The sequence below is a fragment of the Citrus sinensis genome, chromosome 7 (assembly GCF_022201045.2).
Source record: "Citrus sinensis cultivar Valencia sweet orange chromosome 7, DVS_A1.0, whole genome shotgun sequence".
Taxonomy (NCBI): domain Eukaryota; kingdom Viridiplantae; phylum Streptophyta; class Magnoliopsida; order Sapindales; family Rutaceae; genus Citrus; species Citrus sinensis.
Genome location: NC_068562.1, coordinates 1,343,914 through 1,615,337, shown reverse-complemented (window position 1 = coordinate 1,615,337; position 271,424 = coordinate 1,343,914). Strand labels below are relative to the sequence as shown.

At 34.2% G+C, this 271,424-nt stretch overlaps 28 protein-coding genes, 1 long non-coding RNA gene, 4 other non-coding genes and 2 pseudogenes across 42 annotated transcripts; 18 read left to right on the top strand and 17 right to left on the bottom strand.

Moving 5' to 3' along the window:
• Positions 1 to 417: 417 nt before the first annotated feature.
• Positions 418 to 8,044, top strand: LOC102609338 (kinesin-like protein KIN-7G). 4 transcript variants are annotated; one of them, XM_006466852.4, is made up of 15 exons: positions 418 to 636; positions 907 to 1,078; positions 1,398 to 1,841; positions 2,258 to 2,347; positions 2,451 to 2,551; positions 2,675 to 2,788; positions 2,865 to 2,946; positions 3,028 to 3,095; positions 3,186 to 3,248; positions 3,364 to 3,488; positions 4,251 to 4,587; positions 5,543 to 5,683; positions 5,777 to 6,892; positions 7,078 to 7,391; positions 7,508 to 8,044. In XM_006466852.4, exons 3-15 carry the CDS (start codon positions 1,625 to 1,627, stop codon positions 7,824 to 7,826), a joined length of 3,087 nt encoding a protein of 1,028 aa, XP_006466915.1. In that variant the 5' UTR covers positions 418 to 636; positions 907 to 1,078; positions 1,398 to 1,624; the 3' UTR covers positions 7,827 to 8,044. The 4 variants fall into 4 exon arrangements, with proteins under 4 accessions (XP_006466915.1, XP_024955119.1, XP_052301004.1 ...); XM_025099351.2 differs by lacking the exon at positions 907 to 1,078; XM_052445044.1 differs by lacking the exons at positions 418 to 636; positions 907 to 1,078 and having other exon boundaries at positions 1,701 to 1,841; positions 2,262 to 2,347; positions 2,455 to 2,551.
• A 5,486-nt stretch (positions 8,045 to 13,530) lies between these two features.
• On the top strand, positions 13,531 to 18,115 carry LOC102610015 (probable LRR receptor-like serine/threonine-protein kinase At4g36180). The gene has a single exon (XM_006466854.4). The coding sequence runs from the start codon at positions 13,915 to 13,917 to the stop codon at positions 17,305 to 17,307; it is 3,393 nt and encodes a 1,130-aa protein (XP_006466917.1). The 5' UTR covers positions 13,531 to 13,914; the 3' UTR covers positions 17,308 to 18,115.
• Positions 18,116 to 20,933: 2,818 nt separating this feature from the next.
• On the bottom strand, positions 20,934 to 22,651 carry LOC102610329 (V-type proton ATPase 16 kDa proteolipid subunit). The gene is made up of 3 exons (XM_006466855.4): positions 22,457 to 22,651; positions 22,091 to 22,376; positions 20,934 to 21,309 (listed from the first exon to the last, which is right to left on the bottom strand). The coding sequence occupies exons 1-3, from the start codon at positions 22,533 to 22,535 to the stop codon at positions 21,177 to 21,179; spliced, it is 498 nt and encodes a 165-aa protein (XP_006466918.1). The 5' UTR covers positions 22,536 to 22,651; the 3' UTR covers positions 20,934 to 21,176.
• Positions 22,652 to 25,817: 3,166 nt separating this feature from the next.
• LOC102626434 (carotenoid cleavage dioxygenase 7, chloroplastic) lies at positions 25,818 to 29,125 on the top strand. Of its 2 annotated transcripts, XM_006467094.3 has the most exons (7): positions 25,818 to 26,626; positions 26,732 to 26,860; positions 27,568 to 27,699; positions 27,791 to 28,063; positions 28,139 to 28,224; positions 28,352 to 28,666; positions 28,741 to 29,125. In XM_006467094.3, the coding sequence occupies exons 1-7, from the start codon at positions 25,867 to 25,869 to the stop codon at positions 28,909 to 28,911; spliced, it is 1,866 nt and encodes a 621-aa protein (XP_006467157.1). In that variant the 5' UTR covers positions 25,818 to 25,866; the 3' UTR covers positions 28,912 to 29,125. The 2 variants fall into 2 exon arrangements, with proteins under 2 accessions (XP_006467157.1, XP_024958413.1); XM_025102645.2 differs by having other exon boundaries at positions 25,818 to 26,860.
• Positions 29,126 to 39,994: 10,869 nt separating this feature from the next.
• Positions 39,995 to 44,459, top strand: LOC102610635 (NAC domain-containing protein 76-like). Of its 3 annotated transcripts, none has more exons than XM_006466857.3 (4): positions 39,995 to 40,135; positions 42,063 to 42,242; positions 42,553 to 42,824; positions 43,556 to 44,459. In XM_006466857.3, exons 2-4 carry the CDS (start codon positions 42,077 to 42,079, stop codon positions 44,066 to 44,068), a joined length of 951 nt encoding a protein of 316 aa, XP_006466920.1. In that variant the 5' UTR covers positions 39,995 to 40,135; positions 42,063 to 42,076; the 3' UTR covers positions 44,069 to 44,459. The 3 variants fall into 3 exon arrangements, with proteins under 3 accessions (XP_006466920.1, XP_006466919.1, XP_006466921.1); XM_006466856.4 differs by lacking the exon at positions 39,995 to 40,135 and adding an exon at positions 40,385 to 40,989; XM_006466858.3 differs by lacking the exon at positions 39,995 to 40,135 and adding an exon at positions 41,516 to 41,787.
• Positions 44,460 to 51,324: 6,865 nt separating this feature from the next.
• LOC102611327 (histone H3.3) lies at positions 51,325 to 52,941 on the bottom strand. Its single transcript, XM_006466859.4, has 5 exons — positions 52,763 to 52,941; positions 52,591 to 52,667; positions 52,032 to 52,108; positions 51,817 to 51,907; positions 51,325 to 51,698 (listed from the first exon to the last, which is right to left on the bottom strand). Exons 2-5 carry the CDS (start codon positions 52,660 to 52,662, stop codon positions 51,528 to 51,530), a joined length of 411 nt encoding a protein of 136 aa, XP_006466922.1. The 5' UTR covers positions 52,663 to 52,667; positions 52,763 to 52,941; the 3' UTR covers positions 51,325 to 51,527.
• A 4,022-nt stretch (positions 52,942 to 56,963) lies between these two features.
• LOC102611619 (uncharacterized) lies at positions 56,964 to 57,949 on the bottom strand. Its single transcript, XR_369434.3, has 2 exons — positions 57,457 to 57,949; positions 56,964 to 57,350 (listed from the first exon to the last, which is right to left on the bottom strand). It is a non-coding gene; the product is annotated as an uncharacterized LOC102611619 (long non-coding RNA).
• Positions 57,489 to 57,650, bottom strand: MIR172A (microRNA MIR172a). Its single transcript, NR_129296.1, has one exon. It is a non-coding gene; the product is annotated as a microRNA MIR172a (primary transcript).
• A 7,165-nt stretch (positions 57,950 to 65,114) lies between the features above and the next one.
• LOC112496418 (small nucleolar RNA Z223) lies at positions 65,115 to 65,206 on the bottom strand. Its single transcript, XR_003062981.1, has one exon. It is a non-coding gene; the product is annotated as a small nucleolar RNA Z223 (small nucleolar RNA).
• Positions 65,207 to 65,998: 792 nt separating this feature from the next.
• LOC102612106 (histone H1) lies at positions 65,999 to 66,908 on the bottom strand. Its single transcript, XM_006466860.2, has 2 exons — positions 66,636 to 66,908; positions 65,999 to 66,555 (listed from the first exon to the last, which is right to left on the bottom strand). Exons 1-2 carry the CDS (start codon positions 66,801 to 66,803, stop codon positions 66,145 to 66,147), a joined length of 579 nt encoding a protein of 192 aa, XP_006466923.1. The 5' UTR covers positions 66,804 to 66,908; the 3' UTR covers positions 65,999 to 66,144.
• A 1,865-nt stretch (positions 66,909 to 68,773) lies between these two features.
• On the bottom strand, positions 68,774 to 75,795 carry LOC102612409 (heterogeneous nuclear ribonucleoprotein Q-like). The gene is made up of 11 exons (XM_006466861.4): positions 75,354 to 75,795; positions 73,917 to 74,980; positions 73,759 to 73,848; positions 73,219 to 73,683; positions 72,639 to 72,753; positions 72,392 to 72,556; positions 72,020 to 72,270; positions 71,811 to 71,904; positions 71,665 to 71,717; positions 71,497 to 71,583; positions 68,774 to 71,400 (listed from the first exon to the last, which is right to left on the bottom strand). The coding sequence occupies exons 1-10, from the start codon at positions 75,553 to 75,555 to the stop codon at positions 71,512 to 71,514; spliced, it is 2,571 nt and encodes an 856-aa protein (XP_006466924.1). The 5' UTR covers positions 75,556 to 75,795; the 3' UTR covers positions 68,774 to 71,400; positions 71,497 to 71,511.
• A 625-nt stretch (positions 75,796 to 76,420) lies between these two features.
• Positions 76,421 to 79,165, top strand: LOC102612709 (uncharacterized). Its single transcript, XM_006466862.3, has 6 exons — positions 76,421 to 76,780; positions 76,891 to 76,974; positions 77,063 to 77,150; positions 77,843 to 77,931; positions 78,523 to 78,634; positions 78,720 to 79,165. The coding sequence occupies exons 1-6, from the start codon at positions 76,739 to 76,741 to the stop codon at positions 78,947 to 78,949; spliced, it is 645 nt and encodes a 214-aa protein (XP_006466925.1). The 5' UTR covers positions 76,421 to 76,738; the 3' UTR covers positions 78,950 to 79,165.
• A 430-nt stretch (positions 79,166 to 79,595) lies between these two features.
• Positions 79,596 to 80,993, bottom strand: LOC102613014 (GDP-mannose 4,6 dehydratase 1). The gene has a single exon (XM_006466863.4). The coding sequence runs from the start codon at positions 80,883 to 80,885 to the stop codon at positions 79,779 to 79,781; it is 1,107 nt and encodes a 368-aa protein (XP_006466926.1). The 5' UTR covers positions 80,886 to 80,993; the 3' UTR covers positions 79,596 to 79,778.
• A 14,771-nt stretch (positions 80,994 to 95,764) lies between these two features.
• On the top strand, positions 95,765 to 97,115 carry LOC102613313 (uncharacterized). 2 transcript variants are annotated; one of them, XM_015525218.3, is made up of 3 exons: positions 95,765 to 96,020; positions 96,437 to 96,703; positions 96,814 to 97,115. In XM_015525218.3, the coding sequence occupies exons 1-3, from the start codon at positions 95,943 to 95,945 to the stop codon at positions 97,012 to 97,014; spliced, it is 546 nt and encodes a 181-aa protein (XP_015380704.1). In that variant the 5' UTR covers positions 95,765 to 95,942; the 3' UTR covers positions 97,015 to 97,115. The 2 variants fall into 2 exon arrangements, with proteins under 2 accessions (XP_015380704.1, XP_006466927.1); XM_006466864.4 differs by having other exon boundaries at positions 95,770 to 96,020; positions 96,440 to 96,703.
• A 2,300-nt stretch (positions 97,116 to 99,415) lies between these two features.
• Positions 99,416 to 101,165, top strand: LOC102613601 (uncharacterized). Its single transcript, XM_006466865.4, has 4 exons — positions 99,416 to 99,742; positions 99,854 to 99,937; positions 100,197 to 100,460; positions 100,609 to 101,165. The coding sequence occupies exons 2-4, from the start codon at positions 99,875 to 99,877 to the stop codon at positions 100,978 to 100,980; spliced, it is 699 nt and encodes a 232-aa protein (XP_006466928.1). The 5' UTR covers positions 99,416 to 99,742; positions 99,854 to 99,874; the 3' UTR covers positions 100,981 to 101,165.
• A 465-nt stretch (positions 101,166 to 101,630) lies between these two features.
• LOC102614103 (peptidyl-prolyl cis-trans isomerase Pin1) lies at positions 101,631 to 103,567 on the bottom strand. Its single transcript, XM_006466867.4, has 2 exons — positions 103,083 to 103,567; positions 101,631 to 102,001 (listed from the first exon to the last, which is right to left on the bottom strand). The coding sequence occupies exons 1-2, from the start codon at positions 103,315 to 103,317 to the stop codon at positions 101,877 to 101,879; spliced, it is 360 nt and encodes a 119-aa protein (XP_006466930.1). The 5' UTR covers positions 103,318 to 103,567; the 3' UTR covers positions 101,631 to 101,876.
• An 831-nt stretch (positions 103,568 to 104,398) lies between these two features.
• LOC102614384 (peptide methionine sulfoxide reductase A5) lies at positions 104,399 to 107,408 on the bottom strand. Its single transcript, XM_006466868.4, has 4 exons — positions 107,012 to 107,408; positions 105,692 to 105,804; positions 105,421 to 105,565; positions 104,399 to 104,921 (listed from the first exon to the last, which is right to left on the bottom strand). The coding sequence occupies exons 1-4, from the start codon at positions 107,291 to 107,293 to the stop codon at positions 104,724 to 104,726; spliced, it is 738 nt and encodes a 245-aa protein (XP_006466931.1). The 5' UTR covers positions 107,294 to 107,408; the 3' UTR covers positions 104,399 to 104,723.
• Positions 107,409 to 108,892: 1,484 nt separating this feature from the next.
• Positions 108,893 to 110,821, bottom strand: LOC102614671 (60S ribosomal protein L8-1). The gene is made up of 2 exons (XM_006466869.4): positions 110,297 to 110,821; positions 108,893 to 109,482 (listed from the first exon to the last, which is right to left on the bottom strand). Exons 1-2 carry the CDS (start codon positions 110,734 to 110,736, stop codon positions 109,140 to 109,142), a joined length of 783 nt encoding a protein of 260 aa, XP_006466932.1. The 5' UTR covers positions 110,737 to 110,821; the 3' UTR covers positions 108,893 to 109,139.
• A 14,925-nt stretch (positions 110,822 to 125,746) lies between these two features.
• Positions 125,747 to 128,855, bottom strand: LOC102615265 (transcription initiation factor TFIID subunit 14b). Its single transcript, XM_015525839.3, has 7 exons — positions 128,624 to 128,855; positions 127,737 to 127,867; positions 127,451 to 127,539; positions 127,144 to 127,365; positions 126,872 to 127,059; positions 126,638 to 126,759; positions 125,747 to 126,142 (listed from the first exon to the last, which is right to left on the bottom strand). The coding sequence occupies exons 2-7, from the start codon at positions 127,827 to 127,829 to the stop codon at positions 126,047 to 126,049; spliced, it is 810 nt and encodes a 269-aa protein (XP_015381325.1). The 5' UTR covers positions 127,830 to 127,867; positions 128,624 to 128,855; the 3' UTR covers positions 125,747 to 126,046.
• Positions 128,856 to 128,923: 68 nt separating this feature from the next.
• LOC102615546 (uncharacterized) lies at positions 128,924 to 131,911 on the bottom strand. Of its 2 annotated transcripts, none has more exons than XM_006466873.4 (3): positions 131,621 to 131,911; positions 129,903 to 130,770; positions 128,924 to 129,372 (listed from the first exon to the last, which is right to left on the bottom strand). In XM_006466873.4, exons 2-3 carry the CDS (start codon positions 130,760 to 130,762, stop codon positions 129,198 to 129,200), a joined length of 1,035 nt encoding a protein of 344 aa, XP_006466936.1. In that variant the 5' UTR covers positions 130,763 to 130,770; positions 131,621 to 131,911; the 3' UTR covers positions 128,924 to 129,197. The 2 variants fall into 2 exon arrangements, with proteins under 2 accessions (XP_006466936.1, XP_006466935.1); XM_006466872.4 differs by having other exon boundaries at positions 131,699 to 131,908.
• A 3,193-nt stretch (positions 131,912 to 135,104) lies between these two features.
• Positions 135,105 to 139,768, top strand: LOC102616338 (uncharacterized). The gene is made up of 7 exons (XM_006466875.4): positions 135,105 to 135,610; positions 136,678 to 137,075; positions 137,173 to 137,203; positions 137,873 to 137,955; positions 138,068 to 138,243; positions 139,003 to 139,083; positions 139,460 to 139,768. The coding sequence occupies exons 1-7, from the start codon at positions 135,445 to 135,447 to the stop codon at positions 139,506 to 139,508; spliced, it is 984 nt and encodes a 327-aa protein (XP_006466938.1). The 5' UTR covers positions 135,105 to 135,444; the 3' UTR covers positions 139,509 to 139,768.
• A 97-nt stretch (positions 139,769 to 139,865) lies between these two features.
• LOC102616056 (uncharacterized) lies at positions 139,866 to 140,789 on the bottom strand. Its single transcript, XM_006466874.4, has one exon. The coding sequence runs from the start codon at positions 140,487 to 140,489 to the stop codon at positions 139,971 to 139,973; it is 519 nt and encodes a 172-aa protein (XP_006466937.1). The 5' UTR covers positions 140,490 to 140,789; the 3' UTR covers positions 139,866 to 139,970.
• A 673-nt stretch (positions 140,790 to 141,462) lies between these two features.
• On the top strand, positions 141,463 to 145,394 carry LOC102616828 (RNA demethylase ALKBH9B). Its single transcript, XM_006466877.4, has 6 exons — positions 141,463 to 141,802; positions 141,969 to 142,586; positions 143,622 to 143,707; positions 143,873 to 144,183; positions 144,305 to 144,376; positions 144,469 to 145,394. Exons 1-6 carry the CDS (start codon positions 141,625 to 141,627, stop codon positions 144,749 to 144,751), a joined length of 1,548 nt encoding a protein of 515 aa, XP_006466940.1. The 5' UTR covers positions 141,463 to 141,624; the 3' UTR covers positions 144,752 to 145,394.
• Positions 145,395 to 147,895: 2,501 nt separating this feature from the next.
• On the top strand, positions 147,896 to 149,181 carry LOC102626736 (F-box protein MAX2-like; annotated as a pseudogene).
• An 8,149-nt stretch (positions 149,182 to 157,330) lies between these two features.
• On the top strand, positions 157,331 to 158,987 carry WUSCHEL (WUSCHEL-like protein). The gene is made up of 3 exons (NM_001288918.1): positions 157,331 to 157,860; positions 157,967 to 158,064; positions 158,367 to 158,987. Exons 1-3 carry the CDS (start codon positions 157,455 to 157,457, stop codon positions 158,736 to 158,738), a joined length of 876 nt encoding a protein of 291 aa, NP_001275847.1. The 5' UTR covers positions 157,331 to 157,454; the 3' UTR covers positions 158,739 to 158,987.
• Positions 158,988 to 163,002: 4,015 nt separating this feature from the next.
• LOC102617426 (naringenin,2-oxoglutarate 3-dioxygenase-like) lies at positions 163,003 to 165,798 on the bottom strand. Of its 2 annotated transcripts, none has more exons than NM_001288887.1 (3): positions 165,293 to 165,652; positions 164,182 to 164,610; positions 163,003 to 163,556 (listed from the first exon to the last, which is right to left on the bottom strand). In NM_001288887.1, exons 1-3 carry the CDS (start codon positions 165,650 to 165,652, stop codon positions 163,257 to 163,259), a joined length of 1,089 nt encoding a protein of 362 aa, NP_001275816.1. In that variant the 3' UTR covers positions 163,003 to 163,256. The 2 variants fall into 2 exon arrangements, with proteins under 2 accessions (NP_001275816.1, XP_052299863.1); XM_052443903.1 differs by having other exon boundaries at positions 163,110 to 163,556; positions 164,182 to 164,613; positions 165,293 to 165,798.
• A 1,050-nt stretch (positions 165,799 to 166,848) lies between these two features.
• On the bottom strand, positions 166,849 to 166,967 carry LOC112496474 (5S ribosomal RNA). Its single transcript, XR_003063031.1, has one exon. It is a non-coding gene; the product is annotated as a 5S ribosomal RNA (ribosomal RNA).
• Positions 166,968 to 168,824: 1,857 nt separating this feature from the next.
• Positions 168,825 to 170,444, top strand: LOC102617718 (uncharacterized). The gene is made up of 3 exons (XM_006466880.4): positions 168,825 to 169,046; positions 169,155 to 169,609; positions 169,734 to 170,444. Exons 1-3 carry the CDS (start codon positions 168,968 to 168,970, stop codon positions 170,271 to 170,273), a joined length of 1,074 nt encoding a protein of 357 aa, XP_006466943.1. The 5' UTR covers positions 168,825 to 168,967; the 3' UTR covers positions 170,274 to 170,444.
• Positions 170,445 to 170,813: 369 nt separating this feature from the next.
• LOC102618003 (uncharacterized) lies at positions 170,814 to 193,387 on the bottom strand. Its single transcript, XM_006466881.4, has 35 exons — positions 193,046 to 193,387; positions 191,979 to 192,697; positions 191,326 to 191,451; positions 191,141 to 191,226; positions 190,721 to 190,829; positions 189,534 to 189,629; positions 189,343 to 189,405; positions 189,193 to 189,252; positions 188,253 to 188,321; positions 187,438 to 187,519; positions 187,266 to 187,318; positions 187,095 to 187,190; positions 185,787 to 187,019; positions 184,409 to 185,410; positions 183,994 to 184,329; positions 182,831 to 183,089; positions 182,513 to 182,735; positions 182,007 to 182,409; positions 181,686 to 181,835; positions 181,335 to 181,556; positions 180,964 to 181,185; positions 179,814 to 180,467; positions 178,607 to 178,867; positions 178,147 to 178,494; positions 177,444 to 177,856; positions 176,939 to 177,368; positions 175,249 to 176,547; positions 174,625 to 174,885; positions 174,249 to 174,539; positions 173,689 to 174,168; positions 173,094 to 173,525; positions 172,278 to 172,556; positions 171,483 to 172,034; positions 171,180 to 171,383; positions 170,814 to 171,041 (listed from the first exon to the last, which is right to left on the bottom strand). Exons 1-35 carry the CDS (start codon positions 193,101 to 193,103, stop codon positions 170,904 to 170,906), a joined length of 11,709 nt encoding a protein of 3,902 aa, XP_006466944.1. The 5' UTR covers positions 193,104 to 193,387; the 3' UTR covers positions 170,814 to 170,903.
• A 7,721-nt stretch (positions 193,388 to 201,108) lies between these two features.
• Positions 201,109 to 202,541, top strand: LOC102627022 (cytokinin riboside 5'-monophosphate phosphoribohydrolase LOG1-like). Its single transcript, XM_006467095.2, has 5 exons — positions 201,109 to 201,329; positions 201,460 to 201,557; positions 201,668 to 201,698; positions 201,803 to 201,902; positions 202,013 to 202,541. The coding sequence occupies exons 1-5, from the start codon at positions 201,213 to 201,215 to the stop codon at positions 202,327 to 202,329; spliced, it is 663 nt and encodes a 220-aa protein (XP_006467158.1). The 5' UTR covers positions 201,109 to 201,212; the 3' UTR covers positions 202,330 to 202,541.
• Positions 202,542 to 221,960: 19,419 nt separating this feature from the next.
• LOC112496437 (small nucleolar RNA Z247) lies at positions 221,961 to 222,098 on the top strand. The gene has a single exon (XR_003062992.1). It is a non-coding gene; the product is annotated as a small nucleolar RNA Z247 (small nucleolar RNA).
• A 16,677-nt stretch (positions 222,099 to 238,775) lies between these two features.
• LOC107178205 (extensin-like) lies at positions 238,776 to 239,807 on the top strand. Its single transcript, XM_015533087.2, has one exon. The coding sequence runs from the start codon at positions 238,776 to 238,778 to the stop codon at positions 239,805 to 239,807; it is 1,032 nt and encodes a 343-aa protein (XP_015388573.2).
• Positions 239,808 to 240,180: 373 nt separating this feature from the next.
• Positions 240,181 to 249,164, top strand: LOC102618281 (cytokinin riboside 5'-monophosphate phosphoribohydrolase LOG7-like; annotated as a pseudogene).
• Positions 249,165 to 255,311: 6,147 nt separating this feature from the next.
• On the top strand, positions 255,312 to 256,412 carry LOC102627311 (F-box/kelch-repeat protein At3g23880-like). Its single transcript, XM_006467096.2, has one exon. The coding sequence runs from the start codon at positions 255,318 to 255,320 to the stop codon at positions 256,410 to 256,412; it is 1,095 nt and encodes a 364-aa protein (XP_006467159.1). The 5' UTR covers positions 255,312 to 255,317.
• A 12,601-nt stretch (positions 256,413 to 269,013) lies between these two features.
• On the top strand, positions 269,014 to 270,840 carry LOC127903728 (uncharacterized). Its single transcript, XM_052444389.1, has 2 exons — positions 269,014 to 269,911; positions 270,278 to 270,840. Exons 1-2 carry the CDS (start codon positions 269,014 to 269,016, stop codon positions 270,838 to 270,840), a joined length of 1,461 nt encoding a protein of 486 aa, XP_052300349.1.
• The last annotated feature ends 584 nt before the right edge of the window (positions 270,841 to 271,424 follow it).

The following is a 271,424-nucleotide window of genomic DNA, read 5'->3' as shown; positions in this document are numbered from 1 at the left end:
ATATTGACAAGTTTATATATTATTTATTATACATCAGACAATAAGATACACAGTACGATGAGTTTATTAGTTAACCTAATAAATGGTTTTGAACATGGGACGGCGGAAAGATTTTCTCCGAATTTATTTATTTATTTTTAATGAAGATTTATTTATATTTTGATTTTGATGAAAGGAAGGAACAAAAAGGCATCACGAGCCCCCAGACAATAGAAATATCATTTATCTTGAGAATTATTAATTTTGAAGAACAAAACTAAGCATTATTAAATAATATAACTAATGCATGATTAGGCTTGATAGGCACGCAAATCAGGTGGGATTGTAAGGGTAGTTAAGTAATTATAGCGGCTTGAGTTAGTTAACGTTTTGCTTAGCGCGGTGGTTTTAATTCAAAGGCTAATATCAAAGCTAATGAAGAAGTCGACGCCAGAACCACCACGTCTAATTTCCCACATTTTGCAGACCCTTAATTAAAAAAGAAAAAAAAAGGGCTGAAACATCCAGAATCTTATATTTTCTTTTAACGCAGAGAGAAAGTGAAAGAGGGAGAGGGTGGCATGGCAATACAAATTTCTTTCTCTCGATACATTTGTTGGATTTTTGAAATTAACATCGCAGCTGCTTGAGGTTGAGGTGAGAGAATACTATATTTATTTATTTATTTATTTATTTATTTTGCTTGCAATTATTGATGCATTCATGAGAATCATGCATAGAAATTCAAACAACTTGGAAAACGCTGCATTTGGTTTCGTAATGTAGAGTACACTTTCAATTTTTACCTGATATTTTGTCCTGATTATTATTATTATTATTTGCTGCGCTATTTCACTTTGTTAACTAGATTCTCTATTTTTGTGAGTTTTGGCTAAAGTCGTATGTTTTGGATTTTGCTGTCAACAGAAACAACATTGAAACAGCCAAAAATGCCCTCTCTTTTTTTTTTGGTGCTGGGATTTAATTTCAATGTCAAATTCTGCACTGCACTGCACACGGAGCTAGTGAAGAAGAAGAATCTTCGAGAGATCACAAACATTCCTTAAAAAGGACTGTCAAGTTAAAAATTACTCTCAGTGTATGTATTTTGTTTTGTTTTATTTTTCGTCTAATAATTCCAAGCGCATTTTGTATTAAATGGCGTGACATGAGAAGGAGAAGACTTTTGACAGACTGTAATTGGGGACCATTAGAGGAAATGTCCAAATTTGAATGTTTGAACTTACATAACCCTTTTGTTTGTTTATTAGTCTGAGATAATGATAGTAGCTGATCATTGAAACTGTGTTTTCTATGAAATGTCTGGATTAAAAAAACGCCAATAAGGCAAAACACTGAGAAATGATATATACTGGGTTGAATTTAGCTCTTACCCGTGATTAAGTTTGTTGATGCAGATGATGATTGATGTACCAAAAAGTTGCTGGCCCTTATGTTTCAGGGGAGCACAACAACACTTTCTTTATTAACAAGTCTGATTGGTGATGTATTGATTGAATAGTGAAGAAAAAAGAAGCAAAGTATACAAGGTCTTGATCAGAGTTCGTTGATTCCCCTACATATGGTCTCATCTTAAATATTGTTTGGAGTTGAGTTTGTTAAGAAGTGTGAGAGCAGGTGAGAGATGGGAGCTGCTGGTGACGAGGAGCCAATGCAAGCGCAAAGCCAAAGTGGCCGTCCGGAGAGAATTTTTGTTTCAGTTCGGTTAAGGCCTTTGAATGAAAAAGAAATTGCAAGAAATGATGTCTCAGATTGGGAATGCATCAACGATAGCACTATAATATACAGGAATAATCTTTCAGTTGCCGAACGGTCAATGTATCCAACTTCCTATACATTTGGTAAGTGCTTATCTTAAGTTCTTCAAATCATGTGAATTTTTGAGAAATAACTAGAGTGGCCATAACAGTAAGGCACAAATTCACAATGTCTTTTGTTGGCTTATTTATCTCATACAGATATTACTCATTGTCTAAGCAACATTCTCCTTCACTAGTGATATAAGGTTAATGTCTGCTGGATTGATATTTCATATCTGTCAACTATCTTAGAGATTTTAAATGAGTTGAAATTGCTTTTTTTTTTTTTTTTTCTGCTTCTCTGTTTTATTAGAAAAGCTTAATGTACAATCTGTATCTGACTGGCTTTTGATCTTGCATGATAATCTGATTCTTCTATTACACATATCGTCAATCTGCTCATGCACTTCCGATCTGTTTTCTTCTGGTCCACGTATCGGTCTAATTTTTGGTTCTAGACAGAGTTTTCAGCTGCGATTGCACTACAAGGAAGGTGTATGAGGAAGGAGCCAAGGAAGTTGCTCTTGCAGTTGTCAGCGGCATAAACTGTGAGTAATATACATCCTCTTACTCAATTCTTTCCTTTTTCCCCGTCAAACTTTGCCTTGCCTTGAATTACATCAACAAATATTATGTGAAACTATTTTTCAGCTAGTGTTTTTGCATATGGCCAAACAAGCAGTGGAAAAACATACACTATGATTGGTATTACTGAGTACACCATGTCAGATATATATGACTACATAGAGAAGGTAGTTAAAATTCTTATTGGTTATAACTCAATTCTTATCATCATAATTGTTCTGTTTCCCTTTCTTTGATTCTTTGACCACAGAAAAATATTTTGATCTTATTTTTTTATTTATTTTGGGTAGCACAAGGAAAGAGAATTTGTTTTGAAGTTCTCTGCTATGGAGATTTACAACGAATCTGTCAGAGACCTCCTTAGTGCAGATACCAGTCCACTTAGACTCCTAGATGATCCGGAGGTGAATTTTGTTTTTGGCATTTTGGAGAATGATTATTTATTTTTCAAATCATGGTAACTCAGACTAATCTTGATAGAGAGGAACTATCGTCGAGAAACTCACAGAGGAAACTCTGAAGGACTGGAATCACCTTAAAGAGCTTCTATTCATCTGTGAAGGTAAGGGTGCTTAACTGGTCTTATTTTGATAAGTTCAGTGATAGCTGTATATTTAACATATCTCCCTATGCATTTTGGTAGCTCAAAGGCAGATAGGGGAGACTTCTTTGAATGAAACAAGCTCCAGATCGCATCAGATTTTGCGACTGGTAATCTATGGTTAATTATGACAACTTTTATTTTAACAGTGCTTTCTAATGATAAGTTGTTCCTTTTACCAAATAATGTTTCTTTTTCAGACAGTTGAAAGTTCAGCATGTGAATTTATAGGCAATGACCCAAGCTCCCTTACAGCCACTGTGGTATGGATCACTAGAAATTTCCCCCATTTTCTTTTCTTTTTTTCCCCCCACTACCGACTTCACTTGTGATCTAGTACAGCAGCAAAAACAATAATAAAGATTCTGTTTTGTGCAGAATTTTGTTGATCTTGCTGGAAGTGAGCGAGCATCTCAGGCCTTATCAGCTGGGACAAGATTGAAGGAAGGTTGCCATATAAATCGCAGTTTACTGACACTGGGAACTGTTATCCGTAAGCTAAGGTTAGCTAGTGTAGCAACAGTGCTGTTCTCTAAACCTTTTGCATGGCACTACGCCAATTGCATCCTATGAGGAATGATGGATTTTATTTGATACCTTTCTGAAGAGCAGTGCCCAGTTTACAATGACATGAGATGCACTTAAAGAGGAACTAAAGTCTGATGCATTTCAATTACTTGTAACCTTATCAGGAAGCACCTAGAGCAGATGCTTATGATGCATTTTAATACTTCGAGTAGATGCTTCTGATGAATCTGATCACATGCTCCTCTTAGTCTTGCAATGTCATTCAATCTTTCCTTTTGCTACAGATCGCCGTTGATAAAGCAAACAGTCCTAGAAAATTCTAAACCGTTGTACTAATTTATTTGAAAGTCAGAGGTTTAAGCACTTTGTCATTGGACTTTGACCCTTCAAATGGATACACGTTTCTCTTTCCTCAGATATCATAATCCCATCCCATCCAACCCTCAAGTAAAACTTGTCCCTCTCCAAGGCTCATGTGAGAGAGATTGAACTCTTGACCACTTGCTTCCATTGCAAAAGGTCAAAGCAATTGGCTTATCTTCTTGGGGACAAGCCAGAAAAAAAAAAAAAAAATAGCAACACTTCCATTTCTGAGTTCAACAGTGTCTATTTAAGAAAAATATTAACTTCTTTGACTCCATTTCATCTTGATTATTTTTCTTTCATTTTCTTAATAATTGAAGTTGTAGCATTATATGTTTGTTGCCTATTTATAAAATTTTTATGGTTGAATGCAGCAAGGGAAGAAATGGACATGTTCCGTTTAGAGATTCAAAGCTGACCCGCATACTGCAGTCCTCATTGGGAGGCAATGCTAGAACTGCTATCATCTGTACCCTGAGCCCTGCACGAAGTCATGTTGAGCAGTCAAGGAACACCCTCTTATTTGCGAGTTGTGCCAAAGAAGTAACAACTAATGCACAAGTCAACATAGTCATGTCTGATAAAGCATTGGTAAAACATTTGCAAAGAGAATTATCAAGATTGGAGAATGAGCTGAGAGGTTCAGGACCGGTGTTTATTACACCTGATTCTGTTTCGGTGCTGAGAGAAAAAGACCTTCGGATAGAAAAGGTGATAAAATATTCTCATAGTCTCAACATTTTGAAGTGCTTAAGTTCTTCAAAAACAATTGCATGTCCTAGATTATGACAAAATGCTCACGTGATTCTAGATTCTGGTCTTACATAAAGGTTGATGAAAGTTAAATTGCAGATTGGCAACATTTTGAAGCATTTTTTCATTAATATCCAATTGGTTCAGCTAAGCTCTTCCCTGATTCTTAACCTATAGGATGCAAAATTTCAAACCTTAAATACTCCTTTTCCATCTATTCCCTCACACACCTATTTTTCCTTATGGATCCGTTGCCCAACTTCCTTTCGTTGGTTCTGTTGCATTCCGCTACCGATAATCTGAACTGCATCTCTTTCCTGCCGCTCATAAGTAGAATCAATACTTCCTTTAGGTTGATGAATCCTGTTGTTGATTTTTGAGTCCCTGTTTGCTAGTTTCCCTGTAAAGCCTTCAGCTTACTGCAAAAGTTTTCACTATCCTCTGTATGCCAAAAAGAGATTGTAATTGTCCTCTTCACTTGATTGTAGCTTCCCTTCTGTCTTTGACTTCAAATCTTCTTAATAATGTCAAGAACGTTGTGGTTTATGCAATATCGAGTGCAACAGAAAGTGTTATGATGACTGAAGCTGTCAAACATTTTAACTTGGTGGAAGGACTGTGCATCATCCAATGACTTTGATACTAACACTTCTGGAAAGAGTTTAACTCATTAGAGAAATGTAGCTCCTTTAAATCTAGGTCGAAATGCAAAATTTGTTCGCTTCCTTGCGTCACATAAACAGAAATAGGTTGGAAGCCAAACATCAGTTGATGCACGTCTTTCCATTAGTTTAGAATTGAGGCTTAGTTGATTAAGAATGTAGTTCAGTTGAATACTTGACTGGACACAGATGCATGACTACATGTAGTTGAGCAGCTTGCTAATTTGTTGGTACTTTTCTTTATCGTGCAGCTAGAAAAAGAGGTCGATGAGCTGACCATGCAGCGGGACCTTGCTCGGACTGAAGTTAAGAATCTACTACGAGGGGCTGGAAAGGGATCCGCTGAAAGTCCTCCAGTGGTGTATGTAGATGATAGGCCCCCAGTGGTATATGTATGTGAAGTTCAAATTTCAACTCGATCATGTTATTCCATCTTATTGAACCATCCCTATCCTTACTTTTCTTCTTCCATTGTCCTCCTTCAGGCAGGTCTGGATCATCAGTACCCAAGATTGCGAGTGCGAAATTCATGGGATTTTGAAAATCTAAATATAGAGACCCAGAATATGATTCCTCACTGCATAGACATCAGTGTTAGATCTTCGGACACATCTCCATGTTCTGATGGACACAGCAGTTCTGATGAGAATTTCTTCCCACTTCCTAGCTTGGAAGAGAATATCCTGAAGACGAAATGCAATGAACAGGACGAAGTCAGTGTTCCTAGTTTTGTGGGGACTGATCTGCATCAGGAGGAGATTGAGGAACAAAATTATGAGAATGCAGATGTCTACAAGAATGTTGGGTGCGTTCAGATGGGAAAAGGAACAACTGGATATACAGACTTGAAGAAATCAGAGCCCAGCCTGAACAAAGATAGAGATTTGAATATGACATCCGTTGATATAAACCCAGCTACCTCTGGAGTGGCTGAGACTGAAGATGAAGATGAACAATGTGGAGAATCCAGGTCGACAACCTTGAAGGAACAAAATGAGTTGAATAACATTATTCTCAATTCTGTGACTCCATCTACCGTTGAACCATCTCCATGGCGTCCGGAGAAATACACACCCACACCTTCCATCTTGAACTTAACCAGGAGTAGAAGTTGTAAAGCATGTCTAATGACTAGTTATTCTCCTGACTGGTTTGAGAATGACGAAAAGGTTGTGAGCACACCCCCAATTGTGTTTGAGAAAGATTTTACTGGAAGACCACGGGGTCTAGAAATAAAAGTTTCTGCATTGAAATATGCTGCTGATACTGAGATTTCATCAACAAATGAAAGTCAGACTTCAGCAAGAAGTTCATCTTTTGATGATCTTAAATCACAGAATGTGGTAACTCCAGAAGTTGCCGAAAACATTGGGACTTCAGCAAGAAGTTCAACTCTTGATGATATTAAATCGCAGAATGTCAAAGCTCCAGATGATGCAGAAAATACTAGGAATTCAGCGAGGAGTCCAGCTTTTGCTGATCTTAAATCAAGGAATAATAAAACTCCAGGTGCTGCAGAAAGTACAAGTGAAAGTATCTCAGTTGCACAAATGGTGGAAATGACTGAGCCTCGGAATGAGATGCAACCAGCTGATAATGTGGTGAGTGTTTGTTTTACTTTTTAGTCACTTTTTATTTGAAATCACAGAGAAAAACAATCTCACAATCTCAAATCTGTAAGAAATAGCAAGTAGACCGAGCAGTTAATGATGTAGTAGTGCAGCTTCTACCTATTTTTCCCATTCAAATGTTCATTATACTTGAATGTCATGCATGATGAATACAGGACACACTACTAAAATCTGGTGTACCTGCAAAGAGTGTAAGAGATATTGGTGTGGATAATATACAAGAGGATTTCATAAATCATTGGGAGTGGCCTCTTGAATTCAAGAGACTTCAAAGAGAGATCATTGAACTCTGGCATGCTTGCAATGTCTCATTGGTTCACAGAACCTACTTCTTCCTGCTATTTAAAGGGGATCCAAAAGATTCAATCTACATGGAGGTAGAACAGAGGCGGCTGTCCTTCCTAAAGGATTCATTTTCCCGGGGTAATGATGCTATTGAAGATGGTCGAACTGTGAGTTTGGCTTCAAGGTATACTCTTAATTGTATCTCTAACATAATGCATAATGTCCCTGGTGGTTTTTTGATTTTCACATTACTCCAGATAGTTTGCTAATAAAGAATTCATCATTATTGATTAATGACAGCATGAAGGCACTGCGGCGAGAGAGGCATATGCTGAGCCAGCACGTGAAGAAGAGGTTCTCTAGAGAGCAGCGGGAGAATCTGTTTCTAAAATGGGGAATTGGGTTGCAAACAAAGCATAGAAGCTTGCAGTTAGCCCACCTCTTGTGGACTTCAAAAAACTTGAACCACGTTGCGGAAAGTGCTGCAATTGTGTCAAAACTGGTTACTTTTGTAAAGCCTGACCAGGCTTTCAGAGAGATGTTTGGTCTCAACTTTGCTCCCCGTCGACCAAACAAGAAATTTAGTCTTCTGAAACGCAGCGTCATTTCTATCTTATAAGCTTAAGCGTAGCAGCAGACTTTGAAGCACGTTCACCATAATTGGCAATCCCACACCTCTCTCAGATCCGTGTCATTGATTGCAAAAAAGAGCTTGTAAATCACCTGCTAGAAAGGATGTAAAATTTTTTACTCCTTCTTGTTGTATTAATTAAAGATAACGTACAATGGAGTTCTATACCATACCATACATAATAGATAGCTCTTGGACAAATCAAATATCATAGTGGAAATAATTTAAATTAAACGGAGGAAAAATTTATTTCCTCCTAGCTGCATCCGACTCACTCTGTGGTTTATAATACAATGTCTCGACTGAGTTCAGCAACTGGCGCTGTTCTGCGATTTCAAGGGTAGCAATCACGAACCGCTTGGTGATGATATGATATATTGCTTCCTTCCTCCATTACCAGATTGCTCGCTCGATTTTGAATAACTTTCATAATCACAACAAATTTGTCTCACTCAGTTACTCTTTAGGGAACCCTTAGGATTATCAACGAAGCCCCAAAATGATATTAATATGTTATTAAAATAATAGATAAACATACGTAATGGATTAGTTAAAATGATATATTGATCACATTTAATGGAGCCGAGCGGATTATGATTAAAAATTCAAATAGTTTTTGTATTGCTCCTAGAAAGAGAGAGAACGTATTTGCAATGTCGTGTTTGTGACCATATGTTATATATTTACAAATTGGCTCATAAAACATGACTTGAAACTTACAAGTCTTACTGCTGTTAGGAATATGAACGCGTATGAGTAAAAATTATGACACAAAAACGCTCAATCTCGTGCATAGTTGAGGCCTCATTCTTCACAGGTTAGGTGACTGCAGCAATCAACCTGCCCGCCATTAGATAACAATGATAAGAGCACAAGGTGTTGGGAAATGAAATACCGAAGCTTGTTTAAATTATTATTGGATAGAGATAATATTTCAATACGAATCATTAACCGATCCAAGGAGATTGCAGAAGATTTGGGTATCGTCGATTCGCCTTCGATTGATACGGAATGTTGGAACCCGCATCATCAGAAGCGGTTCAATTGGACAATTGCACCTTTCGTCGCACAGTTCACTGTAAAAGATATGTCAGGGACCCTATTGGCTATTGTTTGCTTGCATCTTGCACATGGTTATTCTGATAAAGTTTCCCCTCTGGACTGGAATCATGCAATTCATTTGTTCAACAACAATATATGGTTACAAAAGCTAGCACTAAGCACACATACCTAACTTTTCAATTAATTATTAAAATTTTTTCGGAATTAATTTCAAAATTACGGAAATTTCCTTACTTTTTCTAATAATTTTGGGTTCAATTTTTTAATTAATCGTGATTAAAAAATTATTTAATTAATCATATAATTAAAGGTATTATATTCCAAACATCAAACAACCACTAAGTATAAAATGATAGGATCACTAAAAAAAAGTTGACACTCAGGAGTATTTGGATGTGTTTTAAAACATCAAAGAATTTTTTATTAGTTTAGTGAAAATACATGGAGCTTCGCTTTTTTTTTGTTTCCCTTAGTAGTATGTATGTGCTGGACGCTTTTTTTACTTTGTTTTTAAAGTTGTGGGTTTAAATCCTCATTGAATGTGAGGTTGATTTTTAAAAATATTTTTAGATGATCTAATTCATTTCCGGTCCAAATATCTCAAATCTGATCTTTGGGAATTACGATCAATTATTTTTTGTTCATATAGAAAATTAAAGTAGTTAGAAGATACGTTGGCATTTCAGCATTAAGCAACCATATTTATGCATTGACTGAAAATTTCAAGCAAAATTTTAGAATTCAATGCCTTGTATAATCTTTCACTATTTGTGTAATTACAGTGTTAATTAGAGATCAAAACTTTTACTAAATGTCTCTCATATATTTTTTGAAAGAGTAGTGATAGTTAACCCCTCAATTTATTTCACTACCCTTTTCTTTTCAATTAACCCTACTTATTTCTAAATTTACCCTTATGAAAAATTAAACATGCCTTTTCTATTTTATTTATTTTTCTCTCTTTCAGCTATCTCTTTCTCGAACATCACCGTCATTATCACCATCAGTTTTAATTGCAAAACCTAATATTTTCTTTTATAAAGCTGCCCACTTATACATTATTTTCTAAACACTCATTTGTTAATATGAATATTTTTATTTTACCATGAGACTTAATTTATTGATTTTTGTAGCAGAACTGCACTAGAGCAATCACATCATTTTTTGTTTATGGTGCTCAGTGATGTTGCCAGAAAATCAAATTCGCGGGGTCAAAATTTTTATCAATATAAAATGCAAAGCAAATGTAAACTGACCTTGCTTCTTGGTGGAAAAGCATGATGAGGGCCAACTGCAACTCTCACATAGTCGGTGGCCCACTTCTCCGGCAGGCCTATCCATATGGCCCCTCCATTGGCAATGGGCCCAACTCGTGTTGGCCCCCTTTTGGGCTTAGATTTCAGAACGAATAAATATAGAGTGGGACTATTGGCACCCCTCTAAATATCTCTTAACACCCCTTTTTTTTTAAAATTAACTTCATTACAATATTTTAAAAAATTATAAAATTCTTTTAACACCTCCATCAATGATAAAATACCTTTAAGTAAAATTTATTGTGTAAATTTTATTCTTTAATTTTTATTATTAAAACTCATTTTAACAACCAGATTTCTTCCATTAAAAAAAAAGAGTTTTTTTTTTTTATTGTAGCCATTGATGGTAAATTCCTCACCTGAAAATTTTAAAAAAAACTTTTTAATTTCTAAAATAAAAAATTATACAACTTTTGAGTGGAGTTTAATTAGAAATTGTGCTATTATGTAATTTTAATAAAAATTAAAATTATAAAATAATTAAAGGGGTTTTATGAGGTATTTAGAGGGGTGTCAATAGTCTCCCTCATAAATATAAGAGTGGTGCTATTGGCACAGGCTGAAGATCCACTTAAAAACCCTCAGTTTTATAATTATCTTTTCGTTGCAAAATTGCAAGACACCATTTTTTTATTCCATCAGGGCATCAATAAGCAAACATTTTTTCAAAAAATTAAACGCCAAGAGCGAATAATCCAGAAATTCACCTACCCAAAACTCAGTTTATCATAACTTTCTATTAGATAGAAATAGAACTTGTTTTAAAAGGAGTGTCATTAGATATTTATATTATCATAATTATCTAAATGAGGTTAAAAGGAAGAAATTCTAAGAGGACTTTAGAAGGGTGATGATATAAACCCCGTTATATTTATTTATATTGACAGATAACAGCACATTTATGTCAGGATCTTGGCAGGACTTATGCATTATTTGGTGTTTGTTGAAACTTAGAATGCACATTTTTTATTTCATAAACGTGAAACTAAGCTGCCTATCCAATTTCCATGCTTTGCATCTAACGCATCTAATCTTGATTCTTAATACTGGAAATTTTTTCGACTTTTTCTCGCCGTTTCCTGTTACTGGTGATGATAAATACTCAATGGCTAGGGAATAGCTTATCAAAATGGACAGTAAAAGCTTTTCATTCAGTTGTCAAAACTCAAAAGCCAGACCCAGCATTGCAATTGCATGATTAAGACTATCAAATGATGGTGTTTGAGACCACTAGTCATTCACTTTTGGCGAAAACTGGAAGTTTCAAATTATGTTTGGGTCGTTTATGTTGAAATTATTCTAAGGTAGAGTATCTTTTATGACCATATGATTAAAATTATAATATATTTATTATTTTACATGTGTGGCCGTAATTTATACTCTACTTTAAAATAGCTCCAAAGTAGCCATTGCCATTATGTTTTCGTACACCCGCCACCATGCACGCATAGCATCCACTATCCACATTCTGTTCTGGTAGGACTTTAGACCATTAACTACATATACATGGCTACCACTGCTCTTGGCCACATTAAAGTAATAAGATGTTCATAAATGCTAATACGTCATAGAATTCACAGTTTAGGAGACATCTTCATTACGATTAACATCCAACTAATATGAAATAACTTTTGGAGGACCTAAGAACCAACCCCATGAACTGTAAATTTAATAACCTTTTTGTAACGCGATGACCAACGAGCCAAAAGGACTAGTTATCTTGGACCTAAGCCAAAATTTCTCTAGTGGGTCCAGTGTTGGTAGGCTGACAGTGCTAAAACCTTCTATAATAACAAAGAAAGGGGTGGACACTTCATTATGATGAACTATGAATAATGGGTAATTATCTATGTCGACATAAATATTTTTTTTCTTAATGAAAAAAAAAAGGTCAATTTTTCCAACTTAGCCGACCAATATCTGGCGATTTAAATTTCCAAATTACAAATAAAACCAGCTCCCGCTAACTTCAATCAATTCAAAATTTTGTCGCTCAAGCAGACTATTGGCCTCTTGTCCGCATTTAGTATCAAATTGCCCTTCCTTTTCTGTTTTCCCCCCCGCCTTAATAGAACGTGTGCTTTTTGCATCATTGAAGTAAAAATGGTGTCGCCATCACCACCTAATTTGCTGCCCCATGTAGGTGATTGACCTTTAGGACTTTATCCAATGGGCAACTACTGTACTTAAAAACGTCATAAATCATAACTAAGAAATTTACTAGAGTTAAAACAGTGTGTTGCCATACACTTTTTCCCTTAATCTGCTCTTTTAATATTTTGACCATTGACCAATTGACATTTGGTTGAGTGAGAGAGTAGATACGCTTATAATGTTAATATTGAGTGTAAGAATTCGAGTCTCCATAAAAATATTTATGGAGGTTATTTTTAATTTTTTTTAATTATTAAATAATTGAGTGGAGCCAGTTTATCCCTCACGAAATGTGAGTGAAGTGGACAGCTCTCCAATATTTGAGAAGGTTTAAAAAATTTAGACAGTGCTTTAGAAGAGTACATGTCACGAAGAAGGTCCCAATTGTAAAATATATTTGTAAATATTAATTGTAATATCTTATGTAAATGCCACAAAGAAAGTCTCAATTATAGAATCTGTTTATAAATGTTAATTGTAATATCTGATATAATATCTGTAACAATCCTGTATAACAATATTAAAAAAAAACATTTTGACCATTGAACCAAACAGTTAAGAGGGGGCAAAAAACAGAGTAGAAATTGATGCCAAGTAAAGTCAAAGAAATTGGGAAAAAGGAACAAAAGGACAAACAGAAAAACTGTCAACAAAGTTTAAAGAGAAATATTACAATGTTTTGTACAATCATTTATGCAAAGCTATTTCGAAGCATATTTTAATACGCTAACAACATTAAAAGAAGAGCTTATAAATTGACAGTAAGATTAACAAGTCACAGTTAGCGATAGTCAATGTGGGCACCCAATTACTTGGCTTTTGTAATGCAGCCAGATTAAATTTGGAAAAAAGGTACAGAGACAGGCAGGTAAATGTAGGAGGCTCGAAGCTCACATAACCCTTTCAAAAACTGGGCTGTCGCCATATTTTTTTTGTCGCAGCTTGCTATAAATACTACCTTTTATTATACAATAATAAATAGGGTAAAATTTTTATTATTGTTATTATTTTTTTTTTTTTTGGGGGGAGGGGGGGGGGGGGGGAAAAACATTAATTAACAGGAATAAAAGAAAAATATAATAAATAAAGAAAGAAAGAAGCAAAGCAAAGCAACAGAGGAAAGATAAGATCACACAAGACTGAATGATTCAACCCATATGATAGCGTACCCGTATAATAAGATAAGAGTCTAAAAAGCGACAAAGCCCACCCACCCCATAAGCCGTTTTGATTTTTGAAAAAGCGCTTCTTCAAAGGATTCTGGGGAAGCGTTAACCCCACACACACCCACAGTGATTCTAAGCAAAATTATTTTGTTGCCTTTTCTTCTTTCTCTGCAAACACAACACCCTTCAAACAGACAAACCCTCTGCCTCTGGCGCACCTTAAGTGATGCCACCACTTCTTCTTCTTCTCCTTCTTCACTCCCTGCTAAAATACACTTCCTTACCCGTAACCACCACAAAGTCAATCTCCAGTGCAAACTGATTTGCATTTGGCTCTCTTCAACAAACAAACACCAGTAGTGCTGCTGCTACTCTAACATGGCTTTGTCTGCTTTCTTATTTTTTGTGTTGCTCTGCGCGCCGTTTTCATCGTGCGCCGTCGACCGCAGCCCCGAGATAGAAGCTTTGACGTCTTTCAAGTTGAATCTTCATGATCCGCTAGGAGCGTTGAACGGCTGGGATTCATCAACGCCTGCTGCTCCATGCGACTGGCGTGGGGTCGCCTGCACCAACAACCGAGTCACTGAGCTCAGGCTACCTCGGCTCCAGCTCAGCGGCCGAATCAGTGACCACCTCTCTAACCTGCGCATGCTGCGCAAGTTAAGCCTGCGGTCAAATTCGTTCAACGGCACTATCCCTGCCACGCTCGCTCAATGCACGCTCCTACGCGCCGTGTTCCTGCAGTACAACTCACTCTCCGGGAATCTCCCCGCAAATATCGGTAACCTCTCTAATCTTGAAATACTCAACGTTGCAGCAAACCGTCTCTCGGGAGAAATTGCTAACGATCTCCCGAGAAATCTTAAGTACTTTGATCTTTCGTCAAATGGATTCTCTGGCCCGATTCCCACCAGCATTTCTAATTTATCTCAGCTCCAGCTTATCAATTTTTCGTTTAATAAATTCTCTCGCGAGGTTCCGGCGACCTTCGGTGAATTACAGAATTTACAGTATTTGTGGCTGGATTTTAATTTGTTAGAAGGGACATTGCCGTCTGCCATAGCTAACTGTTCATCGCTTGTGCATTTGAGTGCGCAAGGCAATGCGCTTGGGGGAGTAATCCCGCCAGCTATTGGGGCTTTACCTAAGCTTCAGGTGGTCTCTCTTGCACAGAATAACCTCTCTGGTGTTGTTCCTGCTTCCATGTTTTGCAATGTGTCTGGTTATCCGCCCTCTATTCGAGTGGTGCAGCTAGGTTTCAATGCTTTCACTAATGTGGCTGGCCCTGAGACAGGGTCTTGTTCTAGTGTTTTGCAAGTTTTGGATCTTCAACAAAATCAAATTCGCGGAGCTTTTCCTTTGTGGTTAACCCATGCATCAACTTTGACAAGGTTGGATGTCTCGGGTAATTCTATCTCTGGCAAAATTCCGGCTCAGATTGGAGGTTTATGGAGATTGGAGGAGTTAAAGATGGCGAATAATTCATTTGGTGGCATTGTTCCAGTTGAGATTAAACAATGTAACTCATTGAGCCTTCTTGATCTTGAAGGGAATCGATTTTCGGGGGAGATTCCTGAGTTTCTGGGTGATATAAGAGGTTTAAAGAGTTTAACTCTTGCTGCAAATCTCTTTTCTGGTTCAATCCCAGCAAGTTTCCGCAATCTTCCTGGGCTTGAGAACTTGAACTTGAGACACAATAGCTTGAGTGGGAGCTTGCCTGAGGAGGTACTGGGAATGAACAACTTGAGTACTTTGGATCTCAGTGAGAACAAGTTTTCTGGGGAAGTTCCAGCGAGTATTGGGAATTTGAGTCAGTTAATGGTTTTTAATCTGAGTGGTAATGCTTTTTCTGGGAGGATACCAGCTAGCTTGGGGAATCTTTTGAAGCTAACTACACTTGATTTAAGCAAGCAGAATTTTTCTGGCGAGTTGCCGATTGAGCTTGCAGGTTTGCCTAATCTGCAGGTCATTGCTTTGCAAGAAAATAAGTTATCTGGAAATGTTCCTGAAGGGTTTAGTAGTTTGATGAGTTTGCGGTACTTGAACTTATCCTTCAATGGGTTCGTTGGTCAAATTCCTGCCACTTTCAGTTTTCTCCGCTCAGTGGTGGTTCTGTCATTTTCTGGTAATCACATTTCTGGGTCGATTCCGCCGGAGCTGGGTAATTGCTCTGATCTTGAAGTTCTTGAATTACGATCAAATTCTCTAACGGGCCACATTCCCACTGATATCTCCCATCTTTCACATTTGAATGTGCTTGATTTGAGTATTAACAACTTAACTGGTGAAATCCCAGATGAAATCTCCAAATGCTCATCATTAAGATCTTTGTTGGTAAACAGTAATCATCTTTCGGGCGGCATACCTGATTCATTGGCCAAATTATCAAACCTAGCTGTGCTTGATCTCTCAGCTAACAACTTGAGCGGGGAGATTCCAGCTAATCTTTCAAGTATTTTTGGCTTGATGAATTTCAATGTCTCGAGTAATAATCTACAAGGTGAAATTCCATTATTGTTGGCTTCTAGATTTAACAATCCATCAGCCTTTGCAAATAATCAAGATTTATGTGGGAAGCCATTGGGCAGGAAGTGTGAGAATGCAGATGACAGAGACAGGAGGAAGAAGTTGATCTTGTTGATAGTTATAGCTGCGAGTGGTGCTTGCCTCTTGGCATTGTGCTGCTGCTTCTACATTTTCAGTCTTTTGAGGTGGCGCAGAAGGCTCAAAGAAAGCGCAGCTGCAGAGAAGAAACGTAGCCCGGCAAGGGCAAGCTCAGGAGCAAGTGGGGGTCGTCGCAGCAGCACAGATAATGGAGGACCAAAGCTAGTTATGTTCAACAACAAGATAACATTGGCAGAAACGGTTGAAGCAACCAGGCAGTTTGATGAAGAAAATGTGCTTAGCAGAACCAGATATGGTCTTGTTTTCAAGGCTTGCTACAATGACGGAATGGTGCTCTCAATTCGCCGCCTACCAGATGGTTCTCTAGATGAAAACCTGTTTAGAAAGGAAGCTGAATTTTTAGGCAAAGTAAGGCACCGAAACCTTACAGTGCTTCGAGGCTACTACGCCGGAGCACCTGATTTGAGGCTTCTTGTCTATGACTACATGCCCAATGGAAATCTTGGAACTCTTCTTCAAGAAGCCTCACACCAAGACGGTCATGTTCTAAACTGGCCAATGCGCCATCTCATTGCGCTTGGTGTAGCTCGAGGCTTAGCCTTTTTACACACATCCAACATGGTCCATGGTGATATCAAACCTCAAAATGTTCTCTTCGATGCTGATTTTGAAGCTCACTTATCCGACTTTGGGCTAGACCGTCTTACAATCCCTACTCCAGCAGAAGCCTCAACTTCTACAACTGCAGTGGGCACATTGGGTTATGTCTCTCCAGAAGCAGCACTGACTGGAGAAACCACTAAAGAATCAGATGTTTACAGCTTCGGCATAGTCTTGCTTGAACTACTAACTGGAAAAAGGCCAGTGATGTTCACACAAGATGAGGATATAGTCAAATGGGTCAAGAAACAACTTCAGAAGGGCCAAATCACAGAACTACTAGAGCCAGGCTTGCTTGAACTTGACCCAGAATCATCAGAATGGGAAGAGTTCTTGCTTGGAGTGAAAGTTGCACTGCTTTGCACGGCACCAGATCCTATTGATCGACCCACGATGTCCGACATTGTGTTCATGCTTGAAGGTTGTCGTGTTGGTCCCGATATCCCCTCCTCAGCTGATCCTACTACTCAACCCTCGCCGGCATAAACCCCAAATAACTTTTTTTTTAATTAATTTTTTGGCTTTTAATTTTACAATGTAACTGTAGGTAACTTTTTTTCTCATTTTTTTTCCTTTTACGGTTTAGCTTTGAGTGGCTTTTTTTCCTTTTTACATTTTCACTATTTTTAGACTTTTGCCATTTGTGCTCTTTCTTCGCTGGATGCCGGCTTGGGGGAGGAGTGTGGTGTGGGTCCTCAGGAGTGGAGAAAAAGTTCAATACCGTCAGTCAACGATTTGGATACGCATCGCTAAAGATATCCGAAAGCGGGACTGAAGTGGGGTCCACGGGGGCTGGCTCCCGCCAAATGAGAAAGGACTCTACTCTGATTTAGTCACGTGGCAGCAGTAAAATTATAGCCGTTAAATGTTGTGGGCTCCGAGGTTATACACTCTGGCGACTGGCAAATATTAAAGAAACTGTCTTTTGTCTTCTAAGGCATCGGGTTTGACAATCCAGTTGAGTACAGCTTTCCATGTGCTCTTAATCTCATCGGCTGCCACGTGGATCCTCCGTTGCCCTAAAGTTTTTTTCGAAAGGTAATGGAGGAAAATTAAGAATAATTTGAAGAAGAAAGACGAGAAGGCTTCAACGTCCCCACTGGATCAACGGGGAGTGGGGAAGCCACCGTGAGGAAAACGATGGCTCACCAGCTCAATTGCTTTTGAACATCTTTGGTGGGTCAATACTCAATAGTAAAATTAAATGACATGATTTGTTGGAATTGATTTGTAAATTCTGATGTGTTTGTCATTTGCAAGTACTGACTTGGAACCAACTTCCTGTTTTGATTTCCCGAATATTATTATTATTATTGTCAAATACCATTTTCAGGTCTCTTATTATTATTTTCCAATTAAGGCTCCAGCGAGTCAACAAGCTAGCTACCAAACCAAAATATTCTCCCCCAAGACTCTCAAGATGTCAAAAATTCAATCAAGAGGACATAAAATAAGGAGGGTGCATGGGAATGAAGAACTGCAAATGACATTGAGAATTGGACAAATTTTCAAATCCTAGGCAGTGACCGTTAACTAAATTCGTCACTCTTGCTTGGTAGGTTTCGTTTGTATCATTTTTCTTGGGTAAATACATCTCGTCGACACATTAAACTACATTAATAATTTTGCTGCTTTATCCAAGTGGTTGTATAATTTTGTTTGTCATTTAATCACGATACACGCAAGAAGCATCTAGTATTGGCCCTTATCTATACTTTTAATGTTATTAATTTTTTTAAATGTCTTTTTCCAAGTAAACAATTATATAGATTTATAATTTTGCTACTTTTGATCTAGTAGAGAAACGACGATTTTGCTAATCATTTAATCACGTTATACTCAAGAAGCATCTAGCATTCTGCTTGGCAGCTTTTCTCCATACATGAGTAAAGCAATGTGCTTAATGTGAGGTAAAATGGTTGATACTTAAGATCTGCGGGGGTGGGTTGCAATAAAACTTAACATACAAGGAACTTTTTTAAAATTCGAGTTGTAAAGAGTAAATGTAGCCGAAAAGATGAAATATTTCTCCCCAACAACCAAGCAAGGTTACTCTCTTTTGAGCCTGAATGAGGACTGCTTGGACCGAGCTTGGCCTGAGATTACAGGAAAGTTGCTTTATTAGTTACTTCAAATAAAGTTGGAGGTACAAAATCTTAATCATGCCCGATTGTTTAAAGGTTAGGGTATAAATGGAAAAATCATTGTTGTGCAAGTAATTCCATTAGGCATAAGCATAGCGATTATGAGATTTCATTGAACATTTGCCGAAATGGGTCAATCACCTTTCAGATCTTGTCTCGTTAATTACTCGCAAAAATCTGCCAACTTATATTTCTTTGTTTTCTGATGATCACGTCAATCTACCCTTTATAAATTTCGGCTTATGGTCACTGCAGTAAACTATTCTAAGACCTAAATCAAGCCCACTCTCTGCATTTACTATTCTCAAATCACCCCTTGGATGCCATTGCCACTCCAAACGCATACATTATTCAGCCAAAATCGAAATCATTTTAGAGAATCGAAAACGGGTTTCCACTTTGAGATGTGAAAAACATTTTAACATGTACAAACAAAACAAGGTGATTAGGTGACAGGCTAATTCCCTTGTCCTTGTGATTGATGCTGTTAACACCCCAAATCTTTTTTTTTTCTTTTTTTTGGTTGATTAAAGAAAAACAAAAATAAAAAAAGAGCTTGTATAGATAAAACAAAAATAAAAAAGAGCTTGTATAGATGCTCTTTCTGGTGTTTTTTTTTCTCTTCTTTTTTTCATAATAGTCATCTAAATACTCTTCAATTTCCATAGCAAAATATATTTGCCGCACCAACAAGACAATTGCAAGGGCTCAACTTCCTACTAAATTTTGATCATAAACAATTTTCAAACTCGTTTTCTGGATAATTGGCTAAAAATGACAATTTAAAGAGAAAAAAAAAATTAATTATAATTTTTATTTTGAATATAATTAATTGAGAAGTGGGACTTAGTGAGATAATATCATTACTCAACAATGAATCAGTTGCAACTTTTAAAAAAGAAAAGAATTATATGTCCATAAATACTACAGTATGAGGTATCTTAGAAAATAAAATTAAAAAAGAGTTTCACAAGAATTTTAGAGTAGTGTTAAGAGCTCACTCTATTAAGCTCTAAACATGAACATCAAAACTCATAACTGAAGCCCAAGTTGAAAATGCCGGAACTTTTCAGTGCCTGGGATGGGCAATTGTAAAACTTGGCTCGGTAAGGAATAAGGATTCTATAGCTGCATGCACTCTCTCTATTGAAAGCACCCAATTTTTAAGCCTAAAGAGAGTTATAGCACTACATGTGCAGCCTAGCCCATAATTAGAAATCAGGTGTATTTAGATGCAGGTCGGTGCGTCTGGTTATAGCACAACTCTCTTTTACAAGTTGCGAATGAGTGGGAGCAACAGTATGTGCAGCGTGGCCCCTAATAAGACAGGGTACGGTATCAGCCAACAACTCCTACACCAGATCGATTTTCCCATTAAAAACACGCGGTGACGCTGGTCCTTCGATCGAGCAACCTAGATTCTGCTAAAATATCTTTATCCGTGTTTATTTGTTTATGAAGTACTTTAATGACAAATTAAGTTAAACTATCGTAGTCCTTAAAACTGTTATAAACTATCATAGCCCTTAAGCTGTTATAAATTTTTAATCAAATAAAGAATTAAGATACAAAATTCTCAGGCCGACCAACAATTTTTCACCAATAAGTTCCCTCTAGAATTTTCTAACCGATAGAAAAGTTATGGCATTTTAAGAAATTCGTCATCCTTGCAAGGTGAAAGAAAGTCAGCAGCAAATGGCTATGGCATTTCAAGGCAGAAGAATGAAAACAGAAAAAAAAACCAGTGAACATTCCTTGCGCTTAGTATATATACTCATTTAGTATACTTGGTATACTTTATACGTATACTTAATATACATTTATATACGAATTAGAATGTGATAATACTTAGAATTCATCACCACTTCTAACAAGGATGAAAGAATAATCCAGCAGAAGACATAACCACACAATCAATTTGAGCACAGAAATTTGTAAACCCCAAAAGCCAACAAATAACACAAACCATAATGTGTAAGGATGGTTCTTTCATACGTCTGATTTCACAGTAAAAATACAACAATACATGTCGAGAACTCAAGCATTATTTTAAGGGGAAAATCTTGCCCTTAATGGTACAGGCAGAATGGAGCTACTTAATAATCTAGTGGGATATTGACAAACACCTCAACATTTCACATGGTGTCCTAGCATCATCTAAGTGAGCATGACCAAATAATTTTGAGAAACCTCTGTTCTGAACCACGCATCCTAATCTGCTCTGGATTGGCCAGCTCGGGAAGAGAGAATAATGCCAACAATGAGACCATACAACGCCAATGCCTCAGCAAAAATGAGAATGAGAATCATTCCAACAAAAAGCTTTGGTTGCTGTGCATTAGCTCTACAAAAGTCAAAAGATGCAACGAGATTTCAGCACACTATTGAAGCCATAGCAGTTTATGGATAAAACCAAACACATTCAGTTAGATTCAGTAAACAATGCAAATATGCAATTGTGTCGATCATCACAACTAAAGCAGATTCATATTCTCGATGAGAGTAATTTACTGCTTCAGCATCCTCACCAGAACCAAGATGAAAGACCTCAGGAAATCTGATAATCAAAGACACGGCTAAAGGAAAAGCACAGGCATATGTGTCTCCATGCAAAATGTCATGATGTTTCTACTCTCTACAATGAAGCTACTATTATCTTGCTTTAATAATGCGGTGCTGTTATCAGAAGATAACAAAATGCTAATAGTAAATATGGAAGCAAAAAATAACCAAAACTGTGATCACTCAACATATTTAACAAGTAAATGAACCAAAAGCCACACCGTCCATCCAACATGAATCAATAGATTTCAAAACTAACAGAAAAAAGATAAGAATTAAGCAGGCCTCATTTACACCTATTGTAAAATTTATTTCATTTTATAGCTCTCTTTATCAAAGACATCAACTCTTCACAGGATATTATGCTCTGTGCTTGGTCTTTAAGGGTGTTACTACGGTCCCATTTGGCAATTGGCGGCATCAAATTCAGTCATACAAATACACTCTGTCATCTTAGTAAAAGAACTTGAAGACTAGAACATAAAAATTAATATGAAATGAAAAATTAAAAAGTTTATTTAAATCAATAAGTGAAATGATATTAAAAAATGTGAGAAAAATACCTGACACCAGCATCACCAACGATGCCAATAGCCATACCAGCAGAGAGACCAGCGAGGCCGCAAGCGAGACCCGAAGACAAATGAGCGTAGCCATCGAATAGATAATATGATTTGGCCTTTGGGTTAATGCCAGTACTAATAATAACAGCAATAATTAAACCATAAATACCTAACACTCCCGCCATCACAACTGGCACAATCGATTTCATTACAAGCTCTGGCCTCATCACTCCCATCGATGCTACGCCCACTCCACTCTTCGCCGTCCCATACGCCGCTCCCATGCCTTCAAACCAATCAAACCAATAAATTCAATATCTCATTTCTAATAGAAAGATGGTAATTTTCAAAGAGTCATGTTCTTACAGGAGAAAACAAGGGCAGCAGCGGCGCCGAGGAAGCCGAAAAAAGGCGCCGTTTCATCGCCACTGAATGCGGATGACATTTCAATTCCTCCTAAAAAGAACCGATCGGTTTACAGGAATTTGAGAATTTTGAAGGTGAATTGGATTCGAGGGAGAGAGATGGACGCAGTGATTAGCACAAGGAAGTTTCCGGTGTGACTGTGGCCCCTCACAAGCAAATTCCAAAGGGGACACCTGGTGTGGGCCTTAAATTGGTTTGGGCTTTAGTCTATATCTAAATTGGGTTGTTAAAGAGCCCTTTTTCAGGTTTTTATTTATTTATTTTTCTTTTAGGTGGAGAGCTCCTATTGGCACCCCTCTAAACTCGTATTAAAACACCATTTTTAATTATTTTTTAATAAAATAATAATCAATCTCAAGTCTTTCACCTTTTCTCTACTAATCTTCTTTGTCAAGACACATATTTGTGTACATACAATCGTATATATAAATTCATAATCTCATTTCAGTTCTATACGTGAACTCATTGGATCCAAAAAAAAAAAAAAATCTTTTTATTTGAAGTTTCAACAAATAAATAAATCATAAATTCTTTGTCATTCTTAACAGTAGTCACATTTGCCTTCTTTTTAAAGAATTTGGGCAAGACACGAATTTTGGAATTCCTGGATAAAGAGTAATAAACATTAATTCTGAAAATATGTAATATATTTTCCAATCAATTCAGGTTAGAAGTGGCAGAAACATCTGGTCCGAGCCGAACCGAGCCTGAGCCCAAATACTTTTGCCCGAGCGTAGCCTCACCTGAGCATGTTTCGGGCTGGGCACAGACGAAAATCCAAAAAATGCTTAATTATTTTTTTTAAAAAATACTTATTATTTTAATTAAAATATAATTGTTAACATATATTTAATCTAACCATAACATATATTTAAAGTTTCAAATCATTTAAGCTCAACTTTTAAGACATAACTAACAAACAAATTTAGTTTTATTAACTACAAATTTATAAAACATAATGAATTTTTTTTTTTATAGAATGTAATTTTCTTTTTAGTTCGACTGAGTCGGGCCAAGCTTAGCCTGAGCCTAACATTTTAATATCCCTAAGACAAGTAGAGTATGCATAATAGAGAGAGATTAAGGTAGAGGGTTTACCAAGAAAAAAGAAGTGGTTTGGGGGTATTTGTATTATAGTCAAACATGTTTTCAAAGAGTATTATAGGTCTGCAAATGGTGCCTTTCTCGATCATTACATTTTTATTATGAGTAGTGATATTTCACCTCATTTATCTCTTAGATCCACTTTTTAATTTAACCCATCTATTTTCATAAATACCCTTATTAAAAATTTAACATTTTTTTTCTTTTATGTCTTATTAGCTCTCTCTTTCCTCTCAATTAGGCATTACTTCAAACACTACTGATCATAGCAGCGAAAAAAGTTTCTTCTATAGCATGGATTTTTCTTTGTCTTGTACTCCTAATAACACAGATAAATTATAGATAAATAAATAATTCAAGCACAAAAATAGAGTGATATGTGGAAATATATATCTCTTTAGTTATTTGTTTGTGCTTTTAGTAGTGCTTGATGGCAGATGATCTCATTTGTTTGCCTAATACTATACGATGTTATAGTCTATGGCAAATTTTTTATTTTCATATTTGGTGGCCCATAAGTCAAGAGAACAAGCCAGAATCAGGAACAATGACTGGAATCCGATTGTTTCAATTGTTGCAATTGTTATGGCACCTGAAATGATGTTGAAGAAACATCTAGATTTAAATGGGCTGCAAACCAAAGTGGCTAGATACTTTTTCGCTGTGGTTGCTCGATTTGAAAGAGAGAGAGAGTGTGTGTGTGTGCAAACCACAAAATAATAATAATAATAATAATAATAATAAACTAAAAAGTAAGGACTAATAAGATAAATAAAGATAACCAAATATCATTATTCATTTGTTGTTCTTGTATGGGAAGAGTGACTTATTTCTTCGTACGTGTTATATGTATGTTTGAACCTATAATTTTATATAGACTCATATTAATTATGCAATTTATTAATATTTTTTGTCAATTCAAATTTCTCTCTACTGTAGATTTTATCAACTCAACTAATTAATATCTTTCTACGCCTTAAAACAATAGTTTGTACTCAAATCAAATGCACAGTTGTTTGTTATTAATGTATTATAGAATCACATGTCTCGTTGATTATTTCAGAATCGCATCACCGACTCATTAGCTCCGAACGCTTACACGACATCACTGCTTTGTACGTGACCGGTAGGAACCCCGTTTGGAGCTTAAAAACTTGAATATGAAAACCGAAGGCAGATTGCAAAACCATGCATATGTAACGGCATTGGGCATTGTGAAAGTGATCAAAATTGGAGGCATGAGTTGAGTTGAGGATGATCTCATCAGAGTCCTTAATCGACGGCCGTGATATGAATTTTGAACACTAACACCCTTGTTTTGTCATTTTTCTCGCGGTATCATCCAAACCCTCCTCTTGGGTATCAAACTTGTAATGATTATTTTATATGGTGCCTTCATTTTATATTTCTAGTGCTTCTTATTCAAACGCCTTTCACTCTGTATATTCTTAATCCCACCAATTTCCCATTACAATGCTTACGTTAATCTGTCGCTTAATTATAGTCAATTCTTTTGTTTTTCGAGGACAAAATTTTAACATTTGTTATGTTAATTCTTAAACTTATTTGCATATTTCTATAAGATTTTATAAATTGTTCAATCAATTTACTAAAAAATATGTTTTAGACAATTATCTCAATGGAGAAACTAATATTGCAACTTGCACTCCCCACAACTACATATATCCTCCACTTCAAGTCTTCAAGTCATCAAGTAATCATAATAACTATATATATATATATATATATATATATGCATATATACACCTTGGTGCCTCGCTAATGAAATTCAATCAGAATAAAATTGAAAAAAATAACAACCAAAAAATTGTAAATATATGTATGTTCCCATTTATCGCTTTTAAGAATACATGTATAGGTTGGCACTCCTGTACTCTTATGCCATAAGATTGGGAAAACAAAAGAATATATAAAATAAAGATATGTCTGCCATTTATATACTCAAATTTGTTCATGCCGGCCACAATTGATCCAACGTATACCCCACCACGCACATTGAATAATGATTAAAAGGTCCACAAGATCCCAAGCTCGCAAATTAACAAACGGTAGATATAATCAATACAAATTCCAAGGTGATTTAAAAAAAAAAAAATTAAGATACCGTTCTTCAAGACTGATATATATATAGAGGAAAAATTAATCGACGTCGCCTTGTTCTTTGCACCAATTTAAACACTCACCATCACCAAAAAATATTCACACACATATACACTTGACAGAAAATGCAGGCCGTCTTACTCCATAAAATTAGTCCACCCAGATTTCTTTCGCCGCTAACAGCACTCCGGCCCTTGCAAAAAGTTTCAACGCCGCAGGCTAAAATACCAAGAGCTGTATCACTTACAAAGCCCGATAATAATCAAGTTTCGATTTCGACCCCAACAACAGTACAAGCGGAAATTGATGATTCAACGGCTGCCTTTTGGGACTATCAATTTTTATTTGTATCGCAAAGATCGGAAACAACTGCACCGATCACGCTGCACCTCGTCGAGGGCGCAATCCCGTCGGACTTTCCTTCGGGTACGTATTATTTAACGGGGCCGGGATTGTTTACTGATGACCACGGCTCGACGGTGCACCCTCTGGATGGCCACGGCTATCTCAGGGCGTTTGAGTTCGATGGGGTCACAGGAGAGGTCAAGTACATGGCCAAGTACGTAAAAACTGACGCACAAGTAGAGGAGCATGATCCTCAGACTGACACGTGGCGTTTCACCCATCGGGGTCCATTTTCAGTGTTAAAAGGAGGCAAGAAGTTTGGTAATACAAAGGTGATGAAAAATGTGGCAAATACTAGTGTCTTGAAGTGGGGTGGAAAGTTACTGTGCTTATGGGAAGGTGGGGACCCGTATGAGATTGAATCAGGGACGTTGGATACTATCGGGCAGCTCCAAATGATGGACGGTGGTGATTCTTTGGGGAAGAACAGTAAGGACTTATGGGATGTAGCGGCGGAGATGTTGAAGCCCATTCTATATGGTATCAAAGGCGACTTTGTAATCTTGTTACCATTCATTCTTTATTATTTCAAAGTGGCTTCAAAATCAATTAGTACATGGATTCGTGGATTTTGTACTTGTACAGGAGTGTTCAAAATGCCGCCTAAGCGATTATTATCTCACTACAAGCTTGATGCTCCAAGAAACAGACTTCTTACAGTGTCTTGCAATGCAGAGGATATGCTATTGCCCCGCAGTAACTTCACTTTTTACGGTAATATATTTTTTTTTTTACTAAAAAAAAAGAAAAGAAAATAAGACTGATGCATATATATATATATATATATATATATATATATATATATATATATATATATATATAATGTACTGAACGAGTCCAAAATTTTAGACTTATATAAATGGCCAAAAAAATTATGAAGCCATACAATTTAACAGTGTAATGACTTAATAACTTTTTTAGTCATTATACTATTAAACCATATATCTTAATAGTTTTTTCAGACTTCACAAATCTAGAAATTTAGATTGAAAAACATACATATGTACATGCAGGTGCCCTCAATTTTTTTTTTTAATACAAACACGTTATTAAACCATATAATTTTATAGTTAATGGAACAATGTCTCTATTGAATCGCATGGTTTAACAGTGGATTGAAAATGATTATATTACACCATACGGCTTAATAGCGTGTACGTATGCAAAAAAAAGAAGATGCCGCATAAGAGAAAAATTATATATATATATATATATATATATATATATATATATATATATTAGAAATATTCCAATTCAAATTATGAATTCGTTAAAATCCCAAAAAACTGTTAAACTATATAGATTAATAGTAAAATAAGTTAATACGACTAAACCATATCACTTTTTAGTAATGTGAGGATCCTGGACCAAATTTTACATATATAGACGTAGAAATTTACTTAATTTCTTGATCTTGGCAGAATTTGACTCGAATTTCAAGTTACTAAGTAAGCAAGAATTCAATATTCCGGATCACTTGATGATCCACGATTGGGCTTTTACTGATAATCATTACATATTATTCGCCAACCGCGTCAAGCTCGATGTACTCGGTAATGAAACAATTCTATCCAAGCAAGATGGTTTAATTTGTTTCTTTATTGATGTTCTCTTATGACTAACTGTTCACATGTTTAAATACAGGATCAATGACGGCAGTTTCTGGATTATCGCCAATGATCTCGGCATTGTCAGTGAATCCCAGCAAGCCCACATCTCCCGTTTACTTGCTTCCACGATTTCCAAACAAATCTGTTGGCGTTCGAGATTGGCGGGTGCCTGTGGAAGCACCTTCACAAATGTGGTTGCTGCATGTTGGCAATGCTTTTGAACTTAAGGATGTTGACGGAAATACAGAGATTCAAATACACGCTTGCTCTTGCTCCTATGAATGGTTTAATTTCCAAAACCTGTTCGGTAAGTGATGTTATGAAATTTTGTTCTGCTGCTTCAGCCACAATACCAAATATTTGAAAACTTTTATCTTGACAGGATACAATTGGCAGAGTGGAAGACTAGATCCTTCAATCATGAATTTAAAAGAAAGTGAATATCAGTTGTTGCCCCATCTTGTTCAGGTACTCTGGACTCTATCGCTTCATTCACTCGGCTTTTACAATTTACAGAGATGCATACAATTTTCATCAAATTACTAGTTTGATACCTTCTAATAGATTGACATATTAACATTTCCTCGCGAGGCAGGTTTCTATCAGCTTAGATGTTGATGGGAATTGCCAAAAATGTTGTGTGGAGCCTTTGAATCAGTGGAAAAAGTCGTCGGATTTCCCTATCATAAATCCAACGTATTCCGGGCAAAAAACTACTTGCATTTATGCAGCGACGTCTTTAGGGACTCGCAGAGCATTGCCACATTTCCCATTCGATACGGTAGTGAAGCTAAATGTGTTAACCAAGTCTGTTCAAACATGGTCTGTTGGAACTCGAAGATTTATTGGTGAGCCTATTTTTGTCCCCAAGGGAGTTGAAGAAGATGATGGTTATCTTCTAGTTATTGAGGTGAGAAATCAACTCATTGACTTGTCACTTTTTATTGGTTTCCAGTATTTCTTAGTTTCCGTTGTCTTTTGCAGTATGCAGTTTCAATACAGAGGTGCTATCTTATTATTTTGAACCCCAAAAAGATTGGAGAAGCTGATGCACTAGTAGCTAGACTTGAAGTCCCCAGACATCTCAATTTCCCTCTCGGTTTTCATGGTTTCTGGGACAACAACACTTGGTTAATTAAACATCATTTGCCGTAATCCAGCTTATTGAACATTTACCTGTAGAGTGAAAACTCTACCACAAATCTACAGTTATCCAACTCAAAGTATTGAGAATATGTGAATATTTTATAGCTACTGTGCCTTAACACTTGTATTTTGCTGAGAAATTTATGTGTTACAGTCAGCAGAGAATATGTGACTGATATTTGTAGACTGTAACTGTCATTACAAATGCCCTATAAATTTGAAATTCCAGAAGTAACCAAAATACATAGCTTCTTCGTTAACACTTAACAAGATGGCAAAGAAAACAAACATAAATTAGAAAGCATCTCCAATTGAAGTTTCTAGTCAGGGTACGGTATATAGGAGGACATATTGCACGACCCGACAAACATAAATTAGAAAGCATCTCCAATTGAAGTTTCTAGTCAGGGTACGGTATATAGGAGGACATATTGCACGACCCGACATGTCAATGAGCAGTCTTTCAAGGTCTGACAATTTACGATGATGGGATCCTCCTATATTTCATTTATAAAAAGAAATAACAGAACAAAAGAAGCTTTACGTGGCACTCAGCAACTCAACAGATCAGAAAATTGGAATGTGCAAATAAAATGGAACTTGTGATAGATGATCTATCGTTTTCTAGTAATTAAAGAAATAATTTTGTGCAGCTTAAAGAAAATTCTGCATAAACTGCAGAATCTGAAAATACAAGTGCTCTTTTTCTCAAAAATACGAAATGCGTAAGGGAAATTAGTGACTTGCGGCGTCTAAATTCTAGGGTGCTAAAGTTGGAGACTTTGCTCGTGTTTGTGTGTATAAAATTTGAACTGAAGATTTAGGATTTAGGGGCAGTTGGTTTTTGGCGAAATCGTGGTTAAAATTTCACCAGTTTTTGTCTCGAAAGGTTGTCGTTTGTTTCTTCAAAATTATTATACGACATAACGTCCGTAAATTTTCTAATCACATGACATATCGTTTAATATTAAACGACTGAGCGTGCACATTTTCTCCGTACAGATATTAACGCTAGGAACACTTGTAAACGATTTGTCTTCTTCTGGTGTAGGAATTATATTGCCTGTCGTTTCTATATAGACGATTTGTCGTCCATGTCGTTCAAAGCTTATCAACTAACAAAAAGGTGGTGGCTGTGGATCTCAGATTTGAACTTTGAACTATGGGAATAAGTCGATAAGCTTTACAGAGAAAGATACATGAAGCAGAGAAAGAGAATATATGGCTAAGGCTAATAGAATTTTGATCGAAAACAATGTTGTAACTTTGTCATTATAGAGTACTGGTTGAAAATAACAAAATCAGCAGCCTCCATTTCCGTTGTAACAATCATTAAAAACAATGAAAACAAAATTTGTCAAGAATTATAGAATCCATTCATCTAATCAAAAGAAATTGACCGAGCGACATAGCAAACACTAAATATAATTATAGAACTGAACTAAGCTAACGTGATTAAATTACACTAATAAAATTATAAATAGATTTCATTATGAACCAAATGACTTAATAAAGATTTTTATAATGCTTTAAATAAGATTATATAACACTTTAATTCAAACAACTCTTAAAGAGAGATTTTGATATATAATTGTAAATGAATTATAAAAGAAGGATTTTTATTAATCCAAAACCTCCCTATTTATAATAGAGTAGAATTACTTTCATAAGTGAATTTAAAGGAAAACTAAATGACAATTATATTAGAAATAAAAGATTAAAACACATACAATAATTGATTGGAATTAAAAAAATATATACATTAATGGGCCTAAATTAACAAAATCCTAAAATAACGTCTTACATCCTAATTGTATTGGACAAGTTGCTTAGCACAAAGCAAAGGATCGTACAATGGTAGTTCCGCCAAGAACTTCATGTATTCTGAACACAACATGCAGGACAGTAATATGATATATATAGTGCTTTAGATGGCTTTTCTACTTTAATTACAAGCATGCAGAAAGCTCAAAACAGCAACTGAAGCACTCAAATAAAGCAAGGGCAGTACAATTGAGCATTGGTTATCCATAGAAGAACAAGTCCGGATAAAGCACTTGTAACGGACGTAATAAGCAGCCTTTAATTACATTTCTGTGGCATCCCATGACTTTGTTTCCTCGAGTTATATTCTCAGCTGCACTTTTGGCCTCTTTAACAGGTCAACTTTGTTCAATCCCTGGTCTGATGAATTTTGAAGGAACAGGTTAACGAGAGGAACATACGATGTTATCGTCAATTAAAAGTGCTCACAACTACTTAAGAGCAACGACGAGTATGTTCTTTAAATACCAAATTTACTCCCAAGATTTTGCACATGCTCCTTACTCCTACAGTGTCGACGTGATGCTGAAAGCTCCGAATTCAATCACATATTGGGCTCCGCAATGGAATACCCGCAATCACTTTTAAACAGTTTTATTGTCACTCGTGGTGATAAGAGCTTACCACTGGTATTAACTTCTTTCAATGCCGATTGAACTGTCAAGGTAGAGAGGCCCACGTCTCTGTTCATACATTGTGGATTTCCATCCAACAATCTTATTTCTAGCGATCCACATATGGGCCCAAAGGGCCTGTTAAATTCAATCAGAGTTGTAAGCTTTCGTATGTTAGCAAGTCCTCATTTGACAGGTCTTGCTTACGAAGCAATAGAATATATTCCACTTAAAAACAATGCCGGAGTGATACTGTGGTTCTAAACACATCTCATTAAAATCTGATTACACCCCTTTTAATGAAAATAAATCTGGTTGGGAATATTAGGCGTGCACCTTTCTTTTTCTTTTTTTTTGGTTTCAAACCTCAAATCTTGGATTTTCCACCTCAGATATGTCACTAATTGAACTAACACCCACAATAGTGCATGAAGCTTCACTTAACAAGGTTTTGTGGTTGAGAGATGCTCTATGCAATGATGGATTGTTCTTCTTTCAGGAAAGGGTGTGATGAGGATATTTTGGTAGTCAAATTATTGATAGAGGTTATATTAAATTAAGAAGAGAGTAAGTTTTAACACTAATGGGGAATATAATGACCCTTTCTACTTAAGAAAGACATTAAGATAGAATAGAAAGGAGCGGAAGCTCTGCAGAGAAAGCAAAGAGCGATGCATAAATAAAACCAGAATGAAATAGATAGCTGGGAAAACTATTAGCATCCTTATTGAGGAGGTTTCTAATCTCTACTGGTAGACAGGACCAACTAGTGAAGTCTTGACATCCACACTGTTGTTTTCTCAATAAGTGTGAGAGAAACAAAAATTCACAGCATATACAAGATGACGACAATTGTACCTAACGATTATCCAACATCTAGAAGGGATCCAAATGGGGATTAGAAAGGAGCAAAATCACCAGCGTAGAATCACATTAAGTCATAAATTCTTCCAACCATTAACGAAGGCATGCTCCATTACCAAAACCGCAACCATGACCTATATGCATACAGAGCTGTTTGGATACCGAGGGACATACCAGATAAGGCCAACATAAGAGCCACGATAACAATGGAAAACAACGCCACAAGTTGCATGATCGGGGTTAACTTTAGATAAAGCATCATAAAGGGGCACGATAATTACTGGTTTTGAAATGAAGGAATTGAATTTGTTCACTGGAAATAATAAGGATTTATATAGTACCAGTAAGAAGATACGGAACCCCTTATGCCAACGAAAAACAGACCAAAGTACTTGTGCGGTAGTTAATTTGTTACTTTTAACCAGATATCATAAAGCCTACAATGTGTCTTTAGGCTATAATATCCTATCTATCAATTCCTCTGCTATATTATTAAATCATTAGTTGAAAAATCTTGTGGAACAAGCCATCGGTTACTGGAAGGGGAATGTACCTTTTAATTTAGCTATTACGTCACATTATCGAAGGTTTAGTAATTTATTTATATTGCCATTATGTTAATTATACTTTAGATTGTTAATTATAATAAAATAAAGCTCATTATGTAAAGTTAATTACGGATTACATACCAACATGTAAGTTAATGCTTGTAATGAACGTGCAAATGCTTAACCTTCAATACAATGTGATTAAGTTTGGAATAAAAAGATAATTACATGATTCAATTCCTTTCATTATTGTATATTATCGTTAAATCTTCCAAGTGCATTAATGTTATCGTTCCCAAAGACTAAAAAGTAATTGACTTTAATTTTTCCATGGATATACAGATACTGTGCTTATAATGAAATGAAGATGATTAACAGGCTCATATTACTTTGTGGAAATGTCAGCATCTTCTTATGGAAGTATTGAGCCACACGTTCATTTTAGTTATCATATATATAAAAACCAAATAGATGATGGGTCCCCAAAAATGTGTAAGGGAAATCCATGGAAAACATTACTTTAGAAATAATTATAAGAGGATATGTGGACACCCTCATCGAAATGTAATGATTTCATTATGCTTTCGTTTAACTTTTGTGATTAGTTTCATTTTCATCTTTTATAGAAGTGTAATGAGCTAGGCTACCGTATACAAGGGAAGATAATTGGGAGACCAATTCAAGTTTCGATGAATTTACACAAAGTTACAGTTTCCTTTCTATCATTCTTAATAATGACTAGAAATCTTCACCAAGAATCCATTATTATGCAATGATAATATTAATATGATTATCATTCAATTTTAATGGCACAATTTTTACTTTCATACGTATAATATATAAATTTATGACAAACCAGGCCAATTAAGTAATTTGATTTTAGAAGTGAATTCCAATCTGAATTACCCATTTAATACCAATAAAGATGATGTGCCTAGCGCTAATGTCATTCATGATACATACAAGCTATAAGTCTAATCGAAGGTTCAATAAGAAAGTTACTTAATTGGCTTGGGAAAAGAAAACAAAAAGACAAAAAGTCGGAGGAGAAAAGGGAACGGCAAGAAGTAAAAGAACGGTACCTTTTTGACAAACTAGCACGAACAGAATTTCTCATCAAGGCCATCTTTGTATGGAGAACAAAAAGAAGGAATGTCTGTGCAAGGCAAGCAAGAGACCTATCAAGTCAATTCATGAGTGCAATCATCAATGTAAGTTGGACCCCGGCCCCCACTTAAATCTTATTCATGAACACGGTTACACGGGGCATTCCAAAAACCAAAGTTACCAAAGCATTACGAAACACCATCAGCTATTATTCTAGCCGCTGGCTAAGATCCCTCAGTTCACCGGTGGCTATCAATGTTGGCCCATCTTTCTCTCGCATTCATGCTTACTGAGATTTACTGTACGTCAAATCATGTATTCTATTGTAATCCTCTACTTTCCAACGTATAGATTATTGTAGATGGCAAATCAATGAACAAATGACACGCACGCTCTTAATCATGCGCCCCGTGATCTGCAGAGTGGAAACTTCTATTGTAGAGCGAAGATACTTATATGTGCCAATTGCTTCACTATTTTTTTTTCTATTTTTCCTGAAGTTGGTTCTAGATTATTAGATTTTTGAACTCCTAGTCATGATTGAAAAGCTGTGCCGTTCGTTGCTTTGTATTTTTCCTTTTATTAATTACTTTTTCTTTTTGATAGGTGGCTGTCAGTTGTTCATCCATACTCCAAATGTAAAGAAGTCATTGAGCCACTCTCTCCAACCATAAATTATTGTTTTCTCGATGATGATATTAACATCAAACCCTAGTTATATATCCAAATATTTTAAGAAAGAATTAATTGTTGGATTTTAATACTACCAATATCTACATTTTCAAATATTGCTCCCATTTTTTTAAATATGCATTCGTTGTACACACCATATGGTATATTAGTTAATTAGCCATATGATGTATGAAAAAATAATAGAAGCACCAATACACCATATGGTGTATAAACAAATTATAATATTAAAATATGTGAGTATCCGCACTAGAAAATCACCATATATATGTATGTATATATGAATTAATTAGCCATAAGAATTCCACTCAAATTCACATTATGATCAATCATCATCTCATAGAGTAAAATAATTAACAATATATTTAGATAATTAATTAAGATACAAACAAATTTCCATCAAATAAGTCTAAAACATATAGTAATTTTCAATTATAGCTAGTCTTATTAGTGAAGCTGTCATTAGGGAGTCTAGAAAGTGACATATATATATATATATTTTATTGTCAATGCAACGCAAGGATTAATACCTATAAGGAAGCAATGATAGTTTTGCCCCAAGAAAGAAGCTTGTGTTTCACACCTTGGTATAAAGAGAAAGTAACTCTTAGCATGCAATAATAGTAAAGAGAAAGAAGAGTGAAGGTGAAGCTGAAGAGTTGGGTTAACACACACGCGGGCACATATAATTTAAATATATTGATTTTCAGTAGATTAAACGGTGATATCTCGGCTCCAACCACCAGAAATTATATTAAGTTAAAATGCCCTAACAAACATAAAATTCTTATGGGTAAGGTGTTATTATTCATAAAACTCGGTCACAAAGGGAGAGAGAGAGAGAGAGAGTTTGGAGAAGGGTCGATGTCAAAAGAGTTAAGATCCTTTGGGGGACCCCAGGATCTCCTTCTGCTGGTTACGCAAGCTCTGTTTATCTCCATTTTCTTTTTTTTATGTTAATATTTATTTGTATTTTTGTGTGTAGAAGTTATTATTAACACCATTGTTCACATATGTTATTTTTTTATTTGGTTTTGTATTTGATGATTTGGGTGGCCGCCCCGGCTTTTAGAGTGAAGATGTTCAATGGTGGTGGGACCACGGATGGGGCGGTCTAATTAATAAGTTCAATGATGCGTTCCGCCGCTTGATTGGTGACTAACGGCCGACCACCACCGTCCTACGTGGACTGCGCGTCCACATCTCTAGCACTTATTCAGCTCTCTTCTTTTTCACTTTTCAATTCCTTGTAGCTCCTTCCTCCTTTGTTAACGGAGACTTCATTTCTGTCCATCCTCAATTTCTGTACAGTGCTTGCTTCATAATATTTTTCTACAGTAGCTTCTGCATATTTTTTTTTAAGCGATAGTTCAACATTTCTCAACTAGTATCTGATTGATTTTATCCTAAATATTAATGTGACAGTCATTTTCTAAACGATTAATTTAATAACTAATAAAAATTACTTGTTGCTTCATCATACCATCCCATTAATGAATGTTATCTTCAGATTGTAATAGTTAAAATACTACTTAAAAACTATAGCATAACTCACCTCAGTTTTGCATGGATAAAGAAAAAAAAAAAGGAATGGAATATATAATATCTGACCCCAAATAAAATTAATTAACCTCCATTTATGATGGTGTTATGAAAATCCTTTTTCTCTCACTGCAATTGGTCAAATCACTTGAATTATTATTTAGAAACAATTTTTTTTGACATTAAATTGAGAGTATAATTAGCATTCAATTAAACGTATTAGAAATTTCTTTCAGTAACAATTCTGATAAAATTACACGTTCTTAATATTTAGTAATGCAACAATTATTTAATACATATTCCTGTTGACAAATTTTGGAATCCATCGATAAAGTTTTAGATATATTTTACCAAATGTAAATGTTTTGATAAAATATAAATTTATCATCTCAAAAGCACCTATAGATAGAATTAACTAATTAATTTTCATTAGTCTTTAAGTTGATGATTGATGATTACTATTATCATTGTTGTTGTTATACATGTTTAATGCAAGTTGAAATTCTGTTTCCTCATTTTATATTTCATGGCGTTCGGAAGTGGTTCAAGTCCAATTATAATTTAGACTTTTTGAAATTATTCGCAAAGGTATAGCTACCTCCGTAGTTGACTGGTACAAAATTAGCATTAAACTTCAAGTTGGCATGGGTATATTAAAATTATGATAATTAAGGTGGTCGAGTCGAGTGTCTCTATAAAGCCTGGCCCCAAATCAATTATTATAAGTTTCTAACTAATTTTCATTTTTTATGATTGCATTCACATGTTCAATTGTTCATATCTCACCTAACTTTTTAATTATTTTCTCATTTATTTGGCTCAATTTTATTTGCTTCGAAATAGTACATTTCAAAATAATAATATCATTACTGTACAGAAAGAAAAAAAAAATTGTTCTAATTATGAAACTTAAGAAAATTCTGCTAACTGAACAACCTTCATGCAAGCAGACCGTAATGACATTCCTCGAAGCGGGAGAGCTGCGGTGGGCCACTTGCAATTTTGCTCAGAAAAAATCTTACCTATATATCTTAGCAGGCTTATTCAAGGTTGCTTTTGAAGAATCCTTCGCAGGAAAATGGGATGTTATTATGTTAAAAAGTGAATTATGATAATTACAAATTACAGCCTCTAATATCACCACCGTGTAGGCCACCCAAATTTTTTTAATTTTTATAAAATGTATATTTACTTAAAATTACCCAAATGCAGCGGGATATGATCACAACTTTCATTAAAAATATATTTTTTTAATTGATCACAAATCCAATGGAATATGTTAATTGGACTGTCAAAACCTATCAATTAAGGTGTTTCGTAATACTTTACATCTGAGTTTTGGCAGTTCAATATTTTTTTTTCTTTCTCAGTTTTATTTCATAGTTATACCTTTTACTCTAGAGTAACTGTAGCTTAAAAGTTATAGCACTTCACTTTCAAAAACACCATTAATTTAATAATTATTATTATTCGACGTGTGTGTGTGTATATATATATATATATATATATTAATACACTATTAAAAATTAAAAAGTTACCTTGAATGCATTTTTGCTTCTCAAATACAGTTCAATGAGTATATAACATACGAAAATTAATACCAAGGAGCAATAGTCACCACATTCTAAACAAAATTATAGACATCACTACAATTGACAACTCTAAAACGCATACTTAAAATTCAACACACGCTAAAAAATATAGATTTGTGTAATAATAAATGAAATATCACCCTATAATCTCTAATATATTTAAATATATATAATTTTAATAATATTTTTAATTTAACAAATATATATATATATATATATATATATATATATATATATATATATATATATATATAAACTCAATCATCTCATTGTGTGAAACTTAGAAAATTCTGCTGACTGAGCACACTTCATCCAAAGTTCCAAACAGACTGTCATCACATTCCTTGGAGCACGGGAGCTATAGTGGACCACTTGCAAGTTTGCTCAGAAACAATCTTAGCTATCTTAGCTAAGCTTATTCAAGATTGCTTTTGAAGAACCCTCTGCAGGAAAATGGCACGTGTAAATTATGAAAATTACGAATTACAGCCTCTGATATTACCACCGTGTACATCACCCAATTTTTTTTTTTAAAAAAAGTATATTTACTTAAAATTACCCAGATGCAGTGGGATATAATCACAATTTCCATTAAAAAGACTCAAGCGTTTTTAGCAGGGGAGTCCATTACTCCACATATACGATTACGAATCATCATTATTAATACCAGAACAATGCAATATACATACCTTAAATTTTCGATATATCGGAGGTAAATTAATTAATTAATAATGTACTCTATTCTTTTTAAAATTTATGGGCTGGTAAGATCGTGAATTCAGTTGATGGTGGATTTGGGGGGCCCTCGTAATCAAATGCTGGCCTTAGCAATATATATTTGTCTTTTGCTTTGTTTATCTTCTACGTAAAGGACAGTGCCAATCCACCAATCAATGACTGACACGTTTCTCCCACTGTGCTCCTAAAAGTACGTTTTTCTTTTTCTTACTGTTTCTTCTCCAAAATACTTGTCGAGATATCATTTCGTATGCCGTAAATGGGAGACCGCTGCTTCCTCCCAGTCCCAGCAGATGCCGATATTTAGCTGCAAATATTTTATAATATGAGTACTTCTTATTAAAATGAAATTGATAGACAGAACATAAAAGAAATTAAAAATGTTAAAAGGTGAAAGATAAGAAAAAAATTCAATTAAAAATTAAAAAGTTACCTTGAATGCATTTTTGCTTCTCAAATACAGTTCAATGAGTATATAACATACGAAAATTAATACCAAGGAGCAATAGTCACCACATTGTAAACAAAATTATAGACATCACTACAATTGACAACTCTACAACGCATACTTAAAATTTCATCACACGCCAAAAAATATAGATTTGTGTATTAATAAAAAAACATAACAATAAAAAAAATTTCTTAACATTTTATCTTTTAATAAGTGTAAATATCTAGTCAAATAACTCTTTTTTTTTTTCATATTTTTCTTAAAGTTTTGGTATGCGGGGCAATAGGTTATTATGAAAGCAATAGGGGGTGAGTGCAATATAGTGGTTTTTCCAGGAGAAAATGGCAATTTATAGTCATATATTAAGGCTAAAAGGACCTTTTGGTAAATCAATAGAAAAAATTAAATGGGAAGCCATACTAGTTTAGCTCGTATGGGACCATATTCATTTATTTACTTGAAGTATTTGAGCAAGGGTTGTAGAAATTGAGCCCTTTTTTTTTTATGAAAGACATAGAATAGCCGAAGTCTAAATTAACTTTTTATTCCTCATATTATCTATATTTGAACAAGGCTGATAAAAAGAAATAACAATAACAACAACACGTTCTTTTGAATGATAACTAAGAAAGTTTTAAATATCTTTTATATTTAACGATTATAAATTTAGTGCTGAACTGATATATACTCAGTATTTTTATAATACTGTACCACATAAATACAAGATTAAGATTATAATTATCTTTACATTCTTATGCAATAATTATTAATTACATCTTTTTGAAAAATTAATAAAAAGGGTGAATTCAGCACTCAATTCAAAGCTTACGCAATTAGTTAGATCCTCTTGCTATATGCAATTTTTTGTTGAATTTTTTACGTGTGTAATTCACAACTTATAAAGTTAGAATAAATTACACATGTGGCAATAATTGAATAACCAAGAAGAGTGAGGGGTGAAAGAGGTTGAATTTACCGCGATGGGAAATAAGGAAATTAAGAACGGAAAGGGAAAGGGCGTATTGTACAGGAAGCGACTGGGGAGTGACGTAAGTGACTGGGGACAACCATAAACCCATGCGCAATCGAGCGGTCCTCACTCCATCCCTCTCCTTTTATAATTTATATTCCCTCCATCTGCTTCTTCTTGACGGAATTTTCTTCTTTCTCTTTCTTGTTTTCGTATCCATTTTCTTCTTCTTCTTCTTCTTCATTTGGTCTATCACGAACCAGTCATTACATATAGCCCGGTTCAAGTCGCAGGTAATTCAGCTTTGACTTGCATGCAACTTAAACTTCTCATTTCACAAACATCTTCATTCTTGATTACGGCATACATAAACCAGCATCGTATCATTTACATTCTTTCTCTACTCGGTTGAGTGTTTTTTTTTTTTGGTTTAAATCTCTTCCATATATTTCGTGTGAGTTTCTGAGAAATATAATTAAGACTTTTTGAAAATAAGGTTTTTCTTTTTTTTTACTCATTTTTCAACACGGGTTCGGGTTTCACTTAATCTTGTTGAGTCAAACAGGCGACCAGAAGAAGACCGTGATTTGGTAAGAGATTGTAGGAACACTTGAATTTTTTTTTTTTTTTTTCAATTCAATGGCAAAACCCTTGAACCTTCATTTTTCCTTCAGTCATTATCATCGTTTCACAAAAAACGACTAGCTAGCGACTCACGTCTACAAGCCCCGCTTACGCCTAAATCTTTTAATTATTAGAATTTTCCTGATTTTTTTTTTTTCATTATGGGAGTACTGTATATATGTAATTAATATCTCTAGCTAGCTCTCTCATTCTCGGAGTCAGAGCAGCACCAAATCACTAACACCTTGACAGTACAACCTCACCTCACCAATTAATCTTTGACTCACTCATTAAAACACAAATACCTTGATTGACAAATAAGCTTACCCAATTTGTGGTGAGCTTGGAGCTCATTTTTATGAGCTTACCCTTTTGAGAAAGAAGCACAAACATTTCTTTCATTTTGGCTCCGCATTTTCTCGAAGAAAGAGGCTCAGTGGTGCCACGGAAATTCTCGACAAACAGACAAAAATGTCAGAGCCCGTTTCTGCAATGGGCAACAAGCTCTCCAGGAGGCTCAAGAGTGCTTTTCTTTTACCTTTGTCTCTTTTTATCATCCTTTCTTTAGCATTTGGCAATTGGCATGCCTTTGATTTAATACAACGGTGTTCTGTTCCTCCTTTTGCCTCCTAAATCTTAACGTTTTTCTCTTTCAAGAAACGCGTGCTAAATTCTCATCACGTCGTCATCCACCTTACAGTGCTTATGCGAGCAATTGTCTTATAATTAAGTATGCGACAACTCAAATTCCAAACAGATGAGATGGATTTAATTATTATATTTCAGTAATTTTCTTCTGAATTTCTTAATTAAAGCGTATTAAGTTATGCATAATTTATATTTTCTAAAAAAGTAAGTTTTGTTTGCTTTTGTTTTAAAGCTTAAAACAATTAATATTAAATTTGTCTCTGGGTATGTGCTACTGATGATTAATAGAAAAAGTTATAGATTAGTTTATATTAATCTAATAATTAATAATAGGATTTGAGCGGAAACCCCGTTCTTGATGCATCATTCCTACCATTCGCCAACAGAAGACAACATCATTAGCACAAACCTCTCGTTGTCCGTTTCTAGAGACCTGCGTACAAAGAGAAGAGAGGTTAAGTTTAGTTCCAACTTCCCCCCCTTGGTTTTTATCAAAAACAAACTCATCTCATCATTTAGTTTTCTTTTCCTTTTCACCTCCTCCTCTTATCATTATTTTTTAATTTTATTTTATTATCCCTAGAAAAATCATTGTGTATGGGTGAAGGTGAAGTTAAATGGGTATTGTTTATAACACGCGCGTATTTTGGTATTTCCTTTCAGAGATGAAACGGTGAGTGTTGCTCACTACCAAAAATAAGTTGATGATTATGCCTGATAACACATGTCACCTTTTACTCGGAGGCCTCATTATTTCTTAATTGAATTTTTTACAATCTCAGCTTTGCCTTTTTAACTTTTTTTCTTTCACTGGTTTTCGATTTCTCTTCTCTAGCTCTTTACATGTTCACATCAGTTCTCTCTTTCTGAGTTCACATCAGCTATGATTTAAAGATGATGAAGTAAATGGTTGCGCGGTTGTTAATTCTAGTGTTGAATTTTATGCAGCACCGATAACAGATATGATGGAGTCAATGGAGTCATATGTCCCACCAGGATTCCGGTTTCATCCGACTGATGAGGAACTCGTTGGATATTATCTGCGGAAGAAGGTTGCATCACAGAAGATCGATCTTGATGTTATCAGAGGCATTGATCTGTACAGGATCGAACCATGGGATCTCCAAGGTACGTTTTTGTTTAGCTGTCACTTCTTCTTATTAGGGTTTCTGTTTGGTGGGTGGATCCATTTGACCTTGGTCTTAATATTCAATGATGCGCATTGCCTACTTAAGTAGTCAACAGACCAAGGTGTATGCAGTAGTTAAGTCTTGTGGAGTCATCAATTCAGGAATGACGTCAAGGCTACTGAACTGGAGTGCTTATGCAAGAGTCACAATAGTAGAGTATACAACCAGAAAATCTATATATATATATATATATATGTATTCTGTTTTGACACATATAAATGATCTGTGCGTATCGTGATTATGAACAGAGAGATGCCGGATCGGGTATGAAGAACAAAATGAATGGTACTTCTTCAGCCACAAAGATAAGAAGTATCCAACGGGAACAAGGACCAACAGAGCCACCATGGCTGGGTTCTGGAAGGCTACTGGCCGAGACAAGGCTGTGTATGATAAATCAAAACTCATTGGCATGAGGAAGACTCTCGTCTTCTACAAAGGAAGAGCCCCAAATGGCCAGAAAACTGACTGGATCATGCATGAATATAGGCTTGAATCTGATGAAAATGGTCCTCCACAGGTAATTAAGCATTATTCTTCTCTCTCTCTCTCTCTCTCTCTCTCTCTTTCAGTTGCTGAGATGTTAAATTAAAATGATGAAATCAAAATTGTCTTCATTATCTTCCACATGGTGGCCTTGAACAGTACCCCTTGACCTAATATGCGCGCGGAACTATCTCTTTCAACTTTTTGTTTCCAATTAAATAAGCGTTCGGAATTCATTAGCTATTATCAGTTTTTGTATACAAATTGCACAGTAACTTTCTTGCATTAGATGTCAAGTACGTGCCTCATAACTTCTCCTTAATTTGGAACTAAATTTTAGTCACATTTAGTTCGGATTGAAATTTGTCAAATTTTAGCTTAATCATAGAAATTAATGACGCTGCTACTGCTTTGCATATTCATAGACCACTATCTGCACTTGCCCTAGAATATATGTTTTCTATAAATTTGGCCTCTTATTAATTAAGGTCAAAAAGTACTAAATAGTAATTCTAAAGCACTTTGAATAGCTTTCTCCCTGTTCCTTTTCGAGCATGGCTTTCTCTCTTCATTCATTTTGTCAAAAGCAAAATTCCATTTTTCTTCTTACTCCTATATCTACCTACTTCTCTTTTATCAAACAGTTTGAAAACTCACAAAAGCAAACTGAAAATAAATGGACTAATTAAAAAGAAATATCACTTTTTCCTTCCAAAATATCATCTTAAATATCTAAATAGACTTTGTTCAATTAAATATTATCAGGAAGAAGGATGGGTTGTTTGCAGAGCATTCAAGAAGCGAGCCACAGGCCACACCAAGAGCATTGACGGCTGGGACTCAAGCTACTTTTATGATGAACCAAGTGGGGTTAGCTCGGTGGTTGATCCCATCGAATATGTGTCAAGGCAGCCCCAGAGTCTATTAGCCCAAAATTTGATGTGCAAGCAGGAGATAGAAGCTGAGAACTTGAGTTTCTTGCAAGCAGCTGATCAGTATTTACAGCTACCTCAGCTGGAGAGCCCATCTCTGCCTATATTAAAGAGGCCAAGCTCAATATCTCTAACATCGGAGAATAGTGCTGAAGAAGAACAGAATAGAGTGAACAATATTAACAACAACAGCAACAACGCTAATAAGAAAGTGACTGATTGGAGGGCATTGGACAAGTTTGTTGCATCTCAACTGAGTCAAGAAGACAGATGTGAAGGAGAGTCAAGCTTCGGAGCACACGACGACAATTCGGACATGGCATTGCTGTTGCTGCAAGAATGGTAGAAATTATTAATGCAGAATGGAAACGGGTTGAATGGATTCTTTTTTCAACCTAGCTCGATGAATATGCATGCATGGATATTTAACTAGTGAATGGCGGGAGCCGGAAGATGAAGAGGTTCTCATTGTTAGTATCATAAATGTGTTTGATTTGATAATACGGATACGTACTATGTTTTTGTAAAATTATGGTGCTGGTGATGAATGAGTGAAAAACTAATTTCTCACTCTTACTCTCGCTCTCGCTCTCAAAATATATGCCGGTTTTCATATTTGTATGTGATGGTATAATCTAAGAATGTAGGTGACGTAGATAGAAGACTGTGTATGTGTTGATACAAGCTGCGCCATAATGATCCTCACCATAATTCATGTAACCTGCTGACTTAAATTATCTGACCCTTTATATATATATGGAGAGAGATATATATATGAGAATCCTCTCTCATGACAGTGCCTTCATTTTTTTTCTCATGCGGACACACTACTAAATCATGTAGTTTAACAGAGTCAGTGCATACATATAATTAAACCATATGACTTTGTAGTAAATTGAACACTAACTTTATTAAATTATATGACTTAATAATGTATTCATATGTACGCACTTGAAAATTAACATTTCTACAAGATATCACTCTTTGTAAATTTGAAGGCTTCATGGGTTTGTAAAGTAAACCTCCCACGATAATCGGTTTTTGTGAAATATTTAGCTTGTAAATTAATGAATAACATGTGAGTGATGCAAGAGATTTATGGCCATTTAGGATAATAAGGTTGATAAGAGTTTAATTATTTTTAAATCATTTGAAAATAAATATTTTTTTTCAAAAAAAAAAAGAATTTCCTTCATTTTATTAATTAAGTGAATGAATTGAGTGGTAGAGAGTTTACTTACCTAACCGGTGGTAGTTACTTATTTTCATTACATATATACACATACACATATACATTCGAAGCTAAATGTAATTTTATTCTCATGTTTATGGTTTTTAAGGCAAACACTAAGTAAGAGATACTTTATTAAATAATGATATATATATTGTTTTGTAGTGTATTTTAATAAAGTAAGGGATCTTTTAGCAACAAGTTAATTTCGAAAATTACAAAATAACCAAGAAAACATATTCTCTACACAGGTTGCATCCGCTAAATATTGAAATATATTGTAATTAGCTAGGATCATAAGTGTGGAAATTGCAGAAAAGTCTCCGGTGCTTGGACAGGATTGCTCATTTTCTATTCACTCACCATCACGTGTATCCTTCGCCCAATCGTGATCAAATTCATTAATTAATACACACATGCAGTCGATAGATAAGAAGCAAATGTTCTTGGAGCATTAAAGCCTCCCTTGGAAATGTCCTCGCTTCCTCATTTTTCCGGTGAATATTGAAGATGAAAAAGATTTTACGATGAAATTAAATTTCTCACGGGAATCTATTCGCCTACAGTCTACAGAGTGCGATATATATATAATAGTTTATAATAGGACCAAAAGAAACGATTTCTATGATTTATTTAAAAGCTGCAGGAACGTGCAACGTCAAACTGAATGTCGGTGGTGCCGATCTTCTGTGTGAGAAGAGTCATAAAACTTCATAATTTAGTAATAAATATACCAACAGTGTATGTTTTAATTTATCCTCCAAGACTGAGGTGACGTCTTAATTATGTGAAACTGTGCATATCGATTGGGATATGAAGATAAAAGAGACATAAATATTACTATACGACGGGTGAAATTCCCTGTTTATGATGTTCTTCTGGACACTAAAATAGTGTAAAGAAGTAGTGTTGGAACTTTTGAGTGCAGCGAATTGTGCATACAGGAATCTCTTTTTGAAGGAATCAATTGTAGTAGTACAGGACCAAAGTATTATGAATAAACAATGAAGGAAAATTGATAGGGTATGATCATGATTCATGGCCGCTCAGCATGGGAGCATCTTGGTGTGCGTTTAGTGGGTCATGGCTTGTCTAGCATGCGCTGCGCACATTGGCTCCTGCTGGGCATGCTTGTCTTTAAGAACATTTACATGTTGACTCTCGTTTTTGTTTTTGTAGCTTCATTTCACATGTCCTCTTATTGCCACACATCACCAAACAAAGGCTATGAGCAACTCAACTAATTTCTTAATAATCAACTCCAATCCGAAAAAGCGGTATCATCTAATACTTTTTCAATATTCTACATGTATACTATTGGACAATATATGTTTCTGCAGAAATGATTGTCTGATTGGACTAGCAGCTAGCTTCATTCATTTTCACACTGTTATCATCTCTACTGTCGATGAACATATATATAGTACTCAAAAAAGCCCTTGTTCATCTGCAGTGACAAGTTCAAGAATTGGCCATTTCTGACCCTCAACCAATGGTATTGCTCAAATGTTCACAAAATGAGCCTATAATTCATCCTTTTTCATGAGCCAACACAAGAAATCTCAACTAAATAATTTATATATGGATGTCCATGTCCTTGGTACAAGTAATAAGCGAAGTATAATGAACCGCCACATTTAAGTCATCCCTAGAATTAGAATGCTGATACGTACCGATGCGTACGAAAAGTCGTTCGCTGTTCTACTGTTATCGTAGGATCTAATGATAAACATGTACTGTTGGACGGAAAAAGGGTTACCAGTTTCAACACTGTTCATTCTGTGGATGCTAAGAGCCTAAGACGCACTATTAGCCGATTCGCGCACTTTCGGGAGAGGAGCTGTATATGCAGCATCTTATCACGTTTTCTATTACTTTTCTTTTGGAGAGGCCGGCCGCTGGCACCATGCCACATTTCTCAGAGACTATTGTCCTTTCCCTACTAATGATTAAGAACATAATTTAGTCATCCTAATGATTACAATTCCCACTCTTCTTTGGGAGGATGAGACACCAAATAAGCCTTGACCTTGCGCCCGAAAACATTAATCACTACTATTATAGAGGTGGTACCTTATAATCCCTTAAGTGCTACCATTTTAATTTACCTAATACATAATTTTTTTTCAATATATAATAATTGTTTTTGCTTCTATTTTCCTGTCAATTAACATTAAAAATTACTAATATCATGGGATCGTTCTTGTGAAATCTAGCTAGTTTCTCCCTCGGAGCAAGCCTTCACAATTCCCAATTGTGCTACAACGTATACTATTATACCAAAATGTACCCTGTTGTTTAATGGGTACCCTGTTTCGAATTCTTTTAAAATTTACCTGAATTTCAATCACGCATGGGAATAGAAAATAATCAATGATTGTTAATTCAATATTTCTTTTTCTCTTTTTGGTTGCTTTTGTTAGAAAAGATGCATGAATATCTAGACGAAGAATATGCATGCTTGATGAGCATAAGAGCTTCACATTTTCATTGTCGATTTCAGGACAGTTGTACAATGCAAAATTGGTGGATGAAGAAGATGTGCATCACCTCATTTGATTAAAAATAAAATTGAAGATGGAAAAGTAGTACCCCTTTTATTCAATTGGACGGGCCACCTGCCGACCCCGAAAAGGAGGAAACGTCATTCTCATCAGGCCGAAGAGAGCCTCGACCAATCACGTTCTGTGAAATGAATGCAACGAAACTCGGTCTTGGTCTAGTTTATAATCACCATTCCCACAAGAAATATTGTTTTCTTTGTTGTGATTGTTGCACGAAATTAAAATAATCTTACACATGCTGTCTCAGGCTTGGTCGGAGGAGATATATATTATGGGCCAACTAAAATCCTCCACGTTAAGAGCTGTGAAGCTTCTACTGGGTGAGACCAGAGTAGAAAGATGAACATGGATGGCAATTAGTACAGTAGTTGACCAAAACAAGCCTCCTTTTGGAGAACAATGATGATAATCATGGCACGCAACAAACCAAGCGCCCTATTCTGTTTTATTTAATTAGCCTTTTTTCATGCAGAGATAAGGTTGAAAAACTAAAAGGAATAAAAATAAATGACCCCCTTCATATTCCCTCCCTCCACTTATCCAATTAATAAATTATACGATGAATTCACATTGAAGAATGTAAATAGAATATGTTATCGCTCATTATTAGGAAGTGAAAACATTCAAAAGCACTCGAATAATCCTCATATTCTGAGTAATTTCATAATTTTTTTGTTTTTTGAAGTAGAAAGCTAGCATTACTTTCATCAATTTAACAACAAACGAAATACAGATCGCAGAAAATATATCCAGACATAATTATGAAATTACATAAAAAATTGGAAATAAAATTGATTAGTGTACATACGAGCCGATTTACACATTACATTTTTATGGATCTTGAGTTGAAACCTTTCAGATTAATTATCATCAAGTTTCAGCAATGCATATATATCATAACAACAATTGGATAGATCATTAACACATACTGAAGAGCATGGAGATAAATCGGTGCTTCCAAGGCTATCGAGGAGATATCATGCATCTCCGCGGCCACAGCAACCGTAGAGCTCGAATAGGGATATTGCTTAGCTCGTTCACAAGATTTTCCACCTCCTGACTTGGCTTCTCCAATTAGTATAATCATATCTACTACATAAACCAATCCAAACCCCATAACATTACAGATATTTGAAACTAAAAAAAAAAATGCTTATTTTCATAACATAATATTGTAAAACTTTAAACCAACACAAATTTGGATGGACCAAGTACTTGTTCGTTAAACAAATGAAGTCTGAAATTTTATTAATTTCATAACTTTCTTAAAATTTATTTGCTTATTTTTTGTAAGTTATGTCTAATTTTCAAATGTTTATATCTGAATAGAAACAATAGATTTTTGTGATGTTTATTTGAATGAAAAAAGACCATATAGGAGAGTATATCTTTATTAAAGACACTTTTATTTCATAAACTGTAAAACATAATCTCTTTTTTATTTTGATTTATAAGAACATAAATGTTAAATAATTATGTTTAAGAATTTTTAATTTATAAAAGAAAACAATAGAACACTTTTTTTGGATATTAAAAACAATAAACAAGTATATCATTTAGACATTTATATTTAGACACATTCAAACTTCCATATCCATTTAGATTTCAGATAAAAATAAATACTACCTATAACCTTTAATAAATATTGATCTACAGAGAGAAAACAACCACCACCACCTAGTTGCTAGGGTGGATAAGACCTCCAAAATATAAGGGTCTATGGAAAAGAAAAAAGGAAACGACCGAAACGAAAAAGAAGAAAGAAAGAAATCTAATGAAGCATGTTGCTTGAATGTCCTATAGAAAGATGACAAAGTGAAACTTCATTAATCATGATTTTGCAAGATTATTGGTTATAGGCCATTCAAACATTTATCATGAATGCTTTTGTTGTCTCCTTATTTCAATGACATTGTTGTAGAAAAAAGCTATATTCTACACTAGACGTGACATTTCTCACGTTTGCATCCATTCATAAATTTATCATATTAGTCGAAACATGCCGAGTCAATCAAATTCAGAGATTGATAGCTCTGTTGGATTTGAAATATCAAAATCATCCAAGATTTACATAGTTATGACATTTTCATTGATAAACTTGCTGGAAAGGGATGTTGTATGTTGAGTGCAAGACGGAAATGGCTTTATATGGCTTACCCTAAAACATGCATTCAATTAAGAGTTGAGCTAAAACCACTTACTTTAAATATGTCATAGTATTAATTTAAAAGTACATTATTCTCTAATTCTCTATTTTCTAAATTCGATCCTTTTTTTTTTTTGCTATGGTGGCTAAACTAAGTTGGAAGTCATGACAGTTGATAGAGAATCGTAGACTTCTAGTCGTTTTAAATTCAAGTAATTTTACATGCTTCTTATTGCAACACTGGTGGTTCTTTTTCTTGAACTATATATAATTTTTAAAGTAATTAAAATCCTTTTTTTAGCACAGTAAATCCTTCATCAAATCATCTTTTGCACCTGAAATATTTTGTTTTAAACACTTTCTGCACCCTTTTTCATTTTTAATTAGTAATTTAAATAACCATTTTCTTTTGATTGTAATTTTACAAAAAGAATTACAAAATATTGCTTAAAACAGTTTTTATAAGGATGTTGGTGGGGTGCCAATAGTCTCATTATGCTGAATTATGCGCGCATGCATAATGTATTGGATAACTAAACCAGCAAGTCCGATAACCTGACCGCGTTACATCGGAGGCCCATAAAGCTAAAGGACCCCGAAAGGCCTTATAACTACATAGATTCTAACACGCCCTGATGAGAAGACGGGGTGTCCCCAGTCCCCTTGATAGAATGAACAATAAAGCAATTGAACTGAAACTGCAGGGGTGCATTGCATATTCAAAAGATAAATTCATCCTCAAGGAACCAAATGCAGAGCTTAGTTATCAGAATCAACAACCAATCATCAATTTGTTTTCACCTACGCAATCCAAATTAACAAAGAGAATCTGGTTACGCACAGCTGTTTCAAATCAAGACCTTCACACATGTTTGCAGGACAATAAAGTGAAGTGTAAGCACCCCAGACCTAAATTCAGAAGAGAAATCAGCATGGCTTGATCACTACATACAAAGAAGATGCATTCAACCTGATAATAAACAGGTTGCTCAACTACCTGCAGATGTCACCCTCACTAAACAAAAGTTTTATGCCTTCAGAATTTAACAGTGTATTCAACAAAGTATTATGAAACACAACATGGCAACCAAGTTTAATGAAAATTAAACAGGAGGTGCAAATTGTAGACAAACATAAAATTCCATTTGGACTGGTTTCTCCTTGGCACTTCCCACAAGGACATAGCAATGATAAGATTACGTGTCTTTAACATTCAAATTAAAATTTAGTACAACTACAAAACATCCAGTAGAGAAGTAGTAGAATATATCTTAATCTGATTGCTTTGAGCGAAATGCATACCGCTATAATTACTACTAAACCTGCCAAAAATAATGGTCCTCACAATAACATCAAACACAGCCTGAGATGCAGCATTGCAGGGACCTTCCACACAAGTACGTTAAGATAATTTTGGAAAAAAAGCAAAATTGGAAGATGAAGAAATATAACTCGTATGTTTATTACAACAATAAGCCAACAAATATATTGTAGGTGCTATAAAAGTAAACAAACAGACGCAAACAGTCAACTCATTCTGCACACACCACTATCAAAATCAAGAGCTCTCTAAGCAACTCTGCAAGCCACAGAAAGTTTCAGTAAGTTGACAAGAAAATATCAGAGCATTCATATTCGAAATAAGTATAAAACACATCAAAGAACAAAATGCATATGACAACATAACAGGGAGAAAATACAATGTACGTCTTTGTCAATGTCGGTCTTTGTCTGTAATAGGGAGCAATTACAGAGTTTCAAGAGTATTTGGTAAGCAAATAGATGTTTGGATTACAGTACCAGAATAAGTCTGAATGTAGAATAAATGAGAATGAAATTAATGAACAACAATCAAAGCACAAAACTACGCCCTTTCTCCACGAATTCGCCTGGCAAGCTGAATGTCCTTTGGCATGATAGTCACCCTCCTGGCATGAATGGCACACAGATTTGTATCTTCAAATAAACCAACAAGGTAGGCCTCTGCAGCTTCCTGAAGTGCAAGAACAGCGTGGCTCTGGAACCTCAAATCCGTCTATGAAAAACAAAGAGAAAATAAAGACGAATTTAATCCCCACATACTGTAACCACTGATGAAACTATTAATATGATGGGGGAAATGTAAAAGAAATGGACTTCGACAAAAGTATTACCTTGAAGTCTTGAGCAATTTCACGAACAAGTCGTTGGAAGGGCAGCTTACGGATCAAAAGCTCAGTGCTTTTCTGATACTTCCGAATTTCACTGTTCATAACACATTGAGATATATCAAAAAATGAATGAAGAATTATTTTCAGGTAAAGCGTACAATTACAAAATGGGGAAGGAAAAAGGAAACTACAGCAATGAAATTCATAAAAATTTATACCGAAGAGCAACAGTTCCTGGGCGGTAACGGTGAGGTTTCTTGACTCCACCAGTGGTAGGTGCAGACTTCCTAGCAGCCTGAATTCAATTGAAAATTAAAGAAACAATTATTGAATGTTAAATTCTAGATACAAAGTATTGTCATTTTCTATTTAACAATCAAGCTCCCAAGATTTCTGATATAATAGAAAGATAGTTTCATAACATATGACTAAAAAACGATCGACTAATCTCATTAGGCTCATACTCATTTCAAAGATTTATTGCGCACTCATATTCAATATAACAATAGAACACAATAAATGTAATGACATAAAAAACCACAATTAGTTTTTGCAAATTCCTGTATGGACGAGAAGGCAAGTAAATAATTCAGGATCAATAGAATCCCCAGAAACCAAGATAATCGCCTTTTTCCGCAAAATTTTAACCTAATGTCAAGAATATTAACGAACAATTGGTCGTAATGTAGATTTGCGAAAGAAACGAGTCTTGAAAAGCTTAAATAATGAAATCAAAAGGCGCGGTAAAAATAAAGATTGGAAAGACGCAACAGATACCTTAGTGGCGAGCTGCTTCCTGGGAGCCTTGCCGCCGGTGGATTTGCGAGCAGTTTGCTTGGTACGAGCCATATCACCTGGAAATTAGATTAACGAGTCAGAATTAGATTGACGCTGAACAGATTTTTAAAGCGAATTGACAAAATCCACGGGTTGAAGTTTGAGCGTCTACCTGGTGCAAACCACAATGAAGACGAAGAGGTTTCCGGGTTCGAATTTTCAAGAAGTTTGACGAGCGTCAAATGTGAGCCGGATTTGGGTTTTATTATGTATAATACTAGGTGCAGGTGGGCACTATTTGGTAGGGTTCCAGGAAATCCAACGGCTGCTAATTTCAATTTGTGTCGTTAACCTGTTGGGTTACTGGTGGACAACCCTCATTTAATTATGTTAATGAAAAACCCATTATTCTAAATCCAACGAATCAAAATGCATGGCTCTTAGTTACGGATTATGTAGCTTTTTGATTGCCTATAAATGCATGCTAATTATGTGATATTCTCCATCAATCATTCAATTGGACACGTTCCGTACTTTAGATTTTACATTAACAGATTACAAGTCTAATCATGTGATTGGCCAACAGCTCTCAGTTTGAGAGTATTTTTTATTTTTCTATTTTTTAAATTAAGTTAACTGATTTTTTTTCTAAAAGGTGGGCCTGCAAGTGGATTTTAAGTAGAAGCTTAGATGGATTTGCTAGCTGGCCCCCATTTTATCTCTCATAGCTCACATATTTAAAATCATAGTTTGACAGGTTTTAAAAAAATATATGTACAATTTGACATAAATGTTTAATTTGTAAGATATAAGAAAAGATTAATAGATTGTTCTAAATTTTTGTAAATCAATTTTGGTTAAGATAAAAAGTGACGGAGAGGGGAAAAAAAAATATAAGTGAATGTAATTAAATTAATTTTTATTCTTGAAAACAACTTTACTTATAGTGGGGTTTTATAAAGATCATGAAGTGGTGCTCTTAGTTATAGAGGCCAGTTTAGTAGACATATTATTGGGCCGATCAAATATTTTTTTTTCCAAGAACTAGGCCCAATTTTCGACTTGGGAACACAGTATGTACTGTTGAATGAAAATTATGTATCATCCTTATCTCAAACCTTCACCCTTCATCTTCATTCGAGTGTAAACGAATGTTTTGGAGCAGGGTATCGAACATTATCACGTGTAGAAGATATTTTGTCTACATTTTTAGATCTTATCTTATAATAATACAAACAAATTTTGTTCATATTCTTCTAGTTTTAGGCGAATTATGTTCAGATTGCGTGTTGTCTTTATTTTACATATGTATCTCAAAATAAAGTCAAAAGGTTAAACTCAAACGCTGGTGGCATTTACTATTAATTATATGATAATATGTGCGAAACTTAGTCTAAACCAACCGAATGAGAAGCTTAACCCTATGTATCCACAAGCTGTCAGTCAATGTTGTACATGTGGTCTGAAATGTCTCCGTACGTTATCAATGTTTATTGGTCACAATCATTACAACTACTCTACCTTTAGAGTTATCAAATGTATATACGTATGCTGATGGGTGGTGGCCATGGTGAAATTTGTAAGAAGGGAGTGGTCGCATGCAGAGTTAAAAACTTGAAAGTTTCGATTGGCGAAAAGTAAAGTAAATGTGGGGACCAAGACCAAGCTGATGCTTTTTAATTATCATGTGCCTTAAAATTTGTATAAATGGTATGAAAATTAAATTTGAACAAAAAAATATGGGTTGATGGGTAAATTCATGGATGGGTCACTATCGTTTGAAAGACACAGTACAATAATTCAATGTTAAATGAACTAGTGTGCCAACTCTTATTTAGCTGGGTTGGTGTAAGCTTTGGGAGGAGGAGGAAGAGGCTGCGACGTGGCTCGATACCTAGTTTATTAGATTTTTAAGATTCTTTTGTGTAGCGCTATCTGTTGATCCACAAGTGGAGAGCTTTTGTGTGAAAGCGGCTGCATGAGCAGGATGCATATGGACAGATGTTTATGATATCATGTATTCATGGTAAGTGGTAGTCGGTTTTGGAATATGTATGTAAAGTAAGTAAAATGACATGTGATGACGTGCGTTTGCTTTAGCACGAGCCCCCACGTCATCGACCTACTAATGATGTAAGCCCTCGAATAAGCCATGCCTGTCCTGGACTTACCTAAATGTCGAAGCTCGGATACTAATTATTATTATTATTATATAAGAAAGGGATTAAAGAAGATGACGATGAGGAAAGAAATTCACAAAAATTGTTAATAGACAGAGTTCAGTCTGCTCTTTTGCAGTCTCAAGCTCTCTCTCGTTTTTATACTTTCTCAGATCTTCTATGAAAATAATCTTTGTGCGTAATTAACGTAAATAAACTGGAAAATACAAGAATTATTAGAGGGCGAGAAATTAATCAGCTGATATACCTTTAATTCCTATATAACCCGGACATCTATGTATGGTCTACTAGATCTTTTAATATGACATTATTACACCATTAGTATTTATACTCATCTTCTTTTTTCACTGTCAATTATTTCAATTACTAAAATTTCTTATAGCAAAAGAGTTAAACCTTGCTCACATGGGGTGCGGTTAAGGAGAGTGGTTTGATTTCTTTATTATATATGATAATCTAATTTTGATTACGGAAACTATAAATTTTACCTAATGAAACATGAAAATTAATGAAATAGTCCAAAAACCCAGTTATGCTTAATGAGTCTCCTATGTTGTTACGCACTCTACTTTAGTCATTTTAATTCTAGTTTTATACAATAATGTTAGATGTAGACCTTGTAGTTACAGTAAATTCCAATTGCCAAACATATATTTCTCTGTCTACCTATGAAGTTCTTCTGATGGTTTTGGTACCTTTAAAGTTAATTGAGAATGAATGAAATATTGTTGCCAATATAGCGCTATATTCACCCACATGTAAGGCGAATATTGAAGGAATTTTTTAAGGCATACGAAATTCAAACTACAAAAGCATTGTTAATTTTTTGATTGCTCTTTCCACCAAACCAAAAACCTAAGAGAATTAACTGCTTCTAGCCAGGAGATTTTGAGATTAACTGAAAAGCATTTGAATTCTGAAAGAGAGAATTAAGAAAGATATATAATAATATGAAAAGTAACATTATATATTTTGAAAAATTGAAGTACATACGGATTCATCTTATTTCTCCTTTTCACCATAATTGTTGCATATTACTAAAAAAGAAAAAAATTGAAAGAATCAAAAGGATTCGAACTTCATTTGAAATCTTTTTTTCTTTTTAAATGAACCTTGGCTATCGAGATAACTTTATTGAAAGTAAAGAATAATACACTCATATCATAGAGACATAGTGGGCCTTAGATAACTGCAATAACAAAAGAAAAATAAAAAATATAGACAGCAAAATAACAAAAGAAAAAGTAGAAAAAAAAAACAAACTTCAGAAAAATGATAACTAGAAGTCCATTGGTATCATTAGAAAGAAATCTAAAAATTTTTAGTGACAAATTATCCCATCAAATGAAAGCAGCGCACTCTAATTCTAGATTTTACCAAACAATAATTAGTGGCTGATTTTAGCTTTATTTGAAATGTGCACACAGAATCCGTAACAAACTAAAATGAATTTGCTGAGATTGGGTCGTACAATTTAAGTCTCTTTATTTTCTTCACTCAAAATATTTTAGAGAAGGGATCAAGAAGAAGGCATATTAGTTGATTCGTGGCCATCTTTTTTTTTTTTTCACTTGTCCCAAAAGTTGTCGCGCACGACATGACCTAAAGTTCTTCTTCCGTTCGGAAACGTGTGCCAGTAATGTGTAAACTCAACTACAGTTCTCTCAAAGCACAACTTATTAGCCGTGGATGGTTTTATTCCTTGCAAAAAACAGCAGCTTCCGGGAACAATAACTTTATCACAAAGTAAAATTGTTTCTGTCTATCTGTATCCAATTTGGTTTTGTTTAGAAAATATTAATGTATATGTTAAAAGTCTCTAAAATTTAATACATAACCAATGTTATTTATGTTGCTGAGATTATAATAATTATGCGCCAGTGAAGAAAGCGATTGTCTGTCGTACGTTACAGCTATCAATACACACGTTTTACTGCTGAATTTACAGTTCAGATATCTTATATTTTGTTCTTTAATTTTTTTCCTTTAATCTGCATATCTCCTCAACCAAGTTATTTTTTTCCCTTCATTTTCCATATATTCAATCAACAAGTTTCTCATGTTGCTCCGAAAATAGGAAGTCCCAACCCCCCAAGGAAACAAATACAGTGAACCCATCAAAATCATATGCATAGTTGTTGTACGGACTTAACATGTTCAAGTAAAGAATGCCATCGGCTTTGGCTTAGTATGTTGAAACGATAAAAAGAAAAATTTTGTTCTTCTTTTTGATTGATTCACAAGGAAGACTGGGTGCAATATCTGGAAATTGGGCTTATACTGAATATGCTTTTTAACCCTTTTTTCCCCCTAATCTTCATATACAAAAGTTACATTCAAGTTTAATTAATTGGAAACATGCTCTTGGGTTGCTCCATCAAGCTTGAGAACGTGCTAATGCGACATCGTCCCACCAGATTCTGATTCAACTTCCTTGCACGATAGGAATTTGGAGCTGCAAGCTTCGACAGAAATTCATATTACAGCTCACCCAGAAACTATCATCTGTTAGTATATGCACAAATATTTAGCGCAGAAATTCCCTCACCTTTATATCTAAGCAAATATGCTTCTTTTGACCTGAATATGAATAATAAAAAACCCCAGATTTTTCCAATAAAAACATCAACAGCAATTTGTAAGTTTTTTTTTTTAAAAAAGGAAAATATAGTGTGCGTGTGCTCACCTGATGTGTTCTGGTGATGTTGTGATATGTTGTTGTTGGTAGCTAGTCATTAATCGCCGTTGCAGCATCATCAAGATTCTCACTGACAAAAACCAAGGCAAGCAAAAATGAAGAAAAATTGCTGCTTTTGCCTTTAGACTGCATGTGAATCTTGAGGACGCTGCTACAGCGAGCAACGACTGTTTTAAGGTGACGTGGCATGTAGCAAAGGGTTTTAAGGTTAGAGTTGCATGAGCATGAAAGATATTTCATTTAAAACGGAAAGGGTTTTAAAGATCTGCGGAGAAAGGATGGGAACCGCTCATAAATATTTCTAATAATTTTATATATTTGCTTTTGAAAGGGTAGGAAGTAATTGAAATGGTCAAGATCTGACCACTCACCAGTGTTATCTTCAAAGTACCGAACTATGAAGATATCAAAGAGAGTGAGAGAGAGAGAGAGATCATTTGTATTCTGTAAGGAAGGACTGAAGAACGGAGAGATGAGAAAATTGTGTGAGGAAGAGGGTCACTCGAGGTCCATTATATACAGGCTGAGGACTGGAAGGGCTTCTTGTGTGACCGCTTGGTGGACGAAAGTTTTGCACCATCTTTGATTTCGAGGTGACACGTTAGCTGACTCCGGATGGCATTACCTTCACGCAAACTACATTATCCAATACCTTTATGAGATACACATAATCTGAAAACTATTATATGCATATGAATATGTTAAATAAATTCAAAGATATTACCAGCAAGTGCGTAGATCAATTGGTAATAAATTGTTCTAACTTAATTAAGGTCTTCAGTTCAAGATTTGAAAATACAGCCGCGTTAAATATTCGCTGCCCTAGTAAATAAATTCAAAGATATTGTTTGTATTTGATTATTTATCTTTATTATGTCTCTAAATTTTTTTAAATGACGCCACCTAAAACTTTTTATAAGAAGATGATCATTTATAAAATATGTGATATAATTCTATTAAACGGTTTCATTGAGACCATACTACTTACAATTTTCTCGTATTCAACCTTTACTAGAATTATGAATGGTAATAGCTATTGGAGAGTAGGTGATGTACCAAAGATATCCAATTTTTTTTTTAATATTTTCATATGAAATCTTAATATTTATTTAGTTTCTCAAAACTTAGATAGTTTTCATGAAAAATCATCGTGGACCAAACCTACAAGTTTTCGTTAAACATAAAACATTATTTCACCACTTTAATTATCAATTTAACACGACCTTTCAGAATTCAAGAAAATAGTAAAAATAGTTATTGGAGAGCTCAATGATGAAAAGTGAAAATGGCTACGGTTATGTCCGATCAAAGAGATTGGTCAGATGTAGATTTTTTTTTTTTTTTCAAATTGTAGATTCGGTTTTTTAAGTACATACGCTATCTTTCGAATTCTTAGTGGATTCAGAATTTTTTAAAGTAATTACAAGTTTACTACTCAATCCCACGTGGAAAGAAAATAGACCAATCCACTCAAGTGATTATTTTTACAACAATGCTGCTTTGTTTTTTTTTTTTTAAAAGGGTTATCAAATTTGGGTCCAGTTATGGTGCAATTGTGGTACCATACCACAACTACACCTAACTATTGGATCCAGTTGCACACATGTACTATAATTGGATCCAATATTTAGGTGCAGCTGTGGTAGTTGCACCATAATTTTGTCCATCAAATTTTGATAAAAGCATAAAAAAGAAATCAAAATATCAGAGTAGTTATAAACAATTTGCTTTTTTGTCAACATACTTTAGTCTTTTTCTATTTCCTATAAAAAACTTGTAACCCAATTTTTTGTCAAGATAGTACTCTTCTTACTCTTAACAGCGACATTTAAGCAAAAGAGCTATGAAAAACTCCGTGGAGTTGTATAGGCAAAGACTGCTCTAATATATGAACTGTTATCCCTTTTGTAAGGCGTTTATGCAGGAAGAGTGAGTTGAACTAATTAGGGAGTTTTGCTGATGATTAAGTAAAGATTAAGACTGTGCATAACAATTAGTTCAGTTTTAACTTCGTGGAGAGGTTCGAATTAAACCAGTTTACATGTGCGTGAAGAATGGGTAAAAGTGTGAAACTATTTACGTCAAAGAAATGATTTTAAAAATAATAATAATAGTGAAGGCGTTAATTGAACGATTGCCTAATTGCATGTAGTAAATTTACTGTTTAGTCCCGTTACAGCCACTGTTTTACATTATGGCCCTCTCAGTTTTTTTATGGTTTATTATTACGTCCCCCGCAAACCCAAAATCGTGGTTCCCTGCTGCAAGGAGATTAGTTCCTTGTCATTTCTATGTTAATATGTATATACGGACTTGACTAGCTTACAGAATCTGTAAGCTACAGACTGCAGCATCAGCCGTTGGATGTGGTTGGATGTGGAGTGAGAAACTAAACAATAGAAAATCGGATGGTGGGATGACGGGAGATGTTTGTTACAGAATCTGTACCATAGACAGGTCCTGTATATACATATACATATAGAACTAGCTAGCTAGTATATGAAAACTTGTGCGTCAGCTCCCGAAAAATTAAGCCAAGAGTAAGAAATTTACTTAATTTGACGAGCATCAGTCAAAATTCTAACGACAAAAATAACGTGTGTATATATTAGTGAGCATATAAGTATATATATAGGCTGTATCATAATAAAATTAAATTGGATTATTCTCTGTAAATTTGTACTGTATTCTATATATTTTTCATGATTTGTGCAAACAAAAGGAATATCAAAGTAGCTTGTTTTATCATCAACAGTGGCGAAGGAGATTAGGTCCACATATTCTCATGCCATATGTTTTATTTCAATTTGAAAATCGAGCGGATACGAGAGTATCTTATTTCTAGTAGAAATAGATTGGAGAGAGACATAGAAATTGGTACAATTATTGGTATGATGATACAGTCAGAGGATAATATTTATAATAAGCAATAATTTTAACCTAGACTTTTGTAAAAGATGCCGAACGACGTCCCGCTGGCAGGCTTTGAATTGTTTCTTCGGACCACACAGTGTGTTTATTATCTATTGTTTAATGGAGGTCAAATTTTGCCTGACACCACCCTTAATTTCTTAGTTTCACACGAATCATCGAGTAAAACTTGAAGATTTCACTCTGCTTGGTGTATTCTTTTTTCAAGGAATCAATGATTCATTGCAGAAAGCGCTTGGATGTGGATGCTGCTCATCAAGATTCAAGACTGTGTAAACAGCGTAACTATGACTCCATTTATCCCTTTGGCAATTGGTATTTTAATCATTGTGATTTTTAAATCCACCCTTGCTGTAAAATATAGTTATCTACTGTCCACACAAAATAATAAAAATTAATTAGATGTCAACTAAGATAGAATTTCATTGTCAATTTGATAGCTACATCTAATTTTTACAGGTCTTTGATAAATTGTTGCTATTATTTTGAATTTGTAATCTCTTACTTCCATTATAAGCGTTTTTTTTTTTTGAACTGATTAAGCATGAGGTTACTGTATTACACAGAGATATTTACAAATGACAACATATCATTGCATTGATAATATTTACAATCAGATATATATCTGGGACTTACATTATTACATTTTTATTCTTTGAAGTATACGCCCAGCCAAATACCCCTCTCGGTGAGGGATGTCTCTATTCCACTCGCATTTCGCAAGAGAAAAAGACGTTATAAGTAATCTCCACACAATTATAATTAATTGAGGGAGTTTGAGTCTGTAGGGACTCGAACCATTGCCCTCATAGTCATGCTTGACTTTAAGGACAATGATTCACCACTGGGCTACAAGCCCAAGTGGCTCCATTATAAGAGTTAAGCTACCTAATCGATGGTTTACATATAATTTTTTATGAAATTTATGATCACAAGAAAAAAAAAGATAAAAAAATTGGTATTTCTTGAGAATGAGCAAGCCATTCATCAACATCCAGCTTCCACCATCACTACCACCACTAACCTTTATCGGCATCATTTTCGTATGTAAATTTTTATCAGGAGATTTTATTTTGTTATCATCGCTAATTATTATAATTCTAACTTTTTTTTATCATCATACGTATGTCATCAAAGACCTTTATCTGGAAAATGGTTGCTGATTTGCTATACATCACCAACGCTGTGTATTAAACTTGTTAAAAGATAAGTTGTGATAATATATGACAAGTGCGAATTGAAGTCATATTGTACGATGCCATTCAACCTGCCCTATATCTTCTTTTGCTGTTAAAGCTTTATTGGAATAATCATTCAGGTGAATGAAAATGATTGTTTTGTTGAAGATTTTTTGAGTTACAGTCACACTACAACTATTTCACGCATGAATAGGAGCAAACCTGGGGCTTTGATTACATCATTAGCCTCTATGATTGGAAAACAGTGCCCCACATGCGGTTATTGACACAATACTTAATTAAATCTCAGTCGCACATTTAAAGAAACCAAACTCAAAAGCTTAAATTGACAGATAAAGGCCAACAAATATAATTGCGGACTATCAGTCTTAAAACTCTTAACAATTCATCACGATATGTGCAGATTTCCACCAATAGATTTAAGCTCATTATGTGATGTAATGATAGTTAACAACATCTCGCTAATTAAGCAAACCAAAGATGAAAATGGTTCTAAGAGAAACTTTTAATGCAAAAATGTCTATACAATAATATGCACCATTTGATGTATCAATGCGTACGTCTGTAATTTTATTGTTTTTTAAGGTTCTTGAATGTGGATATCGTATTGCACCTTTTTTTTTTTTTTTTAATGTGTACTCTTAAAACGCACATTAATTATTATTTGTATAGCTACATCGTGCGGAGAGTAGGAGGATAATATTTTACTTAAGCTTAATTTGATAGCTCCTCTAATCTAAATTAATGATTAAAAAGAAAAATCTTTAAAATAAGTAGTCTTATCCGAAAAATCGTGAGTGTGTGTGTAGACGTGAGAGTGAAAACATTCACGAGATGCAAAAATAATTGTCCTTCACGTCCAGCTAGCCCTTCTGTTTTAGCCATTGACCCTAAACTGTAGGTTGTCTTCATTGCAAGCAACTAAGCAATGGTGTGAGAGATATGTCGCTCCGTCAATAATTTCGTCTCTTTCACAACTTAGTGGGTTACCTACAAGCTTATAGGGCTCAATAGCTGAGGCCAGGTATATAAATTATGAGGCTTCCTGAGATTCTTCGTCCTTTAGCTTTGGTTACGGCGCAGAACTGAGTTATCTGCTGGACGAGAGAGTGATCGCCACAAAAATTAATCTTTTATAATATTTTTATAAAAAAAAAATAAAACAAAAGAAAAAGAAAAGAAAGTAAGAAAGTGGATTGCAAATCCAACCAAAGAAAAAGGAACACATGCAACACGCCTCAAAATTAGGGCCACAATCCAAACAATCTGACGTGCGCCTGCAAGTGCTTGTGTGGGTGCTAGCTGCTAACCCCACTTTCTATTTTTCTTTTCGAGAAATGAGATTATGCGGAACGCGTTGGAGCAAGCAAGCTGCAAGCATTCAAAAGCAAATAAGCAGTAATACTAATTCACGTATTATACATGTTGATGAGAATGGACCAAAACTGTTCCAACAGTGACAAGCATGATCCCCAATTTTAACCAAGGTTAAAGTAATAATTTTTTATTGCCATAAAACTAGTTGTTAAAGATCAGTATACAACCATTTGACTGAAAAAATCGAACACCACCTCTTTCATGGCTTTCAAATATTCGCCCGTAAGAAAACAATTGGCTTTATTTTCTTGGGTGTTTTGCTGTGAAAAGATGAAAGAAGATTCAATGGAGAAAGAAGTCGTGATATGTACCATCAATCACAATTCACAAACCATGTGCAATTTGTCTTGTTCAATCAGGTTACTGCTGTGGAGATAAATATGAAGTGTCATCTCCTTCGTGCATACGCATTTTAAACCCAACTTTATTTTCTGTGGGACATATATACTTCCTTCCTTAACTCTCTAACAAAATATTCTATAACTAAGGCAGTAAAATTCTTAATTATAAATTTATAAATCTTGTAAACTCTCCATAACCCTCCACAGGTGATGAATAATAATATAGGTACGTTTAACAATGGTTTGATATCACACATCTCCACTATTCATTTGTCCAATTTTGGAGGGTTATCAAACAATTGTCAGAATGATGAGAATAAGCCCAATTGACTTGGACGACTTGGGTTTTGGCCTCTTAGGAAACCCCATTCAAAGGCCTTTTCTTTAAGGTAAATATGGGCCGCCATGTAAAACCCAAACTTTTGAATTGGACTCATTAGATAGCCCGAGTTAGTTGACTACAAATAAGAGTGCCCAAATAGTTTATTGAAGCACCCCTACCCATTTAGTGGTAACACCAATTTAACCTCACTTAAAATCATTCTTATAACCCCAATTTTTCTCTCTTAAAAGTCAAAGCAGAAGTTTTATTTTCTTTAAAAAAAATTCTTAAAAATTTTCATCGAATATTTTTATTTAATTGATCACAAAAATTTAAGTTCTGAATAGGAAGAAGATAAAAATTAATTTTGGCTTTTATCACTCCTACATTTAAAAATAATGTATATATACTATTATACAAATTTATTGTTCATATTTGCTTATTCTTGGTTTAAAAAATAGCAATAATAAAAAGGTATCTTGTTCGGGATATTAAAATTTTTCTAAAATTAACAAATAATGCAAAAAACATGTTTATTGTACGAGTTTTTAGTTAAAGAATATATCATTGCATTTTACATGTGAGTTTAATTAATATTTTATATAATTGAAGGGGCAAGCATGGGCTGGTTTGGTTTAAAACCCAAACCAAATCATAAAAGTTTGGGCCCAATTCAAACCAATCCAAATCAATTAATTTTGAGTTTAGTTTGAATTTTATGATCATTTTATATTTCGATAAATTTTGTTATGTCAAAATTACAATAATTAAATTAGTGTTAAAATATAAAAAATATAGTGGATAAAAAATTATAAATATAAATTTTGCAATAACTTCATCCTTAAACCAAATAATACTAGAAAATTAAAATAAAATTTAATCACAAAAGTCATTATTTCTCAATAAATAAGAGCACAAACTCTAATAATAAAATTCCACAAGAATGACATCAACAAGTAAATTGAAAGAAAAAAAATAAAAAATTAGTAGTATTAATCGTATTGCAACACAAATTCTAACAATTTTCATACAAATTAAAGTAAGATAAGACAACCCAATTCAAGTATCAAAGCAATTCATCATAATCATTCTCATCTGGAGTACTTTAATCAAGAGCTTTCATGATCAACCGAGTTGCTCGATCACCAACAAACAAATAACAAAAAAAAAAATTATAATGTTGAATAATTATAAAGGTGAGTAAATTTGGACAGGAACATACCAAAATCATGAGCATAACATCGATACAAAACAGTCGCCTTCGTGTTACACTTAAATCAAATTATATATTAAATAAAAATAAAGTAAAAAAATCTAGTGATAAATAAATATATAAATTTTTTTACTTGTTATGATAAACAATTACCTGACATCATGGCTTTAAAATTTTTTTTCATATAATTAAAACACAAACAATATCAAATTCAAAACAAACAGTCAGATAAATTAAAATTTTCCTTTCTTTTTTTGGCATTTAAGAGGTTCAGAGTATGAAACTGCTTCATCAATCAGGAATTTTCTGAAGCAGAACTGGCAAATAAGCTGTATATTTTCCTCCGTGACTAGCCTAGGTTCCGGAGAGTCTAATGCTGTCGAAAACCAACTAGAGGAGAATTAAAGCAGAACGGGCATACAAGCAGGAATGAATTCATTTTCATTTGTTTTGTTTAATTTATTTTCGCTTTTGAGTTTTGGGAAGGTAAACCATATCCAAAAGATAATGAAGTAGTTTCTTACATAAAACACAAATCTAACCCATTTTTATTATTTACCCAACCCAAAACAAATTTATTTTGGTGTCGCAGTCTACAGTCTACTTAGAAAGTAATTTTAAGTCTAAAATTAGTTGTAAATATCTAGTTTTAAGACGATTTTGCAGGAGTGTAAACCCCCCCCCCCCCCCTTTTTTTTTTCTTTTTTTAAGATAATCATGTTCTTTTCTTAATACGAATAATATAAAAAATTCTAACATCTATATTCTAATCTACATTCCCGGACATTCATCTATACAACAGTAATGTTTTTTTTTTTTTTTTTTCTGACTAAATAGAATTCCTGACGTTAGGATATCAAAGTGGGGTTAACGAAAAAGAAAACAGAACGAACTTCGTGGAAATTAATGACAACGACTAGCTACCTCTGCAATCGCCAATCAGGTTTAGTGGCACCAAGATTCAACCCCCAATTGAGCATACAAGGCAGAATATTGGCTTGTGTTCTTGATGGATTTGGAAATGTGTTCCGGGTCCGGACCCGGTAACAACAGTCACAGAAAGCACTAGAATGTGTCACGGCCAGGACCAGTTCCAGAACCATCAGAAGAGAAAATTGGACCACATCACAAGCCGAAAAGGTAACCATTAAACCAAACCAAAAGTCGGGAGATCATTACATTCATTTATGCAAAACACGATCATACCGGGAGTTGACATGTACATGATACTTCTTATCAGACAAGGAAGTTGAAACTAGTTTGTACTTTACTAGTATTATATCATACATATTACTACTGAGCAGTAGCTTTCTTGGCTTTCTTAGCAGCAGAGGACTTGATGGATTTGGGCTGCTTTGGTTTGGCAGCAGCCGATTTCTTTGCCTTCTTAGGCGGAGGAGGAGCGGCGGCGGCAGACTCTGCTTTGATTTTAGCTGCAGCAGTTACGGACCTTGTTTTCCTTGGGGCCTTGGCCTTGGTCTTGATCTCTTTTTTGGTTTTGCCAGCTGCCGCTTCAGAGAGCTTGTAAGAGGCCCTGATCTTGATGAGATTTCCTTTCGCAGCGAAGTGCTTCAGCTGCACTGCCAATATTTTCCTGAAATTCGCTGGGAGCTCATCTTTGTGCTTCTCTTCCATGTACTTGGCTATTGCGTATGGGCTTGAACCGCTCTTATCTTGCAGCGCCATCAGTGCCTCCGTTATCATCTGCACAATTAATTACAATAATATCAAAAACTTCCTTCAATGAACGTGACTTATAATTTAATTTGATTAAATTGACAAACCTGAAAATAAGGAGGATGAGAGGGGGTTTTGGACTGCTTTGGCTTCTTCTCTTTAGGAGCCTTGGGCTTCTTGTCCTTAGCAGCCTTGGCCTTCTTCTCAGTGACGACCTTTTCCGGCTCCTCCGCAGCCGGCTGCTGCTCCGTCACAGCTTCACCTTCTGTGGCCATCTACTTTCGCAACTAACGAATCCGCTCAAAACGATCTCGCAGAATTACTAGAAGAAAACTAAAGCCTTGAATTACAGCCTTGATTGTTTATTTATTAAATATCGGAGGAAATGATCCTTAATTTATACTAGCGCTCCATCCCGGTGAAAATTTTGTTATTGGTCCGTTGGAATTAAAGTAGATCGCCAGCGTGTTCAAGGATATATCTAGAACTCACACGTGGAACGATATCCGACCGTCCCTTACTATACCAGTTTAATTTTGCTTAAAATGGAATGCGGAGTGGATTGAAATTTTCATTTCGACGTTGGTCTTCTTCCTCTTTGTTGTGTGCTTTCTATTTTGATTTACACTGCGATATCTTGGGCATGAAGTCGGCTTTTTTCATTTTTTTTTTTTGGGAATGCAAGCTAAGTAAGTCCAGATTATAATGCGGGTCACATGGAGCAAAATGGTTGAGTTAATTGAATTCTCAAAACAAAATGTTGTTGGTGTATGTTGGTTTTGCTTTTTACTTTGTTACTCCGTTGTGCTGTGAAATTAGAGAAAGCCATTATTAGCAATACGTGATTGAAATTTATAATTAGGTTTCTCTCTTTCAAATACAACAATTATTTACAAACACATGATTAACATACTAAATAAGATCAAAGATAATTATACACCGACCACCTATTTTTTTTAACTTTTTTAAAAATACACAAATCTTATTTTTTTTGAGACAATATTCTACTTGAAGTTAACATTTTTTTTTATTTGTCCACTCCCGTCATAGCACTGTTAGAACTTTGTTGACATAGTAAGGGTAAAATTTTTATTTCACAAGAACAAAAAAAACGACATTATTTTATGTTCCTTTTTTATTTCCTTTTATTTTTGGATATTAGAAATTTTTGGTTAAATTTAAATTCTTTTATTAATTGGTATCCCTGTTTCTTCTAATATAAATATATATATACATTAGATGCAAAAGTAATTCAAATATGAATAAAGGATAAAAGAAAAGTGTACTAGATTTTGGAATTTGCCAATTCAGAAATGAAAATAGAAATTAGAAGTTGAGCCTCTAATTCCTATCTTTTTCTTTTCTTGAGTCGGTACTGTGAGTATAGGATGTTCTAGTTTTGATATTGGATATGCCAAACATTGTAACAAGCTCAAGGATGGAAACAGAAGTTTTGTGGGGCTTCTACAGTGTCGTATTGATCTTGGAAAATTTTAAATGATATTTCTTTGCCATTTATTTGAGACAAAAGAATAATTTTATATTCAGGGAAAAAAAGATCGTTTAATTAATATTCTGTTAAATCTATTAATTCCGTTATAACAGAAGTTGACAAGTAAAAAGAATGTTAACTTTCAGTATAGCACTGTCCCTAAAAAAAAAATCGTGTATTTTTGAAAAAAAAAAAAAAACATATGATACGTGGATAATTGCCCTAGAATCAGTAACTCTTACTCATTGTTCTCGCACTTTAAGAGTGTACAACGAGGGACAAGAAAAAAACACACCCAATTAGGAAAACTCGGAAAACACAGACCTACACCACCAAACATTACTTTTTTATCCAGATTCTCTGTCTGAACTTCCGATTTAAAAGCAAGTTCCAACCGGTTAAGGTCAACAAGATCAGTATTTCAAATAGTTGTTTTCAACGTAAACAGGATTGCTATAGATCCAGATGAAGAAAAGTTGGGAATTCATCATCGTAATAAAACTTTAAATTACATTAACAAAAGCTAAAAAATGATTTGATGTTATAACAAAAGGCAGCATATACAAGGTTTTTAGGTAAACTAAATAAATAAACAAGCGTTGAAGTGGTGTTCTTTTGTCAACATAGTAGCATAATGAACAAAATCTTATTAAGATCGGAAACTCTTATCGTTTACAACTGTAGGGATATCATCCAACACATATTCTACGGTGCAGTAGTGGAAATCAAATGTTCAATAAAACAAAAAGGTCAAAAGTGAAGGAAAAAAAATATTAATAGAAAATTGTAAGATCACGTAATAAGTCCAACTTCAACAATAAAGTTTGGCTGCCAGCATTTCACGGCATGATCAAGAGACTTTCACAATCATACAATGAACTGAAGCATTTGCAAGAGTCAATGACGCCCGCTTATTTGAATAATACAAATTACACAGAGCTAGTAAATAACTACGAAGCAGCTGTCCTATAGATAGAACTACAATAGATTAAATAAATACATTAGAGGTCAGATATTCCCTTTACAAATGATTTTTTTAGCTGGAAATGGAAAGCAACATTTTTTCCTTGAAGGAGCAAAGCCCGGGCTTAAAATATAAATGAGCTGGAAGACCCCTGTGGACCGACAACAGTTTCGCTTCTGCAGTGAAACTCAACATTTACACACTAGATAGACAACAGTTTGAAAATATGTGAACCGTGAGGAAACCACCCCCCAAACCCCCTTAAACTCACATCCACATCTTAACCACACTAGGCAAATTTGAGGCCAATCAACCAAAAAATTATACTCCACCTAGCTTCCGATATTTTCTGACATTATGATTTAAGGTGAAGAGGCATTATCAAAAGACTTAACTAACTCAATTTTGTTTTATCTTAGTATCCGTCTCCACCGCCTAAAACAAAAAAAATGATTCCACAGAAGCTAAAAGACATTTTCAGCAGATCCCTCGGGTTTAAATTCGCTCATATCTGTCAATTTCTTCAACCACAAATTTGTTATCTTTGGCTGTTTACCAACACGCCCCAAATTCAACTAAAATATGATTAATTATCCTATTCAAAACATCTTACATCCAAACAAACTCACTCAAAACTTAACAGTATCAACCATTAAAAAAAAAAACACTTGAACGATAAGACTGCTATAGCAAACAGGAGCTGAAACATGCAAACCAATAATCAGATTAAAGTTCATAAGGAAAATCCAACACAGAAACTGATCTACTAAAGAAGGGGTGGGGATATTTAGGTAAACAAAGCAATACATGATAAACATGATAATTACAGCAAATAGACATCATCAAAAATTTGGGTTGAATGCAAAAATAGCAAAAAAAATTAAAAACAAACCACAGCAGATAAATATATTGACAATGGAAAAGAAAGATTTTTATGGTTTTTCTAAAAAAAAAGGAAAAATCAGTTAAAACAGGGAGTGAGGGTTGAAGGCGGCTACAGTATATATAGAATTTGTAAAGAAGTTTAGTTGATTGCAATTTTGAGATATCCAGAAGTGTGTAAATAAAATATAATTTTTATATTTTCATCATGAACTTTAAGAAAACAGAAATGTGTGGGTTCAAGTATCCCCATGCAAGAAAGAAGCAAGATTTATATCACCTATTTTTTATGAAAATGGAGATAAGCAAATCAAGTGTATTCACTTCACAATTTATGGTAATTTTGAACCAACTTCACAGCTAAACCTTCAAAAGTTCAATGAATCAGAATAGTAACTAATTGTCCTCTATGTACCATCCAAATATCACTTGAGTATAATTTAGTGGCAATTAGAATAAAAGCACACGATCCCTTGTAAAAGCTATTTATGAAACTAACCACGTCCTTAGAGCAAAACCCAGAGTGAATCTGATTTCAATCCAACCAAAGATTGAAGCTGAACATGGAAAGAACAGCACTAAGATCTCTCCTAGAAGTATAAATAAAATTGCATATGATCCCTTCTGCTCCTTCCCAAATAAAGGTCAAACAAAAGGTTTTAGTAATCTTCAGTTTGTTAGAGAGTAGCACCTTTAAAACAAAATCCACAATTATCAGATAAGACTTTCAAGCTGAAGAGGTTTGGAACAGATGCAAAACATTGACCACCACCAGAAACATATCTAGTCAGAAAGAAACATATTCAATTGATACAATAAGGATGGATCATCTTGAAGAACTGCCATATTCACTCAAGTAACCAATAAAATCTCTAAAGCACAGTCCCCTTCAATCCATAACATATATCCAGATCGGTAGGCAGGTTTCAGATTGCATATTCCTATACAAGGTCTACACTTTTTGTTTCTCCAAAAACATAAAACATAGGGAGATCTCCATAAAAGCACTATAGCCATAGGCAATTAAAGTTTAAACTAACTTCTGCATCTGTCGCGATATAATAAAAGCCATAGCTTGAACTTTCCAATTCCACAAAAGAGTCACCCAGTCCACTTCCTTTTAACAGCTTCAAGATTAAACATCAATCTGTATTCTTGATCCATGACGTACTCATGAATATAGAAGGAAACTTATACTGCCCTTTACCACAACAACCGATATAAAAAAACCTCCAGTTCATACCTAGAGCAGAGGGAGCACAATCTATTACAATCTCCGACGTACAGAAGAAATATAAGTTTCTTAGTCCAGGTCCTTCATGTATGTAACCTAACTAGACACATTGAACTCCTAACATGGTGCTAATTATAGTAGAAACATAACTAGAAAGAGATGTACAGGGTAATGGAAGACAAGGGGAAAAAGTTGAATGAAGATAATTAATAAAAATTAAAAAGGCAACTGCCACCATATTTTCAGCAGCAAGCCAGCTGCCCATCAACAATGAACTGCATCCTGCATTTCCCAGCCCACCTAGACAAAAGAGTGAAACAGCCTCTAAAAGTTATAAGGTGAACGCATTTACCATAAAACTCAGGAAACTTAAAATTGCAATACAGCTGCCATTACCAAAGGATCTCGAGTCTAGTAGAAATAGCCACCTCCATATAAGCGATCATCCCCGTAATATGGTGGGTAAGGTGGATGTGCACCATACTGAAAAAATGAAAATATGATGGAACATTATAAAAATGTCATCTGCACATCAATATGGACATGCTAAAACTGCGAGCTTACATTGGGAACATGATAATCATCTGAATAGTGATTACTGCAAGCTCCAACATTATCTAAACAAAATAAAATACAGATGAGCAATAGGATGAATAAAACATGAAATTGAGCCTGCCTAAAAAAGTCAACAAATGCAAAGCATTGCATACCATGATGATGGCTTCCATGAAATGGAATTACTGGATCATTATAATCCAGTCGTGGTCGGAATCTTCTTGGCCCCATGCAATCAGGCTCATGGTCCTACAGGCAGTAAGCAAAATTCCAACTAATAACACTAGGATAATTGGTAAAGGATAGGAACAAACGTGTTAGAAACGTAAATCAGAGATAATAAAAAATTGGACAAATAGCTTGCCATCACATGGAATGACCGCTTTACTCCATGGGCACGGTCATCATAAAAATAAGGGTCATCAACTTGTCTCCCAATAAAAGGTCTGTCAAAGTCTTCGCCTTGAGAAAATGGTTGCCTCCTATAAGAATGATGCTCCCCATAGCCTCTATCGGGGCCATCCGGCCAAAGTCTAGTAGGATTAGACCTTGAAGGCCCAGCTCCTGCGGCGGCTCTACTAGGTGCATTATAACCACCTCTGAAACTCCTTCCTCCTGTAAGTAATATATATCAAATTGTAAGACCAGCCTCTATGTGTTAACTCATACATGCTTGTGTAGTTGTGCACATGGATGCATCAACAAACAAGCTCAGAGAGAGAGAGAGAGAGAGAACCTCGTCCAATAAATTGTCTCCCATGAAACTCAGTGTATCGGTTGTCAAAGTCATACTCAGTGGGACCCATTCTACTACTGTGATTCCGACCATGTTGATAGAAACCCCTGCCGCGTTGGAAATTTGCCCTGTTAAAGTGATGTCCAGCCCGCCCAGAGCCCCTTCCTATAAGCCATAAAAGTAATCATAAGCAAAAGGCATGGACATGAAAATCTAAAGCCTCAGTTTCTAAAAGATAGTAGATTACCATATCTTGAAAAGGTTCTGCTGCTACCATGACCAATTCGGAATCCACCAGACATACCACCCTTCACTGCCTGAGTTTTTGGCATCGGATTTGAAAGTCTTGCTCTCAGTTTTACCTAGGAGGACATGACAAATCAATAAAATCTATTATCCCCGAGGTATAAGCCCAGTTGGCTTAACTCTTGCAGTGGAAGCAAGATGTGATGGCGGTTCAAGCCCAAGGGGATACCTTTAATTTGGGGTTAGGTTAGGTTCATTGTAACTGAAAAGAATTTACCCCAGGCCATTAACTGATAAGTGCAAGTCACAGACATGTACATGAAAATGATAAGAGTCTACAAGAGAACAAAAGGGGCATTGACTTCTACTTGTTCTTCTTCTTATTATCATTATTAATTTTGGATGACAATGCAGCAGATTGTTCAGGAAGCTTTAATTAGATAATCTCTAACAAATTAGCATTTTCAAGAAAAAAAGTAAGAAAATGCAACCCATTTGAAAACTTAAAGCCCCTACAATATAGATGTAGACACAAAAGCATATACACCACAGCACATCCAATATCAAACTACAAGCTTCACCTTTGAATTGCCATCACTGAATTCTTTATTGTTTATGGCATTGATGCAAGCAACAGCAGCTTCATGGGTTGAGAAATCAATAAACCCATAGTCCTTCCTTTTAGCAGTTGACATATTTCGAGCTAGGACAATCCGTATAACATCCCCATAGCCTTTTATCTGATCTCTAATTTGGTTTTCTTTCCAGTGAGGAGGAACCCCATCAAGAAATACAGTCTTCACATGGGCCATTATTTCTGGGTCAGGCTCACGTAAAGGTTCAGCAAAAGCTACCTTGACAGTTCTTTCGGGATGACCAAAAACAACATCAGGCTTCTGAAGCCTCTTGTATGCAGCCATAGCATCAACATGGCAAGAGAACATAACAAATGCAAAACCACGACTCAACCCTTCATGTTGAATATCTGACACAAGGTTAATGTTCTCAACACCTTCGACACCGTAATCTTTCAGTTTTTGCTTAATCTGCCAACCCACATAACATTAAGGATGAGTAATCAAACCTGACAAGTAGATACACATAACAAACCAGATACTTACAGCCTCCTTTGTCCATGTATTGCAGATATTTCCTACAAACAATGTGTCATTGTCCTCACTTGGTGCAGTCCCGCATCGCTTTCCACAAATCTGTTTGAGAGGAAAAATTAGGATATATATCAAAAATAGCTGAAGCATAAACTAGAACAGATCCATACCACAGGATTCTTCATCTCAGTCAGAGCCCGTTTTGCGTGCTCCTTGTTTGCAAACTTCACAAACGCATATCCCTTATTCCTATTTGTCGAAAAATTCTTGTGTAATCGAACTTCAATTACCTCTCCAATCCTCTCAAAAACCTTTCTAACATCCTCTTCCGTAGCATCACGATCCAATCCACCAATAAAAATTTCATGCTCTTTCTTAATCTTGCGGTCCTTCGCTATCGCGTTTAGTTCCCTGCGTTCATCTTCCAATGTCTCAGCTTCATCAGCAGGCTCCTCCATATCATCATCGGCAAACTCTTCCTCGTCATGCTCTCCATAGTCTACGCAATCACCATAATCCTCATAACTTCCATAGTCATCCAGTTCCGATTGAAAATTTTCCCCCAACAACTTGCTTTTCAGATCTTCTTCTTTGTCAACAGGCACAGTCTCAGGCTCCTCTTTGTCATCAACATTTTCTAACTCCTCCTCTTCAGGGTCTTCATCTGTTTCCTCCTTGTATTGAAATATGGCTTCTATAATGTCATTGTGCTTGGCAACCTCCACAAGGGCAGGTTCTTTTTGCTTCGAAGAATCCCCTAGCCGTTCCTTATTGTCATAGTTAGAAACTTTATCCTCACTGAATTTTGCAACCTCCATACCATGTTCTTTTGCAATTAAAGAATCCCCCATGTTTTCAACAACTTCCATTGATGTTTGATCCTCCTTTACTGCTTCATCATCATCTTCAAGAGCAGTATCTTCCTCTTCCTCTTTTGTCCCTTCTGCAACATTTTCAACCACAGCTTCTAATTGCATTTTACTCAGTTCCTGCATCGGAAATCCTCTAACATTTTCCTCTGTCATTGCATCCTCTACTTCCTCCTTTGGGGATTCTTCAGCCCTTGCCTTATGAGATCCCTGAGAAATAGGTGTTTGTGAGGCAATAACTTTTCTTGAAGATGGAGTTCTTGTTTTTACCAGCTTCTTCTTTACCCCCGAACTGGTACCCGAAGCAACTGTCTTTTTTACTGGTGTCACCACAGCAGCATCAGCTGGTGCATTCCCTTCTCCAACTGAAAAGTAAAGTTCAACTTACGGTTACATCATTATAGTCAAGCTAACCAAAAGAACAACTCCATAATAATAATGAATGTAGTGAAGAATAGCTTCCTTCCTTCGGCGATCATAAGTCATTCAAGAACTAAAGTAAGGTAGCAGCTGATAGAAACATCAATAATAACTCTATAAGAGCTTAGACTTATCTACAATATATACTAGCCGAAAAAAGAAAACCGAATCACTCTGACATGCTTATAAATATAAATGATTTTAAAATTGAGTTCCTATTGACTGGCTTCAATTACTTAGAGAAACAAAAAGAAGGAAAAAGAAAATACTCTGAGCTTTAATTAAATGTTCCAAACATTTGAAAAGAAAGAATTATACCAGCTGAATGTTCAAGGCTAGAGCCAGAACTCGGGGTAACTTGGGGAGGTGTCGTTTCGTTGGATTTTGCTTGCTTCGCTTTGCTGCCAGAATCGCGTTTTGTCTCCGCAGGGGTTGAGGTAGCTCTAGTGGCGATTTTCCTCGTCGGCGGAGTCTTTTTGGTGGGCGTGGATTTGGCAGAATCACCGTTTCGGGTTCTCATGTTCGTAACAAGAAACCCTAGATGGAGTTTCGTGAAACAGGCGACAGCGAGTCAGCGACTCTGAATTTTTTTTTTTTTTTTTTTTTTTAAATTCTAATGTTTTGACTACCGCCCTCAGAGCGATCACTAAGGAGAAGATCATGCAGTGAGGCAGGAGGTTTTGAGTTTTTGACGTTTTGTAATGAAGATAATTGGATGTGCTGACGACGTCGTTCCATTTTCGTACCACAAGAACTGCGTTGTTACCTTGTTGGGCTTCAATCTGTTTACATTATGGGCTGCTGCCTTGCTGTCCCTTGTTTTCATTTTGAGTTAATTAGTACCACTACGATGCCGCAAAATTCCTTTACATCCCCAGTTTTACGTATATTTATTTAAAAAATTTAAACAAAACAGAATTATTTTGTCCAACTTTTGTCCCAAGATTATCCTCTGTGCTCTCTCTCTCTCTCTCTCTCTCACAATCTGTTTATTTGGTTATTAGTTCTGCAGTATTTTTGTTTTCTGAAATTTTTAAAAAGTCGAAGCTTAACAAAATTTTATACTAATGTCTTTCTTACAATGATTCTCTCGACGAGAATCATTGATCATCATCATTTGTTACAGTATTTTCTTACGAATTATGATTAAGAAACCAAATGTGCAAATTGTATCAACAAAAACAACAAAAATTAAGATGAATTTTAAATTTTTGTTAAAAACCTCTCATTTTTAGCCAATTACTAAAATATTTTTCTAGGCGTTCAGCATATCAGAATGTTGAAGCGTACGGCATTGTCTAAAGTTTGACATTCTAGCACACAAGATTAATAAATTTGAAAGAGTAGGACAAGTTTAAGCGGATAAGACGGAACTACCCTCCTAGCCCTCAAACGAATTATAGTCCCGTTCATCAAACTCCTCAATCGCACGTTTAAGCTCTGAAACTAGATTTGTTATTATCGTAACACTTGATCATGGAATTCTCGTTGATCCCTTGATCTGCACTGCGAGGCTGGCTAAGAGTTCGATAGTTCATGGAATTACCAGACACAAGGCTAAGTGGATTACCATTCATATCTAATCGGGAACACCTCAATACTGGCCAATTGCTTGCTGTGCTTACTTTTTTCCTCACAGTATAGCATCGAATTGAAATCTAATAAGTAATTAAGTATAGAAACTAAAACAAAAGTCTGCAGCAATGGGTGCCTCAGAATCCACTCTCTCAAGCCCACAGTCTCAGGTAACTCTTCAATTCTGCTCATCAGTCTTTATATTTGCGTATATTTTCTCAGAGTCTCCCGTTAAATTCACGGCTTAATTTATTATTAACTGAATCTATTGCTCCTCTAGAGACCAATAGACGATATCACCACCGTCTCCTATAAATCAGAATCCGTCGATCCTATATTAGAGAATATCAAATCCCTCAAGATTGTGAGTTTTTTTTTTTCTTTCCTCTGAAGGAATTCGCATTCGTCAATATCTTATAAAAATTTAATTTTAAATTTTTGGCTGATCATAGACAACGCCAATACTGACATCACCACCACCAACGGAGAGTAGCTTGACTGACATTTTAGTAAGAAGATCATCTACTTCTTCGGCTTCAGGTGGGTTTTAATGGTTCAAATAGCGGGTGTATTTGATTCAATGAGTTGTAAATTAGGGTTTCAAAGTGAAGTGTTCCTTTTGTTTACTACCTTGTAAGTTTTTCACTCTTAGTTTATGTTTAAAAAATTCAGAAATTAAGGCCTGTGAAGAGAGGACTGCTCTCAGTTCTTAAATGTTACAAAAGTCCTAAAGCTTTGGAAAAGTCAGAATTTAGAAATATATAAATACAATGTAAACATTGATAACTGCTTTAGCGGGCTCATTATTTGCTAGCTAGATTGAAGTGGCATCAGGCTTTCACCCTTATGGTTGTGGAACTTTTAATGAGTGGTTAAACTCTTGAGTCCTAATTGATTGCTGAACGCGAATATAGTTTCTGGGTTGATTTTCCTCACAAAACTACTCTGAAGTGTGAGGAAATTGGTATGGTTCCCTATGGTTTGGTTTAGTGTCTGACAAGCAGGGGCAAAAGTCTTCAGGCAGACAGAACTTTTAGTACTCTCGTTAATCTTTTCTTTTGAGTATAATAGTATTCATGGTAAAGTGAAATGTGATGTTAGTTTTGTTTTCGTCAAGTGTTTATGGCCCCAGAAGCATTAAGCTGAATAATTTTGTTCTCTTAAGTTATCTTACTGTAATGATTTGGTTGTATTTGATTTTTTCCATCTTTATTTTATGTTCAATAATATAGGTACTGTGAATCCAAAGGTACTGCTGGAGCTTTTCTCAATGTATCGTGATTGGCAGGAGGAGAAAGCCAAACAGATTAGCAAGAGACAGGTTTGCGTTGCCAATCATAAATTTTGAGAGTGCAAGACCAATTCAACTAATATGGATGTTTATGACATAAAGATTGTGAAAGCAAATGCGCAGCTTAGATCAGCTGTGGATCCCTATGAATTTCATATGAGATCCATTTATTTCTGTACATAGTTCTAGGATTTGAATTAAGATTATTATAGAAATTAAATAAATAATCCTGCCCTGGGGACATACAATTCACTGTTACATAATTCTAACTTTATTTGATCCTCAAGGTTGATAGTTAAATATGTATGTAATGATTTGGGTTGAAATGGATTTAGCTCATCCTGCAGTCAAACAGATGCTTTTCTAGATAATGATCAAAGGAGTGAAGGCAGATTTACTGATATTATAGTGTCTATGATCACCGTTTGTCATCTGGTGATGAGTGATTAGTCAATCTGTGTTGATATTACTCATAAACAGGCAAGTCCTACTGGTTTGCCTTTTGATTTTAGAAGTCTGGTTTTGGTTTGTCATCAAGTTTGTAAACGACAAACATCCCCTAAATAAAATAAATTTAGGAATTGAATTTGGATGCACTATGACTATCTAAAATTGTTGTAGGAAGAGATAGAAAACAAGATTGAAGTTGCGGATGCTTTGGCAACAAAACTTCTTCAACGTTTTGGTTACTCTGCGTCAGCAATGAAGACAAGTTCACAGCATCTATCAGAAGGTAACTTGATCAGAGTCAATTCTGCAGGTCTGTTTTACTAGCTTTTTGGGTTTTATTAATTATGTGCTTTGGAAAATACATGCAGTTCATGCTTTGCAGGTGGAAATCGGGGAGCTTAAGGGAAGGTTGACTGAGGTTATTAGTAATTGTGATGCACTGTGCAAGAGAATTGCTGCAGAGGGACCAGACTCACTTCAGGCATCAATCAAGCCACTTGCTGTCACTACTACCAGGTCAGAAGTTAGCTGTAGCTCATCCTCATTGCAAAAGGATGATAAACTTGAGTCCAGTTCAACAGAAGGCAAACTAGACTGACTTTTTGCCTTTTCTGTATAGATCTTTTGTTTCTTTTTACACTTAATTGAAGCTTAGATGGATGGTCAGAACATTCTAACCACTTATTTCTGACTAATATTTGGTTGAGCTTTGTTCATTGTGTTTGGATTTGTGCCACAGAGCATATATTTATGGTTTCATATATTCTTACTCACAAAAGATTTAGTAAAAAAGTTATATTCATTTTGTGGAGAATTTTCTCCGATGATAAGATCGTAGGAGTTTAACATAGCGACTCTGAAAGCATGAAGGGAAGGGCAAATTCGTTCTCCCTGTGATAAACTAGCGAATCCACTGATAATTCCTCCTTTCGCAAAATACATTATAAATAAACAACCAAATCTGCTGTAAAGAAACAATAATCCGAATGCAAACTACCAATTACTAAAGGTCTTTTTTGGAAATTGCTCCCTTGCCATGGCCCATGAGCATGCCATACACTCGTCATGCATGTTGAATCCCACAGTCCAGACACGCATGTGAGCTATAAATAAAGAGGCTGTAAATTGGAGAGTATCGACACGTCATTTCCGGTGATGATGATGCACTGTGTAAACTAGAAAGATCAAATCTGGATCTACCCAAACACAATTTGCCCAATTGGCAGAAATTGGAAAACTCATAGTAGATGCTAAATAGCAATTTCATCTTCCTGAAATTAACGAATGAAGTTACAAAGATTCAAACGACATAAAACATGAAATAACACTTGAACTAAACAAATATTCTCCTCAAAAATCAAACCCTAGAAAGCACTCAAGCTGTCAAGCATTAGCTTAAAAATAATACAAGAAGGTAAAAACCAAATCTAAGGCTGCTGCTGAGCGTCCATGTATCCAGCATCAACAAGAACTTTCTCTCTTTTAGCCAATTCAATATCTTCATCAACCATCATCTTCACCAACTGCTCAAACCCAACTCGAGGCTTCCAGCCAAGCACTTTCCTGGCCTTGCTTGAATCCCCCTTCAAATTATCAACCTCAGCTGGCCTAAAATACCTCTTATCGATCACCACATGATCCTTCCAATTCAACCCCACATACCCAAACGCGACCTCCAAAAACTCCTCCACTGTATGCGACTCCTCCGTCGCCACCACATAATCATCCGGCTTCTCCTGCTGCAACATCATCCACATTGCCTCCACGTAGTCTCCCGCAAATCCCCAATCCCTCGACGCTTGCAAATTACCCAAAAACAATTTACTCTGCAATCCTATCTTGATCCTCCCAACCGCACGCGTAATTTTTCTAGTAACAAAATTTTCGCCGCGTCTAGGCGATTCGTGGTTAAATAAAATTCCGTTACACGCGAAAAGCCCGTAAGCTTCGCGGTAATTTACAGTGTACCAATGGGCAGCGCATTTCGAAGCAGCGTAAGGAGATCTTGGATGGAAGGGAGTTGTCTCGGATTGCGGAGGCGGAGTGGATCCGAACATTTCGGATGATCCGGCTTGGTAGTAACGGATGTGGGACCTTCCACTGTCTGCAATGTGAGATCTAACAGCTTCGAGCAAACGGAGAGCTCCTGTGGCCACAACATCGGCCGTGTAATCGGGGATCTCGAAGGATACTGCCACGTGAGACTGGGCAGCTAGGTTGTAGACTTCGTCGGGGAGAATGGTGTCGAGCCAGCGACGGAGAGACGACGCGTCGGTGAGATCGGCGTAGTGGAGTTTCATTCGGGCCTTGTGGGCGTTGTGTGGGTCGATGTAGATGTGATTGATACGCTGCGTATTGAAGTTGGAGGACCGTCGGATCAGGCCGTGGACTTCGTAGCCCTTGTTAAGGAGGAATTCCGTTAAGTAGGAGCCGTCTTGGCCGGTAATCCCAGTGATCAGCGCGATTTTCCGTTTAGGAGTGGCGTCACCGTTAATGATCGATTCCGATCTGGATGACTCGTTCTCGGATGCCATTGATGGATGGTCCGGATTGACGTGTCGGGTTTTCGACTTGAATGAGAACGAGGGTCTAGCCGCCTAGTGAGAGTGTTGGCAAGTGACGGTTGTGTTTAGAAGTTTACGCGCTGGACTGAATTGATTTTATAGGCTAACGCGTGAAGCAGGGGTAATATAGTCTATGTCTAATTGGGAGTTTCATACCAGCAGCATGGCGCGGTGGATTTTCGTTGGGGAGGGTAGGAGTTGTCAATTTTCTATTGGGGGGCAGGTTGTCATTTACTTGCCAATTGGAAATTTGAAAGTAAAGCATTGTCAACATTCACTAATCTTGACTTGACTCATCACGATGTCGTTTTTTTTGACGAAATTTTTTGGAAAATTCAAAATTGTTCAAACTACTTAATTATGTAGGAATTAAGTCCACTGGCAGTTGGCTAATTAAACAATTGTGGAGAGCAAACAATCACTGTAACACTCTTATGATATTGCATTAGACGGTCGCTTTATATCTATATTTGTTTCAGTTAATGATGAAGTGTATTCATGAATCATTTCACTTGATTCTGATTTTCACCACTTTTCTTCGTTAAAGCAGGAGATTGTCATAGCAGTTTTTTTTTTTAATTTTTATTAACCGAGAAATCCATTGAAATTTAAATTTAAGACATGAGATCTAAAAACACTGCTTAGCATTAGAGCTCTACCTTAATTTTAGAGAATTACATAATTCATTACAGTCAATTGGGAGGTGTTGAGAAATTAAGCTCCATCAGGACTACTGTTTTAAACTCAAATAAGTTCACATAAGGTTTTTAATTTTTTCACTGTATTAAGTATGAATGAGAACTGGTCTAGAGTAAAGTATGAATGAGAATTGGTCTAGACTAAGAGTAGTGATATTCAACACCACATTTTATCTCACAAGATCTCATCTTTTTATATATTCCACTAATTTATAAAATTACCCTCTTATCTCATAAGACTCCATTTTTTCATCATTTATTAATTTCATTGTCTTATTTCATAACTATTTCTTTTCTTTTTAAAGAATTTTATCAATATACTTCGATGCAAGTCTATCGTCGATTATTTTTGGCTTTGAGGAAAAAAATGGTCGTTTGTGTATATATATATATATATAAACGATATCAAGACTGTGATTGTGTTGTACTGCTCATCAAATTGCTATACAAGGAATGGAATAGAAAACTACAAAGCAGAATAGATGCTAGGCCGATGACTTTGATTGGAAACTAGATACCAGCAGAGTTTCTGCTATTTATGATAATTTCAATATTAGAGGGTCCCGCGAGATTAGGGGTGTCAAAAAAGTCCGCCCGGACCGGACCCGGTCCGGGCAAAACCCGGACCGCATGCATATAAAAACCGGATCCGGGTTTGAAATTCTCAAACCCGGACATTTCCGGGCCCGGGTCCGGGTTTGAAATTCTCAAACTCGGACATTTCCGGGCCCGGGTCCGGGTTTGAAATTCTCAAACCCGGACATTTCCGGGCCCCGGTCCGGGTTTGAAATTCTCAAACCCGGACATTTCCGGGCCCGGGTCCGGGTTCAACACAAAAAACCCGGAACCCGGACCGGACCCGGTTTTTTAATAAATTTAAAAAATAAATATATTATATATAAATATATAATTATGAATTTATGATATGTTGGATGTTATTTAAATTTATTGTGTGATTATTGTGTTGTTGAATTTAATTTATTTATTTTATATATAGATTGAATGAGTTTAAGTTAGAAATTAGATGAATTTAGGTATTAGAAAGTAGATTGAAATAATTTTTATTTATCATTTGTGCAAAATTTGCATTGTTAATGTGTTATATATTTGTATTTGACTATTTTATTTTTTAAAGTTTGAGATTGAATGAGTTTATTTGATTATTTTCTTTTTTAAAATTTGCATTGTTAGAGAAATGAAAAAAAAATTGAAAAAAAAATTGAAGTTATCACATGCGGGTTTAAAAAGCCTGGATCAAAACCCGGACCCGGAAGGTGCCGGGCTCAAGCCCGGACCGCACCCGGAAAAACCGGGTTTTAACCCGGGTCCGGGCTTGCATTTCTATCATCCGGTCCGGTCCTGGGCAACACCAAAACCCGGACCGGACCCGGATTTTGCTAAGCCTACGCGAGATGCAAAGCGAGGCTGAATAACTAGCACTACAGCTATCAAGCAATGGAATGATTGGGCCCAACTAAACAAGGAAAGCTAGCCCAAATCTAAAATGGAAGAATCGACTAAAGGGTGGCGCTACTTAAGCCTTACCCCATTAGACCCACTTATTACTTTAATTTGAATAATCATTTCAATCTCACTGAAATATTGAAAGATGCATGGTAAATTTAACTTTAAAGTTCAATCTTTAACTATTTTAAACATTAAATGTAAGTAATGAGTGTGTAAATAAACATAAAAATATGTATTTTAACTAAAATATTTTATATATATATATATATATATATGTGTGTATTTATCTGACTTTTGGATTTAGTTTAGAATTTTTAGGTGAAATCCGATCTCAATCCAAATTTTAAGAAAACATCCCTAGGTCTGGCCAAACTCGGCTTGTAACACCCGAGCTCAACTTATACCAGGCATGTCTGCCATGCCTACATGTCTTTTCGTTACAAACCCCAAATCTTTTTTTTTTTTTTAATTCAAAATTAGCGTCACTTTGGCAAAAGGAAATGGCTGACAACATACTAAGGAGTGAAGATAAAAAAAAATATATAAATGATGATCTTCATGTTCAATTGCAAATTGTCTTCGGTATTTTCACTGTTATCACATGGGCATATAAGTTCTGGCATGTTCGTAACATCCAATGAGAAGAGGATGAATAATATACGAATTGGATTTTAAAATATCAGTGCCCTAAAAAGAGAAGTTGCAGCAATTTTTTTTTAGGTACTGTAATTAGAAAAAAGAGTGGTGTGGTGCAGCAACTACCCTCATCGAATTATTTGGTCCTACCGATTATCAATGGGATCAAGGATACTTTCAACGAGAGATATATCAAAGAGTCAATGCTTTACTAGTCGAAAATTAAAATTTATCTGAAAGCTTCTTCCCCCCCTTAAGAATCCCCCCGGGTGGTGAATCAGAGCAGAGTCGAGCCCTCGCCCCATTCTTCATGAGCTAATTCACTCCTCACTCCAGGAAGTGAGCTACTAGAATATGAACTCTATTAGAAGTGAATTCCAGGGCGTAGAAGAAAGCTAAGAATGAAGATTTGTACGATCTAAAACGATTCCACATGAAAGAGGACTGCCCTCTTGAGTAATGGGAAGCGGGCTAGTCCCCGAAAATGCTCGTTCCGAAGTCGTTGGGGCAAGTTTGGTATGACATTCTTGAGAAACTAATTTCCTATTATTAAATCAGAAATAATCTCACGCAAGGGGAATTATTCAGAGCGGGCTCAATGGATAATAGGGATGAGGAATAACCACCGGGTGGTTAGGAAACCCTATCTTTAGAGATAAAGAATAATATGGATCTTGTAAAAACATTGCAAAATATATAAGAAGTTGTTGATGGGTGCATAAAAAACGTTAAAGTTGTGAATGAGTTGGAAGGAATCAGTTGCTTTTTGAAAGTAAAGTTGTGAATGAGGACAGCATGGTTCGGGATATCAGAGTGCGAGGAAAGGAGATAATTCGTACCTTCGATGTTTTTCAAAGTGATCGTGGGTTTAGAGTTCAAAACATGTTTCGTTGGTTACGGTTACCTCCTCGGTGGCCGTATTATAAACTAAACTCTGATGGTGCCAGGAAGAGATCCGGTTTGGCGGGAGCATGTGGTTTGATTTGGGATGCTACTGGTAGATGGCATGGTGGTTTCTGCATGAATATTGATATTTGCTCTGTAACAATTGCAGAGCTTTGGGGTTTATACCAGGGGCTGGTATTGGCTTGGCAAATGGGTATAAGATTGTTGGTGGTTGAGATTGATAGCCTTTGTGTTACTCAGTTGCTTAACAGGAACAATTTTAATGCTACCTTGCCCCTCGTCAATGATATTCTTCATCTTCTTTCCCGTAATTGGCAGGTGTCTGTGCACCATATTCATCATGAAGCTAATTTCGCGGTGGACTTCATGGCTAGTCATGCCCTTACTCTCCCTCTTGGCTTTCATCATTTTGCTACCCCTCCCCCGGGCATCGAGACTTGGTTACGTAATGATTGTTTAGGGACTGCATTCTCTCGTGTTGTTAAACCTTAGCTTTCGATGAGGTTCTTAGTTTATATATATATATAAAAAAAAAGTTAACAAAGTGAAATTAAGAGTAATTTGGGAATTAAATGAGATATAATGAGAAATTCAAACATTTTAAGATTTTGATATCGGATACTCAAAATGAAGTTTTAAGAGATAAAAAGTGGTATTAAATGGCTCTATTTTAATTAAAAAACAGTGAAACCTCAATAAATTGTAACATTGAGATAATGAAAATTCATTTAGTTTAACAAATACAATAAACGTGCAGCGGGTTTTGATTTATATTATCAAAATCATATCAAATTTGCTAAAAAATTTATCAAATCTTACTCAAGTCGGCCGAGTACCAGCGGATTTGTGGATAAAATTGTATCTCTGGTGGTAAATGTGTAATTTACAATACTACATGAACATTTTCCTTATTCAACAGTTATCATCGTTTTGTGTTTGTTATATTCTCTGTCACTTGGCCCATCGAATGATTTCACTCATCCTATTCGTCATAAAGGAACCATGATGCCTATGCACAGTCGCATAAGCTAAACCACACAGCACATTATTCCAATTCAACCCATCAACCCAACTGGGATTACAAAAAACCCCACATTAAGCAACTCATAAAGTCATAATCATCTTCGATAAGCTTACGTAAATATAGCACACGTTTCGGCCTAAGAGATATGCCACCTCAGCTTCCACTCGTGCTATTTCGTCTCCGTCGTTGATTCGTGATCCACTGCGTAATTGATAAAAATCTAATGCAAGCTTGTGATTAGAGTCAACGTCGCAATATTGGCGAAAAATAAGGAAAACGAAAAAGAGAGTAAAGGTTTCTTGCTAGCTCTAGGGTTTACAAATTTATTATTATATAAGCTGGAACCACTCCACAGGATTCAACTGAGCAAGCTACTGCTAGATTTGGTTTAGCTTGAAAGCTACTCTGTCAGTGTGTTAGCTCTCAACTAATAAATTCTTTAAATGGTCTAATTTGCTGGCAACATACAGGCTTCAGCTAGGGTTGGCAAAAACTCTAGGTCCGGTCCGGGTATCGTAATGTCGGACCTGAATTAGATCTAATAGATGTCTGGGCCGGGTTGTGCCGGGTTTTAATTCAGGTATTCAAAATTTATATTTTTTTAATATTTTGTGTATATTTTTTATTTTTTGGTAACTTTATAAGTTTTAAATTTATTTTAATAAAATTTGACATGAAAAATATGAATTTTAAGTGTTTAAAACTTTATATATATATAATAAATGAGTCAAATAAATATAAATATTTAAAATAATATATATTTTTAAATATTTTTTAATAAAATACGGATTCTGAATTTATCAAGTAACGCCTAAGACTGGCCCAACTTCATCCACAACCAGGTGGGTGATACTGTGTTTGAACAATGCGCATGACAATTTTTGGAGAATTTATCAAATAAGTAAACAAAATTTTCTAAATCAATAGTGATAATGAACGTTTTTATTAAGGGTCCGCCTATGTTGCAACAGTTGCAACATACAATAACTTTTGTCGTTTTGTATTTGATTACATTACAACACCTTATATTTTTTGTAAAATTTAATAGGAACTAAAAGTTATAAATTTTTACATATAAATCTATTTTTAGAATAAAATGACATTTGAAAAGAATTTTAATTTATTATTGTTATTATTAATATCATTATTATTATATAAGATTATTGCTATTAAATTTTATTATTTTAATTATTATTATTTATGATTATTACTGTCATTATTATTATTAAAATTTATTACTTTTATTATTTTAATTGTTATTATACCGTAATTAATTCATTATTATTAATATTTATCATGTTATGATTAAAATTAATGTTATTATTAAAATATATTAACTTTTTTATTTTAATTATTTTAATTGTTTTAATTATTGTTGTTATTATTTTTATTAATAATAATATTATTAAAACTTATTAATAATTTTTATTATTTTAATTATTATCATTATTAATATTATTATTTCAGTTAATTTTGTTGTTATTATTATTATTGTTAAATTTTATTAATTTTTTGTTTTAATTAACATTATTGTCATAATTGTTATTTTTAGTTTTATTATTATTATTGTTTTAATTATAATATATACAAATAATATTAGGGACACAATTAACAAAGGGCATTTTAATAACTTATAATAGTTTATTCCAATTATAAAATAAAGTAAACACATTAATGAGAATGTTGTTCATTCCGATTCCGATTCTTTATTACGATTCTATCTCATTTTGATTCTTATTTAATAAACGCACCATTAGAATGTGCTTAGAACATAGTATTGTATATTGTTATAATATTGTTCACATTAATTTATTACTTACCTATGTTTGAAAGTTTTAAAAATTAGATTGTGGTCAATTATATAATTCACTACAATGTGCTAAATTTTGTCTTAATAGAAACGTTAAACATATTTAAATTATATTTTTATTTTTACTATAATAATTATAATATTATTTTATTATATCATATTATATTTATATATTAATAATTAATATAATAATAATAATTAAATATAATTTTTAATAAATTTACATAATGAGAGTAGATTTAGAAATGATAGTAATAATTAAAAAATATGAAATATTTATGAATTTGTGGAATAAATAAACGTATTTATCTTTATGAAGTTAGGATGCAAACATAAGCTTTATTTTATATTTAACAAGTTGTGGCTCTTATAAACTAGTATTGAATCATGCATTGTAATTGCATAATATCAATAACAAAAGTCCTCTTAAATTTCCTAGTTCTTATTCATATCATTTAACAACTAAGCCAATAAATAAAATAATAATAATTATATTTTTTCCTGACATTTCAGAAAACAAGGGGGATTGCAATGAAAATAACCAAAATAAATACACTCTGCCGTTGGATTTGCTTTTACCATTCTTGTCTTGGATCCAATGGTTAAATTACAAAATGACAAAAGAAGTAGTATGTTGCAACTGTTGCAACATAGACGGACCCTTTTATTAATAGATTTGTCAGCCTACTGCCTCACATTAATAAAAAAAAAAAATCTTCAAATACCTTTGATTTGAAAAGATTTTCATGGATTTGCTTGATTGATATTTGATTTATAGCCATTGGATTGTCTGTACTATTTTAGACACACATAAGCCATGCGCGAACCCAACCTACGCAGCTCAAGCTTTTAATCGCACCTTTACATCAAATCAGAAATAATCTTATAATATAATTCAAAAGTCCGAAATGAATGCCTTAACCAAGGGCACGTTTCGACCTATAAGCAATGCGAGCTCAGATTGTACTGGTGCCCAACTTCATCTCTCTCTAGAGTTAGTGATAGACATCAACATCAGAACATTTGTATATCTTTCTATAAAAAAAAAATTGTATATATGGGTAATCGAGAGTAAAGAGAAAAAGTTACTAGCTAGCTCTAGGGTTTACCCGTTACCAGCAGACACAATGGTTTTCCTTTCTTTTCTTTTTTGGCAACAAATCATCAAGCTTGAGGGTGAGGTTCCCTTTTTAACTGTACAATAATTGGTTGTTGCATTGTGTTTCAAATTTTAGTTACTTGTCTATATATGATATCTATGATTTACATTGGCCAAAAGGTTTCATTTTGAGTGAAAGCTTCAGATTTTACAATGGAGAAAAAGAGAGTACTGGATCTCAACAGAACTCCGTTGAAATCAGATGATGAACAAGATGAAGATCTGGTACTTTGATTTTTATGTTTCGGTTTCTTTTTTTTTTTTTTTTTATTCGATGAGTATGAGATGTTCTTTTTAGTTTTAGCATTTTCAAGGATGTGTTGTGAGCATTCGATCTATTTCTTTCTATACGCTTGCTTATTTCCTAACACTAACAGTTTGATCGAAGCCCGACTTTAAGCAATCATTTTACTTCTTCTTAATCCTTTTGACAAGTGTCACTGGTTAGGTTAGGGGACTTCAGTTTTTCTCCGTACTTGTTAGTTGTGATGTAATGATCCCTAGTGCTTTGTTGACCTTGTGAAATTATGTGAAACGATTTTCTGCTTAATGCCGGTCTTTGACGAGCGCTTCTTCTTTGAATGCCTACTACAAGCTTATCATGATGAATAGGTAGGTGGATTTGTGTTCATTTTAGCTAGCTGGAGTAATATTTGTGAATTAAAAAAATTTGATATTTTAACACTTAAGTTATTCTGAAAAAACAAAAAGTTCATTTGAGTTAATTTTTTCAACACGAACATGAAGCTAACTCTCACCTATTTGATTGTCAGAATGATATAAAAAATTTTCAACAATTTGTACAGTTTTGGCTCTCTTTGTTGCTGGATAAGACCACTTGTAACATAATATCAGTTAACGACAATAATGATGATACGATCATTGTTGAGTAGTTTATGTTATAAATTTAAGGGTATTTTTGCTAAATAAAAAAATCTAATATATATTTAAAAATTAGTTTCCTTTTTAACTATGAACAAAATTAATTATATTTTAACTAAAGTTCCCTACAAATTCACAAAACTGAACTTTTTAGAAGGATCAAGTATCTTGTAAATAGATTTAAACGATTAGTGAGAGTTCATTTTATTTGATGTTTGGTTCAATAATTATCTAGTATATATTTTTTATTAGTCAGCCTAATGACAATTTAATCTTCTCCTTGTCCATGTGAGTGGAGTTGAACTTTAGACATCTTATTTTCAATATAAGAGATTTTACTCATCTCAATTTGATGACACATTGAATATATTTGATTTAGTTTATTTCTTACGCAGTACGTGCTTAAATTAATGTTTGCAATTATTTGGTCATTTGCTAATCACTCTAATAAATTTTTACTTTGTTAGTCATAAAAAATGCAAACGAAAAAGATAGAAAAGAAATTAAAGCATTCTCAAAGTCACATATATGGAAAGTAAATTAGCCAACGTACCTATCTAAAGTAGTCGGTCTAACATCTAAAATATTTCATATAAAATGCGTTACATGATGATTTTTAATCTGTGTACTGGTATGTCAAATATTTATGTAATTTTATTAATTAGCATGGTAAATCCAATTGGTATGCGGTAGGAAAATGTTATGTCCTCATAAAAATCTACGATGGTAAGATAATCTTTCATGGTAATAGGAGAAGCACTGCTCAGTTCATTTACCAGTAGGTATGGATGATTTCCGACCCAATGCTCAATCGGCCATCGATTTAAATATTGCTTCAACTGAAACACAAGATTGTCCTATCGCTCCGACAGTTGATGATGAATTTCGTGTTGGTACTAAACTGAACAAAAAAGTGATTAACGCTCCAGCTCAGGCGTCCCAGCTGAAATTTGCTCCTAATCCAGTAAGTTGTCGAATCTTTTTCATTATGGTTAATCGATAGTATTATGTTCTTGCATAGTATCCGGCCCTGCGACGTTAATTTAATATCTAATTTGGTATATATTTTAATTAAAGCGGAGTGCGTTATTAATTATGCAGTTTGTGAAAGGGGGTCTTTACTGGATTGTTTATATTTTGTTCCCCTAGACATCGATGAATGACGTTAAAGCAAAATCCGAGATGGGAGAAGGCAGTAATCAAATGATAGGGAAAGTCTACATAAGAGCAATCCGAGGTAATCCTTCTCCAATCTTCAATCGAAGGATTGGTGCAGTTGTTCCGGGACCTAAATTGAAAGGATCCTCGTCCTCAAGTAGTGCACCTTCTGATGAGCTGCAACAGCCTCATGCTCCACCAATATCCCATTTGAAGCAGCAACAAAGGTTAGAAACTGGCGCCAATCTTGGCTTGCAGAACCTACATTCCACCCGGGGATACAGGAATATTATGCCAAATGGTAGGATTGAGAAACCATGCTTGCATTCGGGCGAACCAAACGGATGTCCATATCGACCCAATTGTCCGTATTTGCATGACCATGAAGTGAAGTCATCAAGACCTGCAGGAAAGGAAAGAAAGTTAAGTGAATTAATGGAGTCTACAATAGACCAAAGAGAGAAATTCAATGCTGAATCCTCCGAGGATCAAGGAGATCAAGTAATTGGTTCTAAACGCAGTTCCATGATAGATTCTGATGAACTGGGTGATCAGGTTACTGATGAGTATTATGCTTTGGTAATTGAGAAATTGGGAGTGGTCAAGAGAAAATGTAATTGAAAAGGAAAAAAAAAAAGAAAAGGAAAGTCAAGTTTGGCAAATATGTCATTAATTGCTCATTGTGAATTTTGAGCTACAAACTGACATTGCTAATGAAGAAGCGTAAGTTAAAACATCAAACTGACATTGCTTCTTGCAGTTAATGATAATGATTGAATTTGCATTTTTTTTTTCGAAATTTTATCTTTTGATCAATGATTGAATCTGGACTTGTCTTTACCAAGTATTGCTGAAAAGCAAAGACTATACTTTTTTTTTTTTGACCTTTTTTTCAAAACTGATGTACGCGTAGGAATTGTAATTGAAGTTTGGCCAACAAAAGTGGCGATGCACGAAGAAGAGCATCTCTTACGACGAAACCAATGGTAATGCGGTGTTACTATTAATTACCTAATAATGTCAAAAATCAAAGGTTTCTAAAGTGAGATGATGATTAGAGGATGCTGTATTATTATAAAGAGTCAAAATAGTTCATTTCAACGAACTTTTCCAGTAAAAAGATCAGGGATATTATAATTTTTTTAAAAAAAATTATAGGAGACACAGTTTCCGTAACTTTAATTAGTTGGAGAAAACATAAGTTTTTTTTTTTTTTTTGCCCTTTTCTGGGTTTCGTGGATTGGCAGTTAAAGGTAAATAAAAAGTTATTATAAATGATTTTTTACCGAAACTTAAGACAAACAGCATACCGAAATTTAACACGTAAATGTCAGTGGGACGATGAACTTGGATTTGATTTCCATTACGACATATGATTAATCAGAATATTGCCGACGAGTAGTGAGAGGTTAATCAACTTGAGGAAGCATATATTGTGACAAATAGATAAAAGTTATCTGATCATCTAGAAGGAACTATAAAATAGATGTACGATATATTTAAGAGTAATGCTTGATCAGGCTGAAAATATGAGATTTATAAATACTTTTTTAAAATTAAATTTATGTGATTAATCAACCAAATGATCTCTAAAAAAACCAAGCAAATAATTAGTGATTGTGTAATGTAGAAAATAATTATGTATCACAATTTATTTGTTTAAAAAATAAACGTAGAAAACTAAATGCGAGATTAATAAAGATTTTTTTAACAAAATGTATTATTTATTGTTCGTATTGTTTTATTTTTATTATGAACATTCTCTCAAAATAAGTTATCCGAAACAAAATTGATTGAAAAATTAAAAAAGAAAAAGTAATACTATTTGCCTTCAATTTATTGAATAAAATATAACATAAGATGAAGAAGAAAACATAAAAATAAGGAAGTAAAAACTAAAAACATAGTTAAATAAAGCTTGGCTGTGATTTTTCAAGGGAAAGGAAGCAAGGTGAGTGTGATTGGAGGATGATACCTTACACACGTGCCCCAATCAGAAACCTTGTCACATAATAAAGCAACAATGCAAAATTTCAAAACATTTTTAATTTAAAAGAGAGAGAGAGAGAGAGGGGGGGGAGGAAGAAGAAGAAGAAGAAGCATGATCATGATGATATATTTTACAATCACGTCTAGGTCCGTGGTAAACTTTTGTATCTGATAGACTGATACATCTGTATGGCCGGCTGCGGGAGAAATTGATTCCTATTTCGATTTCTCATTTCTTAGTCAACAGATTTTTTTTAAGTACTTTAATTTTATATAATTACATATTTGTCGCTAAAGTTGTGGTATTTGGTAACAACACACCCTTGTGAGCTGTGAGGGCTATTTTGCACCCATATACATACTCTTCACACCATTTTTTTTCTATTGTAAAAATAATGTTATTAAAATATCCATCCACAAAATCACGGAAGACGACAAATAATTTAGTTCAATAAATTATTATAAACCCCGTATATAATCAATAAATTGTTTTATTATAAATAAATTAGTTAAATAATTTTACTCAGCTTCCTCTGTCAAACATAAACTATAAGCCCCGTATATGTATATTAACTCTCTTTCACTTTGTTATATATGATTTTTACTTTTCATCTTCTAAATTTGTAATAATTGAATGAAAAACTTCGGATTGCCATATTATATATGGAGCAAAGTTTTTGTAACTGGATACCTTTTTATACTTGCTAGTTCCATGAAAGCGGTGTCTTATGGAATCAAGATTCTAGCATTTGAGTCATGAAATAAACCGAACTTAAATAATTATATAAAAAAGGGTCCGCCTAACTTACGTTCAACGTAAGTTACGCTCAGCCCGTCTAATTTCATATAGTCCCCCTATACTCTATATTATTTATATTTTATTTATAAATATTATAAATTTTTTGAAATGTAAAATTTCGTTTAACCCCCTTATACTCAATTTTATTTAATTAAAACCATAGAGTATGAATTCGCCCCCATAATTTTAAATTCTCAAAATAACCTCCATTTAATTAAAAATATAATTATTGTTAAATGAATTATAATTATAATTATAATTATATTATAATCATAAATATTTTTTAATAGATTATTGTTATTATTAATAACGATAATAAAAAATATTATAATTAATTAATCTATTAACAATAATTAATAATATTTTTATTAAATTATTAGTAATAATAATAATTAATGATAATCAACATATTTATGATTATAATAAAATGGAATAAACACTGAGTCTATATTTATATAGGAGACTCTTTTATATTTCTATACATTTTAATTTCAAGTACTTTTAGGATTTTTTTGTTACCTTCATAAATAATGATTTTGTAGGCATCTCATTATTAAACGGTCATTTTTAAGTGCTTTTTGCTAAGTTGTTACACATTCGAGGATGTAAACACATTTTTCTTGCTTCTATTTTTTAAATACAAAATTATTTTTATTGGGTCAAGCTTAAAATTCTGACAGAAATTATCATTCATTGGTCTCTTGAAACCCGATAATGAGTATTTAAAGTCGAAGGTAGCATTAGCAATATATTTACTATTAGTTAGATAATCATTATTATTATTATTATTATTATTATTAACAATTTATAATGCTTTTTATTCTTGTTATTAATAATAACAATAATCTATTAAAAAATATTTATGATTATAATAAAATTATAATTATAATTATAATTCATTTAAAAATAATTATATTTTTAATTAAATGGAGGTTATTTTGATAATTTAAAATTATGGGGGCGAATTTATACTCTATGGTTTTAATAAAATAAAATTGAGTAGAGGGGGCTAAACAAAATTTTATTTTAATAACAATAATCTATTAAAAAAATATTTATGATTATAATAAAATTATAATTATAATTATAATTCATTTAACAATAATTATATTTTTAATTAAATGGAGGTTATTTTAAGAATTTAAAATTATGGGGGCGAATTCATACTCTATGGTTTTAATAAAATAAAATTGAGTATAAGGGGGTTAAATAAAATTTTATATTTTAAAAAATTTATAATATTTATGAATAAAATATAAATAGTATAGAGTATAGGGAGACTATATGAAATTGGACGGGCTGAGCGTAACTTACGTTGAACGTAAGTTAGGCGGACCCTTATATAAAAAAAAAAACCAAGGAATTGGACTTGTCAATAGATTATAGAATATGGAATATCATTCATAAAAGGAATAGGAATAACGAGAATAAGAATGTACGAACCCCAAAAAAAAAAATGTGGTAGTTGGTTGGATTTGGATTAGAGAATAACATGAAATAGAAAGATGAAAATTAGGGTTAATAAACAAAACTCTCCGTACTTTAAAAGTTGGTTTTGTTTTTGTAATCGTGTTATACAGACATATTTATAATTAAAATTCTAAACTTGTAATTAAAATTAGAAGATGAACAAGAATCTATTTTATATGATATATCAAGTTGGTTTGTAGTGAAAATGAGAAAACAGATATTTAAATCTTGTGCTCGAACGTAATAGACAAACAAAATTACCTTCTATTAATTTAAAATACAGCTACAGAAATAATGGCACGTGGATGGTTTTTGTACAAATTGATTACTATTATTACTATTATTATTAGGTTAATGCTAAGTTACATGCATGTACCTTACAACCCTCTCACATGAATAGTGTATGAATACTATTCATGTGAGAGGGTTGTAAGGTACATGCATATAACTTAGAGGGATCCTTATTATTATTTTGATAAGATAAATTGAATATTAAAATATACAAATTTATTTTTTTAATGCAAAAGTTTGTCCTCATTTTGTCAGTTCAGTCCACTGTGGTTACATTAAGATATCCTGGTAACTTTTCAGTTGAAGAGACGTATCGTAATGGATTTTAAGCAAATTTAGAAATTAGTAAATGATGGAAGAGCTTACAGGGCTGTACACGTTTCGACCTAAGCTACGTGCCAAATCAGCATCCACTTTAACTAGCTTCATCTTTACCGTTAATTGGCATCACGGAAACGCAAGACAAAAACATCGACGGTTGGTGATCAGCGATTAACGTCCACATCAAAATTTGATGACGTCAGCGAAAATAGGAGTAAAAAAAAAAAAGTTCGATGGGTTCGCTGGAGTTGGTGCCCTGGTGGTGTCTTTATTCATTGTCTTACCATTTATCATTGGAGCATCTTTTTGTATTTCATTTCTTGTGGTTCATTTTTTATGAGCGAAAAGTAACCATTCGCTTTATTGTTCCCTGAAATCCTTTTATATCTTTTCACTGAACGCTTTGAAACTTTTGACATGGAGGGAGAGATGGATGAGAGCTGGATCAACAACGACGCTGCCACTGTTGCTCCCAAAGAAAATGGAGCTTGCCAGGTATTTGTTTCTAAGTTCTGTGCTCTAATTATTAGCAGCTGGTAGTTTATTTTTTTGAGAGCTTGAGTTAAGATAAGTTTATGTTTTTATTGAAAGCATAAAATTTAACTAGCTAATAATTATATTGCTGGGTAGTATTTGTTTGGCTTCTTGTTATGTGTGTGTGTGCATAAAGAGAGGAAGAGAGATAAATCTATGGTCATCAGAATGCAAAAATAATATGTTAGGCTTCTTCAATTACGTTTAGGGTTTTATAGTGTAGAAAAGTTTAGAAAAGATTTAAAATCAAAGGATTTTAGAGGTTTAAAATTTAAAGTGCATAAATCGTGAGGTTTATATATTTTTGGTAAAATTTCATATTGAAATATTATAATATGCAATAATCATATAAATTATATATACAAATTGTATTTTAGCAGAAGCAGCAGTTTAATACGCATGCAAACGAAGATTGCAAAAGTGGAACTGATCAAGCTGAAGCTAGAGCTGATACCGTGAAAGATTCTCCGGAATCTAATGATGGAAGGAATATTCGAGATTTCGATTTAAATATCCCATTACCTGGACTTGGGGGTGGAAGCGATTATTATGGTAATGTTAAGGTTAAGTTCCCTCCACCTGAGCAGGAGATAATTGATCTCAGCGGCAGCTCCCCCGAGATTTTTGAACTACCAACTTCTAAAGTTATAACACGATCTTTTTATCTCTCTTATATTCGTAGTTTGATTAGTGTTAATTATTAATGAAAAAAATTTCGTGAAATGATTAATTGCTTACTTCATTGAATTTGCAGGCATTAGTTAGCGATCAAGAATCTGGTAGTGGTTCAAATGGAGCCGTGATTAAAATGCCAACTCAGGCACTAGATAATGTAAATGTTCCGTTAATTGATTTGGCAGGAAGTATTTACTTGAGTGATGAAACTGATGAGGATTCTTCACCCAGATCAAAAAAACTGAAGATCACTGATGGATCCAAGGACCAAGATAATTAAGATTAGGGTATTACTTCACCCATTATTAATTAATTAATTAATATACAATAGCATCTAGTTTCCTTAGAGTCTCTAATCTAAAGGATAATCTGTCTCTCTATTTATATATATATATATATATATATATCTCTCTCTCTCTATATATATATATATCCAAGAACATTTTAAGCAATAACTAATGAAATAGTTTCCAGTTTATTACCAAAAAAATTAAAATAATTTAGTTTTCAAACATTTAACAAACAAGACAAACCAACCAGTCAGCCTTTGGCTGGGTGGTAGAATTCATTCGCCTTTTTCAAAATATGCAATTAGTAATTCTTTATCTATAATAAATAAGTAAGTTTTTAACAAATAATTTTAGATGTTATGCTTTTAATATTAAGCTAAAGCAATAATTCCGATATTCCCGTTAACATCAAAGAATCCAAGATTAGACGTTCATAAATTCTTACGGATAGAAAATTGGAATATGAAAAGCATTGGCCCTTCTCAAGATATATATTTATTTTCAAGTAACCAAATACACGACCAGTACCGGACAGCCAAAAAGATTTTGGAGGGCTGTTTTTCCAAATGCTTAAATGTTGACGTTCGACGCCCAAATTAAAAGCTCAATCAGTTTTTTTTTTTTCTTTTTTTAAATTTCAAGCTCGGTAGAATATATTTAACAATGATGCCGATGAATAACAATAATGCGGATAGTAGATGCTAAGTTACATTCAAATTCAAACCAGTAACATCCACAATCCATTATCACAACCCTAATTTATTTATTTACTATTGTTTAAAGATCACATCCCCACATTTTAGTCACTCACAAAAAGAAACAAAAAGAAAAATGAAAAAGTTGTTGGTGTGGGATCACTCTAATATGATAATAACTCATGGCCCATAGCAATAATTGGCAGTTTAACAACGACAACAACAATAAGGATCAAACATAGGGATTTTCCGATCAGACTGCCACCAAGGACAAAATAACAAAATGATTAATAGATAAGATGTTTAAGGGAATTATTATAATGTTTGGGATGTTTGAATAAATTTTAAAACACGAGTTTCTGCATAGCAAGAGGCTTTTTTTTTTTTTTTTTTCATTTTTCCCCTCTTAAAGTAAGAGTAAACAATAAAATTATTTACTTTTTTTTAATACTGATTACACGTCATAATATTATATTACATAGATATGTACAATTGCTATTAAAATAGATATTGCACTGATATTTACAATCAGATATACATAACTGAGACTTACATTATTACATTAAATCTATGAAATACATTGATATATTAAACCTATGAAGTACATTGTTACATTAAATTTATAAATTATATGCCCAGACAAGTAACCCTCACAGACGCATGATGTATTTACTCCACTCACATTTCGCAATGGAGAAAAACTTACAAAATAAACTCCCTACAATAATGCATAATACTTAATTGAAAAAGTTTTGAGTCCATGAACACAATCCTTCTTAATTGTGAGAGTAGAGGTTCACTGCTGGACCGAAGGCCGATTGGCCAAAATTATTTACTTCTTCGTGCATGAGAGGACGAATTCGAGACCCTGCAGTTGTAGGAACTAAATCTCTCCTTAAACAAAAAATAGTTTATTACTTAATATAAGACTAGTAATTTAGAATGTATCGCAATAAAAATAATTTCAATGGTTCTTAAAAGGTCTCCAATTGTAAAATATAAAGTAATATTGTGATTGAAATTTAAAAAAACGTACGTTTTCAAATGAAATCCATCAGCACTGAAGATTTTCTCAACTCCAATATCAGACCTTGTTAATAGATAATAGTTTTGAATTAAATTTTAATGGTATTGGAAATTAAAATTACAAGGTGAGAAATTGACCAGCGACGCCCCAACAATCTTCTAACAGATGGCAAATATTAAATTACAATAATTGTAACATATATTTTTTATGTGAACTACACAAATTATGAGTCCTATAATTTTATAATTTTATGTGATTTATATGAAGAATGTATGTTATAATTATTATAACTTGGAGGCTCACCTGACATATTCATCGCTTGCTTGTAAAAGCTTCTTCATAAAAATAAAAATTCTCCAATTGAAAAGTTACCTTCTTTATGTCAGGAAAAAACAGTATCACATTTATAGAAAATGGGAGCCTTTTGAGTTTGAAAAGACAATCAAGAGAAGGTTTGATGGGTTTTCGGCCGTTGGATTTGTTCGCACTCTGAATGACAGCCATTAACCCCATGCGCGCGGAACGCATCGTAGGGCCTACGCATTATAAGAAAGCTAAGCTGCATACCACACGATTCCAATTGTGTGTACGAGTGTCCATTACAGTCACACTCATCACTGAAATCAGGCTCATAATCCCTAACCAAAACATGATTAGTCATAGAAATGCTTACGCACACGTGTAACACGTTTCGATCTATGAGTTATGCCAAGTCATCACTCGCTTCCGATTGCTTCATCGCAGCCGTTGATTCATTTAACATTGCATAATTAGTCAGCATGGCTAGTGGGTGATCAACGTCAACATCACAGTATTAGCACATTGATCGAATAAAGAGAGGAGAGAGAAAAAGGTTTCTTGCTGGCTAGCTCTCGCCCTCTTGGGATTGCCAGTACCTTTTTTTACTCAAAGCCACAAAGCTGTGTTCTTGGCATCTTCATTAACACTTGTCTTTCTGTTCTTTTCTTCTGAGGAATCAAGTTTTCTGCTCTTGAGGTTCGTTTTTTCTCTCTGCTATATAGTTAACTTATAAAGTTGCTTTGTTAGCTTTGGAATTTGCTCTGTATATCTTGAACTAGAATCTTAAAACGTTTTGTTTCATTGCAGAGTAGCCAGAGCTAGCCAAAGATGGATCAGATCGACTTGAACGCCCCTGATAATTATTTTGAAAATGCTAACGGGTTTCTCCAGGTACACGATCTTGGCAACCAACTGCAATGTTTATGCGGAGTTTGTGTTTTTTTTTTTTTTTTGGGTGGCTTTTTGGTGTTTAATATTATGTACGGACAAAAACATTATTATTATAAACGCAAAAGTTGTAAAGGAACTGTTTAACTCTGTGGCGTGGTCCATAGCATGAGCCATGTAACTTTCGTGCTTTTGTCAAAGTTTGCTTTTTTTTTTAAGCCGTAATTGCAACATTGCATGAAATATATGTTTTCGGAAGCAGATGGAGTGGATGTATGGCCCTGGCTCCCGACAAAGCCCCGTAATGATCAGTGATTCGCCAAATCTTCATCTTTCTGCTTCGAGGGTTCTGCTCGAGTTGGATTTGAAGGAGCTTGATTTGAATGTGCCTCTGCCTGGAATCTATGAGTTCTTTTTCGGTGTTAGTAATAACATGCTTGGAACAGTCTCTGATGCCGAGTCTGATGGAGCCGTGGAGGTGATCAACATTGATTCTTCATCCGAAACAAGCAACAGTCTCCCTCCTGTAAATTTTAAATTTCTTTCAGTTTCTAACGAGTTAAATGGTTTCAATATTTATATATTGAAAATGGTTCTATAATTACTGATCATGAGTCTCCTCTCTTACATTAATTAATTAATTCGAAAGATATCACGTTTTTCCTTTCGTTCAGAGTCCGGTTCCGGAGGCATATAATTATCAAATGCAGAAGTGGGAAGCAACACAGATGATAAGGAGATTCGGCCACCAATCAATTCCACCATATCATCCAGGCCACTTTTATGCATATAATCCGAATGCAGATCCAAACTTGTACTCGCCGTATTACCAATTGCTACGAACTCATGCTCCACCTTCATATCCCACAGCATATACAAATTGTTACAGGAATCCGATGCAATATCAAGTGCCACAAGCATATCATGCTTCTGCTTCTGCTTCTACTTCTACATCAGCGCAGACACAGTTCCCTCCTACGCCAAACTCCTTTGATTATGATGTTCAATATGCCAGGAGACTCGTCAGGATGTTCGGACGACCTTAGGGGTCACCAGAGATAATTATTGGTAGCAAGAAATGCCATATGTAAATACAGTATAGACTTAAAAAGCTGTTTGAACTGTAACTTGGTATGGTTCTTCCTTTTGTAAACGGTAAGCTATGTGAGGTGAATGTCTTATCTACAAGTAAGCTTTGCTCAATGAAATTCAGACCTATCAGAAAATCCTAAAGCCAGAAGCCTGATCAAACTTGAGAAGACGACTAATTCTTGTGTTCAATGTTTCTAAACGACATTCATTCATCAAATGATAAGTTCAAATAATAATTTAATAACTTATAAAACCTCATGGAAAAGACTTTGAGACGTATTATTTTCTGTCACAATAATTTTGTAAACAACTTATGAGTCATGACCCAAAACATTCTGAGGAAAAAAAAATGAAAAACTCAAATGAAATTGAGCAACATACAAAGTGTACATCTTAACAACATCGGGCCAATTCTTGGGTTGGACAATTAAGCCCTCCCATGTGCCTCATTCAACCTCATCCTCCAAGATTTCAGTCTTTCAGAGGTAAAAAAAGGTTTTTCATCACTGAATAGTATTTTTTTTTTAATTAGCCAGCTGTTAAAAAACTAATAATCAAACACCACATAATGAGTATTACTCAGAAATGGCTAGACAGTACAAGAGAAAAAGAAACCAAACGAGGTGAATTTTTTGGAGTCATTCAAGCAAATCCCAAACCACAATCAGCCATGTATAAACTACATGCTTTAAGAAAACAACTCCAACGAGCCAAATATAGCATGGCTCGCCAGCATTATCATAAGAAGACCAACATTCATCTGAAGTAAAACCAACGACAACATTCTTGAATATGTTTCCAGAATATACTGAACAAATCAGTTAATCCATTATGAGCTTATCATTAATAATCAACCAGTCCTCATGATAAGGTGAACCCCACTATCAGTATCCACAACTTCACTTATCTCACCAATTTTAAGATTATATGTTGCCTCCTCAAAAGGCTTCTGCATCTGGCCTCGACCAAAATTACCTGCAGCCAAATTTATATGGTGTTTAGTTCGGACATAACATTTTCAATGACACAATCTCACCTAACATCATTATAAAGTTACAATGTTAAGGACATATTTGAAAACATGTAATCATATATGCAATAAAGAAAACATACTGAAACTAATTGAATACAAACACATCCCCTCACAAGAAATTGAGAGGTTTTAATTGGACACATGCAAAAAATGGGATGAAAAAGTCAGCATATCATCAACATTGGTAGAAATAATTCCGCCTAAATTTTCAAAACGAGAAAGAATTGAGAGGTGAGTACATTATCAGCACTTAAAGATCAAATAAGAAAATGAACAACATTTGCCCTTCTCAGAAAGGAGAGTTCATTATCGGCAGTTAGAGATCAAATAAGAAAACGGAAATCATTGACCCTTTTCAAGACCTTTATATTTTTCAAGTAACAGTACACAGTAGCAAAAACATTAGGCAAGCTGTCTTCACAAATGGGTTAAGATTAAGAAAGATCAATTCAATACATTAATAAAATTCCCACAGAGGACGTGTAACAACCCGGACAAGTGCCATGCTAAATTACACTAAAAAAATAATTCTATGCATCACTAACCGTACAGATGATTAGTTCTCTCCTGAAATGTCCACATTTGCTTAAAATATAGACCAACAACTCGATATGAAGAATTGCTAAAAAATTGGAATTCACAATTTTGTCTTCAAATCTTCAGCTAAAGAATTCAGTCACAATCTGGACAATAGGAAAATGCATACATTTGCACCAGATAATAATTCTTATAAGCATCATGACAGCCACAGTTTAGGAGCTCAATCTGGAATATTCATATTTTCATAGCGCAGAAAGCAGCAAGTTAACATAATGGTAACCGTAATACCAGAACCACAAAATTGGAGCTATTATTGCAACTAAAGTGGAGTTTCTTTTCTATAATTAGCAATAATTTTAATTGAAGTAACATCAACACACTAATTTCACATCCCTGATATGCTTTAAAAAAAAAGAGAGAGAAGCATTCAAATTTCAATACTGGAGAAAACAACAATTTTTAGAAAAAGAATTAGGAACTAACCGAGATCACCGCCGCGTTTGGCGGAGCTGCAATCGGAGAGGCGAGAGGCGACTTCATCGAACTTGGCCTTGCCGGAAACGATGTCGTCTCGGATGGCTTGGAGTTGAGAGACGGCGCTCTCTCTAGTGGTGTTGCTGATGACTCTACCTTCCGGATCCTTCCACGAAGCCTTCCTTCGAGAACCTTGATGCTTGATCAAGATGTGAGATGCCCTCACCTGATTGGCCGACGACATTTTTGGTTTCTTCTTGTGACTACTCTTATCTCTTTCCTTGTCGTTTGTTGTTGGCCTTCGATCTGCGGATGAGATCGAACTATTCTTTCTCTTTCGATCTGACTCTATTTTCGCTGCTGCCGCTTTTCGCTATGAGGATTTCACTTGCAGCGGGGCTTGTGTGCTTTATATATACTGGATCAGTTGTTTTTCGAGTTTAACTGTTTCATAACCTAAAGAGTAAAGAACAGAGGTTAGGTTTGCATTTTCTAGATAATTAGTCATGCGACATTTTATTTGCCATTGGATTTTAATTGGTTTTGCTATTCCACAGATTTTTATTAAATAAACGACTTGGCGTTCGAATCTTTTGATTTTTCATTTCTCTTTTATAGACAAATTAATATATTTATTTTACTCATAATTTTTCCTGTAATACAATCTTATTATTTGAAAACCTGATTTACTAGTTTTAATTAGTCATGTATAGGGAAAATTTTTTAATTTGGAATTAAATTTTAAGATGTATTTACAAAATCATAAATTAAATTTTAGAATATTGTAAACTGATTTATAATACCCTATAAAATTTATCACCTAGATAAGTATTCATATATATATATAAATTATTTTTCTGACCATTTTAAAGTTAAGAACAAATTTAAAAACAAAAAAAATAATTTAATATACACTGCATTACATTAAATATAAAATATCTGTGTTCACTTTTTTTTCAAGTCCATTGATATTACAAATTTTATGAGTGTTCTATTTTTATTTTTATTTTTATAATATCTAATATATTTTTAAAAAAAATATTATGTTATAAAGAATGGACAATGGAGTGGCCCACCGTGAAGTCGTGAACTAGAATATATTCTACTCTCTCACAAAAACATGGAGAGACTTTCCTTTGTGTTGAGGACAAGCCAACCAGTAAACCAACAGAGCGGTTTGAGTTTATGAGTGTTTTTTGAAGCAAGCATAGTTCGTGAACTTGCTAAACCCTCATGAGATACATTATAACTACAATGACATTATGAATAATGAAAAATTGAAAATTCATTAAAACAGCTGTAATATTCATCCTTGAATGCCATGGTGAAAGTAAAATTCTTTCATTGCCAATATTGCTTTGTCTCCAATTTCCTGATATTCAATCGATCATCGCCATCCGGAAGATACCTCAGTTTAAAGGAAGACATCAGATTAAAGTACAATGTACATCATTCTAACAGAAGCAACAACATATTATTTGATACAACTACAAGGCAGAAATGAATTTAACCAATGAAATGTGGATGAACAAGACAATCAATCAACCGGCTCAATTGCTCACAACTTGAACAACCAAGTAAAGGAGTGGATCAATTGTTGATCATATCAACATTGAAGCACGTTGATCCAAAGTTACCTATAGTTCGTACCTATTCATCTCTCAAAATAGGCCAACCTTTTCGAATAATGTCTTTGATCTTAGCATCAATCTGTTTTTGAATCCTAGGAGGGCAAAGCTCTGCTGCATAACTGTTTAGTTTTGCTGCCAGATTTGACTTCTCGAGCTCCTCTTGAGGTAAGTTTCCCATAAGGTGAATAAGGAAAGGATTTCGTTTCAACTCAAACTTCTGCAGACTCAAAACATGGAAGCTGATTAGTTTATTGGGAAGGTTTCTCAGATACTTTACCCTCGAACCTAACAACCAAATTCAAATTCAAACTAAGGGATTGAAAAAAAAAAGGAAAACAAAAAAGCAGGCTACAATGACCTGTCAGATTATTCAAATTCAAACTAAGGAATCGGGAAAAAAAAGAGTGAAAAGCGTTATTTTCTTTACAAAAATACATGGTTATCAGCAAAGACACATAATCTAAAATTGTACAACAGTAGAGAAAATACATCCGTCTAATGGCATCAGTGATTTCCATTCAACAAATAGGAATACCAAATCCATCTAGTCTGATTACTGCAAACGCAATCTGACATAACCATGACTGATAGAACTCATTATTTATGAAGACCATAAGAAATTTGCTGGAATCCTGCTAATCACAACAGCTTACTCTATGCTTCCACAATTGTTGAACAGAGTATGAGAGAGAAAGAGAGAGCAAAAATTACAAAACCTGATGTTCAGGTTCTGCAGGATAAAAAGCTACGAGTTGTTGAATTTGAGTAGTCACTATGCTGCTCTTCGATTTCATCTGCTCCCTTTCTTTACTATGAGCGGCCAATCTGGATTCTTCTGTTCCATTAGTGAAAATAATGGACCTGTCAAAACGCAACAGTTCACAGATGATATAAAAGGCTTAGACATGACATAAGAGAGAGCTACCATTCCAAAAAGAGGGAAAAAGGAATTGACAAAGAAATGTTACAGCCTCCAAATATTTTCACCTGTATTGATTACCCACATCAGGACCTTGCCCAAATACTTGCCTACAATCATGACTGGTCCAAAAAACTTCCAAAAGTTGCCTAAAATTGATCACCCTGGGATCATATTCAACCTGCACAGCATTTTCAAAACCATATCAGAAAAGTTCCATATTCAAATTCAAGTAGCATTTCTAAGAAGAAAGCTGTATGAACTAGTTAGAAGCATATGTAACTTAGTTACAGTCTTCTTGCATAAAAATGGGATAAGTATTCCCCCCACTTTAACTTCAGAAAATGTTGAAAGTGCCAGCCAATATAACTCATTGGAACATGATAGAAATATCCCTTGGAGAGCAATTAAGATCTATCGGTAGATTTACATCCAAGCCTGATAGGCTATCAGACAAATTCACCATGCAAACAACAATAATATGGATTCTGGTGTCAAAGAGTTGATGCATATTGCATATTGCATACTTCCATATATCTTTTTAAAGTTTAATATAAAGTGTTACACCGATTAGATATAACCCCTCTCTAGAACCAATCACAGAGAGGGTAAGCATATATCACGTCCATCAGCTGCATAGATCAGAACTTGATCAATTTAAAAATGCAAGTCTCAGCAATCAAAAAAAAGGGAAAAAATGCAAGTCTCAGTACCCTCTTTATTCAACTCTTGTCCCACTCTGACTTCAGTAACGGTTGAACCGTAATCCAAAGGACTAAACACAATCCATCTTCCCCAGTCGAACAAGAACCCAGGCCCAGCAAGTTGATTTCATAAGAAAGAAAAGATTTCAGGAAGAACACCATGGAACTAGCTTTATCACATAGAAAATTTTATTTGATTAGTAAATTTCTTCCTCTGTGGAGTATAAACCCCTCCATTAGAGACCAATTATGTTGAAATGATATCAATGCTTAATCCTATTCTGCAAAAAATGGAATAAATAATGGATTAAAAAACCCACAAGATTTGATGCAACAAAGCCAATGGATAAGGGTTTTAAAAGAGCCCCGAGGGAAAACTACCATTAAATTGAATAGTTCAAATTCTTAAGTCCACAGCTCAGTGATCAAAGATTGAGCCCACACAACGATGAAGCAAAGGCAGCTTAGTGGAACATGATGCTATATAATCTTCACTTCATATCAATCAACATCAAATAGATGGCTAAATACAGCCAGATTTTTCGTAGAGACACATATATATACGAAGACTGTTATTGTATGATAAGGAAAAAAACGAATCATGAATAGATGCCCAAAAAAAAAAAACAATATTATAGATACAATAATAATAACACCAATAATAATAAGTCCAAATGAGGATACCTGTACGGACTCGGCATGATCACCAAGGTTGCGGAATTCGGGGTTGGTTTTGGATCCGCCAGCGTAGCCGACAGTGGTCCTTACCACTCCGTTTAAGCAGCCGAATACGGCTTCGGATCTCCAGAAGCTACCAAGAGCGAAAACCGCCGCTTTTAGGGGCCGGCCCAATTCGTCATTAATGGAGGTAGAGACCCGATCCGGAAACCGAATACACAATGCTGTATCCGTTAATAAAAGAAGATGGAGGACGGAGAAAAATAGATATCTCTTTGAGAGAACCATAGAGATAGTCTCAAACAGCGTAAGAGAGTTTTCGGGTCGGCCGTCAGTGACAATCGGTTATTGTCGAAGGGCCGAGTGAGTGTCCCCAACACGCTGCGCTCTAAAGTCATCACCACACTTGTTTTATTATCTTTCTTTTGGGCAAAACTACTATTACAACATAGCTGGACCCTTTCATTTGCTTTTTTATTTTTTAACGATTTATTTATTTCCTTTGTAAGTCATATATTAATCTCTATATAATATATATTTTTAATTTCTGAATATAAACAGTATCTTATTTAGTTTTATTTAATATTTATACCTTTTTAAATTTTAAAAAAAATAAATTTTAAAGTTTAAGAGATAAATAGATTGTGTAAAATATTTTTTTTAAAATATAATATTTACTTCGTATCTAGACATTTTTTATTTAGATAAAAATCACCAAAATTTACTTTTTTTATTCAGATGTAAATGTCTTAAAATCCTATATAAATTACAAAAAAAAAATTCAGACTTCAAACGTTTAACAAACAATCTCTTAAGATTGGTTTAGCTTATTGAATAGAATTTTTTGAATTTTAATAGTTTATTAATTTTCTTTAAACACAAATTAAGGCTCTGATTACTTTTTGAAATAAAATTGTAGAAATAGAGTTTTTGAAAAAAAAATTATTAAAGATTTTATTTTTCAATTAAAAAACTTTTTTCAACTATTAGATTACTTAGTTCTATAATTCTAAAAGTGCTTTTCCAAAAGAAAATTACCAAAAAGATGAGTAAAATAATTTAGTTCATTGCTTATACGTTACCTCACCAAATTTTTTAATTTAAACAGTTATTCAATTTGATAAATTACATGAAACTATAGCAAAAGTCTCTAGGAAACGAATAGGCCCATTACAAACTAACAAACCTTCCTCATAAATGATAAATCCACCCATTCCGTCCACAGAAGCATAAGCAACAACTCCATATCAGCTTTTGTGTAAAACAAGCAAGGTGTGAGTCGTAAAATCAAATAACACAATGACCACCCATTAGTTTACCTCAATAATTCAAGAAACAGTAAAAAAACGCTGGATTTGGGCAGTAAACACAACAGGCAGAACGATAAAGCTTGCATAAAAAAAGGGGGTAAAAAATTAATGGGTGTGGTCCAACTTTTTATTTTTGAGGGTGTTTATAAATGCACGGTATTATGGAATCAGAAAAATTATGCTAGGGTAATTCTGACATTACGTACAAGATTAAAAAAAAAACTTTTAAGAGCTCAAAAAACTCCACTTCTTTTTTAACCAAACATTTAAAAAAACTTTGATTAGTGGTAATTTTGGATTAAAAAAATGTAGTAACGACCTGGGCTTATCGTTTTCACTGCTCCTTTATTAAACTTTTAGGTTGTTTTGGATCAATTGAAACTACTGGCAAAAGGTTACCTTACATTGCGGCGAATCCAAATTTATAATTCAAAATTCGACGCAGTAAGACCATTTTGCCTGCTTGCACTTCTATACAGCAATTCCACGCTGCCCTGTGCAGCCTATGATTTGACAGAAGGGATTGAATGGCTATATTGCCAGTCAACTTGAACATTGAGGAAGGTTAACCTTTCAATTCAGATAAAAACAACATTTCCATTTACTTAATTCGATGAAGGCATCCATTAATATATCCAAAAATATCAAAATCAACTAAAGTTTTGGATAAGAGCAAATTAAGCTAAACTTTAAGCCAACATAATTTAACATCAGGATCATCCCAGAGATCCAAATCTGAACAAATTTTTCCAAGGTAATGATGCAGCAGGAAAAGTAAAATGACAGATCGCGATAGAGAGACGATTTGTGGTAACACAAAGGATTTAAGCCTTGTCGGCCTTGGCTGCAGTGGCAGCAGCTTGTCCTCTGAGCCGACCAGTCCTCCTGGCTGCAATAAGACCAACCTTCTGGCCAGGGGGAGCATCACGCCTAACAGTGCTAGCATGACCAATGTGCTGGTGGTTACCTCCTCCATGAGGATGCTCCACTGGGTTCATGGCCACACCACGCACCTTAGGCCAGCAGTTTCGCTTCACTCTGAATTTGTGGTATGCATTACCAGCTTTGAGAAGGGGCTTCTCAGTCCTCCCTCCGCCGGCAACCTGCCCAATCATAGCTCTGCAGCCACTTGGAATAATCTTTTTGGCACCAGATGGAAGCTTGACCCTGTATGGATATGATACCAAAAGTCACGTATTCTAACTTTGGGGAAATGGGAATACTGACTGTTTCAGTTTCAGAAACAACCAACAGAAGAAACAAACAATATAAACATTTTAAGACATCACAGAGAAAGATTACTGAAAGAATAAAGTCCCAAATTCCACTAAAATTTGTTTTTGCAACCACACAATCAACTCCATATTAAATTTAAGAGACATTGCAACATTCTACAATAGTGGTCGCCTTATCTCCTAAATTTGGAAAGGAAACCAGTCCTTCCACCTTACAAAAATTAACAACACACATTAAACCCCACCCAAGTCCAAAAGCCCTTCAAAATCTTTCTATACTATTCTATTAGCTTCATTAAGAAACCAAACAGCAAGTAAAAATTTATCAATGACAGAGAAACCAAGGGATAATCAATGCACGATAGAATTGCTTACATAAACATGGCTTCACATCCTAGGTGTATACAACTTAAAAGAAACCCACAAATTCAATTTGCACTACATCTTGGTGCTTGCACAATCCTAAATACGAAAGGACATAACTCTAAAAGAACATCATTAAATTTGTTCAAAACACTTCCATGTCTACTAACTACCCTAATTAAACAAGCAAATGAAATTAAAAACTAAAACATTTAATATAACAGCTAAATAGACCTCGCAATATACATACTAATAGTAAGCATCTCAACAACAACCAGCAGCTTAACATCTAACATATTTGAAATCACATCACATATCTAAATATAAAAAAGTAACTAGCAAACCCAAAAAAAAAACAAAAAAAAGTTTAAAAAAAAAAGGACCTGGTGGTGTCATTATCGGGGTTATGACTGATGATAACGGCATAATCACCAGAAGCTCTAGCGAGAACACCGCGATCACCAACATGATGCTCAACGTTGCAAACGACAGCTCCTTCAGGGATAGATCTAACGGGCAACACATTACCAACCATCAGAGTGGCTTTCTTGCCGCAGTACACGAACTGACCCGTGTACATACCCTCGGCGGCAATGAAAAGCTCCTTTTGTTTCATGTAGCGAAAAGGGTGACGAAAGGTAACTCGGGCCAGCGGGGCACCACGACCCGGATCGTGAATAATCTCTGCGACGACACCCTTGAGGTAACCATTACGCTCACCGAAGTCGAGGCTGCGGAACTGGGCCGGACCCTTACGGTGGTGGGTGTGGGACTTGAAGACCGAACCTGCACCCTTACGCTGTGCGCGAATCACACGACCCATTTCTTTAGAGGGCGAAAGAGACTGAGCTTGTGCGGCGGGCTGATGAATATATATATATGTGTGTGTGTTTTTGGGAAGATGCAATTAGGGTTTGTTCTTGTACGGCTTTTATAGTAGGGTTTTGTTTTACGACGACGTTCTTAATCGCTCGGTCGCTTCTAAGAACTTGCAATTAGGGTTAGGGTTGTTCCAGCCTGCTGCCTTAATGGGCTTTGAGCTGTATGATGTGAATGTTACGAATGCGAGTGGATCTTTTAACAACCCTCAAAAATTCTTAGAACACCCCTTTTAAATTTTATTCCCTAAAATACCCCAATTTGATTTACAGAAGATTAAGCTAAAAATTAAAATTAATCATTTTGTCATTAATTTTCACCCTAAAAAGTTTATTTTAAGTTTTTATTTATAAAATATTTATAAATCTTAAAATCTTAACTTATTTTCTTCTTCTTACGCAATCTCTATCTATATAATTGTAAATTCTTAGAAGCTTCTAAAAAGAATATTTTCAATTAAAATTTAAAATATAAATATAAATTATGAAATGAGACAGGTGTGAAAGAAATTGTTAAGAAATAATTTATTTAAGTGTTTAATTGAATTCTCATTCAAAATAAAGGAAATTAACTTATCATTAATTATTTAGGCAATTTCTATTAAAAAAAAACTTTTATACGGAAATAAGAGGGGGGGCGGGGGGGTCAAAAAGCCTACTCTGTGAATGAACGATATGGGCTTAGTATTTCCCCGCGGGCCCGTGCCTGGGCTTTCTTACTCTACTTGTACATCTTCTTCACACATAAATTTTGTTTAAATATGTATTAGTTTCACTTGAATCTTCCAACCTCTCAAAGATAAATGGTGATTTGAAATCAAATAATTATTCGTCTTTCTACTGATTGCAAGTTTATGTAATATTTTGTGTGATATTGTTAGTGCATAGTCTAATAATGCACTTATGGTGCATTTACTTTTTCGAAATTAGAATGGGCAGAAAACGGAATAAGCAGTGAAATTCATAATAAATTATTTATTTGAACTGAGAGATTTAGAATTGAAATGATATATATTCTCATTAATATGTTTACTTTATCTTATAATTTAGAATGAATTGTTAAAGTTATTAAAATGCCCTTAGTTATTTGTTCACTAGCAAAATAAAGAGTAAATATTTTTACTATAAATATTATTAATATTACTATTATTATGACAATTATTATTATTATTATTATTATTTACTACTACTACTACTACTAATAATAATAATAATAGTTTTTTATTATTACTAGTATTATAATTATTAGAATTAGAATTAGACTAATTATTTAATATTTAAATGTGGTGAAAAAAAGAATTATTTTATTTTATTTAAGAGTAAAAATATCAATTCATTCCCCACTTTTATTCCCACCTCCTATGTGGGAATGAGATTTATATTTATCATTCTCAAATTTACGAGCTCCACCAAAAATGCATTCCCATTCCTTTATATTAATGAGGAATGAGAATCATTCTCATTTCCTAATCCAAAAAGTAAACAAACCATTACTTCATGCTAGTTAATAGATTGAATTTGAAGTAGAGTCTTAGCAAAGAGATTTAGAGAGATATTAGTAGTCACCTTTTCAATTAAAATTTGTATTCCAATATAGAGCCTAAAGCTCACCAAGCTCATTTTTTTTTCCTTTCTTTTTTCACTCCCCCAATAATTGGAAGACTTTAGTCTTTCACCTGAGTAAGGAGATGAGATACCAACCAACTAAAAAAGAGAGGTGATTGTTGTAATTGAACTATCAGTTTATTTAATTTTTTTTTTCATATATATGTTCACCAACTAGTCAAAATATCAAATTCTCACAAATTGTTTATTATTGAGACTAGTCTAATGTTATTGTTGCCATTTCTTTAAAATTGCGTCGTTATAAGTTCAATTTTTTCTTCTTCTTCATTTGGCATGGTTGTTTGTCTATAACATGTTTTAGTTGTGAATATTAACATGATCGCGATAAATCAATGTGGGAAGCATTACATTGATTTTGCGCTCATTCCTTGTCGCGGAAAGAATGGCTGAATGGGGACTACCATTAATCCATTATGACCCCATATATGTAAGTAAATTTATTAATGGAAGAGAATCCATATATAGTACTAAAACTATTGCTAATTTGAGAACGACAGTTTGTTTCAGGAGACAATTTGTATCTTCAGATAATTTGGACAAATTGTGAAGATACAATAGTGGGAGTTAATGTAAACTGACTGCCGTCCATGAAAGTATGGTAAAGTCTTCTTAATCTGTAAGGCACCCAAATGGGGAAACATGGATAATAGATAGCACTGGAGATAACGAAATAGGCATAATTGTATTAATGAATCCAACGATTTGGCCGACCAATCCACGTAATACTTATCAAGCCTATGATAAAGCCTCCATTGTTCGTCAAAAGAATCTTAAATTCGTCAGCAACACCTCAATTTGGGATCATCAAAGAGCACTAGAAAAGCACCGGAGGGCCACAAGGCCAATGCTAATGAATGTAGGTTCACCACCGAGTCTACTAACAAAGTTTCGCAGTGCATTCTGAATTCCTTTAAAAATGGCCATTTATGAAGCAAGTTTTTTGAAGGTAGCATGCAAATCGAATAAAGGGAAGGAAATTAAAACCAGCAATACTAATAAAATTCAACGGGAATTCTTTCAAATTTAGGAACACCCTGCAATTCTGCTTTTGAGGACAACAAGACACAGACAATCATGATATTTTCTCGGCTCATACGTGTTTTCCATGACATAAAAAGGATACAGATCTGATATTTTCTTGATGTCGTGAACTGTTCCAAGAAATTGAAAGGCGCAACCAAGGCCGAAGCTATTCATGGGTAAAGATGGGATATAACCCAGTCAAAATTTAACAAATTTTTGAATAAAATTATTTTAACCTACCAAAATACTTATTAAATTTATTTCTAAATAAATTTATCATCACAATTTAAAATTTTATATTTTACTTGATTGATGGAATTAAAATAACCTTTTGTCTTCTTTTTAGCCCAGTTTGAATCTTATTTTTTCCATGTCAAACTCTTTGTCCATGTTCCATTAGTTTAGAGGATACATACTTGATATGTTTATCTTCTAAAATATTTTCAACAGTATCTTCAATTTGGAAGATCCAATCAAAAATACCCTCAGTATTAATAAATCCATCTTAATAGAAAGATCATCATTGTCTTCTCTATATCTCATTGCACCACTTTTTTTTTCTAATTTTCTCTTCTTTTTCCTAATTTCCTCTTTCTTTTTCGGGCATTTTGGGGATTTTTCTTGAGGACTGAAAAATTGAAGGGAAATAAAGTAATTAAAAGAAAGCATTGGGTAAAACTGTAAACAAGCAAAAGATGATATTTGTTGCCGGTGACTGTGATCAGAAAATTGGACAAGGATGGGTGGATCTAGAAGACTTGAGGTTGATGAGTGTGACGGTTGCGGTGTTTTGACTTGAATCATGACGGTCTGATCAGAAAATTAAAGTGGAGTGGCAGTTGGAGGTTTGGTTTCGGTTTTCGGTAAACTAAGCAGCAGCTGGAAGTTATGTGGACTAGAAAGAGAGAATTGACAATGGAGAATAATTTGGTGGAGGCGAAGGCTGGTGAATTATGGCGGAGGGCAGCAAATCAAGCAGTGGTTTAGCAACTTGACTGGAAATAATTTATTGGCAAAATTCAAGAGGAGCTTTACCGGCCAAAAGCTTTTCGCCTAATCCAATCATTAAGACTTCATTCCAACAACAGTTGTTAATGAGAAAGAAACCCCAAAGAGATGAGTTTTAAAAAAAAAATCAAAGAAAATGAGCGTACAACAAATAGATTTAGGGATTTATTTGTCTATAATAGTAATTTAGGTTATAGACATTTTAGTAATAAAAAATAATTTTTAAAAGTAGAGTTTCATAAGTAGTTTAGCGGGCTCAAATAGTCACGCCATAAATTTTTTATTTTTAGTTTTATTTTTGCTATATAATACTAATGTTGTAATTTCACAAAAATTACCTTGCGGTATTTACAAAACTACCACTATTATAATGACAAACTGTGACAATATTTTCATTTTCCCCAACTTCTTTCTGATTCCATCCTGTTTTAAAAATATATAGTTTTTATCTCAAATAAACTAGTGATGACAATAATATTTATCACTATTTGGCTTTTAATTCCTTAAAATTGGTTTTGTCTATGATTCCCAAAGGGTACCGTACACCAGAGTTTGAGCATCGTGGAATAATTAAGACTTTATTAAAAATCAATAAACTACAACTATCTAATAGTGCCGGGTTGTTGGTATGGTGCCCAGTGGCCGGTGGTTACCATAGTCTTAACTCTGAAGTTGATAATTTTTCTTATTAAATAAACTTAATTCACAAGGTATTTATCAAACCCAAAAAGCGTTATGATTTGAGGGCTTACTTTGAGTTTTTCTTTTCTTTTATTTTTTTGGCTTTAAAAAAAAAATAGTGTAGCCATTCTACAAAAAGTTCTTGACTTCCGCTAAGATGTAACGTTTATTACATATCGAATTATATATCTTGCCTTAGAGTAGTTTGAGAAATCCGTATTCCATTTCCATTTCAGAGCTCAACTTGGAGTTCTAAAAGAATCAAAATGAAGTAAATGCTAGCTGAGGGATCTGAGGATTTACAGTCTGCAATTGATAAATGATTAATAGAAAATATAATAAGCTCTGGTCACTCTTAGTTAAATAAAATAAAGTAATTAGTTTGGGGGTAGATTACCAGTTTCTCTCTTAGTGAAATTAATATAAATCACTCAGTACTCCATATTATGTTCATAATATCCAATAGAGTGGGGTTATTTGAATCCACAAAAATTCTTCTCTACACACATTTTTTAAAAAATAAATTCATTATTAAAAATTTAAAATTTGAAGATCTCAAAATCTTCTTTTACTAATCTCTTTCTCTATCTTACAATTATATATTCTCTCTATACTCATATTCTGTAAATCAAACATCCAATTTCATTCTCTTTTGAATTTTTTTTTTCCTTTCTTAGTAGATCATGATCTCTATTTCATACTTTCTATTTATAAGAAAATTTTTCTTGATATTCATTAACTTTTGTGTTTGGTAAAAATTAATTTCTTAATATTTGTTAACTTTCATGGCTAATAAAAATTTATTGATGTTGAATTTTAAATAGTGGGTTTTATTTCTCTTACTTTGTGATATCAATTTATGCTAAAAGAATATAACTGAATGAATTGATTAGAATTTGTGAAGAGTTAATTAAGTAAATTTTTAAAAATTATTTAGATAATTAAATTCTTAATTAGAAAGAGAGTGTAGAGAGAAAATTGATGGGTCCAAATAGTCCTACCTTTTCCAGTAATCTCCTGGCACTATAATTTTATAGTATTGCCATTGTTTTTAAATATGATTTTATTCATATTTAATTATGTAAATTGAAATAAAAAATTTAAATACTAAAAATAAGAAATATAAGTTTCAGTGTTAATAAAAAATTAATAATAAGATTTTTGTACTTTTTTTTAGACATTTGTCTCTTATAATAAATATATATATTTAAATTTCTAAAATCAAATTTTAATAAATGACCTATTCGTCTTCCTTTTCCTTTAAAATTTTAGTGTTTAGGAGGTTATTGTATATTACGAAAATAGTAGGGAGGTAAGTTATATAAGTATAATCAGTGGGGGAATTGGCAACCATCCTAGGTGAAACTGATTATCCATACATTAAATTGAATTAAGCATGGATTATTTTAGAAATCAAATGATTAATCATAGGAGACACACAGAGTGTGAACCTAATTATTACCTAACCCTACACGATGGAGAAAAATATTAAATATGTTAAGTGAATGCGAAATACTAATTGAGCCATTTTTTGTTGATTACGTAGGTACTCTTCCAAGCCTAATTGAGAGGCCATCCAAAATTCATCCAAAATATGTTTCTTTCAATACGTAAAAGATTCAAACCACATACACATAGAAACCAATGTGCATGAACCATTTGTATGCAAGAACTAACTGAATTAGGCATCCAAGTTATACGCGCTGACTAAAAGGTTCTAAAAATAATGGGGACAAAGAAGAGGAGATCTTCCAGAAAAAACCCTACCAGCTTGACAGTATAGTCCCCACTCGCATGTGCATCAACTTCGCAAAAAATGAATATTGTTAAAGCTTGCTGCTTTAATATCGGGCCAACATCTTATCAGACGTCAAAACGCAGCAAGTGATAGGGATTTCAACTAACCCAATCTCTAAATCAAAGTTCCTTATTCAGCTCATAGAGATAGAGCTCGTAGCAATGAAATGACCAAAAATTTGGATGGGTGCGTGGATTTTGCAAATTAATTTGATCAATTTCCCCCCCCCCCCCCCCAAAAAAAAAAAGCAGTCGTTCGGTTTGGGTCTTTCAATTTTCTCATTTTAATTTGGAGCCTTATCTTTTCTTTTTTTTTGGGTTAATTAAGTGCTTGCTAAATTAAGAAATATGTGCTGACGTCCCTTTCTTAGTTCTTCTATTAAGTAATAATTAGAGATCACTCAAACGCACACTTGGCACACTAGTGAAACACTAGGTACCAATGTAGCAAATAGGGGCGTTACATTTCAGATATAGATAAGATCTGTACGCAAATAGTGATGACTAAAATTTGTACGCAATCAAAATCCATAAGATGAGTAAATTAAATGGCAATCTTTGTAATATCATCAAAGCTGAACTGAACTCTGTTCTATAAATTTATGTGTATTCTTGGAATTATGCCTCTATATGCCCTCGAAATTCGTGGGTCGGTGAAAAAAAGAAAAAATACAAACTGAGATGATGCCTCTGCTGAATCTCCTCTGCAATTTGAAGACGTGTTTCATATACTTGCACCTAACTAGGGTTCCATATTTGGTCCTTTTAAATTTTTGAAAAAAGAAAAATCTCTAGTGAAGTGACAACGCAATTCTCCAGACACAAGGAGTTTGTCCGAGAAAAACTGTTGCTGACTCAAACAGTATCCGCCCGAGAGAATCAAATCTGAAGACATTGTGCATTGATTTACTGAGACTCTCGTACACTATTTCACGGGACGGTTGATTGCTTTTGCTTGCTCGTGGCACGGGCACAGCATAAGGTTAAGCTACTGTTATAGCTATAGCCATGCAATCATGTTTGCCGTACGTTGACAGATAAATGTGAAGACACTGTTGTGTTACATCAGTAAAGCCACTACTTTGAACTGTCACCATCTTTCTCAGTATCTTTTTCTTTTACCCTCTTTCACTTAAAAGTAATTAAGCCCACAATACTGGAGCAAAAAATTGTTATAACATAGCTTTTAGACGTCTTATTAGTAAAAAGAAATCTCTCTCTTTACTGGTCTCACCGGTGCAGGGCTGTTTCTTCTGGACAAACATAAGCCAGGTGAAACCGAAAAAACAGAAATTTCAGTTAAAATAAACAGAGAGTTTCCCGAAGATTTCCTCTGTTTGCATATCTTTTCGCAGTTGATGAAAAATTAATCTGCATGCATATCGAGGAACAAAAAAAACTAAAATTGATGATTAGAATGTAGAAAGCCTAACAATGCGCCCCAAGATATCAGTATCTTTTGCTGCTTTTTTTTTTTTTTAGGTTCCTCTTCTTGTAAATGGTTTATCACTAAAACAGTTGGCCAGTTAGGTCTCTACATGTTTCACTATTGCAAACCTATTTTTGTTCGACAAACACACATGACAAACAAAGTGATGAGTCCTAATAAAAAGATAAATCATACTCACCCCAACAGCTCCACCCAAAGCTCACTTATGCAAATATTAGGAGTCCCTTTGACATTGATTCAGATTTTTTAAGTGTAACTTAAATTATTAAAACTTTTAGCTTTTATTAGTGGGGTGGAGGGAGGGTGCATATCATTGCTCAATAGATAAAGAAGAAGTTGTTTATGATATTAGCTGTGTTGATCATTTTTTTATTTCTGCCAAGTGTGTGTTTATGACAATACATGGTTAAATTTCAATTAACATTAAGATGTAACTTAATTTCTTGAGCATTCAAAGTCAAGGAATATAATATTTGCACTTATAGCCATCATTAATGAGAAAGATTTAAAATAAAATAGGGAGTAACCCCATTAATTTCTGTCATTAGTCTAAGCTTTCTCAAGAAGAACACTTGATGAAAACTTCATATAGATACATTATATATATGCTAATTAATGTAGTCATAGTCAAAACCACCGGGCGGACTAGAAGAATATTTATACACACACACACACACGAGATCAGCATATATATCAGCTGAACCGATGCAGCTTTCTCTTTGTTATTCGATACAAAACGTGGCTTAGTAATTAGCTTATCCTTGTGGTTATAATTATATCCCTAGAAGTATTCACTTCATATGAGCCAAGATGTTAACTGCCGGAAAGCACGTTCATCACAAGGAAGGATGATACCCAGATCATGCTTGTACCCATATTCCTCTGCTGCTTTTTCAAGTAAATTCTTGAACTTTGGGTGATTCAACCATGTTATTGGAATGATGTATCTGCTTCGATTCTCTCCAACATACACTACGCAATGGCCTTTTGGCACATCATTTGGATGGCCATCTTGATCACAGCTGCATTTCTTCCCAAAGCTTGAGCATTGTTTGAAAATTTCTTGGATAGCCATTGGGTTAATTATATTTGTAGTAGGTAACTTTGCTTTGATTGTAATAGTGGTGGGGGATCACGAAGAGCAATTACTGAATTTAAAACTAGCTAGAGAGATGATGTTAGGGAAGGATTGAAGGATTAGAGGGGCGTATTTATGGAGAGATTTGAGTGTGAATTGGAACAAGGAACATGTGGGATGTGGGGACAGTGCACAGATCAAATGGTGCTTTTGAACTCAAATGGGGCTTGCCGCTTGCCCTACTTGGTTGGCTTGTTCAAGGACAATTGGGGTCCATTTAATCGGCCCTAGTCTGTCTTTCCCTCTCATGTTTTATGCAGTTTCGTCTTCACGAATCCAATTCTAATTATATATTATAAGGCTGGAAAAATTCGGAACTGGGCATGATGTATTCCAGTTTCTATAATTACTAGTGTCCTTCTCTCAGGAACATGGGGCTCCGTATATAGTCGCAAGTATTTCCCCCTCAAAGGTTTATTGCTTTGGTATCTATTATTCGGAGACTGGGAAAATTCGGAACTGAGCATATATTCCAATTTTCTGTTATTGCTCGTGTCTTTCTCTCAAGAATTGTCATTTTCTCCTTGTTATTCGTGTCCGTATGTAGCAAAAGCCAAAAGCTCATGTGCCAGAGCTTGAGTTTTCAACTTCGCTGGCAGTGGTACACTCTTTCAACGATTATTCTTTGTTCTCTAAAGAAATGAAAAAAGAAAAATCATTTAAACACTCACTGCTAATTATAATTTTACAGAGTAAGCTATGCTCAAGACTCACGTGTTATTGTAAGAAATATTAGGATTGGGAAATTAACATTAAAATACTGTGTGGAAGTCACGTGATTGACTATAAAACATTATCTGATGGGATGAAAGTTTAGTAATTATTGGATAATGGCAATGCCTGTTTTCAAATCAGACATTGTGGAAGAATTCTGGTCTTTTAAAATTTAAAGATATTTTTTGTTTAGGCTGCACCAATTTATCTGAATTTCTAGTCTTTTAATAATGATCTTTTTAATAAATTCACGTGATATAATATAATTTGTTAAATAAAAATATTATATAATCTATATAGTTTATTTTTATTATTTTATAATTTCATTCAACTAATGATATTATATATATTTTACAGTTTACACAAGCGAGCCTAATAAAGACTAGGGCAAATCAGAAAGAGGAATAGGGTCTCATACATATTATTACATAATCAATAACCAAGCTCCTACCACATTAATTTATATAGAGAATTATAATTATGATATTACATTTTTTTCTTTTTTTTTAAATTTCATGAACCGCGTGCACAATTACGTATAGTGTATGTTTGGTTGGGCTTTTCTATTATCCAAAAGAGCTTTTTTTAACCCAAAAACTCTCTTGAAAAAATATTACGTTGTTTGGTTTCATTTGTAATAGAGTTTTTGGATTTAAAAAAACCATTTTGCTTATACTTGAAGAAGCTCAAAATTTAGGCTTCTCCAAATAGAGCTTTTTGAGATTTTTGAAAACATATAGAATCTCGAAAAAAAACTCTAACAATATTTCACTAATTTCAAAAAACCCTATTGTATATACAATAAAAATCTCTCCACTTGGCGCCATATTTTATCAAGCAGTAACAATCACGATTTGTCTCTAATACTTTCTTTTATCAAATAAATTATTTATTCTCTTCACTTTACAGCCATTTTTCAACTACCTTTTCACTTTATTCACTTATTTTACTATTGTTTAATATATTCATATGGTCATGTGGTCCACACAAATTAGTATATGTATTATGTGAATTATTTATTGTATTTGTTTGTTGTTTATTCATTTTGCAAGATTTTGTTTTGATTTTTGAAGTTTATTTTAAACTTTTTAGTTGATAGGTTTGGTGCATATTGATAAAGTTTATTACTGCATGTTTGAATTATGAGATTTATTTAAAATTTAATTGAAGTTTATTTTAAATCTTTGTGTAAAGTGAGTATATTAAATAATAAATATCGTGATTTATCTAAATTTATTATTTAAAATAAATTCTTTTGGTTATTCTTTTCGATAATTTGACTTTACAAAAACACTTTTAATATTATGGAACCAAACAATTTAGTGGCTCAAAAAAAACTTCTTTAATTAGCAACCAAATATCCAAACAATTTTTTTTTTTTTTATCGAAAACTCTATTTTTAAAACTCTACTAAAAACAAAAAAAAAAAACTGTACCAAATCGACCCATAGCGTCATACGAGTTAGCGACCAAGGCCAAACTTTTGTCTCGTACTACTAGTGTAATTATACGCTTCGTCGTTCTGGCTTATCTTCTAGACTTAGCTGGGCTTAACTTACGCTGTCTTAAATGAGTTACGAGCCCTTCTTCCGGTTAGCAATTAGCCATCTGGTCAACTAGCCAACAGGCATTAGGCCCACCGAATCGCTGTGCCTTTTTAGGGGAACAGAAACCTGTTACCATAAGCTTGCACGTTTCTGAGTATTTCACTTTCTTCCTTGCCTCCCTCCTCTTACATTATCATTTTATTTATTCATCTTTCCCTTTTCGGCTTATATTAATCTGTCCGACTGTATATTTGCAATTGCGTGTTTCTATTTAATTAAGAATTTCATGCATAGTCATAGTCTATTGACTTAACTCGTGCAGTGGAAACAACAGGCCTCAAATTCAAGTTTAGGGGGATAGATTTAATCCGAGAATGAGGTGGGATTAAGGTGCAATGTAATTGAAAAAAAAAAATTATTTGCAAACATACTTTGAGAGTCGTTTTAACTTTTTCTTCTGCAAAGTCTTTCTTTTTTTGTAATAGTTGCTTGTAAGTGTCTATTCGTAAAGCTAAACCAAGAGACTTTTGTTAAAAGCTCTTTCAGTGAAAGCATTTATTATGGAAACTCTGTAACATATTCTCCGTGATGAACAAGGTCAATGTGAGGCAAGACAAACCTATAGTCTCATAAATATGTTTAATGAAAAGCCGAAAGTGTATTTCAAGTTCAAATTCCAGCAACCTTAGGGCACACGTCTTCATTATTATAGGAAATTTACAATGATCCACCTGTTTATTTTACCTTTTTCAAAAATACATAAACACATTTTTTTCAGCGCGCCACCTGAAGTTTACTTTTTGTTACATTCGTCCACTTCCGTCTAATTTCCGTTAATAGATTTAACGGAATGTTAACAAAATGACCTTTTTACCCCTCAAAATTACAATTTAACCCAAAATAAATAGAAATTAAAGATAAATTGGATGGATTTAATTTTTTAAGAACACAACAATACAATTTGTTCATTGATCAATAATCTGTCTCTATCGTAAAAACTATTTCTCTCCTTATCTATTTTTGGATTGATTTTTTTCTAGATATTTAAGTGTAGAACAAGTGGAAATTTTCTATAATAACTCTAACAACTTCTTTTAAATTATAATAAAATTATGGAAAGTAACATTTTTTCAGATTTTTTTTAATTTTTGAAGAAAAGTTACGTTTGAATTATGGAATCACAGGCTGAGAATAAAACAATATTTTGTGGTTATTTCGATGAGATATAAGCTAGGCTAGGCCCCCTGAAGTCTAATCCAAATAAAATCCGTACGATTTACAGCCAAGTTTGATCCAAAGGCTCCTCACGGTCATGGATGACAGCAGAGGCTATACAAATTTAGAAAATTTGTATTTATTTTTTCTCTTTCAAAAAAATAAATACAAATTTTCTAATCTAGCAAGCAACAAACACTATTTTCCTCCAAAAAAATAAATACAAATTTTCTAAATTTAGCAAGCAACAAACATTATTTTCCTCTAATTTCTAGCATCCACCTTGGAAAAAAATTAAATCCATCCAATTTATCTCCAATTTCTATTTATTTTGGGTTAAATTATAATTTTGAGGGGTAAAAAAGTCATTCTGTTAAATTCGCTAATGGAAATTAGACGGAAGTTGAAGAATGCAATAAAAAGTAAACTTCAGGTGACGCGCTGAAAAAAAAAAGTGTTTATATGTTTTTAAAAAAGTCAAAATAAACAGGTGGACGGTTGTAAATTTTCCTATTATTATTCTTTTAATTACGTTTTAGGACGCGTGGATGAAGAGTCTAAAGCTCTTTTCATGATGACTGGCCCAGTGGGCCAAATCAAAACCTAATCCAGAAAGCTAAATAATCCAGAGATTATGAGAGAGAAAAGAGAAGTAAGCACAAACTAATTGGGCCCGCAAGTAGCGTCATTCTTTTCTCACTTTTAAGCCGAATGCCCCCCGAGGTCATTCAATATATCTTCTAGACCCATATTTTCATATTACTGTGTTTTTGGATACCTCCGATATTTTCAGTTTATTGCGGTCTTATTTAGGATTGAAGTATTGTATTTTTTAAATTACAGCTGCTGTAAAAAAAATTATAATTATTAAATATAAATTAATAATATACAGTAAATATTAATTTTAAATAATAATTTTAACAAAATTATTAAACATATAATAATTTTTTTATTATATAAGTAAAAAAAATCAAATCAACATAATTTTCAAGCTACAGTAGATAGTGTTTACCAAACATTTCAATACTGTAATTTAAAAAAACTAAAATTGTCCAACCTCAATTCCAAACGCACCCTGCGTATCTTTAATCAACATCCTTAATTTGATTTTTGTTTTTATTATTATTTTTCAAAAGGTTCAACTTTTACCTTTTTATTTTTCTTTATGGCTTGATAAAATTAACCTTCAATCTTCGATACTTTCAAGGGCAACTATGAGTCTCCGAGGGTAAGAATCTTGATTATCACTTGCTACCAAAAACCCAACTCAATCAAAATTCTTGGACATGGATACCACGTTTGTGCAGATAGAGAGTATAGGAAAGACTATGGGCAATGGCGGTTGCCCATGTTCTGGGACTGAACAATAAGTAGGCGTGTGAAAGATAAAGCGAGAGGATAGCCAATCGTTGTCAATCAAGAGGCAAAGCTAACAACGATTTCCCTTGTTTAATCTCTTCGTCTTTTTCTCTCAGGACCATAATAACGGGTCCGTTATAATGGGCCGGTAGATGGCGACCGTTGCACGATTATGAACATGTGAAGCCCATGTTACTTGTGTCGTCAAAACAGATTTAACCATTCAATCAACTTTTGTCTTAATTGTTTCAAGAACATCTCTTATTGTAAGTCAATTCTAGCAAGACAGGTCTGTTATTATGCATACTATCCCTTTGGTGGCAATCAACCTATACATAATTTAAATGAAAGTTATTTGTAGGATTAAATAAAGACAACACAAGTCCTACTCCTAAGACTTGTCCTAGATAAATAAAAACCAACAGGAGAATGAACACATATAAAGATCACACAAGTTGAAGAATAAAGAAGTATATGCGTGAAAGAAATGTTGAGGCTCCGTTTGAAAGAACTTTTCAAACATAATTTATTTGAATAAAATTTTTACCAAAAAATTTTAATCGTTTGGTTACAACGAGAGTTTTTATTACACATTGTAAAATTATTTTAATAAATAATTCTTAAAATTATGTTATAAAAAGAATGAAATAACAATGTAAAATAAATAACAGACGTCTTAAATAGTTAAACTTAAAAAAAAAAATTCTCAAACCTCTACTCCCAAAAGTACAAAATTTAAAATTTTATTAATAGAGATAAAATAATTTATTTAAACCCCAAAAACTTTACTCAAGGAACAACTAAGTGCATGTTTACTTATTCAATCTCATAAGCTATTTTTAATATATATTTTTTGGTTGTTTAGTTATCTGTTAAGTAAAACTTTAACGATTAAATAAGTTCTTTTATCTCCACAAACAATCAATCTATACATATTTAACAATTTTATTTCATCTTTTTCATGACATAACTTTAAAAAACTTTTCTATTAAAATAATTTTATCGTTTTTAATAAAAGTTCTTATTGACAACTAAATAACTAAAATCATTTTGGTAAAAGTTCTACTAACACAAGATCTACTTAAATGAGCTCTATTTCAAATGTTATACCAAATGGAGCCTAATCAACAACAAAAATTTCAAAAAGAGCTTATGGGATAAGTACTTATAGCCATTAGATAAGCCATAACAAACAAGCACTAACTATAAAAGGAATTTAGCATAAGCAAGTTGGCGTCCCATAACAAAATCTAAGCAATGTTGCACTTTCAATCAACTTCAGAAAACATGAACTAGGACAAAAGTGCATAACCAAGCAACTAGCAGCTGCAACATCAAACAATAGCATTCTCTCTCTCTCTCTCTCTCTCTCTCTGTGTGCGAAACAGACAAAAAAATCAACTAACTGCCTCGCCTCAAGCTTTCTTTAAATTTACACAATCAGACCAAATACAAAATCCATAGTCCCCACCCCCCGCCCCCCGGCGGGAGTTAGCAAACTACTTCACAATAATTCATTGTTGTTACACTGCTATACTTGAGTCACTTGCCTCTTACAGAAAATATACATTTATAATACAATAAGATAAACCTAAAAAGCTCATTTGAACTAGGATTAATCTACTTGTTTACACCTAACATCACCAATCTTCCACAATTTACACTTGCTAACAAAACCCAAACATATTCTACCATGATCATGCATAATCATGCCCAGATGCAGGATTTGGTGGTGGCGGCAGCCCGTTCATCATATTCAGTTCTCTTCTCAGCTTAATAATATGCGCTTGCACCTAGCAATTTGCATAAGCAATCAGATAAAATAAAATTCCAGGTTTCCAAAACTAAAGCAGATGTGCCAGAAAGTACCACAAAGGTGGAGCCAATAGTTCATGTAATTAAAAGCAGAAGTGCCAGAAAGTATCAGTAAAGTGGGGCCAATGGTTTATGTAATTAGAAATGGCCTCTCTAAAACAGTCATACTCATTACCATGTGAAAGGTTGTGGAAGAACTTATAATTTGTATCCCAGATGATACAGGACAGTCAGACATGGAACGAAAACAAGTTATAATGACCACCTTCAACTAATCGCCATTATAAGAATTGGCTGTAGCCATAGATGGTGGTAAGAGGTAATGGTTGATACTATTCCCAAACTACTTGGTAAGCAAAATAGCAAACTCGATAGCAATTAGTAATATAACTACAACTATATGTATCACGAACTCTTCTAAACAATTTAACCCAGTTAATTAGCTAATCAAATCAACAAAAAAAGATTCTAACCTGCTGGCGAGCTGATGCAATTTTCAAAAGTTCATCTGCCTCTGAGAAATTCATAAACCAGTGACTGAGAGGATGATTCTTGGTATCACCTCTCCCCTTCTCATGCACGCTATCAATTGGCACTGCAGAAGTTCAAACACTAATGATAACCACATGGATTTCTTAACAAGCAAAAATTTGCAACCCCCCCCACCCCAACCCAAACCCCAAAAAGAAAAAGGCAAGAAGCTTTACCTGGGGTGGGCAGGACAAATCCAGCAGGCAGCCGCGGCACAACAACAGCAGGATGATTCAGCACACGAGCAAAGAAACCCTCAGCAGGCTCAGGAAAAACAATCTCATTATAGGATTCCATGACAACAGGCTTTTTGGTTGACTTCGGACCAGATTCAGCTTCTGGATATAGCTTCAGATGGTGGTACCTGAAAAGAACGAATCAATATATCAGTAAAGAACATAACTTATCAGATAAACCAACAAAGTAACGCAAAGCAAAAACTACTCACAAATCCAGCGGCTTGTCACAAACGTCACTGTGGAAGAAAAGCGAGATAGCAATTTCAAATTCCCCCCACCCACATTCTTGTAACTCAAATGGAGGTGATTCAACGACTCTTGTAGGGTTATTAAAACTGGGATGCAATTGGAACACTACACGCTTAATTACAACCCCAATATCCTCATTTGTTGCCCCACGAACATAGACAGTCCACCTATGCGACTGAGACCTAACGACAAAGTAAACGTTAGCTAGCAGAAATTATACTCATATACACTAACAATATAAAAACGGCAAGTGATGAAAACACATACTCGCTAGCCTTTCGACCAAGATGAAATGCCATTGTTCCGTAAACTATTGGAACACAAATTTCCACATCCTTAAGTCTCTTGATCGCAATCTAAATAAGAAACAAAAGCCAAACTGTCAAAAAGAGTAGCTTAATATGCAATTAAAATGCAAAACTCGAAAAATTAAATACTAGTGTGTGTAATTTTAATGTGCAAAATAACTAAAGAAGCGCCAACTGACAACACAACAAGAGCCTCCAGTGAGAAAGAAGTAAGAGTGAGCTCAAAATTAGGGTTTACAGAGTACCGGCTTCTCGCTATCATCAGGAACTTTGGGGATTTCGAGGCGAGGTGGCTTTGAGGCAGAAGCACAATCGACCGGCTCGATTTCGCCTTCCATTCTTTCAGAATCTCAGCTGTTTCCTGTTGTAATCTATTCTGAAATCGGACACATTTGAATATTTTGTAAATTTTTGTTTTTCGAGGGCAACGAGGTATTTGGGGTTTAGGACTTAAGGATTTAGGGTATAATAATTTGTATTATTGACTCTTTTTTTTAACTTAAATTAAATTATTGTAATTTTTAAAATAATAATTATTAGTTGTGTTATAAAAATAATTAATTATAAATAAAATTAATAAAAAAATTTAGTAAATTTTTTTAAAGCACTATAAATTAAATAAAATTTATTTATATATTTATAAATATATATATATATATATATAATATTTTTTATTGTGTATATATAATCATTGACTATTAAAGTAAATATTTCATATTATTAGTTTATTTTATTTTTATCTCAATATGATTAGTAGTAATAATAATTTCTTTAAAGTTAATTATTTTATTTTTTTAATTAACAACGATAATTTGAGATTTTCATAATATATATAAGGATGTATATAAAATTGTGTTAAGTATAAAATTTATTCTTAAAATTAAATTTTAAAACATGCTCCATACTTTTTTAAATCTAATGTTAGGTTCCATATTTTTTTTAATATAATGTAAGGATTTTACTAAAAGTGATTACAAAGAAATTTGCTAAACATTAAAATTAAATTTACCTTTTTAAAAACACTTTTAAATTTCCTGAATTTAATTTCAAACGCACCCTTACTTGAAATATATATTTGAAGGTTATAATAGTAAAACTACTTACTATTGTTTGGTTAAATTCAATACTACACCTTTGCTTTTCATTAAATTCGAGTTGACCCCTTTAGTTTTGAACTGGTCATCCCCACGTTCGACGTTGTTGAATCCTGAGATTAATGTTTAAACGAGATAAGAAACTGGTATGATAAGATAAGAAACACACAAATAACAAAAAATTAACAAAGATGTTCAGACCGGGGGAAAAAAATAAGGAAATTTGATCAGTCGAGGTAGTGAAGTGAGGGTTGATTGTTTGCAGAAAGCCAGAAACCCGGGTATTTCAGAAATATACATCACAGATGCATGACTGAAAATAAAACATTACAGCTATCTCGATTTTAACACACCAAATTTTCATTCTAATGGCACAACTTTTTGGATTTTATACTTTCCGGATTCAGTTTTCCGAACCAACAGTAGCAACATGTAAAAACAAGTGACCGGTCACTTTATAAATAACATTTTGAAGACGAGATCCAAGATCTTCAAACAGCATTGCTCAGTAGCCTGCCGCTTCTGTGGTTAGCTTGCAATTGCCAATTGCCAATTGGGCAGCAACCTGGCATACATGCCAGCAGGGAGCAGAATGAGACAAGCCTGTGAGATTTAGATGTTTGATGCATTCAGGGCCATCACTTTGCATTGTTCATTCATGGCCAAAAGTTGAGCCTCTTTCTTGTCAAGAAGGGCGGTTAACCTCACGTTCTCTTCCATGAGTTTCTGAACTTCTGCCTCTTTCTGCATCTTCTCACCCTCCAATTGTGTTGTTTTAGCAACTAGCCTGCTTCCCAACATAATTAGATAAATATACCATATGAACAAAATCAGTTGATACATGAGAAAAAGATGTCAACTAGCACTGGCCAAAGAGCGAGAGGGAATTCCATAGAAGAGGATTCTCTGTATGCAGAAATTAACTGCTAGACTCATAAGCCTATTGACTGAGTTCAGACTCAGGTTAACAAAGAGGCCTACTAGTGTCAGAATACATGGGGCATGTAGGAGTTTCATAAAAGAAGGGGGAAACATCCAGGCCACCTTCAGACAAATCACAATGGTTTCAGCATAAGTTCGGCACTAAGTTATTATCATGTTAAATACAAAAAAGCTTTGTCTATATAGTGTTTCCAAGGCAAGGTGGGGAGGGGACTCCCAGGGGAATTAAAGCATGCAAGATTCTTCTTAGCAAAAAGGATCAGCTGATGGCCTGTCGTCAAATCAATGGAGCATTACTACAGATGATGCTTGACAATACTGACAAACACTCAACAATAAAATGAAGTATAGTCAAGTATTTCAACGCATACTGACCGTTCAAAGAGCCTCTCAATTGTTTGAAATTGCTTCTCTGATGAAAGAAGTGTTTCTCTCACACTGATAAGACTGCTAACATAGTTTTTCAGAGATTCAAAATCCCGCTTCACACGACAAAGCTCCTGTTCATTTTCTGCAGCTCGCTGCCTCTGTCTAGATGTCTCTTCAACCAAATCCTCAACCCTCTGCCTCATTTCATTCAGAATACCATTCGTACCTAAAGCAAAGCGCTCCATCTCCTCCAACTTTAAAGACATATTCTCAATTTGATTTGCCTTCTTTCTGATTTCTTCCTGCCCTAAAGTTACCTTCTCTTTCTCAACAGCAGTTTCAGACTCTGCCATTATAACCCTCTTAACAAGAACTTCCATTACATCTGTAACCATCTGCACAGATTTGAGTAATTCACCTATATAAGCTCCATCTTGTTCATCTGAAGACCCTAGCTGCTTACTAATTCCAATCCATGTATCTTCGTCGGGACCATTAAATGAAGACAGGTCAACATTCCTAGACCAACCAGACAAAGGTGTGCCATTCTTGTCAACAAGGCCAACTCCTTCTAACTGTCTGATGCCACATGATGTATGGGCTAAGTCAGGAACAGACATTATTCTAGCTTTTGATTTCAAGTAAGTTAATAATGTTGCTGTAGTTTTCACTCTTCGCCAAAGAACTTCTAGGTCCTTCTTTGCATCTTCTTCAGAATCCTTTATACAAGTTTTTACCTCCATAAGCTTTTCCTGCAATACATCCACTTGGAATTGGCTTCGTTCCATCTCTTGCTTCCAAATTTCATGAGTTTCACTTATCTGAGACTTCAAACTAGACAAATCAACATCTTCCTCGGCTGCCATTCCCTATCCTACATGATACAAACATATATATGAGTGGTCTAAACACTAAATTAACAAATTTGTCCCCAATCAATACTCAATTATCTTTGCAAACAGTAATAAAATGATTATACATAACAATTTTGAGAAACGCCTGCACAAAAATTAACCCATTGTATATTCAAAGAAATCTACATGCAGTTGATATTTGCTAACTCCACCAAGTTGATAAGCATGATAAGATTATAAAATCAGGATTGTATCTCAATCCATACTTTAACATTTTTCCAACATTTCAATCTATGTATTCTATGCACTGTCCACCTAGATTCCTAAATATCAAAAGGTATAATCATTGAAACTCTGGAAAAAGTGTAAGAACTTCCAATTTCTAGTCTTCAAATATTCCATTATTTGATTCCAGCCACACTATAACTGAACATTAAAAACCACAAATCAGAACCAAGCTGCACTTACGAGTTAAAAAATGGATATGTAAGCAGAAAAAATACACTAATACCAGCTGAATAAATGGGATTTGGATAAATAGAACACATTTTCAGTATCGTGAGATATCCAAAGGCTTGCGATTATGATCACTTATATGAGATCAAAAGAAAACGAAAAAAATAAATTCAAAATTTTGATTTCTCGTTAACAACAATGTCAAAAGTCTACTAATTTACAAGATAAATAAAAGTTTACACACTTGAAAGCTCAATTCAACGATCTGAACTACCAAAACCCTAATTTAATTAACTAAATTGTGATGAAATGTAGAATGATCATTAAACAAACCCTAGACTAAAGAAATGTACAAAATTAAGGCTGACGATTCGCCCAAAAAAAAAAAAAGCAGAAAATAGTAAACATACGTACATCAAATGAGAACAAAATTGAGTTCAATCAAGCACATAACAAGAAGGATTTGGATTGATGATGATCGCGCGAAGGTACCTTCTGATTTCAAGAGGGAAGATGAGTTCGATGGGCTCGACTACACCAGATAATGTGTCGGCACGCCGTCCCGATGAAGAAGAAGTGAGGAAACCAAACAAAGGGGGTAAAGAAAGCTGCTGGTGTTTCTGTTTTTTATTTCATGCTTTCTACTTTTCTTGATTAGTAGATAAATATTTAAGATAAGACTTTTAATTTACTTAATGCCCATCTTCAAAGTTACCAAAACATTCCGATTGAAGCTAAAGATCCTAATTTGTATCTAACACATTCATCCATTAATCGTATAATAATAATTTAATAGTTATGATATATATAAACAACACATAATGATATAAATTGGGATCACTAATATTATTGATATTTTATTTTAAAGAAAAATTATAATTAATTATCATGAAGTTTTCTGTTTTTACTTATATTTACATTCAAATATCTAAGTTGAAAATTAAAGGTTCAAACCATGTTTACGTTGAAATTGGATTAGAGTAATTTTGTTCAAATTAGAGTATTGTTTGTGCTGATTTTTAATTTTCCAATTGGATTATTTGATGAATTTTTTTTTTTAAGTAATGAATTCAATTTGTATAAAATCTTGCTTTCCATGGACTTACCATGTAATTAACCGCTGGGGACAACGGGATATTAGTGAAAAGAAAGTTGAAAACGGGGATTGTCAGTTTAATTAAGTTTATTAAGAATTACCTACTAGTTAATGGTGAATCACTTTATCTTTTAATTTTAATGATGTCGGCGAGATTTTGAATATTCATGAGCAATTATATTAAGAATCAAAGTTGACAATGTTGGACATATATGTTACAGGCCACGAACAATTAAATGGCCCTTGCACATGTTTGTGATGCTGAATTATTTTAGGCTTAAACCCATGATTTTGTATATTTATTATAGGAAAATGATTCTCTCCTGATCTGATCTCTTCTGAGCTTTTCAAGATATTCTGTCATGTATCTTTTAGTAGTAGTGTATGAGTAAGATTTAACTTCTTTTATTTATTTTTTATTAACTACCAATCAGCAATTGAGTTATTTGTTCAGGATATGATCAGATAAGGAGAGAATCTTGATCTTTTATTCTAACATATACTTGAGGCAAGTTCGGGATCATTACCGGTTTGCCGTGACCGATCATTAACTGTTGAGCTCTTCCACAGCCTCTGCCTTATTTAAATTCATTGCAAATCATTCATAGCTTTAAGCTTTCAACAATATGCACACACACCAGCAAGATCAGGAAAGAGAAGAGGATTTTTTATACCCTTGGTCAAGTATCTAAAAATAAGTGAACCGTAACTCTCATCGTGCCATAGTTATTTAAATACTTGGATGAGTATACAAACTTCTCATGTGTTGGTGTAAAATTGTATATTTTATTAATATAACATTTAATCACATAATAAAAGAGTCTACCAAGTTTACCCCTGAATAATTGACATTAATAACGTACTAAATGCCTGTTTGGTATGGCTTATTTAAGAGGCATAAGTGCTTATTTAATCGTATAAGTACTTTTTAAAATTTTTTATGGCGTTTGGTTATTTTTTTAATAGAGTTTTTTTTATCTTAAATAAGTTAATTTACCTCTACTAGTAAAAGCCCAAAATTTGAGCTTTTGAGAGTAGAGGCTATAGAGCTTTTCTAAAAATATATAATATAAAAAATATCACACAGTTTAATGGTTCAAAAATACTTTTTTTATTGACAACTAAACACCCAATGACTTTTTGTCCAAAAGCTCTATTGGTATAAGCTCTACTGCTATAAGCTCTACTGCTATAAGCTCTACTGTTATAAGCTCTATTTAATAAGCTGTACCAAACGGAGCCTAATTCCATAAATCATAACATAATTATAATAATTTATGCTAGTCACAATATATGAGAAATAGATGTGATTGGACACTTGTAATATATGTACTTACATAAGGTTTATTGCTTTGGGAATTTAACTCTCTATTGTTGGTGCGTTTATTTCTCATAAATCAGAATGGGCAGAAATAAAAATGAGTTTGAATTGAATGTGAAATGAGAATTAGAATAAATTGTTTGCTTGAGTTATATGAATCAAAATCAGAATGAATTGTATTCTTATAATTTGTTTATTTTGTATTGTAATTGGAATAATTTGTTACAAGTTATCATAATACCCTTAAAACAAATAACTAAGTATTCTTTAGGGAAGTATATGCATGTTTATTATAACATTAGACGTAATATTATATATATATTATTTAACATTTAAAATTTAAATGGTATTTAATTTTCTTAAATGGTAAAAATGTCTATTTATTTCCCATTCTCATCCCCCCATTTTTTCACACATCCCCCTGAAAATAGAAGTCTTATTCCTTATTTCTAATTTTACTAGGAACCATAACTCTCATTCTCAGTCCACAATTGATTTTTTGGAAGTAAACAAAAACATAGTAGCAATTCCTCATTCTCATTCTTTAATCTAAGAAGTATACACATCCTGTATCTATTTATACAGTCGGATGATAGAAAATATTCTAACTCGAAGGGTAATTTTTCTTTTACTACTCAAGTTATTGTTAAATAACAATTAAGTGCAAACAAATATTGTACCGTAACATTTTACTACTAAAAAGCACAAAATCTTATATTTTACTACTTTTTTATTAGTTGTCCGTTAATCAACATATAACCTACCAATTTTGCCCTCAATTTGAGGAAAAAATTATGAATTATGAATTAAATATAAATAATTATAATAAATAATTTTTATTCAATTAAATACTTAATTAGTTTTAATTATTAATTATCGACAAAATTAAAAATTAAAAATGTGTATTTTATCAATTAAATATAAAATTTTATTATTCAATACTTGAAATGTCTGTGATTGTTTGTATAATTGTATGTATGTATGTATGTGCATATAAGCATGCAAGTGTTTGTGTCCATGTTTGTTTGTTAATTATATTTGTTTTTTAATTTTTATCAATAATTAATAATTAATATTGAATTTGATGAAAAATTATTGTAATAAATGCATTACAGACACCTTATGTTACAGGTTCTTTGTGTAAATATAAGCTTTTATTTAAATTTTTGGGCTTTCAAGACAGTGGTGAAAATTTGTACGTTTTATTAGCATTTATGTGTATTTTTCCTATTAAAGTAAGGAAAAAATTAATAATCTATATAGGTCATCTAACGGGAAAAATAATATTTTATCATTTTTTATTGGTAAAATATAATGGTACAATACGTGTCACACCTAATTGTTATTTCACGATGAATTAAGTGGTAAAAATTAAATAACTCTAATTGAAATGCTAGTTGCTTTGGACCGACATAAAAAAGTGATGGCATACCTTTTTCGGGGTATTTAGCAGAAAGGTGGTATCTGGGCCGAAGAAATAATTAAAGGTTTGGGTTGAAGTTGATTGAAGCGGGAGACCGGAGTTGTTAAAGGAGCCCATATGAATTCGAGTATAAATTATGTATCGTAGTCGTAGAAGTGTGATTGATGTTCGATGATCCGCGGTAAACGTATCTCCCTTGAAATCCCGCGACCCTGGTATCGAGACACCATTGTTGTCAATACTCAATTGTCTGAAACTCGAAAACTACATTACAACAACAACACACCTCATGCTCTTGGCCTGATTGTCTCTAAATTTCACCTGTACCGTGCAGCTATAAATATAAAGATCAGGGCATTGACTGCCTGAGCTCTTTTGACTTTTGACGGAGAAGACGAATGGGAGAAGGGAGAGAAGGAGACTGGGAGTGCAATGGGTGTAAGAATCGAAACTACGCGTTTAGATCTTTTTGCAACAGGTGCAAACAGCCCCGTCTTTTGGTCGACACCAAAACCCCTGCTGACTCGAAGTGGCTCCCTCGGATTGGCGATTGGATTTGCTCCGGTATCCATCTATTTACTTTCTGTCTCTCTCTCGCTTTCCATATTTATTCAGATTATTAGTTCCGGATTTGCTAGTTTTTAATGTTTACGGAAATGATTTTGATTTGTGGGTGGAATACATTTTGCTATGTTGTTGATGGGATTGAGGGTTTAGGAGTTGTAGCGAAGAGTTTCATGTTTTATAAACAAGGTGTTTAGAGCTGAATGATAGGTAACGTTGGGTTTGCTTGTAACATACTGACAATTTTAGCTTGAAAGAGAACACGTGTTTAGGTAATATGTCGCAACGAATTGCAGCTTGAAATCAGTTGAAATTGTCCACTTGCTTCTAGTGTTTGTTCTCTGTAATCAGTTTCACTTTTTTGTTCGACAAAGTGAGAAAGAAAATGAAAAGGAAATTTTAATTTTAGATTTGCATTGTATCGGACATTTGAGTCTGGGGTATGTTTGGCTATACCATTTTGGAACAGGATAGTATTATTTGCCTCTGCTTTTTACAGTTTTGTCACTTTAGTAACAACAGGGTTTTATTGTTTTCCAAGCTGAACGCTTGCTTTATAGGCTAACGAATAGCCTTGGGTATTTAATTCTTAGTTTGTTTCATAAAACCTTATGCGAAATGAGCATCGACAGGAATAGGAGAATGGTTTTACAATACATAATCATATACTAAACATGCTATAGATTAAGGAATTCTTAGTCTGGCATGGATAAATGAAGTGGTTTCAGACTCAACATTGTTAATTTTCAAGGTGCTAGATCACCTACTTTTGATTTGAAGGCTTGCTATTGATATGCTATTTTGTGAACTTACATGCCAAATGTTGATGCTTTTGCAGTTCTTTGTTTTTCAATTCTTATATTGTGTTGGGCAAGATGAATTGCTTCTTTAATTTCTATTTTATTTTGTCAAGCGAGTTTCAGGAGCTTGCTATCAATTAGGTTGAGTTGTTTATGTTTTTTGTATGTGTATATTTGGTGTGGGATGGGCTGGTTGGTGTGCGTATAATTGGCTTCCTTTCCTCGTGGCTGCATTTGGGTTGGGTTTGTGTGGCAATGGATCAATAGGTTGCACTAACAACAATTATGCATCAAGAGAAAAGTGCAAAAAGTGCGGACAACCAAAGGAGATAGCAGCTATGCCAGCAATTGCAATGCCTGGAGCTTCTGTACCAACTTATTCACATTATTTTGATAGGGCCCCTGGAGGACTGGAACAAAAGATGAACATTGGTATAGGAAGCAATGGTGCTGTCCAACAGCTTCCTTTGAGCTCCAGCTGGTTATTGGGAGGGAATGAGAAGTTTGGAGTTAACACTGCTGCTTCTTGGCCTTTTGCTGGAAACCATAGTTCCGGAGTTCCATATGAGAACCCTAGTAATCAAGCGCCTCCTGTTATGAAAGAATGGCGCAATGGTGACTGGATATGCAACTGTGGTTTCCATAACTACTCTTCACGTGCACAGGTATGATAATACTGGCCCTATTTAATTATTCTTGTGCTGTTGACAAGAAAATTGTCATATCACATTCTGTATTTGATCCTGATTTGTTTCAATTCAGTGCAAGAAATGCAATGCTTCTATACCCCCAGGTACACTCTCTTTCCTAGCCAAACTAATAAATACTTCTCTAGTTTTTGCACCTTGGATGTAAATTAGCTGTGTTTTTGGGTTAGAAAATATTGGTGATATATGTCAATTAATGTTTCCGATATTTGCCAAGATGCATGTTTTCTGATTGATGTTAGGCCTTATTGAGGACATGTGACATCACCAAGATGGGTTTAGATATGCACATTGCAAAACACCTCTCATTTATTGTGTAGCTTAGTTTTTTATCATTTTGTAGTAAAATATTTTTTAATGCTCCTGATTTCTTCTTTGACACCATCTTTTTACTTGGACGATCTGAAAATGTAGTTAATATGATTGTTCATTGTTTGCCTTTGCAGTCTGCTTTCAGCATGATCCCCTATATTCTGAAGTCGGATACTTGTATCTGTGACAGATTATATATGTGTCTGGCATTACACAAATTTTTCTGCTAAAGTTTAATGGCATTTAGAATTCCTCTCTTCTTTTCTCTTCCCCATCCCATTTTCCTTTATTAGTTTTATACTTGACCTGATATTATTCATAAACTCATCTCCTTTATAATGACCACCATGCATGCTCTCTTCGTCTTTGTATTCTTATTCTGATGGCCATCTAGAGTGATCTGCTATTTCTTATGTTTACTTTCTCATGGTTATTCTCTTTAGGGTATACAACACTTGGAACAAAGCGTTTGGCTTCAGAGGAGTTTGTTCATGACTGGGATAACAAGAGATTGAATTCAGGATATGTGAGTAACCATTTTCTGGTTTGGCATTTTAGATTATACTAACCAATGTAGCATGGTTAAAAACTTTCAACCTCTCCTCTCCCCTGTTCACTTTTTATGGATGAATGTGCAGACAAATGGACAGCAGAAGATGTATCCAGGAGTTGGGCAAGTGTTAGGATCTGCAGTTGACATGAAAATGGGAGCATATGCTCCATACGCAGGTGTAAGCTCAGGTGCGGTTCCAAGTTGGCAAGCATCTATGCAATTTCCATACCAACCAACAGTGCCTTCTCTTGTTGGAAAAGGGTAAATTATTATTTTGCATCTCATTTTTCTTTTTAAAAAAAATTCATTTTCTTTTAAGATAATAAGACCTTATTTGGTATTAAAGTGTTGTGGCTTAAAAGTCATAAGTTATGTGGAAAAAAAGCTATAGTTATGGAATAAAAGTTGATAGTGTGTAGTTGTATAATTTTTAAATAATAGCTTTGATAAAAATTAGTAAAGATATTGTAGGTATATGAGTGTGGGATAAATTCAACTCAGCTTCCAATCACTGCAGCAAGTGTTTATCAAATACTTTATTGCTGTAGCTTAAGCCACAATACCAAACAGGGCCCAAATTGCTTTCTTTTTTACCTTTTGTTAATTAAAATGATCAGGTGTTTCTCCTTTTTCATTTTTTTCTTTTTAGTTTGTCTGTTTTTTGGAAGCTTCTTGTAGTCAAAACAGATAATCGATTTGTAAATGAAGAAAGTAAAATCTATTGATTTGACAGTGGTATTTTACTGTTGGGGTTGCATTTAACAATTATTACCTCTGTATACAATTTGAATTTGGCATGCTGAATAAATTTTCAAGAGATGATGGTTTTTTGGCGGCATGTATGTGATGAAAAATAATAGGGACTTTAGGTATCTGTTGAATTTTACATTTCACATATATATGTTCAGTAACTGTATTGTGATAATAGAGGCTTTTCTGTTTTTGATATTTCTGTTACAAAAGGGTTTTCACAAATTCTTTTCTGATGATATCCTAAGTAAGCATGTTTTCACATGGCAGAGCGAAGCAATGGCGTAATGGAGACTGGATGTGCTCAAATTGCAACAATCATAATTATGCATCCCGTTCAGAGTGTAATAGGTTAGTATTTGGGATTGAATTTAAACCTCATTGATTGTCAGAAATACATGCTTCTTCCTTGGGAAATTTGTGAAGCTTGGATCATTTAAAATCTGTGTTGGCTCCATTTGAATCTATCTGAGCTGATCTTGTTCCTTATTTTATCTGTTCAACATTTTCAGTTCAATGCAATTGTGATCTGTTTCTCTGTACTTTTTTGACTTGCTTTTCTGTCTAAAGTCCCTTATGGTTAAATTCTTCTTTTCCCCTTACCTGAATCCCCTGTCTTCTCTGTTTGGTGGCTTTGATCTTAACTAATCTGTACCAGTTCTTTTATGGAATTAAAAGCATATGCATCATTAAGTTGGTCTGACTTTTTGAAGATTTTCTTATGCAGGTGCAAGACTCAAAAAGAAACAGTGGTTCAGCCAGTCAGTGCGGCGTAGTTACAAAGCCGCAGAGGTGTTAGATTGTTGTAGTTTTGCTGGTAGTCATTGTAGCAAGCTGGCCAAAAACATGAAAGAATGTTGTACACCTGTTTCATTACCCTAGGTTGGTCACTTTAGAAAATAACTTCGATTCTAAGTAAGAGTGTGGATGTGAGTTATGTGAGTACCATTTCATTTTCAAGGCTTGTTATGTCTCTACTCTCTACTACATTGTTGTTTTCAAGTTTCTTGAATTGCCAAAGTTAGATTTGTATTCACTTCTTGTGTTGATAACAAAAAAATACAGGATGTTCCTTGTCCGAGTATTCTTGAAATCTCCGAGTATTCTTGAAATCAGACGGACTATACCAATAATAAAGGTAAAAACACTTTATAATTTATATTCTAGATGATTCGAAAGTGTTTCTACAAGGGGAAGAGTTAGAATTAGAGAACTAAGGCACACTATCAAATCATGATTCATGAACCTTTGAACATGTTGGAAGGCGAGAGAGGAGCAGCATCCAACTGGTAAAGATTAAGTGAAGGCCCTACAAATCGAAACAGTATCCAAGCTCCGATCGTTATGAAAATGGAGGCGTAAGCAAACTTGTTGAGCCAGAAGAGCAAACCCTTCTCACCCATGTAAAGATCCATTGCCTTTTCACTCAGACTCATATCCTCCCACTTCTTCGGAGTTGCTGAAGCTTGCGTCTCCAAGGGTTGTTTTTCTCTCCCACGGCCCTCTCTCCGCTGTCTTTGCCTTCTTGAGCCTCGACGAAACCGTATTTCCACCGTGTCCGGCGGTGTTATAGGTGGAGGAACTGGCTGTGGGGCATCGTTGCTGCTACTGCCGCTGGTGCTGCTGATGGGTCTGAGTCTGATTGGTCGCCCACGGTAAGTATTTGTTGTGGCTGTTGTTGAAGGTTTTAAAGGGATTCGGATGGATGATGATGGTGGTGCATTTGAAGCAAGCGTTTGGAGGATATTAGTGTTCATTATTGTTATTTCTTTGGCTTTCAACTAGTTTCAGACTTACGGGCAACACCAAGCAAGCAAATGGTTGGATGTGCTTACTCCGAGTATTTTATCCTTGCTCGTGTCTTTGATCACGTGCGGGAGCATCCATTTTATGTCTGAGGCTGTGGCCAATCATTTACTGCCCAATTCAAGATCCGCAGAAATCATCCACAATAACTCTAGCACTTTTTAGTAACTACGAATTACGATGTTATTTTTATTGCAATGGTATACTGTTAAAAATACTTGAATTTTACTCAAAAACATGATTGAATTATTTTATATGAGCAAAGCAAACTTAATGAAAAATGTATCTTAATATAATGGATACAAATACTAATGGGTTGGTATCCCATTTGCAACCCATGCACTCAAATAGTTGGGATGCGATTCTCTTTTTAATAAGTGTTTATTTGCCTCTATTATTTAGAGTACAATAAATATTCATATAGTATTAAGTGAGGTCAATATTCGGACTCTGTCATAATAAGATTATTAAAGAGAATTCTGATCAATTTTTATTGTAATTATTAATAGAGTTAATATATATATATATATACATACATATATATATATATATACGTATGTATGTATATATGTATGTATAATTTATGGATCATGATTCTCTTTTAATTTAACCATATCATGAGCAAATAACTCATTTATTGATTTATTGTTAATATAAAAAAAAATTAAATCATACCCATATACAACTACTAAAAAATATATAACAAAAAATTTTAAACAACTCAGTAAAACTCATATCAAGATAAGATTCTATTCCATAATTCATACATATATATTCGCCCCTTCTTGCGAGTTAGCAGGACGAGAATCCGAATTGGATTCGGACCTGTCAGTGGATTGCCAAAAGTACCCCTGGCTTTTTCCTTTTGTACATCGGTATCCGGTAATGCGGTTGTTTAATTTTGTGGACAAGCACTAAAAATAAAGAGGAGAAAACCTTGTTCTCCTAATATTCATTCATTAACCTTTCACCATTCGTTATTTTTGTATCGCTCCGTCGTCTTCACCTACAGAACAGTTATAGCCAGTTAGTTACTCAGCTGCTTAAATTCAAGCGATCTGAACCGAGTTAGCTCGGTGTGCAGCCATGAATAACAACGATCTCAACCGACTCAAAAAGGAGGATCCGTTCCTTATTCAGTACCAATCCTCCGAACTCAGAATTGCCTCCGAGTTTCTCACCACGTGGCTCCCTTTCCTCTGCCGCGATCTCTGCCACAATTGCTCCAAAACCCTCTCCGATCGCATCCACTCTCTCGACCCAGGTAATTTATAATCTCAACTTTCTGCCGTTTTATCATTAGTTAATGATCCAATTACTTTTTGAACGTTTTATCATTAGTTTATTTTAGTTTTTCCTGCTTAGGATTTAGTGATTCTGAATTGTATTTTTTTTTTCTCTCTTTGAACGTTTTATTTATTGGATTTCAGAATTAGATGGTGGTGAAAGGGAATTTGCGAATGTAGTTAAGAATAGAGCTTCAACTAGTGAGAACAATGTCGATTCAGGGAGCATGAATGATAACTGTGATAATTGTGATACAAATTCTCTTGGGAGTTGGAAAGACGCTGCAGAAACTAATTCAATGGGGAGTTGGAAAGATGGGACAAATGGGGGTTCCGAACCCGATCAAGAAGCTTCCGCAAGTAGTGGGTTAGCGTTTGAATCACACTTGGCTGAAACCCCAAGTCCACGCATGTCTTGGGCAGACATGGCTCAGGAAGATGAGCTTGAGCAGGAGGGAGAAGAAGAGCAGTGTAAAGTGAACAAGCAGGTGAATGATGGTGTTAATGTTTTGAAGGAAGAGTTGAGTGTTTCGAAGGTTGTTCAGAAGCCTATGTTGTCTAGGGAAGAGAGAGAGCACTTGCGGTTTATGCATGTGAGGAGGAAGAAGGATTTCATATGTTTGGAGAAGATTAAAGGGAAAATTGTTAATATCTTGGCGGGACTTGAGCTGCATGAGGGTATTTTTAGTGCAGCTGAACAGAAGAGGATTGTTGACTTTGTTCATACGCTTAATGAGATGGGGAAAAAGGGAGAATTGAAAGGTTAGTTGTGCTTGTTACTGCACTCTGTATATGCTCGTTTAGCTAAATGCTTTTCTGTATCATCATACTTTTGTGCTTAGTTTCTTTTTGATATTATGATTAGGTGATTAGTCCGTGAGTATTATTACAGCTGCAAACTCTTCTACAATTTCTATTTTTTACAAACTTATATGTCTATCATGATTGATTGAATAAAATATGAACTAATATAAATAAATCATGTCGGCCAAGTGATGTTTTCATTCAATTAATTATGTTATGCCACATTAGTTTGTACAAAGGTTTTGTAGCTGTATCTTTTATTCTTTGTCTATTATGCTTTTGATAATATTTTCTTAGTTTCTAGCTATATGTGATCACTATGGGCTCACTGCTCCATTCTTTGTGTGAATGCATGTGAATATGTGATTGGCCTGAGAACAAAGTATCCATTTACTAATGATTCTAGATGGTTCAAATTAACCAGAATAAAAGAACTTAAGCTAACACCCATTACTATAATTGTAAACATGTTTAAATTTGCTATGTTTATTTACATCTACTTATTGTCTTGGATGATCAAGAGTACGATTAACTTATTGATAGATCAGTGTGTCTATATTACCAGCTTTCATTGACTTGACATGGAAATAGTCTTCTAGTCCAGGAGACTTGTGCGATACTTATCTCTTTGACAAAAGAACCTTAGGTTTCTACTTTTCAGATTTATACTACTGAAAGGATCTTCAATCAACAAAATGAGTTGTCATACACATTTTCATGATGAATATCTTTAATAAAAGCTAATACCTTTGCTATTTTTCATTTGATTTTTTATTTTATTCATATGCTTTGTGAGAGAGATGATTTTATAACATTTTTTTTTAATTTTAAAATAAAAAATATCATTTATCATTTGATGGATTAACTGAAGAGATATTCCTTGCTCATTTTTTCTTGCAAATGGTTTGTTTTCATTCAATGTGCCATATATATATTTTAATTATGTACATATTTTGATGCTGAGGGACAATATTATTGTTGGAATATTTGCAGAGAAAACGTATTCAGCACCCAAGAAGTGGATGAGGGGCAAAGGGCGCATAACTATCCAGTTTGGTTGCTGTTATAATTATGCAACTGTGAGTTTCCTTCACTATGTTGCTTGTATATGGTTGAATATAAGATGAAACCTCACTTTCTTATGGGGTTTTGATAATAATTGTATCTGGTAACATTATGATCATTAAATGTACTTTAGTAAATGGTTTTAAAGCTAATGATTTTTTTTTTGGTTTTATTGTCAGGATAAAAATGGTAATCCACCGGGCATTCTTCAAAATGAACCTGTGGATCCTCTGCCTCATCTGTTTAAAGTGATCATCAGAAGGCTGGTCAAGTGGCATGTACTTCCTCCAACATGCGTGCCGGATAGCTGTATAGTTAACATCTATGAAGAAGGGGACTGCATACCACCTCATATAGATAACCACGATTTTGTTCGACCTTTTTGTACTGTTTCATTTCTCAGTGAGTGCAATATTGTTTTTGGATCAAACTTAAAGGTTGTAGGTGCTGGTGAGTTTGCTGGTTCAATTCCAATTGCTTTGCCTGTGGGGTAAGTATGATGTGCAACCCCCTTTCTTTTTGCAGGACTGTGCTTGGTTTTTCTTTTGAATTATATATTATATGCTGCATTTGTGATTTTCTGTTGCATGAGACTTATTAATTTCTTTCAGATCTGTTCTCGTCTTAAATGGGAATGCAGCTGATGTGGCAAAGCATTGTGTGCCTGCTGTTCCTACAAAGAGGTAGAAGTTAAGACCTTGTGATATTCATTAATGGTTGTTTGTATTAATTACTGTTATAGTTGATTTACTCTTCCGTCTTGCATTTCTTGTAGGATATCAATTACATTCAGAAAAATGGATGAATCGAAACGTCCTTTTGGGTTTGTTCCTGAGCCTGATTTACAGGGCATTCAGCCATTGCCTTATGATGCGGAGAAACCTAAAATTTTCAAATCTGATGGCCTAGCGAAGAAGCAGCGAGTTAGAAGAGAGCCTAAGATGGACGGAAGGGAACATGGGGAGAGAAGTGATGCCCGTTCACAACATCATTACCCAGGTTGTTATCAGCGTAGACCTACGGATAAGTCGAGGGTGAGAGTAAATCTGGGCAACTGATGGATTTCTATGAATATCTCAGATTCGGTCTGTGCAACTGCTGGTCTCAGCTCTGGATAGATGATGTTTGTTATGGCTGTTTTCTTTGGAGTTTCTTCTCAAGGTCATTTTAGGTTTTGAAGAAGCTGTTGAAAAGGAAGTGGTTGCATTTATACTAGTAATATGTGGTGATGAATGCCTTAAGCATACTAATTTGATTCTAACAATATCTACAAGTCTTTGCGTGACTGAATAGGGAGTTGGCAGCTGTGACAATTTCTTAATATGTAGCCTATTTGGCTTTGATATAAAGCATGCGACAAAGATATGATCATGAACCTTGGTTCTGTAGTTGGAAGTTTGGAAGTTCTGGATTTCTTTCATATCCTGACGAGGAAGTCGGTTGTTGAATAGCAAAGGTTAGCATCAAATGTTGGCTGGTGCTGGCATGGTTTTTGTACAAGTTTGAAGGACAAATAGGAGATCCTTGACTGATTTTTTATTATTGAGATGCCAAGCACAATTTTTTTGCATCTGTATTGGTACTCTATGAATTTATGCATTTATTTTTTCTGTTCTTATTCGGTTGAAGAATCTGAATCAATTAGGATTTTAAATGGTTGTGTATATTATACATGTAGTTAATTTTGCATTTTATGTCTGATATTTGGGTCCATCATGAGATTTGTATTTAAGGTATTGATATTATGATGAGATGGAAATTACGATTTGGAACGCTTATAAACATGCAATGAGAAGAAGAATGAGAAGAAAAATGGTTGTTGTATATATTAGAGGTGATGGTACTGGAACGTGAAGAGTTTTGGTTGTGTTAATCAGACATTTTGCAGACGTTTTCTCTGGCTGTTTGCAAGGTGAAAATACTAGAAAAAGCGTCTTCTTATTCACAAATGAGTGTCATGATAATAATTCTCAACTTTTATATTAATAAGTAGGCTAACAGCAGAGTGAAACGAATCATTTTATACAAACGAGGACATACACAAAAGAGTTGCGTTTCAGTTGATGGTAGCAAAAGTGAAACTTCTATGTAAAAACATCTGATTGGTCCAGAGTGAGCGACTGACAGAATCACCGACTTTGTACAAGATTTGCCTTTCAATTGCCAATAGCCTTCCTATCAAAAAAAAAAAAAAATTGCAACAGCCTTCGGCCTTCCTATCATTTTACTTTTTCTCTGTTACTAAAGTTATCTGATGAGATTCATTCAAACAAAAAAAAGGTTATCTGATGAGATACCTTCCTTTTAAAATGATAACAACATAGCCCAAGAAAAGAAAAACTAAAGAAAGGTGAGAGAAAATGTGTTGAAATGAAGAGAGAAAGTGGGCTGGGTAGAGAGAACAAAATTTTTCATTTTTCTTTCATCTTTCTCTCTTTTTAGCATTACTCAACTCATAATTCTCAAGATATTGTTAGCTGAAAATGACATACCACATTGTAAACATGTTCGTCCAATAAATTTTGAACACACTCACTTTTTTTCTTTTTGGTTTGAATTAAATAAGTGTCAAAAGATGGGAATTGGAAAATAATTAGGATTCTCTCATAATCTGATTTCTTCATGAGTAAAAATATATGTAGTGATTAGTAGTTAATAAATAAATAAAAATGAAGAAGTTAAATCTTACCAATACACTATCACTTAAAAGATATATGGCATAAGATCTTTAAAAACTCATGAGAACTCAGAATTGGAAAAATATAGCTTCATATTATTATATAATGCTTTACACCCATCAAAAGTGAGGGGAAATTTACTTAACTAGTTCAAAGTTTTTAGATTTTTCAAAATTAACCATTTTGATTTTTTCTATAATTACTAGTCAATTACAATAAGTGATTACCTTTTTCGTTCTTAGACAAAATATACATATATATAGAATAAAAGGAAATAAAATTAGGGATCAAAATGATAATAGAGATTCAAACTAGAACCATAACAAAAAGCATGATATTAAAATTTCAATTTTAAGTTGTTATTACAACTGTGGTTGGAGCTGCAACAATTTGACTCTCAAGCACAAACAGAAGCGAGTTGTTGAGGCATTGAAAAACAACACAGTATTAATGTCTTAAATAAAAAAGAAAAAAAGAAACAAGTATCTCTACCTTAGTATTAATGTCTTGAAAGAAGAAAAAGAAACAAGCATCTTTACTTTACAATCTATACTAGTACTCTCATCTCAAGGAAACTAACTGCTGCTAGCAGTTCTTTGTTGAAAAATCCTTCTCAATTCTACATGGTGGTTCTTCCGTGCTTTTAGATCAAAAAGATTGAAATTTAATTCTACACAACCCTATTTAATTTGTTAGCATCAACATTCATACTCATCTATCATCAAAAGCATTACTACCTTATTTATAGCATTTAATAGTGTACATAACCAGCTTAGCTTTTAGTTAGTTATATGTCAGACTGAATGCCAAGTACTTGATTAGTTTTCATATGTTTACTTTCATTTCTTTTTTGTAAGGGTGAGTTTAGAAGTTGCTCTTACTAAAAAAAATGTATGTTCCTAAATATTTTGACCATTACATGCTTGATTGCTGTTGCTGGTACTATTTATTTAACTTCAATTATTATTAAGCACACAATTTTTAATTTTTAATTTTTTTACTATATGAAAATAAATATGTAATTATATCTTAACTATACACTCATATACACATAGTAGAAAATCTTTAAAATAATAGCACAATTTATATCATCAGCACTGCATCTAAATTCTATAATTATAAAATTTATAAAGGTTATTTATTTCCGACAATAAAATTTGTACTCAAACTTTTAAAAGTTTGTAAATATGATCATAAAAAATCCTAATATTAACTAAATCAAATTATTATCCACATAAGTCATTTTACCATGCAATGAATTAATAATCAACATTTTTCTTCATTTTTTCTCGAACTCAAGTGATAGAGGGTGTAAAAGCTCAGTTACAATCAACCAAGCTACTTATTCACAACGAACAAGTGCATACTTCAGATCAATATATAACTTAAACAACTAAGTTACCATTCTTGTTCGTCTCTCACCAAACTAATGAAGAAAGAGAAAGGTAATAATGTTAGATTTCGTAAACTCAACAAAGTAGAATCATTTTTGCTTATTTTAATTAAGTAATAACAAAGTAAAAAATGCAATCGTTCCTAGTAGTTTCAGAAAAGCTAAAAAAAAGAACGTTAACGCTTCTTCATCTGGTCGAAACCTCGACGCTGGCTGCGCTGCGAGAAGATCCTGACGACGACGGTTTCACAGCAGAGGATGCAAGAATCAGTAAAGAGGGTTTGATACAGATGTTTAATGGCTTGACTCTGCTTGAAGAATTGGCTCTCGATGTGGGAAAGAATGTGAGAGGCAGCGGTTCGGCTTTGGAAGCGCTGAAGTCAAAGTGTGTAAATTTGAAAGTGTTGAAGCTAGGACAGTTGCATGTGTTTGTTTGGAGAGTAATTGGAAGCAGCTTGATGGGGTTGCCTTGCTGGAAATGGCTCGAGTCTTTGTCGATAAAGAATTTCGGGGACTTGAGTGATATGAGTTTGGTGGCCATTGGAAGAGGGTGCAGTAAGCTGGTTAAGCTTGAAGTTGAGGGATGAAAGAACATTATAGTTGATGGGTTGAGAACACTGGCTTGTTTGCTTCGCGAAACTCTTGTGGAGGTCAAGATCTATTGTTGTAAGAATCTTGGCGCTGTGGCATCATGCAAAGCTCTGGAGCCAATTTGTGATCGAATTCAAAAGCTGCTTATTGACGCCCTTGCCTGTGGCTGGTCTCGATGAATGTCCCATTTTGGAGAACATTCGTATAAAGATGGAAGGAGATTCGCGAGAGAAGCAGTTATTGCGAGATGACAAAGCGTGGGGATTAAGCTGCCTCACAAGGTATCCTCGGCTTTTAAAATTGGTATTGGATTTTGGTGATACCGACGGGCATAATCAAGCCGCGCCTTATAGAGCAGCAGATTTGAGCACGTGGGATAGATTTGTGTTGAATGGAATTGGGAATTTGACATTGAAAGAGCTTGATTATTGGCCAGCAAAAGACCCTGATGTTAGCCAGAGGAGTCTATCGAGGCTTGCAGCTGCGTTGACAGGCAACTGTATTATGCTGAGGAAAGTGTTCGTACATTGCACTGCACGCGAACATTTCATGTCGATGTTGATTTCTCCAACTCCAAATCCTAAGAAAGCCAGGGATGCGCAGATCAAACTAGATTACTACCCCCCACCAGACGCCGATGATTCCTCTACAGAGATAAGAGTAGGGTCTCACCATCGTTTTGAAGATGCAATAAACGCCCGACCTACTCCTGATTGAAACTAGTCAGTGATCAATGCTTTGTCCAAAGGCAAATTCAATACTAGCTGAATTAACAATCAAATGTGAATGAGTTTGATTTTGCTCAAAATTTTCGCCCGTGTGTAACGTGGTTCCCTATATTGCCTTAAGAAGGTTATGCGTGCATGAGTTTCCCTTTGTAATAAACGTTTTGACATTTAAATTTTGACGAATATTTATAATGTTGGAGATAATTCTCCAAACACTCCTTAGATATTGAATTATGAAACATATTTTTTAAGAATAATTCTAACAAATTAATGTAACATATAATGTTTGAAATAATGTTTTACTATGATCAATATATTAAGGTTAGGCGGATATTCTCAATATTAGTGAGGGCATTAGTCCATCATTAAACCTGCGGTCTAATGATCTATAAATACCTATTAATTTACTAAAAAAATCACTTTCATCGAAGTTAAAAATAAAATAAAATATTTTATAGGCACATCTAGAATAAACCTAAAATTCTTTTCTTTCATTAATTAATCATTTATGCTACCATCCGAAAAAAAAAGAAAAATTAAAATTATTGAATTAGTCTCTCAATTACTCTGGAAGACATTTTTCTACAACAAGTAAACGCAGATTGTTGGATGGTTGAAGTACATTCAGAGCACTAGCTTATTAGTAGGTATTAATCATGATTTTTGTGGACCATGAAATGGTACCAGCTAGACAGTGCTCGCATGGCGCCACTCCAAGTCTCCAATTGACCAATTCTTTCGCCAACAAATTGTTTAGCAATTTTGTCACAGAATTTGCAACTTGCACTCTCCTAAATATGATGATAATGATAAATAAACAAATTTCATTGGCCATAATTGAAATTTGGCTGAATCATAATAGGGGTGTTTGATCTCTAAAATAGACAAGGCCTCCACGTCTTAATTGATGAAATAGCTTATTGGATGGAGTGGTCTACCGTACTTATTAACCCAAGTATCTTTTTTTACTAGTTAATGTGTAGTCAATGTAGAATGCAACTCAATAATCCTCCCTCAGACGAAACCATTGTCGAAATCCGATTCTTTCGTTCGACACATACCTGAGTTGTTTTACCACCACATTTTAACTACTAAAGTCTAGCTCTAATACCAATTATTGGGGAGGGGGGGTTGGCTTAAAATTTTTAAGTATCCAACCTAAAAAATTAACTTATTGTGTAGAGTGACATATCCTACTTAGTAACCTAAGTATCTTTCTTTTACTAACCAATGTGAGAGACAACTCAAGAATAATCATCTTTCATAAATTTAGGAAAGCATCAAGCCTGTAATAGATTCAAAGCATCAACTAAATTGTCTACTCACTTGATATTTAACAGTAACTAAACTCTCTTTGTAGCTATGAAATTTAATTGGATAAATCTTATTGAGTAGTTGAGGTGTCCCATATTGATTATATATTATATAATTTTAGTAGACTTGCATTTAAGTGTGTTGATCCAAGTTTTTGAAAAGAAAAAGATAGTTACGATTAAACACAATGGAATTTAGAAGTAGATGGTGATAAAAAAATGAGATCGCTTTGAGATAAGAGCATGGGCGGACCCAATTAAGGCCCAGGAGGGGCTTTAGCTCCCCTTGGGCCATTAAATTTTCTTTTAAATTTACCCCAAGCCCCTTATGAAAAGTTAGATAAATGAATTTGGACACATTTTTTATATATTAAAAGACTTGTAGTTCAATGGTAAGAGTGCTATTTAATGGTTTCAAAACCTTGGTTCAAATCCCATTAGCCACATTATTTTATTTTTTTAAATATTTTGTGGAAACTACTTCGAAAAATGATATTTTCACGCATTTAAAAAAATAATTTATTACTATTATTATTTAGAATTTAAAAAAAAAAGTAATAAAATTTGAGTTTATAAGACTTAAAATGTATTCAAGTGAACATTAAAAAAATCTAAATTAAATAAAAAAATTTTAAACTAAGCCCCCCCTCATTTTAGTTTCTGGGTCCGCCACTGGATAAGAGGATGATTTTAAAACTTAATAAGGTAAAAAAAAAGTGGCGTCTTGTGAGTTAATATACGAGGGTTGAATATCACTACTAGATAAGAAAGAGAGGATACTGAGGGGATGGCAAATGCCAATAGCACCTGTTCCTCCAAAATCCAAGTGGTTTTGCAAACTACCGAGTCCTGAAAGAGGCCCAAACGATAACTGTTTTGTGCACCCCATACGTGACAATTTTCAATTCAGTTTTGTGAAATCTGTATGCCAAAAGAATGGCTTTCGTTGGATGAATATTACTTATCTTGCTTCTCTCTCATGAAACACCTTATCACACAGATATGAAATTGATGAATTATGGAGCAAACTAAAACCAAGAAACTGAGAAGAATACAAAAATTTTCATTCTGTATTTGCTGCTTATTTTACTTTGTGAAGGAATGAGCAGCAAAGTAATGCTTCAGTATTATAATAACAATTAAAGGAGTAAAAAGCAGCACGGCTCTTCCCGTTGGGCAAGATAATCCTCAGTCAGTTCTAAGTCTAGGTCAGGAATGGGCTACCATAAAGCAATTTCCGGCCTGACTAGATAACGTTATATTATTTTTTTTATAACCTTAGAAATCTTCATATTTGATTATTAATTTGAGTTCCAATTAATGTGATATTATTTATTAATTGATAGAATAAAATAATAAGATGAGTGATACATCACACATGAAGACTCAAATGTAGGATTCCTTTGTATTATTTTATTATATTTAATAATATTCCAAGCTTTTTGTGAAAGAAAAATGCTATTTTGCGCTATTTTGACAGAAAAGCAAAGTGATGGAAATGACCTAAATTCTGAAATGACTCGAGTAAACTTTGTTTTAGTAAGTTTTTTTTTTTTTTGGTGGGCATTTTCTGTTTTTCACTTTTTTCTAAAAAAAAAAAAAGAAGTGAAATGAGATTTTATTTCATTATCTTGTTTTGTTATAATAAAACAAAATACATTGATTTAAAAAAATAAAAAAGAAAGACATTTGAGTCATTTAAAAATTTCTGTCATTTTTGTTTTCACAAAATGGCATTATTTTTTAGCCTAAAAAGAAATAAAAATGCTTAGCGCAACAAAAATAACCAACTGTAGTGTTTTATGAAGGAAGGGAGCATATTCAACTGTGTCATCAATTTTCACATAAAGCTAAGAGAGAGGTGGATATTTTCATTGTAGTTTTAATTATTTTAAAGTATTTAAGAAATATATACTTCATTTACGTGTATCCTCCATGGGTGTAAAAATTTAAAAGAAAATATTGATCACTCAAAATTAAGTTAGATGATCTTGAGTCTCTCTTAACGCCAAAAGCTAACTGAAAGAATCTCTGTCCATCACGCTCATCGGTCCTTGAGTTGAAGGCCAGACAATCCATTTTTCTATGTTACACAGGTGGTGAAGTTGGACGCACTTGTATAAGTGTTATGATCTTGTGTCTCTTTCAACTATAAAAACTAACTCGAAATGTGAGATTTCCATCACGCTTATGAAAAACAATCAAAACTTCTCACAATCGATGCACGATAACCTCAACAAATGAACAAGTTTGATGAATTAAACAAGAATTTCAATTGCTTATCAACTTCTATACAAAAATTCAAATTAAAAAAATAAAATAAGTAATTACAATACGAATAGTACTCGTAATTGAAAGCTCATAGATCTATTCAAATCTCCATTGAAAGTGTTCGTATATCTTTTATTTATGTTTCAATAGATGATAGAAAATTGAAATCCCCCCACCCCCCGGCGGGGGGGCCCTCTTTTAACGAGGTTACCAAATGAAGTTGAAGCATGCGATGTTTTGTTGACATGGTGGCGATACAATGTAATTAACTCGGAGCAAGCAAGACCAGAAGCAATAAATATGAGACTGAGGATGATTCTAAGAGTGGTCCAAGTCCAACCATACATTGTACGCAACGGCTGGGAGGTTTGGGTTCCAGGATTACAACGACGCACAGTATGATTATATGGTGTATAGTGTGATTCATTAACAGTCGTGATAGTAGCGTCAAACTTTAGTCTCTGTGCATGCAACATTAGATGCAATGTTTACTTGTTAGAGTAAGAAATGTAAATTTCTTGCAACATAATACTTATTTACTCATTTAAGAAAAGAAGTGAGTCTCACTCAATAGATTCCACTCATTTTTAAAGTAAGGAGTGAGATTTGACTCTCATAAAGATCCACTCCCACTTCTTCTCTTTTTACCATTCTCTTATTAAATATAATATGATTATATTTATTAAACTAAAATAATATTACATTTATTTTTGATAATATTAAGCTTATTTAAATATATTATTATTATATTTAGTTAAAATAATAATTTATATTGATTTTAAGTTAAAATTACTTTAAAAAATAATCATATTCATAGAGAATTAATAATACTATCTTTATTTGAAAATATAATATTACTGCCTTTATTTAATTTTAATAGTATTATATTTATTTAATATTAATAATTAATAATAATGAATAGTTTATTCTAAGAAAATATTAATTTGTACTATATTATTAATAATAATGTTTCAGTTGTGTTGCTCTTATCAATAATTTTTACTTAAAATTAAAATTAATAAAAAATTTATGATTTATATAATTAAGAATATTAATACATAATTTATTTTACAAATATATTTTTTATTCACTTTGTAATTAAAACCCCTAGTATTTAAATAAGGGTAAAACTGTGATTTAAAATAATTTACTCTCAATCAAAGATAAAAATAAATACATAAATGAGATTTTGATTTCTATTCCACACTCTCATTTTAGTGTAAATAAATAAATAATCTATTTCTATTCTCACTTCACACTTTTAATTTTAAGATTCCCATTTCAACTCCACGAATAAATGCTTCCATAGTGTTGTTTTGCGCACACAAAAAAAAAATTGTAAGGTTGTAAATGTGTGTAAGATTGCGAGGGTTACGAAATTGAACAAATAATAGTAGTTGTATAGACTACAGAGTACCTTATCGTAGCAACTCCCTGTAATATAATATAAAGAAATTTAGAGGGACACAGTAAAGACAAAATCTTGTGGCTGGGGATTTCCTCCTCGATGCGGTTGCTAGTCCTTGTCTTAGAATTAGTAAAGACATAAAGTAAAGCGAAAATTAGACTGCTTAGCCGGAGCCCTAGAAATAGTAGGAGATGAGATATGAAGTGATAATGTGATAGCTAGAGTGTGACAATAGGAAGCTAGCAAGAGGAATTGATGACTCGTAAGAAAAGTGAGTGTGCGGGCGCCAGTGCCACAGTATCACTACGGCTACAAACTAATAGGGAAAATTTCATGAGGTAAGCACCTCAGAAATTTTGGATAAGAGAGAGAGAGGCAGATATTGTGGACTGCCAAATCAATTTCTCAAGAAAAGTTGATGACCAAGAGAATGACTACTACTACTAGAGATTATTTTCCCAAGAAACAAACGCTCTCCCTCCATGCTCCATCTGAAAGGAAAAATAAAAAAAAGGTTAATTAAGAGAAAGTTCAAGTAAATGAATGATAAGGAGAGGAAAATCTAATGATGGTAAGTGTCATAACAAGATCTCAAAGAATCAAGTATTTCAGAAGAATGGATTTCAATGAGACTAAACATTTCAGTTTAATTTTCCCAAAAATAAAAATGCAGAAACCAAGAAGTATACCCTTTTTTAGTACGCTATTATTATGAGAATTGATCTTTGTATTAAAGTAAGCAACAAAAACTCCAAAAATCCAAGAAATCTTGTTTTTTTTTTAATTTCCCCCATGGATCCGTCACTTCTTTCTGGCATACACGAGACCACAGGAATTAAGCAATCAGTAGAAGGATGAATGAAAGCATACCAAAAAGTGCTTTCTAAAAGAATTATTTTGAGCTAATAATTATAATTATAATATTTAAGCTATCTCTCTTAGTAATCATGAGAGGAAGACTAAAAGAAAGAAAAGAACATGCTGCAATCTCTGTGGCTTATATCATCAAATATCAGCTTGATTATTGAAAACTATGCACACCGTGGAAACTCTAATCTCATAAAAGCCAACAATTGTCACTATACGAAGGATTGGACATAAGATGCAAATCTATTCCCTTTTCTTTTCTGCAAAAGATATTAAGAATATCCAGATTCCATGTATACCGTTCATTGTTTGAATAGCATATAAGACCCTTCGTAAGTGCAACGATCTACTTCTTTCCAATTATAAAGCTAACGATCTTTATACTTTTTTCTTAATTTACCAATGAAAGTAAATAAAATTAACCCTAACAGCTGCAAGGGTAAATTGTGGGAAAAATTATTAAACTAAATAAACAAGTAAAAATTAAGTGAAAGTAGAGTGCCAAATATTGTTAAAGAAAACTAGTCAAGATTAATAACCAAGACAAATCACGCAAGATGAAATTCTCGATTTCTTTGGGCGGCCTATCCCAACATGAAATCTATAGCTCGATAGGGAGCCATAAGGCAATCCTGTATTATTACTATTATTCTTACTGTTTTTTGAAGAATATTTTCGCGCTATAAGGTTTTTATATATTCTCCTTGAATATTTTTAAGGTTCGAGTCTCGAGAACGTGAGTCCGTAAAAGTGTTGAATGCGGATGTTGGGGGATGGTGAGGGTACAAATTGACGGGGAGGGAAGCGAAAGTGAGTTCTTGTTCTTCTTTCTAATGATGATGATGATGATGTTCTATTACGTGTTAAAGTCTCAAAGACAATGACCAATGACCCCACACCAATTTATTGCTTTTGTATTTATTTTTAGGGGCGCGTGCTCTACTAGTACACTTTGTGATTGTGAAATTCGTTTTTCCTTCATTAATTCTTTGTTCACTTCAATTGTTTTCTCTCGGTGCTTCCTTTCCTTGATTAGATTCAATTTCAAGCCATAGAGTTCCATTCAAGGGTTAGTGAAACAAAACGGCTTGTTTGCGGAAAAGATTTTGGCCCATTAGTTTTATTTAGAATCTGAGTTACGACCATAAATTCAACGAGAGATATCCATTGAATATCATGATTCTCTCAATACAATTCCTGACAATCATTTCAGCGCAAAGTTGGCTCCAATAAATAAAAGGTTTCCTCTTTTAGATAAAGTTGTTCTACTTTAAACCACCTTGCTTTAACGTTATTACTAGTTGAGAATAGAAAGGGAAAAGGAGAGTAATTAATTGACGAGACACTATCTCTTAAAATAGGTTTTATTTGGAGTATACTCTTTAATAAATTAAACAAGTAGATCCCATAGTTGTTGCCCAATAAATAGTAGTTTCGAAATTGCTTTTTCAACATCTACAACGGACTATTATTTTATATATATGTTCAAAAGCTTAAAACTCACTTGGACAATCGGGCACAATGGACTCATATTCGCCAAGCTGTTGTTCATTTTATCGTCTATTTTTTTTTTTGAGAAGAGTCTATAGTAATTAAGTAATCGCCTACAATCATGAATATCATAATTGATTTCAAATACTGTTTTTTTCCAAACCCTACACGTAGAGCATCTTTGTACAGCCTATTCAACTGACACGTCTCCAAGTTCTTTAAGGAACTCGCGTCTCATTTTTGAAATCCCTGATTTTCTTACATAAAGTAGCTAGGACAATGAAAAGATTGCATATATGATACAGTTGTTAAAAGCTACCGACCTATTTATGTAACAGGTGAGGAAGAAGGACCTATGCCTAGCTGGTCATGTAATATTCCTCTATATATCGGAAAATGGAGGGCGGATAGCGCAGTAGCTTTTCAATTCTGATAAATTTATACAAATTTTCACCCTTAAGTGAAAACAGGTACCATACCTTATTAAAAGGAGAGTCCCCACTCGCCGTGAACTCTAAATCACAAAATACATTAATTTATTGCACATTTGCATTCATTCATTCATTCATTCTACTGTCTTCTTCCTTGCTTTTTAATTCATAATTTCGTGCCGCACAATATATGATTTTTCACACTGTCTTTCTCAAATTAAAGCTGATGATACTAACCGGTAACCATATATACTTGGTCGTGCCTTTTCAATGAAGTGATTTCCACTGATACCCTCACTTTCTATATCATCTTTTGTCCCTTACCTTTTTGATAACACTACTCTCTGTCAACTTCAGTGCTCAGACAGATTTTAATTACTCCAATATCCTTACTTCATCTACCAATGTGCCACTTTTGCCCTCTGATCATCCTTTTATAACTCACTGGCCCAGCGCTCTCCATTTCATGCACATTCACATTCGGATTCGCTTACCATCCTTTCTTTCACTTTCTCTCTTTTGTATTTCTGTCTCTTTGCTTTTTCTTTGTTTGCGTCTCCTTGTTTTGATTGCATCATATATAATATCATATGGAGCCTCAACAGCAGCAAAACCAACACCAAGGAAACGGGGCTTGTGGCGGCAGCGGCAAAGGGAACAACTGTCACTGCAGGCCAACATGCCCACGCTGGACTCCCACAACTGACCAGATACGAATATTGAAGGAACTTTACTACAATAATGGCGTAAGGTCCCCAACTGCCGAACAAATTCAGAAGATCTCTGCTAGGCTTAGACAGTACGGCAAGATCGAAGGTAAAAATGTCTTTTATTGGTTTCAGAACTACAAAGCGCGAGAGAGGCTCAAAAAGAAGATCGAAGGCAGCTCCACCTCTGCTGCTGATAATCTTCCCATGCACCAGAGACCAGCTGCTGCTACTAACTGGAAACCTGAAGATTTCGCCAACAAATCGCGGTCTCAGTCTATAACCTCTGGTACTTGTTTCATCTTTCTTTTACATAACTACATATATATATATGTCCTGAATATTTCAGAGGTTTTAGGCTAATAATTATGTAATTGGTTATGATGATTTTGTAGCTGGGGTTTCTGCTACACTTCCTTCATATTCTGTGTATACTGGTGGTCAAATGGGAGACCATGGATATGGACCTGTTACCATGGAGAAGAATTTTAGGGTAAGTTGGCACACGAGGTCATATACTCTACTTCTTTCTAAATTTCAAAAGGAATCTAATTGTGGGATAAAACGAGTAACATAAAATGTACTCATGCATGTACTGTGATTGTTTATATCTGCTAACAGAATCATTCATCAACAGCTTTCTGGTTCAAATTAAATTGAAAAGGAGAGAGCGGCACGAGTACATGTTTGAAACATCTTTAATGAAAACTAACAATCCTCTTTTGGTTAATTAATTTTATTTAAGTCCATTTGTTCACCAGATCTCTTGCATGTTTATTTTGTTAATGAAACTAGGACTGCTCAATATCATCAACTGGTAGCAGTGTTGTTGGCGGATCCAGAAGCCAAAACTATGGCTGGGTTGGCATAGACCCACACACTTCATCATACATTTTTTTTGGCCAGAAGAACTCTGCGGATGGCAACCAAGGAAATGACAAAGAAGACGAAGAAGAAGAAGAAAATGGTCACCCAGGTATTGAAACCCTCCCTCTCTTTCCCATGCATGGCGAAGACAGCATCAACAATTATTGGAACAGCAAGCCAAATTCAAGCAGCTACTACTCCGGCTGGTATGGTTCCAATGATGGTAGCAGCACCTCTTCTTCAGCTTCTCTTGAGCTCAGCCTCAATTCCTACACCAGCGGATCCTCGGGCTCTATATAAAAATATATTCCCAACCATTGGTGATCAGTACCATAAATATGAATGATGAATATCAAGTCGAATAATGACCTAGTAATTATGTGATTCATAAGCTAGCTAGCTAGCTAAGATATAAGCTTGCTGTTGTCTTAACTAACGTACTGTTGTCATCTTTGTTTTAAGTTAAATTTTAATTATGCGGTCTCTTGTGTATTTATCACGTGTTAACCTATAACTTGATGGTTTATTATATACATATCTTTCTGTTCACCTTGTCCATATTACGTGATTTAATAATTAATACAGTGAAACCCGCGGATTAAGGAAGAAAGTCAATAACTTATTCATTAATTATACTGCAAAATGTACTCATTTTTGTACTTTGTCTCAACTACCTCAAGATTTGTGGATCAAACAAGCAGCCTACGAAGTACAACCATCAATGCCTCGTTAAGTTATTGTATAAAAGATCAGTTTCATAGACAAAAATAATGTAAAATTGACCGGTTTAGGAGATGTTTGTGTGTATATATATTAATGCGTGTAAGGACTATATATTAATCACAATGCTAGTGGCTTCATGCGCTTGCATAAAGAATGGGCGTGTAATTTATCGACAGAGATTTACGTGGACCCTTAAAAAGAGATGAGGGTGTTGCTAGTGCGTCAAGTATGATTTGCCGATGATATCAATTTGCATAATCTAACATGAAAAATTGTTCTAGTGAAAACCATGTACAAAAGTTAAAATGATTACTTCTATTATTATACAATACGGGGTATATGTTTTGGAGTCTGAACCCACTTCGTAACTATCACCAAATTATTGGATTTGTTTCTTCTAAATTGTAAAATGGTCCAGTTGTGAGTTATTTAAACAAGTGAAACGGAAATCTATTTTTATTCATGTTTTGTTCATTAATTATTTATCCTGCGTCTTCAACAACTCTTATCAATGAAAAGGTCGACATCTGCAAGATTATGAATGGATGCTTTCCCTATTATAGTTTGGCATATTTACACTCAATATGGCACGGCATGATCCCAGTGTCGTTTAGGGCAGTGAGGATTGAGAGTGAGGGAGGGCTGAATGAGGAAAGCATAGAGAATGCTTCTATTCATGGACGACAGATATTTAAAGATTTAGTTGTGGATCCAAGAAGATCTTCAAGAGCTTTCTGATGCATCGGCTACGTAATGTCCAATAACAGCAATATAAGCCATTTCTCTAGCATCACGCTTTTCTACCTATTTTGTGAAAGTGTTTTAAAGGACTCTTTTATAAGTTTGTTTGCTTTCCCTTTCGACTTCTTAAAAGGAACGGCTGTCTTTAAAGTTTTCGAGTTGTATTCAAGTCCTACCAAAGTGTACGCATCTGTCCTCTACATAAATTGCTCTGTATATGTCAGCGGCTGTGGCTCTACAAGCAGTCTGGGCATCTTCCTCCTTTTTTAAAAAAAAAAAAATTTATTTACGTTCGGCTCTTGGGTGAAGAATTAGATCAATTGATATAATAGTTAAAAACTTAAATCATGATTTATTAAAACCGGGCGCCCTTTTTTTTTTTAACCAGTAAGAAACTTTGTTACCATCAGCAAGCCAGTAAATTCAACAACCTAGAAATAAAATTAACATATTCTTAAACATTATGATCAATTTACAAGTGCATAGAAGATATACAGTTACTGGGGTTTCATACCCTCGCTCTGTTTTGCCTTAGCCTTTAGATAGGCTCGTTATTGCACCCAAAAAAAAAAAAAAAAAAAAAAAAAAAGATATACAGTTAGGCCAAAGTAACTAAAAAGGAAAAGAAAATTCAGCGTAGAATACTTACGACGGCCAAAAAGCCTGGCTGGGCCAGATCTGGCATGGCTAATATTTGACAAAGTTTTTAGGTGCCAAGGGCCGAGCAGAGCATGGGGTTTTATCTTAAAGCTCTTGGCTTGATCATTAAATGATAAAATTAAAATCCTAAATACATTCTGCTGTCTAGGTTTTGTATTTGGTTACTTTAGTTTTTGTATTGGGATAAGTGATACTGTTTTTGGATTCTATTCATCTGTATTTCAATTTCAATTTTAATTTCATTTTTTTTAATAATATTAAGTGTTAGTATTACATAGCTTGATAAATTGTTAAATAAAATTTTAACAAAACGAAGTTAGATAAATTCCATACTACCAAATTGAACAAGGAAATTGGACAATACTAATAATGGATTAAGGAAATGATAAAAACATATCAAAGTTGTTTTCTTAAAAAAAATCAAAAATTTTAAAACAATTAAACATTAATGGGCCTGCAAAAAGTCCTGCCCGTCCAGGACTGAAGAGGCCGAAACAGGGCTCGGTCTAGCCCCTTTGCTGCATCAAACGGAGAGAGAGCCCTCCCCTGAAGGATTTGGGGGGAAAGCAGAGCTACGTGAACCTAGCTAAAAGATAGTTAGATAGAATTTTTTTTTTTTTTTGGCTTTTATTAGATTGCTGATTGCATTTTTATGTCTTCTAATGCCTTAAACCTATATGAAAATGCTAAACTTGGGAAAAATAATACTACGCAAAATTACACGATAATTAAAATGAATGAAATTAAAAAGACAAATAATTAGTAACGTTTCTTACTTAATTAATGGTAAAGGGGCAGATCTATGAAAAAGTAAATACGAATAAATCCTATACTGTATTCTACTTTTTAATTAATTGATATTTGCAGGGATAGTGTAAGGTGCGAAGCGCGAAATATGGACAAATTGAAATCGTAATTTAATTGTCTCCAACATGATCAAGATGAGATGGATCCTTAATTCAGTTAACGTGGCTCTCCATGTAATTGGCCAAAATCTTTCATACGGATGATTCATCCAAGTAAGTTGCAGTGATGATTTTGGTCTTGAAATTGGGACTCGAAGGCAAAGGAGAAATTAATTGCACGACATAAGAAAGTGGAAGAAGTGGATGGGCAATGGCTTCACAATCAAGTTTGAGGTCAGTATTTTGCCGTTAGTTTACAATCTAATGTGCAAGTGACAACTCAACACAAATCCCTGTTTTGTTTTTTTTACATGCTTTTGGGGTATGAATTTAGTCCACTCAATTTTGTGTTCGTTATTCATTGTTGTAATTTGAAATAGAGTAACCACAATGTGCAGGCAATTCCTTACTGAGCAATTGCATGTGTTATGTTATATTTATATGTTATAGCAAAGATTTTTGGGCATGAATAAAGTTGCAACATTAATTATGTTTGTAAATAGCTAGATGGAAGCAGGTCAGCACGACTTCTTGGTTAGATTTGTTTCTAGTTCACAGCATTCAGAAAATACATCCATATATCCATGTTGAATCAGAAGCAATGTAAGGTATTAATTTATTTTTGTTTTTTAATTGTTTTGATTTTGATTCATAAATTTTCTCTTTAGATACACATTTCATGCAACTATTTATATGCAGTGACCCAACTCTCATCTATTTGACGGTAATGAAAATCCTGTATTTGCATACGCAAATCGATATTATGCCAAATAGTTCATATTTCATGTTTTTATTGGTTGATAGGCAATCCTGTTGCTGTTAGCTTCTCTGTTTGCTTTACTGTGATTAATTAATGTCCTTGTGAGAACTACCTTATTATTCAATGCTATAGAGAAGATTGAAAATTAGCATTAATTTTGTTGCTAATTACTATTGGGGCTTCACAATATTTTTAAAAATTTTTGCTGGAAGTTGGTGATTATTTTGTCTTACGTAAATAGTCCCGCAACTTTATTTCCCACCATCTGTTAAGTGTTTCAGTTTTAGTTGGATTTGGATAGAATTTTTTACCATGAAAGAAGATTTTGATTAGATTTTAGATCCCGCGACTAGTAGTTAAAAGTTGGTATTAATACGTTAATTGGTGCATTGTGAGATGGGATGCTGAATGTGGGTGGTGCAGTTATTGATTATCAATTTATTATCACATTATTTGGTTAGTATTACAAGAAGAAAAATGAGCAGTCATCCTTTCATTTCATATGGGTGGGTAATGCGTGGGACCTGACTCCGGAAGTGGAAGTGGTCCGAGAGGTACTGTGGGCGGGATGGCAATTAGTTGTCATTCGTGATTTGTACGGAAAACGAAAATGAAAGAAAGATCGATTTTTTTGTACTTTCGAGTTTTGAATGCATTGAAAATGAGGCCAGGCCCTCTTTCTGACTTACATAATTTCTTATCTGTGTTGGTGGCAGCTGCCAAGTTATATGCAACTCACAGTAATTCAAAAGTAATCGTTTAATATAGCAAGAATGATACAAAATAAAATAAGTGAGAAATTGTGAATAATTACATTGATATTTGTTGTAAATTTCTTAATTTAGCAAGACCCTGTGTCGATTGATATTTGATTGAAACAAATGAAGAAGTAGCCCCATTTTATTTTCACTGGCATCGTTCACGAAAACATACAGAACTCCATAATAATAAAAAGTAAATAAGCAGCAGGAAATGCGATGCATAAGAAGCAACGAAGGGTAGGGTAGCCTTAATTAGGGGTCAAAGGCTCTAAGCCAAGATCTCCTCAATGGGCTTGGCGTCCAATTTAGCTTTCTCGGAATATTGTTTCTTCTCGTTGGCCAGCTTCTTAAGCCTGGCGAGTTCAAGGTCTTTGCTCATCTTCCTCCTGTACATCTCAGAAAATGGAATTGGTTCCTCCAGTACAGGCTTCTCTCCCTCTCTTATCTTGAGTGGATACACTGTTGCCTCTGGTGCTGGGTTTTGGAATGTAGCAATCGATAATCTGCTGCTGTTTGAGTTCACCACTGCTTGGTGATCCGCGTTCTTAAACCTCCCATTGCTCAGATACTGATCATCATAAATAATTAGTTTGTATATGTATATGTATATGTATGACTATCACATTCGTGAGACAACTTCAATTTTCAGATTCAATGAATATGCTAGTCATTGCAATTGGTCTACTTACTTTTCCTTTCATTTTCAAGACTAAAGCAAATTGCAAATTATATTGTACATCCCTCATTAAAGATTTGGCTAAAAAGTGGACCATCTGCTCATCACCGACAAATTGTACATAAAATTTAATTATGGCAAAATGGATACAAAATCAGTGCTTTAAATGTTAGCGATATTTTCATTAATTATTAGTGCTTAATTAATTTGTATGTGTGTGTTAATAAAGAGAAAGAGAAACTAAAATTAGTTGGTATGAGTGGTTTGGTATTCTCACTCCTTAAGAGAGGCCAGGGGTTCAAGCCCCGCTCTTGTATGGAGTCACCACTATGACCAATACTTTACTCCTTAAGAGCCGATCTGGTGCGACCGGGTATTAGTCTAGGTTGTGGTATGAGCTTAAAGGTGCCTCCCATAGTTAAAGCCTACTCAGGACCACATCGTGGTTCAGACAAAAACAATAAAATAAAATAAAGAGAAAGAGAAATATAAGAGCAGTGTTAGCATATATACTTACATGACCATGATCACCCAGATTGACCACAAAAGCACCTTCAATAGGTTGAACGGTGATCCACGTCTTACCATTATCCTTGGTAGCCTGGAGGCCACCAACTTGATCTTGGAGCAAGAGTGTGATGGTTCCCGGATCCGTGTGGCGTTTGAGTCCGAGAGTGAGGTCGGGTTGTGGGCATTTTGGATAGTAATTGACAACAATCTTTTGGTCCATGTCCACACATGCTTTGGTCAAAGCTTCCTTCTCCAATCCCATTGCCTCTGATAAAACTTCCAGAAGCTTGCACGCCACTCCCATTAATTTGTCACTGTATTCTTTTGTTACTTCCATCCAGCCTTCTGGCTTGTCCGGCCAACGTGAGTAATCTCGGCTTTGCTTTGGGAATGAGAAATACGTCACTATTTCACGCCAATCTTTTACTACTTCACCCTGCTTACGTAATATCATTTCTAAATGTCATTATATCTTTCAGTTACATATGTTAGCCTTGCATTTGGGTAATACATAACTTTTTAATTCATTCGTTACGATATTCTAATGGAAAATGAAACGTCAATATTGCATATCTCTTTTGGTCAAATATTGAATGCATTTTCGGAATACACACGTCTTAAATTATATGCTGGGAAAACAGCATATCTATGCTTGGTGAAAGTCATAAAACAAGTTTCTTATTTCTAATACGCGTGAAAGTAGATTTCAAACTAGAAAATTCACGAGGAAGAAAAATTGAAGATAAAGAGAAAAACAAGGAGGGCAAACCCAAGAAAAATAAACTACTTGTGAGTTGAGGATATGTTTAAACTAATGGTATCTCATTGAATTTTCTATATCATTATAGATTCTATTTTATTTGGGCGTAGGGTTCTGAGCTATACATGCGCGCAATGATATAATTATGTCAATCTTAAATATCGTTAACCCTGTTGATTGTAAATTTTTTGTGTTAGGCAGATTGTAATTTCATTTTTAAAAAAATTGGATACACACATGATAGCTAAAGTAAAAATCTGCCTAAATAACTAATAATAACCTGATATATGTATGTATGTATGTGTGTGTGTGTGTGTGTGTGTGTGTATGTAGGGGACAAGAGTAAGAGAGTTGGTACCTGAAGGTGGCTAGAGACAATGAAGCCACCCTTCTTCCCACCGGACATATCAAACTTGAGCTTCTCCTCAGGGGGCAGGGCGAAAAATTCTGTAGCAAGACGAGTCATATCGGATATAAGCTTAGCATCAACACCATGATCAACAACTTGAAAGATTCCCCAGTCCTCACACGCCTCAACAATTTTCTTGCAAATCTCAGCCCTTTTGCCACCGACGTCATCAATCCCAGCAAGTGAAATCACAGGAATTTCATTGCTGAATTCATTATAAGCCACCTTGGGACGCTCATCTTGAAAGCGGACAAAGCTTGGGTTGAGGGTTTTCTCCCCAGCAAGGGCGGTGAGGGTTGAAGGAGCCATGAATTGATGATCGATGAAGCACAAATAATAATAATATATTAGAGCAAATGTATAAGTATCTGTTTAAAAGCAAAAGAGTGAGTCCAAGGGTGATGCGCAACTGCCGCTTGTGTTGTGGGGGTTAATGTGCATGTGTGCATGTTTTACACCTATGTATATATATTATATGGAGTACGAGGGGGACGCGGCTTCGGATGTTAGACGGTTGGAAAGCGTGGCAGCTGTGGCTACCTCTTAACACGTGAACTACCATCCTCTTAAATGTTTTAACACTTCAAGTGGCATCCATCTACCACCCTACATGCGTATCAGCATACGTGCTTCTAGAGTCTACGTGGTTGGGTAACGGAGGAGCTTTATATAGAATATCTTATCTCAATTGTTTTAACTTTTTTTAAGCATTGAATTGAATGGATCACTCTCTATTGACCAGTGCGTTCGTTTAAGTTTTAACTGCATAATTTTTATTAGTATACAGAAATTCAGAAATAAATATTTTTATTATTTTGTTATACATATAAAAATCAGATAAACGAATTCCAACAAACTTGGCAACCTAGCTACGTGGCGCCGTATTCGTCTTCGGCATGCAAAGTACGGATTGGCTGTCAAGTCAAATGCCATGTAAATTCGGTCACCACATATTTTTATTTATCCCAATTTTATACGAACAACCTTTTTTTTTAGTTTATGTGCCAACGCCTTCCCCCGTTATCCTTTCACAAAGTGGAGGATTTTTTTTACCCTATTATCATTTTTAAAAAGTGAGAAGCAGGTAAAATTTTTATTAATTTTTTTTATTCAGTAGTCATTAAATAAAAATAAAATAAAGAAATAAATCTTGATCATATATAGAAAATACACATATGTTATAAGATCTTTAATTCAGAGAAATTCAAATAATGAGAAGATCTAATTCTTTTTAATTCATCTTTATCTCTCATTAGATTTTAACTTGGGTGGTCGGCTAGATTAAATTACTTAAATACTATTGAGCCAAATTAAATACTATTGAATTAGCTGCATATAATATACTATATCTAATTTGAGAAAGTAGCTATAGCTTAAGAAAGAAAGTATATAAGTGAATTAGCTGAATAGAATAAATAATTTATTTGGTCATATGTAAGGTATAGTTGAGACCACATCACGTGATTTAAACTTAACTTTTTTTTTTTGATATAACTTCAAAAGGAGGTGTGCAACACGGGGACTTTCCAAGAGGTCACTCATCTTAGTACTGCTCTCGTCCAAGCACGCTTAACTGCGGAGTTCTGATGGGATTCGGTACATTAGTGCTGGTATGGTCGCACCCGATTTAAACCTAACTTTAACTGCTCGACTGGTCGTTCATGAAGCATGCATTTACCTTGCCTGGCTGGGGATGGAAATTTCTCTACGGATTTGGGGTCTCATGGGGGCCATCTTAAATGAAAAAAAAAATTAGATAATTTTCGAGGATGGAGCGGATAATGGGGAACAAATAATTTCTATGAGGTGAGATATAGTTTTGTACTCCCCACCTCACTCCCACCCCACCTCAATTTTCATTATATATAAATCCTGTTGGTTAATAAATTTTCTTCTTATTTTTACCTAATATAAATAAGTTATAACTAAAAGAAAATCATACAATATAATTCTTATTAATTCAACCTTAAAATATTGTTATGTTTTCTTTTCTCTCCTTTTCAAATATTTTTTACTTTTGATATCATCTTAAGATATTGTTTCAAAATTTTAGATTTTTTAAATAATTTAAATACTTTATAATATGACGATGATTTTATTTAATTCTATAATTTTTAATTTACTGAAATCATATATCCATACCTACTATAAAATAAGTATATTGGGAATTCACTAATTTTTTGGTATATTAAATCATATGGTATTTAAAGACTACATTGGACCTCGACTAATATAAATTCAAACTGGGTAAGACCACGAGAATGATAAAGCTCTCCCAATATATATTTAACACAACTGCATTTCTAAGTATTAAATTTACTAAGAAATAAAGTAGAAAATAAAGACGAAATTTTTAGAAGAATAAAAATGAGAGGATAAGAATGAGGTACGTTTCCCAACCTCAACTAGGGATGGCAAAATCCAGGTCCGGGTCCGAGTTTAGCCTTTCCGGATCCGGACCCAGATACCATTTTCTTTTCCCGGACCTGGATTTTTTCACCCGGGTCTGGGTCCGGGTTCAACCCGGAAAAATCCGGGTTTCCGGATTCCGGGTTTTGAACCCGGATCAATGAATCAAATATTAATTTCTAAAATTCTAAAAATAAAAAATTAATACATTTCCAAGCAATAACACATCTAGATTAATCAATAAAATTAATTAAAAAATAATATTAAAATTAGATATCCGGGTTATTAAAATTTATTCCAGACCCGGATATATCCGGGTTATTAAAATTTATTCCGGATCTAAATTTTTTTTACATTCCGGTACGGGTTCAACCCGGCCCGGATTATCCGGGTTCGTCCGGGTCCAGGTTATTTTGCCATCCTTAACCTCAACCCACCCCATTGCCATCCCCATGCCTAGCTACCAATCTCCTAATTTTTTTTTCCCTTCTCCTTTATATCTTTAGGTTTCAGGAATTGTGATTGATGTGAACTCGCTTTGTCGTTTTAAACCTTTTAAATTATGCTGAACTTTTCGTTTTCTAACAATATTCTTTTGATCGTATCAAAAAAAAATTCTTTTGACTAAGATTTCATGGTTTCTTACCAAGTCCACATCCTGGGCTCCGATTGGGCTCCGACATACGAATGCCACAAAATCATTGGTAAAGGTGCATTGTCTGATACACAAGCTAACTCACACAAAGTTTCTATAATTATACACGAAATTTAGTTGGTATTAATTAAATTAAATGGGCTATATTCGTAGTAGTGATTTTCATGAAAGGGGCATTTTTTTTTTAATGTCAGTTAAGGTTTCATGAAAAATAATTGTAGGGTGGCATATGTTGAATACGGACGGGGTTGGCAAAAAAGAGCCCAGCCCATCTTGGATCGGCTCGGCCCAGTGTATGAGAAGAGTGAAAAGTGAACATTGCAATTGCGTAATTGAAATAAAATCCCAACGGCTAGTTTTACCACACGTGTGAACGGATGTGGCAGCGAGCGCTGGCTCTAACGGTCATATTACCTTACCGTTCAAACCCGTCCACTAATTGCCTTCATATATACCCGTCGCACATTTTACATGAAAAAACATCTTCTTGATTTACTTTCTTGCTTCCTTTACTTTTCTTTAACGCTTGATTACTCTCATTTCATCTTTCCTGAATCTCAATGGAGACCCCATCATCGTCAACAAGAAGAATCACCAGGTCACAGACTTCGGCTGCTGTCAACAATATTCCCATTTCAAGTGAGTCATCTTAATTAATTATCTGTTCAAAGTAAAGTTTTGAAACCACTTCTTGATTCGATAGTCCTTTTATAATCGTGATCCTTTACTTTGATGATATTTTTCCAGGGAGAATTGAAGATGCTGAAAAGGGTGTTTCAAAATCAAGACAGAGAGCCACAAAACAACAACAAGATCGGTCTGCGCTGATTGATATAACAAATGATTCACCGATTGTTGGGCTTGCAACGGGGGTCTTGGAGGAGACTCCATCATCGGCCGTGGCCAAGCGAAGGACCATTAGAGCCAAGAACAGCACACCTGGCTCTGGAGAGGCTTTGCTTAGGTGTCAAGCGAAGACTCTCCTGCAAAAAGTTGAGGAAGAGGCTGAGCTTTCAAAAATCTCTCTGGAGAGTCGCCCATTTCTTCATCTTCAAGGCTTTGTAAACTCTCCAATGCGACTTCTTGCTCCAACTCCAGCAAATACGCCGCAAGTCTTGAATCTTTCTGAGGATGCCAACAACGATAATGATTTGGCCTCAATCAATGCTTCGCCAGTTACTCAAGAACAATTGATTTCTCTGGTTCGTGTATAAGTAGAAAATTCTGAATGGTTTCTGTCCTTGGAAATTTGAGAATTTGACTTTTAAATATTGAACTTCGTTCTTGTGTACAGTATTGATTCTTATTGTTGTTTCTGATTATCAGGTGGTCGGTGAGATCAAGATCGAAGAGGGAATTGAATCGGATATAAATACGATATCTCGTTCTTTGCTGCTGGATTTCTCTGAGAAAACAGAATCAACAGAGTGCTCCTCTGTGGAGACTGACGCGGGAAAGAGTGACGGCAAAGAGAAATCATATCCAGATGAGGATGACTCTTCTGTTTGGTCCATTCAGGTCAACGCAAGCATTCATGATGAAGAAGAGGAAGTAGATGAATCTTACAACGACAATTACGAAGAAAATGAAGCTGAAGAGTATGATGAAGTATTGCTTGATGAACTCTGCGAAGAACTGAGCAAGATTAGTGTGAATAATACGGAGCAGACAATGGCTAAATTTACAGGACGGCACACAAGATACTTGTACAACAGCGATGATGAAATAGTTGAAGAAGAACTAACTGTTAATAATAATAATTTATCAATTGGTTTCTCGCCCAACGTCTTATCCTTGAAGGGCTTGCCAACACCGAAAGGGAAACACATTCGCTTCGCAATTGAGGAAGAAGAAATTGTCGACTGAGGCTCTCTCATTGTCATTGGTTTTCTTTTGACTTGACTTCTGATGTCCCATCATTGAGTTTATGCTGTTTTGTCATTTTTTGGCTGGGCAATTGTTTTGATGAGAAAAAGAAAAAAAATGCTTGTAATCACAACGACGTGATGACGTTTTGAATTAATGAAATTTGATGAATCTCCCTTTGCAATTGAGGAAGAAGAAATTGGCCGAGCAATTATTTTGATGAAAAAAAGAAAAAAAGAAAAAAAAATGCTCATAATCACAATGATGTGACGTTTTGAACTAATGTCTCCACCTCAGTTCGTGCTTTCGTTTTATATACGTGCAAGGTAGTTTTAGGCACTTGGTTACGCTGGAAAATAATTGAACAAATACCACAACTATGAGGACAGAAATTCGTCAAAATTACGAATTGTAATATACGTTTTGAACTAATGTCTCCACCTCAGTTCGTGCTTTCGTTTTATATACGTGCAAGGTAGTTTTAGGCACTTGGTTACGCTGGAAAAAAATTGAACAATACCACAACTATGAGGACAGAAATTCGTCAAAATTACGAATTGTAATTAATCTATACAATGTAACAGGAATGAGAAAAGAAAATTATCTATACAAGCCGAAACTCCGGCCAAGTTAAAACCAGGGATGCCATGTTGGATCCATCATGCACAAGTTCCTTGCTGACAGGGCAGCCTCAACCAATTCAGTGACACCCCTCTGTACCGACTGTGGTGGCTCCACCAACACACTCTCTTTTTGAGCATTTTCTTCCTGAATGCAATCAAAATAAATAAATCTCATCAACGCCCACCAACTAGGACCAGTATTCAAAATTTCAAACAACTTAATCTTAAAAAGAAAACAAGATTTTTTTTTTTTGGGGGGTGATGGTGTTGCCGTTGGGTTTACCTCTTCAGAGAACTGTGGGGCAATTCCATTGATCCGGCCAATAACATTCTCAACATTGGTGCTAACCTTATCTTTGAAGTCAATGGGGTTCAAACCACTCCCTCCAGCAGGACCCAGAGGCATACCAAGTGGTCTCCTCCAAGACCATGATAAAAGCTCATCACGAAAAAACATGCCTAAATGATACCATAGATACTCACTTTGCTGCAACATTACAAAAAGAGAAAAAGCCAATCAAAACTTCTATAACACCAGTATGTATTTTGACAAAAATAAAAAAGGACAGTTTGCAGAGAATCTTACTTTTGGTGCAACCACAGCCTGAGCAGCAGCACACATTGCAGACACAATAAGGCCTTCCACGCCAAAATGGGAGAAGAATGATTGCATGTTCCTTGTCAGACGAAAAGGCACTGGTTCATTAAACTCTATCATTCCATTTGCATCATATGCCGGATGAAAATCTGTCTGGAATATCTTCCCAGTGTTCTTGGCAAATAAAATCTTGTTTGGGGACCTTCCCCCTATTTGCAGCATGAAAGACATAAAACTTGACAGGGCTAACTGGATGGCAAATTGCTTTTTGAAAGCCCACATATGGTTGCCATTTAGCAGAGTCTTGTACATGAATTGTGAAAAAATGCTCTCTGACACATGATTTTTTGTTATATCATTATACGCTTGGAGGCGGAGATCTACTACCGCCTCAGGTGATATTTGGCCTGAGATAGCTTGGTTTAACTGCTCCTTAAAATAGGTAATGGGCTGGTCAGCTTCTCGGTCATTCCTTGCACAATGGTTCTCATAAACCTCAAGGAAGGTGCTGTACATCAGATCATCTTCAACCATGCGAACCTGTTCATGCATCAATCAGTTACTATAAGAGGATTTCACTGGCTTTAGTTCAAATCTTTCATGTACTAAAGTGCAGGCTAGTCAGCAATTACCATTCAATTATTTCAAGTAAAACAAGGAAATACAAAAGGAACAAAATCTCGGTCAGAGGCACATTCAAGAACTATGAATTCCATCATTTTTATTCATTTATTTTTTTTTTTAAAAAAAGGAACAAAATTTGTAGAAGGGAGAACTCGGCACCTGGGACCAAACAGGAATAATAATTGGTGTGTGGATGCATATGTGGCGGCGTCTTGCTTCCTTGTGCTTATCAAACATTTGGTTCATTACCCTGAAAAGCTGTAATATGCGTTCATCACTTCTAGCATTAGGGGTCAAAGACGTCTGAACAATAAAGTGACGTTGAGAGCCATCAGAGCCTATCAAAGTCAAACGCCGGAAACTGCTTCCATGCCTTCGCACAATTGGTATATCAGCTCCAACCCTATCTAATTTTACTGTGTGGTCAGGTGCAACTTCCTGAAGAATCCAATAGAGAAGTTTCACTAGAACGATTACAAATGGAGTAATAATGCAAAACTGTAGCACAACTTCAACTTACAAATAGGCTTCTTCAAAATAACTTTAGATATGTTTAAAGACAGGAATAACAATTTCCACATCCATATTTAGCATCATAAATATGAGTACTACAATTGAGCCAACATGTGTAAGGCAGAGAACATTATGAGATAAAATGAATATTGTTTAAAGTGTGTAAACACTATGCCATGCATTTACCTATTAGCTTAATCAACTGCTTAAACTTTTAACAAGTGATTTCTTTACATGGTAGCAGAGCTAGTTTGACCAAGTGATTTGTGTTAGAATCCACCCACCTTAGTTAAATTATAATGACTTGCATTATCATTATGATTGTGCTAGTATTTAGTCTGTGGGTCTTGTATGTTAGGGAGAGTGTTGCTAGAATATTCTTGTTGTATCCCCCTATGCATCACCTTAAGCTTTTGGGGAAAGTGGTAAGTTTAACAAATGTGAAAATACTGATACAATTACCTGATCACTGAAATACTGTCCAGGAATTTCTACATCAACCACATGGAAATCACGCAATACCCTGCTTTCCTCTTCAAGTTTCAACACAGCTGGAAATCTGTCCTCAACATTGCTTTGAAGAACATTTTTCCAATGTTTCAGTCTTTCAGTCAGTTCAGAGAGGGTGGCAGGGAAAGTAGTTGTACTTTCTGGATCAAGATCACGCTCAAAATCCTGCTTATACTCTCTCACAAAGTCCACATGCTTGTTGACAGCATCAGCAGAGAAGCAAGCCCTGCAAACACCAGAAAGCTCCTTCTTGAGGGATTGGGGAACCTCTGCCGTGGTGGCAGTAGGGTATTTGTAACATCGGTGCAGCAGAGCATTAACAACAGCTAGTAGTCTCTCCTCTGGCAGGGTAACAAACCTCGAACCAATTTCTGTAAGCAAACTCTGCAAACAATTTCAGAGAGTTCACACATTGTATCCCCAGTTTTATTGAATCAATTAAAATGATGACAAATATAAAGAGCAATCAAGAAAAAAATTATGGCGGTGACAACTTGAATCATAATTCTCCAGTCTCGAATTTATTAATCGAAACAAAATTGGTCACCTCAAGCTCACTAGCCAAATTTGCATGCTTGCTTCTAAGGGTCTCCATTATATCCTTTGCGGCATCAAAAGCACTTGCAGCAGACGCTACCAGGCTCAAAGCACCATTACGCCTCATTACATTCTGAACACCTTCGCCGACAGTAGACGAGCTTTGTTGCATGGGTTGGTCATTTGCAGTGTGCACATTACTTTCTCCAGCTGTTGGCCTATCAGGTTCTTGACCATGAGAATTACCACCCTCCTGAGATCCAGCCCCACCAGACTGAGTGCCTTGATGAATGTGGTTGTTTGAAGGTAAAATTCCCCCGCTCTGACTCTGTGCTCTTGCATTTCCATCAACCAAGCCAAGAGAACCAGCAGAGGAAGTAGGGACATTTGGCTGTGTTCTTTGCTGTGCCATTGCCATTCTACCTAGTTCAGATTTATTTGCCACATCCCGGCGTTCAAGCAAATAAGTGCGGAGCCAGTAATACAAGGCCTGATAGTTTTAAAAGGAAAAAATATCAAGTTTAGCTAAATGAAAATGCATAGCACATATGTTCAGTTTAAAAACATTACCTGTGGATACACAGTGGCAATTTTCAGAAGAACAGGTTTGCAATGAGGTGCTTCTGTTCTCTGCAAGGAAAGTAGTAGCTGTGGAATCCAAGAAAGCCAAACCCAATGTGGTATTTGGTCCACAAATTTATCAAAAGCCCTACCCACAGGCTCATTGGGAGTGTCAAAACTGAGAAGATATAGAACGCGAGCTAGATGGCTTCTGGAATTAGAAACACCTAATTTAATACCTTGAAGAAAGCAGTGAACAGTATATTCTAACCAAATTTCTTCATTGTTCTCTTTGTAGACCTGGAATTACAAGTCAAATAGCAGATATGTACTCAGTTGAGTCACAAATGATACTTCTGACATAACGATGTATATAAATTATTACCATGTCGGCATACTGTCCCCAGCTTATCCACCCTTTAGGTAGATTCCTGAAAAGGCTGATAGCATTTGAGAAAGAAACATTAGCTCCATCTGCGTCATTTAACTTTAAGAGGAATTCTCCCTTGAGACGAAGAATCTCTGCTTTGTGTTTCACGGGAAAATATTCCAAATTAGTGCTGTTGATCAAATTAAGCCCACTAGTAATTTCCCCTTTCATTTCCAGAAAAGCTTTTGCCTGTTCCCTTATCTTAACAAAGGCCTCCTGCATTATGGAATAAAAAACCAATGAAATACTTCAAGTGCTTCATAGAAAAAAAAATGAAAAATGTGCTCAGAAGTGCATTCACACTTCGGGTGGCTTGTCCAGGATGAGCAAAATGATTAAATTTATATATTAAACTTCGAATCTAGAAACTATATTATGAGGTTTAAGCAGAACTGTTAAACCTTGGGATATGAACAACCAAATTGCTGTGATGATTGACACAACTGAATATGTTCTTCAGTATAATGCAAAACGTTTATTAGGATGATTTCCAACATATATAGGAGATGTTGAGCATCTGATGAAGGAAAAAAGTATACTTTCCTACATGACATAGGGGTTTTTTATAGTATCTAATACCTGCACCTCCATGGTTGAATGGCCATACATCTTTTCTAGAATTGTCACACAAACATCGTAAAGGCCTTGTTTGCGAGCAATTCGAGCAAGCTTATTGACATTCCATGCTTTATCACGATAACCAAGATGATGAAGTTGAGGATTTGTGGTCCCAAAATCCTTGAATGCATCTATGATAGAGTTATACATTTCATTCCTCCACTGAAGCAAATCATACCAAACGGACATATTATCCCATTCATTTGGAGTTCTCAGCCTCCACGTCTCTAGGATATCCTTGAGATCGGCATAAAGATTTCCATGCACACCAGCAGCAGAACTGCTGGAAAGCTTGTTCCCATTGGCAATGTCTACAAGTATTCTAGCAGATTCTTGAACTTCAACTAGCTGTTGAAATTGCTGCAAAAGAGGAATCCTTGCATGAACGGACATTTCAGGCAACTGCCACCACTGTTCCAGAGCAAGATCAACACCTTTCCCCACAATGTTTTCGGCATCCCCTACGCCATTTGTATTTCTGTCATGCAGGGCAAAAAAGGCTTGAATTAGGCGAAGTTTTGGAGTTTCTTCAACTTGGGCTTTCGGGATAACATGATCTTTCATATATGTCCAATCAGGCAATTTCCAAAGGCTGTCAATCAGTATTTCATAATTCTCAACAGTCTTTCCAAAGTCCACCAAAGCATCCCACTGACTAAGTTGACTGGCACAGTAAATCCATTGCTCTTCCCAAAGACACATCTCAGCCTTTGGTACTGTGTTGTTATATGTCCCTTGAATTGCCTTAATCATGGCTTGGTAAAAAAGGCGTTGAGCACGCTTCCAGTAACCATGCTGAACAAGTGAAAGTCCAGCCCTGGTTTCTGCAGTTATTGATCTTTTTTTCCACAAGCCAAACCTCATATCTTCTTCATTGAGCAGACGGTAAAGTTCTGCTAGACACTCTGAGCACTTTGTGTCATTTGTGAACAGCATTACATGACTTTCAAGCAAAGCCAACGCGGTATGCCATGCATTGTAAGTTTTTCCTATGTATTTAATGAGTTCACTTGGCATCCGCGGTTGAGGATGGCTCAACTGAAGCCCTTCTAGAAGAGCTTGCACAACATTTGGTCTGTTGGCTTGCTGCTTCTTATGATAATCTTTAGATAGGAGAGTAATCATCGGTTTAGCTAGTGCCACCTGCTCTTCTTTAAGTAACGTCACCCAGACAATGGGAAATACCAATACCCACAGATGGTATGCAACATTTGCATCAGTGTGAGCCAGCTCTCTCAAAGGGATAATAAGATCACCCACCTAGGAGAAAAAGTGGAGGTCATGTTAAATGAAATCTCAGATATGCATTTCAAATGAACAGGAAAAATTTCCAAAACGTATGCATACGAAACATTTATCATCAGGAACTGCTCTGACCCAAAGAAATGTATAAAGCAAACAATAAAGTAAAGATAATTACTTATTCATTTATATTATTAAAAAAATGATAAATGAAAAAAGAAATATATGGCAAACAAAGAACCAGTTGTTGCCATCCCAACTAATCTGGTTTCCAAACTACGAATTTGTCAATACGATACCATCCTAATTATAATCCATATATGTAGTTGATTTGTAAAGGCCGAAATTAAGATTCAGATCTAAGTATTTCACAACAAAAATGAGATCCCAAAAGGTGGAAATGGTTAACCTGAAGTTTGCTCATTTCGTTAAGAAACTGTGCATGCTTCAGAACAAGGCTATCAAATGTTAGAGGAATATCATCAGGACCCTGTGGAACATCTGCAACATGAGACTGTGTTCCTGAACCATCTGGAAGTGGACCTGAAACCACAAGTGGCAGAACCTTGGCAGAGTTTGGAGCAAGTGTTATCGGCTTATCCTCAACCAAGATCGATAAAATGAGATCCAGTCCTTGTTTGAGCCAGAAGACATCACTTAATGCTTCCCAGTCCTGAATTTGAATAATGTACTGCAGCCTTGTGAACAATGTCTTCCCAAGAGACTCATCATATAGTGAGAAGAATTTCATCCTGATTTCAGGATCCTTTGCACGTAAACCAAGCATGAATTGTCTTTCCACCTTCTGAAACACCTCTTGACGTAAGGACAGGGAATATCTGGATGTCAATCAAATTGAATTATTGGTATCTTGATCAAAATACAATGCAAATGAATTCAAAGCAAGCACATACTTATTTGAATCAGCACATAATCCATAAAGAAGTTGAAGATATTTCCGGTCCCACTCTTCCAGAGCACTTGGGGTGAAGTTTTGCTTATCAACTTGAGAAAGTTTCTGAAGAAAGGACAATATCTCCTTAGGAGAAAGCAAAGCATTAGATGAGCCAGCCGTGCCTGATTTGCCGAAGTCATCTTCAATCCACCCCTTTACCACATCAAGTATGCAAAGAAGCACACTAGGATCAGTTCCTTTCTCTGAGAGTAAAGCATTCAATATTTGAGTGATAGATCGTTTGCAGTCAGGCACCAGCATGACCCTTTCACTAATAAGCCTTAAGACAGATTTTAGATTAGAGACGACTGCTCCAGCATCAACAGCTTGATGGGAAGAAGTCACAGAAGAATCTGGATCTGCTCGTTGACCCTGGACAAGAAGAAGATTGTGCTCAATGTCATTCGAGAAAAGTTAAACAAAAAAGATCTTTTGAGGATCATGCCAATCAATAATATGAAACTTGCAAATGAAAGAACCTATCTAAGTGGACCAAACATTTAAAGTGAAATACAACCACATGCCATCAACATTATCACAAATGCACCATCAGGAAAATGTGAAGGCTTCTCAGAGTTACCAGATAGAGATGGGTACACCAAGGAAACTAAAATTTGCTAAAAGAGTAAGCAGTGAACATGGAACAGAGTGGCATTCTTTACTTGTTTCACATGAGAGCCAGCTGGAGATCCCATATCACGTGCCAGGCGTTGGAGTATACGAACCAAGATGGAAGGATCAACAAAGTTCTGCTGCACCTCTGTCAACGTTTTAATGACAAGCAACACAAAGCTAATTGAATTAGAAGTGTTCTCTTCACCTAACGTTGGAGGAGCAACAATTGTATTTACTTGCTTCTGTATAAGCTCATCCACCTTCTGATACAGAAGCTTTATATCAGATGGTGTACTTGCTACATCCAGAGGGAAAGCAAGAAAGACCATCTTCAACAAGGCACACAAAGACTTCCCAGCATCTAACATTTTGTACTTGAAACAAGGTTCAAGAATCTGACAAAATATTGCAAGGATGAGAAACAGGAAAAATTTAATTACAAGCAAACTTGTGAAAAATCATAAGACAAACAGCTTGCAATTGTTAGCCTATTGCATGTAGGCATACCTGAGAAATCTGATTAATGTTATTTCTAACAAACAAATGCGGCTGCTTTTCAAGAATCTTGTTCATTACATCCAAGCCTTGTGCAAGAGCTGTGGAAGGGTCCTTTGACTGAGATGGCTGAATACTGCTCAGTAACCTTTCTAAATAATTGAACTTGACATTGGCATTTGGCCACACCTCCAAAGCTTGTGAGAGTAGCTCTAAAGCCTGTTTGTACATGATACTTGCTTCCTTGTCCTTGGGCTCTATGACCAAGGCAACCTGTTTACAGGCAGGAGGAGATGATAATTTTCGTCACCCTGTGACTCAAAAAACCTCAGAATAATAATAATACAAAATGCAACTATATCAGCATTAAAATGTCATATACACATAAATACAAGATAAATTATGCGCCTTGACACGCAGGAGACCAAACCAAAAAAAAAGGGTGGTTATGCAAGTAAGATGAGCAAAGAGACCAATTTTCCTATACCTTCAACAAAATTGCAACATAAGACACTATGCATCTCAAACACATTAAGCACATATTTTAAATAATAACAAACAGGAAGCGTGATCAACTTTCCAACATATTTATAAAAACAATTTCTCTCTATAATATGCCTTTCCACCATCGGGTGGGTTGCTTATCAGGGGTTGAGTGGTGGGCTTGTTGAGATAGGGAGCTTTATCTGAGGAAACCAATTTTTAACCAGCAACAGCTACTGGTACAATGTGTTTGTACACATACAGGGATCAAGATCCTCACTTTTTACACTTTTTATTGGTGTAATTTGGAATGCTTGAGAAAGCATCTCATGTGCATTAAAGATGACGTGTTAACTGTACATGTCAGATTTAATCACAACCTATGAAAGCGCGTTGATCTTATGGACTGAAAATTGTGTAACAAATGTGTAAAAATATGGTACCATAGACCCTTCCCCATGCATAAATGCATACAAATACACACAAACATATGGATACAATTGCAAGAAGAGTTTTAAATGTTTTAACAGGTAATCCAAAATGAATAAACACATATTATAAAGGGAAACCATGCTCAGATGGAGGAAAGGCTTTACAAATAGTGCTGAGTACTGTGCTTAGCTCTAATCCATATGCAGATATTAACTGGAAAACAGACATTATTGAATTGCAACCTGTAACCTGTATCTTACTAATCTTGCTACAAAGGAAAGGAAAATTTAAGAGAAAGTCTCACTCTTATTAGAAAATTGATAATCATTTCTTCCATGGCAGCATTTGGCTTGAATTCTTCATCAGGTTGCCCAGCAGATCCAGGGGTTTCTATGTTGGGGATTGATGAGGGACCACCAGGTGACATGACACAGAGGGATTGAAGACCAGATTCTAATCTGACTCGCTTACTTGGATCTTCAGGAAGTGTTGATCCATCAACCGTACGCTTAGGGTCAGTGCCAGCAGAGCCAGGATTAATTCCATCAGTCATCTGGCTAGGGGTATTACTATCACTCACTATTTTCATTTCATTTTGCCTTTGTCTTTCCCAACTGACCACTAACCCAGCAAGCTCAATGGCTAGACGCCTGTTTTCTGTTGCAGTGTTATATGGCAATCCGAGGCGACTAAGAGAATTAACCATTTGAGGTACAAATTGGGCTCTGCAACTGTAGAAGAGATCTGAATGGCGCACAATGAGCTGGAAAATGTGAATCAAATTAGGAATCGAGTGACCCTCCTCAACCAAAATCTTTTTGGTGTATCGTATCCAAATTGGCATACGAGAATCCCCCAGAGGTAGCCTTTTTGGTAATGCCGGCATAAGTATATCAAGCGCCTGCCTAACCAACATTTTATTCTCTGGCTGGCAAGTTCTAAGAAGCGCAACAAAAACCTATATTTTTTAAACACAAATCAGTATACTTAATCATGCTAGAATACAACAAGAGAAAAGATAACTTCACATGAATTTTATAATGAATGCAATACATGAATTTTATAATGAATGCAATACATGAATTTTATAGTGAATGCAATACATGAATTTTATAATGAATGCAATTACATACACATTTGTTCATTTGAGAGTAATGCAGAATTAGAATCTTGAAAACTCAACAATCCCAAAATATTTATTAGTTCACTAAGGTTAATAAATTCTTGTAAACTCATTTGTAGTATTTGGCTTCTGAGGTATCCTACATCACAACTCATTTATATGAAAGCTTAAACCAGCCCATAACAGTGTCAGGACAAAAACGCACAGAAGATGCTGGATGATAGATCTGATCAAGAACTTGCTGACAAGGTTAAAATTAGTATAATTAGTGAAATGCAAAAAACCAGATATCAGGTTTATAATATAGTCCATGCATCACTAGAAAACTTACCTGAAGAATAATTTTTTCTGGGGCCTGATAGGCCTCCAAAAAGTGGCAAACGTTGACAAATGCCCACTGCTTACTGGCACTATCTTCCCGTTTGAGATGATTCCAACCAAATTTGATAAGTTCTTTCCTATGGTGAACAAGATCATTCTGGAGATACTTAAGAAGCAATGTGGCAAGTTGCAAGAGTTCTATCCTCAAGGGCTCGTTATATTCAGCAGAAACCTAGGAGAAAAAAGGACAGAATGCTTGAATATTATAGGCAAGACCTAATCATATTCGATGGATGTCATTATGCAAATTCTAAGCACAAAACTGCTAAAAGAAAGTCAATAATAAAATAAATAAAAAAAGTTGCATGTTTAAATCCTCACCTCTTCTGGAGGATCCAGAAGTTTGTCAACTATTGTCTTTATAATACCAGGGTCAACAACCTCCCAACTTTGTCCATTGCGAAAGGCATGGACTAGCATCGGTAGAATGAGCATTTGCATGACCACCACCAAATGATCATGAGCAAGCTGTTTAGATTGGAAAAGATTTAAGAAATGCAAGAGAAGCGGTCTCTTCATATTTGGAGGATAACCTTCTGCAACCTGAAAGAAGATTAAATTCTTAGGCGATTCACATACGACCATGCTTTTATTTTTTTGGGTTGGGGGGGGGGGGGGGGTTTCAAAGTGGGAACTAGTGACTGATATTATGATTACCCGATAACAAATTACCTCAATAATGTAAAACTCCTTCAAGAAAGTATAATCAATGCGACTATGAAACAAGAAGATGGAAAGGATATCAAAGAGAACATTCACTTCAGACTTGTCATGTCGTAAGTAATTTAAGAAGCATTTGACAAGCCATTTGCTTTCTTTCACCTGCATATAAGACATCATAATTAAACCGAGATTCAAAAATCACATATTCATTAACATACACAACCAGCTTCACAACAGAAAATACAAAGATCCCTAATTTGTGAGAAACCCTGGCATATCATATGATAACAAATCTCAAACATAAATAAAATCTAGAGTGATAAAACATACCTGCACTAAGTTCAGCTCCTGTTCATTACGCAAACGAGATATTCTTGCAGGTGACTTCCAAAGAAGAACCAAGGTATCAAACACAATACGATTAGTCTGCAACCAGCCAGGTACCAGCTTGACCAATGTTTTAACAAGTGCAAGGCCCTGAAAATAGGCGTCTGACGCTGCAGCCGAAGCTGCAGCCGGGGCAGCAGATGATAAATCAGAGCTATCAGGTGGAGGAATAGAAGAGCCTTCATCTCCCAATAAAGCAGCAGGTGGAGTTGAAGAGCCAGCAGTCACTGCTGCCTCTGATTTTGGCAGAAATTCAGCAAAGGCACTAGCAAGTATCTTCTGTGGAGACTTTGCCAGTTCCTCTCTCAGCGGTTGCCCAGCATCTGATCGTATTATATACATAAACCTGGATGTTGCAACAGACAAAATAGAGAAGGGATTGAGAATAATTGTTATTGCTCGTTAATATAGTAAATGTTAACAACTTTAATCCTGCATCTTAAGCTTACCGCCTAAAGTATTTCGGCTCACTTAGTCGAGAAAGAAAATAATCAACAGCAAGTGTTGCATATCGATTTAAAAATTTTGTAAGCGGAAGGCGATATGGACTATTAATCTCACTGAAGACTTGTCCTGGGGGAAGAGCTCCTTCTAAATCAATAGTTAAGGTAACAAGTTCATCAAGAAACCTTGATGCAGCTTGGGGAAGCAAGTGAAACAGTTCAATAATAGCTGCCAAGAAAAGAAACATCAACGAGAGATCATCAATACATGTACATGAACACAAGCGTTAAGCAAGTCTTGCGGTAACTAGTCAGATGAAGTACCTGCAGCAATTTTTGGCTCCTCACCAGCCTTCCATGATTTCTGAGTCTGAGCAAGTTTTTCTGGCTCCAACCATTTCTTAAGGTGCTCTAACAGCTTCCCACCCAAGGTAACATTAAACCAATTGGACAACAGTTCAAGCAGGCGAGCCAGACCTTGCAGAAGAGGCATGCTGAGATTCTTGGTATGTGCCAAGTTGACTAGTATTGGCCGAAGGCTGTTCTGAAGAAGTTCTTTGGGCATCCTTTGTTGATTGATAACCTGAAGGAAAATGAATTATATCAGAACACCAAATGAATCCCCTATTGCAAATAGAATTTTGTTACGATTATTGTATAATAACTGATTGAATTAGATAATCCATGATATGGTAATCTACAGTTGCCAAACCATCCATAATGATTGATATGTCTTGTAAAAAATAAAACTATATATTCATATTAATAATATAGGAGATAAAAGCATAACCATATGTGCAAATAATATTTAGTAAAACTATAAATTCATATTAATAATATAGGAGATAAAAGCATAACCATCGAATAAAGTGGTCATCCCTCCTCTAAAAACTGCATATGTGTAAATAATATTTAGTAAAACTATATATTCATATTAATAATATAGGAGATAAAAGCATAACCATCGAATAAAGTGGTCATCCCTCCTCTAAAAACTGCATTTACTAAATATTATTTACACATATGGTCCAGAGCTACATATAATGTCAAACATTATAGTATGCCAGTCGGATATGGTGATATGATCTTTAAAATACAAACAGTAAGATTGGTTTTCATATTTTTTACATTTTTTTCTTTTCTACGGGAATACAAAAACAAAAAAGAAGGAGGATTTTCAATGCGAGATCTAAAAACATATCTTTCCGTGGCACCGGTACTAAGTACTCTATGGTTCGGGTCTTTAGCAGGGTTATTGATAGAAATCAACCGTTTATTCCCCGACGCATTGACATTTCCTTTTTTTTCATTCTAGTTATTGAACTGGAACGGGGTGAAGAAGATTAGAGCACATGGATGCATACACAAAAAGTCTTAAGATAAAATTTACAAATGACAATGAATTATGTAATTCAATGATCAAAGTGTGTTCAATATTAATATCCAAATTACATAGATTAATGTCAAATTAATATCTTTGAACGAACCTGCCGTAGGCCCTCCTTTGCAACAGCAACAATTTCTGGTGTCCGACATGTTAAAGACTTGAAAAACATGGAAATGATTTTCGCACGTAGATCGGAATGATTAGGAGTTTTAAAATCTGCCCATGCCATTGTAGTACAGAGTAGCTCAATGCACGCGGTTTTGAGTTTATTTAACGATGTTGCCACTCTGGGATTCATAAGCTTCATAGCCCACACAGTTTCATCAGCCTCAGCTATTTGCAATGCTTCTTGGAGAAAGTTAACTAATTCTTGAGTCAGCTTCAGAAGAGGAGGCCTCAAGGCTAAACAAAAATTCAAAGCCGTAACTGTTCCAACCTGAAAGCAAGATCAATAAATTTAGCAAATAGTTTTGATAAATTACCTCGATGATAAGTACCAAAAAAAAAAAAAAAACCTGTTGATCAACAGTTTTTGACCGAAGCGGACGCATTATAAGAGGCTGAAGCAGAGGCTGATATAGAGGCTCAAGCAGCTCAGATACTTCACTACCAGTACGACTAGCCAAAATTGCCAAACATGACTGCACATTCTTTCTCACGATATTAGATGAGTTAGGATTAAATAACTCTGAAGCAAGAAACTCAACTACCCCTTGAAAGCTCTGCCTTCGTGGCTCACTGTTTGCTTCGTCCACATTATTCACCACACGAATAACCTGTGTAAGAACCTGACTGGTCTCTTCTTGCTCTTTGCTAGCATAAATAGGTAGCTTTTTAAGGACGTAAACCAAACCCCGAACTATTTTTACTTGGAAAGGGCACAAAGTGTCAACAGTAACCTTTCCGACCAATGCACCAAGTCCCATAACACCTCCCATTTGTGCTTGCCATGTAGTTCCATGGCAACAATGCAAAATACGGGGTAGAAGTTGCTCAAAAACTGGTATGCGCACACTAGGAGGCGGTGAATATACAGGATTCATTGAAGGACTGGAGACAATCATGGGGGTACCTGGGCCTCCTCTTGACATTAGTACGTCAGCATGTTTAGAGCGAGCAAGAAACAATAGCGTTTCAGCAAACACATTTAATGCATTAAGAGCAGCTTTTGCATGGAGCCTATTTTCATCCTTCAGCACTTCAACCAATGCATCTAAAAATATTAAAGGGTCTAACTCTTTCAGGTTAGAAGTACCGTTATTTTTAGACCTGGAACTGACATTTACAGTTGATGAAAGCAAGGCACCACCAAGTCCGGCAGTGGGAACTGAACCACTGGTTGAGGTATAATCAATGTGAAATAATATAGCAAAATGACGGCAAATGTTAACAACAAAATCATTGTTGGCCTCACTTAGATCTGGTTCTGCACTTGCAGCTATGGCAGTCATTAGCAGACTCTTGAAAACCGACTTCTCTGCCAGAAGTTGGGTTTTTGTCTTCACACCTAAATCAGCCTGCAAAAAGAATGCCTTAATTATCAGTCAGGTAGCAGAAAATTCGTTTAAAGAGAAACTAGGCAAACACAATAAATGAGAATAAGCATAATTCCCTATTGGCCATTTGTTGCCAACATGACATTCTGTAAAATTAAATGAGCTTCTAGCCCGTTCATACTACTTGCAGGAGACAAAACAATTACCAGGCAAAAATAAAAAATAGAAAAGTGTGAGTTGCAAATGTATGAAGATAAGAACAATAAAAACCTTCCAAACTTTAGACAACCAGATAATATAAGCTGTAAATGCAAGCACATAATGAGCTACACCCAAATAATCCACTAAGTCACTAGCAGATACAGCTCTGACCAACATAATTCTATATACAACCAACCTTTACATCTGATGTCTCAGACCAGCAACATGATATATCCACCAAAGAAAGTAACAATGAAGACAACATTTTAGGCGTACATCCTTCATCAACAAAATTTCCTGGCAAATTAAGCTGAGAAGCTAAGCAAACATGAATGAATTTTAAGGCCTGCTTCCGGTAGAAAGCATCCATGCCACTGCTTTTTTGCATAACGGCTGCAACAGCAAGATTTATGCATCGATCAAGTGGCACCAAAAATGGGGTCGAGGGCTCAAATGTAAGAATCAAGCGGAATCCGTGTTCTGGGTTCTCCTTGCATTCCAGTGCAAGGGGGTCCTTGACAAATCGTCTGTTACGACCACCTAACTTGCCAAGTAATTGCAATGCTTTTCCACCCCAAGGATAGGGTGCAGGCCTTAAGTGAGACCATAAGGATAAAATCACTTCCGACATCACAGTGGCCATGCTGGGTTCCAGAAAATCAGGATTTAAACTATCCACCCAAAATTCAAGCGTCCTCAAACCTAAGCTCACAAGGTCATCACTTCCATTGAGACACAGAACAAGAGGCTTCATCAGACGGGGCAGGTATGGCAACAATGAACTTAAGCGTGCAGGCAAGCTCAAGCATAGCTCCAGTAAAAGGTCCCTCATATCTTCTCCCATTGGACCCTCGAGCATTGTTAATAGCATATTTAGGCAAGGTTGCAAGCTTGGAATTAAATCACGCAATAACATTTCAAATTTGCATCCAGCAAGTGCTCTAAACATCATACGAAGAAGTTGCATATATCCAAGAGGCTTATCAACTTCAGTAGCATTTTTCATACAAACTTCCATAATAGCCGGCACATGAGGTTGCAGTATACGTTCAAAATCTGAAGGTGCTTTAGCAACAGCACCAAATATAAACCGAAAGAGATGCAAAACCAGTTTTGCTGCAGGTGAATCTGGATGCTTCAAAACATCAAGTTTGCTACTTACAAAAAAATTAACCAGAACATCAGCAAAAGGCCGGTAAACTTTAGGGGCTTGCAAAAGGGTCGAAAATATATGAGCAAGCTGGGTATTGGAAACCATGCACTCAAAAAGCTCAGGCATACACAATGAGAACATGTCCATAAGATCCCGAGGTTCCATAATAGCCAAAATCTGAGAAAAGAGATGAAGCATTTCTCTCTCCTCATCCTTTTCCTTGAAGAGGGCTAAGCAGTGGACACCACTTTTTAGAACACCAGAGGCTTTCCACACCTACCCAAGGTCAAAGTCAGTAAAGGCTAATGCCAAAGAGAAACCTTACTAACACTGATCAAATTTGCATGATACCTCATCCTCTTTCAACCCTTTGAATGCTTGAGGTGCTGGCAAATTAGAGGATGAAACAAGCACTGGTTGGTGAGTTCCATGAGTAGACGGGGACACCTAAGCAAGTGGGAATGTGACATGAGGAAATGAAAATCACACCTCAAAACCATAACGAATAGATTATAGAAATACCTGTGATCGGGGCAAATGCGCATGAGTGATGCTCCAAATTATAGTCTTCATTCCTATAAGTGCATCCAGCCAAAGACTGGTTAGTATGGGTATAATTAACCATGAGAAACATAGTTGTCAAAGAATTTTATCAGTAGATCAAGCATTCTCAGATTTCAAGAAAGCATATTACCCATCACCAAAGTCTTAATCAGATTTTTACAGTCACTAACTTCCTTGGAATGCTCCACAGGAACCTGCAAGTTTAAAACCGTCTGCAAACAAATAATGCATGAAGATCTTAAAAAGAAGTCTCCAGAAAAAGATAACATGGTGCTTTCAAAAGGGGAAAGGAAAAGGATTTCAATTAGTCTCATTCTTTAATTGGTATCAAAGTTCTTCACTAAAGATAAATTTGATATTTAAATTTGGACTTTTCAGTATCCAGGTATGCCTCTTCTATATTCTTTTGAAAATAATAGTATGCAAAAGTATAACAAAAATGCGTGGCATCACATTTTTAGTTATTTGAAAATCAATTTTTGGATAGAAATAGTGTTCCTTACTACATACACAAAGTGATAAACAGTTCTATGTTTTTCAAAAACATTTCGTGGAATTTAGTCCACATAAAATGTTTGCACGAATTTTCTTTCTTTCTTTTTTCTTTTTTTCTTTTTTGAAAAATGGATTGCAAAAGCCAAAACAAGTGCACCAACGTAACTAAACCTTAAGCATCACAAAATTCAATCCAGACATATAACATGTGAGTGACTCCATTTCATTTTCCTCAAGTGAAAAGAAATTGCAAGTTGCACAAGCATCAGGGTCACAATAAAAACCAACATGAATGTGACAATGTGCTTCAATGCAATAAAAACAAGATTAAGGGGAAATAAAATGAAGGAAAGAACAGATGATAAAACAATTAAGCAACTCCATATCTTAAAAGATGTTAGAATGTTCATAAAGAGGGCAGTAAAGAGAACAAGAAGTTGCCAGAACAACCTGAATTGGAAGTTCAAGCTTTGACCGTAAAGTACCACGATCCTTTCCCTCCTCACACTCCTCCAACAACTAATACCAGCAAATGAAATTTTTACTAGTTAGCATTGAGTGAAAATAAATTAAGATTATATGCAAGAAGCAAAAGAGGTCTACCATAGTTTAATGAATTTACTTAGTGAAATAAAGATTCAAATCATTGCTTAGGCCATCAGGACCAAACACATTGAAGATTGTCCATACAAGTTGAAACAGCAGGTAATAGAATAATACCTATATCATGCATACAGGTTTCTGCTAAGTTTTATAGAATGTGTTTGAATAAGTGACTTCTTCTCCCATATTCATTAAGACCACAAAAGAATAATTTTTATGAGAAAAATGGACAACCATTCTCTACAAAACATGCTCATTCTAAACACACACACACAGACAAAAGGGGGGAAAAAAGGCAGTACTAAGATTTCATTTAATGACTGCAGCAAGTAAAAAGGAATCCCTAAAATGATAAAATTAATCATATCAATAAATCTCATTAAATTAGTCATATCTACAAAATCTCATTAAATTAATCATATCAATAAATCTCATATTATCAACTTTACATTATCACCAAAAGAAATGGCATGTTAACTCCAAAAATGAAAAGGAAAGAGTTAATAGCCTTAAGCATATATGGGCCTTAGGCTGGTTCAAAAGTAAAGCATTTCACAAGACACAAAACACTAAATATCAGAGTTAACTCAGTTAAGCAACCAATAAGTAAATCCTTTTAGGGAAAAAGCACAAAGAACAAACAAAATGACAAGAGTGATTCACCAGAAATAAATTCCTTTGAATGTTGTTCAAGATTGCACTTAAGCATCATGCTCTACTAAGAACTAAATTTAGTCAACTATCCACAAGATACCAAATGGAACCTCATACAACGATCACAGATTACCTGTGGAATGGTACGCTTGAAGGTACTAAACTTGCCAACAAATGCATCCAAAATACGACCCTAAAGAAAAGAAAAATGAAACAAGTAATTACAGTTCACAGATTTACAGTAAAAAACAATATGTGAGACCAATCAGACTAAAACTCATACCAAGAGAATCCGTGCTTCATCCATGGATTGCTGGTCGACACCTTTCTCAAAGATTGGTTCCACCTGTCTCAAAGAAGCCAGTAGATAAATTTAAGCTAATGTGAACCGAACCACAAAGAAGTTTTAAGCTTATATAAGACGGTTTGGTATATAAGATATTGGTATACAACGTATTAAATTAACATACACACCAGATTCAACATCAGCCGAGCACAAGTAGTATGAATACTGAGCGACAACGAAGCATCATGCATGTTACTTGAGAACAAATAGATAATCCGTGATAACTGCAACACAATGATACAAATTGTCAGCATTGTGATGATAAGAAGCAAAAATAACTCTGTAGACAAAACATTTGGCAGCAACAGATCACATGAGTAATGAAACACTTGCCATCAAACAATTGGCAGGACAGAAAGGCAAGAATACATAAGATGTTCATCAGGAAATGTCACACTTATACATAGATACAAATTGAAACCATCAAGTATGCAGTCCCCACCAAACATCTCTTTAGTTTTGACAGCCACAAATTCGAAGGGTGCAAAAAAGGGAACTGATGATTTGGAGTCTATCTTCTTAAGATGTTTTCACGTGATACAATCCAAAACGAAAAAGGGAACTGATGATTTGGAGTCTATCTTCTTAAGATGTTTTCACATGATACAATCCAAAATGCAGGACAAATTAAGACTGCATCTACTATAGAATCACAACCTTATTTTCATTCTCTCATAGTCTCATTAAAGAATTACAGTTCAAATTAAGTAGCAAACGTATGCTTCTGTTAGCCCTAGAGGTTATATGTACCTTAAAAACAAAAAGACTATCACATTTCTCAAAATCCATTAACATGGCATATAATTGGATTTTTTTTTTTCGTGTGTGCGCGAGTTTGTTTTTAAGAAATCATAAAGCATGTTTAAGAAATCATAGAGTATGTTTAATGATACTATTTGTAATTGTTCTTGACAATCTGAATGAGATTGTTAATCTGATGACAGACTAGATCAATTTTTAAGTTTGCATACTGGTGGTGGTGGTATTTTATTTTCATTTGATGTATTTCTCACATTTTTAGCATATTGTCATTCTTAATGTTGGTGGTGTGAGGGGTGGGTGTTTTCCTTAGGCAATTTTTTCTTTTTCTTTTTCTTGGTATGTTGCCATAAGATTGGACATAAGATGTGAATATAGGTGTATGTTGTATTAACCAATGACTCCCTCTCTCTTCCCCCATAACCACACTACATACTCCATTCTATCTATATCCTAAACAAATGCTTAAATCTTTGACTCCAGGGAAGCACATCATCAAGGAAACGAAAATAGAAGTGGCAAAACTGGGTTTCAGACGTTTCACAAAAAGCAGCACCTGGGATAAGGAGAGGTCTCCGCGAACATGATGAACAATCTCAGCTAGTAGACTATAGGCTAATGGCCTTAAAGTCTCAAAGCATGCCCGCCCAGTTCCAACGAGAACCCTGAAATTAACATAACAGGGAGTAATTGTTGAAAAGATGAAATTAACAGCACACTCAAGATAAATCTTTGGCTGATATCAATTCTTTTTAATTAAAATGAAAAATTTTAACAAAATATTTTGACAATGATTTTTAGTGCTGTCTGGAGTCACTGACCATAGTGCAATTCTGTGGTAACCTTTTCACTTTCATTGTTTAGCATCTTAGTTATTACTTGTAATCACTAATGCTTAAAGCAAAAAATATTGCATTGTGGTCAATTCTTGTGTTTAATAATACAGCATTTATATGTATTACCAATTAGAGTTTACCTCTCCTCCAATAGTGTGTCAATCAGCGGAAATAAACCCCGCTTAAAATCTGTCCCCAGAACATGTTTCAATGCTACCAACAATTCCTGCATCCAATATGCACAGACCATCAAGTTAACACCAGGAGGGAAACATCCAAGACGAGACAGAGAGAGAGAGAGACTTAAAACACAAGAGGAATTTACCTTCCGAATGGATACAGAGTCTGAACATGTAACAAGCAAATTCACAATGCTTTTACATATGCTTTCTTCATGTGGCCTGATATAATCAGCAAAACTCTTCAACAGGTAAGTTAAAAAGGAAACGGTCTGCAATGATGAAGGAAAAAACAGTAACTATTCATGCAGAACATTTAAAAAGGGAGAAAAACAGACTTATAAATTTCAGGAAACACGAGCGCATATGTATTTTGGTCTACTTGACTGGATTCTACATTCTCATTTTATGCATAAAAGATACAATCAAATCTTAGACAACAACTTATTATAAGATTAAGCAAACCTTTCCCAGATGATTCACCCATCAACTACTCAAGCATATGTTTCATTTCTTTATGTACCTACCTATTAACCCACTTTTGTGAAGAGAAGAAGGATTCTCAAATTTTCTTGCTTTTGTTTTTTTTTTCAAATTGACCATATTGAATTCAGTTGCAGATCTTGGCACACATGAGAGCAAACCCAGAGAAATAAGATTGAATATCAAGTATGTTTTAGCATGGTTTACATTTACAATCTCTAAGTCAGTACTGGGAGTCCCTCAAAGGAAAGCTCCTTTCTATAAAAGCATGCTTTTATGTCCATAATAAATAACATCGCAAACAATAATCACTCACCTTGACCTGTGCACCTTTAAGCTCAATAAAGTGAGTCTTTAAGTTGGGAGGAACCTTCTCAGGACCTGGAACAGATATAGCAGCAACCATTAAAGGCAGCAAGTGAGGGATATTGGTTTGTACGAGCCGGCTGTACAACTGGAACAAAAACATGACCACAAGTGGACTCTCTGTTATTATCTTGAATGAACGGGTACTTGGATTAAGCTGCCCTGTCCCAGTGTACCCAGTACCAGTAATCACTTGATCCGAAGAAGACGTATCCATAGGCTTAGCTTCTTCTGCACCTGCTGCTCCATTCTCGAAGAAATGACTAACTGTCAATCTAAAGTTTTGGTAAATTTTGCATACAAAGTCCAAGAATGGCTGTACTTCATTTTCTAACGTAGGCCGAAAATTCCTAAGGAGATCAAAGATAATCCGAATACAAATCAAGCCATTCTCTTCATTGTCAGTGGTTAGTACTTGCATTGCTACCTTCAAGAGATCCTGAACAAAGGGACGAAGAACTTCACTGTGAGGAAGCCGATTAAGGATCTCCACAACAATGTTTCTTAGCTTGTGCTCTGGATTATCTGTGAATTGCGGCTTCGTGATTTGTAAGAGAATCACTGAGAATGCACGGAAGTAGCATTTAAGGAAATTTAAGTACTCCGCTGTGTGAGCAATCTCTAGACTGTCCCTCACTTCCATTGCCATCTGTAACCTACTCTGAATGGCTGTTCCAAAACCAAATAGATGTAATAAGTTATATAAAATGATGCATAAATTCATCGGGTAAACAAAAGGAATACACATGAGCGCAATTTGGTAATTGAGAAAATGCAGCAGAAAATACAGACCAAGGCTAAGATGAAATTAACAAAACCGAAGTAGAACTATCAATTTGGACAACAATAAACTTAAACCTAGCTTATCTCACTCTGCTTTCATTAAGTTATCCTCATGCTTGGCTTGTAAGAAAATTCGATTCCAATTTTCTTTTATTGTTTTTCCTTAATTTAATTAAATTTTCTCAGAAACGAAACGGAGCAATAATGTGATGCGAAAAGGGGTTGAGGGAGTACTAATGTCGGGCTCGACGAGATTGCGCGAGTGCTGCTCGAAATTCTGAATAGGACTCATGTTGTAGCAAAAATTTTAGCCCTTCGCTTCCTGTACTTTCAGTTTCGAAACTTAGGGCTTCCTGCCAGCTAATTCTTCTCTGCAATTTCTACTTCACGCGTCAATAATAAGATTGCTTTGAGCTAATTATGTACACATATATGGAATTACGGTGAAATTAAGGTGATTTTGCGGGGGCTAAGAGTGAAATTAGGGTTTAAGAAACGAATGGGGGTTGCAGTCCACGAGAGGAGAGATACCCGCACTTCGCTTTAGATTTAGTTTCCCTCTCATTTTATTCGCGGTTTCTCTGGCTGCAAGATCACTCGGTGTACAGTGAAATTCTTCTTTGCCCCGTCATCCGTTGCGTTTCAATTTCACATGGATTTTCATTTTGGCATTTACTTTTACGTCCCCAAATTGTTCGTAAATTTCATTCGAATTACTAACCGACGATATAACATGAAAACCCTTTTTACCCCTAATTTTTGTTTTTTTTTTTGTTTTCCTAAAGAGCGTCATTCAAGTAATTAATAAAATATTACAATTATTTGAGATACAAACTTTGTAAGTAGTATGTCATTACTCTTAATATTTATAAACAAACTTTGTAAGTTGTATATCATTACTCTTAACATTTATTTTTTTTTTTTTGCAAATGTTACGATCAATTATATTTTTATAATAAAAATATTTTTAAAATTAAATAATCTGAAAAAAAATTATAATCTAAATAGAGTTTAGATTTTTTTAAAAAAAATTGACTCACTTTACAAATAATCAAACATTAAATAAAATTTAGAACAATGCATTATATATGTGATTTTAGAAAAATAATACTTCAAATTTCTTTGATGCTTCAATAGTAATTTACTTTTTCAAATTTTAATAGCAAATCTGCTAAAATGATTAGTTAACCACAAACAATTTAAAGGATGACCTACTTCCCCGCAAACACGATGGTGTAAGGGAATCGATCACCTACAAGTACAACTTAAAGATTTATGCCAATCATAGTAAACAGTTGTGTTTGAGCTAAAAACAAACAAATCAAAACATTTAAATGGATAAATAATTTAAATTTAAGTCATTTAACAAATGAAGATAGAATTCTAGAGGAACGGGTAATAGTGAAGACTTGTGCAAGCCAACAGTTCGCTGCTTGATGTAATGTTTTGCCTAGAGAATTACCGTTTATACACAAACTTCTGGCAGTTTTATATGCACGATAAAGATCCTTGCTGGCAATCGGTAATGAACCTACAGACTCTTGTTGTGATATTTTGCATGTCTAGTAACCTTTGTACACAGTCCAAGTGGTCGACTAACACCCACGGACGGTCCAACAATTAAGATTTGTAAGCCCAGCCCAACTGTGCCCATTATTTAAGATTTCAGATCTTCAGTTACGCCCAGCCCCCATTAGAATGTAAATTTTTAAATTGAAGTTTATAGAATTATCGTGTCTTTTTTTAAGACAGTTGTCTTTCTTATCTGAATTGAAAGTTTATTTTTGTTTCTCACATTAAATAGGTTTACGGATCATACTCTTTCACAGACTTTGAATAATAACTTCTGAGGATAATGATTGAAAATTAATAATAAGTGAGATTATACTTTTATTTATTATCAATAATAAAAGGATCTATACCTTGAAATATTGCAAGATAAAACTTTATTAATGTATTACTTCGTTGCTTTGCATGCCTTTTCTACTTTTCTTTTTAATTAAACTCTCTCTTTAAGAAAAGAAAAAAAAGAGCCACATTTCTTTTATAGGGAATATACCGTCTTCTTAATGGGGCATAATTAGTCCCCCATTCGTGTCACTGCTATTAACTTGATCAGGTTGATCAGTTCACAAGCTTCCACAAGTGGATTATACTTGGAGCCCGTCAGCTTTTCCATTTTGCCTTCTTCCACTAATGCGGAATGCCAATGCTTGGAATTCTAATGGGTCCTTCTGACGTCTGAGGGTCTATTTAGTTCATTCGTAAAGGATTATCGGATCGGATAGCTATATGGAACCAACCTTGCAACCCAAATAATGCCAAGTTCTCTCAAAGTGTACCTACCAATCCATTTCCGCCCCATTTCGGATATATCGCCAATTGGATTTTGGAAGAATGGTGCATTTATTATAAGATCTAGCATTGGACAATTACCGTTATACGATCCTAGTCCTGGAGAAATTAGCCAACTCCCTCTCAGAATTAATTTTCAAGTTATAAAAAAAAAAAAAAAACTTCTAATTACATTAAAGGCTAAGGATAGTTTGCTTGATTGTACAATAAAATCTTTTTATGGCGACACGCTATAAAAAAAATCTCTATATTGACATTTAAAATTCGGGGTAAGTAAGTTATAAAAAAAATAAAAGATACATTATAATAAGTTATAATTTTTTAAGATCGAGCTTTAACAAATTTGCCTCTATTTAATAATAATTATTTGTATATTGCAAAATATATACTATATAATGTTATATCAAAAGTTTAAGGTGGAATGAAATATTTTTCTAAAATTGCTTAGGATAATAACTTATTCTTTAAAGAACATGCAAACACTCAGACTTTAAAGATAACTTAACATGTTTTAATACTCCATAAATATATCTACTATTTTTTTTAAATTATGTCTATTTCTTTATCAATGTCTATAGATCAGATTGATCACACTCCATTAATTAATTATTAATATTGTATATACTTTACCTCTACACTTTTTTTAAGTTACAACCTTCTAGTAATAATAAAATTAATACATTCCCCCATTATGACTATATAGAAATTTGATTATACGTGACATGTCTTTGGCGGTATATGCATATTAAAACCATGTCTCTCATTGGAACGGTAAGAATCTTATTGATTATAATATTTCACCTTTTTTCCCCTTTTATTCCTCGCCTTGCTTTCGATTGCGTAAACAATGGAATGAAACAAAAAAAGAGTATGAAGAAAATAAAATGTACGCAAAATTTGCCAATATTTTGATTGAGGAGAGAACTCATAAAATGAAACTAAGCAACAAATTGTAAGATATGTGTCAATTAATTTGTAATTTAAAAAGATGTTACAAATAATGCATGATTCAATTGGAAACTTTTGTCTGATTGGACTGGTGTCTTAAATTCTCTCAAAATCCTGGGACAATAAAGCCAATTTATGTCCTGTGCTTCTAAAAAACAGCTAATGAACACCCTAAACCCTTCCAGCACCGTTTGGTTGCAGTTAAATTAAATGGGATTATGGGATAGAATTAGTTTGGTACAAATAATACTAATTTTATGTTTGGTGTTAAAAAAGTAAGTTGGGATAAATAACCAAGGGCCTACCGTATAATTTTGAATAATAGCAACAGTGAGACTTACAGGCCCATTGGGATTACTCTTTCATAGTTAAAATTTTATACCAAACTATTCATCGGATAATATGCTTAATTTAAAATGATAATTTATTTATTGTAATTATTTTTAATTATATATTATTACAAATTTTTTGATTTGTTTGTTTAACTTTAATTTATAGTATTATTTCAATTTTACATATTTAGTTATATTGTGATAGCGAATATAAGGATACAAAGAATGCATAGCACAACAAAACTTTGAATACAACAGCAGCTAATAAGCTCACTGAGCTAGCTGACGTGGCAAAATCAGTTAGTTAGTTAGAATATGCAAAGCACAGCACGTGTGTTTAACAACTTAGTGTGCAGCATTCTCAACTCATTATAAATATGTAAATTGTATGCATTCTATTTGCTAATAAGATCATTCTACAAGTTTCCATTCGATTCTACGAAGTTCCTTTTCAATATTTTCTTTCAACTTTCTCGTTGTTTCTAGCTTGCCAAACATCTTCTTTAAAATTCATTCATGGTATCAGAGCTCCTTATGACAAACGTAACTCAAAATAATACATCCTATAGTTTTGTTACTCCTGTTAAGCTTGATCAGAACAATTTTATTTTGAGGCGGATACAAATCTTAGCTTCAATAAAAGGAAATGGCTTAGAAGGTTTTATCAATGGTGTCATGATTGTCTTGAGCAGTATATCCAATCCGAGAGCAGCACTAGAGCTGGATCTTCTACAAACGATGAATCTAAATTTGTAAATCCAGAGTTCATAACTTGGATGAAAACTGATCAAATACTATTGTCTTCAGATTGTTATCGTGCTCTGCATCCTTTGTATCATTATATTCACTATCATATGGTTATTAAAATAATTTTATATAATTTATAGTTAAATTTAAACTAGTAATATATAAATTTTTTTGGTTATAATAATAAAAAATTATTAAATATAATATAATTATATCATATCCTGTCACAACTCATTTTATCATATCTTATTATGCATACCAAATGCACCCTTCTTATCCATATCATTATTCTTTATTTTTCTTTTTAAAATATACACTATTCTTAAATTCCTTATAGTACGTTTTATCTTATTATGCATTCCAAACGCACCCTTTTTGTCCATTGCATTATCCTTTATTAATTTTTTTGACTAAGGGTACATTATTATTTAAGAAGAGTTCATTTTCAAAATATTTTCGCACAAAAAAAAAAGGATAAAGTCAGTAAGTTCACAAACAGATGATAATAACACTGGCTTTGGTAAAAGTGAAAAGAGGATCATCAAAGAAGTAAACAGATGAATGAAAAGAAGGATACAATGAAAATCAAGTTTCCTCGTTTGGTAGGAAAGAGATGGTTAATAGGAAGCTAAAATGATGTCAAATTCTTAACAAAATGAAGAACTTGGCAACTCAAATTGTGTATATAGCGTCATTTCAACGTATTGATTCAGGAATTCGTGGAATAATTGCGATGAACTTGCAGAGAACTAACATTCACCGTCACTGTTAATTACATAGAAGAGTTATATGCCATTGCAGATTCAATTATTCACAATGCTTTTTTAAATGCTTAATTACGTGCTGCAGGTAGCAAGTTTGTACCATAAGGTATTTTCTATCATTTGTAGAGACAATTTTCTTGAAATTAAATTATCTTTGTTAAAGGGTAAGAACAAGGATAAGAAAGAAGCGTGATATCTGTTGCTATTTTGGAATAAAAAACCTTCAAACTGTTGTAAAGTAAGGTTAAAGGAGACTGAAAAACCTACATTTTGAAGTAGTGAGCGGCAAAGGTGCACATAATGAATTTGAAAGGCTTTCTTAAAAGCAAATAAGAACAATTGCTGGTTTCTTTTTACCCGAAAGAATGGCTTTAAGCCAAATAGCCAATGACCCGTCCCTCACCCTTAGGTCCCCAGCTGTAGCCTGTAGCTGACATTCATCAATAATTCCTGTATTGACCCGCGTGCGCTGCATGCGCTTGAGCTGTTTGTATCTGCCCATCTCTGTCTCTTTCGTGCTCTTTCAAGTCTTATCCGGTTTGTCATTTCGTCAAATTTGCACTTGAGATTTTGTTGTCCTTTGGAACAGTGGAGCCCCTGCGCCACTTTCGACCCGATCGTGGCATTTCAGACAATGCTTTCAATGACCCAGTTCAACACCTACTATCAACCCCTTTCATGAATCATGATGAGGCTAATAGCTAGCTATACTATCAAGAGTCGACCTTAATTTTATCTTAAAGATCCCCGCAAGTGTTTGATTAGTTTGCTGATTAATAACACATGTTTTAGAATCCTAAAACATATGTTTATAATTAAACACCAGAAAGACTGCTTAAAAAGAAAACACAAGAAATGTGCGAGAGGCTCAGGTACATATACGAGGGTGATGGACTAATGGGAGGGTAAAGGCAGAAGCTGGAGGACAATGAGTTAATAATGATCACAAGCATTGGTGATTGGTGTGAAGAACAACAGCGACAAGAGTTTTGGAGTATTGGCGCAGTTCCACTCACAAAGCTGGTAAAAACAGACAAATTACAGTATTAATAAGACCACAATGGAGAAATTGGAATGCCGTCGCATCTGACTTGGCTTTTCTTGCAAAGTGGGGGTAGTGGTTCAATTAATGTCAGGAAATTGTACCCGACTTTTAATAGGCGTTCGAAACGTAAGCTCCTCCCCCACATGGCTCCTGACCCGATGTTTTTTTTTTCCCCGTCATATACTCCATAAAATCCGTCACTTCGAATGATTACACTATATCAACCTTTTTAATGTTTAAAGGTTCACTTCGAAACGTACGTGAGACGTTCCTGTTTCTGTACTTGCACTCCTAATTTTCCACACCCGAGTTTCAATATTAAAATCTTAGGGATTTTAATATTTTTAATTTTAAATTAAGTATTAATATCATGTCTCATTCCTTTATTAAATAATAAATTTTATAAACAAGACAATGACCGACATGTACAACAGAAGGATTGTCAAATTTAAAATATCACAATCTAGAAAAAAGGTAAAAGGGTAATCACAGAAAATAAAAGGGTACCACGGAGGCACATCCACATCTTAAGAAGCGATGATCACGTAAGTTTGCCGTTTAATTTTGTGCCATTAGAATTTAGAGCCTGCCACCAACATTCTAAGAAACGGTGGTGGCCAAAATGCATTTGATGTAAGACAGGCCTTAACTTTGACGGTTTTAAGTTTTTGTTTATTTGTTCTTTATTTTAAGTTTTTATAAAATATTGTCTTTAGAATTTTATTATGTTAAAATAATTTGAATTTACCCAATTTGTTAAATTCATATTATTTAAGGTTTTAGCATAAAAGAGAACTGAACTCAATTTGTTTTCGTTGGTTTATTAATGGTAAAAAATTCTCTTTGAAAAGATTCGCCCGGTTTCATTTTTAACCATGACATTACGTAGGCCCGCTAGTTAAGGAATTGTCTTGTCTTGTCCCTCCAATGTGCCATATCTGCCGATTTAACGAGTAGAAAAAAAAATGTTGAAGAGTTTGAATGATCAAACACTCATAACACTCTTTTTTTTTTTTTATAAAATCAATATAATTCTTTAATTACAACTCTTTTAGAACTAAAAAATTTTACTACTTCTTATTATTTTAACCAACTAAGAGAGGAGGTATTTATATTTATTACAACTTAATCACAATGATAAATTAACCTAACTAATAAACAAATAATAACCACACATCAAAACTAAACAGGCAGATGTAGGAAAGGTTGGGCCACCTTCCTGGAGCATTTTAGCGGGGGCAGGGGCTCATGCAACCAAACATTAATGAATTCATTAGCATTCCTCTTCAGGTTCATTGGAGTCTCAGGTAAGGACTAGAGAAGGATGAGGAAGCAGCGCTCTGAACTCATTGATTCAGAGACAATATTTGGTAAATTGCAGTGCTTGCTGAAGGCGAGGTATGCTTTTAGGTACTTACCACATTACCACAGTTAGCACCACAAACTTGAACTACTTAAAGAAGCTTCCATGGGCTAGATTAAAGACTATTTAGGCTTTAAAGTTGTATGGATCAAGTTTATGATCCAACAAAAATCCAGTTTGGGTCTAAGATCAATGCCTAATCCTACCGTGAAGAAAGTAAACTGTCTATATGGTAAATCTTTATTTCAATTATATCATAGTTATAGAAGTCTATGAGCTTATTTCATATTCAAAAACTAGATAAAAAATTGAGAGTTAGTCTCAAATTTACATTATTAGTCTAAAATCAATTCTGAGCTCGTGTGGTTATTCCTTATCAATAGTGAATTCACCATTGTTGTGTGACTTCTAACTTCACCACTGTTGGTGTCTACGGATAATTTTTTATTTTTCAAATTTTATAATATAATTCTAATGCAATCACTTAAATAATTCTTATGCAATCAAGATCACCGTTACGTTTTTAAATTCTATTTTACTAGAATTTTTGTATACATGGAGTTTTCTAACAATTTTTCAAATACCAAATACATAAGTCACTTAAAGAGCAATAATTCTAAGGTAATAATGCAGTTACTTTCCCTTGTAGTGAAAAAAAAAAATGGTCGAGTATCCTTTCCCTTTTACAACAACTCTGGAGGGGAGATTTTTGAGAAAACATTTGGGGTTGGTGAAATACTTTCTGTTGTTTCCTTTCCTTATAAATACTGCCTTTCGCTTTGGTTTATTTATCCTTGATCTTCGACAAAGAGAAGAATAACAGACTGAGTGAGATAGAGAGAGATTGATGGAGGAGAAGAAAGAGGCCAAATCAAGATTCAAAAGAGTCTGTGTTTTCTGCGGGAGCAGTCCTGACTACAAATATTGCTACCGTAAGGCTGCCGTTGACCTCGGCAATGAACTGGTGCCCCTTTTATTTTTTTATCTACTCTTAATAATATTTTATTCTTTCAAGAAATTCTCTATAGCTTGAATGAACTTGTTTTTCAAGTTTTGAGTTTTCTCTCATCTAAATGTTAAATTCTTTTACGAAGGTTTCCAAGGGATTGGATCTTGTTTATGGAGGAGGAAGTGTTGGCTTGATGGGTTTGATTTCCGAAGCGGTTCATCGTGGTGGCAGACATGTTTTAGGGTAACTGGCTACTTACAGTCTTTACAAATTAATCAAGCTGTTTGATTTTACCGTTTTGACAATAAATTTGTTTTCATTTTCTTTTCGTATTGTCAATTTTTTATTCACAGAATCATTCCCAAAGCCCTTATGAAAAAAGAGGTATGCAATGAGTACATCTACCTAGCTCCTTCCCTTTAGAATCAAATTAGCACGAGTTTCGTTTTCACTTTAATATATGCATGAGGCTGGTATTTGCTAAGCAGCTGACTGGAGTAACACTTGGAGAGGTCAAACCAGTTGACCACATGCACCAAAGGAAAGCTGAGATGGCTCGGAATGCTGACTGTTTTATTGCCTTGCCAGGTCTCTCTCTTTCTCCCCCTATTCTAACATGAACATATTAATTTTATTATTTTCTGACAATTATTTCTTAATACAATTTAATGACTGTGTATTTTTCTTATAACAATCAGGCGGATTTGGAACTCTAGAAGAGTTATTTGAAGTGACCACATGGTCCCAGCTGGGAATCCACAACAAGCCTGTGGGTTTGATGAATGTGGAAGGATATTACGACCCTATTCTCAACTTCATCGACAAATCTATTGATGAGGGCTTCATTTACCCTTCTCAGCGAAGCATAATTGTCTCTGCTTCCAATGCTAAAGAACTTGTCCAAAAACTTGAGGACTACGTGCCTTCGCACGATGGAGTCGTCGCAAAGGCCAAGTGGGAAACCGAAGAGGCTGAAGCCAGTACATCTGATTTGAAGACCGAGACTGCTCCTTAGGACTTGGGAGGTTACAAATAATATATCATGTTTTATTTGAGTCCTTGGAATGTCGGTAAGCAGTCTATCTAGGTTTTTCCCTTTCTCAACTTTTATTAAACTTGATCTAAGAAGGAAGGGAGAAAATCCAATGGAAAGAAGGATGTAAGTCTTTAGGTGTTCTTAATTAACTTCATAATTAATAAGGCCTCTATGCTATCTTAAATGATGCTATTACTGCATATTTATCCAGGCTTTTGCAAAGATCATTCCACTCTTTCATTTGTCGGCTTTTCTATGTTTTTAAATCTACTTAGCAATAATTATCCTTAAAATTTTTTCCTTTCTTTTAGCTTATTTCTTTGTTATTTCTTCTGCAAACTTATGATTCTTTGTTATTTCTTCTGCAAACTTATGATTCTTTGTTATTTCTTCTGCAAACTTATGATTTGTCACAGCATTTTTAATGTTTTGGACATGTTGATTTTATTATATAAAATGTTGTAAAACAACTTAAATTAAGGAAAATTTCATTACATATGAAATTTACACATTAATAAGAATACTGGTGATATATTATATACTGGGAGAAAACAGCCATTCTATACGAACGTTACCGTGACCATGCAGCTATTGTACACCAATCAAACACAATTTACCTGTCATCCAATTTATCGGTAAAAATATAATTAATGATTAAGATTTTTTTAAATAAAAAATACTGTGCGCAAGGCCACACTTGCACATTAATTTCGATTCAATTAATAAAACATAGTACCATGCAATAATAATAATAATAATAATAAGGAAAAAGAACACATACACCCTAGAGAAATGATCATGTAGATCCTAAGTTTTTAATAAGGGACATCAAAAATCCCTTTTAACTATACTATTCTCTGTACATAGTAATTAAAAATATTGACTTTAAATTTTCTGAATAAAGACTAATATAATTTAAATTATTTAACTTGTCTAGTAAAATAATAATATTAGAATATATTTTAATGGATTTCTCCATGATTCTGTATATATTTTTATAGTATATTGATGGTGGGATTGTTGTGAACTCTTGGATTTAAGTACTTTAATCTAACCCATTTATTTAATATAATTCAATAAAGTGATAATAAATAAATTAATTAAAAGATAAGCATTATACAAAGAAGATTACTTCCTTAATGTGTCAATAATTCAATTTCAAATAAAAAATTTGTCAAGAATTTAATTTTAAATAAAAGAACTTGAGATATTATATTTCGCTGTATTTATTTTTATTTTTAAATTTAAAATCATCCTTTTAATGGGTTTGTTAATTGGCTATATTATTTTAAAAATAATTAAATTTTTTTATTAATAGAGACAATGCATACCATTGAACAGATCCAACGGTACATATTTCTCATGTTATTAATACTGTGAATAAAATTACAGCATCATAAAGGGACCCTATTTTAATATATAAAATAATTTTTAAAATGTAAATGATTTTAAATTACTAAAATATATTTGATCATACATTAATAATATTAAAATTATTTTATACAACATTAAAAAATTTTGTTTTTTATATATTTATTTTAACATTATGGTGCTATTTATCATAAAATTTAGTTGAATATAATATAACATTGTAAAGTACTTTTTCAAATTTTAATAGCAAATCTGCTAAAATGATTAGTTAACCACAAACAATTTAAAGGATGACCTCCTTCCCCGCAAACACGATGGTGTAAGGGAATTGATCACCTACAAGTACAACTTAAAGATTTATGCCAATCATGGTAAACAGTTGTGTTTGCGCTAAAAACAAACAAATCAAAACATCTAAATGGATAAATAATTTAATTTTAAGTCATTTAATCTAATAAGCTCCTCTTATTCTGTTGCTAACAAGATAATATTACCGTTTTTTATTCATACAAATAATATCCATGTTTGCAATTTCTATCAATATTACCCTAAACATTACAAAGATGAAATAACAAAGTCAACTTTTTTTTTTCAACAAATGAAGATAGAATTCTAGAGAAACTGATACTAGTGAAGACTTGTGCAAGCCAACAGTTCGCTGCTTGACGTAATGCTTTGCAGAGAGAATTACCGTTTATACTTTATACACAAACTTCCGGCAGTTTTATATACACGATGAAGATCCTTGCTGGCAATCGGTAATGAACCTACAGATTGTTGTTGTGATATTTTGCATGTCTATTAACCTTTTTAAACGCAGCCCAAGTGGTCGACTAACACCCACGGACGGTCCAACAGTTAAGATTTGTAAGCCCAGCCCAACTATGCCCGTTATTTAAGATTTCAGATTTTCAGTTACGCCCGTTATTTAACATTAGAATGTAAATTTTTAAATTAAAGTTTATAGAATTATCGTGTCCTTTTAAGACACTTGTCTTTCTCATCTGAATTGAAAGTTTATTTTTGTTTCTCACATTAAATAGGTTTACGGATCATACTCTTTCACAGACTTTGAATAATAACTTTTGAGGATAATGATTGAAAATTAATAGTAAATGAGATTATACTTTTATTTATTATCGGTAATAAAAGGATCTATACCTTGAAATATTGCAAGATAAAACTTTATTAATGTATTACTTTGTTGCTTTGAATGCCTTTTTACTTTTCTTTTTAATTAAACTCTCTCTTTAAGAAAAGAAAAAAAAGAGCCACATTTCTTTTATAGGAAATATACCGTTTTCTTAATGGGACATAATTAGTCCCTCATTTATGTCACTGCTATTAACTTGATCAGGTTGATCAATTCACAAGCTTCCACAAGTGGATTATCCTTAGAGCCCGTCAGCTTTTCCATTTTACCTTCTTCCACTAATGCGGAATGCCAATGCTTGGAATGCTAATGGGTCCTTCTGAAGGTCTATTTAGTTCATTCGTAAAGGATTATCGGACAGCTATATGGAGCCTAACCTTGCAACCAAATAATGCAAAGTTCTCTCAAAGTGTACCTACCAATCCACTTCCGCCCAGTTTCGATTTATCGCCAATTGAATTTTGGAAGAATGATGCATTTATTATAAGATCTAGCATTCGACAATTACTGTTATACGATCCTAGTCCTGGAGAAATTAGCCAACTCCATCTCAGGAGTTCTTAATTTTCAATTTGTAGCCATAAAAAAAGATTGTAATTACATTAAAGGCCATGGATAGTTTGCTTGGTTTTGCAGTAGAATCTTTCTATAGTGATACTCTATATAAAAATAATTTCTATATAATAATAAAAAAATTCGAGTCCCAGTTTAGGTAAGTTATAAATAAGAATAAAGTTATAATTTTTCTAGATTGAGTTTTAAGGAAATTGCCTCTACTTAATAATAATTATTTGTATATTGCAAAATATATACTATATATGTTATATTAAAGGTTTTAAGTGATAAAATATTTTTCTAAAATTTAGGATAATAATTTATTCTTTAGAGATATTAACAAATTATTATACAATATTTATAGGATTTACATTGAGAGAAAAATATTAAAGAAAAAGCAAATATTTAGACATTTAAGATATCTTCACAAATTTGTAGTACTACATATGTATTTGTACTTTTTTGTTTTTAAAACTATGTCTATTCCTTGGTTCTGTCTACTGTGCCACTTGGGCACAATACCCCCTAATTTTGTCTTGTAGTGAGGTCGCCCTTGGATGAAAAAGACAAGATCGTGAAGGTGTTAAGAGGCCGCGTTGTAGGTCAAGGAAACCGGGAGTGCAGGTCATTAGATTGGAACTGTTGATGTTGCTAATGCAATGTTTAAGGAAACAAGAAAATGTTGGTGTCCATAAGAATAACAATGTTAACCAGAACAAGTATACGTACGTAGAAACAAGTATTTTGTTAGTGGACTATATGACGTAGGCTGGTAACAATTCCATTGTTGAAGGAGGCATATAATAGATGCAACAATAGTAAAAGAAAAAGCGAATGAATGGACATGAAAGTTAAAACGAACGAACATTTAAAGAACAGGAAGGTGAGGCTAAAAATGTATTATTTAAACAAATAGGAAGGAGTAAAAGTAAATATGGTTGCATAAATAGTGAATTAGAAAGACTCCAGAAGAAATTGTGGAGTGGGGAGAATTTCAAAGTCATATTTGGAAGATTGGTGGATTGCAATGTGTGAAATTCGCATCTAGTTTGAAGACGTATGGAGTGAATTTAAATTGAAGTTGACTGATCCATGGTTATGACTTGAATGACAAGTGGAAATTGAAAGAAACCTAGAGCAAATATGGAATGGTGTCGAATTGGGATAATAACTTCGAGGAACATCAACTATGGAATTAATGGTACCTGGAAAATCGACGCTTGTGGAGAAATATGTCTATGCCTAAACTCAGGGCTTGAAATAATAAACGTCTTTGAAATTGGGTAGCTAACACATGAAGGTCTATATGCCCAACAACTATGAATTTGGTTCGTTGATTACATAATAACCTTAGTTAGAATGAAGTAGATATGGACAAGTATATTTAATCAATGGAAGCATTTAGTTGAACTGTGTTTGAAGTGGAAGTAAGTATAAATGAAGTAAAAGGTGATGCGTATAAATGAAGTAAAAGGTGATGCAAAGGTAAATGAAAGGGAAAAAATGGACAAGCAGGTTTAATTAATATACTTGAAACATATACGGAATATTGAAAAGATGCTCTAACTACTGTTGTATGTTGGCAAATTAAGAAATGTAAATGGTTATATGGATATAAGAAAAATACGACATAAGTTCCAAACACATATTGCCATAATTTCACAACATTATAACATGTCCCAAAAAGTCATGAATGCTTAACAAAACATAGTCTTAAGTCCGTCATATTGTGAAAGAAGAGCAAATATGGAGCACACATAATGCGTAAAAATACGGTGGCTGATGGAGTTCGTATGACGGCGTTGCTTTAATTCAAACAAAGTGATGAGTTTTGGTTGTAGTCATAGGAAGAAAGAAAACATGGGCAATTTTGGAGGATAGAGCACTTGGTTTCGATTGATTATTGAATCAAGTCACCTTTACATATCAGCACAAAGTCACCTTTACAGGCCTGCAAATTGAGGGAAAAAAAAGAGCAAGTGAAAATTAAACAATGAATTACAATATAACAAACTTAGTTATTGAATCATCATTAAAAAAAGAATAGCGAAAATTAAACAAAGAATTACAATATAACAAACTTACTTATTGAATCGTCATCACTGCTGCTTGATAGTAGTCGCAAAAAGTCATGTGCAGCAGCATAAGTGTTGGCCAAATATTGACTGGACTGAATCTGTTATAATATGGGAAAACATTGAATGATTAATTGATTTTCAGATTAATGTCCAATAAATGCATAGCGTGGCTTAATTTAAAATTAGTAAACTAGACATAAGGATTCACCTTGTAGGGTAATTAGAATCTAAGAGTATAATGTTATATCTTATGTCGGCATAATAATTGGATACTGTTAGGTTGTACATAGATTTAAGACATCCAATATGCGACAGCTAATGATACATAAGGATTCTGCCCAGTGCTATAGCATATACTTTAGGAACTAAACCTAAAATTGGAAGATGTAATCAAAACCATTAAGAGAGTTTAATCATTTAACTACTCCATTTCCATTGGTTTTATCCTTATGTGTGACGTAAGAATTTACTTTATTGCATTTTATTTTAATTAGTTTATTAGTTTTATTAGTTGCTTTATTTTCAATTAAAATAAAACTGCATTGCTGAGATTGCTGTAGCAAATCGAATAACATCAATTCTTGTGGAGACGATCTCGAATACTTATCATTATATTACTTGTTGTGTATATTTGCACATTAACACCAATAGCATTTGAATAAAAATTACAACAATAACCATGATAAAATATGAGTGGGAGTAACCAACCTTACAGATTGAACCCGCTTAGATCATAGAAGCAAATGGTAAAGAATGCATAGGTAACGTTGTAGTTGAACTTTTTTGAAAACAAGAAAGCAGATGAATGGTGATAGGTTGCGTTAGCAAGTCCAGAGCAATAACGCGTTGAAAGTTATAGATCAAATACTGAGATAAATAAAGAAAGCGTCGTAGGAAAAAAAATCCATGGAGGAAACTGCATGAAATAGTAAATTTTGCACTTTGTGAATAACCTGTGCCATCTGCTATCAATACATGGGATGGGGAAATTTTTTGTTTTTCCTTTTGGTTTAGGCAATGTTTCTTCTTGCCTTTTATTAGTCGTTGAGGTGGAAGGTTAGCATGTATAGGAAATGACCTATGACGTCGTGTTAAACCAGACAAGTTACCAATGTTGAAATATTGAATGAAGCTAAACTTGAATCTAGTCACGTGGGAGTATTGGCTGAAGCATACTTGCTGACCAAGGATGTTACACACACGAGAAATGGATTGAGGATCACACGTGACAAGCTAGAAGATTCCAGCTGGCAAAATAGCTATACAGAGATTCCTCTGACCTTACATGATTAAATGAGTTAGTTAAAAATGTACGGTTATGATTAGATTCTTAACATGCATTTCGTGTGTTTGTAAATTGATGAATAAGCTGAATGCTGAGCTAAACAACTATATAAACCAGCTCGTTGTATTTTCACATCTTGAGCTTAATAAAACAGTTGATTCAACTTCTCTCATCTTTCTTAGATCTTAAGAATTCTTTCATGGTATCTGTTGTGCAAATTTTAATGTACTCGCAAGTGCACGAATCTATTGTAGAATAGAATAATGGTGACGAGTGTCGATCCCACGAGGAGGTGGATTTTAATTATATGTAGAATTAATTTTGTAAATAGGTGGTTGGAATTGTGGTGGAAGTGATTTAAATTATCCTAAAATTAGAATTAAAATGGCGATAATAAATTCTAAAATTGGAATTGCAATGGCGAGAATAAATTGAAGGGAAATCTATTGAAATGACGTACTTGGGTATCTGGATCCGTATCAACATGCATCATGGGTTAAATATTCCTTATTAATACCAATTAAATCACGAGGGGGGAATCCACACCTCATGAACCACGCTCTAATCAATATGGTGCTAAGGGCTTATTGTGCCAAATAATAATAACCTTGTACTAGAGGGCCGGTGAAACCAAGGCGGTACTAGACAAGAATATTATTATTTATCGACGAGAAGTCAAAACATCCACAAAAACTAGAGGGGAAGAGAAAATAAATTTACCAAATTAAGCCCATGACACATGTTGAGACTTCACCTTCAACCCAAGCTTGAAAGAAAATTAGCCACTCATAATTGAATTAGGGGCAAAATAGAAATTTATTAAAATACGAAGAAAATACAAGATGGAGAGGGAATTACAGAAAATGGAGTCCAAAAATGGATTTAGAGGTATCAAATTAGGGGGGAGAGGCCCCCTTTTTATAGATACATGGAGTAAATCATGACCATCGGATTAAAAACAGTTTGGACGCTCAGGATTGCGCCACGTCATCAGTCAACAGTACGTGGTTTGACCACGCGGATGAACAGTAACACGGTTTGACCCGGATGAACAGTAACGCGGTTTGGTTGAAAATAATCCTGTGTGATGCATGTACCGTATGCGAGATTTTTCGTCCACTGATATGCTGCCACGTCACCATAAACAGTACATAAGAATTTTAGCCCAACAGGATCGTGACACCTCATCAGTCAATGCCACATCATCGGTCAATGCCACGTCATCACTCCGTCTATGTGAACAGTAATGTAGACAGTACCGTATATGTGAATAGTACCGTACATGTGAACAGTGCCATTTTCCTTTTATGCTCCTCTTAAGGTTTTCGACCGTCCTGAGTTCAAAAGTGATGTCCGTTTTGCCATTTGATCTCTCGTTTATTGTGAAATAACTATAATGCCCCTAAAATACATAAAATACTTAATTAAAATAAAACACACATAATTAAATTATAAGAAGCTAAAACACATAAAAGTAAAGGTTGTTAGTAAGACTTGAAATATAAAATGACGGTTTTCTCCTTTATAAATATGTATTTTCTAACACTCAACACACCCCTCAACCAGCTTATTGCTAGTCCCTAGAAAATAAAGCAAAAACAAAATGTAAATCCAAAATGTTTTTTTTTTTTATAACACTCGTATTTATTCAATCAGACTAATGATAACAATCAAATAAAAGTATAAGCATTATCTCTAGTCTAAAGCAACATCACACCCACATCAACCATCCACATGAATCAGTCCAGTAGACTTTGTTATAGCTACTTTCAAGAATGACATGTCAAACCCCAAAATCTCACTGGAAGTAGTGACACTCTCACAAAGAAATTAAACCCAATAAAAATAGTCACTCCAATGAATGGTAATTGAGAGAAAATAATAAAGAAGTGATATCACATGCTCTTACCAAGATGAAATAAATATGCCCTCAGCTTAGAAATAATACGATCTCAAGTCAAACAAAAATGCTAGTCAACCCAATTTATTTATCTTTTTTTTTCTTTTATTTATTTATTTATTTTTTGTTATGCACCACTACATCTTTTTAGCCCATATAACTAGCTTCTACTTCAAACTATAAGTCCCTAAAATCAAGAAGGATTTTTATTAGGACGTAACGTAGGCTAGGGACATGGTTAACAAAGAAGGGAAATAAGGAAAACAAAATATATGTTTGAGAAAAATGCAGAAGAATTTTTTTTTTTTGAAAGTTGCAAGGTGCATTTCACCTATTATTGTTTTTTTTTCTTTTTTTTTTGAAATAATTTTTTTTTTTGCTTTTGTTTGGCACAACGTCACTAAACAAAATAATTATTTACATTTTTCTCAAACATAAATAGGTGATGGAACTTATAAGACATTGGGTAATACTCCAAATCGGAGTAGGTCAAGATGATAAGTTGACAAAGAAAAGGTTTTTATTTTTTATTTTTTTTAAGGCTCAAAAGGGGTAACTATGGATATTTAATAAAAGGGATGGCTAGAAAGGCTCAAACGGATCAAAGATAGCATTTCCATCGTCTTTTAGGGCTCTAAATAATCATCCATATCTACTAGTTAGATGAGCATCCCAATGTAGCAACACATTTTTCTTTTTCTTTTTTTACCATTTTTTTTAAGAGTTAACTCAAAAGAAATATAGAGATCGTGTATAAAATAATAAACTGCTAAGCTGTATAGAGAATGGGCAAAATGGTTACTCTCCAAGAAAATGATAGGCTCAACAACTCACTTGGTACTTATTATGACATGTTTATTCCTTCAACCAACTCATATTTGTCTCCGACATCAACATGTAGAGTAGCAAACATAATGTAACATCACTTAAGACCAAAGATAATACAAATACTAAAATTTGAAATAAATCATGTCATCCAATGTCAAAACAAATCACACAATTTTTTTTTAAAACAACATTCTACCCCCCAACCTATTCTAAACATGAAAGGAAAATATGCATGCAGAAATATAAAAATGATGTAGAAAAATTAATTAGAAAAAAGACATGTTTTTTTTTTAACTAAGAAGATGCGTTTCTAGAGGCACTACACTCCATATTCAGCCATCTTCGACTCACAAGTTGGAAAATGTATATTTATAGAGGAGAAATTAAAAAGAAGAAAAATAAACATAAAAACACCAAAACCAAAAAGAAAATGTCTGATTTTTTTTTGTTTAGTTTTTTTTTAAATGATGAAGATGCGTTTCTAGAGTCACTACACTCCATATTCAGCCATCTTCAACACAAAAAGTTAGCAACAGTTAGTTTCTACAACAAAAAATCAGTAAAAACTTAACCAAGATTCCACAATTGTCGACTATTCCCTCCCCCCAACCAGAACGAAACATTGTCCTCAATGTTTGAAAGGAAAGAAGTAGAGTTTAGAAGACATCACCTGGGTGGTGTAACACAGAAGAAAATATTTACAAGCGGAGAGTTAAATCTAATTTGTACTTCTTACTGCGGCTACTGTTACCATCATTATTTGGACGCTCCAACACAAAGGTCCATGGGTCTGGCTCTGGTCTATAAGCTTGTAACAGATCAAGTAGCTCATTAGCAGCGTGAGCACAAATAAAGAGTTTTTTCACATTGGAGGGAATGAAATAATTTTTTATGGCATGGTTAAGAAATGCGATAAAGCCATCATAAAAGTTATTGACATTTAACAAACCGATGGGTTTCTGGTGGATGTGCAGATGGGCCCAAGATGCTAGTGTGATAAGTGCCTCTAGTGTTGTAAGATCTCCTGGAAGGAAAATAAAAGCATCAGCATGATTAAGCATTTCAGTTATTCTTTCTTGCATACCTGAGACAACTAACTCTTCTCCAGTTGATGAGTCAGACGAACTGCCCAATGGTTTTAGGACTCTTGGAATGATGCCTAACACTTGGCTGCCTCTGATAAAAGCTGCTTCTGAGACCATTTTTGATAACCATCGATTACCTCCTCCATACACCAAGTGTAATTTTCTCGCTGCTATGCTTCGACCAAGATCTATGACTGCCTCAACGAACTCTTTATGTTTGCCATATGTAAATCCAGAAAGCACACAAATGTTCTTGAATTGTCTATTGGGAGTAGCTGCCATTGTGATACTTCTCAAAAATAATTTGTGAGTGCTTGACAAAAAAGAAATCACATTTAAGAATCTTGGTGACAGTGGATCACAGTTGCGTATGAGGTAACATGTCGGTGTCAAATAACGCGTAAAGCACGTGGCTTGCGAGTAAAAAAGGAAACAGTAAAAAGGAAAAAAAAACAATAATAAAATTATTAAAGACAATAATGCACACAATAAAATAATAGTGAAATAAAATAACAGTAGAGTAAAAGGATATTTACAGGTAGTTGCGACTGTGGCTCACATCTTCCTCTGGTTTTACGTCCAGAAACGGCTTAAACGCCCTCTATGGGTCAAAGATAGGCTTCCTATCCAGTTTTCTTATAAACTGGCAAACATGGTCGTTTATAGTCAGATTCCCGAGACTATATCGTGCATGCTCTTTCTGGAATAATGGCCATAACTGGAGAATCGCTTTTTGCACATATCCACTGGGATGCGTTTCAAGAGACAAAAGGATATCATCCAATGACTCCTTATTCAAGCCATCCCTAATGAATTGAATCTTATCTTCCCTGTTATCAGACACCATTCCTAAAGAACATGGGTTTTTATTGCAACTCATTCTGGCACACTTATGACAAGCAACAGAAATTCTTCGAGCTCGTCGTTTTCTTGCATAATTTCTTTTACCACAACCAGGCATGTATGCAATAAATTTTGGAGGTAACTCACCTGCCGATCGTACTTTAGCCTCTATTAACCAACAGATGTCAGCAGGTATGTTGTTCCTCATGAGTAATCGCATGCGTTCGGACCGAGCTTTATAGATCGTAAGGAGGGCATTCTGAGGAAGTGAAGGGAATCGCTTGTGAAGCTTCGCTAGAATCTCGTTTCTGTCCATACTTTCGCCTCAGAATATCAGTTATTATGGGAAACTGAAGTAACCGACTTGATTGTCACGGAGTACCGTTATCCGCCACTTCACCGGGGTAACAAACTAAAGCACACAAACAGAAAAACAAATTAAAACACACAAAGAAAATTAAAATCGTCCTCTTATTGAATTTACCTCAAGCTCCAACTGGTTGTCGTAAACACTTCTCTCAATGTCTCTGAGTTGGCTTTCTAAACCCTCAACATAGGCTACTAACTTTGGTGGCTGTAGAGCCCAAATGCGATATGTTTTACAAAATTGAATATGCCTTTTGAGATGAGTTTTGACACGTTGAAGTGGTTTAAGAATATTCAGGAGAAACGGTCTAAGTAGGGTACTCATGATTAAAAATGATAAGAGAAAACTTAATAGTTAAACAAACACACTTATGCAAAAATAATTTCAATTAGCAAAAGAATAATATAAAGAAAAAAAGAAAGAAAAATAAAATCACCGAAAAGAAAAAAAAATCAATTCAAATTTGGTGGGTCACTCAAATTTATTTCGATGTCTTCTCCATGTTGTTGGTATTCTAGATATGGCTTTAATCTTTGACCATTAACTTTAAACGTGACACCGTTCTTTGGGTCCTTAATTTCAATTGCTCCATGTGGAAAAACAGTATGTACAATAAATGGGCCAGACCAATGAGAGCGTAATTTACCTGAGAATAGGTGCAAGCGAGAATTGAATAAAAGCACTTTCTGACCTGGAGTGAACGATTTTCTCATAATTTGCTTATCATGGAAGACTTTCATTCGTTGCTTGTAAATCTTGGCATTTTCGTATGCATCATTGCAAATTTCTTCAAGTTCTGCCAGTTGTAATCTTCTTTCTGAGCTGGCTTGCTGCATGTCAAAGTTGAATTTCTTGATGGCCCAATACGCACGATGCTTGAGTTCCACAGGTAGGTGGCAAGCTTTTCCATACACTAGCCTGTAGGGTGACATCCCAATCGGGGTCTTGAAAGCCGTTCTGTATGCCCATAATGCATCATTAAGTCTTAATGACCAATCTTTCCTGTCTGGCCTCACCGTTTTTTCTAATATGTGCTTTATTTCTCAATTGGATATCTCAACTTGGCCATTGGTTTACGGATGATACAGAGTCGCCACTTTGTGTGTGATTGAATACTTTGTCAAAAGAGCTTTGAATGCTTTGTTACAAAAGTGGGCACCACCATCACTGATTATTGCTCGAGGGAATCCAAAGCGTGAGACAATATTGCTTTTCAAAAATCCTATCACCACCTTATGATCATTGGTTCTGCATGGAATTGCTTCTACCCATTTTGATACGTAGTCAACAGCAACCAATATGTATTGATGGCCAAAAGAAGGGGGAAAGGGTCCCATGAAGTCGATACCCCATACATTAAAAATCTCAACCACTAAAATTGGATTTAGTGGCATCATGTTCCTTCGTGTAATGCTTCCCATTCGTTGACACCTATCACATGAAGAACAGAAAGTGTAAGCGTCTCGAAATATAGTTGGCCAATAGAAACCATATTGTAAAACTTTAGTTGCTGTTTTCTTAGCACTGAAATGGCCTCCACAAGCTTGTTCATGGCAGAATGAAAGAATATTCTGAATTTTATTTTCTAGGACACATCGTCTAACAATTTGGTCTGCACAATACTTGAACAAATACGGGTCATCCCAAAAGAAATTCTTTATCTCTGTAAAGAATTTAGCCTTATCTTGCTTGGTCCAATGCTCTGGAAGTTTACCTGTAACAAGATAATTAACTATATCAGCATACCAAGGTAATACTTCCACACTTATTAATTGTTCATCTGGAAATGACTCATTCAATATTAATGGCTCTGTAATTGTGTCAAAATGGAGACGAGAGAGGTGGTCCGCCACAACATTTTCTGTCCCTTTCTTATCTTTGAATTCCAAGTCAAATTCCTACAAAAGTAACACCCAACGAATTAGTCTAGCTTTTGCATCTTTCTTTGTGAGAAGATATTTAAGAGCAACATGATCTGTGAATATAATTATTTTACAACCAATGAGATAAGATCGAAATTTCTCTAATGCAAACACTACTGCTAGTATTTCTTTCTCAGTAGTTGAATAGTTCAACTGTGCATCATTCAATGTCATACTAGCATAGTAAATAACATGGGGAATTCGATCAACTTTTTGTCCTAATACTGCTCCTATTGCATAATCAGATGCATCACACATGAGCTCAAATGGTAAGCTCCAGTTTGGGGGCTGAATGATGGGTGATAATGTCAACAAATGCTTTAATTTTTCAAACGCAACAAGACATGAATCATCAAAGATAAAAGGTACATCCTTAGCAAGTAGATTGCATAAGGGTTTAGAAACTTTGCTAAAATCTTTAATGAAACGTCTATAAAAACCAGCATGCCCAAGGAAAGATCTTACTTCTCTGACTGTTTTGGGTGGAGGAAGATTAGAAATGAGATCCACCTTGGCTTTGTCAACCTCAATACCTTTGCTCGAAATGATGTGACCGAGAACAATATCTTGTTTTACCATAAAATGACACTTCTCCCAATTTAAGACCAAGTTCTTTTCGATACATCTCTGCAGAACTAGTGTTAGATGATGTAAACATTGATCAAACGAATCACCAAAGACAGAAAAATCATCCATAAAGACTTCAAGGAATCGTTCAACCATATCAGAAAAAATGCTCAACATGCATAGTTGAAATGTAGCAGGTGCATTACATAATCCAAATGGCATTCTCCTATATGCAAATATGCCAAAAGGGCAAGTGAAAGTGGTCTTCTCTTGATCTTTTGGTGCTATGAGGATCTGATTGTATCCTGAGTAGCCATCTAGAAAGCAATAAAATTCATGTCCTGCTAATCTATCAAGCATTTGATCAATAAATGGTAAAGGAAAATGGTCTTTACGTGTGACAAAATTCAACTTCCTATAATCAATGCATACACGCCATCCTGTAGTCACTCTAGTGGGTATCAATTCATTATTGGCATTGGTAACTACAGTGACTCCTGACTTTTTGGGGACAACTTGCACAGGACTGACCTATGAACTATCAGAAATTGGGTAAATGATACCTGCATCTAATAGCTTAAGGACTTCAGTTCTAACAACTTCTTTCATGTTAGGATTTAACCGACGTTGCATCTCCTTAGTAGTTTTAGCATTTTCATCAAGGTGAATGTAATGCATGCAATCTACTGGGTTTATACCTTTAATGTCTGCTATGGTCCATTCTAATGCTCCTTTGTGCTCTTTCAAAACATCCAACAACTTACCTTTTTGTTCGTCATTTAGGGATGATAAGATGATTACCGGTAGAGTACTTTCTTCTCCAAAAAATGCATATTCCAAAGTGTTGGGCAATGGTTTGAGATCGAGTTTCGGTGGTGATTCTGATGATGGGATGAGTTTCTTTTCTGATGGTGCTAGTTGTTCAACTCTTGACTTCCATTTATTAGTGTCCATGGATGGTGCTGAGTCAAGTAGGGTGTTGACCTCATCGACCGATCTGTCAATATTAAAATCCAAACCAAAGTGAGTTAAACATGTTTGTAAAGGATCATCACTAAGATTTGAAAGAAAAGTGTTATCAACTATTGTTTCTATTAAATCCACATCAACAATTCCATCATCTGCATTGTGAGGTTGTTTGGCAATGTTGAAGATGTTCAGCTCCATAGTCATATTGCCGAAGGACAACTGCATATTTCCAGTCCTGCATTGAATGTAAGCATCCGTAGTTGCCAAGAAAGGTCGGCCTAGAATAATGAGGATGTGCTTCCTTGAATCCTGTATTGGTTGAGTGTCAATTACAATGAAATCAACAGGAAAATAAAACTTGTCTACCTGGATAATCACGTCCTCCACAATACCACGAGGTATTTTCGTGGACTGATCTGCAAGCTGTAACACCACTGGAGTTGGGTGTAATTCTCTAAGTCCAAGTTTCAAAAATACAGAGTAAGGCAACAAATTTACACTAGCTCCTAAATCCAACAAACCATTTTTAATTGTGTGGTTCCCTATGCTACATGAGATAGTGGGGGAGCCTGGGTCTTTGCATTTTAAAGGAATTTTATGTTGGAGTATAGAACTAACGTTTTCTGTTAAAAATGCCTTCTTTTGAACATGCATATTTCTCTTTTTAGTACAAAGGTCTTTAAGAAACTTGGCATAAGATGGAACTTGTTTAATCGCATCAAGTAAAGGGATGTTAACACTTACCTGTTTGAAGATTTCAAGAATCTCACCTGTGGATTTTCCTTTTTTTCCTTTAGCTAACCTCTGAGGAAATGGAGCCTTGGGAACATATTCTTGTGGGTTAGTTTCTTCTTTCTGCTCCAGTGATGAGTCCTCAACATTCACAGGTACAATTTGATTTTCTTTTGTCACTGGCATCTCCACTTTGTTGTCGACTTCTTTTCCTTTTCGCAAGGTCATGACTGCTTTGACCTCTCCATGGTGCTGTGGTGAACTGGTACTTGCTTCATGTACTCCTTTAGGGTTAGGCACTAGTTGACTTGGAAATTTGCCTTTCTCAACAGTCATTGCCAAGGTCTGAACTGAAGAAGCAAGTTGTCCCACCATCTTCTCGAGGCTTGAAACTGATTGGGCTTGTGAGTTGAAGCCCGCTCTCAATTCATTTCGTAGTGCATCAATGGTGCGGTTCTGTTGCTCAATCGTGGAGTGAGTAACATTCATGAAATTCTGGAATGCATCCTCCCATGGTCTGGGCTGAGTGTAGTTCTGGTTCTGATTGAATGGTCTAAATGGGGGCTGAGAGGCTTGAGAACTTTATGGAATTGGTGGAACTGGAGCTGCTAGTCCATTCTGTTGGAGTCCTTGAGACCATGAAAAATTTGGGTGGTCTCTCCATCCAGGGTTATATGTGTTGGAGTATGGGTTGTAATTAGATGGTTTTCTCATTACACCCATGGCATTGGCTTGATCTGAGTATGAGTCATGGTCATGTGGCTCTGTTGATTTAGCAGTCGATAACGATGCTATTTGTCGAGAGAGACCTTCAATTATCGCTTTGACTTTTTTAATTTCTGAACTTGACTCGCCAATGTGAACCTCATTTACTCCCTTAATTCTTCTAGTATTCCTGAGTGATCGACTCCGTTGTTGGGAATTATCTGCTTGTCGCTGGAAAAATTCCCAAATTTCTGATGCACTTTTTGACATTAGCTCTCCTCCACTTGTTGCCATTAGACATTCTTGCACATTCGGCAATAATCCCTCCAAAAAGTATTGGCATTGGTGCCATTTCTCATACCCATGATGTGGACACTTCAAGAGTAGCCCATTGAATCGCTCCCACGTTTCGAAAAACTGCTCGTCTTCTCTCTGAGTAAACTCTAAGATTTCTCTACGAATAGCATTGATTTTATGCACTGGGAAATATTTATTCAAAAATTTTGTTACCATTTGTTCCCATGATGAAATGCTATTAGCAGGTAATGTATTAAGCCATGAGCGAGCTCTATCCTTTAAAGAAAATGGGAATAGTCTAAGTTTAACATCATCGTCTGAAAAATTCTCGTATTTAAAAGTTTGACAAATAGCATGAAAATCATTCAAATGATTATATGGGTCCTTATTTTCTAGGCCATAAAATGTAGAGAGACAATTTAGCACACTAGGTTTTAGTTCAAAACTCCTAGCAGCTACATTTGGGTATCTTATGCATGATGTGCTCAAATTGGCTAAAAGACTGAAATAATCCTTATATGGCCTCTCCTGTGGTGCTTGTAAATCCATTCCAAATTTATTTTTAATGTGCTTGTGTGTGCGAAGTGTTTTTTCTAATTCAAGGTCTATAGGTTCAAGATTAGGTAATAATGACCTACGACCATGCATGCAAAACAAATAAAATAAAAATAAAGATGGGAACAAAACAAATAAAAATAAAGAAGAGGGAGAAATTACGATACTAACCTTATTGCGCTATTACAACCTTTCTATAAAAATACACAAAAACAAATACGTGAAATTAACTAAAAATTAAATTAAAACTTAATAAAGAAAATTAAATTAAGATAAACAAAAATTACAAAGAAAAATAACTTAAACATTAAATTGCATAATTGTAAAGAATAGAGAAAGAAAAGAAATACTAACCTTTAAATGTAGATTCACATTTTTTTCTTTTTTTTTAATAAAAAAAATTACAAGAAAACAATTAAAAGAACTTATTCACAAAAATTAATTCTATGAATTAAAATTACTTACCTCCCCGGCAACGGCGCCAAAAACTTGTTGTGCAAATTTTAATGTACTTGCAAGCGCACGAATCTATTGTAAAATAGACTAATGATGACGAGTGTCGATCCCACGAGGAGGTGGATTTTAATTATATGTAGAATTAATTTTGTAAATGGGTGGTTGGAATTGTAGTGGAATTGATTTAAATTATCCTAAAATTAGAATTAAAATGGCGATAATAAATTCTAAAATTGAAATTGCAATGGCGAGAATAAATTGAAGAGAAATCTATTGAAATGACGTACTTGGGTATCTGGATCCGTATCAACGTGCATCATGGGCTAAATATTCCTTATTAATACCAATTAAATCATGAGGGGGGAATCCACACTTCATGAACCACGCTCTAATTAATATGGTGCTAAGGGCTTATCGTGCCAAATAATAATAACCTTGTATTAGAGGGCCGGTGAAACCAAGGCGGTACTAGACAAGAATATTATTATTTGTCGACGAGAAGTCAAAACATCCACAAAAACTAGAGGGGAAGAGAAAATAAATTTACCAAATTAAGCCCATGACACATGTTGAGACTTCACCTTCAACCCAAGCTTGAAAGAAAATTAGCCACTCATAATTGAACTAGGGGCAAAATGAAAATTTATTAAAATACGAAGAAAATACAAGATGGAGAGGGAATTACAGAAAATGGAGTCCAAAAATGGATTTAGAGGTATCAAATTAGGGGGGAGAGGCCCCCTTTTTATAGATACATGGAGTAAATCATGGCCATCGGTTTAAAAACAGTTTGGACGCTCAGGATTGCGCCACGTCATCAGTCAACAGTATGCGGTTTGACCACGCGGATGAACAGTAACGCGGTTTGACCCGGATGAACAGTAACGCAGTTTGGTTGAAAATTATCCTGTGTGATGCATGTACCGTACGCGAGATTTTTCGTCCACTGATATGCTGCCACGTCACCATCAACAGTACATAAGAATTTTAGCCCAACAAGATCGTGACACCTCATCAGTCAATGCCACATCATCGGTCAATGCCACGTCATCGCTCCGTTTATGTGAACAGTGTCGTGAACAGTAACGTAGACAGTACCGTACATGTGAACAGTGCCATTTTTCCTTTTATGCTCCTCCTAAGGTTTTCGACCGTCCTGAGTTCAAAAGTGATGTCCATTTTGCCATTTGATCTCTCATTTATTGTGAAATAACTATAATGCCCCTAAAATACATAAAATACTTAATTAAAATAAAACACACATAATTAAATTACAAGAAGCTAAAACACATAAAAGTAAAGGTTGTTAGTAAGACTTGAAATATAAAATGACGGTTTTCTCCTTTATAAATATGTATTTTCTAACACTCAACCGTATCAGAGCTAGACGAGAAGCAATAATGGCGAACAATGAGAATCAAACCAGTAATGGAGCTTCAAGCTCAACTACAAACTCAAATCAAGTTTCAAACATCAGTACCTCTGTTCTTAGCTCGCTTGTGTTTAATACTCCTATTAAGCTCATTAACAACAACTACCTGCTATGGCGTTCTCAAGTCGTAGCTACTATCAACGCAAATGATCTAGAAGATCTGATTGACAGCTCAAAGACTCCACCAAATCGCATGATGATCAACATTGACAGTGATCAGACTGTGATTACTTCACCAAATCCACAGTTCCAGATCTGGAGGAGGAATGATCAACAACTCATGAGCTGGTTACTCTCAACCTTGAGTGAAGAAGTTTTGAGTGCTGTTGTTGGAGCAAGATCTTCAATGGATGTATGGCAGATCCTTGCTACTCAATTTGGAGCAAGATCCAGATCCAGAGTTCTGCACTTAAGAACTTAGATTCAAACCACAAGGAAGGGATCAATGACAGTGCATGAGTACTATATAAGAATGAAGACTATTCTAGATGCATTAAGAGCAGCTGGCAACAACATGAGCGATGAAGATTTTATACTCTGCTTGCTTGCTGGCTTAGGTCATGAGTATGACTCGATTGTTACTACAATTAATGCTAGGCCTGAAAGCACTATGCCTTCTGAAGTGTATGGAATGCTGCTGAGTCATGAAAATAGGATAGAGCATCAACATTCTGTTAGTCACATGGACTATTAGGCTAACCTAGCTTCTCAGAGAGGAAATCAGAGAAGAAACTGGCAAGGAAATTTCAACTTCAATAGAATTAACAACAGCTATGGTGGAAGACAACCTGGAAACTCAAATGCAAGGCAGTTTGGTGGAGGAAACTTTAATCAAAGCTCAAATGCATCTGATAAGGCCAAAGACAAAATTCAGATTGATGAAGATGAACCTAAGGGACCTTGTCAGATCTGCTTCAGAAAGAATCACACTGCTGCTCACTGCTAGTACAGGTTCAAAAAGAATTATGTACCAAATCAAATGCCAAATCGAAGAAGTGCTTATGTAGCTGAAAATGGAGAAAACAGAGATGGTGCATGGTATCTCGACAGTGGAGCAACAAACCACATCTCAAATGACTTCAACAATCTCAACATTAGCTCAGAATATAAAGGAAGTGATCAGCTTGCAGTAGGTAATGGAGCTAAACTTAAAATAATTTCTATTGGTCATTCATTGCTCAGTACACTTGAACCACACACCTTACCTCATATTAAACTCAATCACATACTTCATGTTCCTGAAATAACCAAGAATTTGATTAGTGTCTCAAAACTTTTACATGATAATGATGTTTATATTGAATTCAATGAATCATTTTGTGCTGTTAAGGACAAGAGAATGGGGAGTGTTCTTATGAGAGGAATGGCTAAAGATGGATTGTACAAGCTGCTGTGTGTGCCTCTTAATTCCAGTCAAGCCAAGTCTGTTCTATCATCATCCACTATCAGTTCAAGCCTATTCTTAGTAAATAAAGATCACAAACCAGAGTTTATGCTTTCAGTAAATTGTAGTGAAAAATGTACAAGTAGCAAAGTGTTAGACCTGTGGCACTTGAGATTAGGTCATCCTAATGTTGTTGCACTTAGGAAAACTTTGTCAGCTTGTAACATTTCTCTCGGAAATAAAAAGTTTGATTTGTCTTTCTGCAAAGCATGTCAATATGGAAAATAGTATAGATTGTCATTCAAAAGCAGTGAACCAAAAACAAAACATGCTCTGGAAATTATTCACACTGACCTCTGGGGTCCTGCTCCTACAATTTCAAATCAAGGGTTCAGATATTACATAGCTTTCATTGATGATAAAACAAACTACACCTGGATTTATGGTTTAACACAAAAGTCTCAAGCACTTACAACATTGATCACCTTTAAAAACCAGATTGAAAAAAGCCTTGAGCTAAAAATAAAAGCCTTACAATGTGATATGGGGGGTGAATACAAAGCCTTTGAAACCTATCTCAAACATAAAGGAATATCCTTAAGATATTCTTGTCTATACACTCACCACTAAAATGGAAAGGCTGAAAGGAAACATAGACATCTTGTAGAATCTGGTTTGACTCTTCTTTCTCAAGCCAACTTACCTTTAAAATTCTGGTGGGAAGCCTTCTCAAATGCAGCCTATCTTATAAACAGAATGTACACCTGTCCTCAATGACAAGACACCCTTTGAATCTCTCTACTCAAAGAAACCAAATTATTCCATTATAAAGATTTTTGGCTGTGAGTGTTATCCATTTCTGAGACCCTATAATAGTCATAAGTTCAATTTTCACACTTCAAAGTGTGTAAATTTGGGGTTTAGTCATTCACATAAAGGTTACATGTGCCTTAGCTCAAATGGAAGGATATATATTGCAGCACATGTAAATTTCAATGAAAGTTCTTTCCCTTTCCAAACAGATCCAGAGTTCATGTGTACCGAACCAAAACAGTCAGTTGAACTCACAAACACCTTTAGTAAATTCCTCACTGTGTCTTTTCCTTCTGAGAGTCACAGTCATGAGGCAACAATAGCTGGTGTAAATCCATCTGACAGTTAAAATCTGGAAATCACTCCTCCTAATGATCTGAGTTCTGATCACAATAATGAGATCACTTGTTCAGTGCTCAACAATGCTTCAAATGCACAATCAGATACTCAAAACCCTTCAAACTGTTCTGACACTTCTGGAAACAATCATCTCCAAAATCAAACTCCTGAAATGCCTCAAGTCACACCTCAAATAAAACCCTCACATCCTATGATTACCAGAGCTAAAGCTGGTATTTTTAAACCTAAAGTTTTCAATACTGAAAAAGCCTTATCTCTAGACACACCCTCAAGTGTTACTGAAGCATTGAATGATCAAAACTGGAAACTAGCTATGCAAGATGAATTCAATGCTTTAACAAACAATCAGACTTGGTGCTTAGTTCCCCCAGAACAAAATATGAAGTTGGTGGGAAGCAAGTGGATTTTTAGAGTTAAGCAAAATTTTGATGGGTCAATAAGCAGATACAAAGCCAGGCTAGTGGCAAAGGGTTTTCTACAAACTGAAGGAGTGGATTACCAGGAAACTTTTAGTCCAGTAGTTAAGGCTGCAACCATAAGGATTGTTCTAAACCTTGCTATTATACATGACTGGAAATTAAGATAAGTTGACATCAATAATGCCTTTCTAAATGGGGAGCTAACTGAAACTGTGTACATGCCTCAACCAGAAGGGTTTGTAAATCCAGATTATCCAAGGCATATCTGTAAGTTACAGAAAGCTCTCTATGGGCTTAAACAAGCTCCTAGAGCTTGGTTTAACAAACTGAAATCAGTGCTGGAGTCATGGAATTTTTGTAGAGCAAAATCAGACACATCTTTGTTCTTTAAACAGAATGGAAATGATGTGGTTATTCTACTGATCTATGTTGATGATATTATAGTCACTGGAAGCAATAACATTGAGATTGAACAGCTAGTTCAGGACTTAAATAGTACTTTTGCTCTCAAGGATTTGGGACAGTTAAATTTCTTTCTTGGTATTGAGGTAACAAGGAATGAAAACACACTAGTGCTATCTCAAACCAAATATCTAAAGGAGTTACTTGCAAAGTTTGATCTACAGAACTGTAATGGAGCTGATACTCCACTTGCAACAACTGATAAGTTGAGTAAGTTTATGGGAACAAAATACTCTGATCCTACTCAGTATAGAAGAGCCATTGGAGGACTTCAATATGCTGTACTTACCAGGCCAGAGATTGCTTATGCAGTGAATAAGCTAAGTCAATTTATGGCAAGTCCTTTGCAGCCTCATTGGTTAGCTTGCAAACGAGTCCTAAGGTATTTGAAAGAAACTGTTGACTATGGTTTAAGTTTCAGAAAGTCAAACTCTTTTGATTTGATAGCTTATTCTGATGCTGATTGGGGAAGTGATCCTGATGACAGAAGATCTACCAGTGGTTATTGCATTTACTTGGGTGATAACTTGGTTAGCTGGAGTTCAAAGAAATAGAGTGTAGTGTCAAAATCGTCAGCAGAATCTGAATATAGAGCCATGGCATTAGCATGTGCAGAGATACCTTGGATTTGCTCTGTTATCAAAGAGATAAATGTAAAGCTCAGCTGCACTACATTATTGTTGAGTGACAGTACTAGTGCAGCAGCAATTGCCACAAATCCAGTTCTTCATTAAAAAACGAAACACATAGAAATTGAGATTCACTTTGTAAGAGACATGGTTGAAAAGAAAGAAGTAGAAGTTGCATTTGTCTCAAGCAATGATCAAATTGCTGATGTGTTAACCAAACCACTTACTTATCCTAAGTTCAGCTTCTTCAGAAACAAACTTAAAGTCTCTTCCAGAGATTTAAGTTTGAGAAGGGATGTTGAAATATTGAATGAAGCTGAACTTGAATCTAGTCATGTGGGAGTATTGGCTGAAGTATACTTGCTGACCAAGGATGTTACACACACGAGAAATGGATTGAGGATCACACGTGACAAGCTAGAAGATTCCAGCTGGCAAAATAGCTATACAGAGATTCCTCTGACCTTACATGATTAAATGAGTTAGTTAAAAATGTACGGTTATGATTAGATTCTTAACATGCATTTCGTGTGTTTGTAAATTAATGAATAAGCTGGATGTTGAGCTAAGCAACGATATAAACCAACTCGTTGTATTTTCACATCTTGAGCTTAATAAAACAGTTGATTCAGCTTCTCTCATCTTTCTTAGATCTTAAGAATTCTTTCAACCAAGCCCTCATATTAAAGGCCCAGTAAATAAAATTTAGGCCTTCGTCAAGTGAAATTGAATGCAAATGTGTAGGGCTAGTTGCTTGCTGTAGACGTAAACTTATAACCAAAATTTATATATTAATTGACTGATACAAATGAATTGATCACACAAGTGTGACATCTCTTTTTTCACTTGATTCCACACTTCTGAAAAAAAGAATCCTAAGAAGTCATCAGTTGTATCGGATGTGACCCTGTGGCATATAACAATATATAATTCGTGCATCATTTGGCCAAGTGGGTCGTGGATAGGTTTCCTAGGGACGTTGTTGTTAACTTATATGTTTAATGATTTTGATAATAACAAACAAGTTTTAAATTGATAGGTATGAAAATTTTGTTAATCGGATTAGAATTTTTAAACTATATAATATTCGAAGTATAAGAATAATCTTCTGGAAATAAACGGATAACTGTTAATAACTAAACAACACACCAGATTTTTAAGGTTAAATAAAATCTAAGAAAATAGTGATCTGTTTATTAGAAAACAACAAACCGATAACATTCCAGATAGTAACAATTCGATAACGGTGAACTGTTTAGGAATAACGGTAATCCGATTGCATTTTAGAGAGCAAGTTTCAAGATAATGGCAAAATGTTTAGGAATAACGGTAATCCAATTGCATTCCAGAGGGCAAGTTTTAAATAACGGCAAATCGTTTATTGATAGCTGTAAACAGATAACAATCTAGAGATCAATCATCTTACAAATGGTAAACCGTTTATGTCAAATGGATAACTAATACATTTGGACAGGATTCTGGAGCGATAATGGTAATTTGACATCTTGATAATGACGATTCGACAATTTGAATTTTTGTCACAACGGTCACTTGCTCAAGTCAAAACGACGATCCAATAAATGTTAAATGGCGATCCGATTATGTGCAAAAAGTTAACAACAGCTAGTTTTCAGCTCAAACTATAAAATAGCTTAATCAAATTCAAACAAAAAGAGATCCAACCGTTATCCTTAAGCTTTCTATTGAGTACACAACTATTATTGAGCTTTAACCTTGATTTTATTTCATTTATTCACACATTGAGCTATATCATTTGTAATCAAACGCATTGTGTAAGAGAAAATTTATTTGTAATCTTTATTTTTGAGTGATTGTAAGTGTTGTGATACACTTGAGTTAAGAGATTTGGGATAATTTCTTGTTGTAAAGGTTTATTGACATATTGCAAGTTAATTGTAAGAGTTGTTGATGCCTTGGAGGCTTGATTAGTGGAATTCTCAAATCCGGTGAGCTTGGAGGCGTGGACGTAGGCACGATTGGCCAAACCACGTAAAAATCGTGTGTTTACTCTCTCTTACCTTATCTCTTTATTTTTCATTGCACATTAATTTGTTTATTTTGAATTTGGTTGCTTTGCTTAATTTGCATTAAGTTTTAATTGTTTAAATTTTTAGAATCCCAGTTCACCAGTCGGGCCCTCTCGCAGTCTGAATGGAAGCGAATATGAGGGAATCAAAATTAATTGGTTGATTAGTATAACATCAACACGTGAACAAAACCCATGGAATTATTCATCAACTGTCTTAATTACTTTGTATAAATTTGTATGCAATATAACTTTAACAATTTCATATTTTCGAATGTTTTGTAAAGAGTTATTTTACCAATTCTTGGGGATGTTTTATAAAGAGCTATCGTTTGTGCTTTTCCATTATCAGAAGGCAATAAAGTGCACAGTTGAATGGTTGGGGGACCTCCGAAATTGTACTTCTGCAATGCTGCACTTGGAAGTCTTCAAATTTCAAGCTCACTGTCCCAACCTTAGTGGTGTTTGCACGAAACACCAAGTCCAACGTGCGGAGCTGCATCACAGTCATTGAGGACATGATCATTTAACTATTCCCTAAGGTTATGTTAGTATGTACGACAAGACCAATGCAAGAAAAAAGCATTTTATTAAGGTGAAATGCAAACTACAATGCATACATCACCACGTTCATCGGAATGAGTTCGTACTTATATTATGCACCTTATCAAATTCCACATTAGTAACAACACTCACCACAGATTGAGCTTCTAATATTAGTTTTTTTTTTTTTCAGTAAGTGAACTAGGAAGTGGATCCCATATCTCAGTACTAAGCTTAATTATAATAACAACCAACACGTACAAATGAGAATTCCATGGTTAACAGGAACAAAAATTTATATAGAAGCATATTTATATTTCAAATCAATATTTATTTTAGACACCAAAAAAATTGTTTAACAAACAATTTCAATTTGTAACTATATGTACTTTCTCACAGTGACTGAGATCTTTCATATAGAAATTGCAGAGTTTTCATGATGGTAGTATAGAGGGACTTTCGGTCTCATTATCGTGAACCTACTATTGTAATTTTTCAGAAGTAACATTTTTTCCCTAATTGTAGTGAATGAAATTCTATCACACATGCAAATAGATTATGTTTGTTATGTACGCAACTCATATTTCATGCTTTGTAATGTACACTTTTCGTTAAATGCTTATGACTTTCAAAGGAAATCACTGACATCACACGCATGCATATATATTTTGTAAAAATTAATAGGCAGGTGAAGGTGCTCACCGAGATAAATGATGGTATGACCTAACTCGATTGCTTGCCTCCACCAAACCTCATCTCATGTTCAGTTAGGATTTCAGCCACTGCCGACACAATCCGCAAGGATAACTAATTTAATTTAAATGATTCATAGCCATTATTTTAATAGAAAAAAGGCCCTCGCTAACACATTATTTTTTGGAAAGCTAACACACTAGCCACAACAATTTGTACAAAATGTCTATGATGTTAGCACTTATTTTTAAACAATGCACAGCCGTACCTTAAAAGCAATCGAACTTCTGGGATTTCATTCCGTGTGATTGAGTTGTACTTGCTTTTGACAAGTAACTCGTTGTCGAAATGATAATGACAATTAGCCTTTTGTCAAAATTGAATGAATGTTCAACATATTTATAACATATTTACATCTCACGTATACATCGCTGTATGCCATGCATAGTGTATGAGATCAAAATCTAGTATTTCTAGTAAGAATAGCTCCGTCAGCAAATGGTTGTTTTACCCTTTATCAAGCATGACGCTCATGGTATACTCGATTAACTGTGCCTCATTCGTGGATACAGGCATAGGCATAATATATGGCCCTGCTCAATATCCTGCATGTTCACGATAACATTGTACAACAACTAATGCACTTTTGCCACATAAATCCACTTGCTCACTGTCTAGCCCGACTCTATTAGATTCTTCTCGGAAACAAGAAGACATCTCCGACGCTGAATGCCCTACTTGCTGATAACTCTATGAAATGAGAGTTATTATGACAATTCTAAACTTAAATCAAGATTACTTAGAGAGTAAATGATGTGTTTCTATTGCATTTTTGTTACATTTTGCATAAATATTCATTTTAATTTAGTCTTAATAAATTTTGCTTGATTTAGAGTAATTCGTGCTCAAATTGTGTGCATAATTATAGGTGTCCAGAAGCTTATTTTGCACGGAAGGAATGTTGTTGCAACAGGCTCGCAAAAAACGAGGAAGAACATGGCTACATAAGAATTGAAACAAAATCTGGAACAATGTAGTGTTGTAGTTGTTGCTGGAGCAGCCATTACTGTAGCAATCCTGGAACAACGACAAAGAAAATTTAGTGCGGGATATATGCAGAATTGAAATCTACAGTTTCCTAATCTGACTTATACGTGCCCTAGACTTCTGTTTACCCTAGTTTTTCATATATAAAAAGAGCACACATTATATGAAAAAGGGCAGCAAATTAACATTGAAGGAATCAAGGGGAAAATTAGAAAGAAATCAGAGTTCACGAGAAAGCAAGTCTGCACCAGTGAAGATAAACCAGTAGAACTATTGTGGATTCAATTTTCATCGTTCTTTACTTGTTCCTTTTCTTACTCTTTGATTGAATCGATATATTTAATGGCTAATATTTTACTGTTTATTTTTCTTTTTCAAAGTATGAACTAAATTTGATTGTAGTTGAGTGACAAACAATTTAAATGAGTTTTTGACTGTTTTTATGAGTTGCTACAAAATTGTTGTAGCATTTTACTCTAATAGCTTATATTATAATCATTATTTCAGTTGACTACCCATTTAATGGTTCAAGCTAAGATAGAGCCGAAAAAAAGGGCATGTCTTAGTGGAAATTATTAGAGTAATACTTGATCTTAATTTAAGTTTCCTGGAATAAGATTACTTGAGTCCCAAAAGGGCTATTTTGAGTTAAGATTTGTGAAGAACTAGACATATGAATTCACTTTGTGGGGTAGAGAGAGTGTATGCTCATAATGTCATACCGTAGGTGGGTTAACAACTAGTCATTGTTAGGGTGCTTAAGGGTATGAGAAGTCTGACAAGCGACAGCTGAGGATGCAAAATAATTATGCCCAGTGCTGTAGGAATTGCTGTAGCAACTGGTGTTAATTTAAACATAACAGTCAGTCCATGAAGAGAGTTTGATCACTTAGCTACCTCATTCCCATTGAATTCTTTTTATGCAATTCATCTAATTTGCTTCATTACTGCATTGATTTGTTATATATATATATATATATATATATATATATATATATATATATATATATATATTTTAGTTGTTTATCTCGGTAGTAATCAACTTTTAATTAGAATCTTTTCAGAATAAAGGAAGCTTGCACTATCGTGATTGCCGTAACCTTTATAGTAATATCAATTCCTGTGGAGACGATCTTGAATATTCATCACTTTATTACTTGTTGTGTACACTTGCACATTGGCATCAATAGAAACTAAGTAAAAAATTAACCAACACCTGCATAGAATGCAAAAGCCATGACTAATGATTTTGCCTCTAATTACAGTAATATAAGTATATAATTGAAAGTATCCATTATTGAAAAAAAAAACATGTGAATAACTATACCATCTTATAACTACCATCAGTCGGAACATTTTTGCTGCGTTCAACTGAGTCTTCATATGTATTTCCACTGTCACAACCATATCTCAACTCAGTAACAACTGCATCAGCCATCGAATTAATAATGTCATCATCATTCCTTTCTGGAGAATGAACCCTTCAGCTTCACCCTTAACTTCATCATGTGAACAATTTGACACATTTTCAAAAACTCCTTCATTCGAATGCAGCTCAACTGCCTTCAGCTTATCTACATGGCCTGCGAGCCGTGAAGATAATCTCACCAGCTCGCCTACATCATTAACCAGTTGTGAGACATTTTAAGAGACAACAATCCCATCTCCTGCATCCCTATTTATCACTTTTCCTTTTCCTATTTGACACTGTTTGCAAACTTTCTCTTCCCATTGAACAAATAGCTACCTACCAAATTTTCTTTTTTTTTTCCTCAATAAATATGGGTTGGAAAAAACTATATAACTACCACTCATTCTCTTAATAAACTTTAACCCTTATTAACTTTAAACAATTAAAATGCATATGATGTTTGTCTTCCTAATGTACTCATAGGTTAGTCATACTTCTCATTGCACTATTTAATGACAGAAATAAGCAACTGCTTCATGTTATATTCAAATTACCGGACCTGATTGCTATCAAAACCTTATTTTTTTTTGTCTATTCACTTCATTAACTTCTTTATCTCGTACACATTCTATAGAGTGAGCGGACACATTGATCTATCTCTTTGTAGCTTTCCGTATATAATAGAGTTGAAGTACAACATCTGCACAACAACGATTTCCAAATAATGATTATGCTCCAAGACATATAAGGATTAGGTGAAAACTAGTATATTTCATAGCCATTACAAATGTTCACCTCCATATAAATTATTTAACATTAATCACCACAAAGCCATATCATACATTAATTTATGTCTTTAACAATAACTTTCTACCCTTTATCAACTCCATACACAAATAGTTTCATTCGAACCATTTTTTAAAAATTTTTACATGCAAAATGACAGGAATTCACCAGGATACCTGAACTTTTATACATTTGCCCACTTTATAAATTATAATATTAAAGGTCACACACTTCAAATCATCCTGATTTTCCAATATAGCCTAATTATTAACATAATTAAAAATTACCTCTAAATATAGTGGACAACCTCCTACATACGCCAACTTTTGTTCTTTGTACCTAGTTATCCCTTGAATAAATCTATGAAAGCAAACATCGCTCAATTCCTCTTTCGAATATTGTGAACATCCTTTAAAGAAAATAAAAACCCACAACTATGCACACCTCTTGGGGGACATAAAACAGTGCATAGTGTAAACAACATAAATGTTGCTTTGAATAGATCATCTGCTAACTTTGAATTTCGTAAAATTTTTGCTAGCACCATTATGTTTATACCCCTTGATGTTGCATTGAACTTCTCTAGATACGTGAATACTTCAGAAATCTCACTCTCTAACTAGAGTGGATTACCCCCATCCAATATGCCCATTATGTAGTTAAAACTCTTGGGGCTAAGCTCCACATCAATACCATTCAACTCTAAGATGCACCTCCCAATGTCAATCTTCTCGACTAACCAGCCACAAAGTTTCCTCTTTAGCCTCCCACAGTTTAGTTGGACCAAACTACCGAGTCCCATTTCATAAACAACCCGTCTTTATTCATCTGTCAACTGTGAAACTATTGTTGCTAATATGTTCGGAGCACATCTGGTGAGGAACTTTAGCTTTGCCATGTTTGACTTCCCTACTTATTCACACGCACTTTTGTAATGACATTTTTGCTCCGGTGGCAAATTCTTATATGTTGATCCAATTTCCCTTCGAATCTACAATACAATCATCGTTACCTATATCAACTCACTACACGTTCACTATTTCCACGAAAATTTTTTATATTTGTACAATGCTAATTTACTCGCCTCTCTTGTAATGCTAGTCATTCCATCCTTTACCTTAATCTGACAAACACTTTCACCACTGTAGTCTCATCGTATAACAACATAATTAATTGTGGAAAAACCATACTTACCACTAAACCAACAAGTAGTTATGAAAATTTCCAGTAATAATTAATAATAAAGCTTACAAATATCTTATGAATCCATTGCGCCACTGCCTTTTTCTTCTCCCATGATTAGGGATGGCAATTGTACCCGCAAACCCGCAAACCCGCCCAAACCCACCTGCCAAAACCCGCCCGTTGCGGGTAATTTTACCCGTTGCGGGCGGGTTTAGTATTATAAATTAAAACCCGCACATGGATGCGGGTGGGTTTGTTATTAACCTTATACCCGGTGGATACCCGCATGGATATCCACCAAACCCGCAATATTTTTTCCAAATATTTTTAATTTAATTTTAATATAAAAATGTATAAAGAAAATAATGTCATTAATCAAATTACCAAATAGCTAAAGACTCAAAGTTGTATATGTGTGTATGTGACCCATCTCCTATTCTAAAGTCATAACCTAAAGAAAATTAAAGGCATTTCCCTTCGAATTAGTATTTGAAAATATTAATCTTAATTATTATTATAGGCATTGTGTTGGATGTGTGCTTATGGTGGTGAATGAAATGAATATCTTCTCTTGGAGCTTGTTTTAAATGATAATATGAAATGTAATTATTATTTTTAGATACTAATTTATGTTTTTTAAATGGATTTGTATAATTTATACTTAAATTTGAGAATTTGTGTTGAAATTTTAATTTTTCATTTACATTGTTTAAATATAAAATTGAGTATGTCATATGAAATTTGAGGTTATTATTATAAATTTATATATTAAACATTTGTGATTTTAAATACGAAAACCCGCAAAAAATCCGCTGGATACCATTGCGGGTTTGGTAATTGTTAAAACCCGCTGCGGGTGGGTTTTTTTAAAAAAATTAAAACCCGCTGCGGGTTGCGAGTGGGTTTGGTAATTCAAATTTTGTGCGGGTTTGGGTTTGGTAATAGCAAACCCGCTGCGGGCGGTGCCCATTGCCATCCCTACCCATGATGCTTCCATCATCATCCACCATGTCACCTACCTTACGCTTCTTTCTTTCGGCTGCCTTCACTCCTTAAATTCAGGGATACATTTATTTATTACCATCAAACTACGCTTTATAGCTCCATATAAATACATTACTAATGCACAAAACAATTACATGTCAATTACGTTACCATCCCCAACACCAAAAATAATAATAATAACAACAACAACAACAACAATAACAATAACAATTTTCTAATACAATCAACAACAGAGATCTACAACAAACAGTATGCATGTACCATTTCTTCCATGTCACCATTTAATGCTTCCAATTCACTTCCAATTTTATCATCATGAGAAGATTATATTTTATTAAAAGTGTACAGGTAAAGTATATAAATATTAATAATTAATTAATAGAGTATGATAAATCTAATCTATAGACATTTTTTTTTTGTCTTAACCATGAGGTATTATGGGAAGGGCTCCAACTGTGGGAGGTATTTTTAAACTCATACCACAACTCAGATTAGAAGTTTCCGCTTAGACCGAGAGGCACAAGTTCTACCAATAAATATTTTATTATACTAAATAATAATATAAAAATACTAAAATATTTTGTAATTAAAAATATTTTATTTTTATTTAGTGAGTTTTCATTTGTAATAATTCAATTAAACTGTGATTAAATAAATATTTATTTTAATGTATTTTAATGATTACAATATTATTTTATTGCTACAATCCAATCTAACTATGAAATATACCAAATACAAAACAATATTAAATATAATATAATCGTATCCTATCACATCACATCCCATCCTATCATATCTTATTATACATACCAAACACACCCTTCTTGTCCATGTCATCGTCCTTTATTTATTTATTTTTTAAAGATACATTATTCTTAGATTTCTTATAGTTCATTTTATCTTATTATGCATACCAAATGCACCCTTATTATCCATCTCTTATCCTTTATTTTTTTAGAAAAGGATACATTATTCTTAAATTTTAAGTTCATTTTTGACATACTTTGGCACAATTAACAAAAATAAGGTAAAGTCAATAAGTTCACAAGAGATGACGATAACTTTATCTTTGGTAAAAGTAAAAAGAGGATCATCAAAGAAGAAAATAGATGAATGAAAAGGACACAATGAAAATCAAATTTCCTCATTTGGTAGGAAAGAGATGGTTAATAGGAAGCTAAAATAATATCAAATTCTTAACTAAATGAAGAACTTGGCAACTCAAATCGTGTACATAGTGTCATTTCAAGGTATTGATCTGGGATTTCGTGAAATAATTGCAATGAACTTGCAGAGAACTTACACTTATCATCAATGTTAATTACATAGAAGAGCTATATGCAGTTGCACATTCAATTGTTCCACAATGCTTTTTTAAATGCTTAAAGACATGCTGCAGGTAACAAGTTTTTACCACAAGATATTTTCTATCATTTGTAGAGACAATTTATCTTGAAATTAAATTATCTTTGTTAAACGATAAGAATGGAGCGCGATATAGGTTGCTATTTTGGAGAAAAACCTTCAAACTCTTGGTAAAGGAAGGTTAACGGAGACTCAGAGAACCTCCATTTTGAAGTAGTGAGTGGGAAAGGTGCAATAATGAATTTGAAAGGCTTTCTTAAAAGCAAATAAGAACAATTTCTGCTTTCTTCTTTACTCGGACGAAGAGAGAACTGTTGGTTTTAACCAATGACCCGTCCCTCACCCTTAGGTCCCTAGCTGTAGCCTGTAGCTGACATTATCAATAGTTTCTGTATTGACCCGCGTGCGCTGCGCTTGGCTGTTTGTATATGCATATTTTCTATCTCTCTCTCATGCTTTCTTTCAAGTCTCATCCATAATATCCGCCTTGTTATTTGATCAAATTTGCACTTGAGATTTTGTTGTCCCTTGGAGCAGTGGAGCCCTCCGCCACTTTCGTCCCGATCATGGCATTTCAGACAATGCTTTCAATGACCCAGCTCAACACCTACTACCCCTTTCATGATCAAGTCTTATCCGTTTTGTCTTGAAGATCCCCCCAGGTGTTTGATTATTTTGCTGATTAATAACACATGTTTTAGAATCTTAAAATTTTTTTAATAATTAAACACCAGAAAGAGCTTAAAAAGAAAACACAAGAAAATGGGAGAGGCTCAGGTGCATATATGAGGGTTATAAGACCAATGGGAGGGTAAAAGCAGAAGCTAGAGGACAATGAGTAAATAATTTTTTTTTTTTGAGAAGGACAATGAGTTAATAATGATCACAAGCATTGGTGATTGGTGTGAAAGAATAACAGCAACATGAGTTTTGGAGCATTGGCACGGTTCCACTCACAAAGCTGGGGAAAAGAGACAAATTATAGTACTAATAAGACCACAATGGAGAAATTGGAATGCTGTCGCCTCTGACATGGCTTTTCTTGCAAAGTGTGGGTAGTGGGTTCAATTGATGTCAGGAAATTGAACCCGAGTTTTAATAGGCGTTCGAAACGTAAGCCCCCCCCCCAACATGGTTTCTGATCTGAAGGTTCTTTCTTTTTTTTCACCCCGTCATATGCTCCACAAAATCCGTCCCTTTGAATGATCACACGATATCTACCTTTTTAATGTTTAAAGATTCACTTAGAAACGTATGTGAGACGTTTCTGCTTCCAATACTGATATTCACACAAAACCTAGTACAAAAAGGATCTTTTTGCTAGATTTGCTAAATCTTCTAAGAAATTGTAAAACGTTTAATTAGCTTCAGTGACCTATACTTCTAAACTTCTCCTAGTAGACCCTTGTCTACTTGAATTTGGATTTCAATAATTGGAATTTTTTTAGGTATTACTCTATGATTATTTTTAAGATAATCTAATATTTTTACTAACTTGCATCTACTAAGTTGAGAATAGTGGAATGTAAATAATGCTAGAAACAGACCGTACATAATATTTATAATTATAGTTTCTTCTATATTAATCCATTATGGATTGATATTTCCTACTCCTATATCATATCCTTGATTAAATGCTACTTCTATTCTCGTATTAATTATAATTCTAATTTTAATATTACAGTTTATATGACTTCTATTATATCTAGTCTTCCTAGATTATCAACTTATTTGATATACTCACTAAATGCTTCAATATAATACTTTTTTAAAGTAAAGCAAGTGTAATTATCTAAAGGCATGCAAGTTCATTTTTGAAAAAAAATTCTTATATACAAATGTTATTCTCTAGTAGATACTCCCTGATTCTTTTATAAACTTTTGTCGAATTAATTGGATAACAAATTATTTTATCACAAATACTAGCCAAAATTAATTTTCTTTTATGAGAATTTCTAAGAATTGTTTCCTAAAAGTTCAGAGTATAAAATCAATACCTTTCAATTAAAACCAATTTTTTTTCAAAAAAAAACTTTTTCCTTTCCAAAGGCAAGGAAATTCGAACACAAAGTCTCCCTTCTTCTTTAAAACGCCTATCCTTTGGCTAAAATGGTACTTTAGGAGTAAAAGTGGGCACTCATATGTCCTTTTTCAAGGCTTTATGTTTTTCTAGAAACCTAAGTCTTTCTCTAGAGTTTGATTTAATTCTTCACAGATAGAAAACATTCGTTATTAGCAAATAAAAAGAAACTTGATTAATAATGAAAGATTTGCAACATAAAGCTTGTTCGTTTGTAAACATATAGAAACTTACAAAAGATTAGGTTTCTCTATTAGAGAAGAACTAAGTAACTTAGCTACAATACATGTTGAATAATTTACTTACTCGAAATATCTTCTAAAAATACAATAGGAAATTGAATAAGAGCTTAACAGCTTTCACGAATCAAGACTGAAGTTGGCTACATGATTTTTGATGAGGTGATTTGTGATTACTTGATATATGATCAAGAAAAGAGGCGATTCTTTTTATTTATAGAGTTCTTCCTAGCTACTTATCCTTATCTTCTACTGCTTTCTTATCTTTTACTTTCTACGTGTGTGGACAAAAATGCTTCACGTGACTAAAAGAAGTGTTAGTAGAATTATCACCACAATTTTTTTTTAAGTTATGCTTTAAAAAAAGAAGTGAGTGAAGGGTGACAACTGAGAGTGGACCAGTGCTAAGTCATGCTTCTATCATGTTGTCAAGGTTGTGGGCCTCAACATCATTTAAATTGTTGTGGTAATCTCTACCATCATTTTCTTCTTTTTCTTCGCTTGATTGATCTTCCATGAGAGTTTTGTAAGCCTTGACATCTTCTTTATATTGTTCACGGTAGAAATTTATAAGTTGATTGTTTGTGGTCCTGGACAAAAAAAGAACTTCAGGTATATTCTGACGAGAATATATTTTTTTAGTTAAAGTCTTCAAGGATCAGTTTTGGATGATCAATAAATTCTCTAATCTCGAATTTCTTTGCTATTACTCTGCTTCTCTAATGTCTAATTTGTTTAGTTAAAAAATTATTAGTGCAAATCTAAAGAATGCTGGAGCCTTCCAAGTCGTCACCTAATGTGAAACTCCTCTCCGCATGTCTCCCCCCTCTCCCCCTCAAAAGCCTTAAGCGGCCTTTATGGCCTCTCTGGCCGCCGGTGATGGCAGCAAGCCATCACCGGTCCACACCCTCTCCGCCGAAGAACGAATTATCAGGAGTTTGAATCCTCATAAGAAATCATTTAGACGACCCCCAAAATTCACTAACGAACCACCTCCGGATGTCCAATTGCCATCACCGCGAATCAAACCAAACCACTCTCATACAGACCCTCCATCTCAAACCCAACCCCATGCAAACCAACCAACAACGTCCACTGCCGCTATCCTCTCGAAACTTCAGCAACCTTCACTCACATCTAATGCCGTAAGTGAACAAAAAGAAATGGCAATCACTGCTGACATCAATGACCATGAATGCTGCCGTGAGATAGCAAAATCTCCTCTCCATTCTCTTGAAGATGGGGAAGAAAGCTTTGCTCTAGACAAGCTGATTCTCACCTCGCCGGCCGACGAAAATGGCAACCATCCACCACCGGCTCCTCCTCCCACTTCTAGAAATGAACCTCCATTTCTTAGGAGATCCCAAAGGCAAACTCGATCAAAATACAAGAGTCAAACGCTAGCCCAACAGCCCCCAACTTCCGCAAACACACCGCCATCGTCATCCCTCCAGCAGCCATCTCCAACCGCCATCCTCACCCCTCCAACAGCCATCTCCAAGCTTTCATCTCAAGCCAACCAGCCTCCAGCCTCCAGCCCGCAACCAACACAAGCCACACACCATTCGAGAGAGCATCCTGCTGTCACACTAGATTTGGTGAATGGATTTTCACCTCAAAACAACCAGCCACCAGCCTCCAGCCCACAGCCAACACAAGCCACACACCATTCGGGAGATTACCCTGCTGTCACAACCGCTATACACCATCAAAACCAGCCCGTACTGCATGGCCAATTGCCTCAAGATTCAGTTCAAGCTACAACCACCAGCCAGCCACAATCACCACCTACACAAACAACTCCCACACGACAAAAAACCACATGCAAATCACAAGCAAGCACTCAGAACAGTGCTCACGGCCAGCTGCAGCTGTCAACCAAAAGCTAACTGCATACAACCATCATCGAACCCAGCCAAAGTCAGCAAACATCCAACCAACTCCAGCTCAAAAGTCTGCACACGGGTGGTAATTTCCATGCCCATGGAACACTTTCGGCAACTCAAGAATTGTGTTCCCCATGTGTGTCTCCCACTAGCACTTCCCATGCCCCACTAGCTTTTCCCACTAGTCAAACCCAAGCCCAACCCATTTCGGAAATAAATCCCAACACCCAGCCAAATCGAATGCCCTCCACAGTTTTATTAAATAACCTCCAAAATGATCCGTTAATCCAAAATACCACTCAGTCCACGTCCACACCCTCCTACGCCTCGGTTTTGAAATCCATCCCCAATCTAAATCAAAATAAACCCACTAAAAAATCTTTGGTAGATATTATGAACGGCCCATCCAACTCGACGATTCCGATCAAGACCGTTACTTCATTCGAGGGAGAGCCTAACGTGTAATTTTCTACTGCGGAAATTCAAGCGATGGCCATTCCTTTCAAGCTGACATTGGTAGGTAAATTTTCCTACAATAGACGTAGTATAGAATTAATTCGTAAATTTTTTAATACATTGAGATTGAAGGGAACTTCCAAGGTGGCCCTTTTAGATACTCAACATGTGTTAATTCAATTGGATGTTGAGGAGGACTACTCCTGCCTATGGGTTAGGCAAACATGGTACATCAATGGGAGTGCCATGAGAATTTTTAAATAGACCACCAATTTTCGATGTTCCGAGGAGTCCTCTATAGTGCCAGTTTGGATTTCATTTCCTTACTCGTCTGTCCATTTCATGCACTGTAAGGAAGCATTAATTTCTATTACATCAGCTATTGGTAAACCATTGCGAATTGACCAAGCTACTGCCTCTTTAGCTCGCCCTTCTGTAGCTAGGGTGTTAGTGGAGTATGATGTCACTCAACCGCCGTTGCAATGGATACGAATCGGTGTGGGAGATTCTGGGTTTTGGCAGAGTGTAAATTTTGAGAAAATCCCAATGTACTGTGCTTCTTGCAAGCACCTTGGCCATTCCATTGAGACGTGTTACGTGGCTAATCCGGGACTCCGTCCCCAGCAGCCCAATAGGAATTGGCAAACCATAATAGATAATAAAAAGTCAGAAGTTCTGCCGTCAGATACTCCTTAACCCTTGGACACTCCACGACCTGACCCGTCCATCACTAAGCAGATTGCAGATGGGGGGTCTCCGATCGGTCCTACGGAGAGCCGAGCTAACGCTACATACTCTACTTCCATTCAGGAGTCGGTTGGCTAGGATGTCACGACTCATGATTCTAGGATCCGAGAACCAGGTGAGTATAATACACATCTTCATCGATCATCCAACACAGATTTTAGGCTTTACAATTCTCATACTGATAATGATGATTGTTCTGACGATCACTTGGCGAATAATGATCATTTCCTGTCTGCTCCTGAGAATTCTGAGAGAATTGACTCTAGCCCTGATTTTAGCATTGTTAGTCATTCAAAAAAATGCATTAAATTACTTGCTGGCCACAAGTATCGTAAGAGATATTATCACCGTCTGCATTAGTCATTTTTTTCTTATGTTAGGCTATGCCTAGATCATTTCGTTTACTATTATTTTTATTTTTCTTGATTAGAGGTTTTGGTTTATGTCTCCCTCCAAATGTATTTTCTTTATCTGTTCTTAATGATAGGTATGGGTCCCGCCTAACCCCCCATAGAATAAAAAAAAAAGTCGTCACCTAATGGTGTTAGATCCCTTGACGAAATTGGATTGTTATGCTTGAAATTCATAATATGCTTCTTCCTTGAATCGCAATTCTGCATGCAACTCTGATTGAACATGTTGATATTGTGGAAAAAGAGAAAGACATAAATCAGTTAGGGTGACAGCTGTTCGTTTAAAGAATGAAATATAATTACTATTGATTAATATACTACATTTACTGCATATAAGATTTAGTCATAAGACGAATTTATATTTATGATTGATTGAATTAACCCGTGCTTGAGGTAAGGGATAATATTCATCAAATGCATTTTCTATTGCGCAAAAACTTATCCGTGCATTTCTAATATAGTTACCATACCTTAATCTAGTTCCATCCATTTGTTTAGTAAATATTGGTTGGGACAACATTTGCAAACAATTTGTTGGGGCTAAATTAATATCTATATGAGACTTGCTACTTCATGTATCTATCTTGACTAATAATTCTATTGCCATTCCTAAATTTAGTCTTACTAATAATACTTTAAGGCAGTCTGAGGTATAAAAAATGAACATTTATTGAGAAGCTGTTGATCATCAAATGTCTTAGAATGTTGATTTAGAAATTTGTCCAAATATTCATCTTTTGCTCAATAATCTGTTTATCTTTCTGTTTATTTTGGTTGTGTTCTAACTTATGAATTCTTTGTGTAAATTCAAATTCCCATGTTTGAATTCTTTGTGTAAATTCAAATTCCCATGTCTTTCTAATTAAAATTTTAACCTTTCTATCTCTAATTTTAATCTCTCTATTTCTAAATTTTGTGTTTCTAAAGTGCTCCTAGCTTCTTGTATTTTCTATCGGTTGATTTTTATAAATCTTAATTAAACAAAATTTACAATCCTCTATCTTACAATTCTTATACTTATATCTAAGTTCTATACAAGAAAAAGTTTACATATATTACATCTAATTTTATTGGATCCTTGTCTACGTACAAATTCATGTTGACATTATACCTTTTCATATAGTTGTTATAGGTCTAATCCTTCTAGATCTATATTCATTAAAATATAATCTTCATTATCAAAATCGGTAGACTCTTCATAATTAGATTCTAAATTTATATCTTCTAAATCTTCTATTTTAAAAATTTCATAATTGTTGATTATACCATAAGCGTCACTGTCATCACTAGTTATGCTTACCAAATCTTCTTCTAAGTTATGTAAACGATTGACACATTCTTTGAAATGGTCATTTCTTTTGTTAGGATAATCATTTGCGAGATGTTTTGGATCTCCGCAAATGAAACAAGTGCATATCTTCTTGCTAGACTTTTTAACATACTTATTATCCTTTTTCCCTTTCTTATACGTTTGGCTTTTCCTAAAGATTTTTCTCTTGTTACTGTAGTTATAGTGTTTAAAATATTTCTTAGACTTTTTCTTTCTGTATTTTTGGTTTCTATGTTGTTGTGGAGTATATATAACCTTTTTACAAAAATCATAAGACTGCTTTTTAAGTGTCTTCCACTATCGGTTCGCCGTTAATTTCCAGAGACTTGCAAAACAAATTTTGGCTATCCATTTTTGCTAAACAGTTCAAGGTTAGTATGAAATTTTATTTTGAAAATTATCGGTTAGCCATTTGCAGTTAACAGTTCGCTGGTTATTTTTAGTAACCTGCAAAACAAGATGAGCTTATCCGTTTTTGTTAAACGATTCAAGATTAGCATAAAATTCCATTTTAGAAATTATCGGTTAGCCGTTTCATATAAACAGTTCGCCGTTTATTTTCAGAATCCTACAAAATAGACTAGCCTTAACCATTTTTGCTAATTGGTTCAAGATCAAGGATTTATGCCTCTCTGGAAATTATTGGTTAACCATTTAACTATTAACAGTTCGCCGTTTACTTCTAGAATCACAATTTTAACAGAATTTCCCAGGAAATGATTTTCCGATTAAAGTTTAACGATTATCTATATTTCATGAACATATTTAGAAATATTATACAGCTTTTAAAAAATTATTTATTAATGAAAACTCCAACATTTTTAATAAAAAATATATAAAGTTTGTTATCATCAAAATCAATACTATAGACATAAAGATGTTAACACTAGTTGTGCCTGCTTGGTAATAATTCCTGAATCTTAAATGTATTGAACCACTATTATTACAGTAAATTACATTATCTTCTGGTATTAAAATTAGTTTCTCTATAAATTGTCTAATTTCCAACCAAGTCTTGCATTAGTTTCTGCTGAGAAACCTTTTGCTCAGATAGCCTTAATTCCTTTAGTTTCTAGAATGCTTGTTATTTGATTATTATTTAATTTGTGTTTAGTTGTGCTATTTTCACTAAATCTTCTTAATCTTGTGCAAATTAATAAATTGTCTTCATTCCTCTTTATATGGTAACCCCTAGTTTTTATTCCTATTCCTCACTTTTTATTCCTATTCTTAAATCCTTGTAAAAAAGTATTAGCTTTTAGTAAATAGTCTGTGATAAAATATACTATTTCTCTCTTATTATTCATATCTAGTTCTATACTTCCTAAAAGTCCTTGTTCTATATTTGTAAACCGATTATTATAAAGATAAATCATAGCTTTTACACCTAAAGTTTCTCTATGTAATCTTTTTACTCTTATTATAACTAATCTTAAATGGGCTTGTTTGAGGTCCTTATCTCTAATCTAATTATAGGAATACTTATCTATTAAATCTAATTTGATCATTTGATCCTCATGTATACGTGACACATATCTTTCATTATAATTTTGATATAGTACAGATTTGCCAAATAAATTTTCTTTATTTGGATTGATTAAATCTAATTTATTGTATCTAAACCTTTCTATATGTTCATCTAAATTTATAAAGCTTTCTATTTTAACATCCTCATCTTCCTTCTTGCTAGTGAATATTCTTTTTTAAATAATTACCTTTTAATTTACCACTATTGACTATTTGCTTGCCTTTATGCATCAATAATATCTATTCACTTTAGTTTTCTAGGTTGAAGGCTTATTATATCTGTGTTTGATTTTAATTTTTTCAAATCTTCCTATTAGATCTTCTAATTTCGAGGTTGATATTACTTCTGGATTCTTGGTATTTTCTAATTGCTTTAATTTTAACCTTTCTTCTTCTATTCTTTGAATTTCATCTAATTTTACTATACTTTGATCTTTTATGAAATCTAATTTTTCTTCTAAATTCTTGAGAATTGCTCTATTTTTCCTTAAACTATCTAAGACTATCTTAAAATTTTTATTAATGTTATCTAATTTTGATTTCAAGTTTCTATCTAAATTAACTATCAACTGTATTGAACTATTTAGTTGAGAATTTTTTGTATGTAGATCGTATTTAAAATTACCTTCAATGTTACAATCTATACAATATCTATCTAAAATTATCTTTTTACTAGGATAGCTACTAAGTTCTAAATCGAAATACTATATTCTCTTTATAAACTATTAGATCTTGAGACTATTTTGGGCAAGATTTTAATCTTTAATTGGGTTATTGGAAGGCGAAATTAATTTTGCTTTCTCTTAAATTTTGAGGGTAAGTTCCTAGTATCGCTCTCTACAATTTTACTGGTCTTGATTTTTATTCCATCATCTTTTTGGCTATTATTTGAGATACCCACTTATTAGAGAAACATATATTAGGTTATTACTGAAAGCCAAAAATATTGAGATTTTTGTTGTTGATAGCCTCTAGTATTATCTAGAAAAGAATTTGTGTTGTAATCCTATTAATATAATGGAACATTATATTGGACTTCGGTCTCGTGGTTTTTTCTGCTTTGAGTTTTTCACGTAAAATCTTTATCTCTTGTGGTTGGTTTTTTCTTTGGATTTATTGATTTATTTTTCTACCTATTTATTTATGATGCACATCCTATTTTAATCACATAAAAAGAAAAAAAGTTTTGTTTCTGCTAATTTGCATTGCTTGTGGTAGTCCGTTTCCCAATATAGGGTAATCATAGAAAATAAAAAGATGCCATGGAGGCACGTACACCTCTTAAAAGTGATGATCACGTAAGTTTGCCATTTAATTTTGTGCCATTAGAATTTAGAGCCTGCCACCAACGTTCTAAGAAATGGTAGAGGGGACAATATATTACAAGTTGGTGTCATTTTTAACCATGACGTTACATAGGCCGGGAAGTTACGGAATTGTTTTCCCTTTCTGATGTGCATCATTTGTCGATTTAATGCTTTATTTGGTATAACTTTTTAAATAAAATTAATTTAAATAGAGTTTTTATTAGTAAAATTTTTAGAAGTAGATATTTTATCTTAAAAAATTAGTTGTTTAATTATCAATGAGAGCTTTTATTAAAAGTAATAAAATTTCTTTAACATGCAAAATTTTGAAATTATGTTATAAAAAAATAAAATAAGATTGTCAAATTAGTAAATGATATTTTAGATAATTTAACGTTTAAAATTGTTTTTCAATCTTTAGTGCCAAAGGTAAAAAATTTGAGTTTTTATTAGTAGAGACAAAATAACTTATTTAATCTTTAAACGTTCTACTAAAAAAAATTAAACAACAAAAATTTTAAAATTAAATTATGAAATTAAATAAGCACTTATAACGATTACATAAACTATACCAAATAGACACTAAGGAATAGGCAAAAGTTCCGATTTGCTCCAAGATCAATGCCTAATCTTACTATGTAGAAAGTAAATAGTGTATAGTAAAATTTTAATTCAGTTATATCAAGCATAGTTATAGAAGACCATAGACCTATTAAATTTCTATTATTAGTCCAAAATCAATTCTATGTGTGATTGTTTCCTTTTCAATAGTGAATTCACAATTTTTCTTGACTTCTCACTTCACCATTTGTGGTGTCTACAGATAATTTTCTATTTTTCAAAATTTATAATATAATTATGGGTTATTTTTCGCCATTCCCATAAGAATTGACAAATGTTATTATGCACCCTAATCTTTCAACAACTATCACCACGCACCGATTTCGTTAGAAATCACCATTAACTTAACTGTTACAAGGGTAGAATAGTAAAGTTATAGGGATGAATAAAGGAAAAAGGAAAAAAAAATGTTTTTTCTCTTCCTTCTCCATGACTCCATTCTCGCTCCATCTTCTCTCCTCCATTGACACTCCGCAACAAGTGCTCATTTTCTCTCCTTCTCCATTCACACTCCACAACAAGGTTTGTTAGCTTTTCCCTTCCATCGATGTTACAAAAGGTCACATAACCAATTGCATTACCACAGCGAATGCCCATTTCTGGGTGGAAACAAGTGGCAGGACCGTGACGCGAGATCGAGAGGCTTCTGGCTATTCAAAGAGTCACGGGTTGCTGTTGACTGACGCGGTGCCAACGAGGGTGACCAGCAACTACAAAATCACAACCCTAACATTTTAGGGTTTCCATGTTTTGTTTATTAGTTGTTAGGTTTGGGTATTAGACAATTTGTTTGATATATAAATTATTTTGATTGTGCTATGAAATTGGAAGTTTATGTTGTTGTTTGTGGTGCTTTCAAAGCAAATATTTGGTTATTGCTATAAATTCTAGGAAATGCCATGATGCTGGAGCTTGAAGTTGGAGATGTCTTCTGGGTTTTGGTTCCATAACTAATAATGTCCAATTAATTTTAGTTTTAATTTAATTTCTTTCTTAAAATAGCTTTAATTTAATTTAATTGTAATTATCTTCAGTTTACATTTAAGATTGTTTTTACACATTCAATTCAATTTATATGGGGGCATCATGGTGATTTCAGCAAATATCTGACAAAATCGTTAAGGTTAACGGTATTTTCTAACGGAATGGGTGCGCGGTGGTAGTTGTCGAAAGATTAGGGTGTACTGTAACATTTGTCGATTCTTATGGGGGTGGCAAAAAATAACCTAATTCTAACGCAGTCATTTAATGACTGTTACCGCTTCAAATTCTATTTCACCAGAATTTTTGTATCTATGGAGTTCTCTAACAATTTACAAATATCAAGGACATAAGTAACTTAAAGAGCAATAATTCTAATAACAGCTTTGGAGGAGGAAAATTTTGCGTAGAAATTATTTTTTTCAATTTGTTTTTGTAATGCGTAGGCTGGGAAAAATTGATAATTCACGAAACATTCGGGGTCGGGGAAATAGTTTCCGAGTTTCCGTTGTTTCCTTTCCTTATAAATACTGCCCTTCGCTTTGGTTTACTTGTCCTTTAACAAAGATAAGAATAACAAACTGAGAGTGAAATTGATAGAGATTGATGGAGGAGAAGAAAGAGGCCAAGTCAAGATTCAAAAGAGTCTGTGTTTTCTGCGGAAGCAGTCCTGACTACAAATATTGCTACCGTAAGGCTGCCATTGACCTCGGCAATGAACTGGTGCCCCTTTAAATTTTTTCTCTACTCGTAATAATTTTTATTTTTTATTATCAAGTTCTTTATAGCTTGAACGAATTGTTTCTTCAAGTTTTGAGTTTTTCCTCATCTAAATGTTAAATTCTTTTATGAAGGTTTCCAAGGGATTGGATCTTGTTTATGGAGGAGGAAATGTTGGCTTGATGGGTTTGATTTCGGAAGAGGTTCATCGTGGTCGCAGACATGTGTTAGGGTACCTGGCTACTTATAGTCTTCGCAAATTAATCAAGCTGTTTGATTTTATCGTTTTAATAATAAATTTGTTTCCTTTTTCTTTTTCGTTTTGTTAATTTATATTCACAGAATCATTCCCAGAGCCCTTATGAAAAAAGAGGTATGAAATGAGGTCATCTACCTAACTCCTTCCCTTTTGGAATCAAATTAGCACGAGTTTCGTTTTCAATTTAATATATGTATGTGCCTTGTACTTGCTAAGCAGCTCACTGGAGTAACACTTGGGGAGGTCAAACCAGTTGACCACATGCACCAAAGGAAAGCTGAGATGGCTCGCTATGCCGACTGTTTTATTGTCTTGCCGGGTCTCTCTCTTTCTCCTATTCTAACATGAAGCATAATAATTTTATTATTTTTTGACTATTATTTCTTTGTAACTTTTTATTGATTGTGTGTGTGTGTGTTTTTTTTAAATAATAATCAGGCGGATTTGGAACTCTAGAAAAGTTATTTGAAGTGACCACATGGTCCCAGCTAGGAGTCCACAACAAGCCTGTGGGTTTGATGAATGTGGAAGGATATTACGACCATATTCTGAAGTTTATCGACAAATCTATTGATGAAGGCTTCATTTACCCTTCTCAGCGATCATAATGGTCTCTGCTTCCAATGCTAAAGAACTTGTCCAAAAACTTGAGGACTATGAGCCTTCGCACGATGGGGTTGTTGCGAAGGCCGAGTGGGATGCTGAAAAGGCCGAAGCCAGTACGTTCGTCTGATTTGAAGACTGAGACCACTCCTTACTCCTTAGGACTTGGGAGCTAGTACCAGAAATAATATGTTTATGTTTTATTTAAGTCTTTTGAATGTCATTAAATAAGCTAGCTAGGGTTTCTCCTTTTTCAACTTTTGTTAAACTTGATTTAGAAAGAAAGAGGGAGAAAATCCAATGGAGAGAAGAATGTAGAGTATAATTAAAATACTCATATAATTTTATTCTTACCTATATGAGTGAGAGTAAGTTTTTGACTAATTTTTTTTAAATAGAAACAAGTTTATATTATTTTAATTAAATTACTTTTTACTAAATTTAATAACCCTCCATAATTTTTGAATAATGTAGTTATAGATATTCTCTTGATATATAAAATAATAAAATATTATTAACAAAAATTTACTGTTTAATATTGAAGAGCGAAGAACAATTTCGTTTGAAGAATTTTTTAAAATTACGATTTGGCTCTTTAAATAAGAAACTGAGGATGCTTTTGTCCTTACGTATTGTTAATTAACTTAAAAATAAGATGACGGCTCTGTTCTATTTAACTCCTATGTTCGTATTTATCCAAAAGTGGGACTGCCAGGACGGTAAACCATCAACAAACATGCCTTCATGTTGAAGGCGTATTTGTTTTAACCCAACAAAATCTAAGACATTACATAATCATGAAACGAAAGTTACCTTGCTCGATAGGCCTTCTACTTCAAGGCGTATCATTTCTTTAAAGTATGAGTATTAACATTTTTACTTAGGACGCCGTCAATACAATTAATTACAGTTCAGCAATTTGACTTAAAAACCATTTTGAGATTCCTTTAGAGAACTTCAAAAGTGATTTTGGAGAGGTAAAAGAAAATTTTGTGTATGTTAAATTTTTTTAAAAATTACTTTTGATAAGATCACTTCATTGTATAGTAGATTTTGTAAAGAATGGAAGGAGTAGCTTTTCAAAATCTAATTTTGAAAAGCGCTTTTGAATTTAATACAATTCCATATATATTCTCATATTTATTATAAAAATATAAAATTATCTTTATTAATTAGGTAATAAAATCATTAATTTTAAAAAGATCATTATTATTATTACTAATTAAATTGAGACAACAAAATAAAAATAAAAATAAAAATATAAAATATTTATTTTAGTTATCAATCATTATATGTACACAATAAAAATATTATATGTATATGTTTAGATAAATTTTATTCAATATTATGTCCAATTCAATTATTTACGTTCTCACAATAATTTAAAAATAAGATTTACCAAATAAATGCAGTTGTTTTTAAAACTCATAACACTTTTAAAAATAAATTTTACTAAATGTTTAACGGCTTTTCGTAACAGCTGATTATTTTTATGGCACAATTAATAGTAATTATTTTAAAAGTGACAGTATTACCAAAATGACCCTTATTTATATCTATGAATATTTTTACACATCTTGTCTAAGAATTATTTAAAAGGGAAGTGTCATTAAGTTAATAAGCCCGGCTCACTACAAGTTTTTTCACTTCAAAAGCATAGTCTTTGCTTTGTTTTCTCTCCACTAGAAGGTGGAGCTATTTGTACTCTAAAAAAATACTCTGAACACTTATTTACTTAGGACACTCATCCATTATATTTAAAACAATTAACTTTTACTGTGTACACTCTTAAAATTCCAGACATACCCTTAAAGCTTCCTCTTTGTTTCTTTTTCATACATTCTTAGCACCAAAACACCCAAGTCAAGAATTTCTTATATGCTTTTCATATTAGTTTAACTATGATTCCACGAAAGCTCTACTCATTGTACAGTAATCCTTGTCCGTACTGCAAATTATGTATATTATTATTTTTAGATCTGAACAACAAATAAGTGATTTTTTCTTTTCAGAGTCTAAACAATAAGCAATTTATCCCAGGCCTTTAGCAAACAATAATCAATAATTGGGGTTAATAATTGATTTAAAATAAATATGCCACTCTAATATGAAATTAAATGGCAGAATTTTATTGAGTTAGAGAGAAAATTTGATTAGAAAGATTCCGAAAATCATAGTAATTTGTACAAATTGATTTTGATTCTGATTTTTGGATATGTTAAACAAGACATCGTCTAAAATGTGTTGAAACTTGTTTCAAGTTAATTGGATAAGATTTCAATTAATTACGATTTTTCAAATTCGAGTATGAAAACCTGGAAATTTATGATTTCAATGAATAGCGTGAATTACGAAATTATTTTTACCATAGCTAGACTTCTTGCAAAATTATGAAATTTGGATCAGTGAGTTTTATATATGTCTAGTATGATTATGTAAATATTCATGATTTTATGATAAAGCAATAAATTTTGTTTGTATTTTTAAAGCAAGTGTGTTCAAAACAGAAAACTGTTCGACAATATTGATGATGTCTGAAACGTCAATTATTTTCAATAGTTTTTGAAAGAATCAAGTTATGAATTTTTTATCAATGAATTTTAAATATGTCAGCGTATGGTCTGTAAAATTTGAGATTTTTTCAACAAGGGAATAATTTATTAAAAATCGAAGAGCATGAACTGTTCTGTTTTGAGGGCTGAATAATGAGGACATTTGAGGTTGAGTTTAGGAGCTGTTTAAAATGAGATATTTGAGGACATTAGAGTTTATGATTGGGACTTGGTTATATCTTATGAGAATTTTATTGATGATTTTAGGTCAAGAATATCAATAAGCATTTGTTATATGATGGTGCCAAGAGGAAAGTAAACTAGACTTTTTAATGAATCACAATAAACAATATATATGTCTGACTTGTGTGAAAAGCCTATTTTGATATGTACCAATATGAATTTATGTGTCTCTTGTGTTTATGTAGGATTGGCAATAAACTCCGGATCCACAAAGATCCGGAAGATCCGGATCCGGAAAAATCCGGATCCGCATGTTAAACAATGCGGATGCAAGTGCATCCGGAAAACCGGATATCCGGATCCGCATTTTTTATAATTAAATTAGTTATTTAATTAAATTTCAATTGAAAAATATATAAATTAAATTATTTATTTAAATGTATAAGCATAATTAACTCTCTAATCTTCATTAGCTTTAAACAATATGTTAAAAAAACTAATAATAATAATTATTAGAGAATATTGTAATGAATTGGTTTACCTTAGGTTTTTTAATTAAATTATTTATTTAATTAAATTTCAGTTGAAAAATATATAAATTAAATTATTTATTTAAATGTATAAGCATAATTAACTCTATAATCTTCATTAACTTTAAAAAATATGTTAAAAACTAATAATAATAATTAGAGAATATTGTAATAAATCGGTTTACCTTAGATTTTTTTTTATTTTTTATGTTTGATTTATATTGTGAAATTATTATTTGTGAATTTATGGTGTTGTTGTATGTTATTTATGTTGAATTGATGTTAAATTGTTGATTCTTAAATTATAATTGAATTTTATTTAATATTATTATGTAAATTATTAAATTTAAAATTATATTTAAATTTATTATTATGCGGATCCGAATATTCGGAATATCCGCCCACAATCCGTGCGGATATTATCCGCATCTGGATGTCAAAAATTTAATCCGGATCCGGATCCGGATTTTGCCATCCCTATGTTTATGTGATGTGTTGTTATCTATTGGGCATGATTATGTGCATGGGCATATGTGTGTGTGATGGTTCATTGGCATGAGCATGAAAATGCATTAAGTTTTCTATGAATGAGAAAGTCGATTTTAGCAAATGAGATTTCTGTTTTATAAGATTTTGGATTGGGGGTCACCTCTTGAAGTTGTGTGGGGGCCACCTCTTGAGGGCTAGAGCGCCGCAAAGTGTCACGCACAGCACAAAGTGCCACAATTGCAGAATATGTATTTCATTGAAAGAAAATGAGAAAGTTTAAAAGCGACATAAAGATATTTTTATGAATTTGTTTACAGTATTTCCTAAAGATCATGACTTATCATCCATTTGCAATATGTATAAGTATGTATGTATTTTGGTATAAGAAAAAATAGTTTGCTTACTAGGTCTTGTACTCATTATAGTTTATTGTGATTCAGTTTCCAGAAGTAAGGATTGATTCGTGATGAGTGAGAAGATGGATTTGAATTGAGGATGGTAGATAGTTTGACTAAATTTTTAAGTTATTCCGTTCGCTTTTGTATTTGAGGCTTGAATTTTATCGGTTGTAAAGAGTTATTTAAATTCATATGTGAGTTGTGGTCAGATTTGCCCTCGGAGTTCGGGTTGGGGTGTTACATTTGCCTTCAAATGTAAAAGATAAATTATCCACCTACCACATTTTTTTTGTATTTTTTCAAAAACACACAATTCTTAATTTTTTTTTTACTGAACTCCACTTGAAGTTATATTGTTTTGCACATTTCTACCACTGTGTCGTTGTGAAATGATAATTTTACCCTTATGATGTCAGCAAAGATCTAATGGTTTTATAACGAGAGTGGACCAATGAAAAAAATGTTAACTTCTGGTGGATCGCTGCAAAAAAAAAAGAAGATTTGTGTATTTTTAAAAAAAGGTAAAAAAACATGTGGACGGTGGATAATTTCCCTTTAAAATATTATAGTTACATTACATATTGCATGGGTGCACATGTGCATTATATGTTTGTCTAGTGGCACAACTTAAAAGTGATTTCTAACTCCTAAGTATAAGAGTGTCCTATTATATTATAACTCAGTGAGTCCGAGGTCGATCCACAGATAAATGATTTAATTTGTTTATTTAAGTTTATCAAAAAAATAAAAATAAAAATTAAAAATATGCAATTTAGTTTAAGGAAAACTATGAAATTGAATTAGTTAGGGTTATGGATCCACTCTTAGTAATAAATACAATTTAACAAATTATTTTTATTTTTATTTTATTTTCCAAAAGATTAATTGTATAAATTAAAATTATTTTATTATGGATTAAGAACTTAATGTGCCAAAGCTTAATTTGTCTACAATAAATCAAAATACCATTTTATCATACTTTATACTAAGATATTAAGAATTCATTGTGCCAAACTCTCATGTTTGTCTACAATAAATCAAAATTTCAAAATATAAAATATGGATAAAATTAAATAGAAAATAATTTAATATATAAAATTAAAAATAGAATTTGATTAAACCATATTTTTACTAAGAGTTTCACCTTCCCCTAACAATGAGTATTTAGCTAAACATTTTTTAAATAAAGGAAATTATTAAAATTGAAAAACACATAATTAAAAAAAAATTTGAAAATTGAAATAAAACTAATTTTATTGACTGAAAATATATTACAAAGAGAGATGAGAAGAAGAATTTGAGGGGAAAGAAAAGAAGAGAATGTGTGAAGAGGTGTGTACCCCCCCCCCCCCCCCCCCCCCCCTCTTCTCTATTTATACTAATACATGGTAAATCCACACTACATAAATAAATAAATCTAATTATATCTTAACCTTACATTTGTTCCACTAATAAAACATAAACCTAACTTCCACTCAAGCACATCCAACACATTCAACTAACAATTACAATACCTAATATGATAAAAACTTATAATTTTACAATTACCACATTTACTGTGGTAAAACAAAAGTCTCAGATCCTCCTCGACAATGACATAATTTCTCGAACTTCCGGAATCTAAATTTAACATCCATATATTTGTTTGGAGCCTTAAATTGCATGAAATTATTATTTTTACCAAATAAACACACAAAAATACACAAAATCAAATACTTAGAAAAATAATTAGAAATTCACAATATGTTACACAATTACAAATATAAATTACAATAATAGCACAAAATAACATTTTTACCCCTTAACAAACATAAATTTTTTTAACACTAATTATCTAGATTAATTTTTTATTTCTTTATACTAAATTGTCCTTATTAGTAAATTACATTATGGGTATGTTTGTAATATAAAATTTTTATAAAATTATGAGTGTCCAAAATACTTTTTAGAGTGCATATAGAATTTTTACAGTTAAATGCAATTGATAATTGTTGTTTGCTTGTTCAGGATCTGAATCAGAACATGAGCTTTAATCGGTCAACTTAGTTGCGAAATTAATGCCCATCCATGATTATTTCTGCAATTTCCCCTTCATTATTTCGTCTTTCTGCAATTTCTAATTAATCTTGGTTATTAAGATTTGACATGGTGGTTATCGTTTGGTAATTATTTTTCACATTAGCTTCCAACTATGGATTAAATTATAGGCACAAATCTGGGTATGTATATCATTATTAAATATTTATTTTTTGCTTTTGACCTTGATTCGTACTTTTTTTCATAGCTAATACCCGAAGAATTACATTAAATGTTCCCGATTACACATCAGCAAATTGAATCTGTTCTTTTACAGGATAAGGCATTGATTTGGGTTAGGACAAAACTCAGAGAGATCTGATGATGATGACAGGCTATAGAGAATTGTCTCATGATTTGTTGGTTGAGACTCTGTCAAGGTTGCCTGTGAAATCACTAATGCGATTTAGGTGTGTTTCCAAATCTTGGTTTAGTTTACTGAAAGATCCTAATTTCATTTACAAACATCTTAATAGAGATGACAATATGCGTCTGATGGTCCGCGTTACATATGAGAATTATGATGTTAAGGATCCGTTTAATGATCTAATTACTTGTTTCTTTTTAATACCCGATAAGACTCTGACAGACTTGCATTTTCAAGATCTTGAAGCTGAAATGAAGGATCATAATCCACTTGGCCCTTGTGACGGTATATTTTGTTTTTTCGAAAATGAGAACATATATCTATGGAATGTTTCCATGAATGAATACAGAATTGTCACAAAGCGCAAAGCCCGTCTTCCTTGCAATACTTCAATTTATTGTTATAATTTTGGACTTGGATTAGATCCGACGACTAATGATTTTAAGTTGGTTTTGATACTGACTTTGTATGATGGTAAAAGGCTATCGGTTCATGATTTATTACCAGTTGCGATTTACAACTTCAGCACTAACTCGTGGAGAGATCTGGAAGGCTTATTTCAAATGGGACATTATTATGGGTCTGACAGCACAGATAATGTCTACTTAAATGGATATTGTTATTGGGTGGCATCAGGACATAATTCTTACAACGCAAGTATTTTATCATTTAGCATGAGTGACGAGGTGTTCGAAGAAATAAAAGGACCAAATTTTCCTCAAATAACAACTTATGATGAATCAGAGATGACATCTTGGAGGATAGGAATATACGATGGTAGTCTCTCTCTGCTATACTCAGAAGAGTCGGGACATTCTTTTAGCTTATGGATGATGAAAGGGGGTTTTTGGACCAAACACTTGAGTTTTGGACCTTTTATGGAAGCCTATCAACCACTTGGATTTTGGAGAAATGGCGAATTTTTTTTAGAATCCAGTGACAATCGACTAGTCTTGTATGATTCTAGATATGAAGAAATAAGGGATCTTGAAATTACCGGCATATGGTTTTCGGTAAATATTTTAAAAGAGAGTCTAATTAGACTCTGAGAAGAGGAAATGTAATAAGAAAACTAGTAATAGATGATGGGAGAAAATTTTCATAAAGGGTTCTTGAAATTACTTGTCTCCCATTTATGACAGATTTGCAATTTGTCATGAAACTTATGATAATCTTTACAAGTTACAACTCTGTCATAAAAAACTCAATTTTAATTGAATTTTCATAATATTTTTTAAATTTTTTGGTGGGAAAATTATATTATTTCAATTAATATTATTTAAAATGTTATTGTTATATTGAATTTATTATTATTATTATTATGCAAATTCAAAATAAATTTGCAAATCTGAAATAAATATAGTAATTAAAAATTCAATAAATAAAAAAGAATTGATATTTAATATTTTTATTCAGACTACAATATCTATTTAACCGTACCAACTATAACCCCAATTAGGGGTGTTCGCGGATCGGATTTTACGGATTGAACATCAATCTATATCCAATCCATGATTTTGCGGATTATAATTTTTCAATCCAATCCAATCCACGGATTAATTAAATTCAATCGAAATCCAATCTATATGTCTGCGGATCGGATGCGGATTTAACTCAATCCATATCCAAATCCATCATTTTGTGAATTGATTTGCGAATTAAAAATTTTAGTTCTCTCCAATCCATAAACTAATGAAATTAAAAAAAATCTAATATAAAATAATTTTACTACCAATTAAATTTAAAATTGAATATGTTTTAATAATACATTCAAAATTTCAAAATATAACATATCGAGATTAATTGTTCAAATAAAACTACAATAATACGTTCAAAGTTTTAAAATATAACACACCAAAATTAATTGTTCAAATAAAGCCACAACAATACATTGAAAGTCTCAAAATAAAACACACCAAAAGGAAAAACGTCCATCTCCAATTTGTGTTTCGTACATTAACCTAAACAAAATAAACATAATTGACATAAATAACAAATAAAAAAATTTATTAATAAACGAATTAATAAATATTTACCCTTATATCCCATCAAATGCCATCAAGCTTCATCAAATATATTCTTGTCAGCTCCCAAAATCTATGTACGTATAAGATAAGAAAAATGTCAATTTTTAAAATAGAATAACAATATAAAGTCAAATAATAATAAAAAAATAAAATTAAAGTTAAATTGTTACATTTTACCTGTCTCAATATGTTCAATTTCATCTATTGCTTCATCAAGATTTATCGGACTTGAACGTAGCCAATTTTGTGTGCAAATTAATGCCTTCACCGTCCTTGTAGATAGTGAGCACCGATATGGATCAAGAACACGCCCACCAGTGTTAAATGCTGACTCAGATGCCACAGTGGAAACAGGCATGGCCAAAATATCTTGAGCAACATAAGACAAAATTGGATATTTGGAAGAATTAATCTTCCACCAATCCAAAACATCAAAACTCTCATTTTCTGGGTTCTCACATGATTCTAACAAGTAAAGATCCACTTCTGTTTTGCACTCTACAAAAGTATTGTCTTTTAAAATCCTCATATAACCCGAATCAAACACTTGCCTAGCATCAATCTCAGTATCAACCTCTAACTCTTTTTCATCATTGACAATATTCATTACTTCCACATCATCACCATAAAGCAATTTGTATTCCTCATATAAACTATGTAAATTATTCCGCACTTTAACAACCAACTCATTAGCTTTAAATTCACCAAACAACACTACAAAACAATATCTCAAAAACCGTTCTTTATGTCGAGGATCAAGCAAAATAGGAACAAACAAATAAGGGTTGACTGTTTCATAATTTCCCCAATACTTATATACTTCTTTTTCATATTTTCAGCCATTGTCTTCAAAAATAAATCCTTACTATCACTCCAAGCTTGCAATTGTGTATGAATCAAACATAATTGGTGCAAAAAAGTATTGGATGTCACATATAAAGAACCCGAAAATGTCAAAGTGGCATCATGAAAAACCTTCAAGAATTTAATGAAATAACGAGCATATTCCCAATCAATTGAAGAAGGACACGTTTTTGGCTCGTTTAAACAAAACTCACGAATGTATTGTGCATCATGAAGCTCTAACTGATCAAATACTTTTTCATACTTTTCAGCAGCCTCTAACATGAAAAAAGTGGAATTCCATCTAGTTACGACATCTAGATACAACAACTTATTTGAAGAAATTTTCTCTCGCTCTGCATATGCCTTAAACTTTTGTGTACTATAAGGTGAAGATCTAACAAATCTTACAACATTGCAAATTTTAGAAATCGACTGATGATACTCTTTTAACCCCTCTACCACAATGAGGTTTAATATATGTGCACTACACCTCAAATGCATATTTTGACCCCTTAAGATTGCACCATTCCAATTGTTCACAACTTTTGACAAATAAAAAACAGCACCATCATTAGAAGAAGCATTATCAACCGTTACTGTAAAAACTCTCTCAATGCCCCAATCTAATAGGCATGTTTCAATTTGCCTACCAATTGTTTCACCTTTATGGTCAGCAACTTGACAAAAATTCAATATTTTTTTGTGCAATGTCCAATTATCATCAATAAAGTGAGTTGTAAGACACATATAACAAAGATTTTGAGCTGAAGTCCATGTGTCTATAGTGAGGCAAACTCTTTGATGACTACTAACAAAAAAATCAGTCAAATCTTTCTTTGTTTTTTTTGTAAAGTTGCAAAATATCACAAGCAATAGTAGTGCGAGATGATACTTTAAATCTATTTTCAAGAACTCCCAACATTTCCCTAAACCCTTCACCCTCTACAACTTTAAATGACATCTCATCTTTTATAATAAACTTAGCAATTGCTTCCCTACAAGCCTCAACACTATAGGTCACTGATACAAGGCTACATGGCTCTCCATTTTTCACTGGTTGGTAAGACAAAGTTTTTTGTTTTTTGTCCACTCGAGCTCGACCAGGATATTTTAGACATCTCTCTCTTATATGACCCAATAGATTAGATGTTCCTTTATTAAAACCACATTTATATTCTTTTCCACAATATCGACATTTGGATCTAGGATGTAGTGGATCAGAACTTAATTGGATAAAATGCTCCCGAGCTTCTGAAGTAGTGGATTTATTGGGCATGCCTTCAGCATTACTGGATGATTTAGAACTTGGGGGAGCTGAATTTACAGCTACGCGTTTTCCTTTATCAAGTTGAGAAGTCATCTACACCACCAATATGAAAAATCATTAAAATTAATTACGAAAAATGACAGGAACAAATTAAGCTTAAAAGAGTTCAGTTAGGAAAAGTAAAAGAAGCCAATTCAAAAAGAAAAATCATGAAATTCGTGTGTTACATCTAGAAAAGGCAACATGATTGTTAGATCCACAGCAACATGATTCAACCACCCCCCATAACAACTCTTTAATCTTCATTTTTTTAAAAAATAGCCCATCAAACAAGAAATTAACAGATTCAACCACATGATTACAACTGTACACTCAACCAGCTACAATATGAATTAATTTGCTCCTTGTGGTTGCATAATCAGTATTTTGAGTGTTCCAATATATCTATATATTTGGCTACACTGACCAATAATTTAGACTAATCAAAATGCCTTTAATATTTCACAACGGCCAAGTACTGTGCAATTTCTCAGTTTTACTACAGAACAAAAAAGCAAAAGCAACCGGATTAAGACATGCAATCAACAAATAATTCTCTCCCTCGATCCCGTAACAACCTTATTATTAATAAAAGGATATCAAAATCATTATCCTAAGTCACCATTGACAAAAAAGAAGATACATAATAATAATTAAAAAAATCAAAAAAAATGTTATCGAAGATAAAATCAAAATAATAAATCAAGAGAAGGTTTACGAGTACTGTACCTGGAGAAGGAGATAGAAACACCGTGGTAATGTTTACGAGTACTCGCCGGAATCGCGCGGGGTGTTGCTAGTGCATGTGACTGTGACGGTAGAGAAGCAGGAAGCTTAGGGTTTTTTTTTTTTTTATTTGCAGATTGTTGGTGACCACTGATTTGCGTTATGCTAGTGCTAGTTTACTTTTGGGCTTTTGGCGTTATCTAGTTTACTTTTGGCTTGATGTTACCTTTTTTTTTTGACAAAAGCGTTATGTTACTTTACTTTTGGTTTTGGATGACTTTACTTCAATTTTTTTTGACCGCTGATTTAATCATTTTTTATTTTATATTTTTATTAGATAATGGCTGTTATGTTACTTTACTTTTGGTTTTGGATGACTTTACTTTACTTCAATTTTTTTACCACTAATTTAATCATTTTTTATTTTATATTTTTATTAGATATGGCTAAGTTATGTTATGGTGCTTATGTAACTATGTAATGTCATATTTATAATATATTTTTAATTAAATTTATAATATTTTTTAAAATAAATAAATATTTTTTTTTTTTGCGGATTCACGAAGTTTTGCGGATTCACAGAAGTAAATCCATATCCAATCCACCGACTGCGGATTTTTAAAATTTCAATCCAATCCAATTCACCAATCCACGGATCGGATTTATACGGATTAGATTTTTACGGATCAGATGGATTGAACGGATCAGATCGGATTCTGAACACCCCTAACCCCAATTAAAGTCCAACAAAAATATCAGTAGTCAAACCCTCATTCAGCAACAAAATTCAATTTCACTAGTACCAAAAAATAACAGAACATAAATAAATGATTGCGACTCCAAAAACCATTATTCAACTGAGCATCATTCAAAGAATTCATAATTAAACGATTGACTATATACAATTTATAACAATATTCGATATTGGATTATAGCAATAATCAAGATCGCATACCAACATATTATTGATAGCAATCTCACCTGGATTAGCCACGGCTTGAAATCATCAAATATTAATGAAAAAGCCATAGTTGTAATTACATTAAAAACATGAACACCATAATCTGATGGGAAGACAAGATTTATAATTTAACAACAGTTTGAAAACTCCCAATCATCAATTTAATAGTAAAAACATAAAAGGTAAAAAAATAAGAAAGACATCTACCAATGAAGAATCTGTTAGGGAAAAAATATAAATTCATGATTCAATTCCACGTATCATACAATGTGTTGTCCCCTAGACCAGTAAGTGGTACTCGCCCACTTGAAAACGTAATGGAAATATGTTCAGGGAAGATGAAACTTACATTAACCAAAATTAGTTGATGTACATGCAATATAGAAAAAAGCTCTTTTTCGCCTTCGATCGATTGAAAATCGAACAAAATTTTGCAACTTGATGTATTAAAAGTTTAATATTTTAATATTCTATTTGAAAAGAATTTAGATCTATCACAAACAGATGTAGGCAATTAAAAACAAAAATTAAAAACTTAATTAATTTTTAGAAATACTGTTCACAAATACTGTTTACGATTACTGTTCATTCGCATAAAAAATATTAATTTTCCAAAGGCACAATAAAATGCAGAGAATAAATGACACGAATATTTTTACGTGGTTCAGATTAATCAATCCTACATCTACGAAGTCACGCCCAGATGTAAAGCAATTCACTAAGTTGAGATGTTACAACCTATGGATTTACCAAACTTAAAACTCTTACAGTTTATCACCATACAGTTTACTCAACCTTAGACTAAATTTGCTTCTCTTGAATAATTGTTGTCCCTCTTGATCCACGATCCTCAAGGTACTTCGCAAAGTGATCAATAATAATTCTTCAATTCTTCAACGTCTAGTGATCCAAAATCCACATAGACTCTCCATAGAGATGAAAAGAAGATAAGAAAACAAATCAACACAACATTATGCACCAAATTTGGATTCTCTATGGAGGAGGCCGAATTTTGCTTCTCTGCTTTATGCTCTGTGTTGTGCGTACCTTCAATTATAAAATACCTCTCTTTATATAGGCACTAGGGTTTCACCAAAATAGCAAGTCTTTAAAGACTTAGATACTTTCCAAATAAGAGTTTCTTTTCTCTTATAATTCCTATGAATCTGAATAGGAATAAATATGATCTTCTTACCTTACTTGTTTCCTAAGAAATATCTAGAGTATTTAATAAACTTCCTGTTTGAACCAACTTCTTACTCTAAATAGATCTCATGCACCAATTATAGAATCCCATCATTAATTGACTTGCTAAATTAGACATCTAATTAAATTAGTAAACAAATATTCCTAATAAATTGAAATCTCACTAAATTAGGGAATTAATAAGTTAATCCCTATTACAAGATATGCAATAAATAGACTTCTAACTCTATAAATAATGGACTTAACAATCTCCCCCTTTGGAATTCTTGTGGCAAAAGAAATCCAACACAAGTCTTCCAAGAAATTTGGTGCTACGATATGAATCTGTAACAAGCATAAACGACAACAAGGAACTAACCAAAATAATTGGCAATTAGCATGTTAGTTAATGTAAATAAACCAAGGCAAGAATTAAAATAAAATACTAATTTTTATTGATCAATAAATAGAAAGGCAACATTAAGCAGAAAATCAAGAGCAATAAAAAGATAAACTCCCCCTAGTCACTAGAAATCCAAAAATCCAAAAATTCTTGAACAAAAATAAAAACTCCCTCTAGAATTGAAAATACTACTCCCCCTAACTTATTGCATCAATCAGTTGAAGACTTGAAATGAATTACTCCATTTCTTTTGCCAAAAGATTGCAAAACAGAAGAATCTGGAGCACCCACAAACATCCAAAAACAAATCTTGAGGATTTTGCGTTTCACTTACAGTATTGACTTTTTTGGTCTCATAAAAAATCCAAACAAATATATAGAGAGAGAGAGGGTATAAAAAAAGATAATTTGAAAAAAAAAGAAAAACAATTGAGTCATGAAACCACAATATCATCGTGATGATTTCATCTTCAAAGAAGATATTTTGGTTAAAATGTTGAGGATTTTGCGTTTGATTGCTCAAGATATAAAAAAACCTCAAAATAAAAAACCTCATCTTATAAATCATTCATATGAACAACCAAAATTTGATGACTGTCTTGATGTTGTTGACCAAGTAGAGGTATCTGTTGATGCATCTTTTAATCTTGTGGAGCTTAAAGAGGTACTTGTTGATACAAGCTCATATAGCTCTTTTGATTTTGCCAAAAGAAGAAAAAAAGATTGTTGTGATATTTTTCAAATATTAGTAGGTTATGAGAAGAAACCAATTTTCCTCAACTATGTTAAAATTCGCCATAAAGAATACGAGAAGGTAATAATAAAGACATTATTTATAGAGGAATTTATTTTACTCTATTAAGGGTGATTAGATGGACATCATTACAAAAGTTGAAAATTTTAAATTTTGTTGTTTACATCGAAGCTCTATTTTGAAAAATAATCTTAATATATGTGAAGATGTTCTTGGAGACTAGCTCTCTTATCAACATGTTCTTTAACGGATTGTGCACTGCTAGTAGTATCAAAGGTTGGTTGTTCAATATACATTTCAGTTTCTTCCTCTTGGTGCTCTTCACTTTCTTCAATGCATATGAATAAGCCTTTATTCATTAGTCTTGCTGCTTTGACTACTTTCATTAGATTTATTTGTTTTTTTGGAGGATTTAGAGGATTTAGAGGAGTAAAATTTTAAAATTAGGAAGTTTGATTTTAAATTATTATTAGCAACACTTTGAAAACCATAAAAGTTAGAATCATTAGTACGTTGACTAAATTACTTCTCCAACTACAAAACCTGTTGGTGTGCTTCTAAGTCGTAGTATGAATCAAGTAAATTAATTAGTCTTGAAACTGCGAATGTAGGCCCCCAATGTAGTAGAAAACTTATTGTTCTTCTATCTTTTTCAAGTCATTAAACAGTACTAATCAATGAAATTATATGGTGTAATCATCTATTGATGGATTACTTTACCTCAAGTTCTATAATTGTTGGTATAAGGGTTCAAAATAGTTGTGAGGTAAGAATGCACCATGCAAGTTCTTCAACTTTTCCCATGAGTTAATCTTGTTTTTGCCTTACCTCATTCTTGTTAGTTTTGTTTGTTGCCATTAAGTTGCTATCCTTCCATGAAATCGAGCTGCAGTAAGCGGGACTAGCTTATTATTAGGAGCTTTTTTGTATTAAAACAATTCTTCAATAATATTAATACAATCCAAATTCTTTTGGCTGGCCACTTCCTTGGAATTTAGGAATGTTAATACCCAACATAGATTCCCATCTTCTATCATCAGTAGATTTAGGTCTATATCGACACTCGGAGAATCGGTTAGTGAAGTTTTCATTTAATTTGTCTTCGCATTGTGGTGTATGATGAAGTTTGGTGAGTAACTTTGTCATTTGTGCATCTAACATATAAATCCTAGCTATCATGCTAGCCATGGCATCGTCTTACACATTATCCTGATCATAAGTTGCTGCATGAAGGGCATATTACCAATGGGCTTTTCTTGGAGGCATGTTCTTAATATGGTAAGGTTAATTGAAAATTGCAAGAGAGGGTGGGTTTGAAAAAATTGTGGGTGAAACTGAAAATTGAGTAAAATTATTGGATAAAATATTAATTAAGCAAAAGTTTAGGTTACCAGCGATGGTGATTGGAAATCAGGCAAAGATGGGTAGATCTAAAAGCTTTAAGGTCAATGATATTATAATGGTGGTAGTTTGTTTAAAAAAAAAAACAATGGTTGGTTGGAAAGTTGAAATGAGTGGCAACCTTTTTGTTGGTTTTTATTTTGATGACCGATACACTGGTGAATAATTAGAAATGTTGTGTTGGTATAAAGGAGTTGATTGATGGTGGTGGTGTTAGCTAATGAGCAGCAAAATCCATTGAACGAAGGTAATGATGATGTACAGTTTTTGGTGGTTTTTAGCTGATTGCAGCGGTGGAAAAGTGTTGGAAATGGCTAGGTTTTGTTGGCTTGCTTTCTCTGTCTCTGATGGAGTTGTAGATCGACGGACATGAGGCAAAAAATCAATATCGGTGGCCATGGATGGCGGCCAACGTGGAGGCTGAAACATCCTTTTTTTTTTAAAGCTAAATAGGATTAGGGGAAAAAATGAGTAGGTGTTAAGGACATTTAAGAACTAAGGACATTTAAGAACTAGGCTTTTGCTCTGATACCAAACTATGTAGCGGAAGTTTAATGTTCTAGTATTCCGTTAAATCCTGATAATACTACAATAAAGGAATTGTCTGAATTTATGTTTATTCGAAAGAATACCATAAACCTAAGGATAAAGACTCGTTGATTCTACATATAATGCCAGTAATTAACTAGGCTAAAAAACTCACATAGAGTCTTGAAAGCTGAAAAAAGTATTGAAGTCAAATGTGCCTTCAAAGACTACAAGAGCAGGCTATTTGTACTACTAGTAGTTGTCCTAACTCCTAAACCATAAAAACAAAATTCTAAACTATTGAGAAAAAAACAACAAGCTTTGGACAATAAGAAAACTAATTTAAATAGGATAGGGATTCCTAATGTACATCACAACCTGATATACACGGATGAGAGCGATCACTATAACTTTAGCCACATGTACCACCAACCATAATACATATTCAATCAAAAGTCATTCACAGCCTATGAACTATCTGTGGGATTTTAATTTAGCTTCGAAATTGACTTAGAATAGGCAAATATCATACAAGAAATTGAAAAACGCCTGCAATCATCATCATAAACTACTATTAAATGATGCCAAATGAGATGGCTCTTTCTAATTGCCGTTAAATGGTCCAGATATTTTAAAACTAGATATCTGCATAACCATCTCCAACCTAATTGGACATGGAAGGAGCAGAATGTATACATGAGATTAATGTAAAAGTTATATAATTAAGTTTTTGAACCCAAGACTCTAATAAAGTCATAGGCAATAGAATCAAGATCACAAAATTGAAATCGTCTGGGAGATAAATTTATGCACTGTTTAGAAGTCGTAGATTACAATATACTACCACATCAAGCGTACTTGTGAATTCAAGATCAAGTGTAAAGGTTTTACCATTTTTATTATATTTTTCTTTTTTTTCCCGAAATTTATTTAAGAATTCTTTTTTTTTAAAAGAAATTATTTTAGAATGTTACCAGCATAATCATTGTCTTCTGAAATGTTTTCTATGATAATATTCATATTACAATATCAGCAAGGAGAAAATATAATATAGTAGGTGCCTGAAAACATGAACAATAAGTAGTTTTCTGGGGTGTTAGTATCACCCAACTAGCAGCCAACTCCTCGTCCCCATAAAAGTTTCAAGGAATCAGCATTTAATTTCGCTAGCAACTCATGGTTTCGATTGTAGAGCCAAAAAGGACATATTGTAACATTAAGATGGATTATCAATGAAAATAAAACATGGTTTCGGTTGTAGAGCTAAAAAGGACATATTTAACATTAAGATGGATTATCAATGAAAATAAAACAAAGACCGGTATTTAAAAAAAAATCTCAAGTAACTTGAAGAGCCACGAGAATTCCAAGCAGAGAAAGGGGATCACAATCTTGTTAACATACATATTTGTATAATATTGATTTTGATGATAACGAATTGGATTAATAAAGTTGGAGTCTTTAAATGATCAAATTCTTAGACCGTATGAAGTTTCTTAGACATAAATAAGATTCTGGAAATAAACAGATAACAATTAATATTTAATCGGCAAACCGTTTTCTAAAGGAAGCTTGATAATTTTGATTCTGGAAGATAATGGTGAACCGTTTATAGAAAATGGTTAACCGAAAAATTCCAGAGAGCAAATTCTTTGGAATCGGTACGTTTACTGATAACGGCTAACCGAAAAATTTCAAAGAGGAATTATTTTGCAACCGGTGAACTATTCAGCACAAATGGCTAGACGAGAATGTATTGTAGATCTCTAGAATTAAACGGCAAACCGACAACTTCAAACGGTGAACCGATTATTCAAAATTTAGCATAACGGTAACTTGCACAAAGTCAAAACGGTGATCTGACAGAAGTTAATAGCGATCCGATTATTCTAAAAAGTCAACAACGGTTAGTTTTTCTTCTCCAAGTATAAAAAATGCTCAATCAAATTCAGATAGTTGAGATTCTACAATTATCATTGAGCTTGTCATTGAGAATTCAACCTCTCATGTGCTTTAAAACTTGTTATTCTTTAATTAAATCATACTTTGGGCTTTCATTTATAAACACATATATTGTGTAAGGGAAACTCTTTGTAATCTTTATTTTTGAGTGATTGTAAGTGTGGGCATGGGTGGACCCAATTACGGCCCAAGAGGGGCTTAAGCCCCCTTGAGCCTTAAAATTTTTTTAAATTTAGCCCGTAAAGCCCCTTCTAATTATTAAGTCCAATACTAATATATTAAATAATTTGGACTTTTCTCAACAAAAACAAAGTATTTTGGGCTTTTAAATTAAATCCATTTAAATAATAAAAACTTTTTAATTTATTCAAATTCTAATTTAAAACTTACTTACAAAACTCATCGTTTTATATTAATAATAAAAAATTAAAGGAATAAAAAAAAAACCCCAAAATCATGAAACTGTGAATCACCAAATCACAAAGACTGGCCACCGCCACCGACGAACGTTTCCATTCATGCTACTAGTCTGCCACCAACTCGTTGTTATCTGTCGCCGCGATCGCTGAGGCTTTCATGATTTCGTCCCTTGCTAGATCGGCCATAGATTGAAACAGGTATTGTGCTTGAATGTTGTTTTGAAGTTTGACTAATGATTTTGGCCGAATGAATGTGCTGCATCTCTTTAACTTTGTTCATCAATTCTTATTTTGATAGCTATATACAAAATTCCAAAAGTAAAAGTTGATTTGTGAAAAGTGAGCAATTCTTTAATATTAAAATTGAAAGGGAAAGTGGTGGGATAGTGGGTGCTCTGTGAAATGATAAAAGTGGTGTATAATTTATTATATAAATTATAAAAGCAATCACTTTGTTCATGCAAATAAATGAGCAATTGAAAAAGTAAAATTTGCAATCATGTATCTTTCCCTTGAGCCCCATTGAGTGTGTTGTCAAATAATATTTTTATAATATCAAATTTGTATTAAATTAATTATTCTTGTTCGTTATTTTGTTAGGATTTAGCCTTATTGTGAAATTTAATCTAATAATTAATAGTTTTATTTGATTTGAAACAAATATGGAAAAAAATTTTAAAAAGAAACCACAGCTCCCATCTCCTTTAGAGGGAACTAGTGATGGTTCATATGAAGTCAATTTACAAAATTTGCCTGTTGACCCTGGCTTACGACCTTGTATTGGTAGTTATAATTGTAATATTCGAGATCAAGTTCGAAGAACATACTTACAAAGTGGTCCTTTTCAACCTAAGGGGCACAATTTTAAATTTGAGAAATTTGGAAATCAACAACGACGATTTGTTTCGGATTGCTTCAAAGAATTTGGTTCTTGGCTGGAATATAGTAGAAAAGAAGAGTCTGCATATTGTCGTGTTTGTTATCTTTTTAAAGAAGATAATGGTGATCAAGCAGGCAGTGATACTTTTACTGGGAAAGGATTTGAAAATTGGAAAAAAAAGAAAAATTAAAGATTCATGAAGGAGGTGTCAACAGTGCCCATAACCGAGCTAGGCAGAAATGTGAAAGGTTGATGAATCAGAAACAACATATTGCAACATTTTTTGAAAGACAATCCGAGAAAACTCAAAGTGAATATGAAACTCGCTTGAATGCTGTTGTTGATTGTATTCAATTTCTTTTAAATCAAGGGCTAGCATTTCGTGGGCATGATGAGTTTGATGGTTCAAGCAATAGAGGGAATTTTCTTGAGCTTTTACACTTCCTTGCTGATCATAATGAAGATATTAATGCTGTTACTTTCAAAAATACTCCTCTAAATCTGCAAATGACATCTCCAAAGATCCAAAAAGACATTGTAAGTCGTGTTGCAACTAAAACTACTAATGATATTATTAGAGAGATGGATGGTGCATTATTTTCTGTTCTAATTGATGAGTCTCGTGATATATCTACAAAAGAGCAAATGGCTGTTGTATTACGTTATGTGGATAATAATGGATATGCGGTTGAACGTTTTGTAGGCATTGAACATGTTTCTAGCACTACAACTGCCTCACTTAAAGAATCTCTTGATAATATGTTTTCAAGGTTTGGATTGAGTTTGTCAATGTTACGTGGGCAAGGTTATGATGGGGCAAGTAATATGCAGGGTGAGTTTAATGGTTTGAAAACGCTCATTTTAGAGGAGAATGAATCTGCTTATTATGTTCACTGTTTTGCTCATCAACTTCAGTTGACTCTTATTTCCGTGGAAAAAAAGCATGAGGAAGTTAATTCTTTATTCAATTTAGTTTCAATGCTAGTTAATGTTATTGGAGTGTCAACTAAACGTCATGACATTCTCCATGAGAAACATGCTCTTGCAGTTATTGAAGCATTAGGTAAAGGCGAGCTTTCAAGTGGACAAGGTTTGAATCAGGAGATTACTTTAAAGCGTCCTGTTGATACACGCTGGTCTTCTCATTATGGTACGTTAATGAGCATAATTTCTATGTTTCCATCTGTGGTTAATGTGCTTGAGATAATTGAAGTTAGAGGAAATTCTGAACAAAGATTTCAAGCTAAAACGCTATTGAAGTTGATGCAATCATTTGATTTCATATTTTGTTTATTCTTAATGAAAAATATTCTTGGCTATGCAAATGAGTTGTTATGAGTACTACAAAGGAAAGATCAAGATATTTTGAATGCTGTAAAATTGGTTGAAGTTTATAAGCATAACCTTCAGAAGTTGAGAGATAGTGGATGAGATTCTTTATTTGGTCAAGTTTCTACTTTCTGTGGCAAGCATGATATCGATGTTTTAGATATGGATGATTTTTTTTTAATTCCAGGGCGATCACGCCGTAAAGCTCTAGAGATCACAAATTTACATCGGTATCGAGTTGAGTTATTTTATGCTGTCTTAGACATGCAACTTCAAGAGCTAAATAATCGTTTCAATGAGTCAAATACTGAGTTGCTTATTTGTTTGGCTTGTCTATGTCCAAATGATTTGTTTGCAGCTTTTGACAAGGAAAAATTACTACGACTTGCTGAATTTTATCCTAAAGATTTTTCTGCAAAAGATCTTATAGCACTTGAGATGCAACTTGATGTATACATTATAGATTTACGATCTAGTGCAGAATTTTCAAAATTGAAAGGGATTGGTGAACTTGCAAGGACAATGGTTAAGACTAAAAAGGACAAGGTGTACCTGTTAGTTTACCAATTGGTTACATTGGCTTTAATTCTACTTGTAGCTACTGCCACTGTAGAAAGAGTATTTTCAGCCATGAATTTTGTGAAGAATCGACTTCGAAACCGGATGGGTGATCAATGGCTGAATGATAACTTAGTTGTATACATAGAAAAATGTGTATTTGCTTGTATTGACAATGAAGATATTATTTGACGTTTTCAAAATATGAAAACACTTCGAGAATAGTTGAAGAAGTTTTAAAAATGATTATGTCAATAAAATTGAATATTTTACTTATTATTTTTTCAGTTGGCTTTTATTATCTTGTCGATTTTTTTTATCAATTTATATTAAGCCCCTTCTGAATTTATTTCCTGGGTCCGCCACTGAGTGTGGGAAATACTTAAGTTAAGAGGTTTGGGATAATCTCAGATTGTAAAGGTTGATTGACACCTTTGAAGTCAATTGTAAAGATTTTGGAAGCTTTAGGGTATAAGGCTTGGATAGTGGAATGCTCAACCCCAATGAGCTTGGAGGCGCGGACGTAGGCGGAGTTTGTCGAATCACGTAAAAATCTTGTGTTTGATTCTCTTTCCCTTATCTCTTTACATTTTGATTGTTGTAGTTTATTTGTTATTTGCATAATTTTATTTGATATTTGCATTGTGTTTTGATTTAATTTCTTTATAATTTTTAGAAACCTATTTCACCCCCTCTTGTGTTTCTTACCTAATATTTCAAATATTTGTTAAAAGGTAGCACAAGTCTGTCTTCATAGTATGATCATTTAAGTGGCA

Bases quoted from the DNA above. Each gene is read 5' to 3' on its own strand.
- LOC102609338 (XM_025099351.2), top strand. From the start codon at position 1,625: ATGGGAGCTGCTGGTGACGAGGAGCCAATGCAAGCGCAAAGCCAAAGT. The intron at 5,684-5,776 runs GTATGTGAAGTT...GTCCTCCTTCAG, and splicing joins ATAGGCCCCCAGTGGTATAT to GCAGGTCTGGATCATCAGTA. The intron at 6,893-7,077 runs GTGAGTGTTTGT...TGATGAATACAG, and splicing joins TGCAACCAGCTGATAATGTG to GACACACTACTAAAATCTGG.
- LOC102610015 (XM_006466854.4), top strand. From the start codon at position 13,915: ATGGCTTTGTCTGCTTTCTTATTTTTTGTGTTGCTCTGCGCGCCGTTT.
- LOC102610329 (XM_006466855.4), bottom strand. From the start codon at position 22,535: ATGTCATCCGCATTCAGTGGCGATGAAACGGCGCCTTTTTTCGGCTTC. The intron at 22,377-22,456 runs GTAAGAACATGA...ATTGGTTTGAAG, and splicing joins TGCTGCCCTTGTTTTCTCCT to GCATGGGAGCGGCGTATGGG. The intron at 21,310-22,090 runs GTATTTTTCTCA...TGACTTTTGTAG, and splicing joins GTTGGTGATGCTGGTGTCAG to AGCTAATGCACAGCAACCAA.
- LOC102626434 (XM_025102645.2), top strand. From the start codon at position 25,867: ATGCAGGCCGTCTTACTCCATAAAATTAGTCCACCCAGATTTCTTTCG. The intron at 27,700-27,790 runs GTAATGAAACAA...GTTTAAATACAG, and splicing joins CGTCAAGCTCGATGTACTCG to GATCAATGACGGCAGTTTCT. The intron at 28,667-28,740 runs GTGAGAAATCAA...TGTCTTTTGCAG, and splicing joins GTTATCTTCTAGTTATTGAG to TATGCAGTTTCAATACAGAG.
- LOC102610635 (XM_006466856.4), top strand. From the start codon at position 40,938: ATGTCAGAGCCCGTTTCTGCAATGGGCAACAAGCTCTCCAGGAGGCTC. The intron at 40,990-42,062 runs GTGCTTTTCTTT...AATTTTATGCAG, and splicing joins GCTCTCCAGGAGGCTCAAGA to CACCGATAACAGATATGATG. The intron at 42,243-42,552 runs GTACGTTTTTGT...GATTATGAACAG, and splicing joins CGAACCATGGGATCTCCAAG to AGAGATGCCGGATCGGGTAT.
- LOC102611327 (XM_006466859.4), bottom strand. From the start codon at position 52,662: ATGGCTCGTACCAAGCAAACTGCTCGCAAATCCACCGGCGGCAAGGCT. The intron at 52,109-52,590 runs GTATCTGTTGCG...AATTGAATTCAG, and splicing joins GGAAGCAGCTCGCCACTAAG to GCTGCTAGGAAGTCTGCACC. The intron at 51,699-51,816 runs GTAATACTTTTG...TGTTTTTCATAG, and splicing joins AAATTGCTCAAGACTTCAAG to ACGGATTTGAGGTTCCAGAG.
- LOC102612106 (XM_006466860.2), bottom strand. From the start codon at position 66,803: ATGGCCACAGAAGGTGAAGCTGTGACGGAGCAGCAGCCGGCTGCGGAG. The intron at 66,556-66,635 runs GTTTGTCAATTT...TTAATTGTGCAG, and splicing joins CTCATCCTCCTTATTTTCAG to ATGATAACGGAGGCACTGAT.
- LOC102612409 (XM_006466861.4), bottom strand. From the start codon at position 75,555: ATGAGAACCCGAAACGGTGATTCTGCCAAATCCACGCCCACCAAAAAG. The intron at 74,981-75,353 runs GTATAATTCTTT...TTTACTTTTCAG, and splicing joins TAGCCTTGAACATTCAGCTG to TTGGAGAAGGGAATGCACCA. The intron at 72,271-72,391 runs GTTCTCTCTCTC...TATTACTTACAG, and splicing joins GAGACAATTTATTGGACGAG to GAGGAAGGAGTTTCAGAGGT.
- LOC102612709 (XM_006466862.3), top strand. From the start codon at position 76,739: ATGGGTGCCTCAGAATCCACTCTCTCAAGCCCACAGTCTCAG. The intron at 77,151-77,842 runs GTGGGTTTTAAT...TCAATAATATAG, and splicing joins ATCTACTTCTTCGGCTTCAG to GTACTGTGAATCCAAAGGTA. The intron at 77,932-78,522 runs GTTTGCGTTGCC...AAATTGTTGTAG, and splicing joins AACAGATTAGCAAGAGACAG to GAAGAGATAGAAAACAAGAT.
- LOC102613014 (XM_006466863.4), bottom strand. From the start codon at position 80,885: ATGGCATCCGAGAACGAGTCATCCAGATCGGAATCGATCATTAACGGT.
- LOC102613313 (XM_015525218.3), top strand. From the start codon at position 95,943: ATGGAGGGAGAGATGGATGAGAGCTGGATCAACAACGACGCTGCCACT. The intron at 96,021-96,436 runs GTATTTGTTTCT...ATTGTATTTTAG, and splicing joins AAGAAAATGGAGCTTGCCAG to CAGAAGCAGCAGTTTAATAC. The intron at 96,704-96,813 runs GTTATAACACGA...TTGAATTTGCAG, and splicing joins TTGAACTACCAACTTCTAAA to GCATTAGTTAGCGATCAAGA.
- LOC102613601 (XM_006466865.4), top strand. From the start codon at position 99,875: ATGGATCAGATCGACTTGAACGCCCCTGATAATTATTTTGAAAATGCT. The intron at 99,938-100,196 runs GTACACGATCTT...TTTCGGAAGCAG, and splicing joins ATGCTAACGGGTTTCTCCAG to ATGGAGTGGATGTATGGCCC. The intron at 100,461-100,608 runs GTAAATTTTAAA...CCTTTCGTTCAG, and splicing joins CAAGCAACAGTCTCCCTCCT to AGTCCGGTTCCGGAGGCATA.
- LOC102614103 (XM_006466867.4), bottom strand. From the start codon at position 103,317: ATGTCGTCGGCCAATCAGGTGAGGGCATCTCACATCTTGATCAAGCAT. The intron at 102,002-103,082 runs GTTAGTTCCTAA...ATTTGGCTGCAG, and splicing joins CAAACGCGGCGGTGATCTCG to GTAATTTTGGTCGAGGCCAG.
- LOC102614384 (XM_006466868.4), bottom strand. From the start codon at position 107,293: ATGGTTCTCTCAAAGAGATATCTATTTTTCTCCGTCCTCCATCTTCTT. The intron at 105,805-107,011 runs GTATCCTCATTT...AATGCTGTGCAG, and splicing joins ATCATGCCGAGTCCGTACAG to GTTGAATATGATCCCAGGGT. The intron at 105,566-105,691 runs GTGAAAATATTT...GCGTTTTGACAG, and splicing joins GATGTGGGTAATCAATACAG to GTCCATTATTTTCACTAATG.
- LOC102614671 (XM_006466869.4), bottom strand. From the start codon at position 110,736: ATGGGTCGTGTGATTCGCGCACAGCGTAAGGGTGCAGGTTCGGTCTTC. The intron at 109,483-110,296 runs GTCCTTTTTTTT...ATATCCATACAG, and splicing joins CCCGATAATGACACCACCAG to GGTCAAGCTTCCATCTGGTG.
- LOC102615265 (XM_015525839.3), bottom strand. From the start codon at position 127,829: ATGGAAGGCGAAATCGAGCCGGTCGATTGTGCTTCTGCCTCAAAGCCA. The intron at 127,540-127,736 runs GTACTCTGTAAA...TTTCTTATTTAG, and splicing joins CTGATGATAGCGAGAAGCCG to ATTGCGATCAAGAGACTTAA. The intron at 127,060-127,143 runs GTGAGTAGTTTT...CGTTCTTTTCAG, and splicing joins TGTGACAAGCCGCTGGATTT to GTACCACCATCTGAAGCTAT.
- LOC102615546 (XM_006466873.4), bottom strand. From the start codon at position 130,762: ATGGCAGCCGAGGAAGATGTTGATTTGTCTAGTTTGAAGTCTCAGATA. The intron at 129,373-129,902 runs GTCAGTATGCGT...GTTGGGAAGCAG, and splicing joins ATTGAGAGGCTCTTTGAACG to GCTAGTTGCTAAAACAACAC.
- LOC102616338 (XM_006466875.4), top strand. From the start codon at position 135,445: ATGGGAGAAGGGAGAGAAGGAGACTGGGAGTGCAATGGGTGTAAGAAT. The intron at 137,204-137,872 runs GTACACTCTCTT...TATTCTCTTTAG, and splicing joins CAATGCTTCTATACCCCCAG to GGTATACAACACTTGGAACA. The intron at 139,084-139,459 runs GTTAGTATTTGG...TTTCTTATGCAG, and splicing joins TCCCGTTCAGAGTGTAATAG to GTGCAAGACTCAAAAAGAAA.
- LOC102616056 (XM_006466874.4), bottom strand. From the start codon at position 140,489: ATGAACACTAATATCCTCCAAACGCTTGCTTCAAATGCACCACCATCA.
- LOC102616828 (XM_006466877.4), top strand. From the start codon at position 141,625: ATGAATAACAACGATCTCAACCGACTCAAAAAGGAGGATCCGTTCCTT. The intron at 141,803-141,968 runs GTAATTTATAAT...ATTGGATTTCAG, and splicing joins CATCCACTCTCTCGACCCAG to AATTAGATGGTGGTGAAAGG. The intron at 143,708-143,872 runs GTGAGTTTCCTT...TTTTATTGTCAG, and splicing joins GCTGTTATAATTATGCAACT to GATAAAAATGGTAATCCACC.
- WUSCHEL (NM_001288918.1), top strand. From the start codon at position 157,455: ATGGAGCCTCAACAGCAGCAAAACCAACACCAAGGAAACGGGGCTTGT. The intron at 157,861-157,966 runs GTACTTGTTTCA...ATGATTTTGTAG, and splicing joins GTCTCAGTCTATAACCTCTG to CTGGGGTTTCTGCTACACTT. The intron at 158,065-158,366 runs GTAAGTTGGCAC...TAATGAAACTAG, and splicing joins CCATGGAGAAGAATTTTAGG to GACTGCTCAATATCATCAAC.
- LOC102617426 (XM_052443903.1), bottom strand. From the start codon at position 165,652: ATGGCTCCTTCAACCCTCACCGCCCTTGCTGGGGAGAAAACCCTCAAC. The intron at 164,614-165,292 runs GTACCAACTCTC...ATATTACGTAAG, and splicing joins TTGTCTCTAGCCACCTTCAG to CAGGGTGAAGTAGTAAAAGA. The intron at 163,557-164,181 runs GTAAGTATATAT...TATGATGATCAG, and splicing joins ATCTGGGTGATCATGGTCAT to TATCTGAGCAATGGGAGGTT.
- LOC102617718 (XM_006466880.4), top strand. From the start codon at position 168,968: ATGGAGACCCCATCATCGTCAACAAGAAGAATCACCAGGTCACAGACT. The intron at 169,047-169,154 runs GTGAGTCATCTT...ATATTTTTCCAG, and splicing joins CAACAATATTCCCATTTCAA to GGAGAATTGAAGATGCTGAA. The intron at 169,610-169,733 runs GTTCGTGTATAA...TCTGATTATCAG, and splicing joins AAGAACAATTGATTTCTCTG to GTGGTCGGTGAGATCAAGAT.
- LOC102618003 (XM_006466881.4), bottom strand. From the start codon at position 193,103: ATGAGTCCTATTCAGAATTTCGAGCAGCACTCGCGCAATCTCGTCGAG. The intron at 189,253-189,342 runs GTATGAGTTTTA...TCTTTTCTTTAG, and splicing joins ATGAAGCACGGATTCTCTTG to GGTCGTATTTTGGATGCATT. The intron at 188,322-189,192 runs GTAATCTGTGAT...TGCTGGTATTAG, and splicing joins TCAAGCGTACCATTCCACAG to TTGTTGGAGGAGTGTGAGGA.
- LOC102627022 (XM_006467095.2), top strand. From the start codon at position 201,213: ATGGAGGAGAAGAAAGAGGCCAAATCAAGATTCAAAAGAGTCTGTGTT. The intron at 201,330-201,459 runs GTGCCCCTTTTA...TCTTTTACGAAG, and splicing joins TTGACCTCGGCAATGAACTG to GTTTCCAAGGGATTGGATCT. The intron at 201,558-201,667 runs GTAACTGGCTAC...TTTTATTCACAG, and splicing joins GGTGGCAGACATGTTTTAGG to AATCATTCCCAAAGCCCTTA.
- LOC107178205 (XM_015533087.2), top strand. From the start codon at position 238,776: ATGGCCTCTCTGGCCGCCGGTGATGGCAGCAAGCCATCACCGGTCCAC.
- LOC102627311 (XM_006467096.2), top strand. From the start codon at position 255,318: ATGATGATGACAGGCTATAGAGAATTGTCTCATGATTTGTTGGTTGAG.
- LOC127903728 (XM_052444389.1), top strand. From the start codon at position 269,014: ATGAATCAGAAACAACATATTGCAACATTTTTTGAAAGACAATCCGAG. The intron at 269,912-270,277 runs GTACGTTAATGA...TTTTAATTCCAG, and splicing joins ACGCTGGTCTTCTCATTATG to GGCGATCACGCCGTAAAGCT.